This window comes from Equus asinus, chromosome 8 (assembly GCF_041296235.1).
Source record: "Equus asinus isolate D_3611 breed Donkey chromosome 8, EquAss-T2T_v2, whole genome shotgun sequence".
Lineage (NCBI taxonomy): Eukaryota > Metazoa > Chordata > Mammalia > Perissodactyla > Equidae > Equus > Equus asinus.
The window spans coordinates 24,341,213-24,627,156 of NC_091797.1; the positions used below are offsets into that span (position 1 = coordinate 24,341,213).

A 285,944-nucleotide genomic window follows, 5' to 3' on the forward strand; every position below is an offset into this window, starting at 1 on the left:
AAGGGTTCAATCTTGATGCTCCAAGATGATGGCTCACCAATACCCAATCTGCATTCCAGCTGGTGGAGAGGGCAGGAGGCAGCATGTCCCCTGACTGTGAGGCCATAACAAGAATGTTGTACATATCAGTTTTCTTCACTTCCCATTGGGCAGAGCTTAGTTACATGGCCACGCCTTCCTGCAAAAGAGGTTGGCAAGTGATGTAGTCATTGTCTGAATGGCCACGTGTCCAGCAAAAATGTGGGAGATCCATTTTAATAATGGATTACTAAAAGAAGGAGAGGAGAATGGCCACTGGGGACCTCCAGCAGTCTCACCCACAGATTCTAGAGGAATGAAGTGCTGTGACCACTAAGTGATGTCTGTCGTGGAAATAGGCTGTGGAAATGAACGTAGCACCTGTAACCCACAGCACTGGGGCTGTCTGGCTCCAGATTCCTAGCAAATCCTCTGACGCTCTACGAAAGCATTTCCTAAGGCAGCCAAGAGACAAGACAGGGTCACTTGTCAAAGCCTAGCAGGGGCAGGTTCTGATGACTGGGGTGACGGAGGAAGGACCAGGAAGAGTGTGCCTCCCTTCTTGGAGCTCTGTCCCTTCATTAAGTTCATCCGGGCTGATTATCAGACCTCAGGGAGAGGCTGGCGTAGGGGACAGGGACCACATGAGAGAAAGGTAACTTCTATTTTTAAGTTTTACATATACTTATTACTCTACATATTTTTATGTACTAATTTAATGCCCAAAGCAGCTCAAAGTTTTGTTTTTGTTTTCACTTTCCTCATCAAGTCAAGAAAACCAGAAGAAAAAATTAGAGTCAAGATTTAGACAATAATACCAACCATCTTGACCTAATTGATATTTGTAGACTACTACACCTGACAACTGTAGGATACACATTCTTCTCAAGGGCACTTGGTGTGTCCTGCCGCATAGTCCACGTGCTGGGCCACGAAACACGTCTCAATCAATTTAAAAGGGTAGGAAATATAGAATATGCTTTCTGACTACTATAAACCAAATTAGAAAACAATAACAATAAAATATCCACAAAAATAGAAATATTTGGCAATTAAATATTTTTTCTGAAGATCCGTGAATTAAAGAAGAAATCATAAGAGGAATTTGAAAATGCTTCTAAATGAATAATAATGAAACATACACCACATCAAAACCTGTGGGAGGTAGCTAAAGCAGCGCTTGGAGGAGAAATTATAGCTTTAAATGTTTATATTAGAAAAGAAGAAATGTCTAAAATCAATTATTTAAGATTCCACCTTAAGAAGTTAAAAAATAAAGATTAAAGAAAATTCAGAGTAAATAGAAGGAAGGAAAGAATAAAGATAAGTACAGACATCAATGAAGGCGAAAACACACAAAGAATAGAAAAAATTGCCCATCAAAAGCTACAGCAAAACCTCCAGTTAGGTCCATTAAGAAGAAAAGAGAAAAGTCATAAATTAGTAACATCAGCAATGAAGTGAGGACATCACTATAGATCCTAAGGACATTGAAATGGTATTAAGGAAGTATGAATAACTTTATTCCAAAAAGCTTGACAACTTAGGGAAAAATTCCTTGAAAGAATCAAATTACCACAACTGATTCAAGAAGAAATAGAAAAGTATTGATAGTGCTATATCTATTAAAGAAATAATTAAAGCATTTCCACATAGAAAATTCCAGGCTAAGGTGGTTTCACTGTGAATTCTATCAAACATTTACGAATAAAATAATACCAGTTCTACTCAAATTCTGCTACGGACTGAATCGTGTTCCCCTCAAATTCATACATTGAAGCCCGGACCTCCCATATGACGGTATGTGGAGATGGCTCCTTTGCGAGATAATCAGGTTTAGAGGAGGTCATGAGGGTGAGATCCTCATGATGGGATTAGCATCCTTAAGAAGAAGAGACACCATAGAGCTTGCTCTCTTTCTCTCTCCGGCCGTGTGAGGACACAGGGTGAAGGCAGCCATCTTCAAGCCAGGAAGAGAGACCTCATCAGTACCTGGCCATGCTGGCACCTTAATCTTGGACTTCCAGCCTCCAGAAGTATGAGAAAATAAATTTCTGTTATTTGAGCTACCCAGTCTAACGTATTTTGTTATGGCAGCCTGAGCTGATTAACATAAATTCTTCCATAAAGTAAAGGAGATGAAAAAATTTTCTAACTTATTTCATGAAGTCAACATTGCCCTAGTATGAACACCAGTACAAAGACAGTATAAGAAAATAGGAGCCATAGACCAATATCCCTCATAAACATGGATTCCTTAACAAAAGAAAGAATAAGATTCTTTAACAAAATATTAGGAAAATGAGTCCAGCAATACAGACATATTTAAATGACATCATGACTGAGTAAGGTTTGTTCCAGTAATGCCAGATTGGTTTAACATTCAAAAATCAATCAATGTAATTCACTATATTAATAGGATAAAGGAGAAAAAATGATTCCATCAGCTGATGCAGGGAAAGCATTTGATAAAATGCAGCACCCAATTATATTAAAAACTCCTAGCAAATTAAAAATAGAAGGAAACTTCCTCAATTTGATTAAAAGCACCTACAAAAATCTTATAGCAAACACCATACTTAATGGTTAAAGCTTTAATGCTTTCCCTCTTGTAAAAAACTGTGAAAACTCTGAATTTTACTGTACTTGCAAGATAACAAGTTGGCCCAGCACGGTTTTATGGATGCTGCGTTAGTCGGCTTGGGCTGCCATAACAAAATATCACAGACTGTGGGGCTTAAACAACAGAAATTTATTTTCTCACAGTTTTGGAGGCTGTAAAGTCCAAGATTAAGGTTCCAGCGGGGTTTTGTTCCTGGTGAGGGCTCTCTTCCTGGCTTATAGACAGCACTTTGTCCTCAGATGGCCTTTCCTTTGAGCATGGCAGAGAGAGAGAGAGGGAGTTCTCCGGTGTCTCTTCTTATAAGGACACTAATCCTATTGCATCAGGATCCCATCCTTATGATCTTATTTAATCTTAATTATTTCCTTATGTGCTCTTTCTCTAAATACAGTCACATTGGGGGTTAGCTCTTCAATATATGGCTTTTGGGGGACACAGTTCAGTCCATAACAGATGCTGACATGAGACCCAAAACTCCTGGGTCGGAGACAAAGGACTTAATTACTCACAGCACAGCAGGTAGCACGAGCTTCATGTTCTCATCAGTGCCCCCCAAGTCCTATTGGGCCTAAATGGGTGCCTCACCTGAAGTGGTTTTGTGTCACAGATGAGGAACCCCAAGCTTAGCGAACACCAATCTTTTACAAGGGGCTGCATGCAAACCCGCCTAGCCTTTGCCCTGGAGGGACTATCCCAGACAGCAAACAAATTGTTCCTCTTCTCCAGAGACACTATCTCTGTCTTCCTAGGCTGTTTGCTGTACAAACATTCTTGAACGCATAGTCGAGAACAAAAGATAGTCCAGAGGCTACGGCCCCAACCCATAAGCATCTCCCTTATAGAAGAGAAAGCTCTTGCACAAATGAAAGAGATCTGGGGAGAGTTATTTCCCAAGAATCTGAAGATGGAGAACAAGGCGAGGACGTCCACTCTTACCACTTTAATTCAACAGTTGACCAGACATGATGGCCAGTGCAATGGTGCAAGAAAGGCATAGAGATTGGAAAAGAAGAAGTCAAACCGTATTTGTAGATGACCTGGTTGTTTACATGGAAAATGTTCAGGAATTCAGGCTTGTGCTACAAAACAGCTACTAGAACTCGTAAGTGGATTTAGGAAGATCACAGAATATAAGGACAAATACTAAAAGCAATTGGATTTCTGCATAGCAGGAACAAACAGTTCTTAAAATTCTGCTTATAATAGCAACAAATCATAAAATACTGAAAAGTAAATTTAAGGAAATAAAGGCAAGACCGAAAAATATCAAACACGTTGAGAGAAAGTAAAGAAGATCTAAACAACTGGAGTGATATCGTATGTTCAGGAGTTGGAAGACTCAGAACCAGTATGATGTCAAGGCTTCCCAAATTAGATTCTCCCCTCAGATTCACTGCCATCCCAACCAAAAGCCCAACAGATTTTTTAAAAAGAAACTGACGTGCTAATTTTAAATTTGATATGGACATGCAAAGGATATAGAATATCCAAAGCAATCCTTAAAAAAGAACAAAGGTGGAGAGCTTATACTGCTTGTCTCCAAGACTTGCTAAAGAAGCTACACTAATCTGAACAGTATGGACTGACTTAAGGATCAGCAAAGAGATCTACGGGACAGGATAGAGAGTCTGGAAATAGACGCATTGATCTACAAACATTGGATTTTCACCAAAGACACCAAATCAATGTAATGGAGAAAAGGAAAGCCTTTTGACAAATGTGGATATATTAGCATGGAAAAACGAATCTCAGCCCTTGCCTTAAACATACACAAAAATTAATTCAATATGGATCGTAAGCTTTAAAGCTTCTAGAAGAAACTGTGGGAGAATGTCTTTGTGACTCGGAGGTAGCAAGAGTTTCCTAGACAGGATTAAAGGAAGACAATAACCATAAAAGAAAATATTGTTAAATCCCACTTCATAAAAATTCAAAACTTCTGCTCGTCAAAAGACACTATTGAGAAAACAAATTGGCAAACCACAGATTGAGGGAAATATTTGCAAAACGTGTATCTGACAAGGGACTAGTGTACAGAATATATCCGTCACTCCTGGAACTCAATAATAAAAAGACAAACAACCCAATAAAAATGGGCAAAAGATTTGAACAGACACGGCACAAAGGAAGATAAATGAATGGCCAATGATCGTATGAAAAAAGATGCTCAACATCATTAGTCATCAGGGAAGTGTAAATTAAAACTACAATGATATACGACAGCACACCCATTCGAAGGCTGAAATTAAAAAGACGGACAGCCCCAACCTTGGTGAGGATGTGGGACTGGAACCGGAATTCTCGTCTATTGCTAACAGAAGCATAAAATGGTGCAATCATTTGGGAAATTTCTGACAGTTTTTTATAAACTAAACACACATCTAACCTATGACCCAGTAATTTCATTCCTGAATATTTACCCAAATGAAATGAGAGCATATGTCCACAAGAAGTGTTGTATAAACTGTGCATATCAGTTTTATTCATAATTGCCAAAAAACTGAAAACGGCCTCGGTGGCCATCAGCAGGAGAATGAGTAATCAAATCGCAGTATATTCATTCAAGGAACTACTACTCAGCCATCAAAAGGAATGATTTACTGAGTCACACAGCAGGACGAAGCTCAGCAACATGCTAAGTGAACGAAGCCTTATGCGAGAGAGTTTGTTCTGAATGCTGTGCTTCCGGTCATATAAAATCCTAGAATTGTCAACCATTCCATGGTGAAAAAATCAGAACAGTGCTGACCTTGCGGGTGGTGGTGCAGAGATGACTGGACTTTCTGGAGTGATGGCAATGTCCTACAGGTTTGGGTTAGAAAGACAGGTGCATTTGTCAAAACTCATCAAATGGTCTATTTAAGATTGATGCATTCACTCTATGGAAATGTCACCTAAAAAAACTGAAGAGATGTTAAACTCTAGTTAATAATATGTATACTGAAGTATTTAAAGGTGAATTGCACTGACATCTGTAATATGCTTTGAAATGCATCAAAAATAAGATTTATTAATGGATGGATAGATGGGAGGATAGATGATAGATATATGATAAAGCACACAATCTAAAAATGTCGATTGTAGCATATGGGGGATATGTATGTGGGTGTTCATTGAAAAATTCTTTTGTTTTTTCAGTATGTTTGAAGTTTTTCATTTAAAAATGTTGGGGAAAATGTTGGAAAAAATATTTGTATACACTCCAAAATTTGTGAGAAATAAAATTTTTTCCTATAATGATATATATCAGTTGGCTTAGTTTTTAAGCAACAGATTTGCAGCAAAATGCTGCAAATGACGGCATGCATTAATTAAAGAACTTTCATATAAACTTACAACCTCAAGGCTAATCTTTCCAGCTTTTAGTATGATGTTCTCCCTTCATCAAAGTCATTAGTGACAATGAGGATGTGATTATGTCTCCACACGTCTGTTTGCATTTCACAGCTGCTTGTCAGACTCAGTCAACACTTTCACGTGCTAATAATTGTAATCAACCCATTTGTTCCTTTAAGACAAACAAATGATTACTCTTTGGGGAAGAAATACCTTGAGTCTTAATTTGCTAATTATTAGTTCTTATGAACATTAGCCAGTTATTCTGTTTCTCTCCCCAAACATATAGAACTTGAGAGCTACTTTTTTTCTTTCCTGGAAGATTGGTCTGAGAACTTTCTTCTATTCCTCACCTGGTTTGTAAATGCCCAAATAAATAAATATGCGGTGGGTACTTTACACACACACACACACGCACGCACGCACGTCATCATAGGAGGAGGGCAGGGATCTTATTCTATTACAAATACTATAGTTTAACTTACATTGCAAAGGCTTTAAAAGCACATGATAGTGAAAATCACAATATGCATGCGACAGCCATACCCAGGTGATAAAAGGGACCATCAACCACATTTGAAGATCTGACACATCCATCCAGCTGTGTCTGGGCCCCGTCTCAGAAGCCCTGTCCTCCATGAAAAGGTCCAGGTTAGAAGACACATATCCTTCCCAACTTTGGACCTGGAATGGGATCCCTTAATCCAAGATGTCCATGCGCCTCGCCTGAAACCGGAATGAAGACTAATGGAAACTCATTGACACTCCTCCTCTTGGCAGACTTCCTGGAAGAGGTGCGCTCTGAGATTAGCTGAGAATGACAAGAAAACATGAGAACCAACAGAGGGAGGGAGAGATCATTCCAGGAGGCTGTGAAGGAGAGAGAGTGGAGGGAAAGGATGCACATCTGCTGACTGCGATGCACACGGGGGAGACGGCTCACCTTCCCTCGCTCCAGCTCATTGAAAGCTCCCAATCCCGTGCCATCCCTCTTCACAGCCGGTCCTCTTTGAGCTGCTCTGGGAGGAGCAGTGGGCCACCTTGGTAAAACTGTCAGGTCAACACCACAGCTCTCAGGCCCCGCTTCCCTAGAAAGTAGGCAACTCCCTCTCCTTTCCCCACACGTCTCCCTTGTGGCTGCTCTTCAAGCCAGCATTGCTTGGTTTCAGCGTGTGCAGACTGTGGCCATGGGGATATTTCTATTCACCAATTTCTCTAATATGTTCCCTTTGCCCTTTATGCTGGGACAAATGCTAAACAGGAACTTTGAATCCAGAGAGATGTTTAAAGAACAAGAAGGAAGATGGGAGCCAGGCACCAGGAGCCAGGGGCCCGTAACAGGTGGGACAAGGAGCTCTCTAGGGCAAGCAGCTCTTCCTGGGTTGCCTAGCACATGGCCAGTTAGAGCATGAAGGTCCCGCAGCCCAGGAAGCTGCCTCCTCAGCCTCGGTCCCAGGCAAACCTGGATAGCTGGTCACCCTATAGCTCTCCTGGGCCCTCCGGGGGGCTAGAACATTCCTGATCCCCATCTCTGGGACAAGGAAGACATGCCCCCAGCCTGGGGGATCCCAGAAGAGGCAGGAGTGGTAGAGCTGAAGTTCTCTTACCCAGGGGGGTCAAGAGCCTGTCTTAAGGAGCCAGAAGTCTCTAGCGAGAGCGCCTTCTTCCCCTTCCCTCTCCTCCCCAAGACCGTTCTGGAGACTGCGGAAGGGATCCTGACGGGCACTGCCTTCCCTGCTGGCCCTGCAGTGCAGGAAGCTGAGAAGGCACAGTTCTGCCCCTGCCTGGGTCACTGCATTCTGGGCAGTTATTCAGAGAAGGGGGCCTTCCATTCCGGCCATCCTCAAAGATCAGGTCCTAACTGCTCGGCAGCCAGCCTCATAGCTCCTGAGGGTTCCTGCCAGGAATGCGACAATCAGTTCAGCTCCATGTCAGGCCCACCTCTCTGGCTTCTCTCTGACCACTGCAGCAGCCTGGGTCAGTGCTGCAAGGTTTGGCTGACCTGGCACTGGCGTGCAAGAGAGGGCCGTGCACACCTACCGAGACACACAGCTCACAGGACCAGCTTCACGTTGTAGACTGGCTGGCTGGGGCCCCCTGTCCTTTACACGATGGGTGACCTTGAGCCAGCATCCCAGGCTTTCTCTATGCCAGCAACACCATCTGGAAAATGGATTTGTAGTCTAATAATATAGGGCACAACAAATGAACTCACTAAAGGGGACTTTGGGCTGCAGGAGCTGGGATGTTAAGCTAAGATGCCCAGAGCGGCTGTGTTGGATGATTGTTCTGGGCGGGTTTACAGATTGCAACATTTGGTTATAGGTGTTCATTCAACTGACATCCCAGTCCAGAACGTGCAGTCAATCTGACATGAGCAGTAGAAGGGCAGGGAGGGGAATTTGTCTTTGGCAATCAACACAGGGATTCCCAGGAAGGAAAAGGGATCTGAAACCAGGAGGTGGAGATTGAGATTTCGTTAAGCAACTAGTACAGCGCCTGGCCTGACGCTGGCCCTCTATAAAGGAATGTCATCACTGTTATTCTAGAGAGCCTGAGAGGCAGAGATGGAGATGAGAGTCGCGGCAGAGGGCAGGGAGGAAAGAGTGACTGGCAGAAATGGCCACTGAAGCAGAGACCAAGAGTCATAGGCAAACATCCATAGTCTTGCCAACTGGCAGGTTAGAGGGAGTGACAGTTAAGGCTTTCCACGGTCCTTCTCTGGCCGTGAGTTGCTAGGAAAAGAAATCCCAGTTTACAGATGACATGTCAGCCAAGTTTAGAGCTGGGATTTATTTACAATCAGCAGGACCCCCTAGCTCCAAAGACCATGTGCTTTCTCTCTCTCTTTCTATTGCACCATGCTTGAGTATTGGGGTGAGTCAGCTGTTAACCTGGGAACTTCTGTAGGGTAGAGGTTGTATGGATCCCATGAGAGGGGAAGCTCTTTGAGAGTATGAGCTATACCCGCTCCATCAGACTGGCGAGGCCCTGAGGCCGGGCACTAGGTCCACCCTCAGAGGGGGAGTCCTGGGCTCCTGTCAGCTTGTTACAGGGTGCGGTGGAAGGCAGGGCTGGTTTGGCCTGGCCATGAGAGCTGCCCCTGAGCTAGGCTTGGGCCATCTGAAGCCTCTTTGTGCAGGGATTTGGGAGACCAACCCGAGGTCCTGGCCAAGTGATGGAACTCCCCCACATCCCAAAGGGAGGGGCAGGTGTGACAGGCAGAGGACATGGTGTCAGGTCACAGCCCTGTCACAGCCTGCTGCTCCCACCCCTCTCAGACTCTCTCCTGAGTCTTACACCCCACGCTGGCTGCTCTGGGAGCAGGCCTTGTCACGCAGGAGAAGCTGGTCCCTACAGAGTTCCACGAAGACTAGAAATAAGTGTGTCGTGCTCCCTGCTAATGCCTGAGTTATTGCTTTCCCTTCTCCTCAAGTGAAAAGAGCATTTTATTGGCTTGGGTCTAGAAACAAAGCACAGAAAGTGGCTTGTTTTATTTTCTGACATCATGAAGCTAGGGCTGGAGAGAGAAGTGCTGGGGAAGAAAGAGGAGGGAAGTGGGAGGGGAGGCAGGGGAGGGTGGGGAAGGGTCAGGCAGAAAAAGGAAGAAATGATGGGGCAGAGGAGCAAGGAAAGGCTGAGGAGGAGGGCAGAGGAAGATGGCGGCAGAGGAGGAGAGAGGAGGAAGGATTTGATGCTGCAAGACATTGAGTCCATCTCCCAAGTGCCACCTCCCAGCGGGAAGGAACGAAGAGCAAAAGGCAACAGTCAATTTCAGTTGGAAAAGCTTCACCTCCCTGGAGACACTGTCCCGCTCAGATGCCAGGGTTGCAGAGAGTGGCTTGGAGGCCAAGGGAGGGGGCGGGGTTTTCTCAGGTTATTGAGGCCCCAGGCCACCACCCAGATTCTTGCGTGTTTATTTAACCCTAAATCTGGGATTTGACGTCTCACAGGAATAAGACTTGATGATTCTTTCATTTTGTGAAGCAGGAAAGAGAGAAGTTCTTAATTTTGGGTCCCTTGAACTGGCTCTTCTCCCTTGGTGCACAAATGGTTGCGTGTGGAGACGGTGTGCTGTAGACGGGACTAGACCTGGCCCTGCACCTGCACCAATGGCTGCCCCCAAACCCAGCGAACTCGCTCCATGCTCCCTGACTTTGCTCACACTGCTTCTTCTGCTGATGGCCACCTCATGCCTAGATGGCCTGTCAAATGCCAGTCACCTTTGATGCTTTGACTCAAACTTTGCTCCCTTTCTGGAGTTTTCCATGCCACCCTCAGTCTATGTTCCCACATCCCGCTGTATTTATCATTGTTTGTGTCTCACTGTATTTTGGTTATCAGTTAATGTTATCAGTTAACATAGGGGGTCTTTGGGAGCAGGCACTGAGTCTTATTTACCGTTGCATATTTAACACAGGGTCTGAAACATGGTAAGCATACACTAGCAATCCAGGAAGGAGAGCAGGAAGGAACTGCAGAGAGGCTGTACAATGCAGTGTATGATACAAAAACCTTGGGTTGAGACAGCCATGGATGCACATTGCTCCTCGTTACTGACAAGCTATGTGGCCTTGAGAGATTATTTTTCAAGGTTGCTATGAGGACTGGAAGTAACATACATAAATTACTTAGCATGCAGCCTGGCACATAGTAGGTACTCAATAAATAGTAGTGATTTGAGCCAGTCCTTGGAGTGCTAGGGTTGATCCTTACATACATCCCTATGCCTCCCCTTACCCACCATCAGCATCTTCCACAGAATGTCTGGACTGTTTTCTCCATGAGGCAGACAGGGATTTTGTCATGGGAGGAAACAGCCTTCTTGCATCTCTGCCAGCGTCGTCAGCCTGTCTGCCACAGGACTGTTGATAGGAGGTGCAAACGTGTTTCCTAATTTGAGCTGACGGTGTTTGGAATGCCTGGCACTGGGCTATATTTAGCTCTGAATTCCCCAAATAGCAACAGGGAGGAAGAGCCTCCCGTCCAAATGTCTCCTCTCCAGCTGGAAAATACAACAATCACAACGATTATTTTTATTATTGCTAATATTATTTATTGACTAAATGAATTAATGTGACTTGGGTATCCATGGGCATCTAGAACGGTGGAGTTTCAAAATGCCAGGGCTCAGAGGCAGTTGAATGCCATAGAGTCAAATATAACCTAGTCTACAAACAAGGAAAGCGAGGCTGAAAGAAGAGATGTGACCTGTACCTCTAAAATCAGAGCCCAGACTAGAACCCAGATCTTTGGAATCTCAGGTTGATGCTCTTTGTTCTTAAGTTCCAAGGGGCTTCATGCAAGGGCATTGAGCTGGCTTTAAGCAAGAAGCAAGTCATTCTCTGGTCCATCCCTATGTCTCTGCCTTTCAAGGCTTTCTTTCAGGTCTGTGGAGGCCACATGGAGCACTGGGCTGGGAGCCAGAAGGCCTATATTTTAGTCTCAATTCTTCCCCAAACTAACTGTGTGAACTTGGGTAGGTTATTTCATTACTCTGGGCTTCAGTTTCCTCATTCACTGCCTATTGTTTATTCATCCATCCGTCCACCTGTCCATCCACTCATCCATCCATCCATCCATCCAACAAATATATATAGAAAATCTATATCTATATGCTCAACTCCGGATGTCAGGGAACTTAGGGAGGCACTAGCATCATTCTTGTCTTCCAAGGCTACACGCAGCCCACGGGTAGGTAGTGAAGAACTACCTGACATGCCCACAGAGGAGAGTTACGAAGAGCTGGCCACATTAAGGAAGGGCAGCAGAGGCTCGGAGAACTCAAAGCAGTAAATATCCTAGATCCTTTCTCTCTGGTATTAAGAGGCAATGAGATGTGGCCAGTGGGCTCCTGCTTTCTCAGCACACTTGTGCAAACACACACACAAACTCCCTGCTCCTTCATCTTCCTTCCATGGTTGTCTCTATCCCAATCCCCTAACCCCCTAAATTTGCTAACTCTAGTCCCTTTTTAGTCTCCTGGGATCTTTCAGTCAAACTAGAGCTCCTCAACTGTGGTTGGTGGAGTGCTGTGGCCCTCCCCTCCCAGCTATGTGCACTTAGACACCTAGGCCAGTCCGTGAAATGCAATGAGCTGAGGGTCCCAAGAGGGCTTCCAGCTCTTGTCCGAGTTAATAGGAGAGGGGATGAGAAGAGAGGGGCTGAATTTCAATCACAATGTGATTATTGGCTTTTTTGAAGTTTTGCTGAGTTTTTTTTTTTTTACCTGGTTGGCTCAATATCACTAACCAAATGCTTGTATCACAAATCGGCTTTGGCTGCGATTCAAATTTAATTACATTCTAGCTAAGTAAAAGCAAGAAAGAAAGCGAGCATGTGCATGCACGAGAGAGAGAGAGAGAGAGAGGAAAAATATAGCTTATGTTTATAAACCAGACAACTCTATCCTAAATCTTCAAATCTCCCCAAGTGCAAAAGTCAATACGAGCCAGACACGGATGGGTCAGCCCTGAGATGGATGGGAAGCAATAACAAGCTTCTTGTAATTTGAAGCTAGCGAACTCTGCATGTCAAGGGTGGGAGAAAATTGGAAAGTTGGCAGAGTTTGGCTCAAGTGTTCCAGCGTACTGGTTCTGCACCTGGGAGTGCCTCTTGGTTCTCCATTTGGCTACCATCTAGGCATCAGGCTTTCTCCCTGTGTTCCTTCTCATATTCCCTTATCAGGAAACTCATTCACACTAGAGTGTAAATGACTGATGATAACTTGCCCTCTCCCTACCTAGAATTGTATTTTACTAAGAATGAAGTAAGACAGAAAAATATACACACACCAGCATCTAAAAATCCAGTGAAAAAGCTTAACCAGCAAATAAACAAGGGTGTGTTGGATGTCCATGAGACTAGATAGTCAGTAACTACGGGTCTATAACCTACGGAATAGGAAGGCATGAGGAAGGTGGGGGATGGAGTCAAGGGTGACCCAAGTTCTTTGCTATAGAAAATAAGAGAAGAAAGCCACCTTTGGGGGAAAGGGTGACAATTTCTGTGGAGGATAGGAAGAGTTTGAGGTGCTAACAGGCATCTGATGGGGGTGTTCACAAGGCCTTTGGATATTCCTGTTTGGTTCAGAGGAAAGGGCTGCACTGGGCCATGCATCTGGGAGCAGCTGATCAGCAGCGAACCCCAGGAGCGTGGGTAGATTCACCCTGGGAGAACGCATAGAGCAAGAAGAGAAGAGAGTCAAGGGCAGAATACTGGGGAACACCAACATTTCTAAGAAGATTTTAAGAGACTGAGAAGGTGTGATCCAAAAGGTAGTAGAAAAACCACTGTTGTTGCAAATATCAAGAAAGAAGAATGATTTTTAAAGTATTAAAAAACTGTGCAGTGGTAAGGAGAAACTAAGCAAGAAAAGGATTGTGGGGGAGGGCTCCACTAGACATGGCAATTCTGAGGTTATTGGCGTCCTAAACAAAGGTGGTTTCAGTGATTAGGCTGGAATGCACAGTACAGTGGGTTGAGGGGTGAATGGGGTGAGAAAACATCTGAATAGAGAGTGTAGATTATTCTTTTAGAAAATGTAGCTTTTAAAGGAAGGTGAAGAAGAAGATGATTAGCTAGAAAGAGACTTTATAAAACGTCAGAAACTTGACCCTGCTTCTGTGCTAAGAGGTGAGAGTCAGTGGGAGGGAGCAGTTGATGAGGAGAGGGTATATTGTTGACGGGACAAGTTCCTCACAGAGATACAAGGAGAAAGGCCCTACATCATGGATAGAAGGGTTTTCCTTGGGCAGAAGAAGGAACACTTCCTCCTTTGTGAGAGAAGGAAAGAAGGAATGGATAATTGTGAGAGCAGACAGATTTTTTAATGGGGTTGAGGGAATCCCTGTCTCATCGCCTGATTCTTCATTGTTAACAGAGAAGCCCCATCATCTACTGAGAGGAAACTGGGGACGTTTAAAGGTCTTCAGAAAAGGTGAGGAAGGTTAGTAGAGCCTTCACAGAGAGGGAGAAAAGGGGATTACCCAAGCCCGAGTCCCAAGAGAGGGTAAGGGGCTAGATGGAGGTGGGAGATCCAAACTCTGGTCCTAGGTCATTATGCATCTTTTCTCCCCAGGGCTCAGCAGCAGGGGTATAGGGGAAGATGGTTGGATGGACCATAGATGAAGGATTTAAGAATGCACGTGGAAGATTGACAAGGAGATGAGGATGCTGGAAATTCTGGGAAGAGGTGTGGATATGATGCTTTTGGGAGCTAGATGCAGTGTGCGTGTGTGTGTGTGTGTGTCTGTAGGGAAATGTTGTGAAGACTGGTGAAGGAGATATGTTTGTACTAAGTGGAGTGGTTTGTAGTTTGCCCCCATAAAGAATGTCCACGAGGCATCCTTAATCCTAGGCTGGCTACCTCCTGACTTTCCCCCACCTTCTCCATCTTTTTCTCTCTTGCTTCATTCAGCAGGGCTCAATATGATCACAAAGGTACACCTGCAACCCCTTTCTTCCCCGCAAAATGGCTTTGAATTCGATCTACACTCAAAATGGAAATTATTTTGTATTACACGCTGTTTGGAATTCTATGAGCTTCCTCTTCCCTTCCATTGACACAGGTAATCAAAGCCAAGTTATATTTGATCTTCTTAAATAGTAGGTATAATCATGCCGATGGAGCACTCCCCTCCGAGCTCTGGGTCTCACATCCCCCACCTGAACCACAAGGGAGATGAAATGAGCAATTCCCAAACTCCTGTCTGGCTCCGATGATGTTCTGAGCCTCTAACCTCCAGCAGCCTAGTCTAGCTCAGCCCCATCCAGCCCACTAGCCTGGTCAGCCGAGGTTCCAAAACCAAGGCCAGAGCTCAGCATCCCCAGCAGCTGCTTGAAAAGGGCATACAGCAGCCTGCCAGGACATGAATGTAAAGCTTATTTTAACCTTTCCAGTCCCGAAGTCTCAAGAGAATCATGTAATTAACCTGGGTCAGGGCTGCAGATCCCTGCCACCCATGGCTGGCCAGATAGGCAAAGTAGTGTGAAATTTTTGACAGAAAAAGTACAGGGGTGAATCGTAATGAGATTTATGGACTGCAGGTTTTTCTGCACTCATTCACTCTTTCTCTACTCTCCTTACTCCACTCCTCAACCAGTTCCACCAATTCCTGGTGGCGCATTCCCAGTGATATGCGGCTGCCAGGGGTTGCAGGAGAGGATCCTAGGATGGAATGGGAGCTAGACTAAGAGTTGGAGACATATGTGGCTCCAGCCCAGCTCTACGAGGTTTGATACTGTGCAGGCCACCTCCTTCCCAGGGATTTAACTTCCTCACAAGACGGTTCAGCCAGATGACCTTTAAGATTCCAAACAGGTTGTCTTAGCTTGGCTTTCCCCAGAAGCATATACTGAGTCTAGGATTCAACTGCAAGTAGTTTATTTGGGAGGTGAGCCCAGGAGTCACCATTAGCAGAAGGAGGAAGTGATACAGGGAAAGAAGTAAACACAAGGTCTGTAAATGAGTGGTTTATCACTACGGACAACACAGGTTCGATTCCACTGGGAACATTTGGGAGATGGTGCAGGACACGTGTTCCAGAGTCATCCCTCAGGAGGAGTAACAAGGTAATTAATCACCAAAGTCCCATTTGTCATTGATGGGGAGCTTCCCTCAGGGTGTTGACTCCCTGGCATTTATAGCCTCCTCTGGGGTGGGGGGACAGCAGTTCTCACTGCCAGAGAAAGCCCTCAGGCGGGGAGATGCAGGTGCTTGCAATAAGAGATCCTCAGCAGGCACTGAACCCGAGTGTGAAGGGAATATGGGCAGGGCACTGACAGCATCTACCATAAATATTTAATATCCTTAAAATTTCATGACTTCCTTTGGCCAAACCAAGACTGGGAAGAACCATCCATTTTGGAAGGACTAGTAGGAAAAGAGTTTTTCTTTTTACTTTGAGTGTCTGACCTTCCCTTTCCTCTAAAGCTAAAAGCTCACATGTTCTGAGAATCTTTCCTGGATTAAGAAGGCTGATAGCCTGTGTTAAAGTCTCAGGCCCACTAGTTAACTAGTGGCAAATTATTCACCCTCTGTGAGCTTCAATTTCCACACCTGCAAAGAAGGAACACTAATACTTATTTCAGGATAATTAAATGTAGTAGGCAAGTAGGTTAAAAAGTGGGGCTAGGTTGGGCTGGGGCTGAGGGAACTGATAGAATATGTCAGGGATAAGGAATTCCCATGCATTCTAATCACACACATGGACTTGTATGGACCCTGAGAAACTGGTGGCTAGCACAGAAGGCCCAAAAGAAGAGAGAAGAGCAGTGATGGTACACAAGTGGTGGGTTGGCAAAGTAGAGAAAGCAAGACAAACAGTGGGAGTGGAAAATGGAAAGACTCAGTATTTGTCAAGGAGTGAAGGAGGGTTGTCTGTAGACCTCTGGGCAAGAGGGAGCTGTGACTAATGCTGAGCCAATTTGGTTGCAGTTACTGCTAGGGACTTTGATTATCACCCAATGTCTGCTTTGCCGATCCTACCACCTCAGCACCAAGTTAGCCCAAGTGTCGCTGAGCTGGAGTCAAACATCATTGCACCCTCACCATAATGTATTGTGATGAACAATCCAACTCCATCTCTTCAAGACCTCCCTCACTAGCAGCAACTACAAACTACCCTCAGCACAGATGGCATCAGGCAGCTGGGGACAAGGAATGGAATTACGGAAAAAAGAGACTCTTTGTTGGAGGGGAGGCCACCAAAGTGGAGACATATGGATAAGTAGGGAGAGAGGGAGAATCTTGGGAAAAGAGGAAAACAAAGACAAGAAGATAAAGATTGTGGTACAAAAGACTAGGTGGAGGAATTTCTTTCAGTAAGTCGAATGTCCCCTGAGATTCCATGATAAATGAACAATTATCGCCCTACTTGATGGCGTGCTACGTACCACACAGACTGAGAGCTGACCATGACACCAAGGAAACTGCCTGAAAAAGTCATGCAGCAGGCCCATGAGAGTGACACCCTACCCAAGGTGGGCAAGCCTACACATGTGTGCTTCCACTGCACTTAGCTACACACTTATTGAGGCTCTTATCTCTCTGTATCGCAATTAGCGCCCTCTCTCTCTCTGTCTTCTCTGTGAGACTAGGGCATCTTTGACAGCAACTGCCTAGTCTTATAGATTGCTTATCTTTGAGAAAACTAAGGTCTCCCTAGAACATAATGAGTGCTTAAAAAGCTTGGGGAGGGGCCGTCCCCATAGCCGAGTGGTTAAGTTCGCGCGCTCAGCTTGGGCGGCCCTGAGTTTCGTTGGTTCGGATCCCTGCCGCGGACATGGCACTGTCCATCAGGCCACATTGACGTGGCGTCCCGCATGCCATAACTAGAAGGACCCACAACTAAAATATACAACTATGTACTGGGGGGGATTTGGGGAGAAAAAGCAGGAAAAAAAGCTTGGGGAATAAATAAGTCATTTGTGCACAGGGATGCTGGGGTGTGTGTGTGTGTGTGTGTGTGTGCTGCACAGATGTGAGGATGGGGAATATGAGGGCAGAGAAGTCATAGTGGAGAGGTCAAAAAAATCAGAGAGGTGTTTCAACTCAATATTTCTCAAACTCCTCTCACTAGTGCTGAAGAGTCAACCAGGTTGCACGTTAAAAATACATAGTCTCCTAGTGCCATCCCAGGCCTACTGAATCAGAACTCCAAAGTTGGGCCTGTGAAGTTGAGAATACACATTTGATTTCCCTCCACAGGTGATACTGATGGCCAGCCAGGTCTGACAACCACTGTTCCAAGGGCATCTACTGCATTTGCAAGCAATTGATTCACAAGACCTGGGCATTGAGGGTCCCTTGACAGTATCTGGAACAAATCCTCACTTTACAAATGAAAAAAGTTGAGGCCCAGTGAGGAGATGGGCCTTACCCAAGTGCACGCTGTGACTCCTGCTGGGAGACGTCCCCCAGGCTTTCTCCGTTGCCGGCACAATCTCCGTGGTCCAGGTGATGATATTCCCCAGAGACGACACACGCTTTCCAGAGCGCGCAGTGCGCTGTCCAGCACCGCGTGCTCCAGAAGCACGCCAGCCTGCGGCGGGGCGACTCCCGCTCCGGCACTGCGGTGAATCCAGCGACAGTGGGCCGCCCCGCAGTGCGGACTGCCGCAGTGCCCGCCTGCGGTGCCCCCCGCCCCGCCCCGCCCCGCCCCCTGCACCCGGCAGCGCGCCCATCCCGCCGCAGCCGCAGCCGCAGCCGCAGCGCAGGGCTCTGTCCCGCGGCGCGTTATCCAACTTCAGGCTGGTTATAAATGGCTACAGCGCGGAGAGGGTGACCCGGTCCCCGGCATGTTAGTCCTCTGCTCTGCTCGCTGATCGATTCCCCTGTTAAGGGACCGCACAGGCAGAGGAAGTAGATTAAAATATAATGTACTGCATTGAAATTTAACACAATGCTATACATAATATTCAGCCAGATTTGCATATTCACGTTTCCCCCCTCAATTTCTCCTGGAACGTCCCTTCGGGCCTTTCTTGTTAAGCTTCTATCACTGCTGGACAAAGAAATTTAATGACTTGAGGGGCTAGAAGGGCCTTCAAAATGCTATCTAACCTAACTCCCTGTTTCTGCGCCGGGAATACTGAAAGCCTGAACTCTGCCCTTAAACTTAGGAGGGAAGAAGAAAGGCTGACATAGACTTGTTGAGTGGGTTCCATTTCACCTTTGACCCATTCCATTGTGTCTCCTTCTCTGGCCTTTCATCCTCCAACCTCCTTCTCTGAGCTAGGAAGAGAAAGGGCTGGACTTTCTCTACTGCCCCCCAAGCCCCAACTGATTTCCTGGCCTCAGCAACAAGCCCCACCCTTCTGTTTTCATTAGCATCCCTCTCACTTGATTGGGAGCCTAGCTTATAGGGGATAATGTTAGATAAATGCGGAGTCTCCAGAGGCTTCTAATGGTGGTAGGACAGGTACAGGAGAAAAGAACTCAGTGTGTTGAAAAGAATGACAGCCAAAGAATCGCATTTAATTTGATGGCACGATGAATATTTAAAGTTTTATAAAGAAGTATAGGAAAGCAATCAGGCTTATTCAGGCGTGTGCTCCGGGGAACCGAGTACCGCTCCCCATGTGTTGGCAATATGGGGATGGGAGATGAGGATGAGGGAGGGGGTGGGGGGACACACACATAAATAGTCCATATTCTTCCCATTCTTTGTATTGAGGTGAAAAAGAGCTTACTAGTACAGTTCGAGATGAAACGGGGGAAAAAATCCTCCCAGATAATTATCATTACGTGCTGACACCCTAAACAGTTCCTTTTTAAAATTGAATTTCTAGTATCATCGCTTTGGAGATTATAATATTGAGACATGAATCCCTTGGCAAATGATTCAGGAACCATACACAGTGTGATAAAGGCACCTGCCACAGAAACAGGAGGGGACATAAATCTCCTACAGTGTGTGCAGAATGCCTAATTGTGCCATCCCTCCGGCAGAGTGGGGTCATCAGAAACCTCCAAGCTGCCACTCCGGGGGCAGTTAATTCTTTATAAACATGTACCAGATATTTTCATTTTGTATCAGCCATTATGTCAAACCTTGGTATCAGAGAACTTGGGTGACAAACCACCCCTGCCTTCAGAAAGCTTCCAGTCCTCTTGGAGAGACAGATGTGAGTGCACATGAAACCGTAATGCTAGTCCAGCACAGAGCAAGGACAAGAGGACAAGCTAAGGGCTAATGGGGCAGGGAGTGGGAGATCTGTCAGTGCTGCTTGTGGGGATAGGAGAAGGCTTCATATTAGTCACTGTGCAGTTGCTGTCATTACCCTGCTGTTACCTCTTAAGTGTTCACCTTATACAACTCAGTTGCTACTGTGAACACATAAGACCTTATGCCTGAGCGTTTTTCCTGGCCAAGGGAGCCAGTTATGCTGGAGAGTTAACGTCCCTCGAAGCCCTCAGCCAAAGATAGCTGGCAAGCAGGTGGATGCATACTCCACCCCTGGAGGGGACAATTCAGACTTCCCACTGTATCCCAGAGATCTCAGTGGAGTGAACACCAGCTGAAAACACTTACTTCATAACACACTCTTTATTGGATTCTTTCCCTTCCTTTTTTCACTTCCCACTCCCCTACTGACATTTTCCAGGCCACCTCCCAAATAAAATACTTGCACTCAAACCCCCATCTACAGGTCTGTTTCTAGAGGAACCTGAAGAAGCTCAATGCCAATAGCTGCCATCTATTAAAAGTCAACCGTGCCAACCACTGTGCTGGCTTTTCTACCATTTCCTTACAATAACCCTAGGAGTTATTGTTTCCATTTGACAGATGAAGAAACTGAGGTCCAGAGGTGAAAGTGACTTTTTCGAGGTCACAGAAAAAGCTGGAGAGACTTAAGCGTGAGCAAATTAATTTCCTATGACTCATCAGTGATTGTTCTTTTCTTTTCCCTAGAACCACACCCAAGGTGAAGGGAACAAGTGTGATAAATATGATGGAATCTCTCTCATGAAAAAAACCCCACATATGCACATACATGTGAAGTTGTACGATTTCAGGTAGGTCATAAGCCCCCTTAGAATCACCCAGGGGCTCCAGATTAAGAAACTCTTTTAAGAAGGAATAAGACTTCCAAAAAGAGGGGAAAAATACATTCCTGGGGATTGGGGGAGGTGAGAAAACTAGGACGGGGACATAGTTCAGGAGGGAGTAACAGGAAGAGTGGATAACAAACATACCACATTTGATCCATTGGTGGAACCCCTGGGGGTACAGAGGGGGAGCTGGGGGAGGCGAGCGCTCTGGCTGAGTGAGAGCTGGGACAGACTGTTTGGGGGCATGGCCCAGGATCCCAATAGAATCCCGACCCTGGAGGAGGATGTGGAGTTCTTCTCTAGCCTCAACTATGGATGCTTATGCTGGACTTTCACCTCCCTGCTCTCTCAGTTATTTGCTCAGTACTCCCCATCTCCAGCCCTTCATCTCTTCCTCACTTCAGCCATTCACAAGCCCAGGCACTTCCTGGGCTTTCTATCAGGTAAAACTGTCACATCTGGAAAACAAGAGTCACCCTAGGTATTTCAGACAGAGGAAAATTTAATACAGGCCATGTGTATCAAAGGTGTTGGTTGGCTGTTAAGAAGCAAAAAAGAGAAGGTGCTATTACCCAGAGACTGGAAACTTTCAAGAAGCCATTTCTGCTCATGGAGCTGAAAGAGTAAAAAGAAGCAAGAGTCGGAATCCAGATCCCAGGATGCTGCACTCCCTGACACAGGTGGACCCACTGCTGAAACTGGGCAGAAACCCAGGAGCCCACGCCCCTGCCAGTGCTGCTCCCAGAAGCAGAAAATAGCTTCCGCCTTCTAATCTCACGTGAGTGCCTCTCATCAGGAGACCCTATGCAGAATCCAGCTGGCAAGGGAGTCATGGAAATGAGACTCTCAGGTGTCCAAACCCCCGTGGTATGGGGGAGAGGATGACAGAGCAGGTATGGGTCTCTTGCCAATGGGCAACATTCAGCACAATCCTCAAAAACCTGGGGCTCCCTATTCTCATTTTGCTCTGGCCACAAATTCTTATCCTTCCATTTCTGTCTACTGGACCCCAGTTCCCCTTCAGTGCGAGCCCACCCCACTCCTCATCCAATCATCCCTGCCTATCCTTGCCTGCTACCAGGACCCCATGATCCATCTTTCACAGAGAGTCAAAGTTTACTGCACGCTCAATAGGTCCCCATTCCCTACTGACTACCTCAAATCCTACAGCACGTATGTGCTGGTTTTCTCATGTTGCCAGGTTGACAAATTGCAGGACAAAGTCCTGTGACCTCCCTGAGTTTCTGCTCCAGCATAATGAGAACAATGGGCCTCACTTCTGCCTGAAATCTCCACAGTCATCCTCCAGCGGACTCCCAAGCTCATCCCCAAAGTGCTGTTCTGCTCCAAGCCCCTCTCCTCTCAAATCCCACTTGCTCTCTCTATACCACTCATTTACAAGATCCAGACCACATGTCACTTCCCTCCACCTAAAGTATCTGTCGTCTCCTTTTCCTTTGTTCGTTTCCTCTGGTCTCAGAGGAAGAAGAACGCCTTCCTCTTTCTAGGGTTCATGCCTGAATCCTTCCTGTCTCTCCCCTCCTCCTAGAAGATCCCTTCTTGCTTTCTCTGCGCTGGCTGCTCTGCTCTGGCTTACACCCAAGTATTTCCCACCCCCAAGAAAATCTTTCCTCTACTCTGATTTCTCCTGAGCTTCCATCCCACCTTCCACCCTCCTTTCACAGCTAAACTTCTCGAAAAAGTATTATACGCTCGCCGCCTCTACTTCCTCACCTCCCACTCAGTCCCAACCACTAGCAATCTGGTTTCCACACCCATAACACTGCAGAAATTGCTCTCTTAAAGGCCACCGATGACCCCCAAATCGCCGAACCTGAGAGCTCTGCCTTATCAGTCACCATCCTCCCAGACCTACTCCTCTGCCAGGTCAAATACACTATTTAACCAAATTCTAGCCAGTGGTCCCAGCTGGTGTGTCGTGGCACACAGGTGTGCTGGAGGATGGTCACAGGCAGTCCCAGGATGCACCATCCAGCCATATGGGTGATTAAAACATAGAAATATTTCTAAACTACTGCCAGAGCCCCCCATGTGTCCCCTTCCACCACCTGACTGCCCCAGCCCCTGGTTTCAGACCCCAAGATGGACCTCCGTATTATGTAACAGAGAGACAGAATGATGTTTAGTGTGCCAGGGGACTTCTGCTCCTATTGGTTGGTGCCTGGATGTACCAGTTGTTCGATATTTTCACTATCACCCCTGCGTACTGCTGTGCTGAGATAGTGATTGCTTCAGTACTGGGAGCAGCCGCGGGGAGTCGGGAGTCTGCAGGGCAAATCGCCCCTGGTGGAGAGCAGCCTCTTTATTTACCCTCCGTATGCCATACAAATATCATTTTCCATGTGAGCCTCGACATAGCAAAGCTCCAAGGTCCCTCCCCTTCCTTGAGTCACATGCTAGGAGCCTGTTCTTCTGCCCCTCCAAGGGCTGCTTCTCTGTCCCCTTGCCTTGCCAGCTTCTCTAACTAACAGGGTGATCTTGCACAGGCTCCTTAATCTTGTTGAGCCTCAGTCTCCTTATCCATAAAATGGGGCTAACTGATTTCTGCTTTGCAGGGAGATACGTGCAAAATGGCTAGAGCAGGACCACATGTGGAATAAAGCTGAATAAGTGTAGGTTCCTTACTCTCACCTTTCTCTCTCTCTTTTTTTCCACTTTCTCCCCTGGGGATTTCCTCCACTCTCATGATCTTCCACTTCCATTCTATCCCTGACTATTTCTTCCAGACCCATTTATTGAATTATGTCCCGGACCAGAGTGTCCCCAGGCATCCAGACATCTAACGTGGAACTCATTATTCCCCACCTCCCTTCCCACTTCTTCCATCTTCCTAGAGTCTCTCAAGGACACTACCCATTCTTCCAGTCGGGTAGCCTTCATAACATCAAGTGGACTGTGACCACACTCTTCCTCCTCCTCCAACCCCACATCTAGTCGCCTCTGGGGTCTGGTCCATTCTGCTTCTCTCACATCCACCCTTTTCTGTTGTCACTACTATAGCCTTCAATTTGACCCCTTTCCCCTTTACCTGGACTATTTCAGTAAATTTGTAGACGCTTCTCTTTTACTCAGGTTCTTCTCCCAGCAGTTTAACCACCAAAACGCTGCATAGGTCTGCTCACAACACTTCAGTGTTGCCCAGTTATCTGCATAAAAGGACCCAGACCCATCACCTTCAAGTTCAAGGTAGTGCCTGGTATTCTCTCTTATTTCCTGCCATGCTCTAGAATAATAACAACAGTATAACTGCAATCAACATTTCTTGAAAATTGTGTGCCATTCTGTCTACTATTCTAAAGCCACTTATGTCATTTAACCCTCTCATCCAGTCCACGACATTGTCACTATTATTAATTCCACTTTATTGATGAAGAAATGGAAGCACAGAGGGGCTCAACAACTCGCCCAAAGGAACTTCTCTTACAGGTGAGGGAGTTGAATTGAGACCGAGAGTCTGTATCCAGAGCCCACGTTTCTAACCACCGCGCCGCCTGCTGCCCTTGCTTTGGTCACATGCCCCACACTCACTTTACTGTCCTGCCTCCTCGCCTGCACCTGTACTGTTACCCCCGCTTGGACTGACCATTTCTCTCACCTCTTGCTGTACCAGATGCTACCCATCCTTCAAGTGTCATTCAAATGTCAACGCCTCCTTGAAATCTTGTCTGATTTCCTGGAAGTGATCTCTCTATTGGGGAAATACAGAATTTTCCCAAACTTTTTATTTTTTTACCTTATTCTCTTATATTACAGTCATTTGAATACATAGCTGGTCAGCTCTACCAGATTGTAGGATGGGGCCACAGCTGATCCTTCCCCTCATCCTTCTCTGTACTTTGCACATGGAACCTACACAGGCAGTTTTATTAGACGAAGTTGAATTATGGTCCTGCTCAGGACCAGGAATGACTTGGTTTCGGCTCTGTTCTCCAAGTCCCTTTGAAAGAAAAGCCAAGGGCTTGATTAAGGAATGGAAAGAATTTTGTAGTCAGTCAATTCCTGCGGTGATAAATCTCTTGGGGGAAGGATGCTAAGGCAGGGACATAAATGACGATAGCTGTGCTTCCACAGTTGACTGGATTATAAAACAAACCACACACTTATGACTATATGTTCCAAACAATACATAAAAGAAGGCAGGGAGAGGTGAAGGAAGGGAATAAGATCTGGTGTGAAAGGAGGGGATCTGTGGTGTCCCTTTCAGACATTGGGATGGTGATTTTCCTGATGTTGATTCTCTTTAGGTGAGTTTCCTTCATAACCGGTCTCGTCCAGCATGGCTCTGGAGTTAGAGGGGGAGAACTGTGGCTCTGCTCCCTGCCATCTCTTTGACCTCGCAAGCTGCTCGGGCTCTCTGAGCCTTGGTTTCCGTAACTGTAAAATGAGGGTGATGAGAGTACCTGCCTGATGGGGGTTTTGTGAGAATTAATTAAAATAACCGTTGTCCAGGGCAGAAAAGAGTGGCTGGCACACAGTGTGCCATCAGTGTTGCCTAGCGCTCTTACTTTTGTGTCTGATGGCAAGAGAGGAGATTGGGAGGGGCAGGCGGTCTGGCAAAGCACTGGGAGGGCTGTGGCGAGTGCCTGGGTGGCACTAAGAGCTGTGATCCTTCCCAGAGCCCCCCGGGCACCTGCCACAGCCCACAGTGTTTCCTGCTTCAATAACACCCTCAATATTGGAGGATTCCCTGGCAGGACACAGAAGGCCAGAGAAGTCAATGGCATGTGTGTCTCAAGTCCCCCTCTGGATGGCCATTTTCTTTGTTGCTCTTCATTGGATCCTAGAGACCATTTGGCCCTGACTCTCCCATTTTAGAGATGGAGAAGTTGAGGCCCAGAGAGAGTAAGAGTTGTTCCAGGTCACACTAGAGAACCAGAGTCCAGATCCTCTATGTTCCCCTCTGGTGCTCTTTCTACCACGCCCCACACCCCAACTCCAGGGTCTCCTAACTCTGAGCACTTGCCAGGGTGGTTCTCTTGGGCTGCAAGACTCCCACCCAGCTGGCCCTGGTTGCCTCGGCCTTCCCTTTGCCAGATGTCTATTGCACTGCAGGCTGCACCAGGTAATTTGCCACTTAGTGGCATCCAGGCTGGTATTAGAGAGGCTGCCTTGTGCACATGAAAGAGCCTGGGACGTGGAGTCAGAATATTTGGTGTGAAATCTAGTGCCATCCATCAGGAGCTCCAAACTCTCAGAGCCATCATGTTACCTGTATAGGACTTCGGGTCTTTGTCTGTAAAATGGGGACAGTGATCTATTCCATGCGATTGCGGTGATGAAGGAGTCAGGGCGCATTTGGGAATGCTCTTTATAGATGGCAAGGCGCTGTGCCAGCGGCGGTTTGTGTCCTTTCTCTGCAGGAAGAGCCTCTCCTCCCCCTTCCCTCTCTTCTCCCCTACAGTATTTAGCAGAGTGCTAGGTGGTGCGTAGAAGATACTCAGAAAGACACCTCCATTGACTGAATGTGATCTCCCAGGATCATCTGACCCTTTGATGCATCAGGAACCCGGCCCCAGACCTGGTGTTGGGGCGAGAGGGCTGTGAAGGCAGCCCATGGGCCTGGGGGAGGGGGAGAAGTAAACAGAGGGCCTCATGGTGGAAAGTAAACTGGATTTAGAAAACAAACTGGAGCTAATGGCTGTAGGTGGTGTTAGTCATTCCGTTAAGGAATTTGGGAATACATATGCATGCTAATAGGAATTTATTTTGACTGTTTCCTACTCCAGCATTTGGAAAGGGAGGAGGGGTAGAGGGCACTGCAGAAAGAAAAGACACTGGACCTGCGTCTCCAAAAAGTGCGCTCGGGGCTGGGCCTCAGCTCCCAAGGATGCATTTGTCCAAGTTCTACAAGGCCTGCAGGATAACTGGGGTCAGCCGGCTGCTGGTCCTGGGGGAGGCACAGGGGATGGGGCGCTAGGAATTTAGGAGTGGCATCCAGCCGGTGTGATAGACCCAGTGGAGGGAGATCCCAAGGCCATATGAGACTGTGACCCAGGCTTTCTCTTATTCTCCTGGCCCGCAAAGTCCCTCTTCAGGCCACAGTGTGCCAAGGGAGACTCTGAGAATCATCTAGTGCATTCCCAGGATTACAGATTGCACCTCTGTTACGGACCGGGATCAACAGTCCCCATCCTGTGATTCCATCGCCCCCGGCACCTGGCTCTGTCCTCGCATCCAACCTGAATCTCTCACTGCTTTTTACACCAGTTCCTTCTCTCCTCTGTCCTCAGTGGATACAGAGAAGACAGGCTTCCCATGGGCCTTTGCACGCGGTCCTTCTATCAGTTTTGAAGGCCCAGGCCAACTCAGCCTTCTCTTCCTCAGGCTGAAGATCTCCCCACCTCCAGCCCCTCCGGAGAACTCTTCTTATCAGGCACCATGATCCCACTGAGCAAGTGGGTATTGGGAGAAGGCCATGTGCCCAGAAGTGTGCTGAGGGGATTGGGGCCTACAGTCCAGCCAGAAAGCCAAGGGATGCAGACAACAGAGTGAAGCTGGTCACAGTGCCCAGGAGAGCAGGGGAAGATGGGTCCTGACTGGGGACAGGGGAGCTTGAACTTGCTTCACACCGGGGTATTGGAGTCTCATTCAAGGATGGAGCGCGGCCCTGATGGGCAGCATGAAGCTCAAGGCACAGTCACTGTCTGCCACGTAGAGACATGACCGAGTGTGTGCAGACAGCTTTAAGCACCTGCTGGGAGCTCTCTGGGAAATCATTTGTCTGCCCTGCACTTCAGTGCCTTGACTCTAAAACAGAAACAAAGAAGTGTGTCCAAAGAGCCTTAAAAATGTTCATACCCTTTGGCTCAACAACTCTACCTCGGGGAACCTCACCCAAGCAAAGAAACAAGAATGTGGGCAAAGACTTAGGGACAAAGCTGTTCATCACAGGGCTGTTCAGAAATGTGAAAACGTGAGCTGTAGAAGAATCCAAATGTCTGTCATTAGAATGACTCCTGTAGGAGCTTTCTCTCCTCCCTCGTGCTTCTTTCTCCCCTCCCTCTCTCTCTCCCTCTCTCATACAGAATGATGGGCTCACCCCTCTGGGAAGCCCTGGCTCACCTCTGTGGTCAGCAGCCAGTAAAAGCAGCCAGGTGGTGAGCACAACTGTGCCCCTGCCCAGCCCCTCTGGGCTTTCTCAAGCAGCCGAGAAATCCTTCACTCACCTTTCCATTCCGGAAGCATGGACTGTCTTCTGGGGATTCTCCACCAAGAAGAGTGACTGCAGAGTGGTTTTCTCTTTGCCTCCCAAGATGTGTCAGAGTCCCCACTCTGCTCCATCTGTCGAGGTTCTCAGGGGTCCCTAGAGCTGGACAGGCCCTTAGAAAGTACACCATCCAACCCCTTTGAGGGGAAAGGGACTTGTCACATTGCTCATTAGTACAAAGCCGTGGCCACCTGACTCCTAGCCCAGTGCTCAGTGCTCAGGTGAGGCAAATATAACTCAAAAAACAAACCAGTTGTCCTCGGAATTACCCAAAGTACAAGAAATGATCCAGGTCCTGGCTCTGCACGGGATATCCACTCCCTTCTCAGAGCTGGGAAAACTTCCTGATGGGATATTGGGTTCGCTCGGGAGCAGGCATTGGGCCCTCCCTCCAGCAGCCCTGGGTACCCGGCCCCTTCTCCACGCCCTCCTGATGCTTTATTGGTTTCTGAGAGCAGCTCCCTCTCTGCTCTGGTGCCAGCCTGGTCCTATCCCTGCCACTAGATTCTGGTCCTCTTAAGGGTGACTGTGGGGTAAGGAGATAACCTATCCTGCAGCCCCCGACCCTTGAGGGAATTCAGAGGCTTGAGCCTGGGCTAGAGTTCCTCCTTCCACTCCTACCCCACCCCACCTTCCTGGGAGCCCCCACCTGCTGTGTGCAAAGCCACAGGTAGGCAAGGAAGAAAACACGCTCCACGCTGATCTCCCCTCCTTCTTCCCCTCCCCCTGCTTGTCCCTTCACAGTCTCCTCTTCTACCCCTCACTTCCTTCTACTCACCCCCTCCTTCTTCCTTCCTCCCCTTCTCGTTTCTCCTCCCTCTATCCCCACTGGCTGTTTCTGCCTGTTTTCCTGTGCCAGCCCCCTCTCATATACCTTAAGTCTCATCCCGGCCATGCCCTTCTCCCCCCAGGCTTTCCTGAATCCCTCCAGGGAGGGGCCTGTCTTTCAGGGTCTGCAGTATGCTGATCTGGCAGTTTCCCTGGGTGCACATGGGAAGGGGGCCCTGCGCGTGGGGCCCAGGTGCTGGGGCTTCTGCAGATATGCATCTACCTCTATGCATAGACAGAGAGGAGGCAGGGTCTTGCATTACAGATCTATCCGGCTGAGCCAATCCTGGGCTGCAGAGACACATCCACATGCCACATGTGCCTCCCTGTGGGTATCTGGAACAGGTGCACGGGAGGCGTTAGCCACTAGGAGAGAAGAGATGGATTGAGACATTCTCTCTGCCCCTGGATTTACCAGCTGGAGTACCAGCAGGAATCTCAAAATTTCAGTTCCTTCAGTGGAAAAGGTACACACACCTCTTGGGAAGGCCAGTAAGGCAGAGCCCAGTGCAAACTTCCCAGGAACTGGTCGCTGATCCCAGTGGCCAGAGAGGACAACCAAAGAAAGAGGGGTCATCCTTGCTAAGCCCTCAGTCTGCTCGGAGTAGGGACTCAGCTACCTGCCACGTGCCTTGCGCAAGTCGCTTTACTCTTCTGGGCCTCAGTTTCCTTACATGTCAAATGAGGGCTGCGGGAGGATCAACCAAAGGAAGAGTTGTAAAGGAGCTGTGCAAACAGTTGGCGCCACTGCACACTCCATGGATTCCTGTGATACGAAAGTCTGAGGGGTGTGTGTTTGTGTGTGAGCATGTACCGGGCGCTCATTTTTCATAGGTCCCTCGCTAGGGAATCAGAGCTGGGTCCAAGGCTGGGTGGGCGCGATCCTCCCAGCCCCCACTCTCGCCCGGGGCGGCGCGGAGGGGTTTTCCTTTGGCAGGCGGCGGGCTGAGGGCTGCACGGCGCGCTCCGCACGTGAGGCGGCAGCACCGGCGCCGGCTGCTGCGGCGCAGCCCGGGCCGCCCGGCTCGCTTTGCGCAGGGGCTGCCCGCGCCGCCGGGTCGCCGAGCCCGTTCTCCCGGCTGCCGGGGCTCGCGGCCCGCCCGCCGCCCTCCCCCAGCCCACTCCCGCCCCTCCGGGCGGGCCCCGCTGGCCAGCCCGCTGCCCTCGCCATCTCCGCGCGACCCCTACGGGGACCGCGATCCCTCCGGTTTCGGCGGAGGTGTGGGTCCGCGCGGAACGGGGCGCGCCGGGCTGCGGGCCGGGCGGCGGGCGCGGAGGCTGGCTCCCGGCTCCTGCAGCTCCGCCGGCCGCCACTGGGGGCTGCCGCGCCGGAGGGCTCGCCGGGGACGGTGCGCACGGCCCCGGCCTCCCGGTCGCCTCCGGCCGCTGAGCTTTCCCCACCGCTGGCCGCGCGCTGCCTCCGCAGCCCGCCCGGCTCCCTCCCGGATCTGCGCGTGTGATCGCTGTGCGTGTGTGTGTGTGGCCGGGGGCGCGCGTGTGTGTGCGCGCGCGCGGGGGGCAGTGTGCATGCGGGGAGTGCGGGGGAGTGTGTTTGTGTGTGCGCGTGTGGGTGTGAGTGCCTGGCTCGCGCTGAGACACACACACACTCACACACACACACAACCCGTTTGGCTCATCTGAACTTGAAGACACCCGACATTCCAAGACGCCCGGGAATGCCCGGGGTTCTTCGATTTGGAAAATCCTACCGGCATCTTCCTAGGGAGGGATTATCTTTTTTTGCTTTTTGCCTTTTAAATCTAGAAGAGAAGAGAGCAAGTTGTGCTTTTTCCTCCCTCCTTCTTGCTAAATGCCATGGATATAACTGAATAAGCCGCTCAGGGCTCTCCCCGCGTGGACGTCCGAGGCCACCATCTGCCTGCGTTCGTCGGAGCCGGAGCTGGAGGGCTAAGCTCGAGCCTGTCTCGGGCGGGGAAGGATGCGCGGCCGAGCCGGGGAGCCCGGGCGCCCCGCGGAGCTGGCCTCGGTGCCTCCCAGCCAGGGGTAGATGCAGCCTCGCCCAGGTGAGTGGTCGCCGCCTCGTCTCCGCGATCCGGGGTGTCCGCGGGAGCTCAGCGCCTGGCTAACGCGCCTGAGAGAACCGGGAACTTTGCATCCTTTTCTTTTTCACTTGAGGACTCCCCTCACCCGGGCGCTCCTGCGGACATCCTCCTCTCTTTTCTCCCATCCTTATCGCGGGAGGTTTTCTTTTCTTTCTTTTCTTTCCCATAGTGGGGGTGAAACTCTGGCGAGGAGCAAGGAGAGCGGGTCCGTTGAGAGGCCGGAGAGCAGGAGGCTGAGGCGGTAGCCGTAGGTAGATGAAAACGTTGAAACAGCAGGAGAACTTTGCCGCCAGACCACTCTGTTGCATCTCCCCACTTGCGAGGCCTGGGCAGAGCTATTGCTGGGGGCTGGGTAGGACGCCAGGACTCCCTGCGCTCTGTGGGCTGGGTGGGGTGGGGTAGAGTCGGTGCGCAGGGGTTGACTGAGCGCTGATGGAGGGAAGGAAGGCTGCGTGGCAGTTTGGCAAGGCCGATAGGGCAGGCTCAGGGCCCCCATCCTGTCTCAGGCAGAAGGGAGGGAGATGGGGATTGTGTGTGTGCAGCTCGGGCACCAGAATGGCATGATGAAGCAAGATGGAAACTGGCACTAGCCATGCCTGCTTCGTAGGTCTGTCTCCCACCCAGCCCTGCCTGGGTTCTGAGGTTGGCCTGGGCTGGGAGGAGGGACGGCGGTGGACAGCTCAGAGGCCGGCAATGCCTTGCTCTGCACAGACTGTAGGCGATGATGACAGGGGAGGTGTCCTGCCCATCTACCCGTCACTCCAGTACAAAGGACACTGGCAGTGAGTTCAAGGGAGACAGAGCCCCTGAAAACTGGAGCCTAAGAGAGAAAGAAGAGGGAGCCTGAGCAGAGACCAGAGAGGAACTGAGCCAGGCCACACTAAATGCACACTGAGATGTCCACAGACAGATGGACAGACAGACACCTGCGGGGAGAGGGAGCGTCTCAGAGCTGGCTCTCTGAGCTGGAGTTACAGGCAGGGCTGTAGATGCTGACCCTCTGCCCCGCCTCAGTGGAGAGAGTGTGTGTGTGTGTGAGGAAGGGGGCCGCTGTGGCTGCAATCGGCTGATTGGCCTTGTGGGGTTGGGGGAGGGGGCGGCTTCAGGAAATTGGCACCCAAGGCTGGGGAGGAGCAGAGCTGGGGAGGAAACTGCCAGTCTCTGAGCTGTGAAGTTCCCAGGGACCAGGGCGGGAGGTTCTAGGTGGGCTGTTGTTTGTGAGTGAGGGCTGGTTTGGAACTCACGGTGGGGAGGCCAAGACGGGGGAGTGAAGCACCCAGGTCTTGGGGTTGTGCCCTGGGCTGGTCACTGCCCTCTGCAAGCAGCTTTATACTGCCACCGCGGTGGAGCCCAGCCGGCTGTGGGACTTGTTTGTGCAGTACCTTGGAGGCTGAAGGGGGCCAGGGGCGTAAGGGAGGACGCAGAAGCTTGTGAGGGCTTGCACTAGGAGCCGTCAGCCTCCGCAGACCTCGCCAGCTGCCCGGGCTCTTCTGCTGACGCTGGAATGTCGTCCTTCCCTTCTGACTCTGGCTGGGAGTGTGGAGTTCCATCTCTCTCCTAGGGCTCCTCACGTGCTTCTGCTCAGGCCCCCTACCCAGCCCTCAATTTAGAGTTTCTGGTCTAATTCCTGCCCAGGAATGTAATTACTTATCTTCCTGCCCTCCCCTGGGGGAACACAAAGAACAGACTTGGCATTTAGGTTTCAGCCTCTGGCGGTGCTTCTCTGGGAGTCGGCTCCCAGCTCCATCTCCTGTCGGGCTGGACCGGGGGCATGCCGGCCACTGGGGCTCAGGCTCCCTGCTTCTCTGAGCTGCCAGCTCCTTTCCCAGGCCTGGAAATCTGAGAAGCCGGGGAATGTGGCCTGAGAGAGGGTGAACCAGGAGCTTCCAGGAGGCAAGACTGAGGAGGAGAGAGAGGATGGATGGGGGAAATGCAGACAAGGTAGGTGGGGCCACTGGGAGAAGCAGGCAGCCGCCAAGCCCTGGTTTGGCTACAGTGGGAATCTTGTCTTGGCTGCAGGCTCTGGAGTAAAACAAAGGATCCAGGGGTTCTGGCCTCCAAGGTCCAGTTGTCAGGTCTCTCTGGTCTGTGGGGTGGAGCAGGGTCTTTTCTCCTTCAGAAAGTCCCATCGTGCGCAATTATTGGTGTCCCATTCTGACGAGGGAAGCCGCTAGACCGAAAGCAGAGATACAGAGCAAAAGCAACCAGAGATAGCCAAGTGGAGCTGGACACGGGACAGAACCACAATAATTTGGGTGTTTTGCGGGTTTTCTTTGGGCACAGTTGGAGTTTTAGGGTCCAACTTATTTGAATGGAAAGAGTTGTCGTAGAGTGGAATGGAAGCTAACTGGAGGGCCTGGGTTCAAATTCTGCCTCTGCCACATCTTTGTGGGTTAACCACTGGAGCCTGTGTGTTCTCATCTGGAGAAAGGAAGGACTAGCATGTGCCTCGCGGATGTGTGCTGACCCTATGTTTGTCCTGGCGCTCCCTTTTCAGATCTGCAGAAGTGTTTGGTTGGAGGGGGGAAGATGCTCTCAGAGACATGGAGGATGGTGCCCCAGCCTCCCCCGCCCACCAAGCCACCAGGAGGGTTTGACATCACACATAAGCTGATCATTAAAAGACTCCAGGAAGCCCTCCAGAAAACTTCGAGAAGCGCATTTCCCCTCTGGGGCTGTGGCCCCTGCCTCCCTCCCTCTCTCTGGTGTGCTTTGGATTTTTATGGCCATGCCCATTTGCTCAGGAAGGGCGGGCCCTGGGTTTTCCAGGTGTCATCTGTCACCCTTTCTTCTCTGAGGCTCAAGTATGAAACATCCCCCAGGTCTCCAGCCGCTGCCTTCTTGTCACTGACTCTGCCTCTCACTGCCCCAGGAGGGGCACAGGATGGTTCAGGCCCAGGCCAAGTGAATGGGCACAGCTCTTGCTGGGGTCTGTGCAGGCCCGTGATTGGCCTGGGTCCCTTCTGTGGAGTTGGGGGGCACACCAGTCAGGGAAGGGTGCTCAGACCCGGACTGTATTTAGTAGGATCTGACTAATAAACCAACTGGAAGAGGGTGGAGAGGGAGGTCTCACCATAATGGGCAAGCCTAAGAAAAGGTATTTTCAGGGAGCAGGAAGTCAGGTCTGGAGATAGGGACCAGGGAGAGGAGCCATATCCAGCCTGTTCAGGGTGAGAGCAATCAGGAGGGCTTCTTGGAGGAGGTGAGGATTTCAGGAAGAGCAAAAGCCCATAGAAGTCCATAGAAGGCAGATTCTGTTTTCTCTTAAATGCTCAGAGGTCACTGGGAATTTGGGGAGTTTCAGGAGTGGGGTACTGAACAAGTAGAATGGATGTTCTGAGAAATTTCTTAAGCTATCAGGACCAGCTCCTTCAAACGAATAATTTCTTTATTGCTTCTTAGTGCCAGGTACAGTGCTAAGAGCTTCATGTGATTATTACGCTGGATTCTCACAGTACTGTGAAGTTGCCACTGTTATCACCTCCAGTTCACAGATGAGTAAACTGACGTTCAGAGAACTTGGGTCCCTGCCAAGTAGCTAGTAAGGGGCAAAGTTGTCACTCAACTCTCATGTCCATCTGAATTCAAAGCCTACACTCTGAACTCCTCTGCACTCCTCTCCCCCGAGCTGAGGAACAGTAGGCACCATGGACTGGCACTGTGCTGGCCTCCTGGCCTGCCTGGGGAGGTGGCTTCAGAGCCTCCATCCCAGAGCCACGTGGATCCTGCCTTCTCCGTGCGCATCCCTGCCTGCACGGTCCGGTCATGCCCACCTGTTTAAAAGCTCCCATGAAACAGTCAGCTCTGTCCTTGTGGACAGGACGGAAGATGACAGTGGGCGAGCACTGGACTGAGAGTCAGGGACCCAAGTTGGCCATGTGTGACTTGGGTGGGGTGCACACCCCTTTACTCCTTGCAGCCCTGGTCTCCTTCCTGATGAATCAGGATGCTAATGACATCAGGGCAGCTGGCATGTGTGGACGCACTTCAGACGTTGAACCAGCCCTTAGCACTCGGGGTTATATTTGTGACCCTCCTGGTTTAGACCAAGTAACTAAAATGTCAAACGTCATAATGCCCAGGCATGAGGGCGTTACAGGTGGGCTTTTACGTGTTAGTTTCATGCGGGGCTGGGGTGAGCCAATAAGATGATGGGCCAGCCAGGTGGGCACTGTGCCTGCTGGGAGGAGGGAAGGCACAGAACCTGCAGAAGAGGGGCATGTGGTCCAGATAATCAGGTGAGATTGGTGATGGGCTGTAGGAGGGGACCTGTTGACATGCACATCATTTGCTTTTGTAATCAGGTGGCCATCGTAGAAGATTTGGCACCAGAGTGGGCAGAGGGTATTTTCCTTTGGCCTGTGTTTCTCGACACTTTTTTCATTATTTACCTCTCCAAGGAGCCGTAGATACCTTTTTCCTAATTGTACCCCCCATGAAATTTTAATAGCACAGATATATTGTATATCTGTTTATGTACTGCATGTATATCCATGCTTTATATACAAAAGGTAAGACTTTTTTCACCCCTCCCAAGAACAAATTTTTGTCCCCTTGGGGGCACTGTCGCCCCCCATTGAGAATGCATGCCCTAGGGCCAAGAGACTAGGGTTAGAAAAAAAGATGGTTTCACAGGCAGGGAGAATCCAGGCGAGCAGTCAGATCCACTCTGACACATTGCTGCCCCTAGTGTGGTCCATGGACCAGCAGCATAAGCGTTGCCTGAAAGCAGGCTGGCCGTGCAAAATCCCATCCCATCTCAGACCTCCTGAACAGGTATCTCCATTTTATGAAGATGGAAGGTGGGGGCAAGGTGGATGCACTACCTTAGAACCAGAGGCTCGTCTGTGAACAGAGGGCCAAAGGAAAAGAGGTGAGAAGTTGAAGACCAGACACAGCTAGGTGCTGGATCACGGGCTTGTTAAGCTATTGAGTCCAGATGCACCAAGCAAGTTTAAGCAATGATACTGTCTACACTGATCACGGTCTGTTGGTCTTTGTCTTTTCCTGGGCGATTTCCTTGCATTGTAGCTGCAGGATGTGTAGCAGGTGTGGGGGCCTGCAGGGGAGACACAAGGCTGTCTGTGGCCTTGCTTCCGAGCAGCAGAAGGCCAGGGCGTCTTTGATTGGGACAGATCTGGGCCTCCTTTCGTGAATATCCCCAAGGGCCAAGGTGAATGGAGACCAGACCAATCTGAGGGACGGTCTGGAACTGCAGAGACAAGACTTAGGTGTTAAACTGTGTCAAACTGGATTAAGTAACAAACCTGGGCTCTTGTCATTTATCAACCTGCTTGAGATCGTCTGCAGTAGAGCCTGGGGCTCCTTGCGGCGGTCCTGTCTTCCAGGGCAGCCCTGAAACATGAAAGCCTGCAAAATCCCCAAACTGGGCTCTTCCAAGTTCAGTGCCTTTATTATTGGCACGTCCTACATTAATTCACCCACTGGCAGGAGCCAAACCACAGTTAGTGTGCCCAGACACAGCACAAGAAGCAGAGCCCTTGGTCTCTCTCAACCCCTGTTCCCTCTGTATGTCCCTCCCGGGGGACACAGGACATCCCTTCCTCTATCCCACTTTGGTCAAGGCCAACACGGAGCGATCTTCCTTCTCGCCTTAACTCCGGCCTCTGATAAACTTCATGGGGATGCACAATCTCTTTGGTCCTCTCCTCTCCCCTTCCCTAAGACTCGCTTCCTATTCCTTTCCCCAAGCTAGCGCTCCCCTTCCCAGCCACCCCTCCTTGTCTATTCTGCTATTAAGGCAGCTTTAGTCCCATAAGCTGGGGGCAGAGTTTTTTTCTCAACTACTATTGGGAGCCTGTGGAGGCTCCTGCTTCAGAGTAGTTGTAAGCTGGGTCTTGCTGTTACACGACTCTCTCTGGTCCCCACAATGTGTGACATATGGTCACTCGGCTTGCAGGACTTGGAGAAGCTTGGAGAGTGAGCCAGGCTCAGGCTCCGGCTTGGGTCTCTGTGCCTGGTGAGAGAGAGAAGTGGGGGTCCCCAGGATGATGGCAATGAGGGTGAAGGCATGCTTGACTTTCTGAGCTCCTGGAAGCCCCTGAAAATGCCCAACAAGGGCCATAGATGAGGCCCTGTCGTTCGAGAAAGGTCTTAAAGATTCCTGGGTGGGCAAGGTTGATCCCTTGAGTCAATGTTTCCCCATAGTGAAGCCACTCTGATACCCAGGTCAGTCCTCCTGGAGCAGAAGGGCGGGAGCATGGACTGGGACCTGGGGTCATGGAGGTTAAAGGTTAGAGGTGCTCGTACAGCACAAAGCACTGTGGGCTGGGCATGGAGGACTCGCGGGGATGAGTCCTTTCAGCTCTGCTGGGAACTTGCTGAGTGACCTGGGCCAGCTCCCCTCCCTTGCTGTCCTCGCCTCTAGGACAGGGCCTCCGTGCCCCTCAGGTCCCTTCCAGGTCAGGTGTTCGGTCCTTTGATTTGTAAGTCCGTGAACCAGCCCCAAAGTAAAGATGCATGTGCTGAGCCATCCAGGCCCTGGCAGTGACTTGTCCGGGGCCCTGCAGCTTCCTTCTCACCCTGTTCTCCCTCCACACGGCGCTGACCTCATGCTTCCCTCTGCTCCACACCCTCCGCCTGCTGGGAATCTCCCCAAACCCCAGGATTGAGCTCAGTGTTGAATGACCAGGATCCCAGGGCTGCAGTGTGAATGGGGCTATCTCCTCCTTCCGCCGCTCCAATGCATGCATGTGCACACACGCTCACACACCTGCACACAATGCATATACGTATATACACTTGCACACACGCTCACCCATTCAGACATGCACACACACATACTCTCTCACACAGGCACACTCCCACGTACTCACACACATTCACAGTTAAACACACACACACACACACACTTCTCTTGTCCACTGCCTCAGCTTCTCCATCAAAGACATGGCTGCCTGCTGTCCGACCCTTGCTTTACCAAGTGCGTTTCTGGGCGTGCTGCCTGTGGTTCCCATCGCCCTCTGAGCTTGGCAGGGCACGGTCCTGCCCTCCTCGCTCGCTGTCTGCGTGAGGAACCAGGCTCAGATGGAGCAAGGGCTTGTGGGTAGCCGATCCAGGTGAGAGCCCAGACTCTTGGCCCCCAGAGGTCACCATCACAGCGGAGTTTTCGCAGCTGTTTTACATCCATTGTACCCTTGCTGCAGGAAGAGCCCTGGGGGAGAGGAAGGGTGTATTTTGTCCCCGTATGAAATATGGGGAACTGGGTCCCCAGAGGGTCCCCCACTGGGTGACGGAGCCGGCACTGGAGCCCTCCGTCCTTCTCTGCCTGGACACGTGTGCACCCCCCTGCTGTTGGGTGATCCTTTCTTCCTGGCTTTCGGCTGCTCTCAGGAGCTCTGATTCACATCAACCCCCAAGCTGGGACACCCCAATTCTGCCTCACTTCCACCGAGGTGCAGTACAGGAGAGGGTTGGACCGTCTGTCCTCGAGGGTCCAGGAAGCCTGTCATGGCCGTTTCTCAGAACGCGTGTTAGGGGTTAGGGTGTGCTCCTCGTGAACGTGCCCCAGCTCGCTCAGACCATTTTCATGGGCTCGGCCCACCCACCCCTTGAGGCTGTAAGTTCTGTGTTTTGCTGCCTGCCATGGGGGTGAGGCTTCCTTTTACTCATTCGACGGTGCCCCTCCAGCCTCTTCCACCTCAAAGTCAGGAGAGTCCGACAGTCTAGGATTTGGTGATCAAGTCCATGCCCCTTCATCCGTCCCCCTCATGACCAGCTGGTCAGCAGTCCTGGCCCATTCAGTTTAATTCAGCCGGCACTTACTGAACACCTACTGTGTGCCACCCAGCAGGCCGGATGCCGCGGAGACGGACCATCGCTCCAGTCTGTGTGCGCGGACCGCCCTCCATCGCATCCATCATTTGATTTACCCTTCCGAACTTCTTCCAGCCCTGCCTGTGGACGCCTGCACTTGGTGGGGGTGGGGGCTCCCAGGTCTGCTTGTTTCTAGTGCCCTCCCTCACCTGCATCCCCCTGCGTATGTGGGCGTGTGCGTGTTTGCTCAGGACTCAGCTGAGAGTCACACATGATTGACTGCTGATGTAAAGTGGACTGTGGCGGTGATGATGATGATGATGGTGGTGGTGGCGATGAAGCCATGTGAGAAGCACACTCTCAAGCTGCTTCCCCATGTGAGAAGCACACTCTCAAGCTGCTTCCCCAGGTCCCTGCCCACCTCCCTACTAAGCTGACATCTTACCGTCTCTCCCAAATACAAACTGACAGGATGAAGAGATTTGGGGGTCGTGGTCCCCATGTAGGGGCCGCTGGCCCTAAAGGAACCATTTAATCTTCTCCTGGCCTGGTTACTTGTGTCACAGGCTGAGCTGGAGAGAAGGGGAACTGAGGGGAGAACCTAGAATAGACATAAATCCCGGACCCTCCATCCGGTCATGGCTTCTAAGCACCTGACAAAAGAGAGCGGACTGGGGGAGGATGTTCCAGGCCTTTGATGGGCCAGAATCTGAGCACGGGTGCTGGCAGGGGCCGCACACAGAGAGGTGGCAGGTGGGCAGGGCAGGTTCCTTAAGCTCGAGAAGCCTTTGTCCAACCGGGGAAGGCCCGCTCTTTGTCCTTGGGAAGTGTGAGTCTAAGCGGAGGATGGAGCAGATAAACAAGGCACGTCATCCCCAGTGCTTAGGTACGTGGACTCAGCATCCTTTTTACGTAGGGAGCACATGTGCACCTCGACCCCCCATTCCCGGGGCTTATGCTGGGTTCTGTTTCCTTGGTTGTGTGAACTTGAGCAGGTTACTCTCTATGTGCCTCTGTTTCCTCCTCTGTCCCATGGGGATAGTAACAGTACCCACCCCATAGGGTTGTTAGGAGAATTAAATGATTCCTATCCGTAAGTGCTTGGAGCAGGGCCCTGCACGGGGGGAAGCTATGTAAGTGTGAGCTGCTATGACTCATAGTAGACACAGTCACAGCATCCTCCTGAGCATGGAGAGGAGCCACCATGGACCGGCTCAGCTCAGACTCCTTGCAAACAACCACCCCTTGATAGTACAGCGACTTGGGGATTTCAAATACTCTCCACATGACTCATTTGACCCTCCCGACAAGCCCACCAGGCAGGCAGGACACCTTGTGATTATATCCATTTGACATGAGGGGAAACTGAGGCATAGAGGTTTCCAGGTGGTTCCTGGTGCAGTTGGGTTTTTCATTATACGTTACGCCCACACTGTGTTCAGCGGAGGGGTTAGGGGCATTTTAGGGAGGAGGGTTTGGGTGAAAATGGCTGGAGGGCTCAGCCCTGGGCCTCCCACCGGGCCTTATTTGTGTTGGGCTCAGATAACTGGGGAAGTAAGCCACAGTGTGGGGGACGGTCGCCTCCCTTTCCAGGCCTGCGTGCCTAGGCTGGGTCTACACAGCATGGACAGGGAAAGCAGCCCGCATCTATACAACACAGTACCTCAGGGGATGGAGTTAGTGGCAGCGCCACAGGACATGCTCATTTGGATCCTTTGAAACTATCATGAATGTCCTGGGATGGGGGTGGGGTGGGGGTGGGACTGTGCTGGGGTCCTGAGGGAGACGCGGAACCTGGATTGGGGACCACTGTCAAGGAGGAGGCATCTGATTCAGTCTGGTCTGCATGTGGAGAGAAGGCCAGAGGGAGACTTCTCCCTGGACCCTGCCCCTGCCCCACCCCCCACCCCCATTCCCCAGGGCCGATCCTGCTGGGAGGGAGAGGGGCTTCCTGGGTCTTTTGGCTTGAATGAGCTGGGGAAGCATCCGGACAGGAAAATGGGCCTTGAGCCGGGACACAGAGAGGGAGTGAAGACCTCCAGACCAGAGGGAGTGCTCGTGGGGTGAGGGTCCAGGAACTCTGAGGGACTCGGGGTGTAGCAATGGATTATAGGGTCAGTGTCTAGGGTGGGACATGGAGTCATGAATCGGGGGAGAGTGGATGTGTGACCACAGGGAGGGGACAGGAGTCAGGGAGGTGCTGAAGGCCAGAATGGAGCAAAGCCACAGAAGGAGACCCATGATGGAAGAAGATTGGGGCCCCGGCCTCCCAGCCACTCTTGGCACAAAGCCAGGCTTCCTAGAACCCAAGCCCCAGCCGAATGCCCCTCACTTGGGGGAGAAATCCAGGCCCCAAGCTCGTTTCCAGGGCTATGTCATCAGCCCGATCCATAAATCTCGGGCCATATAAATATGTCACATAAATGGGAGACGCTGCAGGTATCAGCAGCTCCAGCATAAACCCTGGGCGTGGAGAGCGAGCCAGGATCCTGAGTTACAGGGGAGGTCCAGGGCACTGTGGCTGGCCCGCCTGGGGTGTGAGTTATCTGGGGCCAGGCCCCCTGGGGTGCCGCTGCTCTGCGGCGCCGGGCTGGTATTTACTGTATATTGGTTTTTAAATTACAGTACAGCATTGATTCCCTGCCCCTGAAGTTCAGCCCTCGCCCGCCGTGCCTGTCTCGCCCGGCCTTTCTCTGCCTCTCCTCCTCCTTTGCCATCTGTCTTGTCTCTCTCTCAAGTCAGTCTTTAATGTAGAGTATTATCGTAGATTGCGGCGTTACCCAGCAGTGTTACGTCTCTATTACCTTATACTTAGTAGCAGAGGCACGCTGTTCATCCCGCCCCGTGTACAGCGCTTGATAGTTTTAAAGCTCGACTCGCAGCCATGTTTGTCCGCTCTGGATGCGGTGACAGTGAGGAAGTAGGGCAAGCAGAGTTGTCGCCATTTAAAGGTGAGGAAACGGGCTCAGAGAGGCTAACGGGGTGAGCAGGTCGTGCTTGGGTTGAATTACACCGTCAGAATAATGGCTCCTGGGGATCGGATGCTCCCGGTGGGCCCAGCACAGTTTGAATGTAAGCTTTATGTACCCATTTTATCCCCACATTAATTCTGTGGCGAAGGCACTGTTAGTATATCATTTTACAGGTGAGGAAACAAAAGCCCAGAGAAGTTAAGTGGCTTGCCTAAGGTCAGCTGGTGAGAGGGCAGAGCTTAGATTCAAACCCAAGCAGCCCTGGCTCCTGAGCCCAGACTCTTGTCCATGACTCAAGCTGTCACGTGTTGGGATCTTGGAGTTGGAGCCGGGGTAAGAGGGTGGAGACAGGGTGAGATGGCTTCGCGGTGTTACCAGAGCCGTTCTTGTCCTTGCGCAGCTTCGATTTCTGTGATAGTTTCACTGCACCCAAGGAAAAGACTTGGGGGACCTCACAGCAGCTGGAAATGCCCCCAGAGTGGGGGGACACATTCCTGGGAGCTGACACCTGCAGTTTTGGCCCTGAGGCGAGGGCAGAAGGGCAGGCGCAGAGTAGGCGTGGTGGGAGCCCTGGCTGGGTGGCTCGCTGGCTGGCTGCCCTCCTTTCCTGTGTCCAGGGAAGGAGACTGGTGTCCTGACCCCTGTGGGGGTCTCACACGACTCTCACCCCTGTGGGGTTCAGTCACCCCTGCCCTTTGGGTTTAGGCTCCAATCGCCGGCAAAGCTGCCTGGGGGGTGAGGCCCATCTCCAAGCCAGACCTGGCTTCCCCTGGGCACAGCAGGCCAGCGGGCACCAGAGGAGGAGCTGGTGGTGCCTGGGGCCCTGCGTGTTCTGCTGGGTCCGGCCCCTCCCTCACTGGAGAGCACCTGCTGAGCCCCGTGGATCCGAGACTCCTGTCTGAGCAGAAGTTCGGAGGGGGAGCCAGGTTCGGTCTGGAGCGCAGTAATGGGTCCTTCCCCTCTAGGCTCCTCTTACTCCCGCCTCCTCCCCTCATCCTGAGGAGACAGTATCATGGCTTAAGTCCGGGTGACTTACACATCTTGCTGTGGCTCAGAAGCTCGTCTCACTGTCTCCCTGCTCTCGCTCACCGGGAGGAGGAGGCAGAGGTTCTGGGAGAAGCAGGGACTCCCCGCACCATCTGCATCTGGGCAGGGAGGAGGTGAGCAATGAGGCCTGAGCCTGAGGACGCTGCTGGAGGCCTGACTCCCTGGAAGTGAGCCGCAGGACCCCAAGAAGCCATCCCCAGGAGAGTGAAGCCTGTTTTTCTGGGCTCTGCCCTGAAGTGGGGCTTTGGGATCCCCCCGGCTCCCTAGCCGGGCTCTTGGGCCATCCGTCCTTGCTCAGGGGCCTCTAACAAGGGAAGTGTAAAGTGTAAGGGAAAGGGACCCTTACTCTCCCTCATGTGGGCTCTGAATCAACTCACACGTGTGCTGGACACACACTGGGAACACCACTGAGAGGGGTCAGGTATGCATTGTCTTTCTTGCTAATAGCTACAATTTCTTCTTCTTCTTCCTTCTTTTGTTGGTGAGGAAGATTGGCCCTGAGCTAACATCCATTGCCAATCTTCCTCTTTTTGCTTGAGGAAGACTGTCACTGGGCTAACATCTGTGCCAATCTTCCTCCATTTTATGTGGGATGCCACCACAGCATGGCTTGACAAATGGTGCTAGGTCCACTCCCAGGATCTGGGCCTGTGAGGCCCAGGCCGCTGAAGGGGGGCATGCAAACTTAATCACTATGCCACCGGGCTGGCCCCAATAGCTACTGTTTTTTGGGCACTTGCTATGGGAGAGGAAGTCTGGCACAGTGACTGAGGACCGGGACCAGACACCCGGGGTTCAAATCTCAGGGATTCCACTCAAGAGCTGTGCGACCCTGGGCTGGTCACATCTCTCTGAGCCTCAGTTTCCTCCCCTGTGACACGGGGCTAATGCCAGGACCTGACCCCGGGTTGTCGTATGAAATGAGGGAGTGTCTGCCAAGTACTGCAGTGTCTGGCATGGGGGTGCCTGTGTCAGGGGTTTGCTGGGGCTGCGATTCACATGCATTCCTGCATTTTGTTCCCCTCTTTCCTTTGCAAAGTACACAGTACCTCCCTTTGTGCCGATGTGGGAGCTGACGTTCAGAAGGGCGGTGGGGTTTGCCCCAGGTCTAAGGTGACTGACTGTGCCGATTGCCTGGGACTGGGGTATTCCTGGGAGGCAGGACTTCCAGTTTTAAAAACTATGAAAGTCCCAGGCCAACTGGGATGAGTTGGGCACCCTACCCAGGTCACCCAGAAACTGCATGATGGAGCCAGGATTTGAACCCAGTGGTGTCTGATTCCCACGGCCATGCCCTTAACCACCACTCCAGACGCCCTCGGGAACGGTGCCTCCCTGCTGTCCATGTTTGCTGAGCCCAGACAGGCCTTAGACACACGGTCCTAGTTCATCCTCACAAAACCTTGTGAATTACACATTCTTATCTAAATTTTACCGAAGAGCAAACTGAGACACAGAGAGGTAAAGCAACTTACTCAGGGTCACCCAGCCAGGCAGTGGAAGTGGCTGAGCTGGGATTTGAGCCCGGGCTATTTGGTGCCAGTGCCCCACACCCTTGGCCCCTCTGTTACAGCTCCCCGTGTATCTTCTCCCAGTTCTCTCCTCGTGTACATGGTCTGTTCTTTCATCCCAGGGGCGTGGAGTAGGCAGGGCACATACATTTCTCTCTGTTTACAGGTCCGAAAATGGAAGCTCAGAGAGGCCAGGTTCCTTAGCTGACATCACGTAGCTTGTAAGCAATAAAGTGGGAGGAGGTTTCCTCAGGGTTCTGAGCTGGAGCTTCTCATTGCAGTTTCCTTGTTCAATAACTGGGAGGAGGCCCCAGCCCCGCCCAGTCCTGTGCAAATTCCTAGAGGCTGCGGGGTCTCAGGCATCACGGGGTCCCAGGCATCACGGGGTCGCATATACAGAGGGCGGGTTTCCGTGCTTGGGCCCCAAGTTGTCGTTATCTGATCCCCCACCCCACCGGCCCCCCAGCAGGTGGAGGAGGCACCTGGCTGCAGAGTGGACACACCTGCCAACCGCACGGCTCCCCTCCTCTGGCTGGCTGTGGACTGAATGCAGACTGGGATGCATTTTCCTGGAAGGGCAGCAAAAGCTCTATTAATGCCAGGCCTGCTTCTAAGGCAACTAAATAAAAGAGTTGGGAAGGACAGTGACAAGAGTCCATAAATTCTGAATGATGTTCAGGAAAGTAGCCTGGGCCCCAGGGCCCATAAAACCCAGGCAGCTTGCTGGCTGGGGGGTGATTTACAGGGCCCTTCATCTGCCTCGGGGTCACCTGCTCATCAAGCCTCCCACTTGTAAGGCACTTTTCTAACTTCCAAACTCTTTTCATAGTTCCTCGTTGCTCTCAAGCTACTCATAGGGATGAATGACATTCCATTTACAGGTGGGGAAACTGAGGCATGGATTGGTTCAGTGAATAGCCCAGGCTCACACAGTGCCCCAGGCCCCTTGGCCCTGACCTAGGAAGCTCTCATGAACATTTGTGCTGATCACGCACTTACCTGCTGGGAATGGTTCTGAGCACTTTACACTTGTTAACACATTTAATCCCCACAACAGCCCAGGGACGTGGGACTGTCGTTGGCACTGTCATTTCTATTTCATAGTGAGGAAACTGAGGCAGAGAGAGTGTAAGTCACTCACCAGGGCCACCCAGCTGGTAAGTGGCAGGGTGAGGATTTGGACCCACACCCTTAACCATCATGCTGTTAGCAGAACGTGAAAGCCGCATGGCCTGTGACTGTCAGGACGAGCATCTGCCACCCCTGTGGGACCTGGCTGGCCGCCTCTTCCCAGGAGACAGCTGGGCTCCTCTGTTCTGTGAGCTCTGTGCTTTGGGCAACTTCAGGGCTGCCAGAGAGGGACATTCCTAAAGGAGCAGTGAGGGCTGGCAGGGGTGGGGAAGGTCGGTGGAGAAGTGCCGAGGAGAAATCCCTGGGCGGGCAGTCTGGAAGCCTGGATGTCTGGCCCAGCTTTGCCACCTGCTGGCCCTGGGACCTGGGTGACCCCTCTGGGCCTCTTGCCCCGTTGCCTCTGCCTTCCTCTGGTTTGGATAGAAGGGGGGCAATACGTGGCTTTGGGGGCCCACCTGGTGGTGGCGATGGGACAGTAGAAGGAGGACCACAGAAGCTCCAGTGCCAGACCTGGCCCCACTCTCACTGTCAGAAACCCGGAGCAGCAGCCGGCGCCCAAACGGCCAGCTACCGACCTGGGCTGCTTGAAGCATCTGGCACCGCCTGGAACCTCGGGTTCTGCTATTTCAGGTGGGCTTGGGCTGTGGCGCCTCCGTCCTCTTGCCCTGCCTAGTGGGGTTTCCTCGGGGGTGGGGGAAGGTGGGGGCTTGGCTGCCGCAGATCCTATAGCTCTGACACTGCTCTCCCATAGGAGGGGGGTGCTCAGCATGAGGGTGGGGTGAGGGGCTCTGCTAGGGGCAGGGAGGTGCAACACCCCCTGCTTCCGGTCAAGGTCTGTGAAATCCCCAGATCTGTGGAGGAGAGAGCAGGCAGAGGGCCCTCTCCTAGTTCCCTCCCTTCTTTGAACTTCTTCAGAATGCTGCCGGCCTGCCACGCCTCCCGATAGCAGGTGTTTACTGAGCACTAGTATCGGTCAGCTGCTGGGTTACAGAGGCCACTTAGACTTGGTCCCTGCCCTCAAGGTGCTCCCAGGCTGGCAGGGGAGGCCGAGAGGTAAACGCAATTATAATACATTGTGAAGGAGCTGCGAGTGGAGGTGAGGAACCTGGAGAGCTTCCAGGAGGAGGCGGGTCTCTGCAGCTCCAGGCCAGGTGCCACTTCATCGCGGCTGCAGCAGCCTCTGAGGGGCCGCCTCCCCGGGCTCCTCCAGCCCACCCTCAGACGGACACTGTGCATGCCTTGCAGAAGGCTCTACGTTGCTCTCAGGGTAAAACCCTAACTTGTTAGGTGGCCTGCAAGGTGCCGGCCCCGCTAGCCTCTTGACCTGGTCTGTGCCCCCCACCAGACTTCCACAGTTCCTAGAGCGCATCATGCTCTTTCCTACCTCCGGGCCTCCGTGGTCACTGGACCCTCTGCCTGGAAAGACCATGTCCCCGCACTCTGCTTGGCTGGGTCCTTCTCATGCTTCCAGTGTCAGCTTGAGTGTTGCTCCTGGGGGTGGCCCGACCACCCAGTCTGGAGTCGGCCCCCTTGCTGCTCTCACTCAGGGCAGCTTCTGTTTTCTTCCACATCCCTCCTCTTCTCTGTATTTGCTCATTTTCTTCTTGCTTCTCTTGCAGCCTGTGAGCCACGTGAGGGCAGGCACGGTGCAGGGGATACAAGCACAGACTAGACCTCAGACTGCCCGCAGGCAAGTCCCTCTGCAGGGCTCACCAGCTGTGTGACCCTGGGGAAGTCGCTTCCCCTCCCGGTGTCCCAGTTTCCCCACGAGAGTAAGATGGGGGAGATAATAGGACCTACCCCCTAGAGGTGTGGTTCTGGTTTCATGAGTTAATATATTCAAAGCACTTCAAACAGTGCCTGGCATACGGCAAGTGCTCAATAAATATTAGCTATCATTATTATTTTTATATCCAGTCCTTAGAATAGTGCCCGACTCAATAAATATTTGATGATTAGATGAGACACCTGGGCTGAATCTTCAGGGAGTAGGTCGGGGTTGGTTAGAGAGGATGGTGGCTCTCTGACTGCACATTGGAGTCACCTGGGGGGCATTCAAAACCAGCGATGCCTGGGTGCCGCTCCCAGGAGAGTGTCATGTAATTGTTCTGGGGGTGGCCTGGCAATGGGGTTTTAAAGCTTTCCTGGGAGTTTCATTCCAGGGCTGAGAACCATGAAGATGGGGGAGGGGAGGCATTCAGAGCACCAATGTCATCGTGCAGGCAGCTGGGCAGGCCTGGCTGGAGGAGGTCTTGAAGAGGGAGAGGCGGGGGGCAGGGGAGTCGAATGGTGGCCCTGGAAGGCAGGGCCAAGGCAGGAAGGGCCCAGCATGCTGGGCTAAGGAGCTTAGCCTTAGGGGGGAAGTCAGTGGGGAGCCTGGAAGGCTTCTAAGCCGGGGATGACATGGTCCGATTTGCCTTGAAGGAAATCGGCCTGCATGGATGTGTGGAGGATGGATTACTGCGAGGGACACTGAAGGCGTGGAGATCAGAGTGCAGAAGCCCTTCTGCCACTGCGAGAGCAGTTCAGGGCCAGCCTCGTACGGGGACAGCGGCCTGCTGGTCCCCTGTTTAATTACTTAATCCTCCTTGGCATGTCTGAACAGGGATATCTGGTCAGTGCAGGATCTCGGCTTGCCGCCCTGCCTCTAACTGCAGTTGCAACCTGTGTCACTCTAGGCCGATGTCAACCCCATCTCGTCCTGACCACGGAAGGGCTTTTCTGTCTGGGTTCTGAGCCAGACTCCCAAGTTGTAGCAAAAATTCTCTTTTGCAGCGCCCTCTGGTCCCCGGGTTTGTTTCAACCTGGAAACCCCTCCCAGGCCCCCTTCCTCATCTTTGTGCCTTCCTGGCCTGCGTGCAAGGTAGACGTACCGACTCTCCCCCAGGGACCCCCATCCTCAGGGCCTTGTCTCTCAGCAGCAGCTTGAGGACTTTCTCGATCTTCCCTGCTCCTGGTTTGTAGGTGGGGGTCACACTTCCTGACTCCCAGCTCCCTGGCCACCAAGCTATTTCCATGTAATTGTTCAATTGTCCCACATGTGGAGTGGGTACCAGAGCTGTCTTTGGATGGTAAGGTTCTGGATAAAATGACCCATGTCCTTCCCACTGGCCCACACTGTCTACTACCCCTTAGAGGCAGTGCTGCAGCCTTAGAGATGGGTACTGCAGCCTGGCTCTGCTACTTACTGGCTGTGTGATCTTGAACCAGTCATTTGACCTCTCTGTGCCTTAGTTTCCTTGTCTGTAAAATGGAGTGAAAACTCAGAGACATGTAGTTAGTACAGTGCCACGGCGATGGTCATGGCCGTCCAATTCAGAGGCCACAATGGGCTTTACTTAATGCCATGTTTCTTAGCAGTAGAGACGGATTGGAGGTGGGACAGGAAATAAAGCACACACAACCTCTTCATTTTCATCTCGTGGGGAGACCTGGCAGCTCCCCACATCAACAACTTTTTTTGCCCCTCACCCACATGGGGCATGTCAGCTGCTGCAGCTAAGAGCTGAGATGCATGCGAGTCTCCTCAGGACAGAGAAGCTGTAGCCTCCATTTCCCGCCATCTCACGCCGTGTTAGAGCCCCCAGGCCTGCCCGCCAGCTCACAGCTCACAGTTTCCCAGTACACAGGGCAGACACCACAGCCCACGTGTGCCCTAACCGCACTGTGGGAGGACAGCCTGGGTCGGTTCCCAGCGAGGCCCAGGCTGCTGTCTAGCCTTGACTCAGTTATCTGCACACAACAGCTCTCATCTGAGGGGACAGTCAATAGACTGCTGTCAACTAACAAAGGCAAAAACCGGATTTGTAAGAGAAAGAGAAGAGAGGGAAAAGCTGCAGACCGTCTGGGAACAGTGAATCCTGTTTTTCCATTTTTGGGGGTAAACTGATCAGCTGGCAGCTGGCAAAGCGGTTGGTCCGGGCATTTCTCTTCCTGAGTAGGCTGTCTCCGGGCATCAAAGAACACATTGGCAGTTGCTAGGGATTTTCCAGAAGAATCTCAGGAGTTCACCTGGGGGGTAAAGTCTCTGTGGGATGCCTGGCAGTGCCACCTCCCCAGCACCTCCACCTTAGCTAGGTCACGTCTGTACCTTTCCCCTGTTGGCATTCCTTGGTGTGGGGCTATTGTGGGGTCAAATGGATCCATGCACGCTAAGTCCTCAAAACAGGAAAGAGGAAGTGATCAGATGGAAGTATGTTCACAGTGAATGTTCAGTAAGTTCTAACTACCGTTATTCTTTCGCTCCCTGGGTTCCATCTCTATTGCCCTCTTTAGCTGGCATTGCCTGAGGTCTCATATCTCCTACGGAGCTGAGATTCAGAAGAGGGGAGCAGGAAAATGGGGTTCCAGAAAGGAAGCCAAAAACCAAGACAGCTTTGGAATAGTTGGTTTTAAGCAATAGAGTGCTCAGATTGCTCTCCTCAGATCCTTTAGAGCCTGCCATTGAGGGGGATTTCTTTTTTCTCCTTTGAGCGAAGGCAGCATCAATCAGAAGCTTCTCCCCAACCCCCTATAATTGCGTCCCATTGGCTGGGTGCAGGCTGTGTCCACCATTTTATTTCTTCTCTGAGCTGTGGAGGATAAATAGAAACCCAGAGAAAGAGTGTCCTGTCCTCTCCTCGTTGGGACCCTGATGCGAGGACTGTGGTCACAGGAGGCTATTCCCTTTTTGGGCGGCTCCCTTCTCTACTCCTCTTTCTCCAGGGAGCCAGGTGGGCTAAGGGATGGAGTCAGAGGCTGACCTTGGAGCCTGGCTGTCCTAGGGACTTGCTGTATGACCTTAATCAAGAGGGTCTCCTCTCTGACCCTCTTCTGTTTGCTCATTTTTAAAGTTGGGAGACGGAAGAGCTACAGACATAATATCCTAAGGACTCTAAGGAAAAGGGCCTCTCTCTACTTTAAGCACACTCTTCATGTTTCTCTTTAAGACCACTCTCAAAGGTCATCACCCCAAGGTTTGGCTAGAATATAAGTGTTAGGGGGTCCTACAGTGATTTGTCTTGGGGTCCACAACCTCTTCCAGATGGTCCTGGCTGTTATGCAGCCTGCCTTACGGCAGCAAGAGCAATGCTCCCTTCGACTGTGGGTTGAGAACTTTTCTTAGAGATGTGGGGAGACTAGAAACTCAAGATCAGTCTTCCGGCTTTTATTTGACAGGTACCATGGTTTTGTGTTTCTGAGTCCATGTCTGAAATGGTCGGAGCCTTGATGGCAGGGCTGCCTGCCTCCATCATGGCACCCAGCACCCAGCTCAGCCACTTGTGTGGAGGGGATGCTTTATGAAGACTCATGCTTCTGTGATGGTGAGGGCTGCAGAGGTGGTGGGGCTGGTGGTGGAGAAGGTTGGGGTGATTGTGGGGATGGAGGTTATGATCGCAATGCTGGTGGAGATGGGTATTGTGGTCATGGTGTAGGGGAAATCTTGGAGACAGGTAGGGCATCAGAGGCAGTTGAGTATTTTCACTAGGAGCAATGGAAAGGCATCGATGGATTATAATTTAAAGGAAGGGGAACCAGCCTTACATTTTGAAAAACTCACTTTAATTGCATGGTGGACAAGTGCTTGGAGGATGGCAAGAGTGGGTGGATGTAGACCAGTTAGGAGGCCATTGGAATAGTCCAGGGGAGAGACAATGGTGGGTTGGGTGATGGGGGGGGCGGGTGGAGAGAAGTGGGCAGATGCTGGAACTACTTAGGTGGTGACATCAGTAAGACTTGGTGGTGGTTAGATAATAACTTGATCAGATCGGAGGCTAGGAGTGGGAAGGAATGTCAGAGATGAACTGTAGGTTTCTGTCTTGGACAGCTGGATGGATCACTAGGTTACTAAGCTCCATGGGGACAGGAACTTTGTTTTGGTCATCTGTACCCCTAGACCCCCGAGCAGCCTCTGCCATGTGGTAGATCCTCAGTAAGTGCTGGTCCGATGACTATTCTTGTTGGCGCTGGGTCATGATCACGATGGAGAGTGTATGTTACAGTTTTTGGTTCCCGCGTCCTCCGCTGGACACCATACCCTACTGGAGCTGGCCCACAGACGGTTAATGGCTAAGCGGCTGGACCTCAGACTCAGATGAACCTGAGTTTGAATCCCAGGGCCTTCTTTTACTGACTGTGTGATTTTTGGAAAGTTATTCAACTTCCCTGAGTCTCAATGTATTCATGTGTCAAATGAGGATAAAAAGAATGGTTTCCTCACAGGGTTGTTAGATGGATTCAGTGAGGTCGTATCAGGAGATAATGTTGTGAGGCCCTTAGCCCAGTCCTGGACCAAGGTTCAGAAGTGTGGTCACTTAAGGAAATTCATCGTCTGTGTCTCCATCCAGCACACAGAGGGGTGTCTGTGGGGTGACAGGGTGAGGGAACGAGTGAAGGCAGGGAAGCTTGGGGGACAGGGCTGGCTGTATTGTGGGGAGAGTGACGCTCATCCGCATCCATCCTATCACTTCCGCCCTGATTTCTGTTCTTGTTTCTCAGCAGTCCAGGCGATGAGACTGTTTGTGACATGGCCCCCGGGGCCTGTGGCAGGCCCTTGGCACCGAGGGGGCAGGCAGAGCGGCGGAGGACTCAGGTGCTTCCGTATCTACCTTTGCCTTGGCTGAATCCCAGCTTAGTCACAAAGAAATATGTTTTAAAAATAGCAACAGGTGCTGTTCATCCAGATGGAGCCCCCAAACCCACTGCTCCCTAATGGTCTTTACGCCACGATAAATGACTGTGGATTGACAGGGAGCCGCCGGCAGCTGCTGCTCCTTGCACCTTTTCTCCCTTTGATGAGAAAGTGAGGACTCAGCAAGCGTGAGGACCCTGGAGGGCCGCCCAGAGGAGGAGGCAGAGGGAGCTCACAGGCCCAGCAGCTGTCCCTGCTGCTGTCCTTGTGTGTCTGGGCTGGGGAGAGAGGGAAACAGACGGCGCAGACGTAGCTCGACTGGCTGGATGCAGAGGGGCAGGTATTTTGAACGCGGGAGAGAGAGGCACCATCGACCCCTGGGTCATCTGTGACACCACTTCGGTGATCAGGGAGGGGTCTCTGCACATGGGGCCCCTTGAGCCATCTGCCAGCTTGGAGTCAATCCTCAGCAAGGCATGGGCGGGCTAGAAGCTGGCTGGTGGGCTGTCAGCACTTGGTCAAAACCTGGATTTAGGCCTTAGGGACACACCTATGACACACGCTCCTGCACACACAGACGCATACCTACTGACCCTCCCACCCACCATGGCCAGCCCCTCCAAAAGGCTCACCTACGGCCCCTTGAGGGGCGCAGCCGTGGACAAGCTCAAAATTGGGCCTCTTGGGGATAGTAAAAAAAATCTCCTCTTGGAGAGAGAGTGTGTGTATGCACGCGTGAGTTGTGTGCGTGCCCGTGCCTTTGCACACACAATAGCGGCTTCATAGTCAGTTTCTAGTAAAGTCTTCACCTCCAGGTGGTGATGGAAATAGACCGAGTTTCTTTTCAGAGCTTTCTCTAGCCAGTTAACACGTGTGTGTGAGTGTGTGTGTGTGTGTGTCGGCAGGACCAGGAGGCCCCATTCCCGCTGCTGCCTCTCTAGTGGCTAAAGTCCGTCAAGCCTCAGGGGCTGCAGAGGGAGACTCCAGCAAGCTCCGCCCCCGGCTGGAACCACAGGGTCCTGGCAGAAGGGCCCGCTCTCCAGGTGGACCCCATTTCCTCCTGGGGATGTGAAATTGGAAATCTTATCTCTTCTTTCCTCCTTCCTTTGTCCCCCCTTGCCTGCAGTCACCTGGCCAGTTCCAAGTTGGTCCTACTCATCCAACCCCAGGAGTCCTCCTGGCACCCCTCAGATCTGCATATTAGATAGATGTCTCTCCTCTGTGCCCCTCGGATGTCCTGTACTTCCTCAGTTCCAGCAGTATACTGTGTAGTTGTGGCTCCTCCTTCCTGCTCAAACCCTGCCTCCACCTCCAGGAAGCCTTCTCTGATTGCTCCAGCCCAGCCTTGCCCACAACTCCTACCTCATTTGTCATCTGTACCCTTCATCTGTTGCTCATCACACGTTCATTTTTAAATGTTCTTTCTCAATGTCACTGTCCTCATGCCCTAGCTGGCCTGTCCTCTTCCAGAGACCAGATTCTATGCTCTCAGTTCTCAACTCCATTCATTCATTCATTCATTCATTTACTCATTCCTTCTTTGGATACTTCTTGAACTGCTTCTCTGCCATAACCCAGATCCTGGGCTAGGTCCTGGGGCTCTGCAGGTGAACAAGATGACATTTCCTGCTTAGGGGCTCCTTGACTCCCAGTCGGCAGGTGGAGGGGGAGATGCCAGCATTCCCTGATGCCTGAGGTTGGAGGGCAGGGTGGGGATGCCAAACTGGGGAGAAGGGTTCACCAGGAGCCCGGGGAAAGTAAGCAGTCCAGGTGGGCCTCCCAGAGCCCCTCCGGAGCTTGTCCTCGTTGGAATTCCCTCCCCATCCTGATCTCCCACCAGGGCTGAGTGTGGGAAAGGCTGGAGCTCCTGTTTGTCTAGTGTCTGAAACGGCTGTACCTCCCGACCCTCATTTCAGCCCGTCCATTGGGAGCAGCTTCCTCTCAAACCCTCGATCTAAGGGGCCTTCCCGTGGGCATCCAAGAAGAGAATAACCAGTGAATCCAGGTGCTCCCTAGAAGCCCCAGGGCTGGGGGGGTCACAGCAGCCAGCCCCCAGCAGGGGAGACAACACCGTCCATAGGGCCTGCCGGCTGCCCAGGGTGCCAGCCCGTCTAGGAGTGTTTTATGAGACATGGGTTCTTGTCCCAGGTCGGTCCCAAGCCTGTCATGGGCCTTCAGCTGCGGGGGGCTTCAGTTTCCCCATCTACAAAATGAGGGTCACTGCAGATGCTCTCTGGAGTCCCTTCCAGTGCTGACCTTGCAGCTCTGTGAGGGAAGGCCTGGGTCCAGGCCAGCTCTCCTGCAGCCCATGCAAACACCATCCTTTACTTTCTGGGGAACTTACTGCCTTCAGGGGAGCAGCCCCCCTGGCCTACTGCAGAGCATCAACAGGGCTTGGGGCTCCTGTCCCAGCTCTTCCTTCCCTGGGGCCTGAGCTCCCGGCACCACCTCATGGCCTGGTGGCTGTGTTTCCCTGAGGTCCCATTGAATGTGCCTGCCTGCTGAATCTGCTCTGCTTGTGACACGGGTGGAAGACAGCTTTGCAGTGATGCGACAGTCTGCTCAAAACATCCCTTTGCACAGACGGACACTCCACACAGTTACTGAATCAAATTACAGAGGGGGAGGGGGGAGGCGCAAGTCAGAGTCTGGTGCATTTGGGGCCGTCTAGATCATCTGTGTTAGTGGCTTTCAAACTTTTTTAACTGGAACTCACAGGAGGAAATATATTTTACATCACAATCTGGTACGTACCTTTGACACATATAAATACACAACCATGTATAATGAAAACAAAATATTATGAAACAATGGCCTTACTAAGTACAATGCCCTCTCCTAGTCTAGTCTAGTCTGTTCCAGTCTATTCTATTCTGTTCTATCTGGTCCTACCTTGTCCTGTCCTGGTCTGTTCTATTCTGTTAAATGTACTGATCATGACTAACTGTATTGGTTGCATCACCCACCAATGGGGCATGAACTGCAACTTGATAAACCCTGATCTGGAGAGATCGTGCAGATCTGGGTGATGGGCGGAAGGAGTTTGTCTGTTCCAGTGTGTGTTGGGAGGAGCAGCCTGTCTCCCGGAGCATCTTCAGGCTGGCCCACCCAGACAGGCAACATTTCACTTAGCAGCATGCCAGCAACGGCAGACCTTTGCCTGCGGGAGTCAGGCATGCCCTGCCCTCCGCCTGCCACCCCTGCCCTTGTCCTTCCCTGGTGCTGCCCAGGTATTTCTGAATATGTGAGGGTCCCTGGCCTCCCAAGGGCTCCCCTGCCCAGGAATGGTGTCTCACGCCGCGCAGAGTCCTGGCCTGGTCGTGGGAAGATCCTGCAGAGCCTGGAGTACGGAGCTCTGAAAGGAGGTGGTGGTGGAGGCTGGTGCTGCTGGCTGGAGCCTTGACCCAGACTCGGTCCGAGAGGGCCTCCTGGACTGCATTTTATTCGGTCCACAAACACTTACTTAGCACTCTCTGTATTTCCCACACTGCCATACATTAAGGCCACAGAAATGAATAGTTTTCTCAACAAATGTTTCCTGTGCTTCTTCTGAGTGCTGGGCCCAGGGCTAACCAAGACACTGCAGAGATGGAGGAGAGGCAATCCTGCTCTCCAGGAGCTGGCGGTCTTGGGGGAGGTGGGTGTGGACAGATGATTAAAACTGCCCTTGGCCTGGGGTTGGCCAAGTCCCGACCAGGCCTGGGAAGCGGAAGAGGGAGGGAGGCCCCTGTGCATCAGCTGCTCCCACGTGAGTGGGATTTGGCAGAATGGCAGAGAAGGAGAAATGAGGATTTGTGACCAAGACTAGGGGAGCCGTGCAGGATGGGAGGTGGGGGTCTGCAGGGTGGGAGGGACAGAGTCAATGCAGTTCAGTTTGGGGAGGATCCTGGGCAGGGTGGAGTGGGTGTAAGGGCTGGACAAGCCCAGGGGGAGCCTGCCTAGCCCTTCTCAGCCCTCTTATCCCTCCCTCCCTCAGAGGCAGGACGACTTCTCAGGGTCAAAGGGCAGAGTATTACCGGGGAGGCCTGTAGCCCCCTCAGGCCTTCTTCCCTCTCCCCTCGTCCACCCCCATCCCAGCCCTGGGCCAGGCTGGAACAGGCTGTCCATGCTCAGGCCTGGGACGGTCCCAGCCAGACCCAGGATTCCCAGAGTGTGGGGGTGACGCATCCACTGCCCCTACTCTGCTCCACGCACAATTTACAGCAGCAGGAGTCATAAACTGAATTCGAGTGACGTGTCAAACAGTGGCATCCGGCAGTAGACTGCGTGCTCGAGGCTCCGTAATGGCTTTACTTAGCAGCCCTGATTGACAGCGTCATCAGGCACCCTCACACCTTGCTCTGTGCTGACCGCCCCCTGCCCAGTGCATCACCCATTCTGCACTTGACAAACGCAGGAGACAGTGCTCCCTCACCCCACCCACCATAATCAGCAGCTTCATCTCTCACCATCCTGTGCGCTTTCCTGCTTGGATCTGCACCCAACATACTCTTCTTTCCACGCCCCCCATTAATCCTGTTGTCTTTAAAAGTCACTCCTGCGGGGTTGCCTTCCCAGCCGGCTTCCTGCCATCCTTCACCCTGATGCTGGTGCACCTGAGGGCGTGTGCTGCTTGCATCTCTGTTTCCAGCACAGTGCAGGGTCATGGCTGAGGCCGGCCTTCAGCCCCTGAGCTGCCTCTGACTGCTGTGGACCTTGGGCTGGTTACATAACTTCTCGGAGCCTCCCTTTCCTCATCAGCAGAATGGAGGTGCTAACAACATTACCCACGTCGTCCTGGGTTTTGTGGGGATGAAATGACAGAATGCAAGTAAAGAGCTTGCAAGAGCAGAGTAGGAGATAATAATAATCATAAGTTAATGATTCTAACATCGCTATAGCCCTTGCCTTCCCCCACGAGACCCCCAACTCCACAGAGTCAGGAACCCTCCTCCCCATCAGACGGAAGGCATCTCCTCCCAGTCTGTCCCTCCCTGCCTTCCTGTGACCCACTTCCTCCCACGCGCAGCTCACTGACAGTCTAAACCTCATGTGAGCCAAGTGGCCACACCAGCTTCCCATCCCCCTGCAGATCTATCCTTGCAGACCCGGCCGTGGTGGGACTGGAGAGTGGAAGGGCAGATCCTTAGCAGAGTGCAGTGGCCCAGTCCTTCAACAGGCCACGGGGAGGAAGTCCTGGCAGTTTCTCCACTGGCCAGGAGAGAGTCAGTGCACTGTCCACTTGGGAGCGTCAAGGGCGCGGGCTGGGAAATTCCTCCTGTTCCAGCCTGGATCCAGGGAGGAGCTGGGCTGAAGGCGTCTGGTGTTGGAGGATCCCTCTGGGCCTTCAGGACAGCTTCCCTGGGGCCCTCAGCTTACTCAGGCCGGGGGCGCCTGAAATCACCCATCAGCCAGAATGTACCTCCTCTCCCCCCCTCTGCCCCTTCGCGCAGGGAGTCAGGAGGCACACGGCACCCCAGCGGGGCTCTCCACCGCTACCACTGGCATCTTGGGACTTCTTTCAGGCAAATGGGCAAGCGAATCCTTGCCCAAAATGTAGGCACCAGGTAACAGCAAAACCACTAGGGGTTCAGTGAGAAAAGGCTTCCATGCAGTGAAATATGTCATCATCAACACCAATAATAACCATCACTCATACAGCACTTCCTGTGCACCAAGCACTGTTCTGAACACTTTGTAAATATTAACTCACTTAAACCTCACAAGGATCTTATGAAGTAGGTGCTGCCCTCATTCCCATTTTACAGATGAAGCACAGAAAGGCCAAGTAACTTGCCCGAGGTCACACAGCAGAGCCAGTATCTGTCCACTCAATCATGGGTGTGCAGGAGCATCTCGGATGTGATGGTTTGGGTCCCAGCTGTGGCACCTCTGCTGCCCCAGTTTCTTTCCCTGGGCACACCTCTCTCTCATCTTTATTTGTAGATGTCCTACTGGGTCGTCAAGGCCAAGACCTGTCCCCGACCCCAAGGCCTCCACGGAGCCTCCCTGACCCTTGCCTGTGGACCTTGTCTCCTTGTGGCTCTCCGGGGTGAAAGCTAGTAGTGGCAGCCTTGGCCCCACTGCTGTCTGCACCATCCTTGCCCCTTCTCTGAACCCCACCCCTCTCCTTCCTGCCCTGTCTGTGTCATTTCTGGGAGAAAGCCAGGACATCATTTCTGCTGGCCAGATGGCAGTGCTTTGTGAGGGCAGGCTTGTGTCCTCTGCCTCCTTGGAGCCCTCAAAAGGTCAGACACGTGCTGGACCCATGGGGCCTCACCCCTGAGTGAAGGAGGGTCCGATGAATGATGCAGGACCCTCTGTCGTGAGCTCGCAGCCACCCCGTGCCGAATCCTGCAGGGGTGCTAGGCTGGGGGCCTGCACAGAAGAGATTGTAGTCTGATGGCAGAAGGGCTATGAGGCATTCTGATGGAGGAGGGGCCCCTGGGAGGCACCTGGCAGTTGAATGTTGATTACGATCCTTATTATTATTACATCTCTTGTCTTCAGGAGCTCTCAGTCTGAAGTGACATAAATTAGGCCCAACTGAAGAATGCCTTGAGCTGGATTTGTGTCTTAGAGCTCCAAGCATTGGTGGCCATGGCCTCAGGAATTCTGGGGGTGGGCCAAACTTGGGATCATTCAGACAGGGGACATGAGCCCAAGAAGTCACCCATTCAGAAGGGGGCCCAGGGCATGAGTGAGGGAGTGTGAGTGTGAGTGTGTGTGTGTGTGCATGCATGAGAGAGAGCAGCTGAGTTCCAGTTCCCTCTCCACCACTAACCAGCTGTGTGACCTTGTGCCCACCACCTGCACTTCATCTGGAATCACTTACCATCCCGAGGACCAGAAGCGTGCTCTCCTCTGAATGACCATAATGGGGTGTCCTGCAGAGTCATCGTGTGGGCGAGAGCATCCTGCGAGAACAGTCTCCCTCTGGTTGTCTCTCCACCTCCCCTCCCTCTCAGAAGAGCCCGGGGCTCCCATAGCCTTATCCTCATCCTCTGCACCTGCAGCACAGCTGCAGGTCTCGTTATCCTTTTGGGCAGGGGTTCTTGCCCTAGGATGACAGGGGCCTGCCGGATGTCAGGGCCCCAACAAGGCCCGAGTTCAGACAGGGCTGGGTCCCTGAGGGCTACGGGAGTTCTAGACAGGAAAGTGGGCTATGCAGCCAGGCCCAACAGGGGGAAGGGAGCCTGGGGGGCCCTCTGCTGCCTGAGGCTCCTCCCAGGTTCTCCAGACCCCAAGCCCCTCGGCCAATTCTAGACCCACCAGCTGGTGGGACCCTTTCCAGGTGGCTCAGGTGGGTGGAGGTGAGGAGAGCAGGTCTACTGACAGAGTGAGTCACGGTGCCCAGAACATGCTTGGCGCAGAGCCTGGAACAGAGAACATTCTCGGTGTATTATGATTGTTCAGGTTATCCTGACTTGTATTATGTCTCTTGCTCTTAGGGAGCTCCTTGGCTGAGGTGATGTAGATGCAGGCAAATAAGAAAGATGTAGCTCAGTCAAGCAATCAACACTAGATGAGAAACTACATGGACAAGACGCACGTCAGGGATGTCTGCAGGTGGGGTGGCGGCTCGGCAGTGGGGATTCCCGGGCAGCGTAGAGAGGGCTGGACCAGAATCATCACTGACTCTCATCTATTCAGTGCAAGAAGGCTTTCTGCAGGAGGGGAGGTCTCTGAAGCCCTTTGGAAGATGGGAGAGAAACAGATTGGGAAAATGGGTGAGGGCAAGGGTGTGGGGCTCAGAATAAAGGATTTCTCTTACAATGCTGGAGCTACAGACCCCTCCTCCTGCACCCTGGAGCAGTGACCTTTGAAGAGGGGACTCTGAGTGGCCACTGCATCTGGCACTTACCTCCCGGATGGGGACCCGACAGCCCATCAGTGGCTGCCACCATCCCGCTGTGATCAATACTCTGAGAAAGGTTTCCTGCATGCTGCCGGCTCAGTTTCACATGTGGAGGGGAGAGAGGGAGCTGGGTCTCCTCTCCTTACCAGTGGGTGAGCTCATCTCCTCCTCTCCAGTCAAGCCCCCACTCCTGCCCCCTCCCCCAATGTGGAGGCAGGAGGGGGCCCCCAGTGGAGGGCTTTCATTGTGCTGGCCTTTCCAAAGCTGGCAAAGACAATGCCTTACATTCCCAGGGAAAAGCGAATGGGGGAAATTGTTTAATCCCCTGTACAGAGAGGGATGGAGTTCTGTTAGATGTCGGGAGGAACTTTCCACCAGCATCAAGGAAAAGGCTTTTTTCAGAAGCTGTAATTAATTATACATCATTGAAAATGGCTTTGTTAGAAACAGAATGGCCACCTCACCACCTGCTTTTGCTGTGGAAACCACTGTGCTTGTAGGTCGATTTACCGTGGGTGACTTTTAACCAAGAAACTGGCTGGGGGCAGAGATAAAAGATAGATGGAAGATATGTAGGTGAAACTCAGGACAAGGGTGATTTTTCAGAGAGAAGAAGGAAGGGGGGCGTGAAGGGAGGGGGGCGTAAAGTACAAAAGCATAAGAAGCAAACAGTGTCTGAGGCTTTGCGCCAATCATCTCCCTTCTTCGGGCCTCCATTTGCTCAGCTGTAAAAGGGGGCCCTATTTTGGCTAAAACAGTCAGTAGTTCTATGAAACTGTGACTCTGATTTGACAATCAGATTACAAACCCGTGGTCTGGATGGCTGAGCAGCTGTCATTTCCACTTTACCTGGAATTAATGGTTGCTCATGAGAAACAGGCGAGAAGAAGAGTAAAAATAACTACCTATTTCCTGGAGACCTTTCTGCTTCCTGTCGGTTTGTCCATCCAAGCTGCCTCCTGTTACTTTGTCTCTCCACCTATCTACCTATGTATCTCTCCATCCATTCACACCCCCCACTGCCTCATCTATCCACCCACCCTCCCATCCCTCTATCTCATTCATCCGTCCATCTTGAATTCTAGCTTACTCCTGGGTGGAACCAAGGGAGGGAAGAGAGCGTTTTGGAAGGCCCAGGGAGAGAAGACCCTCAGGAGGGTGTGAGGTTAGTCCAGGGGACAGAGGCTTCCAGAACTGAGGTGATCTCATAAACTGAATCCTTGATCCACTTACATGCTCCTACCCAGATCTCCGGGCAGCCTTCAGGCAGCCTGTTCTTTGATAGTCTCTCCCTTTTGCTTTCGTTTGTCCTGTAGGCCATTCTTCTCCCTCTTAGGAGGGGACAAGGATAAGGGCAGGAGCTTGTCCCCAGGAAGGAAGCCCTGGTTTCCAAGTGGTGGGAATGAAGGGACTAGTTAGTGGAGGGACCTAGGTAAGTGGTGGGGGAGAGGGAGTGAAGGGTAATTTCTTCTCTGAAGACCTTGAAAGGTCAGCTGAGAGAGGAGAGGCCTCCTTGAAGCCACAGGAGAGACAAAGGCCTCTTGGGCTCCTGATCCATGGTATCCAGGGCAGATGGACCTCTGTGGCCCAGAATGTGATCTGCTGAGAAGAACCCAGAAGCGAGAAGCAAGAGGCCGGGGTCCTAGCCTGACCCTGGTCCCTGCTGAGTAACAGAAAGCATTGCCTCAGTTTCCCATCTACGTAGTTCAAATAAAACGCACATTATCCACCACAAGACTACTTGTGGAGATCGTGTGTGCTTAAGTGTGTCATCTGCATAATTTGATGACACACGGGGCTGATTCATTAAGAAGTGTAGTTTTCTCCTGACCACTTTCCGTTGCTCCCTCATTTATTCACTTTCGTGAACATTTACTGTGTGCTGGGCACTGAGCTTCCAATGTGAACCAGAATGACCTTGCCCTCTCAGGCCTTCCCGTCCAGGACACAGTTAGGAACGTACTCTCTTGGTTCCAAACGGGGTGTCCAGAAGTCCTGCACTTGGTGTTTCCTCAGCTCTCTGAGATGTATGTGATGCCTCCTTGACTCCTTTGATGTGACTCGGTTTCCATTGCTGCTTTAAGCCCCTCAACTACGTACTCATATATCGTTTTATTGTCCTCTGCGTAGATTTTGCTGATTAAAAAAAATAAGGTTGTGTTGAACTCCTAATTGCTTTGTTTAATAATTTAGTCTGCATTGGTTGATGTTTACCTTAGCCAGATCTCTTTACAGAGTCAGATGGCAGAGATGGGCTAAGCTGCCCAGGGGCCTCCCTCTCCTAGGGATGTGGGTGGATTAGGAACTAGAAATGGCGGAGACGAGCAACACACCTTCCTCCCCGTCCAGGGCAGAAGAGAGCGAATGAGAAGGGAAGCGCATGGTTGCTGGAAGGAAGGACAGAGCTGAGATGGCACACCTGCTCTGAGAACCAGGAGGGTATTCTCCACTGCAATCAGGACGGTGTTGCTCCAACTTGTTGAATAGCTGCTTATATTAATGGAGTGATTAAATATGGGGTTTTTACTGATTAAGACAAATGAGAATAGGATAAGAGTACTCCCCCCCCCCCCGCACCAAATTATTCTAGTCAGGAAGACCCCATAGTACATGATAGGAGCTGGATTTATTTATTTATTTTTTAAGCATACTTATGGACAGAGATGGGAAAGATTATGCAAATTAAAAAAATACTTGCTGAGCTGGGTGATTAGCATCGGAGTGTTTTTCTTCCTTTCCTTTTCTAAAAATCTTTTAATGATATTGCTTTTATAATGAAAAAAATTTTTTAAAGTGAGAAGGAAGAAAATAGGTTTGGGGGCTGTAGTGACCCATGCTTTATATTTGAATTATCTACTCTTTCCAGCCGTCTATGGATCTCCTTTTTCGTGGTGTGGTTCTTCTCTGGGGTTTTGCTTTTTCACGTCCCAGTGTGTCTGCTCAGCTGCCTCTCTATGAAGTTCTGGTTTCGACAGGTGGTGGGGAGCAGACGGAAGACACTGTTTTAATATAGAGAGCTTTGCTATTCTAAGTGTGATCCCTGGACCAGCAGCACGAGTATCACCTGGGAACTAGTTAGAAATGAAAATTCTTGGGTGTTACCCCAGAACTACTAAATTTGAATTGGCGTTTTGACAGGATCCCCAGGTAGTGTGGATATGCATTAAGATTTGAGAAGTACTGTTCTAGTCGACTGGTTCCCAGGCTCGAGCATACATTAGGATCACCTGAAGGGCTTAGTAACCCCAGGACTGCTGGGCCCGCTTCGGAGCTTCTGATTCAGTCAGTCTGGGGTGGGCCGCAAGAGAACTTGCATTTCTTATGGGCTCCCGGGTGGTGCTGAGCTGCAGGCTGGAAACCACACTTCGAGAATCGCTGCTCTTGAGGATGGAACAAAGAGACGTGGCCCCAGTGAGGGAACCTGTGGGCATTGGTGTGCCCTTCAGCTGTGTAAATGGATTGTCGTATCCGTGTGACTTGGCTGGGTCTTGTCTCTTCTTTGGGCCTCAGTTTCCTTATTAGTAAAATGAGTGAATGGGACTCGATAGACTCCTTCCTTCCCCTTCAGATTTTTCTCACTATTTGACCCTGTCATGTCTGCAAGTCAGAGCCAATCGGAGTAATTACTTTTATAAAACATTCTACTGCTCTTATTGAGAATGCTCTGTTAATTCTTCAGTCACCCTCCAGTGCCAGGCTCGCTGCTCGTGTGCAATCTTCGCATCATGGTTTCTAGAGCGCTATCCTGGAATCAGTCCCCAGTAGCCACTTTTATCCACATTTAATGGTGGTTTGTATTTTTTTATTCATTCAACACATGCTTATCAATCCCTATCTGTGCTCCTGCTGGGTCTTAGGTGCTGTGATGGAATCCAAAGAAGGGAATTGAGCTCAAGAGACATATGCACAGCCTATCTTTTAAATATAAGTAATGGAAAACCCAACTCACACGAGGTAAAACAATGAAGGGCCTTTATTCGTTCATGTATTTGAAAAGTCAGACAGTAACATGGACTTCAGGAACAGCTTGAGCACTGAGTGCTTTGTCTCTAAGAGTCGCTCCAAAGGGGCTGGCTTGGATCACAAGTTCCTCGAGAGCTAGTGCTTGTGGCTCTGGTCATGGACCATCACTGACTTGCCTTGTGTCACGCGGATGTTCCACTCTGGAGTTGGAGATTGAATCCGCTTCCCCAGACCCACAGGAGGTCCTAAATGGACACTGGAAGCTTTTATGATGGATTGTTGGAAGGCAGCTGCTAATGTCCACCACAGTCCACCTCTTTGGCTGCAACATACACTCCTGTGTTAAATGTACACTCAAAAAATACTCCACCTACGTACAATACACTCACCCTACACCCAGAGAGAGGCACTGCGAGGTTTCACCCACCCGCTGCTTATAGCTCCCAGGCCAGCATCTCTTGATACAGCAAGTCTTCTTCATCCTGTCCAGATACAATTCCTGATGTTTCAGACCCTGATTGGTTAAATGGTAAGCTATCTACGCACCCACTATGCGCTAGTAGAGAGAGAATATGAGAATTTCAAAAATAAATCAAGCAAACAAAACCATACCCCTCCCATTTAGAAAACAGTAAAATTGGAAAGCCACCCTGCAGTCATAGCGTCTTCTTCTGGCAGCGTGTGTCTTCTTTGGTTAGCATTCTGGGGCGGGATGCTTTCCATTGTCCATTGTCTTCTCTGGACCCCTCTGAGTTGGACATGACTGTGGTCCTCTCTGCTGTACCACCTGAGCAGTTGCATCATATGGAACGAGCCTGGGAACTTGGGCATTGCCTTAGGGTTTGAGCCATCACAGGTCATGGTCAGCCAGACTTGACAATATACCTCTTTCTAAAGACCTTAGATTTCCAGTCTGTTTACTTCCCAGTCAATACCATGTGCCAATAGCCACAACCAAGCGATATTGCTGAGTCAGTCTTAAGTCTGAGAATTGTCTCCTAGCAACAGACATCCTTGCTCTGCTCAATCCCTAGCCCTGAATTTCATAGCTTCTGCCTCCATATTGCACCTCCTGGGGGCCTCTACTTTGGGATGGGGAGGCACCCCCGACCTCCCTTTTTCTCACTGGCTGCATCTCAGCTGCATCCTTACGACAGAGGGACTGTCCTCATTGCCAGGAGAGAAGTTTATTTCCAGAGATGTCTGTGTGTGGTGCAGGGATTCAGACATCCCGCTGATGCCAATCTTATGTTCCACTATGGTCCCCATCACCTCCCTTTGCTCACACACAACTGCATCACTTTTCCATCTCTGGCGGGCTTCAGATTACCATAATGTCAGGAAATTTGGATTACAGTCCACAGGTGGCAGTGATAGCCCGTCATAGCAAAGCCATATTTTCTTTTTTCTCTGCTCTCGATGGGCTGTCTTGAACTAAACGTTGTCTTATACTGTGGGAACTTACTCTTTATTGAAGGCCACAAGAAGTAGTCAATGTATTCCAACATATTAAATTTTTCTTACCTGATGTCGCCTTATTGGGCACATGGTCTCCCCTTTCTCGAGTCACTTTACTGCCATTTGCCAGAAAGCTGTCTTGTCAAGATACAAATCTATAAAGGCTGTGATGGTTAGTGATGTCCCAGGGTTGTACAGGGCGCTGTCCAAGGTGGCCCTGGAGAGCAACATCTTTGTTGTTTGCCAGTCCCCCTCTTTGTCTTGGTGTATACGCCCTGGCTGAACTTGCAGAGTCAATTATTTCAACATCTCACTCTGGTACCAATGTCTCTATCCACTGGATGCGATTGATTACAAGTAGACAAAAATGCAGTTTGGTCTAACTTCTAAAAATGAATGTTATTGGCTCGTGTAGCAAGAAAGTGGTGTGGACGTCAGGCATGGATTTGCCAGAGTTTGGCTCCATTTCCCTCATCTCTGTGAGTTAGCTTTATCCTCAGGCTGGTCTTCCTCATGGTAGCAAGATGCCTGCAGCAGGTGTAGGCTGCGGGTCCGCAGATCAGGCCATCCACAAGGACAGAGAACACATTCTCCCAACAGTCCTGGGAGGAGTTCTGAGTCACACTCTGATTGGACCTGCTTAGGCCACATGCTCCTCTTGTAACCAATCACCAAATCCTCTGGAATTAAATGCGCCAACTACAGCCGGGGGTAATCAACTTCCCGAAAGCACATAGCTCCCCAAACCGAAATCAAAGTCATTTGGGAAGGTAGCCATCCATGCTCCTGATATAAATGTAATGCCAATAATGCTGATGGCTATCATTTATTGTCTTGCTATGGGCATTAGGTCAACATAACTTATAAGGCAGGCACTAGTTTTACCCTTAATTTTAGTCCCATGTAAAAATAGATGAGAAAACTGAAGTTCTTACCAGAGTCACGTGACCTGTAAGTATCAGAACAAGATTTGGCCCAAAGTCTCCCAGACTTCAGTGAAAATGATGCTTTCTGGCTTCATCCAGTTGAAGCCATATATTGGTCAGGGTCCCATCAGGGAACAGATGACACACTCAAATGGGTTATTGAAAAAGGAGCTATTTACATATGTGCGGGCGTGGCATTGGGAAGCATCAGGGATGATGCAACACCTGGGGCTAGTAGCAGGGGGTGCTGTTACCACCCTAAGCATGAAGGGGGAAAGGGAGAGGTCGTTCCTGAAACCCCGAGAGGGTGTGAACAGCATCAAGAAGGCTGCCTACAGGAGCTGTCACCTTTGCTTGAAAGTCACAGCCACCTCATAGGGAGGGAGCTGGGGGAGGGGATAAATAGCCCGAACGCACTCTCCCTTCTCCTTCCCTCTCATGCTGGTCTTCCCTATGGGCCCAGCCCACGCAGAAGGCAGAGAGCATCGTGGCCACTGGTGTGGGACACATGGATCAGCCCCCCGGGCCGTGATCAGGGTGGAGAAGGCTGGACAGTGGATCTGGAGGGGAAACAAAGGGTGCCGAGCACAGGGGCACAAGACATAATAAGCGACATAATGTGATGGAGGGGGCACTATGGGCAGGAGAGTCACCAAGGCCTGGGGCCATTTGCTGACATGAATCAAGATTTGCTTTATTGCCGTTTTTACAACAGAAATGTGCTCTTAAATCAGGAAAATAGCGGCAGTTTATTGAATACCTACTTTGCCAAGTACTTTATATATGCTGTTTCAAGTCCTCTCAGTAACTCTAGGAAGGAGATACTGTTGGGAGCCTCATTTGACAAATGAGGAAACCGAGGCTCCGAGCCGTTCAACAGGTCTTGTAGAAGTGAAGAGCTGGGGCTGTGGGGGCCGACTGCTTGAGTTCACATCCTGACCCTCCCACTTACTCACTCTTTGACTCTATGCCTATCACTTCATCTCTCTGTGCCTCAGTTTCCACATCTGAAAAATGGGATAATGGTAGTAACTGCCACACAGGGTAGCGAACTTGTATGAAGACAACTTGGAACAGTGCCTGGAATAGAGTAAACGCTCCATAAACATCAGCTCTGACTACTCACTGAGTGGCTTGAGTCGCACAGCTTGGAAGCTTCAGAGCTGGGTTTGAATCCAGACTCCAAAGCCAGTCAATGCCACCTTATCGTCTGGTCTGCATCCTGAAAGTTGGCCAAGCCGGCAGGGCCTCCCTGGGACTCTCCACCAGAGTTGGCCAGGAGATGGTTTACAGACTTGGGCCCGGCTCCTCACCTCTGTCCCTAATGAATCGGACTCTAGCAGGTGAGGGTTTATAGAGGCTGCGGGGAGCCCCAGGGTCAGTATCAGATGGTCATGGGGATAATCACTCCACCTGCTTCCCAAGGAAGGAGGAGTTAGGATGAGCAGGGTTTGGCACAAACCCTTTGGAACGCACCATCCCTTGAACACCAGTAGACACATCCCAGCCGCGTCCTCAGCTGCATTCGAGGCCCTGTCTCGGGTCTCTCCTGTGCTGCCTGCCGGCGAAACCAGCCAGCCCCACCCACCGTGGGCCTCCTGCTGACCTCTCTTTACCTCCCTGGTCGCTCTAGCCCTCTCTCCCCAGCCAAGCTGTGATCCTCAAAAGCAGCCCTCAGGACTCTCTGGAGCCCCTACCCCATCCTGAGCACGGGGGAGAACCCACAGAAGCCGCTCATCTACAACCCGTGAGTTGCTTGCCTGCCCTGAGATATGTTCATTCAACAAAGAGTTATTGAGTGCTCTCCTGGGAGGGCATGAGTCCAGGACCTGAAGATACAACTCTGAAAGACAGTAAAAAAAGAAAAAGAAACAGTAAAAAATAGTCCCTGCCTTCCTGGCACTTACATTTTAAAATCCTTTCCACCTGTAGGCCACAGGGTGCGTGCAGCCTTCGGAGCCGTGCCCTATTCCCAAGGCAGCTCAAGAAACCCAAGGGGCCTCCCTGCCACCCCTCCCTCTGCCCTTCCCCGTCCATCCTTTCCTTCTCCTGTCTCACCTCTCACCTTCTCTCTTCCCGCTCCTTCTTCCTCTCTTCCTCACTACCGTCCCCCTCCCTCCTCTCCCCACCACCTTGCTGACAATCGCCTCCCACCCCGGGCCACCCCCTGTGTCTCTTTCTCTCCTTCCCCTTCCTGTCCCCACCTCCACCCATATTGCAGACAGTAACCCACTTAGCATGCTCTGGGGTTGCCCCGGTGCTGGGACGTGGGGACAGGGGATGGGGAATACAAATCATTCAATCCGTGTGTTTTCAATGAAGGTAGCTGTGTTCCCCCTTATTTGCCAACCACACATTGTTGTTGCAGCCCAGTGAGCCCGCAGTTGCTGGCTCTGCATGAGGAATGAGTGAGCCCTCTGGCAGGGGCCACAGTACCCGGTGCCCTGCCCTGCCCAGGGACCCCACCTTCATCGGTGCTCCCAATCTCCCAGGGCCTCTACCACGGCACAGTTTTCTAGAATTAGAGGACAAGGCTCCTTGCTATCTGGTCAGTTTCCAAAAGGAGAATAATAATACCATTTATTAAGCACTTACTACATGCTAGGCTCTGTGCTAAGCACGCGGCGTGAATCAGCTCATTTAACCTCCCAACAATTCCACGAGATGGAGGCGTTAGTGCCCCTGATTTATGATGCAGGAACTCTCAGAGATGCGGAGACTCTCCCCGGGTCATCTGCTTGTTGGGGTCACTGGGCAGAACAGGACACTGGACTGCTGTGGCCCCCACAAGACCACTCACTCATTCTTAATGCGGAGCTCATAAATCTCCTAGTTGATGGGGGAGAAGGATTTGATTTTAGGATGCTTCTAACCCCTATCCCATACTGCCCCTCTTGGGAGTACTTGTTCAATTGACTTAGCCTAACTCGTCACAGATGCAAAGGTCCTGTGGCCCGTTTGCTCTATCTTCTCATTGTAAAGATGCAGATTTGGGGTCCAGAGAGGAAAGACAACTTGCTTGAGGTCACTCATGGGCCCAGCACTGAGCTGGGACCCGCTCTCTCTGGCCAGCACTGCTTATTCCACACCACAGAAATGCAGGTTCTCCGCAGTTCTGCTGGAAGTGGGGAGCTGAGCCATGCTTTAAACTGGCAGGGTTGGTTTGTGAAGAGGAAGCAAGACGGCAGGTGGTGGCTGCTGACCCTCCACTTTGCTTCCGCATCTGTCACAGGAGGGCCTTGGAGCAAAGACTTCACAGCTCTCTCCTGCTCAGATGCTCTGCATCTGGGGTGTGTGTGTGTGGGGGGGGGGGTGCGGTCTTGGCTCGCAGGCCTTTGGGGACAAGGGCGTGTGGCCCTGCAGGGAAACGCAGCATTGTACATGGCTGTTTACTCAGAGGCACGAGGAAACGCTCGGCTGCAGGAACACCGGGCCTGGGGTTTTATTACAGCTTCAAGTCGACGCTGAAGGTTTGTGCTCAATAAAATGAGCAGGTCTAAACAAGGCAGCCTCAGGTGGGCCTTTCAGGTCTGGCGGTAGTGGGGGCGGATGAGACACTCTGCAGACTTCCACGGCCAGGTGGGTCGCTGTGCTTGCAGGAAGGAGGGTCTGAGCTCCTAAGAGGGCAGGGGCGGGCTGGTGTACTTGCACAGGCTCAAGCTCTCTTTCTCTCCTCTGTCCCCCTTTCTCTTTTCTTTCTCCCAGCTGGCCACATTGGATAGGCACTTCTGAGCTTTGGTGGCTCTGGCTAATTGCACCCTCCTGTGAGAGTCCCTGGGTGGCCTAGCATCTCAGGGTGGGGATGGTAGTGGTGGTGGTGGTGGGTGGGGGTTGTCCATGCCAGTCCCCAGAAGGAAGCTGGGGGCCAGCAGGGTGCTTCTCCAGGATGTGATGAGGACAGGGCGAGGGTCTCTCTGCGGCTTACGAGCTGAGCGTTTAGAACCTGGCTGCAGGCCTTCCCTACACCAAGGACGAGGACAGCAGACACTCAATGGGAGCCCGGCATTTCCCGAGGGCCAGAAGCAGGGAAAGAACAAGAAGAGGCAAAACTAGCAGGCCTCTAGGATGCCCATCTTTGCTGATACAAAAGATGCCCGAGCAAGGGGAGCCCCTGCAGCTGCTTCCCGCTTGGGACGCGACCCGTAATTATCATACCTTCCCTTTGATTTTTCTCTGCGAAAATGGCAACATTCCGGCTAGGCCTCGAGCTGAAAAACAGCACCGTGTAGAGCTTAAGAGATTTATAAACACGGTGAAAAATTACAGGCTTGTTTTCCCACAGCTTGTTTCCCAAGGTGAGCGGAGGGAGGAAGGGGGAGAGGATAGCGGAGCTAGGACGGTGGGAGTTAGAAATGAGAGTGGGGAGGATACAGATGTGTGAGGCACCTGGGTGTGCATGGACCAGAGCTGAATGGAAGCCAAGAATATGACTCAGCTGCTAAAAACCCAGCTAATGGTCTCTGCGGGCAATGAGAGAGGAACACGCACGGAGGTGTACGTATATAACATGCAGCTGCCCAGCTTCGTCCAGAAAGCATTGACGGGGCTGGTATAAGCAGAGAAACCAGAATGAGAGGGACAACTGTCCCTCTGGACGCTGTGCTGACGGGCAGGGACCCATCAAATAAGCCGGGGAGATGTCCATGCATTGGAGAGGGAACAGATGTGTGGTCTTTTCAATGAGCCTGATCATGGCTCAAGATCTGCCGTTCAGGATTCATTCAGAATATCACGGCGCTGGGAGTTGACGGGCTCTACAAGTCCTCAGACCCAGTCACTTACTTTGGGAATGGTTTGCGGCCCATTTTGCAGAGGAGGCATCTAAGTGGCAGGATGCTAAACCCTGGTTGGTTGGGGAATGGGGAATTAGCATCCTGTTCCCTGGCACCCGTTCACTTTGCAGCCCTGCCTCTGTAGGGTGCTTTGGCGTTAGATCCCCTTGGGGAAAACGTGGATACGTGGCTTTGGGGAGTAACAGCTCTTGTTGCATCTTTAGAGACCCAGGGGACTCCTCCTAGGCAGAGGGGGCAAGTAGGGGTGCCATCTCGCTGGGGGTGGGCTCAAGGTAGGTGCCTGAGGGAGCCACATTCTGGCTGGAGCTAAGAGGGCGAGATTATCGGGGCCAGCTTCACCTGCTGGAAGAGGCAAGGTGTGGTCAGAGTTGGGGACAGGGCCGGGCAGCCCTCTGAAAGTCTCGCCATGGCTGCTGTGTTTCACTGCAGTGTCTCCCGCCCGCCCATCCACCCACAACCCCCAGCTCATTCCTCCTTGTAGCCAGCACTGCCTGGGCTGCATCCTTAATGACCCCCTGCTGCCACGGCGCCTCTCAGGGCTCAGGGTTCCTAACTGGAAAACTCACAGCCTGCAGCTCAAGGAAAGGCAATCACCCAGGGGCCCAGGAAGCTCACCGCGAAGTGTGGGGCTTCCTCCTGGCAGGTCCTCTCTCTCCTCATGTTGGAATCGAAGCGCATGCACCTGCAACAAGCATCCAGGCAGAAGTGGCAGCCAGGCTGGAAGTGAGCGTGTGTGTGTGTGCACACACGCATGTGCATGCATGTGTTTGAATGACCAGGTTTCCGGACTTGTGTCCATATGAGTGCAAGTCTTTGTGGGTGGAGTCCCTGCAGTGGTGTGGCGGGTTGTGGGGAGGGGGGAGGGATATCCTGGGGGCAGGGGGAGTGTGCAACTGCAGGTGGCACTGGCCTGTGCACGTGCACCCCCCAGCTGCATGTGCCGCTCTGTGTTCCATGTACGGGCTGGGGTGGGCCTCTGGGCGCCTGTCTGGCACTCTGCATGCTGCCGCAGTGGCTGATGGGTGCACATGTTTGAGTAACATGATGAGAGTCACTCTGTGGGCTGGAAGCCGACTGTTGGGCATGTTTCTCTGTGTGTGGGGGGTGCTGTAAGACGGGTGTGGGGGCTGTGGCTACCCTGGCCAAGGGCCGTGTTTCAGCAGAACCATGTTTCCCAGCATCCTCTACAAGTGAAGACATCCCCACTCATAGCAGCTGGGACCTGTCACGTACACTGTGGTCAGTGTGTTGGGGACCTTGGCACTGAGCTCTGTGTCTCCCCGGGCTCTGCCGCACACCCTGAGCCTTCTCTCTGTCGTTTTCACTCTCTGGGTGGGCAGAGGAGGCTCCAGGGGCTCCCCCATGGAATCAGCACCCCAGTGTCTGCCTCTATCATTGCCCCACCCCCACCACATGCCATCCTGGATCTCAGGAATACCCCCCAGGGGCCCTGTCTCTTCTTGACACCTCAGTGGAACTGCGGTGGGATGTATGGTGAACAAAGACCCCAGAGAGCATGCAGCTGCTCCCCAGGGGACACGTTCTGCCAGCTCAGCTTTGTGCTCCTCGGGCACAGGGCCCGGCCCAGATAGGTTTTCTTGCGGCACATGAGGTGAATGAATGAATGAATGAATGGACAGGTGTGCCAGACACACCTGCATGGATGTTCAGGGAGCTGTCACCCGGCACAGGTTGTTGGGGGAGCATATTTGGGGTGCCAGTCTGTGCAGCAGCATTACTTGGGTGGGTTCAGTCTGGGTGGAACCACCCCCGGGGCTGAAGGGAGCCTGGAGACTGTTACTGGTTGGCTAGTGAAAGGACCAGGATCTGATGGTTATACCAGTGATGCTGGTGGCAGAATTAGGGCTCCCCCTGTGTCTGTGCTGGCTCCAGGTGCACACAAGTCTGCTGCTGCAGAATGAGGGGAGGAAGTAGGTTTCCATGACACAGCACAGGCCTAGAGGTCATAGACACCTGTTCTTCTTTCCTGGGGAGGAATCTGATTCCCTCCTGATCCCAGTGGCCTCCTGCAGCCTCAGACAGACCCCTTCTGGTCCCCAGAGGGAGCTGGGGAAGGACTTTAATTTGCAAACTGTCCTCTTCCATCATGGAGAGATCTGCACCCCAGGCTCCGCAGGCCCCTGCTGTTCTCCTCGGGCCTCTGCGGGTGGAGGTGGATGTGCGTCCCCGGGACAGCATGCTCTCTCCTCCACTCGGCTGAGCTGCCCTCTGTCAGGAGGGAAAGCAGCGTAATGCTCTGCAGAAGGCACAGCCTCGCTCTGCATTTCCCTTTCATAATGAAAATACCATTATGTTTTCTGCTTTCAACAATACCGCCGCAGAGGCAGCTGGCAGCCCCTCGGGGCGACATCCTCCTTCCCCACGCTGCCAGTCACAGCAGATCCGCCAGGAAAACCACACAGTCCCGAACCTCTCTGGCTGTCTCCTCCTCCAGGCCAAGGCACCTGCAGGAGGAAGATGCTCCAGGCATCGGTGCTGATGGGGAGGAACTAAGCAGACCCTGAGGGTCTGGTGCTGGGAGCCCAAAGAAGAGCCCTCAATGCTTTACAAAAGCTTGGGATCCAGAAGGAGCTTAGGTCCAACCTACTCATTTTACAGATGGAACACCCAAAACCCAGAGGAGGGACGGACTCACCCGAGGTCACCCACCAAGCTCAAAATCGTCAACATTTTACATAGCACTCACTGAGCGCCGGGGACTCTTCTGAATGTTTCATTTGTAGTAACGCTATCAGGTGTGGGTAGTATTTTCCCCACACACCCGATGAGGAAACTGCGTATTTAAGAGGCTTTCTCAGACTCACACAGCTAGGCAGTGGTAGGGCTGATATTGAGACCCAAGTCAAACCCAGCATCTATTCTCTCACGTGCTGTACGTCGCGGTCTGTGGGCACACCAGGACTGTGACCCTGCCTCTGGGCTGAGTGATCTTTTTGCACTGAGGGTAGTCTGCCAGATTTCATGCATTACTCCATCTGTCCTCTCCTGGTGCCTCACAGCATCCTGGAGAGGTGATGGAGAAGGGAGAGGAGGAGTGAGGATTATCCTTTCCCAGTCAGGGAAACTGAGTCAGGAATTGCCGCATGAGTGACCTGCCCAGGATCCCACAGTGAGCAGAGCCAGGGTCACAATCATGTGAAGACTCCAGCCTCGCTCATCCACCGAAAATCTCCCTGCCCTGTATAGAGTTCTAGAGCTCCATTTGTTCTTTGCCCAAGACACAGTGACACTCCAACCAATTCTCCTGGGCTCCCCAGCGCCATGGGGCCCGTGAATTCTGTGCTAGTGAAGGTGAATGTGGGTGAGTGTGTCTGGGGTTCTGCCCACCCCAGTGAACCCAGAATGGAAGCCCCTCAGGTGAGGGGCTCTGTTTTGTTCTCTGTTGTATCCACAGCCCCCAGAACTGCACCTGGGGCGCTCGAGAGGTGTTTACAGAATAGATAGATGAATTGACACTGGCCACTTCCCCAGGCTGCTGAGAGTGGCCTGTTCTCCCGCACTGAGGATGCCCCGTCTTTATTCCCCTGTTCTCCGAACAGTTAGTACTGGCTTATGCTGAACCCTTGTCAGTAGCTGTCAGGGAAGAGACATCAAGATGATTAAAGTTGGAGAAATGTTGACAGGATAGGGGTCAGTGACCCCCAAAAGGGAAGGCAAGCTCAGAGCTCTGTTTAGGAAGGCTGGTGATATCTGTGGCTACCAGCTCTTTGTCAGCCTTTACCCTCTGAGGTCTGGCCCCAGGGACAGGTGTAGGGAGAGGGGACATGTCTCACCGACAGGAGGGGTGGTGGGTTTGGGGCTGGTGAGGGGTGGTGCATTTGGGGCTGGCGAGGGGTAGAGGGTGGAAGGGAGTTCAGGCTGTCACCTGCCCTGTGTCCTTAGAGATGGAGGAGCCTGGAGACAGCCTCAGACTTCTGACCACAGGTGTGTGCACAGGGCAGGAAGAGGGTGAGGTGCATGCCCCAGGTGCAGAATTTAAGGAGCTGCTACAGGTAATCAAGGTAAACAATAGTTTTTTGTGTGTGAGGAAGAGTGTCCCTCAGCTAACATCTGTGCCAATCTTCCTCTGTTTTATGTGGGAGGCTGCCACAGTGTGGCTTGACCAGCGGTGCTAGGTCCATGCCCAGGATCCAGGCCTGTGAACCCTGGGCTGCCAAAGCAGAGCCCATGAACTTAACCACTGCACCACCAGGCCAGCCCCCAGATAAGCAATCTTTTAATGCCATATTTCTAGAAAAAATGCAAAAATGTGCAATGAACAAAAAAAGACATGCTCTGATGCTATGCCTGCAGGACTCACCTCGCTCTCCTCCCACTGGCCCCGGTCCTGGGCCTGACACAGAATGGGTGTCACAGAATCGGGGGATGCAGTGAGGGTGGGGTTGTCAGAGGAGATGCCCTGGGTCAGAGATAGGTGTGGCTGGGGGAGGGACGGGATGTGTCTTGGGCGGTGCCCATAGAGAGCTGTAATTTGGGGGGAGGAGGGGCATTGGGGTTTGTGGTGACTGGGGTGTCATGACGGAGGTTGTGAGCAGTGGGGAGAATATAGTGGCCAATTTGCCTGTTGCTGGAAAGGAGGACAAGTGGGCTGTGGATGTGAGGTTTCTCTCCTTAAGCCAGCCAATCTCTCCATCTAATTGGACCCATTGTGTTTATGATAATTCGCATCCGTGTGCAGGAATCCTGAGCTGAGGTGGGGGCAGCTTTCTCTGGAATGAGCTGTCAGAGGAAAGGGTGTGGGTGGCTGGGGGCCAAGCAGAAGGGGAGAGCCGGGCAGAGGGCCTGGGGCCTCCCATCCCCCACCCAGCCCTCACCCCTTTTCCTCCCCTCCCCTGTTCCATGGCAGCCCCTCACCTCCTGCCCCTCCCGGCATCACTGACTGCCCAGGGCTCACGTAGCGGTTTCTCCTGTAACCCTTTCTCGTAATAGCAAAGAAAGAACTGGAAGAGGCAGCTTCTCCCCTTAGCACCCCAAGGCACAAAGTAGAGAGTGGTGGTGGTGGTGGTGGGAGTCCTGGGGGGTTTCCTCCCTCCATAATTCAAGCCTGAGCAAGGTGAAGCTGGAGCCACAGGGAAGATGATGGAGCACAAGAAGGGGCCTTCTTGGGCCTGCATCCCCATCCATCTCAGGGGGTCCTAGGGTCTCATATTTGCAGCTGGAGTGTTGAAGGAGTTGGGATGGGTTGCGTTCCCCAGCCCCTCTGCCATGACCTCTGATGTCCATCCGCCTTTAACACAGAGGGGGTACCCCTTTGCTCCTCATTCTATGCCAAGATTCTGGGGGCTGGGCGGCAGCATCAGGCCTGCTCTCTGCCCCCCAGTGGAGCTTGTGGTCAAGTGGGGAGGTGAGCCACCCCCACAGACAGGAACCAAACCCATCAGGTGTGGCTCAGGACCAGGGGAGAAGTGTAGATAGTGGGAGTCGAAGGGGGCTGGAGTGGTCAGGGATGCTTCCTGGAGGAGGGGGCACTTGAGTTGGACCTGCTTTCAGCTCTGATAGCAGCCCCCTCGGTTACCACAGCACTGGTTCCTTGGGAACTGGGAATTTCTTTGTTCAGGTTTCCATCCTAGGGACTCCTTCAAGCTGCATTTGGTTGTGACATGGTGGGGGCATGCCCAGACCTGTGGCCACGCCCTGTTGGTGGCCCCAGGAGTGATGGGATGTGTGCCTAGGGGATGTTTCTCCTGGAAGGACATTCATTCCACAAACATTCCCGAGGACTATGTGCCCGGCATTGGTGTTCAGGTTGTTGCCCCTGGGGGTGAGCCTCTGCTGTGTGCTTCCGATTATGCTAGAAGGTGCTCTGGCAATTGCAGTCTAGTGAGGTAGTGAGCTCCCAGTCCTTGGAGGCAAGTAAGCAGAGAATGGATAACCGCTCTGTCAGATCCCTGGGTACAAATCCCAGCTCTGCTATGTACTAGCATCATAATCTTTGGCAGTTACTTAAGCTCTCCGTGCCTCAGTTTCCTCATCTGGGAAACAGGAATAATAGTACCTACCTCCAAGTGTGAGGTTTAAGAAAGTTCCTACATGTAAAACTGTGAAAACAGTGCCTGGTAGATGGTAAGTACTCAAAAATGGGGCCTTGATACCGAGAGCAGTCATTACTTGGAGGATTATCCTCCAGGGGGTTCCCTTTGCCTGGGGACCATGAGACTCAGGCCTCACCTTCAGGCTCCACCCAAGCTGAGTCCCTAGCTGCACTCCCTCTGCCAGGGCTTCTCCTGGGATCCCGCCCTCGAGGGGCAGGGCTTCTGGCTCCTCGGAGGAAGCTGCAGCCTGGACAGAGCCCTCCAGGCCTGGCTCTGGGGGACAGGGCTTGAGTTTCCCCAGCGCTTACCTACTCCCAGTGGTCCCCAGGCAAGGACAGGCTCCTCTCCAACTTCCCTGGCCCTCCCTGTGTGTCCACCGCAGACCCGGGCCCTGCAGTCTCATCACTCTGGTTCTTTCGTCTGCAGAACTCAGTGGAGCTGAGGAAAAGCCCATCCACTCATTAGTCCTCATTCTGTTTAGTTCTGAACACGCAGTAGGTCACATGCTGACCTGCGGGAATAGTTAACATCTATGTAACACACGTCCTGGGGATCTCTCTGGGGAAGGCAGTGATTTTGACTCTGTCAGACTAGAAGCTCCACAAAAGTGGAGATTATTTCTCCCCCCCTCAGACCGGGGCTCCCTGAGGGCTGGGCTGGGAGCTCTCCCAGGACCCACTCCCTTCTAGACTCTTCTCCAGGCCCTTCCCTCCCCTCAGTGAGCCTTTCTAGGTCTCTGGCCTGCTTTGCCTCTGCTTGAAGAGCTGCCTCCCGTGACTGGTCACACGCAGCTGGCATCTGGCCTCACACTCCTTTATTTCCATCTCTTCACCTTATTCCGCCATCCTGGGCCTGCCCAGTATCTTCCTAACATCCCATCTGCTTCTACATCACTGAGCCAGCTGCAAAACCAGGTCACTCTCCCTCTCCTTGTCTTTCTTGTTCCCTTTCCTTAATCGAATTACTTTTCCTCTGCATTGTGAACATCAGACGAAGCTTCGACAGACGTGGGTTCTCGACACTCACTGGAAACGCCGACTACGGTGACGAGACGGGCATAATAAGACTTGCTGCATAATCAGCGATGTGCTGGCCTTCGCCCCTTCCTGTCCCCCTCCTGCCCCCTGCACAGCCACCAATGCGGGTGCAGGGCTAACACTTCTGGACAATTCTCAGAGTGGGTCTGTGGGAGAGCCGGGGGACGGCGCCTTGCTCACAGTCCTGCCACCTGCTAAGTGGATGACCAGCTGCAGGAGAACAGGTTTGGATGGTTAATGGAGTCACATCAAAACCCAGGGCTAATGGGCCGCAGTGGGGATGTCTCCTGACCCCAGGCGGTTCCTGTCTATCCCCAGGGACACCAGGGCCGTGGCAGGGATGATGCAGGTCTTGCTCCTCCCTCCTCTTGGGATCTTGGGGTCCAGGTCACAGCCTGGCTTTCAGGCTGCCCTAAGCTCTTCATAAGCATTCAGGACCCAGCTGCCCGCCCACTTACTCAGGGGAACAATCATAGCAGCCATGATCATGATAACGACACTAATCACGCCGCCTCCTCGTTGTAAAGGCTCCGAGTGCCTCCCAAAGGGCATTCGCTTTCATCATCTCATTTGATGGGCAGGGGGGTGGCAGAGACTCAGAGACATTCAGAGGTTGGTTTGTGAGCACACAGCAAGGCTGCAGCACCAAGGCCTCTCTTTCCTCATCCCATCTTGCTTTCTAGGGTGACTCTGAGACTCGAGGCCTGAACTGTGGCTGCCCAAGGGAGGTAAACCAGATTGGGGAACAGAAGCCTGGCCTTCGGAGTCAGACAGACCTCAGTCCAAATTCCAGCTCTGCCGTTCTCCATTATGGGCCTTGGGCAAGGCGCTTCATCACCCTGAGCCTCAGGCACCTCATCTGTGAAATGGGACAGTGGTACCTCTCGCCCAGGGAGTTCAGAAGACGACGTGCACAGGGCGCCTGGCACTTGGTAGGTGCTCAGTAAGTGGCATCTGCCTCGGTCTTGTCTGAGAGCTCCACTACCCCTTCCTCCTCCAGCTCCTCCTTAGACTGACCCAGCAAGGTGGCCCACAGCCTGTGCCCGGGGTCCCAAGCAGAGTGACCACACAGAAGAAGGGCGGACTGAGTCCAGACAACAGTATAGCAATTGCCAATGCATATTAGGCTCTTAGTCTGTGCCAGGCACTGTCTGAAGCTCTACATACATTTTCTCGGTGAATTCGTATATAACTTTTATGAAGTATCTATTATTATGAAGCCCAGTTTCCAGGAGGGGAAACGGAGGCATAAGGAAGTTACACAGTTGGCTTCAGAGCCAGCGCATCTCTCAGTGACTTACCCAGGGTTCACAGGGAGCAGGTGATAGAGCTAACACTGGGCCTCAGGGCTCCCAACCCCCTCGAAGGTTTTGAAAGTAGTTCAGAGCACAGGCTCTGCAGTTCAGATGCCTGGCCCATGCCTACCAGCTGTGTTACTGTGGCAAACTGCTTAGGCCCTCTGTGCCTCAGTTTTCTCATCTGGAAAATGGGATGATAGTTGTAAGAATATGTATGATATGAGAACTAAATGAGCTATTCCATGTAAAGACCTTAAAACAGTGTCTGACGAATTCTGAGTGCCTGGTGAGTTTGGCCATCATCATTTAGCATAGTAACATTAATTAGTACAGTTATGCTGTGGGTTCCTGCAGCTGCCTTGCCTCTCTCTCCTTCTCTCTCCTTCCTCAGTCCAGGCTGCGCTCAGGTCCACCTCAGCTTCCAATCCCCCCTTTCCTCTGCAACATTCTTCTTATGATTTAGCACCCCAGTTTTCCGCGGGTGCAGTCCGCATTTGCCAAGTCTCCTCAATCAGGATACCAGCTCCCCACATCTAGGGGCTGCGTCTGCCCTTTATATTTTGTCCAAAGAAAAGATGTTCTGCTCTCTGCTCTGGAGGCATTTGGTGCAGCTGGCTGACCTGAGCCCCTTGCTTTGGTGGCTGGAACTTTCTTTTGCTATCAATGGTCAGTGACTGACAGAAAAGATCAGTTGAGGGTCCTTTAAGGAAAAGGAAAGCTGATCTGTGTGTGTGTGTGTGTGTGTGTGTGTGTGTGTTTTGATCAAGAGAGCAGTAAAGTAGGAAACATCCCACTCATACACTTTTTAGAGCAGGGAACAGATTTAAAAAATTCAGTTTGTACAACAAGTGATAGAAAATGTATTTTGGTTTGGTATTTTGTCCACTTAAGGGAAAGAGAAAGAAAGGACAAGGAGATGGAGGAAAGGAGAGAGAAGGAGAAGCGGGTGCCAAGAAAGATTGGGAGAGAGAGAGAAAGACAGTGAGAGAACAAAACAAGACAGAGACCCAGTGGGCGAACCAAGTAAATGGCCGGTCACTAAGACATCCCGAGAAGCCCTGAGAAACACCCTCATCCTCATCAGGGAGTTTAAGACTCTGCCACTGAAGACCTTGAAACGTTCTGTTGCATTTTTACAACCATAGGCAGCCTGTCACCTCTTGGTACTTGACCTGCACGCCAGGTGAATTAAGCCAAGGATTTGATTAAGCCTCAAGGCTGGAGGCCTTCGCTATGGTCTTGCTGTCATTATTCTTGTGTTGTGCTCAGTAACCCCCTGCTGGGGGCTCCAGTACAAAATTGACAGGGTTCCGCCCTTAATGAGCTCCTGGCCCAGTGGGAGAGGCAGACATGTAAATAACGATTATAATAAAAGTCAGGCTGCTATAATTACTACAATAAAAGTTCAGATAAAGTGCACAGAGGAGAGATTAATTAATTCTGACTGGGAAATCCAGAACGGCTTATGGGGAATAACCGATGCGGCCCCTTGGAGGAGGTACAGGGTTCCCGTGGCCAGGGCAGGGACAGTGTGGGTGTGTGATGGATTTTGCATCAGACACCTTTGATTTACTCTCTAACTGTGCCACTTCCTAGCTGTGTGCCTTTGGGCAGGTGACTTAACCTCTCTGCGTCTGTTTCTTTATCTATGAGATGAGAATAATGGTACACATCTCATAGGGCTTGTTGGGGAAATGGGAGAATTCCCCCTGGCTTTTCCTTAAGGTTCTTCTGGCTGGTCAAATAATCAAAGAGGCAGGTTAGCAAGAGAAAATCAAACAAAATTTAATAGCTTGTATACATGGGAGAAACCCAGAAGAAACTGTGTAACTCAGCCATCTGGCTGAGACTGCCTGTTTTAAGTATCTTAAGCTACAGATAAGAAGGATGTTTGGGATAGTGATTTGGGGCTTCAAAGGGGAGAAAGACAATTTACGTAGAGATGGAATGCAAATGTTTGTTAAACAGGTTTTGCTAGGCTAAAAAAATGGGTTTGTTGGTGTCCTTTTATCACGCCTATTTTACATCCTACTGTAGCTATCATCTGGTATGAGCTCCTTCCTGGAACAGGCCTTCTATGTTAAATAAAGTCTTTTAGGCAGTTTGGGGTGGGGGATCCGATGCTCTTCCTCCGTATTCTGAGCCTTTATTGTCTTCAGCTCCAAATAGTCCGCATACCAGGGTGGTGCATCTTGGGGCAGCCTGCCCTGAACCCCATCAGGCTATTGCATTAAGAGATGAAGCCTGGGGGCTGGCCCAGTGGCGTAGTGGTTGAGTTCCCACACTCCACTTCGGTGGCCCAGGGTTTGCAGGTTTGGATCCTGGGCCAGGACCTAGCACTGCTCATCAAGCCATGCTTTGGCAGCACCCCAAATAAAATAAAGGAAGATTGGTACAGATGTTAGTTCAGTGACAGTCTTCCTCAAGCAAAAAGAGGAAGATCGGCAACAGAGTTAGCTCAGGGCCAATTAAAAAAAAAGAGAGAGAGAGAGAGATAAAGCCTGTGATGCTGTCTTGTAGACTATGAACTGTGAACAAATGTAAAAAAATAACATTGGGGGCCTGGATGTCATAAAGGTGACTGTGACCAGCAGGGACGTTACCTGCCTGTCATGTCAGGATCCGAGCATGAGATGTTGAGACGGCTGCAGAGGCTCAGCAGCATTTGCCCCGAGCAGGGCCAGCTTTTCCGGCCCTCAGGTTTACAAGAGGCTGTGTAACAGCCTGGGAGACCATCTGAGCAGAACGAGGATCCTCTCTGGCCCTTTGAAAAGCCAAAACTGGCCCTTTGGTGGCAGCTGGGATCTTTATGTACCTGTGGCCACTGGGATGTTTTGAGAGGGTGTGTCAGCTTCTGTCCTGCAGCAGCCAGGCACGAACCATGAATCAGTCATATCAGGATGAATGTGCCTTGCCTGGGTAGTGGCCCCATCCATCCCCCGCAGCCACTTGGGAGTGAATACAAGGTAGTCTTAGTCCATTCTTGAGTGAGCATGGGGGGCTGCCATGAGCTGGAGATGCATGCCAGCCATCTCTGAGATCTGATGACCCCAAGTAGGACTAGACCAGTGCCTGTCTAAAACTGTCCCCAGAGGGGGAAAGAGTTTCAGGTAGAGGAGAGGGCACCTGCCAGAAGCCTGGCACATAGTGAGCCCACAGTATTACTTGGTGTCTTGATGAGGCACCGTGTGCTGCTATCCCCTGCTGTGGATACACTCGGGGAGCCCCAGGGGGTGAGACCAGAAAGGTATGTGAGGCCAGAATGAGGACTGGATCATCACACATGGCTCAAGCAGGAATATGTGCCAGGAGCGTGCTCGTGCTGTGTGGACACAGGCATCTGCCCGCAAGGTGCTCACAGACTCTGCCATCGTGACTCTGCTTTAGGTGCCAGGGTCTGTGGCTGTTTGAGCAGAAAGCAGCTCTGATGGGTGTGTCTTAGGGCACCCTGCTGAGACGTAGAGGACAAAGCGGGGAGGGTGGCCAGGACAGGCTGTAAAGGCAGGACTGGACTAGGTGATAGCCCAGGCAGGAGGTGAGGAGGGCAGAGCTGGGGCAGTGGCAGTGGGGCTGGACAGGAGGGTGAGGATTAAAAAACCTATCGTGTAACTGGAACCAGCAGGACTCAGAGCCCATGGAAAGCAGCTTTGTAAACAAAAAAACTGGTGCACAGATAAGACAGCTGTAAATGCTCCTTGGATCGGAGGGAGGAGTCAAAAACAGCTCCAAGGGTAACTGGAATTGTGCACTGCTGGAGGATGTGTGCGGACAGACTCAGAACCCTGTTGGGCGGAATTGACGACAGCGGGCTCTCTGAGTACTCCGTGATCCGGGCAACTCTCCCCTGGATGTACACGCAGCAGAAATGCACACGTGTGCCCTGAAACACGTGTTCTCGGTGTTCACGGCAGCACCCAGTGTTCACAATTGCCCCAACTGGACAGCACCCAAACGCTCCCCAGCATCACCTCCTTGAGATGACTCGAGCAGCCCCACACAGTAAAGCGTGCAGAGTCTAAAATTACCTCGCACTCTGTGTGAGAGCTCACACACTTAATCCCCTGAACATGTGAAAAAGCCAGACTAAAAGAATATAGACCGCAGGATCGCATTTCTGTAAATTACAAAAACAGATGACGCATCCGTGTTATCAAAGTCCCAGTGGAGTTACCCACGTGGCCAAGGGGCTGGAAGGGGACGTGAGGGGCTTCTGGGGGCTGGTTTTGTTCTGTTTCTTTGTCTGAGTGTGGGTCCACGTGTGAGTTTATTTTGTGCGGATTCGTGGACCTTATAGTCTGTGAACTTTTCTGTATGCATCTTATATTTCAACAAATAATTTTTTTAAATGTTCCCCCTCCCTATGGCCCCCCAAAAAGGGATTGTGGTTTGGAGCAACCAGGCAGACCGTGATGGCAGTAACCGGGGCCAGAAACCCAGAGAGGGAGCAGGGCTGAAGCAGGAGACACCTGGGTTTGGGGTAAGTTGAACTCAGGACGGCAGTGGGCACTCAGGGAAGATGACCTGGTGCTCAGAAGTGTGCGCTGGGAGCTCAGGCCCCGCCAGGCTGGGAGCGGAGAGGGAGGGCTGTCAGTCTGGCCGGCTGCAGAAGCAGGGGCAGGTCGCCTGGGGGAGTACAGACAGCAGGGAGAGCAGCCTGCAGAGGTGGGGTCCTGGGCAACACCAGGGTTCAGGGGCAAACGGAGGGGGTGATCCTCAAAGGCAGCTTGGGTGGGGTGGTCAGAGGAAAGGGTAAAAGACAGGAGGGGGTCCACGGAGAAAGCGGTCAATAGGGTCACATGCTTCAGAGAGGCCACGCATCATCATGTGACTGTCACATCACCACCACCCTCCTTGTCCCGTCCACCCTACTCCCTGCCTCCACGTCTTCTCTCTCGTAATGAGCTACTGTTAGTTACGCTGCCCGGTCCCAAACCTCGCTGCCCCCACCCTAACCTGCGCCCTCCTTCATTTCCGGAACTGCTCCTGAGCCGTGGTCCCCGTGTCCTGTGCCTGTGCAATTGCTCCTTCCAACCCAAATGTGGAACTTCCCATCCATCCCTGCTAGACCTCAAGACTGTCTGTTTAAGCCACAGAGGAGGTGGGGGAGGCTTCCCCGGGCAGCCTTGGATGCTGATGTTGGGTGGCCCCGGGTCTGGGCGGAGCAGGAGCTGACATCCCAAGCAGAGGGCCTGCCCCTTCTTCAGTTCCTTCTGCATCCGTTGTTTCCCTGTGCGACAGCATGCTCACCCCCTCCCCCACAGGGGCCACACGTAGCTTCTCACCAGGGAAGGAGGGGAAGCTGTGCAAGCACGTGAAACTGCTTCTGTCTGGGTCTCTGCGGTCTGAAATTAGGAAGTTCAAAAAAACCAACCACGAGACTCTTTTAAATCAGAATAACAGTCATAGCTACCATTTGTTGGACCTTACTGTGAGCCCAGCACTGGGCCAAGAGGGAACTTATGTGATCTGATTAAATCATCACATCTACCCTGTGGGGTGCATGTAATGATTACTCCCACTTTACAGCTGGGGAAATTGAGGCACAGAGAGGTTTACTAGCTTGCCCAAAGTCACTCAGCTGATAAGTGACAGAGCTGGGATTTGAACCCAGACAGCTCAAACTCTCCGCCACCGTTCTTGAAATATTACCGTGATGTGAACATGGGGAGTGGTGGCAGAGAACTATGTGTAATCTAAATCCATAGGCAATCCTCAGGCCCTTATTCTGGGTTTAAAATACACTACTTGATGGCTTGGCAGCAGATTTATTTCCTTTCTATATTCCATGCGGTTTAAGCAAATATAAAGATGAGTTACATTTCCCTTAAGGCCACACTGACCGACTGCAGGAAACAATGTAGATAGCACAGCAGGCAGCTGGGTCTACAAATTTAGGTGGCTAATAAATATCAACTTTCTTTATTTTATTTACACCACCATAAACCTGGCCCTGAGCCTCCACCTCACACCTCCTACTGATGTGGTGGGAATTTCAGTTTCTTTCATGATTGGGACTTTCAATTCCCACTCAGCTCAGGGTTATGCAAAGGTCCTGGGGTCCTTTGAAGTGCTAGTTGACCTCCCACCCCTTCCCATTGCCTTCAGAGCTGCTCGTTCTTCCTGCTTCCCTTCAGAACACCTCAAATAATTTCCTCACCAAGTATAGGCTTTTTTAATAAAAAAGACAAAAAGGGCAGTGACCTCAAGGATCTTTTGTTTTCCTTTCTGAGGCCTGGAGAAAAGAAGAGGGGGATAGAGAGAATGAACACAAATCAGTTATGTGCATGTTGGTGGGGAGATCCCTGCCTGCGGGAGGAACAGGGACTGTCCATGCTGGGCCTTCCCCAGACTGGCAAATGAACTGAGCCCAGAATGTGTCCTGGGTGGCAGGAATGGGATAGGGGTGTGACCGGTTGGGGTGACCAATCTAGAAAGCTTCCTGGAGAATCCGTGGGGACCTGGGGTAAGGATCAGACAACCCAGCGGAGCCCCTCCCCGTGGAAGGCAGAAGGAGAAGTACTAGCCTGAGCCCAGAGTCCTCACGAGGTGTCTCTTTCCCCTACGGAGGGCTTCCCAGAGCAAGTGCGGCAGACGAAGCCCAGGCTCCCAGGATCTGGGCTTAGGGGCTTCAGGGCCAGCTCGGCGGCTTCCTGCTTGGGTTAGAGGACAGGCCTGTCTTTGTGACCTGGGAAAGGTCTGCCTTCCCGCTGGGTTACTTTGCCTGGCCCGTGTGCCCGTACGGGCGTCTGGAGGGCCAGTGCGGCCAGGCGTTCCTGCCGTCAGCTGGCCTCCCCAGCACAGCTCTGCAGCCCCACCTCAGTGCCTCTGGGTAGAGATGGGGCTGGAGCTGAGACCTCTGACCACATGAGGGTTCGAGGGTTGGCAATAGGAAATTCAAGGTTTCTTTTAAGATCCCTCTAAAAAAAAAAAAACAACTAGGATATGCTATAGGGATTATCTGAGCTCTGGCACCAGGAAACACTGGATTTGAATCCCAGCTCTGGCCCTAACCAGCTGTGTGACCTTGGGCAGTCTTCTTAACCTCTCAGAGACTCTGTTTTCTCCTCTTTAAATGAGAATGACATGGGTCACTTCATAAGAGCTATGAGTTTGTGTGTTTGAAGCACCTGAAGTTAGTAAGCACGTGTTGTAGCGATCATAGTTACGATTATTATGACATCAGTGGCAGGAGGTGCCTCCATCTCCCTTACATGACCCAACTGCAAACTGAACTTGGCCCCAAATCTAGAATATAACCATGTGGTCTCAAATGCCATAAGGTGTTTTAATCATTTGAACAACAGTGTCATTAAGCGATCACTAATGAATGGAATAATTTATGTCATGATTTTCAGACTCTCCTCAAGTACAATACGGTAGCTTTTTCCTTAATCACTTACATACTCGCTGTATCTTTAGCCGGGTATGTATCGGTTCTCTGTGAATGGTCTGGAGTCTAGCTTCCTCCCCTTATTTCCGATTGCCGTCTCATCTACAGTGGCTCCAGACCTTTTCCTTCCATGACTGGAGACTTGGGGAAAGAGTCTGGGCTTTGTGGTTAGACAGACCTGAGTTCAGATTCTGGCTCCACCACTTGCCAGCTGGGTGGCTTTAGGTAAATCTCTTAACCTCTCTGAGCCTCTTTATCTCCCTGGGTATAACAGTATGTTCCCTCATAGATGACGGGGCCAATTGAATAAAACACAGTCTGCAAGCCTCTCGTTTAGAATACACATCAGTGGATGTGAGTCCCTTTCTCGTCCCTTTTCCTGCTTCTTTCCTCTTCCTGCCTCTGGCTGCCCTGGAACGTTGTACTGTTGGAGAGACAGGGAGAGGAGCCTTGACCTGAGTGCAGCTCCGGGCCTGTCCTCCAGGCAGCTTCCAGGCAACTGCTCTCCAGGGCCAGGAGGTCAACGTCCATTTCACTCTTCGGGGCGAGTGAAATACTCATCTCCAAAGGAATTTCTGGAAGCGCTGCAGACTGTGCCTTCACGGGTCTTGCCTGAGCCACCATTGCTGTGACAGCCCTATCTCCCTGAGCCTCTGCTGACAAACCCAAGTTTATGCGCTCGGTGGAAACTTAGAATACAGAACATTGAATGAAGGTTTGGTTTCTTCACTTAGTGGAGATACAATGGGCTTCATCAGAACCCTGCTCGCTCCACCGGCCAGTGACCCCTCGTTGCCAGGAGCACATCACTCACAGTGGCCTTGAGAGAAAAGGGATCTGACAGAGCTGCCGGCCACTGGGGCTGGGGTCTTGCCTTTGGTTACCGCTGTAGGGGAGGAAGACATTTCCTCTGCCTGCTCTGGGTCCTTCTGGCAGGACAGCGAATTAAATTCACATGAGACAGAATAACAGGAGAAAATCAAACAAAGCTTTATATCATGTATACATGGGAGAGGCTCCGGCAACCTGAGCAACTCTGCCAACTGGCTGAGGCTGCCTGTTTAAATATCTTCACCTACAGACGAGGAGGACGTTTGGGGTAGTGGTTTGGGTCTTCAAAGGGGAGGAAGGCAGCCCACGTGGAAATGGCAAAGCAAATGTTTGGTAAATAGAACTTTGGTAAGAGTGGGCTTAGCAAGGATCCTCCCAGTCTACGGAACCCGAAGTTATGTATGGTGATGGCCTGTCCTGGGGACAGGCCTTTATTTTAAATTTCTTTTAGGCAGTTTGGGGGGAAAGGTCGAATGTTCTGCTGAGTCTGAGCCTTTATTGTCTTCAGCTCGAAATAGTCCACATACCAGAGTGGTGCATCTTGGGGCGGCCTGCCCTGAACCCCATCACTGCTTTGGGGCTATGTGGGCTCTCAAAGGTGATTCCTGTGGGAGAGGAACCCGAATCTTTAATGGTGGGAGATAAGGCGGTGAGGTTGCTGGAGAGGGAAGATATTTGGGGGTGCTCTTCTCGGCTCTTTTGGGTCAGCCAGCTTAGGTGTTGACGGATCCTGCTAAGCTCGGACCTGGTGCTGGGCAGAGCTGGATTCGAACTCGGCTGTACCATCTCCTGATGCTGTGAGCGCTGCTTCACTTCCCCGGGTCTCGATCGCCAAGCCCCTAGTGGAGAATAAACATCCGTAGATGTCAGCCTCCTTCTTGTCCCTATCTATCAAATTTTATAGATTTCCTCTACAAAGTGTGGGCTAGGAGTGGTTCTGGAAGTTTGGGGCTGAGGAGGCGGTGGGTGTGCACAGGGAGTTTGAGTGGGGGGATCTTCCAGCACATCTGATCGCTTGGCAAGTGTGTCTTCAGAGTCCTGGGTGCTCTGGGGTCCGCTGATGACATGGGAAGAGCTGGCCTCGCTCTCCCAGTGGCCAGGAGAGGTCAGACAGGGAGAAAAGTAAATGCTGTGATGGGGGAACTCTGGGGGTCTCAGGAGCAGGAGAGACCCTCAGCCAATGTGAAGAACTGACGTGGTTAAGAAGAGTGGGCATGACATCCCCCCGAGATGCCTTCCTGGAAGGAAGGCTGGAGAAGGCTGTCATTTTCTGTCTTTGCGAAGGTTCGTTTTGTAGCCCCTTGGAGGAATACAATAAAAGGGATTTAATTCAGCGCCTGTGGCTTGGAACGGCCTTTTCCGCTCACTGGCAAAAGGCCACATGGTGGTGTGGAGACTTGCTCTGGACCCCACTGCCTGGATTCGAACTCTGGTTCTGCTAGTTTGCACCTGTCTGAGAGGCCACCTCTCTGAAGAAGCCCCGCTTTCGTCCGCTGTGCTGTGGGACAGCAGCAGCACCCTCCATGCCGGTTGTTCCACAAGCAGTGCTCAGAACAGCACCCAGCACGCAGGGGATGGAAACATGGCTGTTATGAAACCAGGGGCATCTTGAGGACTGGGACCTTTGATCCCTCCCTCTTCCCAGCACGGGTTCCATGCCTGCATGCCTGGTGTCCATGTCGGTTAAAGATGGTGACATTTGGCTGGTCCTTGGAGGAGGTAAATTTCCACACAGAGATGGAGAGGGGAGAAATCCAGGGAGACTGTGTCAGGTGTGGTCTTGGGGGCAAAGTTCTAGGGCCGGAGAATGGCACGACTGGGCAGGAGACAACAGTGAGGGCCTCTGGGCGGGAATCTGGCAGTGTTGGAGGGCTGGAGGAGCAGGTGGGCTTCCTGGAGGAGGTGAGATGGGTCAATGGCATAAAGCAAGAGTGAGAGGAAGGTGTGGGAAAAGGAAGGAGGCCCCATAGGAGTCAGGGGCAAAGGGTGGGCGTGAAGGCTGTGTAAATCTCAGTTCCCTCTGCTCATAAAGTTCTGCCGAGGCGTATTTCTGTCAGTTTGATATTAACATTTACATAACAAGTAGATTGAGAGATTGCATTATTTACATATATATGGAGCCTGGCTGGAACTGGGGATCCTCGTGCCTGTACGTGACGTTTTATTGATTAATAAATTAGACACTTACAGATCAGGCACAAATCAAATCCATCCATTTCAGACACCCATCAGGTGCAAATGAATGTAAATTGGTGGCTTCATTTGCATACGGAAAGCAAACCGTTTAGTCGTCATTTGTCACAGGCACCCTGGAGAGGCTGTAATTTGCCTTGTGGAGCCAGCCGGCAGCAGGGCTGCCCCTGTGCTCTGGGTGATTCTGAAAGCAGAAAGGGGAGCGCAGCCCCAGGTGGGATGGGGATGGCGCAGCCTATGGAATGCTGCCATCTTCAGCTCCCCGGCCCCAGAGGAGGGTAGTGGAGTCTAGCTGGGGCCATTGCTTTGTCACAGAATCAATCCAGGCAGCCAAAACTGGAGGAAATCTTGGAGTCCATCTACACCAGCCCTGTGTTTTATAGATGATGAACTGAAGGCCAGAGAGGGGAAGTGACTTGCTGAAGGTCACACAGCCTGGTGGGCACAGTCCCAGGACTAGAACCCAGTTCTCCTTACCCCACGTGTGGTACTTTATCTGTGATGCTATTATGGTTCTTGCTGCAGGAAAGAAAGGAACGGGGGCTGGAGCTTCTGGGACTGTGGGCCCCTGAGTCCATTCCCTGGAGCAGGGCTTAGGACTGGGAGGTTCAGGACGAGGATGGGCTGCTGCTGTCAGGATGCAGTTGTTCACAAGCCTCTGCCAGCGCCCGGCTCTGGTAAGAGAGTCGTGCTATGCTGACTTCAGAGGGCTGTTGGTGATAAAGCACCTGAAGATGCTTCAGCATCTTAAAGTGTTAAAAAAAGGAGGGGGCAGGTTCAATGATCAGTGTGATCATCCAGCCCCACTTGGAGCTGCTGGGGTTAGGCATGGTCTGAACGCTTGTCAAACCCGCTCGTGGTGAGGTCAGTGGGTGAGGCCATCAAGTGGCCGTCTGCAGGGGCAGAACTGGAGGTCAGAGTTTGCAGTGGGCATTCAGAGAGAGGATGAGGAGGGGTTCATATTCCCCAGATACTGAGAATTTATTGAACACCTACTGTGTGCAGGCACTTTCACAGGCATTATCACGTTTGTTTACCCTGAGCTTCAAAAAGCTCCTTGAGTCTCTGAAGCAATAAGGGCCACCGTGACACAGGGGTGAAAGGTGTGTAAGGTCTATGTCCTCGAGGACTCTGACACGCTTGGTTTCTCTGAGGGCAGCTTTGTCAGCCCTCTCTCCCCTTGCACACACCCCCTTCCGGATCACTAGGCACCCATCTGGTAGGGCCCCCACACCTGTTTCTCAGCCCAGCTGTGGCCCATCACACAAGCAGCGAGGCAGACATGAGGCAGGCCTCGGGGACAGCCTCTCAGGCTCTCATCCCCGATTCTGTCCTCGTCCTTTAACGCTGCGGGGGCCCATGTGGATGCTGCGGCCCTTCTAAGCTGCGGTTCCCAGCCCGCGATATTCATAGGGTTCCTGGGCTGCACCCCCAGGAGCTCTGAAGTAGTGAAGGCAGAGCCCAGGAAGTCTGATGCCAGTTGAGAACAGTGACCTTCGCATAATCCCCCCCGCACCCGCTTGCTTTGGTGCCACCCCAAGAGCAATGAGCGGGTCACCTGTGCTTCGGCGGGGGAGGAGGGGAGGTGCGGGGGGTGGTTGTCTTCTTAGGGACCATGCAGCCAGGGACCTCCCTGTCACCTCCCCACTCCTCACACATCACTTCTGTTCTCGTGAGAATCTGGGCAAGCCCGGTGTCTCAGGCAGAGGCCTGGGGCCCTTGGCTTCTCTTCTGGCTGGACTCTCAGCCTTCCTTCTGGCTCCATCGGCTCCCTCCCTGAGCACCAGATCCCCCTGGCTGTCGCCCAATGCCCTCATGCTCCCCCTTCCTGGGTGCCCTCCATGCCCCGCCGGACTTGCATCTGGGAGTGTTCCTCCTCCCAGACTGGGCAGTTGGCACTCGGCAGCCATTCAGTTTTTCCATGTTTCTCTCCACACCAGTGGGCTTGCCCCAGCCCCCTGCCGCCCCCTCCACAGAAGGATCTCCCAGCATGCCTTGCAGCAGGCAGTGCCACCCACGTCTGGGTCTGCTTTGAGGACCCCTCTGTGGAAGCTGTGTGATTTTCCTGCACCTCCACTGGCTGAGCAGCACCATAGGACCCCAGAAAGACTCCGTCCCTTCCTTCCAGTCTTGGGGGTTTGGCCTTCCTCCCTGAGACACCTCCCAGCCAGCCCATTTCATAGATGAAAAGCCTCGGGAGAATGGAGGACACCCTTTGTCTCTAACCCCACAGCATTTCAGTCTCTCATGGGGCCGTGTTTGGGAAGGAGCTTTGCTAGCAGCACTCCTCAGCTTCCCCCACCACAGGAGGCCCCTCCTGTCTTCATCAGGACCTTTATTCTGCTCCATCCCGGGATGTGAGACTAATAGGAGGTGGCGGGTCAAGGTGAAGCTGCCCTCCTGGTTCGGCACAGCCCAAACCCACTGTCCAGACACCCCGCCCTGGGCCTCCCTGCCACGACAGCCCCCATCCTCAACGTCCCTCAAGGGCAGAGCCCCGGAGCATCTTGTTGCTGTTTTGTGAATCTCGAGTGATAATTATATGTATAGAATCCGACTGCTTAAACTGTTCAGGATTAATCGGCACCAACACGCAGAAATGCGCCTTGCCTGTAATTAGCGATTCCCTGGCAAATGCATTTTGCAAAATAGCACTTGATTTTAATAACAGGCTGTTAGTATTAGAATGCCGTGCCCATTTTATTTCAAATTCTCCAAGAAGCCCCCTCTCTCTGGCCTCCCAAGCCTCGGCTGGCTCACTTGCAGGTGTCTCGGGCTGGGAGATCCTGGTTGGGGGCCCTGTGCCCTCTGGGAAGGGCGTCTCAGTCGTGTCCTCCGTCCTGGCCCTTCTAAACCTCTCCCACCCTGTTCCCTCAGATGCCCGGGGATCTCAGCGCTGGCGATTGGAAGCGAGGCTCCCAGCCTTCTCATCAGGATTCTTTTCCCTCCTCCGCTCTGCTCCCCTGGACTCTGCACACGCACTCGCGATTTCGCTGCCTCCTCCCCTTCTCTCTCCTTTCCCTCTGGCTCCAAGGGCCTCTCTGACTCAAGTTCTGTCTCTCTCTGGGCGAAGGCGGCTCGGCATCTTTGAAGGCCTCAGTGTGTGTCTGTACCTGCCTCCCTCCACTCCTCACTGCCTCTCTAATTGCTTCTCCCTCCTGGTCTCCGTTTGGTTCTGTGCTTGTGGCAGGCTGGTTTTCTAACTTGGAACTTGCTTTGGCCAGAACTGGAGAGGATGTCCCCCACCCCCACCGACCCCAGCTCCTCTGGCGGCTGAGCGTTGCCCTCTGAGGATGTGCGGAGTGAGTGGGGGCACAAAACTGGCATCCTCTCCCCCACCACATGCACTGCCAGACACCTGCCACAGAGACCTGGCCAGGCAGGCCGAGATGGGTAGAGGGGGCGGGCTCAGGTATGGCAGCTGCCCGTGCCTCCCTCCCCTTGGTGCTACCACCCCCAGCTTCCAGAGGCCTGGCTCCTTGCTGGCACTGCTGTGTCAGCGCAAAGCCAGCTGCTTGTCATCCTCAGAGTGCATGGCCACCAGTGGCCGTTAGAGGGAACTTCCTGGTGGGGGTCGGGGGAGGGGAAAGGCCAAGGAGCCTCGGGGAGGGTCACACAGATGGCTGTGTAGTGGGGTGGGACCCCAGGCTGCAAGGAAGGGGACCCCTCCTGCAACGGGAGCGTAATCCTAGGTCGTCTCCCCGACCTTCACCCCAGGACTCACCCTCCTCCGATTTCCCAACAACCTCCCACCCAGTTGCCCAAGCTGGAGACCAGGGCATCACCCTCGACTCCTCCACCCCACCCCTCCTCTTTAGTCCATGTCCAGAAGCTGCCCATCCTTCCTCCGTGCTCCTCTCCACCCCGCATCCCCCCTCTCAGTCGGAATGCAGCAGCAGCTCCTCCCGGCTGGCCTTCCTGCCTCCTGCTGACCAGTCCTTCTCATGGCTGCCAGAGGGTTCTGCTTGAAGCCGAGGCCAAGTCTCACTGCCATCCTACTTAGAATACCTTAAGAGGGGCTGGCCCCGTGGCACAATGTTTGAGTTCATCATGCTCCGCTTCAGCAGCCCGGCTTCGTGGGTTTGGATCCCGGGTGCAGTCCTACGTCACTCATCAGTCGTGCTGTGGTGGCGTCCCACATACAAAGTGGAAGAAGATTGGCATGGATGTTAACGCAGGGTGAATCGTCTCAGCACAAAAAAAACACTAAACCCTTTAAGAGGTATCTGTCACCTGGGCATCAGGCCCAGACTCCTCCACCTGGCCCAGCTCCCTTTGCAGCCGCCTCTCCCCACTCTGTCCCACACATCTTTAATACTCCATATATGCCAGCCTCTTCCAAGGACCTCAATACCTTTGTGTATGCTGTTCTCTCTGCCTGGAATGCCCTTCCCTGCCCCTTCTCCTATGAAAAATTACACTGCATAGAATAGTGCTTGGCACATATACATGCCCAGTTAGTATTTGTTGAATGAATGATGGATCTTACTCATCCTCTGGCCCTAGTTCAAATGTCTCCTCCTCTGGGAAGCCTTTCTCACCTGCCTGAGACTCACTTGTTCCTCCTGCGTGTTATTAAGGCACCTTTTATGTTCCACTTCTCCTACCTTGCAATGAAAACAGAGCCGTCATATTTGTCAGCTATTGCTGAGTAACAAGCCACACTCTAACCCAGGGGCTGGAAGCAGCAGTGTTAAGCTGGGCTTCCCTGGAGAGGCTGGGCCAGTAGCTCTGCTCCCATGCCTCTCCTCCAATTCCCGGGACCAGTGGGCTAGTCCAGTCGAATCCAGTTGTAGGATCAGCAGAAGCATGAGAAGAAGGCCAGAGGAACCCTGTAAGGCCTTTCGAAGCCTCGGCTGGGAACTGGCACAGCGTCACTTCACCTCATGGCCGTTGGCTGAGGTGCCTCAAGCGGCCAGATGTGAAGTTGAGGGATGGGGCAATGTACCTGCGCCTTTATGGCGGGTGCTTCGAAGTCTATAGCAAAGAACACGCATGTGGGCTTGAGGGGCAGATTTGGACCTGTACCAGAGTTTGAATCCTGGTCCCCCTGCTTATCAGTATAGACAAGTCACTTCACCTCTCTGAACCTTAGTCCCCTTATTTTTCCAAGGTTCTTCCTAGAATTAGAATAATTCATTCATTCACTCGGTGCATGTTGATTGAGCATCTGCTCTGGGTCAGACACCGTTCTAAGGACTGAAAAGACAGCAGTGAACAAAACTGACAATACGTGTCGAACGCCGAGTTCAGTGTCTGGCCCGGAGGGAGCCCCCTTTCCTGCGCAGAAGTGGCCACAGTCCCCTGACTAGCCCCCATCCGGGTTCCCCGTGGTGTGGGGTCTCCATCTCTCCACTGCTCCCGTGGGACTGCCAGGGCAGCCATGCTGAAGGTGCTGAGCCCCCTGCAGCCCCCGCACCTTCTGGTTCATCCCCTCTGCCCGGAGCACCCTGCCCCCTTCACCCGCTGATTCCTGCTCGGCCCCTGGCCTCAGGCCGGGCAGCTCTTCTCTTGGGAGGCACTCAGCGCTCAGCGCACTGTGTTGTGAGATAATAGACCTTCCAGGGCAGAAATGGTGTCCTGTTCCTCTGCAGGTCGTCAGAGCCTGGCATACAGTAGGCGCTCAGCCTAAGTATCAGTTGAAGGAGGGTGTAAATGGATGGATGAGTGTATCCTGAATTGTCTTGTCTGTACAGGCTCAACAAGGGGTCGTGCGGGCTGTCAGTGGATGGACAATAGCAAATGATGTCAGCTGCCTTGAGCAGGGTGTTGGACCAAGCCCCTGCCCCTGGTGGCTGTCTACGCTTAGGGAGGGCAGCAGCGTAGGAGGTGAGCGTGCAGCTCTAAAATCAGACTGCCTCACCTGGATCTGAATCTGGGTGAGCTTGGCAATTTACTTAATTTGCTCTGCCTCAGTTCCCCCTCTGGAAAGAGGGATTATAATAGAGCTTGCTTCATAAGGGTATTGGAAGAATTCAGTGAACATTTATTGGTCACCATGTGCCAGGCACTGGAGAGAGAGCAGGGAACAAAATGAAATCAGTGTGGGATCAAATAAGATGCTACATGAAAGTGCTTAGCACAAGGCTGACTTCATAACGCACACTCAGTGTGTGCAAAATTGTTTCTTTTGTCACTTAGTCCAATCCTGTCATTTCACAGATGAAGAAACTGAGGCCCAGAGAGGGTGAGGCATTCACCCAAGGTCACACAGCAAATTAGGGACAGAACTGGGACTAGAAGCCAGATTGCGTGATGCCCAAGCAGGGCTCTTTGTACATCACCACCAACTTCTACTTGGATAGGGGTCAGCTAGGAGACGAGGACTCAGAGGAACAGGAGCAGGAAGCAGGAGGAAGGTGGTTCTGATCCCCTCTCAGCTCCTGTGGACCCAGACTGAGTGATTCAATTTCTGTTGTCATTGCCCAATTGTCCACACTAATGGAGCAGAGATAATCCCAAAGGGTGGCTAATCCCATAAACCCTTTTCCCCAGCTCTGCCACACGCACACCGTGCTGTCACATGTGTGCTGCTGGTGGGTGGGTGTGCGAGGGGAGGCTGCTAATTGACCCCCTAAGGCTTTGCATGGACTGATGCTGAAATGAGCCTGCCTCCTGCAGGTGCACACGCACGTGGTGGGGAGGCATCCCGGGTGCGGGATTCTGGTTGGGATAAAGGTGCCTGAGATGAGCAGGGACGTGGATAAGCCATGTGGAGCACTGGCTCTGCAGCTGGGAGCAGCTTCAAGACCTCCTCTGCTTGTGCAGGGTCTGTCTCAGAAAGCAGTGCCAGGCGCCCTGCCCAGAGCGACACTCGGACGGAGCAGCCTGAGGTTGTCTTAAGAATCCAAGACTGGGGCAGTGGGAAGGCGTGCCTTTTAGGAGGGGTCACCTCCCCATCCTGAGCGTCTGTGTCTTGTACCCCTGGGCCCTTCGACATCACAAAGTAGGGCTAATATGGCTCTCACTGCCTGATCACGCACCTGCTACTTGATCCCGAGGTCTTGGGGAGACCGTGTGTTGTTCAACTGAATGGCTTTAGGCTGGGATTGGGGCCTGTGGAGGGAGTGGGAATCATTCCAGCTGGGGATGAGCAGAGTGGGGCCAGGTCTCTCATCAGAACACCTGGGTGACCTGTCCTTGTGTCACGGGCAGGGCTGTGCTTTCCAACGAGAGCCAGTCTCTAGAGCTGGAATATAAGCACTGCACAGGCAGGAGCATTTTTTTGGCTTATTCGCCAGTTTGTCCCAGGCACGAGAGGAGGGCCTACCACAGCGCCGCACAGAAGCAGAGTCGTGGGAGGAGTGAAGAACTCATCACAGGCGGGAAGGAGCCGTTCCGAGTCCCAGGGCCCATTTCTCAGAGGAGGAGCTCCAGAGGGGTGGAGGGAGGACAGCAAGCGAGGCTCGGGCTGGGGACCCACTCCCCCCTGGCCACCCCACAACCTTCTGGGGACCTAGAGGCTTGAGTGGGAACCGCCCAGGACCAGCCTGGAGGGTGTGTGAGGGACGACTGGGTGCGTGAGGTCAGAAGGCCTGGCCTGGCAGGTGTCAAAGAGATGCTGGGCAGACGCTGGGAGGAGAAGCCCTTCGGTGGGTAATTTCCTAACTAGGAAAACAGGTGGCGTGGGCTGGCGATCCCTACAAAATCATTCAGGTGGCCCCTTCCCGCCCTCCCACAGTGGCCTGTGTGCTGAGCTTCCCGGTGGCTGGAATCTGCATCCTTTCTGTCACCCAGTGTCCTCGTCCCTGTTTCTTTGTGGATGTTTTGGTCCCTGTGAAGTCCGGGGTCCAGTGTAGACACAAGCCTCAGAGTTGCAGCACCTGAGGGGTGGGGGGCTGGGTATGATACCCTACACCGGCAGGCACCAGCGAGGACCTCTTGTGTTGGGACGGAGAGCGTTAATTCCCTGGCACTTGGGGCCTGCCAGGAGGACAGGCAAAGTGGCTTTGGTGCGAGAGAAGCTTCAGGTAGAAAGATACAGGTGCTGGCAGCCGGAAGTCGTGCATTGTCCTGGGCGGGGCGAGGTCACACAGCCGGGCAGCATCGACCTGCTGCATGCCGCTTCACACCTCAAAGAGTGTGACCCTCAAGCTCACGATTTTTGCACCAAATCTCCTTGACCTACACATCCAGCTCATTTTTTTCCAGAGCTGCTGTTCGCAGAGGCCAGATCAGCACACCGTTTCCCATCTGGAGGCCTTTCCAGCCTGCAGGTGAGGAAGGAGCCGCCAGCCACGGTGTGTACGAAATTTCCCAGCCGGCTTCCCCGAGCATCTCCCGGGGGCGCCCCACCCCACCCCACCCTTCGCTCCGGGTGTGTTCTGGAAAAGCAAGCCTGTTTCGGCATGAGTCTGAGTGAGCCAAATGAGGAAGGTAAAGTAAAGTAAAAATAAACTCGCACACGCCAAAAATAAATGGCTTCGGATTATCTACTGCGTTGCATTATGCAGTCCCCGTGGAGAGTGACGGTGACTGCTGTGGTCACCTGCGGCAGGCCCAGCAGCCGGGGGCTGCCCAGATGGCTGGCCAGAGACGGGCTGCTGCTGAGGAGTTCTAGAAATGGGACCTCTAGCCAGAGACAGGAGAGGGGCGGGGGCTGCAGAAGGAGGAAGAGACCCACTTTGGGAAATGGGAACTATCTGGCAGCATTTCCCCCAATCTGCCACTTCTCCAGGAAGCTCGTAGATATAACGAGGGTGTGAAGAGAGAGAAATGAAAAAGAGTTGCGTAGTCAAGTTAGTTTGAAAATGCTGGAATCGACAAGTTGCAAGTTTACTGCAGACCTTCTCAGATCCTTTACTATGCAAATCAGCATTGTGAGTTTTCAAAAAAGGAATATGATATATAACATAATATGTATGTTTGTGTATAAATGCCTGTGTGTGTGTGCGTGTGTGTGTATTTTTTTGCCAAAGCTGTTTGGATCATGGAACCCTTTCTTTCACATTGAGTCCTTAGGACTTGTGTGAGTGCCCCGTGGAACATTCTTTGGGAATGCCATTTGGCATTTTTCCAAAGCTTTTTCCTACCCAATTCTCATTGGATCCTATTAAAAGCAGAAAACAGGACTGTGTCACTTCTCGGGTTCAGATTCTTCAAGGTTCCCCAAGCTTGTTGGACGATGCTCAGACTTTTTCAGCCTGGCCTGATGGCCCCCCATGACCTGGCCACTGCCCACCTCTCCTATAGCCTCTCATATCCTCCTGTTAGCTCCTTGGTGGCCCTGAGCTTTCAGACCTCAGGACCTTTGCACATACTGCTCCCGCTTTTGGAGGGCCTTTCCTGTAACCCTCTCTGCTTGGTGACCTCTTGTTCATGTGTCAAGACTCAGCCCAGACGTCACTTTGGGGAGGTTTTCCTTGATCTTGTCACCATCCTCACAAGGCCTTCCTGACCACTCTTAAAATTGCAGCCCCTGCCCCAGAGCTCCCTCTTCCCCGCCCCCACTTTATTTCTCTCCCCAGCGCTTAGTGCCTCTGCACAGACTATAGCTTTACCTTATTTGTTTTGTTTATCATTTGTGGTCTGTCTCTGCCTCCAGCACATTGGCTGTACGAGGGCAGGGATCACTGTCCATACTGTTCTCCACCTAGCACATAGTAGGTGCTCACAAATATTTATTAAACACAGGCTGTGGTAAGTGCCTCCTCAGCTGTCCTGCCTGAACCCTCTAAGTGCACATTTCTCATCGAATGCTCGGTCTTGTACACAGGAGGCCCTGCAGACCTCCCCTGCGGCACGCCGGCTTCTCCAGGCTGCTGCTCTGGACCCGCCCCTGCACCCAGCACTTCACAAGTCCCTGCCACTGAGGGCATGCTGACAATGCCTGTGCAAGCATCAGTCTTGATTTTTACAAACAGAGAAGCCAGCTCTCCTCCTGGCTGAGCGGGCAGACAGGGGACGGCACCTTGTGGGCCCCGATCCCGTCCCACCCAGGGGCTTCTCCTTCTCTCTCTCGTCTCCCAGGCTGACTGCTGTCCCGCCACGTGGGGATGCCCGCTGGAGGTGGTTTCCTCCTACTCAGAAAGTGTTAGGATTTTCTCTTCCCAAGGGCTCTGCATAAAGGGCAGGGCCTTGGCGTTCCGTTCTCCCAGTGGATCTTTCTTGTCCCAGAGTAGCTCAGAGAGTGGGTCCAGGAAGCTGTGGGGCTATGGTGAGGTCTCAGGAGGGGTCTGGAGTCTGCTGTGTTCTCTTCAGTGCCGCTGACTCCACATCTGCCAGGGGGAAAGAATCCAACAGGGCTGAACTGGGCCCAGAACCAGGAGGGTGGGGCCTGGCCTAGGGACGCAGACATATGGTCTCTGCCACCAGGGTGTGTCCACGATTTGAAAGAGATACTGTAATATTTCACGGAATCTAAGACTCCTTTGGTTAGAAGATGCACTGTTGGTTTTTGTATCCCTAAGAAAGGAATGTTGCTGCTCATGCAACCTTGACGTGGTGTTGATTGTAAGATGGGTTCCAGTTTCAGAGACGTTGAGATAAACCTCTCGGGATTGATGGGCTGTGGCATTGATACCCACGGGGAATCCACTGGGCACATGGGGAGGGAGCCTGGAGGTCTGGGGTTTGGCAGACAGCTCAGGATCTGTTCTACTCTCCAGGTAAGGAAAGTGCGTGCACTGTCAGGGCTCCCGAGGGGGTTTGGAGATTCTGGTTAATGTGCCCAGGACACAGGGAGGGATCGGAGAGGGAGAGCGCTGCCTTCAGGATCTGGGTCCTAAGGGTCCAAAAGTCTGGCTACAGCCAGAATCCTCTTCCCTCAGGAGATCTGCTGACTTAGGAGTTCCAAAATGACTCTTAAATGCCGGTCACCCCTCCCACTTTGCCCAGCTCTGCATGTCCCCTCCTTCTCCCCCCGCACTCCTCCTCCTTTCTCTCTGTCTCCGCCTGTCCTTCCTTCTCGTCAGTGACAGTTATAATTACTTGAAACCTTTTCACCCCTGCCTTGTCTTCTTTAGAGAAAACCTGCCTCTGGCTGGAAAGGATTATCGTGTTAAAACCTCAGATCCTGGTACATCCTTTCTTCTCCCGCGTCCCCCTTCCCCTCTGCTGGGAACTGGCCGCCTCATCACCACCCCACACCCACTTTTCACAGTCACTCTTGCGGTGGCTTCTCCCTCTCCAATTTGTCCCATGTGCTTCCTGAAATACTCCTCATGCTTCGTCTCAAAAGCCTATGGCACCTCCCACGCCCTGGTATCTCACAGAAGGTAGGATAGGGGCCAGCACGGTGGCGCAGCGGTTAAGTACTCGTGTTCTGCTTCTTGGCGGCCCGGCGTTCACCGGTTCGGATTCTGCGTGCAGACGTGGCACTGCTTGGCAAAAGCCATGCTGTGGTAGGCATCCCACATATAAAAAAAGTAGAGGAAGATGGGCATGGATGTTAGCTCAGGGCCAGTCTTCCTCAGGAAAAAGAGGAAGATTGGCAGTAGTTAGCTCAGGGCTAATCTTCCTCAGAAAAAAAAAATAGAAGGTAGGATAACCTGGGACAGACCATGCACTCCGGAATCAGATGGCCCGGATTCAAATCCCCCTGCCATTACTAGCCATGTGTCTTGGGGCAAGTTGTTAATCCTCCTGCTGCCCCCATGTCCTGTGGATAACAATGCCACATTACATCAATTCTAAGATCTTTATTTCAATATCTCTGAAATGGGAACGCCTCCTACAATCCGTGACATGTCAAAGTCTAATTAGAGACATTTCTTTCTTGAGGATACAAACACTAATAGTCCATCTTTTAATCTAAAGAGTCTTAGATTTGACGAAATGTTGTAGTATCTACACCAGGGGTTATGTGGATTAAAATGAGTTAACACAAAAAATTCTTAGCACAGTCCCTGGCATGTAGGAGGTGCCCCATAAGTGTTGTTGTTATTGGCACAGGAAACTCCATCTGACCTTCACGTTTTCCTCAAGGTCTCCCCTCATTGTCCCCACTAGTGGGCATGATGACTCTGCTCTCTGTGCCCTCCCACACCAGGCCCCCTCTGGCCTTCTCCCCCTCCGTCTCCCTTCTTCCCTAGAATGCCACCTGGCTTCCTATTTACCTATATTAGCTCTGCCCTTCCTTCTTGAACAAAGAGAATCCTGGCCACTCTCCGGCTTGCCCTCTCTGGTCTGTAGTTGGCGCCACCCCGTCCACCACTGACCTAGGTGATTGTACAGTTTCCTCTGTTTCTGCCGTGTAAATCTCGTCTTCCTGATGCTCCTTGGAGCTGAGCGCCCTGTTGTCATCACATACTTACTCCCTACACTCTGCCTGCCACCAGGCTGGGCGTGAATAGACCGTCAAAGTGGCCACCCCATCTAAAAGAGCATCTCTGTCTGCCCTTGACCCTGCTTTCATTTCCTCCAGCACGTTGCCCAGCCTGGCATGCTGGGCGTGTGTCTGTTGGTTTGTTGTTGGCTTCTCGTGCTAGAATATAAACTCCCTGAAGCAGTGGCCTGACGCTGATCCATCACTGTGGCCCCAGCACCAAGCCCAAGGCTGGGCGTGATGTAGGTGCTCAATAAATGTTCATGGGATTTAATACGCATGTTCTTACTCGCCGACTGGTTTGTTGACCAACTCAGGGTAGAGGATTTGGGGGCGTGACTCAGCTTTCTGAAGACTGAGGGTCACCATCAGGAAAGAGGGGCTCCAGATGACCAGGGGAGGCGTCCATTGGGCATCTCCAGCCCTGCCTGACTTGACGCTATTCTCATTTTATCCTCCCAAAATCCCTTCATGGTAGATGAGGAGACCGGGGCCTGAGGAGTCAACTTACGTGCTCTGGGTATGTGGCTTTCAAACCCCTTTGACCATATCCCACAGCAGTGCATGCAATTCATGTCACAACCCAGTGTTCACGTGTGCACACGCATGTGAACACTCACCCCTTACTCTGTGCAATACACTTTATTTTCTATGCCATTTTATCCCACCTCTGCTCTTTCTTCGTGTTTGAATGCCAGACATGGCCCACGACACTGAGCTCATAACCCACAAATGGGTCACGATCTGCACTCTGGGAAACATGGCACAGTGTCCCAGAGCCACTGAGTGTGGAAGGTGACAGTCAACTCAGGCTTGCTTGACACACACCTGTGCGCTTTTCAATGAGCAGTCCCACCTGGGAGAACACCCAGAAACTCACGTGCACTGAGAGAGCCAGAGGATTCCTGGAAAGCAAGTGGGAGCTTCTGCCAGAGCTCGGGAAGGAAGCCTTGTGGGTGTGTCATCCTTGGCTGGGTCATTCAGGAGGACAGAGTCCACTCTGCCTGTGCTACGTGCTCCAAAATGTTTGTTGACTGAATGAGTGAGTGGGTGAGTGAATGAGTGAATAACCCCCTTCCCTACACACCTCTAGCTCAGACCCCGCGGGTGGAGGGAGACTACGCCCCACTGGTTGTCACGGTCCTTAGAAGGAAGGGATTTCTAAGTGCTGGGATGGAGGGAGCCCTGGAGATCATCTTGTCCTCCCCATCATTGAAAGGATGTGGGAACTGAGGCCCCGAGAGGGGATGTGGCATGGCCGTGCTGTGGTCTCTAGCAGGACTGGGGCTGGGAGCTACTGCACGGTCTATCAGCACTGAGACGGTGTCGTGAGTGGGGAGGGTCCAGGCTTCGGGGTCTGGAACACGGTGCTTCTGCCATCACTGTTACTCTTAGTTATAACAGCGTCTCTGAGGGTTGATGGAGCGCTCATCTCACGCTGAGCGCGGCTGTAAGAGCCTTGCGTGCATTAAGTCATTTCCTTCTCAAACCAACCGTGTGAGACGGGTGCCCTTATCAACCCCGTGTTCCAGGGAGGAAACCGAGGCACAGAGCAGTGGCGCAGCTTGCTCAAGGCGACCCATTAGTTCGTGGTGGAGTGGGGATTTGGAGTTAAGTGGGCTCTGAAGCCCACATGCTGGAAGCTTGGTTCGGGGGAGCAGGGAGGGGGCCCCCAAGTGAAGCAGGGCAGCGGGCCCAGGCAGGAGGCCAAAGCCTGGCTCTGCCCTTTCCCCGTGGCATGTTCTTGGGCAGGAAAAACATAAGCTGTTAAAATTTACAGAGTAGGGGGCCAGCCCCATGGCCAAGCGGTTGAGTTCCAGCGCTCGCTTCCGTGGCCTGGCGTTTCGCCGGTTCGGATCCTGGGCGTGGACATGGCACTGCTCATCAGGCCATGCTGAGGCGGCATCCCACAGAGGGACCCACAACTACAGTATACAACTATGTACTGGGGGGCTTTTGGGAGAAGAAGAAGAAGATTGGCAACAGATGTTAGCTCAGGTGCCAATCTTTAAAAAAAAGAAAATTTACGGAGTGGGACCAGGTGCCAGCACTGTGCATGGATTATCAGATCCAAGTCCAGGAGGAAGTGGGGGCTCAGAGGGCAGGTAACCAGCCCAAGGTGACACCTCGGGAGGGGACAGAGCCAGGTTTGGGCACCAATTCGACCTGACTCCCAAGCCTCTGCTCTCAACCCCGTGCTGTGCTGCGCTGCAGGCTGGTGGCCCGCTCTGTGACTCAGTGTCCTCCCCTTTCCAATGGGAGAGAGGCTCCCGCCTTGAGGACTGTTATGACAGCCGCCTGGTGCTTGGCTCCTAAAAGGCACCCAACGTTTGTTAGCCCTTATTCAACTTCCTGTCATCTGGCATCAGAGGTAGAACGCCTGGCTCAGAGGTGTGGCTTGAGGTTTAATCAGATTCAGACAGAATCTGAAATCTTTCAGCGCCTGAGCATTTTATGAGTCGATCATTCAGAATCCACTAGAGTATGACCGAAAAGACAAGTCAAAACAAAACAAGATGTCACTAGCTTTTCTTGGCACTTGCAATGTGCCGGGAGAGGGGCTTATGCTTCCTCCTTGTGTCCTCGTTTCCTCTTCAAGACAAGTAAGTGAGAAGCATCATTCTGCCCAATTTTCAGGTGAGAAAACTAAGGTTCAGGGGGTCTCAAGAAACTGCCCAGCCTGAAGAGAGGCCGTTTGGCATTGAGGCCAGGAGCAGGGGCTTCCAGGCCCACCCCACCTAGCCAGCTGTGTCGCTTGCCTTCTCTGAGCCTCATTTCCTGAAGATGGAGCCTGTCTCAGCCAGCCTTTGTGAAGATTAAATGAGAAGCTGTGTGTTCAGGGCTTAGCGTGTGTCTGACACAGAGCAAGCACTCAATAAACGGTAGTAATCAGAGTGCCATCTGTGTTTTGTTAGGATACAGAAGACGGGGGAGGGGGAGAGAAATCCCTCTTTAGATCATAAAGTAAACCAAGCCGATATCAGTCTGGCTCGGGGAAGAGCAGGCTGCGTCGGGGAGCGTTTATTAAGAGTGTACCATGTGTGAGGGGCGTCCAGGTTCTTTCTGTCTAGCAGAGTTGCTGAGTGGAGCCATGGAAGCATCGAACCCCAGCTCCTGACTCCAGATCCAGGGGTCACAGCATCCCCCCCACAGGGAGCCGACACGGTCATTACTGTTGAGACACCATCACCTGGCTCATCAAGGCCATGCTTTCTAATGAATAGTGGTACTTGATCTGTTTAGAGCTTTATGATTGGAAAACAACATCCCCCTTTGAAGTATAAAAATTCTGTGCTCCTTTCCTTTCAGATTGCATCCCCACTGGGTAAATTAGGCACTGTTAGTCCTGTTGGGCATCTGAGAAAGCTGAGGCCCGGAGCGTGGAAGTGAGTTGCCCAAACTCTCCAGGCTGATTGCTGGGAGCGTGGGGGCTGGATCCAGGAATTCTCATGGCCCCATCCTGGGCTCCTTCTCAAAGGGGGGCATGGCTGACCCCAGTGTTGGGGACAGTGACATCTTAGAAGAGGCACATCTTCCATAGGGCTGGGGCAGCACAGCTCAGCAGTTGGGGCAAACTGTCTGATTTGCAAGGCATAAAGGAACATGCTTAGGGCTGGGCCAGCATGCTGGAACCTTCCCAGAGACTGGACACATCTTACTCATGATCCCAAACACCAACAATGAAATACTAGTTAAGCTTGGAGAATAGTTCTGTCTCCACGCTAGTCCTAGCTTCACAATTTAGAATATATAGAATGCAGGTTTGGCCACTGTTCATACTGCTTCTGGGGGTATCTGTTTTTATAAACAGTTCCATTCATGCTTCAGAGAGTGAGCAGACTCGTTCCAGTCAGAACTCTGCCTTCAGTTCAAGGTCCTACGCACATCTCTGCATGAAAAGAGCACAAAAATCTACCTGAACACTTCTTATTCTAGTTGGCAATTGGCTGGATCAAACCGTGGTGGACTGCCAGGTCCCGTGGAAACATCTCTCCTCAGAGAGAGGATGCACACCATTCTGCTGCTGATTACTTGTGTGGCCTTGAATCACACATTTTGCCTTCATCCTATCTGCTCAGGGAGGGTGCTGGAATAAGATGCTCTCCAAGGTTCCCCCAGCCCTGGTGTTGTGGAAATGGCTACAGCTCCAAGCAGTGCTGGGGCCCCTAAGAAGGGCCTCTCACTGGGGCCTCCCAGAGCTCAGGCCTGCAGGATCCTGGATATTGAAACAGGAGACGATGTGGTGCTATTTGCTCCAGTGGCTGCTTGGCCACATGCTTTAATGTCTGGGTCAGCTGGGCCCAGACCCCCTCACATATCTGTGTGTCTTAGGGCTTCTTCAGCTGACCAGCTGACAGAGACAGCCAAGTCAAGGAGGGCTATCCTGAGAGTCATGGACAGGACCCCCAATCCCTGTTAGCAAGCGTGCAGTTAAGACATGAGGGGAAAATAGGTCATCTCTGTGTGAGGTGAAGTCCATAGCCAGCCCCAGGGAGCGCCACCCCAGCGGTCACCAGCCCAGACTGCCCAGTGATCCCCAAACCGGCCCCTGTCCGTCAGGGCCCCCAAGGGTGCTAGATTCTCTTCCCTCTTCCCACCCAGGCGAGGGGGCACTTTTGTGTGGCAACTTCCTGATTTCACGTTTTAATTTTCAAAAAGGAAATAAATTCTCTCCAGCCGTAGCGGTAATTGACTTTGGAGTTGTGACTTTATCATGCAAATGGTTATTTGTGGACTTTTAGAAACCTGCTTCATGGAGCGAAATTACATACTTGCAGACTTGCGAAGCCATGGATTACGGTCCCACCAGATCCTAATGATTCTCTGGGTGCCATTAGGGTATTACGTGAAAATGCATATTTAGAGGATGATTAAAGAGCAAACGAGCACGCCCAGTGAAATTCCTTGTGGAAAGTGGTGATTAGACTCGCTGGGAGGCGATTTTCTCATGGCAGGGATCTCACCGGCTGGCCCGCCCCAGCCCTGCTGAGCCCTGAGAGGCCCTGGCGACAGGTTATAAACAATCCTAGACTCAGCCTGAAGAAGGAGAGACGTGCAGGCCCGTCCCTCACACAGGGAGCCTGAGGGCCGCTTCGCTGCAGCCACCAGCGGGATCTGGGACTGGCCCCTCCAAAGATCCTGCATTTTCTGCACCCCTCCCCTGCCCCGGGCCACTGTCAAATCACGTACCCTGGAAACAGTTTGGGATGAGGTTGCTTTGCAGTGAGCCTCATGTACCCTGGAAACAGTTCAGGGTGAGATCGCTTTGCAGTGAGCAGAGGCTCTCCGCCAAGGTAGGAAAGGCAGTTAGCAGCATCAGCAGCTTTGGTCTTGGGTTGGGTTTGAGACCCCAGATTCAGACCCAATGCCGCCCCTGAAACATCGCCAGTGTTAACTCACGCACACGTGATACGAATACTAATATCGAATGTGATTCTGTATATAAAAGAGCTTTGAAAATTGTAGAGGGCAGAAGAGCGAGGCTTGTCATGACTCCCTCCTTCTTGGCAGGTGCTATCTGCTGGGCTCCAGGTTCAGCCCTTCAAGGCGGCCGTCCACAAACACTCTGGCCTCTTCCTTCCTGTCTTCGCTGTCCTTAGCTCAAGGGGATTTCTGTGGGAAGGAGACTCAGTTACCCATGGCTCCAGAATGTTCCTCTTACCTAATTCCTATTCCCACTCTTATAGTGGCCCGTCTCTGATTTCCTCACAAGCCCACTTCTGTAGTATGAAGGTACTTTATTGAGCCCTGAGAATTGGTTGGAGAGTCACTTTACTGAGTGCTTCGTATGTGGCAGACACCGTGCTATGCTCTTGCTGTGTCTTGTGTCTCATTTACCATTTATGATACATAGCCCTATGATATTCCAGTTTATAGATGAAGAAACTAAAGTCCAGAGAAGTTAAGTAACTTGCCCAAGGTCACACAGGCAAGTGACCAAATCCAGGACCTATCTCAAAATTCCAGCTTCTAACCTTTGAAGTTTTGCCTTTCATGTGGGTCGGATGCCACAGCTGCATTTGGAGTACAGTTCTTCACAGGTCTCTCCGGCCGTGTGCATCTGGTCTTTTCTGGGGAAGGCGCTTACCTGAGACATGAACACTTTCTCCCTTGTCCTGAACTGCTTCTTCCCTCCCTAATCCCACCTTCCCTCCAGTGACTATGCGATCTTTCTCCACCCCTGCACCAACTTCTTAGAGTTGGCTCCCTTTCCTGCCTCCATCCCTTCATTCCTCGGCCCATTCTGTATTGGCTTTCACTCTACTTTCCAACATAATAATGGCTCTTTCTAGGGTCCCTGGGGGCCTCCATGTCTCTAAATCCACTGGGCATTTTAAAGTCCTCTTCCCATCTGACTTCTCAGAGGCATTGACTCTACTGCCCACGCCATCCTTCTTAGGTCACCTTCCTCCCTTGCCTCCAGTGACATGCCCTGTGCAGGTTTTCCTCCTGAATCTTTGGCGGCACCTCTACAGACTCACTGGTCTTGGGGCTCCACAGGTCAGGTCCTCTGCCCCCTCCCTAGGCGATCTCATCCGTCCTTGGCCTTCATCTCCTATCCACATGTGGATTATTTACAAATGCGAATCTCCTCCCAAGACCTCTCTTTCGAGCTCCACACCGTATACTCAGCTGCCTGCTCAGCATCTCCTCTTGAATGTCTCAAAGGCACCTCAAACTGCCCCTGTCCACAGTAGAACTGTGGCCTTCTCCTACCACGGGGGTCTTCTTCCGGTGTTCCGTCCTGGCCAATGGCACCACTGCCCTTCCAGCTGCACAAGCAAGAGGTTAAGGGTCACTGTGGGTGGCTCGCTCCACTCCTGCTCTACAGTCAATCCGTCTCTGCAGCAGGTCAGTTTCCCCCCCCAGTTAGCTAGTGGACCCACGCCACTCTCTCCTGCTCCTCCACCCTGGCCTCCTGACAGGTCTCGCTCTCATCCTGCTCAATCCATCTGCCACGCCACAACTCTAATGACCTCACACATCCGCATCCTCACCTCACTGAAAACGCTCTGTTGGTTTTCTGTTGCTTTTGAGATCATTTCCCAAATCTGTGACATGGCCCTCGAGACGTGTGGCTGCCCACGTCCACCCTCCTGCCTCATCGCCCACCCTCATCCCCCTCCTTGTTCTCTGGGCTCCAGCCACACAGCCCCTGGGCCTCTCAGTTCCTGGAGCTCACTGTGCTCCGTCCCTCCACAGTCTTGAATCAAGCTGTTCTCTCTCTCTGGAACATTCTCTCACTGCTTGTGTGCCCCCTCCCCCACTGTTGGCTTCTTTGTCATTTTCTCTGATAGAACGTGGACCCGCCTTGAGAACACGTCCTCGGTTTGTAAACCTGCCCATTTACTGTGCCTGTGACTATTTCTGTCACTGGACTCTCAGCTCCTCGGGAGCAGGCACCACGTCTGGGGCTCCTCCCACCGTCCCGGTACCTAGCACAGCGAGTGCTGTTGTCCTTACCTCATTCCACAGATACTTCCTGAGGGCCTATCAGGTTCTAGTCACTGTTCAGCACCCTGGAGTCATGTAGTTGTGCTCAAAGAACACTCCTCAGGTGAGAGTGAATGTCCCCTTTTGTGCCTTACCTCCCAGTTCCCTCACCCCACATCCCTCCTGGAAGGACAGGAGTGGAGGAGCCAGTGCCAGGCCATGAGCCTCCAGTGTGGAAGGCTGGGCTGCCTGCCTCCTTCCCCAGAGATGGGCAAGGATTTCCTGAGGGCTTGTAGCTGTGGCCCTTTCTTTTCTGACTTGTCCTGACAGTTGTTCTTGCCCAGAGGACGTCCATTCTGTCTCTGAAATTTTCTCCCTCCTTCAAGTCCTCCCTGAGCCCTCGGGTCGCCCTCCCCGCACAGCTCCCTGTGCTGGCTGTGCCGGCACCATCTGAATGCTCTGTGGCTTCTCCTATTGTAGGCTGGTCCCATGTGACTTGCTGAAACTCTCTGGGTTTTGGTCCCACAGGAAAATGGGTATGATGATGCTCACAGATAGGATCACTGTGGGAATTAAATGAAGTCACATATATGGGGGTGCTCTGAGCCCTGGAAGGTGCTATGCAGATGAAGAGTTATTATTTTTACTATATCGTCACTTTGCACTGTAAGGCTGTTTCCCTTTGCCCGTGATATATTCTGTCTCTGGAGCAGGTCATGCCCTCTCCGGATGTCCACTGGGCTCAGCCCGGGGCCGGGTGTGTAACTCAGGATGTGCTGGGTCAGGGAACTGATGATAAAGCACGCTCAAACACGGCAGAAAGTTCAGACTACCCAGGTGGGTGTCTCTTTGCCCCCCTGTTTCTCTCACTCCACTCCCCTTGGACCCAGCTCCCTGAGTCCTTCGGGCCTCTGCCCTCACCATGGCACACCCACAAGGATGCCTGGCCTCATCTTTCCATGGTCCTGGCTGAGGGGACTCCAAGTCAGAGTACTGGGGGCAGAGAGGGACCCGTTGGTACAGGGCTGAGGCCACACCCTGCAACATTTTGTCTTAGATTATCCCAATATAAAATTTTAATCCCATTATTTCAAAACCAATGTTTATTGTAGAAAATTTAGAAAATGCAGGTAAACGCAAAAAATTACCCATAATTCCATCTCCCTAGATAATCTCTGTTAACATTTTGTCCCTCCTCCCAATCTTTTTAATGAAAATATTACATATAATAGTAAAAATATTTAGATTATGTTTTTATAATATTTATAATTATAATATAATCTCTATATTTAAAAAATAGAGATGGGGCTGGCCCCGTGGCTGAGTGGTTAAGTCGGCGCGCTCCGCTGCGGCGGCCCAGGGGTTCGCTGGTTAGGATCCTGGGCGCAGACATGGCATCACTCGTCAGGCCATGTTGAGGCGGCGTCCCCATGCCACAACTAGAAGGACCTGCAACGAGACATACAACTATGTACGGGGGGGGATTTGGGGAGATAAAGCAGAAAAAAAATGAAAAAGAAGATTGGCAACAGTTGTTAGCTCAGATGCCAATCTTAAAAAGATAAAAAAATAATAAAAAAAAATAAGAAAGAGAGAGACTGACTTTGCTTTTTTCACTTAGTTTATGGTGTTTATTTTCCTGTGAAATTAAATTTTCTTTAAAAATATAATTTTTAATAATTGCACCTGTGTTATCAATAACTTCTTTTCTAATCAATAGAGTAATTTTTGCTCCAAGCAGAAAATGCAAAAAAACATAGAAATATGCAAAGGAAAAAAAACCCAGCCACCACCCATAATTCACATACTCAAGGATAGCACAGTTGACATTTTGGTGTATGTCCTTCCCATACATTCTCTTTCTAAACCTTTAGTTATTATTTGCGATGGTAGCAGGCTGTCCATAGTCTGCTGTTTTCCTTAGAGGTGTGTAGTGAATATTCCCCAGTGTTGGTGAACACTCCTGTGCTCGTCCTTCTTTTTGATAGCTGTAGCCCAGTGCACAGTTCGCATCACTCGCCTGGTGGCTGAAGGGTGGATCTCCAGGTTCCTTCCACTTTTGTCATTATGTACAGCACTGTGATGAACATCCTTGTATGAACACCTTTGAGTACAGCCATGATTATTTCTTTGTACATTGCAGCCTTCACTCCCTTCCAGTGTATTTAAGGAAGGGGCTACCCACAAAGGCATGGGCAGAGTCGACAGAACCGACAAGGGTGTGGAGGCATCCAAAGACTAGCAGTGCTGGGAAGCCATGCGCTCCCTACCCCAGGCCTGAAGTGATGAGGAGAGGAAGCAGAAGTGAGGTGCAGAGGCCAGCGGGGACATGAACAGAAGTAGCCAGCCTCACTTTCCTCCTGCCCTCTGTCCTCCTGCTGGTGTGTGTCCCATTGGCCAAACGCAACGGGAAATGAGAGGGTGAGGGAGCCTGGGGGATGCAGTCCACGGAGACCAGCCTCCTGGAGGACAGAGCTGGGTGAGGAAGGCTGGAGGGAGAATCCGGAGCGGAGGGCCAAATAGCACAGTGGTGGCCCCTGGTCCTCCGTGGAGGGACCCGAGGGCCAGGAGGACTCCACCTCTGTCTATCCCACAGGCAAGGGGCTGCATGCCACACCTGGGACAAGGATCGGAGACTGACAAGAGCCAACATCTGCGGGCTTCCCAGGGCCTCCTCTGAGTGAACATGTACAGTGGCCTAATATGTAATATATAGCCTTGTTTAATCCTCACAACTGTCCTGTGAGGTAGGTGATATTGTTTTTCCCATTTTACAGATGTGGAAACTGAGGTGCAGAGAGATTTAAAATCTTGCTCCCACAGCTAGGAGAGGCAGCACTGGTATCTAAGCCTGGGTCCATGTCTCAACATCCACCACCCTGGACCACACTATGGGGTCAGTGGTTGCCCATCGCAGTGCGGACGGGCCGCAGACCCAGCAATCCGACTTCCTCTCCGCCCGTTCTTTCCTGTGGCCGCGCTCTCCAGCAGGGGAACCGAGAAACCACACACCCCGCAGCGAAGAGGAGCCCCGCGAAGCCCTCAATCCGCTCCAGTTGTATTTTCTCTCTATCCTTTGAAAATAAAAATTGCTGAGCGCCTGCTATTTTCCCTGAGACTGTGTAGCAGAAATCTTCTCCTGGGCTCTGACCCTGGGAGTCAGCTTTCCGCCCAAAGCACATTTTTACAGCCAAGTTATTTCTGATTCTTTAAAAGCAAAAGCAGAAATAAAAAAAAAAAATGTCTGGAAGGAACAGGCTCTGTTGTAATGTAATGTCTCAGCAAAAAACCCGCAGCCGCCCGTCTCGTGCGTGGCTCCCGTCCTGAAGGCGGGAGGCTGGGAGACGTCTCGAGCTGCAGCGTGGGGGGAGCTCAAGGCTGCAGGCTACCCCTGGAACTTTAATTATTCCAGGGACGTGACAGAAAGGAGTGGAGAAGATGTGGTGTTGAAAGGAGAGGAACGCACAGCCCGGGAGAGGAACGGACAATTTGCAGATCTGAGTTTGAACCTGAAAGGGCCCCACTCCTCATTCGGAGTGAGCTGCTTCCTGGGGCGTCATAAAAATGTCTTGCCTTTGGATTTGTATTTAAAGTCACCAAGAGCATGCGTATGAGCGTGCATCCATATGTGTGTGTGAAGTTGTGGGGCCTGTGTGCCTTTCTGGGGGGATCACGGGGGCGGGAGCCGTGTGGGTCTTGCTCCCTCAGATATCTCCAGCACTGAGCATCCTTCCTGGGATGAGGCAGGTACTCAATAAGTGTTTGTTCAGTCTCTTGAGCTCCTGCGTGTGTGTGAATAGTCTGTGTGCAGGGGTCAGAGGGGACATGTCTGTGCCTCTCTGTGGAGGCACTCCAGAGTGTCACCTCTCTGAGGGCAGAGGTCTTGGTCGGCCTCATCCACTGACGTACATTAGGCGTCTGATGCAGTGCTTGTGTGCGGCTGTGTGTCCATGTAGTGGCCGCAGAGCCGGCCTGAGTGTGAGCCTGTGCACAGTGTGTGAGAGCCTGTGTGAGAGCGAGTGACTTTGGGTATCTTGGTGCCCCAGAATACTGGGAAGTGGATGGAGCTGCATTTGGGAGCAAGTGTACAAGCTTGTTTGTTCAGTGTGGGAAAAGATGCACATGTAGAGAGCAAGAGGGTCAGCGAGTGGAAGCAGAAACCTCAGAGAAACATCTTCATAAATACAGCAGGACCCTCTCCTGCAGGCTTGGCCTCTGTGCCCATGGCCGTGGTGTGCCTGGATTCGGATCTTCATTGTGGACCGTTCAGCCACAAATGCAGCTTAGATTCAATTAGGAAGGACCTGAGGGCCAGAGACTGGACCTTCTGGCACAGACACTCATTACTTACTTCTCTAGCTGTGACAGACCCTGCCAACTGTCTTCTGTCTCCCATTTACACTTTCAATGCCATTTTTTCCCCTACTCCAGGCTTCCTTGACATGATGGTGCCTTTAGCATGGACATAGGTCTATAGGCACACTGTCATCTGGTCAGTGTCGCCTCCAGACAGCCTGGACTCTGTCCCCCTCGCCCTACTCCCCCAGGATCCCCCCACCCTCCCATGCCCCTGATCCCTCAGCACCCCAGCGGGCACCCCCATAAATGGTTCTCTCCTTCCTCAAGGTCAGCTCTGTCTTGGGACTGCTCCCCAACAGTAAGGATGATAAATGGCTATTGTAGCCTGAGACTGGGGAGGTGACATTTCTCTAGCCTTCCAAGAATCCCCTGTGTGCCCGCTGTTGTTGTCCCGACGTTGTTTTTTTGATCATCCTCGCTTCCTGGGGAGCTCCAGACCCTCTCTACAAAGGCCATGCATCAATCCTGGGAAGACAGCAAGGCGGGGTGGGAGGGTGGGGGGAGCGTTATGGAAAATCTAGGGCATCTGTGCTGCCCAGCATCCTCCATGCAGACATGGAAACTGAGGCATCGCCAGGCTCTCCACTCCCTCTTCTCTCCCCTCCTTGTCTTATTGTAAGTGCATCCTTTTCTGTCTCCCACAGACGTGATGTCACTGTGCGTTCTCTATAGCACAAGGGACTTATTAGATGCTAATGTGGTAATGGGTGACTCCCAGAGAAGAGAGAATAGAGTGCTTAGACAACTCCCACTGGTAAACAAAGCTGCTAGAAAGGTGTACAGGCAGCGGACTGGGTGGGGGCGGGGTGAGGGGAAGCTTGGAGAACAGAGCCTGAGGGTGGAGTAGAAGGGACCAGGAGAGTCTCTGGGAGCAGCAGGGATTGGCAAAGGCAACAGGTTGGGCCCAGCTGGCCTGGAGATCTGGAAGAGAGGGGTGCTGGGGTCCTCAGGGGTGAGAGCTGGAGGGTGGTCTGCTGGTGACGGTCAAGGTTAGGGACATCTCGAGGAACTGCTGAGGGGGCTCGAAGGCTGGGTCAGGGAGCAGAGGCAGAGGTGAAAAGGAAAGGAGAACAGACTTCTGAGCAAGACGGGCAGGTGGGAGTGGGGCCAGAAGGGTCTCACTCTGGGGTGCTATAGACTCCCCTTCTCTCGGTTGCAGGCTCCTTTCTGCAGAGCCATGTAGAGGGCTGACTTCTTTGCGCGGTGCTTTACAGATTGCAAAGCTCCCTCACATCCAATAACCCCACACTAGCCCCTGGAGGCACGTCAGGTATGACAACCCTTACAGCGTAGATGGAGAAGGCACAGAGTGATTAACCAGTTTTTCAAGGCCAACCAGCAAGGAAGTGGAGATCTGGGATGATTAGTCAGATCTACTTAATAAGTCCCTACTGTGTGCCAGGTGCTTTTTGGATTAGAGTCAGGACCCCCACAGATGGAACCCCTGCCCTCAAGCATCTTCTCTTCTAGAGGGAGGAAGCAGAGAATCACACACAAAGCTGTCAGTAGGATGCTTTTAAGTACCTATGAAGAAGATAAAATAGGTTAGTGTCAGGGTGGGTGGCGGGATGGTGGGCTTGGGGATGGGGCCCTTTGACCAGGGTGGTCAGAGGAGGCCACTCAGAGGAGGTGAGACATGAAATGAGATGGGAATGATGAGGGGTGGGCATGTGAAGACTGGGAAGAAGGGTCCGAGCAGAAGGAATGATAAGTGCGAAGATGCCGAGACTGGAGAGAGCTGCAGCCAGGGTGTCTGGAGCCTCCTGCCCGAGGGCAGGGCTGGGGGAGGGCGGAGGATGCGGCTGGAGGGTAGGCAGGGGCTGCAGGCAGGACCGTGGCTTTTATCCCTGGTGCTGCCAGAACCCCCCAAACGTTTTACAACAATGGACTGACCTGACCTGATTCCGGTTAGATAGGTCCCTGCAGCTGCGCTGTGGAGGGCAGGTTGGAGGTGGGCTGGGATTACAGGAAGGAGACAAATTAGGGGACAAATGCAGTGGTCTAGGTGAGAAATGATGGCGACACGGGCCAGGCAGTAGGAGTGGAGGGGTGAAAAGGGCTCGGATCTGGGGTACGTTTTAGAGGTAGAGCCGATGAGACTCAGTGATGGATGGGATATTTGGTGTGAGGGAAAGAGGGATTATGGGCAGCTGGATGGGTGTATGGTGGGGCATTTCAGAAATGGGAAAGCCTCCAAGGGGGGCAGATTTGGAGTGGGGAGAGGGAATTTGTTATTCTGTTTTGGTTCGAGATGCCAAATAGACATCCAAGTGGAGATGGCAAGTTGGTTGCAGGATGTGTAATTTTGGCGGAGTTCAGCAGAAGGGTCTGGGCTGGAGGTGAAATTTCAAGGTCTTCATCACATAGAAGGTGTTGGAAGTTGTACAACTGGGTACGATCATCCGGGAGGAGACTGTAGACACAGGAGAGAAGAGGGCTGAGGGACAGAGCCAGGGCCAGTATGACAACTCGAGGCTCGGGAGCAGGAGGAGGAGGCTGGGAAGGAGCAACGTGTGAGGTTTGGGGGCAACCAAGGGAGGGTGAGACCAGAAGAGCATTTCAGGAAGGGGACAGGGTCACCTGTGTCAAATGCCGTGGAGAGATTGGGTGAGGAGAAAACAGAATTGGCATTTGGCTTTGAGATGTTGGGAAGTCATTGGTGACCCTGACCAAGGCCTTTCATACCGCGAGGTGGGGAGGAGAAGCGGTGGGGGGTGGGGCAGCAGAGATAGTGCTAACTAGTGATTCTTTGGCTGGTGGGGGCGGGGGGTGCAGGACAAGGAAATAAAGAGGCTGGAAGGCAGTGAGGGATCAAGGGAAAGGTTTTTGCTTTGAAGAATAAACTAGGCAGACATGTTTGTCAGTGGGAATGATCCAAAGAGAGAGAGAGGGGCGATGCAGGAGACAGAGGGAATCATGGCGGGAGAATGTCGTGGAGAAGGTGAGCCCAGATAGGACCCTGTTCACAGGCGGACAGCCTGGCCCTAGAAATCGACAAGGCCCTTGTTTTCTCCATTTTAGCAGAAAGGAAGGCGGAGAACGTAAGCACAGATGCAGGTAGGCTGGTGAACTAGGGCTCAGAAGAGCAGACGGCTCTCATTTCATCGATCTCTCTACGAAGTGTGCAGCAAAGCCGCCATCTGGTGAGGGCGGCAAGCAGAGAAAATGGCAATTTTAGGCATGAGGGAAGTTTTTGAAATAATTTTCTTGGAGAGTTGGAAAGTGGATTTCCTAGGAAAGTACAGAGACCTTACCTGGTAGAGTTGAAAGGTGTGCCCAGTCACAAATACAAACCAGTCAACATGGTGATGTTCCTTAAAGGGTCCTAGACAGCAGTTAACCGATGGGTGCAGGTGCTGAGTAAGTGGATGGCTCGGTTCAGCCAGGGTTGGCGTTTTTTTCCAGATGAGTATGAAGGAGAAAGAGGGAGCCAAGAACATCAAGCGTGCTAGAAAGAGGATGGCTTGGGGTCTGGTCCATGAAATCTGGGCTGAGTAACGAAGGAAAATAAGCACAGTGTTCCATCAACAGTGAACAAGATGAATGGACTGGCGGCGTCTCACTAGGTGGGAGAATTGTTAACATAGGAGTGCTAGAGTGCTATAGGGGATGGAAGCCGGACGGGGGATCCCAGAAGCCAAGAATTCAGAAGTGAGGCAGTTAGGGTGATGATGAGTCCAGGGTGTGACCCTATGGGGGAAGGTTGAGAAGAAGGCCAGGCAAAGACCTTCGGTGCTACGGAGGGCCAGTGAACTGAGAGGCCAGACCGTGGAACAGGTCATCTACAGGGATACTGACGATGTCAAGGCGGATGGCAGGAATAGTGAGGGAGAGAGACAGTGAGCCAAGCGGTGAGGCCATCAATTGGTGACTAATCTCTAATTCTTGGAATTTCAAAGTCATCTAGTGAAGTGGTTTTAAAGCGATTTGTAAGACTCTCAGCTCTCGTTTACAGGAAGCATTTTGAGGCAGCTTGAACAAAGAGCGGAGGGGAAAGCATAACTCCCGCTGGCAACCCGGTCGGGGAAACTGAGCGCCTCACCCTCACCTCCCCGCTGAGGGCCTTTGAGAGAACTCTGAGGAATCTTCCATGGCACACAGTGAGAAAACCACCGACTCCATCCAATGCCCCTTACTGTACGCGTGAGGCACAGGAGTCCCACTTATCCAGGTCACGCTGGTTGTTAGGAACAGAGGCAGGAGTGGCACCCGGGTTTCCTGTCTCCTCTGGACCTGGGTCCCATTCTGTGTTGTTTTCCCTGAGGTTCCTGACAGTCAGGGTTGTAACACAGGACTGATCATGGCATTAGCACGAAGCTCCTCTCCAGCCCGTCCCCAGGGAGGTCCGTTTCATGCTGCCTGGCATTTTCCAGAACTACGGGACAGCACTGTCCTGTCATAGTAGGTGCCAGCCTTGCCGGGATGGCTGAGGGACTCACCCAGCTCGAGGGTCTGCCCTTGGGGGCCAGATCAGGGTCCAGAGATTAACTGCAACCTGGGACGTGGCCATGACTGGGCTCCTAGGACCTTGGCTGGACAAAGGGGAGGCGGGATTGACCCACAGGCTGGAAGTCAGCACCCAGGAGTGAGGCTGGTGCCCGGCTAAGTGGACTGTCCAAGTAAGACGTCAGTGTGGCCAAGAGACAGCAGCCAGCTGCAAGGCAGTGGGACAGAGGGCAACTCCCAGAGATGGAGGGTCAGGAGGCGGGCAGGAGACAGAGATGGAGGACTTCAGAGGCCCTGGAGAGCACTGGGGCTTTCGATAGGCCCCGCTGGGCTCACCCAGGGTAAGCAAGGTGCTGCCAGGACTGTGTGGGGGAGCATGTCCAGCCCAATAATGGGGGACGTGGAGGCAGAGGGCAGTACTCAAAGCCAGCTGGGCGTCCATTTGGGATTTTGAGCTGTCTGTCCATGCACAGTGGAACCCCACTCAGCCTGGGACATAGGAAATAGTGCCTGTGCCCCTGGGAAGGGGCTGGTAAGCGTTAAACAGTGTCACTGCCTCAGCCAAAGGAGTTAGGGTAGCAGTCAGGATGCCAAGGACAGCAGAGTACCTGCCAGGGAAACTGAGGCAGAAGGCTGGGATGGGCTGACGGGCAGGAGGCATCTATACCGGGACATACCTCCCATCCCTGACCCTTCTACTTAGTTTGGACCCCAGTGCAGAGGACTCCAGGATGGCTCCTCTGCCCTGAAGGCTTCTCCCGATATCTGCGCTGCTCAGCTCCCTCCCATGTCCCCTCCTTGGAGGGCCCATCCTTGTCTAGAGAGCTCCCGTGCCTCATTCCTCGTTCCCTTCAAGCTTTAGCTTTCCTTGAAGCACTTATTACTGTCTGGCATCTTCGAATATGTGTGTTTCCTTGTCCTGTCCACCTTCCACACTAGCCCGAGACTGGAAGCTGCCCCAAGGGAGGGAATTTGGGCTCCTGTCTGTGTCTGTCCAGATGCCGGGGCTGGGGTCAGCCAGGCACTGAGTTGGGAGGGGCGCCACTGTGGCCCCTCCTCTCTCCTGCTTCTCCATCCCCAAGGGTGTTCCTGGTCTGAAAGCTTCAGCGCTCTGTCTGGTTCTGGGTCTGCAGAGAGGCTGTCCCCCACTGTCCGGGCCCATCCAGTCCCTCCTTCCCAGGGGTCCTGTTCCCACTGCCCTCGGCCCCCAGCAGCAGCCGGGTCCTGGCTGCCACGCTGCCGTGCCATAATGCTGTGCTGCTACCACTCCCTGAGAACCTGGCTGTGCAGGCCCGAGGGTGGGTGAGCAGCGCCGGGAGCCTGGAAACCCCAGGCTGGTTGTATCAAGGCCAATAAGCCTCAGTAAGTGGCTCTAAAGATAATCAATTGTTTTCATTCTGAGTGAAACAACCCGCTCCAAGGAAGGTCTATTTAAAAACCGCGCACATACGCCAGATCCATCTTTTGTTAAATTGTTGCCTGCGCTAATCTGATTGGACCTGGCAGGTTTGCTGTGCTTCCTGCTCAGAGACGGGGCTGGGAGGTGAACTGGGCGGGGGGATGGATTAGGGGGGTGCTGCGGGCCGGGGAGGGGGGGGTGCGGCTGAGGAGGAAGGAGCAGGCAAGGGGGAGGGAACCTCATCTCCCAGCTTCACCCACCTTTGGGACTTGGGAGAGGGCTCCCTTCCCATGGGGAAATCCTGCCCTAATCTTCCTCCTCCGCTGGTCTGAAAGCATTAGAGGCCTGGCTCGAGGGGCCTTAGACCACAGGGTCCAAACCCTTGATATTCCAGAGAGGAAAACACAGACTCAGAAAGGGTAAGCTGCTTACCCAAAGTCACACAGCAAAAGAGTGGCAGAGCGGAGCCTGGGAGACCAGAAGCCTATCTGGTATTCCATCCAAGTGCTGCTGGGGAGGAAATTTTGTCTCTTCCATGAGGCAGTGGCCTTGACAAGGGCTGAGTCACATCTTTCTCCTTCTGTGCCCTACAGGCACGCTCTGAAATGGGTGCCAAGTGGATATTGTTAAATAAGTGAAGAGAGGGGTCCAGGGGCTCCCAGGGAAAGAGAGGCGATACTGTGGGGAGAGAACGGAGCTGCTTGAGCAGATGAGGCCCCAGAGAACAGGTGAGCAGCAATGTTAAAACACAGGGCAGCTCAGACCCCTCCTCTGCTCCAGACCCTGCAGTGGCTCCCCAGTTCACTCAGACAAGAGCCAAAGACCTTCAGTGGCCCACAAGGCCCTCCATGATCCCACCCTGACCCCATTGCTACCCCTCTCACGACCCTTCAGCCACAGGAGTCTCCTTGCTCTCCCTCCTGCAGGCCATGCACGCTCCCCCATTTTGCAGGTGAGAGCCATAGACTGAAGACCACAGAGTCAAGGACTTGAGGTGGTACTCAAGGCTGAGTCGGGGGACCAGGGAAGCTGGGAAGACAGGCAGGATGCCGGGACAGGCGGGCAATGGAGGGCTGGGCATGCCAGGAACCGCCCCACCCCAGGGAGGTGGCTGCAGAGGGAGCCCAATACCCCCTCTCTAAGCCCAGGATCAAGTCTCTGACAGCGAGGTCCTCGGGTGTCCCCGTCCTGGCAGGCCTAGGCCTGAGGGGTGGCTGCTGTGGCCAGCACCAGCCATGGTGAGCTCTAGAGGGAGGGCAGGGAATCGGCAGTGTGGAGAGAGGTTGGCAGGGCTGAGGAGGGCCCCAGTAGCAACAATTTTCCGTGTGACAGTCTTGAGAGTGACCTGAGATTCAGTCCCAGGGAGAGGCATGTCTGCAAAAGAGCTGCAGGTGACCCGTGGCAGGGGGCGTGGGAGCTCTGGGGGTGTCCGTGATTCAACCCTGAGACCAGGGTGGCGGTCGGTGAGCCCGTCCTCTCTCCATGGGGCAGCCGTGCCCCCTGCCCCTCCTTCATCTCTCCACACCGGTGGTGGCCTGAGGCATGGACACGGCCATAAATAACAGTAATAACGAGAGAGTCTGTTCCAAGAGAGGTGATTTTATGAAATTACATTTTTGAAAAGGTTAATTCTTCCATCTCCCCACTTGTCCTCCAATCTGGAGAAGCAAATGTGGATTAATTGGTCCCGTTTCCTCCCAGCCTTCGTGGACCCCCGACAAGATGTTTGCTTCCTGGGCCTGGCTTGGTCCAGGCTCAGGGCAGCTGTGGTCCCCACTGGGCTGCCCACGCGTCGCCGACCAAGGTGGCCGCACAAAGCCCAGTGGGCGGATTCACAGCTCACCCAGGAACTCCTGGCAGAAGGAGGAGCAGACGGGACACAGGGGCAGACGGGACATGGGCAGAGGGGACAGGAGAGACAGGAGGCAGACTTGGAGGACGCGTGCAGGAGCAGCGGGAGGGGTTGAGGTGGTCCAAGTGGGGAGACTGGAGCTGGGGCCCCCAGGCAGACTATGGAGCGGGCAGGAGGAGGAAGTCAGAGAGGGGAAGTGAGTGGAGACAGATGGACAGACAGACATGAGGGAGGAGGCAGGAGCGATGGGTAGGCTCTCTCTGGTCTCTGCATCCCACCTTTTCCTTGCTACTTTCCACTGGATCAGGCCTAGGCAGTGGCAGGAGACAGGCCCTGAGGGAAGGTGTTTACCTCAACAGGAGGCCAGGAGAAGGGGAAGGCACGTTTCCTAGGAGCTCCAAGTGTGACCTGCTTCCCTCCCCCTTGCCTCCTCATCCCTGCCAGGCAGCCCTCTCCTGTCTCCCCACCATCCTGCCTCCCCCGGCCCTCCTCACCTGCCCCCTGGGTGCCCAGCCTCCTTCTCTGGGCCCAGCCTCCCTCCACAGGCTAAGCTGGTGTGGCCTCAGCACGTCTGCTTTGTGTCCCCGACTGTCATTCCTTTGCTGTGCCGCCTCAGACAGGCACCACTCCACTCTGGGCCTCAGTTTCCTCGTCTGTGCAGTTAAGGATCAGACAGACTTATTCAGTCTTCCTCTGGCCCTGAAGTGTGGGGAGTATGTGGGTGGAGCTTGGCGGAAGGGTGCTCCATTGTTTTGACGTGCTATGGTCTTGTTTTGGTGGGAAATGCTCATGGTTTTCAAGTACAATAAGGTGGACAGGCAGGGACACAGGGAGGGCAGTGAGGGGCAGGCAGGCTGCGTGGGGGTGTCTGTCCGTCTGTCCCCGTGTGTGCTGTGAGTATATATGTGTGTGTACAGAGGGGGCATATACTTGGTACATGTCTGCAGGAAGAATGGAGCTCCCATCAGGCCGTGTGCTCCATCTGTGTGAAGTCTTTACTCCAACACCATGAGAACGAAATAAAATTGAACATAATCAATGCAACTCTCCACCAGCAGGGGCTTTCCGTGGCTGGGTCCGGTCCCCTCCTGGGCTTGGTCCTAACTTTTCACACTTCCTAGGGTGTCCCTAATCCTGGTTGTCCCTTAACCCATCACCCTGAAGCCTTGGGGGACACAGAAGTGGACCTCTGTCAAGGAGGCAGGGGAGGCGAGACTCCTTCATACCAGGAGTGGTTCACCTTCAGACCAGACCAGGGGGCTTGTGCCATCACTGAAATTACCCCGAATCTGCAATGGGTACAGGCAGGAAGCATTAATCCCACCCAAAGGTTGTAGGGATCAGGGAGGGCTTCCTGGAGGAGGAGACATTGACACATAGATAGATTACACTCTGTGGGCCACGGGAGGCTGGGCAAATGGCTCAGTGAAGGGATAGAGTGGCAGGCGGATGTCTGGGTTGTGTGGGGACAGAGGGATAGTTGGTCTGTTGTAAGGCTGTGACTCAGTCGGGTATGAGAAGAGAGAGATGCAGGAAGCCTTCTCATGGGAGGTAAGGCTTAGAAGACAGGTGGGTTTGTTTCAGTGGAGGGGAGGATGGCAGAGCGGTGCTGGTGTCAGGAAGGAGCAGGGCCGAGGGAATGGAAGACAGGTCATGGATGGGGAGGTGACAGGCAGAGGGCCGGCACAGTGGTCCCACTGCCTGGTGGTCCAGGAGAAGGCAGGTCTGGGCTGGAGAGAAGACTCGGGCTGCCTGGCCCCCTCTCCTTGCAGTCTCCTAACGGGCCAAGCCACCTCTTTCCTGGCGTAAGTGGTCCTCCCTGACAGGCGCTCTTCCTGTTTATTCCTGTTCAGAGACTGGGGAAGACCTATTTCCCTCCCAAGAGCCTATTTATTCTGCTTTCTCATTTTCCAATCCAGTGACTTTACGGCTTTTTTCCTTTGGCTTTATCCTCCCAACAACAGGAGGAGCCATTCCCTCTCCTTCTCGAGCCTGACTGTGGGGGAAACGGGAGCCCCTGCTGTGGCTAGGGGGCCTGGGGCCCTTGTGCAGTAACCAGATGGGTCTGGGGTCCCACTGCCCACCCCGGGCCATCCAAGGCTGGGACTGGGGCTCACACCAGCGCTGCTGCTATGGGGCCAGGGCGGCTGAGGGTGGGCAGCTCCGAGCATGGCAATGGATGGTGGGCCTGGGGGCTTCCTTTGGTTCACTGCTGTTGTGTATCTTTCCACACTTCTGAGGGTGATCCCTAATCCTAGTTCTTCCCTAGTCCCCCACCCTTGGATCCACTGATGAAACCCACTGACGTCTCCCCATCTATGTCATGGCTCCTTGGGCTTCCCCATCCCTTCTCACCTTCATCCTTCCTAAAGTAAGAGGTCCCACACCTCTCACAGCCATCTGCCTACCTCCTTGCCTTCTGTTGACTTTGTCGCAACCCATGCATTGTGCAGAGACGGAAGGACAGACTCCACGGGTTGCCGTGTCCTGAGATGAGGAAGGCTGCAGGAGTAGCAGGCTCCAGGGGGAGCAGCGTGGGCTTCTTTGTGGCCCTGTTAGGTCTGGGATGTCTGTTAGATGTCCCAGTGGAGATGTCCTGAGTGTTGAATTGCGAGTCTGGAGGTCAAGGTGAAGCCAGTGCTGGGGACATCGACTCGGGACTCATGGGTGTACGATGGTATTTCCTCAAGGGAAAGAGAATAAAGAAAAGAAAGGGCCCAGAAGGGCCTGGAGTGCTTCAACATTTTGCTGAGAGAACCAGCAAAAGAGACTGAGCAGGACAGGCCAGGGAGGAAGGGAAACCAGGAACATGTGGCACCTGTGTTTCCAGGGTCTTCCTAAGGTGGCTGGTCCCTGATGGTCCTCTGGCCACTTTGTGTATTGGGCTCATGTCCTCAGCGAGCAGACCAGGACAAGCACAACTGAATCAGAACCCCAGCTCCAGCCCTCCCCAGATATGTGACCTTGGGCAGCTTACTATCCCCCCTGGACCACATTGCTTCATTCCGCATGCAAGAGAGTCAATAAAGCCGATGAAACACCTGGCACCTAGTAGCCACCCCTAAATGTCAATTCCTCTTCCCCTCCTCACTCTTCCTAAAATAAGACCGCTGTGGCGTGCATCATCGCAGAAGGAAGGCCTGTAGAGTCGGAGATATTTGTCTTTAAATACATTATCTTACACTTGCCCACACCGAATCTCATCTGTCACTTTTCTGCCCACTCATACACACGCTCGTGGGATTCTGTAGTGTATCCTCATTGGCTTGACATTTCACTTCCCCCAAAAAACTTAGTGCCATTTGCAGATTTCCAGCTCTCCCTGTGTACTCCCTCTTCCAGAAGATTTATTAGAATTTCAAATGAGACGCCCATCCTAACCACAGGGCGCCTCTGTTGGCCATCCTCCACCCAGAGAAGTGCCCGGCAAGTCTTCCAAACCCCTGCCTATTTCTAACCCAGGAACGGTGCCGCTGATGCTCTGCGCCCCCCTGCCACCCAAGAGGCCCTCTGTACGCCTGAATGAGCCACCACAAGGCTTCACTACCTGCTGAATTCCCCAGGGGGTCCTTCTGCTGTGGGGCTCAGGGGTCCTACTCTCTTTAGAGATGCCTCCAGCTCTGGCAGGGTCAGAAAGCAAAGCTCCTTGGTCCATGGATCCCAAGTCTCTCCTAAGATTTTCCTTGTGGGGGTTGTAGTCCTGCTGGGCTGTGCTCAGCCTCCATGGAGCAGACACTATCTCCCCCGGACCCCGCCGTTTCAGTTCACACCAGCTCCCACCTCCTCCACCTGCATCTTTGGCTTGAGGGCCGTCTCTGGCCGCTGGAGCACCCTCTGCCCAGGCAAGGACATAGGCCGGAAGTGCTGGGGAATTTCACTGCTGGAGCAGCCCTCAGACTCTGGCTGATGGACTCTCCCATCCCAGCACCCTCGCCCCTCAGCAGGGAGAACTCTGAGGAGGGTCCTACACAGTCATGCAGAGGTCCCAGTGGCACTGAGCCCCAGTTGCCCACCACTGTAATTTCCTTGCTATCACACCAGTTATTGGCTGCCTTCTCTTCCCCATCTCGCTTCCCCTATGCCCCTCCCAGTGTTTTCAGGGACCACCTCCCAAATAAACTATATGCCCTCTAATCCTTGACTCAGGGTCTCCTTCTGGAGGAGCTTAAATCAACACACTCCAGTTCATCTGCCCTTGACACCCTAGTGTCCTTGGGCTGCAGCTGGCCTGATCCACCCTGCGTTCTTTCGGAGGCTTGACGTCGAGCCCCTGGGCGTCCTCCACATCAAGAGTTCTCCCCAGCTCTGGTCAGCAGCCTGGGCTGGTCCAAGACCTCGTGGGCTGCTGGGCCAGAGGCTTCTCCTCTGGGTCAGAGCATTTCTGAGAGTCGCTGTGGATGTCGGAGGAGTTTATCTTGTCACTTGCTGCATTGTCTGCTGATTTATCTCCGTCCAGGGGAGTAGGGCCCAGCTGCAGACAGCAAACATATTGAGTCAATTCCTAATGAACTGATTACTCAGCTTAGCATTTTAACTGCGGCATTAAGCATCCTCTCACCCTCATAAACATGTTGAACTACTGAAGGGATTATGGCTTCCAGGCTGGCCACTCTGTCACTGGGAAAAATTAATCTCGAGATTTAATCAAAGCCAAAACCACAAACTGCAATTGAGGAGGGGATTTTTCTCCCCCTGATGCCCAGGAGCTAGTAGGGAAGTCATAGATCCCTCCGACTTGGGAGTGACCTTGAGCTGCCATGTGGCCCATCCTCCTATGTCTGGGTGCACACCAACCCTCTGGCCTGCTGGTTGAAACCTTTCCTAGACATGACCTGGCTGAGAAATACCCCTTTTGTGGAAAGAAGGGTAAACCCAAGAGGAATTTGGTTGATGACCTTTCCCCTGCACAAGATTGGAAGGCGATGCAGAGAGCAAATGTGAGGTTTTACTTATTCTTAGCTTCTTCTGCTTGTGATTCACTGGGACCCTCAGATCCTTATCCAGGGGCTTTTACAGTAGCTAAGGCTATGTTTGGGCTCTCATGTGTCTTCCCTGAGCTCTCTCGTTTCTCCTGAACTCTGTCAGCTTCTGTGTGATCAGGCCGAGGAGTAAGTGTGGAACTCTCCCCTGGGCATACGTCGAGGTGTGAGGGCTAGAGGGGTCGACAAGGACTGCATTCCTCCAGGGGAGCAACCAGATGTGGCTTGAAGCTCCTGGTCTTAGTTGGAACGTGCTCACGAGCAGGCCTGTACGACTGGTAAGCAGCAGCTGAGAGCGATTGTCTGTGTCTGGTTGCTGAAGGAGAGATCCCAACAGAAGGCCTAGGGAGGGCCCTAGACCCTGGACTCTCAAGGTATGCTCTTAGGAGGCGGTCCTGGCTCATCTGGGCCCTCACGACTCCCAAGGAATGTCCAGACAGCTGGAAACGCCGCATCTCAGGCTGCATCCCAACCTTCTGAATGAGGGCCTGCTCTTTCCCAGAGTCCCCCAGGTGGCTCATGTGCACACTAAAGTGAGCAGCACTGGCCCAGCCATCGAGGGAGCCGCTGCGGAGACTGCTTCGGGACTTGGACGGTGGGGGCAGGATCCAGGGAGGGGGCCCCTCCCTCCTCACTTTGGGCCTGCAGTCGAACCAGTGAGAAGCCAGCAGCCAGGGAGCAAAGAAAAACTGACGAGCAGTGACTGCGCAGAGACCTCTGGAAATGAGAGCTCTCAGCCAGCCCCGTGCCCCGACCTGTCACCACACTCCGTCCCTGTCAGGGCCCACTGTCTGCCTGCTAGTAAATAAATCCTTGCGCCTAGATGACATGGTTTCCTTGGCAGCGCGGGGGGGCAGTTGGTACAGCCTTGCTGCTGAGAGGAGGCGGTGAGAGGGGGTTAGCCAGCCCAGAGCCCTCTGGATCCAGCACGGGTGGGCAGGAGGCCTCTCACTAACCCTTTGGTAAAGGTTTTGCCGAAGGAGATTGAGAATTCTGCCCACTGTGCGCACGGAGATGGCCCCACTCCTGGCCGAGAGAGTGGAGGGAGACGGCCGTCCTCTCTGAGCCAGTGCGCTGGCAGGCTCGGGAGGAGACTCCTTGGGTGACCTTGAACTTGGACCAAGGATGCTTTCAGGGATTCAGATGCTCCTCGGGGGAGTTTGGGATACAGCAGCAGAACTTGTCTCAAGGCTACTGAGACCTGAACAAAGGAAGGGAAGGAAGACCCCGCTGGTGCCTCTGAGCTGCCAGGTCTCCCCTTTCCTCTCCCCTCCTGTGTCCCACATCATGGAATTGCTGCTCCTCATTTCCTGCCACTTCTTGGTTTCTCTATATATAAAACGAGGATGGCAATAGTAAGTGCTACATGGGGCGATGTGGTGATTAAATGAGCTGATTCGCTGAAAACTCCTCAACTAGCGTCTAGCATACAGTAGGTGCTCAATAAATGGTGTCCATTGCCAATGAGATTGTTCTTGTGCTCTCACTGGTTTCCCACCAGAGGTCAAGGCTGCCCCTTCTGGAGACTGAGCATCTCCCACCTCCACCTTCCCCAAGAAGCCCTGTGACCCCGGGACGAATGGGTGAAGTCCAGGGTGGAGGCCATGAGGGTGCTGCGGGCTCTGCCAGGTGCCTCGGCAGGAAAGCCTGGGGAGAAAGGAGCGGAGAGGAGGCGGAGCAGGGAGGGCATTGGAGAGGAGAGAAGGCACAGGGGGTTCATGGAGAGAGAAGGTGGAGGAGAAGGGGATGAAAGGATGGGAAGCAGAGAGAAGGGAAGGGGCATCCAGCCAGCATCTACTGTGTGTCTGGTCCTGACACACATTTTCTCCTCTATGCCCCACAGCAACCCTGGAGGTGAGTCTTAGTTGCCCATTGTGCGGAGGAGGAACGCCAGGCTCTGAGAGGTGAAATGACTTGCCCTGGGTCAGGCTAATGAGTTTTCACAGATTCTTTCCTCTCAACCACCCTGGAGCCTTCTGGGCTTTGGTGGAAGAAGTGAGAGCTCCAAAGGACAGACGAAAGGCAGGGGAACAGAGGGGACAGAGGCTGTAGCAGCGACAGCGAGCCAGCGGTGGAGCGGGCACTGCCCCTTCAGCAGCTCAGCCATGTCCCGTGTCCCTGGCAGGCCGTGCTGCCCGGGGAGCTCATTACTGCATTTACCCGCCAGTGCATCCGGTTCCTCTGAAGTCGTCCTCCACCCGTGGCATCCGAGCCGGCCTGGCCAGGAGAAGGGGAGACTAGGCCTGGGGACCTAGAGAGCCGGGGCGAGGGGAGGGTGTGCTGAGATGGGCAGGGCAAGGCAGGGGTGGGCAGGAGGAGGATGCAGGGCCCCGGGGTAGTGGGGGCATGGAGGCTGCCAAGGCCGCTGGAGGGAGCTGAGAGCTGATTTCAGAGAAGCTGGCAGGTGTCGCCATGGCAACCGCAGACCTGCACCATCTTTGAAAAAGAAAAAAGACAACAAGTTTGGAGATTTTATTCGCTGTCTTTGCACCCTTTGCCAGGAGGAGAAGTGGGTTTCTTGGGGAGTGTGGGAGAAGGCTGGGCGTCAGAGGCAGGACCCCCCCCAAGGAAAGGATGTGGTTCAACCCCCGAGGAAGGTCTTGGAGGCTCCTCCATGTGGGCCTCAGGACCCCCAGGCCTTGGCATCCTCTCCTGATGCCAGTCCTACACTCTGCCTTCCAGAACCTGTTTTGAGAACCGGGGACCTCCCAGGGGCTCTTCACGGGTCTGCTTCTATGCAGGTCCCGCCAAATGACCAGCACAGAAACCAGAAACCCTCTTCAGACAGGCCCACCAGGAGGGGGGAATTTCAGAGGCCGAGAAGATTTTCCATGTCCCATCCTCCACTCCTGCCTAAACGTACTCCCTCCATCTACATGGCTGTTGACAAGCATCCAAGAGACACAGGGAATAAAAAAAGCTCACAGCCCAGAGTCACACTGCCTGGCTTCACAACTCCAACGTGCCCTCTAGCTACTTGGGCAAGCTGGTTAACTACTCTGTGCCTCAGTTTCCCCACTGTGAAACAGGGACAGCAATAAATCTCCCTCACTGGGATGCTGGAAGGAGGAAATGAGTTGGTGTAAGTAACACTCAGGGCAGTGTCATTGCTTGCTCTGGCCTATGCTGCCTGTTTCCGAAGTCGTCAACCTTGGGGCTGTGGGACTGGGTTCCCAGCCACCCCATCTCCTGCCCTGCACACAGGGACCTCTCAGACTCGGGCGCTGCCACCCTAACCTCGCCCAGGAAGCCCCCAGCACACTCACCGGGATCTGGAAGGGAGAGCAGGAGAGCCCCCCTCCTTGGGTCTGTCTTTCCAGGCTACCCCGGGCCTGGGTGCACACTCAGGTTCCCTGGGCCTCAGTTTCTCCAAGGAGCTTTCCATCCCTGTCATCTCTAAGATTCTGAGCGAGAAAAATAAGCAAATCTAAAGCAAACGGATTTCGACCCTCAGGGGAGGACCTGTCTGCATCGATGAGAGCCTGCACCAGAGATGGCTTCCCAATCAGTGGTTCCTGCCTCCCACCCCAGCCCTCGGAAGACCTCCCTTCCCAAACCTAGCCAACACTCCTCAGGGCCTGTCGGCAACCGGTGACTCACTTAGATTAGCACAGCGGTTGCAAACAACACGTCAGTGCTCTAGAAAGGCTCTCTGTGGATGTTTTGCCCAGAACCTTTTTTTAAATCTTCCCTCTAGATATATAGGTGATATTATTTTAGGCTCCATCTTCACTACTATGAATTTCAGAGTAATTAGGTTTTACGTAAGTGCCTAGTATGATAGTCTTTTAAATCACAAATAATAACTATACTTAGCGAGTGCCTGTGTCCTACCGGCCCCGTGTGACTGGGCGATCTACACTATTGATAATTCCCAGTCGCAACTCTGCAGGGGAGACCATCTTATCCTTATTTCCAGGGGAGGCGTGTGAGGCCCAGAGAAGTCGTGGACTCACTCAAGGCCACACAGTGAGCTGGTCAAGGATCAGGCTTCGAGTCTAAGACCACTCAACCCTAAGATATGGTCCCTGTCTTATGGGGCAGCCTTGATGGTGATAAAGAGCCTAAACTCCTCACCAGGCAGGTGGGACGGAATCCCCACCTTGCCAGTAGCTACCTGCGTGACATCGCCTTTCTGGCCTCCTGTCCTCAACTGAAAAACAGGGATAATACTACAAACGAAAGTTAAAAAAAAAAAAAATGTGTTAATATATGCAAAGCTCTTAGAACAAAGCCTGGTACACAGCAAGCGCTAAATCCGTGTTTATTTTGTCCCTTCTAGTAGCCATGAGGCTTTGCCTATATGGGCCTCAGAAAGGGGAGTAGAAAGGTGTCTCCACCCAAACTTCAATTCTCAAGAGTCCTTGAAATTTCCTAGAAGCAGGGCTTAAAAAATTCCACAGGTTTTAAGCCAAAACTATTTTCCCCAACTTATTTCACAGCAGCACAGATTCTTAGGGCTGGCAGGGCCTGGCAAGGTGGGGGAAGGGGGAGAGTGGAGCCAGATGGACTCGCGTTAGAATTCAGGCGCCACCCGTCATCAGAGTGTGCCCCTGGCACGTTCTTCGGCCTCCCTGGAGCCCCAGTTCTGGGTGGGCTCTGTGCTGAGGAGGGGAAGCTAGCTGCCCCACCCCTGCCCCCAGGCCGGTCCTGCCACCAGCCCAATGGGGTTCCTGCTCTGGGTCTTGGCTGCCATACCTATAAATTGAGGTCTTTGCTCCACATGGTTTTAGCAACACAGACTCAGGGAGCCCTGCCCAAAGCACCCCCAACCCCCAGTGCCCCTCGGAATCCTGGGTGGCAGCACCAGATGCTCATAGCAGGAAGGAGACAAGACAGAGACTCCTAGAAATTCTAGAAAGTGAGAGGTAGAGGAGATCTTAGAAAGTCACTTAGTCCACCGCTGGAGGAAAGCGGATCTTCCCAAGTGTGCTTCTTCAGCACAAGGATGAGAGACGCGCCTCCTGTTAACTGACGATGATGATGATGGGGATGAGAGCTGTAACTTCCTGAGCGCTCCGGGCCTTGTTCTAAGTGCTTTATACTCACGTAATCCTGGGAGGTGAGGACTATTCTCATCTCCCTTGACAATGAGAATAGTGAGGCTCAGAGAGGTTAAGCACGTTGTCCAGGGTTTCCCAGCTGGTACCTGCAGGAACTTGGTCTTGAGCCAGACAAAAATCAAGAGCCTGCCCCTCAACTCTTTGTCTATATTGACTCCTTGGAGGGTAATTTTTCTACACTTCCAGTCTGGAGAAACCCTGGGAAGGGAACAGTGCTGGATGGATTCAGCCGAACTCCATTAGTGTATTGGTTGAGACCTACTATGCGCTCAGCTGGATCGCCAAGTCACTGGCTGGTTCCCAATTAAATGTATCCACATGAAATAAATTGCAGAATCGGCCTCCAGCACGCTACACATGGGCACACATACACACATACACACACTTACCACATGTCCACACGTGGGGAAAGTATACTGAATTCAGAGAACCAGAGCTCCTGGTTCAAGGCCTGCCCTGCTGCTGTGCAGCTGAGGGATGCTCGGCAGATGGCTTTACCTGCTCTGTGAGGGAGGGGGCTGTGTCTACACGATTTGCCCCTGGATGTCCAGTTGTTCTCTCTCAGCAAAGGAACGGATTATCTCCTTCCTTCTGCTTTCTAGCTGTGTGATCATGGGCAAATCACTCAACCTCTCTGTTCCTCAGTTTCTCCCTTCTGTGAAATAAGGATAACAATTATACCTACTCATGGGGCTGTTGCAAGGATTAAATGAATTGATGTGTGTAAAGGACTTAGAGCTTGGCACAGAGTAATTATGCATAAATATTAACCATGACAGTGGTGATAATGATGAGTGCTTTTTGTTTATAAAATGGGCCAATAATAGCACTTACCTCCTAGAGTTATTCTGAGGACCAAATAAGGCAATAGCACAGAGTATAGGCAAAACCCCTAACTCACATCGCGGTCAGAGACAGGAGAAGGGAGGGTGTGCAGGGCGCTGTGCTGGGAACGGCCTGCTCATTCCATCCCGAGGAACAGGAGGCCGGCAGGGTGGGCCCTCGCCTGGAGCCTGGCACGGCAGCGGATGGGACATTTCATCCCTTAGCACCAGCTCATCTCCGTGGCTTCCCACCCTGACGCTGCCACTTAGCACGTGTGACCCAAACTGTCTCTTTAATTATCACACGGAGGAGGAGGAGCTGCCGATGGGTGTACGCTATTCACGGCTTGCTGCATCTGTGTTACGTGCCGCGTGCGTGTAAACAGCATCTTGTGGCATTGTCTGATAAATGAAACATCTCTCCTTCTCGGGCTTGGAGAGGAGTGCCAGGTCCCCAAAGCAGGGTGCGGGTGACTCATGGCCTCGGCCGGCCGCTAAAGAGCTTTGCGTGGAGCTCTTGGAGCAAAATGTTCTGGAAGGGACAGGGAGTGGAGCATGTGGGCTGATCCTTGGGGTCCGTTTACTGGGAGGAGATGACAGAAAGACGGGATGTGCGCAAAGCTGGCCACTCAGATGAGGCCCGCGAGTTGGTACCGAGGGATGGGCACAGAGCACGAACACCTGTGCAGCCCCGGGTGGGGAGGCCCATGTGGTCCTGGGAAAATGCGCGCTCCACACCACCCCCAAGGCTCGTTTGCCCCCTGGTTCCAGCCTTCTGCCCCAGCCCACCACCAAATCGTTTGTCGAAAGAACCTGACTTATAACTCAGCGGTGCCATCCACTCACTGTGTGCACTTGTGAAAGAGACCTAACCTCTCTGGGCTTTATTTTTCTCATGGGACCGCAGACACTGGGGATAACCTTGTGGAAGGCAGGCAGCTGGATCACGCTGTCCCGTGGCATCCTCGTCAGCTCCGAGAGCCGTGAGCATCTTCCCAGCCGGAAGAGCTCTTGCCTCAGGAAATGAGCCCAAACAAAGATAGCAGGAGAACCATAGGGAGACACCTTTGATGCGAAACCCACCACCTGGATGAAGGCTTTACCACCCCACCGAGAACTAGAGTCACCTGGAGAGTCTTTTTGAAAATGCCCAAAATCCCGATGCTGGGTCCCATTCCTGGCATTTGCGATGTGAGGGATCTGCAGACAGCCCGGGCACTGGAATTTCTAAGAGCTCCCCTCAGGTCTAACGTGCAGCCAGGGTTGAGAACCCCTGACCCAGGAAATCCACTCTCTGGGAATCAGGGTTTGAAGGTGATTTGAAGGTGATTTCCATAAATGAAGAAGACCGAAGATACTCTGGGGAACCAGCTATCTGGCGGTTTTGGCAGCCAGACCTGGGACGTTCCTCAGGGTCCAGCCCAGACAAGCTGGAAACGGGATGCGGCTCCTGAGTCCACTTCCCACTGTGTGTGGGCCGGGACCAGGGTGGAACACATCCACGGAGCCACCGGTGACTCCTGATGCCTGGGCTGGGCCCTGCTGTCAGGATACGCAGTGTGGTGAGAAAACAGCCAAGGAAAGCATGACCAGGGGGTGGGGTGATCTGTCCCCTAGTAGGGTGTGCACCAGGAATTGGGGGAAACAGGGAAAGGAAGAAATGGATTCTGTCTTGAAAGGTAAAGGAGGGTATCTTGAAGCAGGAGATTTGAGCTGAGGCTTTGAGAGATGTGTACGAGCTTGCCAGGCAGAGAGTCAGGGAGGTAGCAAGATTCCCAAGCAGTGAGAAACAGCAAGTACTTCAGTGTGTCTGGCCCTGGGGTGCCCCTCACTGACTCAGTGCTTACGGGGCTCCCTGTGTGCCCAGCTCTGCAAAGGGATTTGCAGGTGTGGGTGGGAGGTGGTACCCTCAGGAAAGCATAGGCCCCACCCTTAAAATTTACAGTGAGGCTGGGAGACTCAAGGTTCAAGGTCAAAATGCCTCCACACAAAGGGGATTCCTAGTGGGGGCTCCTAGTCGGCCTCCGTCATCAAGGAAAGCTGCTTGGAGGAGGTGAGTCTGGAGAAATGTACAGGCAGACGGAGGCGGGCCGCCTTGCAGGGTTCTGCAGTGACAGGAGGAGGACAAAGGCCTGCGTGTTTGGTGATCCAGCCCTGGGCACGGCCCGCAGTGTGTGCGGGGCAGGAGGGCCCTGTGACTGAGGGCCAGAGGGGCAGCCTGGGCGGAGCAGCAGCGGGCCGGGCTGGGGCCAGGCAGTAAGGGGCCCTCAAAGCCACATCAGGCCCAGTGGACCCATTCTGGATTTGGCAGTTGAAGAAAACATTTTAATTTTTAATTCAGTCTGGATTACAGTCATCTTTATACCAATGAAACCATAAAATATAATTTTTAATATCTTTTTATGGAGGCAGGAGCCCACGATGGCAAACATGTCTCGGGCTGAGGAACGTCACGACGTCGCCCTGGGGCAGCCTGCTTGGCTGGAATTCTAAATCCCTGGTGCTCTTCCAGCCCTACCTGTGATTAGCTGTGTGTTTTTGGGCAAATCATCAACCCTCTTGGAGCCTCGGTTTCCCCTTCTGTAACCTGGAAGCAATAGACCCATCTCGTAGGCGGCACACTCCCGGGGGCGCCGTCGATGTGGGATGCACGAGGACGGTGCTCTGGAATGTGCAACAGGGTGGAAAAGCCTGCAAGAATGAGGAGTCCACAGGGTCAGAGGCGTGAAGCCGCTTTTTAAAAAGCAGCAAGGAGGAGACTGAATCTTGAGGGATCAGCCTCACTGTCTATTCTCTGTACCTCCCAACAAATCTTCCCACCAGACCAAAGAGAACCGCTCGATTGCCAGTGCTGATAAAACCCTCTGTGTGCCCTGCCCGTGCACACGCCTCGCCAGCCTCTGAGGCCCGGGACCCCGCCTGGTCCATCCCCACCCCCAGCCCGTGTGCAGGGCTCAGCTTCCTGCTGGAGCCGGCTCCAGTGGGCGCCAGCTCGTGCTTGTCCGTGGTGCTGAGTGGAATCCCCAGATCCTTCCTTCTCCACTTCCCCCGCGGGGACCCTGCTGGGCTCGCATGCTGGTCTCTGTTCCCCGAGATGCTCTCTGGGTCCTGCTGCTGTCTCTGGTGTGCTTGAGTCAGTCAAACGTGGCCCAGCCCAGACGCCGGCCTCCCACACACCCTGGGGGCCATGCCAGCCCCTGAGGGCTCCTCCTCCACGTGTGGGGTGCGCATGACTGTTCACTCACGAAGCTCCAGTCTCCAGCAATCACGAGCGTGAGGGCAGCTGGCGCTGTCTCCACTACCGGCCGTCCTGCTTCCGGGTGGTTGACGTGGTGCCATACTCATCCCCCTTGAAGACCCCGAAGAGCACTGGGTCTTCTGGCATCATCCTCTCTTTTGAAGCAGCAGCAGCTGGGGCCAAAAGAGTGTGCAATGAATGGGTCCAATAGTGGCCCTCCACAGAGGGCCACCCGGACCTGCAGAATGTGACCTCATTTAGAATAAGGATCTTGAGATGAAATCATCCTGGATTTTAAGGTGGGCCTAATCCCAAGATGGGTGTCCTCCTAAGAGACAAAAAGGAGGAGACATGGAGAGGCACAGAGAGGGACAGCTGTGTGAAGACGGAGGCGGAGACTGGAGCGATGGAGTCGCATGCTCAGGAATGCCACGGATTAGGAGGAGCCGCTGGAAGCTGAAGAGCGTGGGAAGATTCTTCCCCGGAGCCTTCGGAGGGAGCCTGGCGCTGCCCACATGTTGATTTCAGACTCCAGCCTCCAGAACTGTGCGAGAATAAATGTCCTCTGTTTTAAGCCACCAGTTCGTGGCACTTTCTTAGGGCAGCCTAACAAAGGACACTGCCACAGAAGAGTCATGATTTACCCGAAAGTACCCAGCTCTCTCTTCTCTGGTTTAAGAGTTTCCCTCACCACGCCGATTCCATCCCGTCGTCCTGCCTGAAGACCCCACATCTAAATTGCCAACAACGCTAAGACCACCTTGCATTTATTGAGCGCCTGCTGTGTGCCAGGGCATATCTGGGCGTTTGCATCCCCACGGCATTCTAGAAGGGCGTGTGTGAGAGGCGATGAGGGCATGGTGGGTCTGGCTGGTCACTTTCTAGTTGTGTATCTCAGGGCAGGTGATCTAACCACTTGTTGCCTCAGTTTCCTCATCAGCAAAATGGGGGTAATAATAGTAATGCCCACTTTCTGGGTTGTAGTGAGGATTAGATGTATTAGCATCTACATGCCCTTGGGACCGCATCTGGCACTCTGCAGGTGTTGGCCATTGTCATCTCCCATGGCTCAGGGGAGGAGATGGAGGCCCAGGCAGGTTATAGCATTTTCCCGACACAGCTAACAGATGGCTAGGCTGGAGTTTCCCCCCAGGATTTTCTGACTTTGAAGCAGAGGTGCTTTCTGGTCTGACACACATGATCTCCTTTCCGGGAGCTTCCTGGAGACTTGACTTTGAGCTGAGAGGAGGCACGATGTTACCCGAGATGCTTAATAGGTCTTCTTGCCAAGGGGTAGCAGCTGGAGGCTGCTTGTCAGTTTATAACCATCGCTCCTGGCCACCCCTGGGCACGGAGTGGAGACCTGGAGCTGGGCTGGGGCCCAAGGCTCCTCTTTCTGGAGGAGAAAGAAGGTAGACGAGGGACCCGGAGGCCTGGAACGGGGCAGATGAGATGTGAGCTGACCTTGGGAGCAAGGGAGCCAGACTCAGAGGGGCCGGGATGGCCAGGGGCGTGTGTGGTCTTCTAGTGGCGCAAGGAGGACCTCTGTCCCAGTGTCTCACCCAATGAGACCTGTTTCCATCACAGCCTGAGAAACAGGTGCTTAGGGACCTGATGGGAGTGCAGACCAGAGTGAACGGAGGGTGCAAATGGCAGGGTGGGAAGAGATGAGAGATTCCAGCCCAAGGAGAATCACAGTCACGGAAAGTTGAGAGCCAGCGAAAATGAGGTTTGGGGAGTGACACTATTCTTGCCTGTTTGCCTGCCAAGGTACCTGAGGGTGGGGTAGCAGCCACAGGCAGGGAGAGGCCGAGGAGGAAAAAAACACATCATTGTGTCAAATGATGCTCAGAGTCATGACACATCCAGGGCTCCCATAGGATCTCCCTGGAACCACAGGATGCAGATTCTTAAGTGATTTGTACAGTGTCAGCATCATCGGGAGGAGGGACGTGCATGTGTGCTGCTGGGCCTTCAGAGGAAGGAGGCTGAGGATTCACAGCAGGTAAACCGGAAGCTGTATGGGGACAGAGGGGCACTGAGCAGACACTTCCAAGGGTCATTTGGCAGGACCCCTGGGAATCCTGGGCCCCTGTGCCCTCAAGTCCTCCCACTTGTGTTGAGTCACCGCTGTGGTGAGCAGGTTGGGGTCTCCAGGTGCCACCTCAGCTGGCAGACAAGTGGAGAGTTCTGGCAGCCCCGGGGTCATTCTCACGTTGGAGGAGTAAATCCCCAGATTCCTGGTTTTCACAAACACCTGCCTGCTGTGTCCCTGAATTGGGGGAATCAGCCAGTTGTTTTGACTGGGAGACACCCATCCAGCCCTGGGGGGAAAGGAAACAGAGAAAGGGAAGGGGCTGGAGGCGGGGAGGGGAAGATTGGGGGCAAACGGGGAGGGGACAGGAGAGAGGTAGGGAAGCCCAAGTTTCTATAACCACAACCTGATTTCCTGTATCCTCTGTGCGCCCAAACAGGGAGCTTATCTTCAAGACCCCACATATGGGATTATTGGGTCCCTGTGAGCGTGCCCACCACCCTGTGGGTACTTGGGGATGTAAGTTCACTATAGAAGCGTGAATAAGTGGGTCTCACTGCCTCTGGGCACTTGGGCACCCTCTCGTGGACAGGCCCTGCAGGAATGGGGTCCCCTGTTCATCTTCCTCCCGACAAGTATATTCTGGGCTGTGTGCCACCAGCAGAAGGCATCACTCAATGTGATGCAAAATGGAACAGCAGCCCCCTGAAGGGGGTACTGTTATTTTCATCCCCATTTCACAGCAGGGGGCATCAGCAAGTGGCCCTGGCCACACTGTCAATAAGGGAGCAGGGCTTTGAACCCAGGCCAGCTGCCTCCAGAGTCTCAGCTCTTGACTCCACACCACACCCCCTCTCATAGGGCAGCTCGCGTGTATCAGGGAGAGATTTGAGCAGTCAGAGTAACGCCTCCTTTACAGAGCTCCCCATGACAGCATCCCTGAGTCATGGCAGTCCAGCCTTCGCTTGAACACATCCAATGATAGGTTGCTCATTACTTTGCCAGGAGGCCACATCCATCTTTCAACAGTTTGGACTTTTGGCAAAGTCATTTGGATGTTGAGCACCAAACTTGCTTCCCTGTGCCCTCCTGCCCTGGCTCCAGTTCTAGAGCCACTGAGAAGAAGTCCATCCTTTTGTGTGGTTCCCCTGAGATCCTTGCAGCCCAGCCCCATACATGTGCCTGCAGACTCGGATTGAAAAGCGGGGCCCCAGCCCCTCAGCCCTCTGTCCTTCTTAGCCATCAGCTCCCACACCCCTCATCTGTCAGGCCCAGAGCTACTGGACACGCTCTGGTTGCCAACATCCTTCTCAGCCCTCTGTCCCCAGGCTTGGGGTCACTCCAGTGTGACTCTGCCACTCCTGGTCCTCGCCTCATCTGTGGGGTGAGGGGCTGGCTCAGGCGGCTCTCACATTTCTCCAGGAGATATTTGAGATGCATCCCCACCGAGTCCTGTCCCGTCTCTCACGTTCCACCCCTCCCCCGGTGCTCCATCCCTCCCCCGGTGCTCCACCCCATCCCCCGGTGCTCCACCCCTCCCCTGGTGCTCCACCCCTCCTTTGGTGCTCCACCCCTCCCCTGGTGCTCCACCCCTCCCCTGGTGCTCCACCCCTCCTCTGGTGCTCCACCCCTCCTCTGGTGCTCCACTCCATCCCCTGGTGCTCCACCCCCTCCCTGGGGTGGCCCACAGCCTTGGTGGTTGCCCATGTGGGAGCTGAACAGCGAGAGCAACAGCAGATGATGCAGGAGCTGAGGCAAGAGGAGGCCGCAGGCGCTGAGACTGCAGGAGTTGGGATGGGCTTGGGGGTGTGGTCACCACAGGCTGGGAGCTGCTCACTGCTCTGCCTTCTGAATTTCTCTCTCTCCCTCCAACAGGGAACTCCTCTGAGCGAAGGCGGGAAACAGCCTCTTAAATTGTTCATTAAATGGAAAACACTTGGCATCATTTTGCCGTTGGTTTCTATTGCTTGGGGAGGTGAGGAAGGAGGGGCACTGTGTTCTCTTAGATGCACCCCTGCCCCCATGATTGCCCCTTTCCCAGGCCTACATGCCTGGGGACCAAGCTGGGTGGGGCAGGGAAGTCCTAAGTGGGCTTCTGCAGGGAAGATGGGGGGAATGTGTGACAGATGAAGAAACTGAGGCCCCCACACGTGCTTCAGGTACCAAGGGGCCCATGACCACCCAATTTGATTGTCTAGAAAGAAAATTCTTCCAGCGAGAATTCACAAGGAAGGGGCTGGCTGTGGGGTTACAAGTCTGACCCTCTGCCTCAGGCGGGTGACACTGTGGCTGGCAGGGACCCAGCTGCAAGTAGGTGACCAACTCCCAGCCTTAACTAAAGAGATGAGTGGGCTATTTACAGAGGGTGGACAGGGGAGGGGATCCGACAGGGGCTGCGCACTCCCAGGCACTACAAGGCAGGAAACAGTTACCCTCCCTGGGCCAGCAGAGCAAGGGGCGGGAGCAGGGGTACCAGTGAGGGCTGCGGCCAGGCCAGTGAGAGGGGCTCCCCCACAAGGGCCCTGGCCACAGAAAGCGGGCACCATGGAGCAGGTGTGAGGGTAGGGCAGTGGAAGAAATACCCTGAGCTCACTCTCTGCTGTCTTCCTGTCTCCTTGGGGTGCCTCCTAGGGACCAAACCCAGGAACGCCGGAGGGCAGGGGCGTCTGAGAAATGCAGTCAGTGGGAGCCAGCCCCCAGGGGTCAGAGCAGAACAGGGCACGGCTTGGAGAGGGGCGGACATACGAAGAATACACAGCATGAGCACCAACGGTGATGGTTGTATTCATTTCCTGTGGCTGCGGCCACAAATTACCACAAGCAGGCGGTTTAAAACAGCAGAAATTTGTTCTCTCACAGTTCTGGAGGCCGGAAGGTGAAATCAAGGCTCTGGTGTGGCACTTCCCCCTACAGCTCTGGGGGAACCCTTCCTGCCTCTCTGGCTTCTGGTGGCTCCTTGGCTTGTGGCTGTGTAACTCCAGTCTCTGCCTCCGTCTTCACATGGCGTTGTCCACTGTGTCTTTGTATCTTCTCTTCTGTCTCCTTTGAGGACACTTGTCCCTGGATTCCAGGCCCACCTGGGTAATTCAAGATGCTCTCATCACCTTAACTGGATTACATCTTCCAAGACCCTTTTTGCAAATAAGGCCACATTTGTAGGTTCTGGGGGTTAGGAGGTGGACTTATCTTTGGGGGGCCCCCATTCCGCCCACTATAATGCTTCTCTCAGGTGAGCTCCTGTCCCTCCTCAATGTCCTCTATACATGTCACCTCAGTGCACTTCCAAACTGGCCAGGAAGGGAGACAGGGCTGACATCCTTTCCACTTTATAGATGATGCCAGAGGGGAGAAGAGATGCACCTGAGCGGGTGGGAGTAAGAAGACGAGGCACAATGGGAGCGTGGGAGTGCAGCTGTCCTGTGCCCTGCCCCCGCCTCAGCAGGCACAGCTGAGCCCTCGCTTTGCTCCTCCGCGCTTTGTCCACCCCTCCATTAGTAAGGTTTTCACTGTGTGCTTTTTTCCTCTTTGGACTTCAAGTGCCCAGACCTGGTCTAATCTCGTGCCTCACTGGTCTTGTGTGACCCACTTTTATTTGGATACTTGGTGAGTTTTCTTTAGTGATGGATCAGTATGCACAAACTCACCATCCCAAAACAGCTTGACCATCGCCTCCATCCAGTCCCAGCCCATCCCACGCCCCTCCCCCGAGCTGACCCCTCCTCACTCTGAATCCTGGCCCTGCAGCTTTGCTTTTCTTTCTGTGTGGTCTCACTGCATGCCTTTCTCATGGTGTTTCTTTTCTTAGATTATGAATATTTCAGGCACACAGAAAAGTGTAGAAAATAGGGGACTGATACCTGCCTCACTGAGCTGTAAATGCAGCAAATAATTTTGGAGCACCAGCTTTGGGGCTGAAGCCTGTGCTGGGCTCAGGCTGCAAAGATGGCCCAGGCAAGCCCCACAGCCGGCCAGGTGGGCATGGGAACAGGGCACTGTGGGACCTCCCAGCGCTTGGGGTGGGGGAAGGGCAGTGGGACAAGGACCTGTTCACTCATCTGTTTCTGACTCTGGGCTGAGAATTTCTGGATGGCAGAGGCCAGATTCAAAGAGTTTCATCTCTGAACCCCCACTGCCTGGCAGAGAGCGGGTGTTCACTAAACATTTACAGAATTAACGACAAGAGCATTTGGATAGACAGTAAACCTCCTGTTCTAGGTCAATAGGGCCTGCGGTCCACTAAGGAGAGTCATGAGCAGGGTTTGGGGGTAGACGGGTCGGAAGAGTTGGCAAGGCAGCCCCCACCCCAAGTCCAATTCAGGGGAATCATTCCCTGATGAGGCCACTGTATCCTTTTCCACATTGTGACGTGTTACGCTGGCTTGTGACAGATATATCCTATAAGCGCATTCTAATGCTGCCACTAGGAGTTCCCTGAGGCCAGGGTTTGGGAATCTGAGGTTGGAGGCTCGGTGTCCTGCATCAGAATTGGAGATTCCTGAAGCACAGCTGTCACCCTCATTAGATTGGCAGCTGCCTGTGACAGGGACTAGGTCTCTTCCATCATAGTGGGAGACACCACAAGTCAGGTCTGTCCACCCTATCAGACTGGGGTGTCCTAAGGTTCAGGTGTCCTTTGCCTGATAGATCTTCCTGGAATCAGTGGAATCAGAGGTCCTCTGAAGACAGAGTGGGTATCTCCCCCATCAGACTGGGAAATCCATGAGGCTGGGGTGATTTTTCTCCCATCGGAAGCTCCTGCAGTCAGAGCTCTCTCCTCACCATTGTGTAGAGAGCACACACTTTTCCCTATGTGCTTCCAGAGAGAGGAGCCAGCTCCTGCTTCCTGCCCCAGAGATGTCCTGGATCCATGCCAGACCTCTCTGGGCCGTCCTTGTTTTCTCTTCTTATCATCCAGCCTGGAGATAACTCAACTTCTAAATCCTTGTAGCATCACTCTGGAATTTGCCAGGAGTCACTTACCATGTCCCCCAGACACTGTGTCTCCAGGCTGGGGCAGCTGAGATGTGAGCGTGGCCAGGCTGCAGGGGAGTGCGGTCCCTGGCCTTGGTTCTAGCACAGAGCCTGCTGCAGGGTCTGCAGGCTGAGTCCAGCCTCTGGGGACACAGGAAGCTGGCCCTGCCCCTGGATGGGACCTGGAGGAAGTTTGTCCCCTTGGTTCACAAAGTGACATCAAAGAAAGAACATCAGGGACCTAGGTAGGGGGCAGATGGGAAGGGGAGAGGGCCTCATTTTTGGACCACACACACATACCTCCCCACCCCCATCATCATCATCTCATTCAAATTTCCAAATATTGAGATATGTGAAACACATGTTGTCTTCATTTTGCGCACGAGGAAATTAAAGTGGAAAGAACAGCGGCTTACTGGGGTGATATGAGTGGGAGCAGAGAAGCAGAAGTGAATCAGAATACCTATACCTGTAAATCTCATGCTTTGTCCAGCCCAAGACCTTGTGGCTTTGCCCTCCAGAAGGGGCAGTGCTGGTAGAATCTTGAGTGAGGTCCTCTCCTGTCAGTCCACATCACCTGATGGTGGAGACACCCGCTCATACAGGGTTTTGTTGGATATGAGGCCAATGGGTGTCTTTCAGGTGGGTGTCCTGCACCCCCGCCATTACATCAGGGGCTCCTTAAAGAAACCACTGAGACTCCTCCCTCAGACTGGGTGCTCCGGGGGCAGAGCTCTGTCTCCCCATCTGGGGCCTCCCCTCGAGAAGCCCTTCACTGCAGAAGGTGCCTGACTGCTGATGACACTGGGAAGACCTCTGCTGAACCCATTTATGGCTTCTCCAGCTTTTCCCTCTCATTGGCCCTGCTCCCTGGTGTGGTCTGGTCCTCTTGTCTTAAGATCGGAAAATCTCCAAACTTCATATCTAAATGGGCCTGTCAGGGTCATCCCATTTATTCTATCTCTTGGGTCCTCTGCAGAGAACATCCCATAACCTCACATCCAAAAAAGTGCATGGTGGCTAAAGAGGGGGACAGTCCATCGCTAAGACCCTGAAGGCTGACTTCTTCTCTTGCAGCTCCACCTTCTTGTTCCTTCCAGGTTCAGAGTAAGAGCCCCTGGTAGACCGTAGGGCCCTAAGAGCATTGTCCTTCACCACCGGCACCCCCACCCCCGCATCCTTCCCTAACCTTTCTCTCCGGGTTACAGCCTCCTGTTCCTTAGGTGCACCTTTCTGAGGCAAACAGGAGGCGGGTTGGAAGTCACAGCCATCCTTCTCTGGGTGGCCAGTCTGAGCCCACTGCTGCTCCACCTGCGCTCCCTCCCCTCTGTTCCATCCCATCCAGCCCTCCCCTCCCTTTGAGCAACCACTGGGCTTCCCTTCACCCCTGGGAACTGGGGTATATCCCTTGAGTCTCTAAATTCTCATAAATTTGATAATTTTTGGAAGTTAATCACCCCAAAAATCCTGAAGCTGTAGGTATCAGACCTGGGTCAAATCCTAGATGGGTCAGGAGAGCCCAGGTCTTTTTGCTCAAGCATCTCTCTAGCCCCTCTAACTGGTTAATGTTTATGTTGGATTCCCCCAGAAGCAACTGAGGCAAGAATCTGAGGGTAAGTAGTTTATTTGGGGGTGATCTCAGGAAGCATTGGTAGAGAAGTAGGGAAGTGAGAACAGGAAGGACAGGAAGCCAATATGGGGCATTAATGGGCAGTTACTGATTTGAACAACTGGGACTCGCTCCCAGTGGGGACCTCCAGGGGTGTATTAGTTCCCTATTGTGGCTGTAACAAATTGCCACCAACTTAGTGGCTTATAACAACAAATTTATTGTCTAACAGTTCTGAGGTCACAAGTCCAAAATAGGTCTCTCTGGCTAAAGTCAAGGTATCCTGGCTGCCTTCCTTGCTGGAATCTAAGGGGCAGAATCCATTCCTTTGTCCTTTCTAGCTTCTAGAGGCTGTCCTCATTCAGTGGCTTGTGGCCCTATCCTTCAAAGTCAGCCAGAGCAGGTCCAGTTCTGTTCACACTGCATCACTCTGACCTCCTCTTCTGCCTCCCTCTTCCACATCTAAGGACCTTATTGATTACATTGTGCCCACCAGGATAATCCAGGATAATCACTATTTTAAGGTCAGCTGATTAGTAACCTTAATTACATCTGCAATCTGAATCCCCCTTTGCCAAGTAGACTAACATATTCACAGGGGGTCAGCATGTGGACATCTTTGAGGGACCATTATTCCACCTACCAAAGGGAATTGTATAGATCACACCTCAGAGCTGTCCCACCCAAGGGGTGAAAAAGCCTGGGTATTTATCCACCAGCTCTCATCCAAGCTTGGTTGAAGGGGGAGGTAATTTCTCAGCATTTCTGGCCTGTCCAGCCTAGCTCAGTGAGCTCCTGTGGCCAGAGAGACCTTCAGGCAGAGTCACAGATGCCTGAGTAGGAAGCCATCAGTATGCATGGGATTGGTGAGCACTGAGGGGAGATGCTGCAATTCGTTAATCTAGTCATTCATAAAAAGTCTGAATGTCTGGTTAGGCTGGATCTTTACCAGATCCTGGTGAGAGAATGAGGAAATCAACACCAGTCCTTGCTCTGGAGGGTTTCACAGTCAAGTAGGGGGAACAGACACATAGGAGATAATTATAATGCCATGTGGTAAGCATAGTGATAGAGACCTGAGCTTGGAATTTAGATGGTCTGGAGTGGGGCTAAAATGTAGATCAGAGAAGGCACCCACAGGACTGAAGCCTGAGTTAACACTGAAGGCCATTGAGTTGGCCAGACCACTAGGACAGGTCATTGTTCCAGGCGAAGATGATGGCATGAGCAAATACACCTGAGCAAGAAATGGCGTGATGTGTGCAGGGAGCACAGAATGGAGTAAGTTGCCTGGCTTAAAACACTGGGTGGGGAAGGGTGGGGATGCCTCTGGAGAGTCAGGCAGGGGTGTGGGCATGGGGCACTAGCACCCACAGGAAGAGGTTTGAACACCATTCTTGCAGCAAATGGGAAGCCATTGAGGGTCGTGAGCCAGGAAGGAAGTAGCCAGATTAGCATGCTTGAGAGGGCCCTCTGTCCCCATTGTGGAGAACCGATATAAGGTAGCGAGGCTAGAGGCAGGGGAGATTAGTCTGGAGCTATTGCAGCGATAGAGGGGAGAGGAGAGCCTCCGAATTAGGATTCTGGCTGCAGAGGTAGAAAGGCATTTGTCTGTATTCTTAGGCCAGCTCTGTTTGTAGATAAAATACTATTACATTAGTTAGAACAAAGTATGACTTTGAGTGACAAGAAATCGAAATTGGACAATAGGAGTTTATTTTCATCTTACATAAAAGCCCAGCTGGACAGTCTGGGCTCCTTCTACCTGTTGCCCTGCCAGGTATAGCCTCCATTCTCAAACTCACCTCTTGGTCCAAGATGGCCAGTGCAATTGCAGCCATCAGATCTACATTCTAGCCAGTCAGAAGGAGAAGAGGGAAGGGCCCAACTCTTCCTTTAAGGACACTTCCTAGAAGTTGCCCACATCCCTGCCACTTATAGCCATTGGCCAGAACTTAGTCACAAGGCCACACCTAGTTGCAAGAGAGGGTGGGAAATGTTGTCTTTTTTCTGGAAGCCATATGCCCAGTCACAGTTCTCTTACTACAAAAGAAGGGCCCAGTGGACACTGGAGGTAACTGGTTGTGATGCAGTAATGATGGACATGTGCATTGTGGCCCCCCAGCCTCGCTTCCACTCTTTGTTACCTTGGGCGCCTCCTCTGAGGCTTGGTACCCTCCCTCACCCATAAACAGAGATGTAGGATTCTTGTGAGAATCCAATGAGATAATAGTCACCAAAAAGTTGGTAAACTGTAAAGTACTGTCATTTGTGAGGTATCTTTACTGTAGTAGTGATCATTGTGGCCCTGTTGACGAGTCTGTATTGCTTTACAAGCACTAAATGAGAGATACAGATCTAGAGATGCCTGACGTCAGTGAAAACGCTTGGAATGGAAGAGAGAAAAGAGGAGGTGGTGGCAGGGCTTCTAGCAGACAGAGAGAGCTTTGGGCAGGGAGGCTGTAAATCAGGTCCTGAGGGCACCTGCAATGTATCCTGGAATGGGGTCCATGTGTCTCTGGAGGAGACATCCCCAGCTAAAACCAGAGGTTGTACCTGGAATCCTGCAAGAGAGTGCAGAGGAACTTCCATGCCTTCCTCTGTAATCCACACTCTCCTGCCAGCCCCCCTCCCCGCTCTCCTCCATCCTCCGAGCCGCCTCCCTGCCTGTCCATGGACCCGAGCCAGGGTGAAGATCCATTGCCTAGGCCTTCTGTCTCTGTTCATTGGCAAATGAAGTCATTTCTGGGTTTTAGCCGAGGTGCCCTTGGTTCTTTACAGTAATTTTTGCTCTATCAGTAAAAGGAAAAGTATTCATTTCACGAGGGTGTGTGCAAATGGCACGTTTTGCCTTCGCTCAGCCTTAATCAATACTGGGACAGGATTAAGAGGTCTCAGCAAGTCTTGTGATCTTACCTAAGCTAAAAAAAACCGAGTCTACATAACGACAGACGAGACCTTAGCTAACGTACTTGTAGATAGCTGATAACTACGTTTTTCTGTCTTACAACACATTCTCTCTAGTCTCCTCAGGTATTGACTAAGAGTTTGGTTTTTCAGAGGTGAGGACAGTCCATCATTGATATTACAGTTTAAGATTTTATGTTGTCTTCTTTCACGTCACCCAAATTACATTGACCTTCAGCCCTAAACCTGGTCATCAGTAATCGCCATTCCCCTCCTGCTTTATTTTCTCCTCAGCACTTACCGCCTTCCATTATGCTGTTTATCTGTTTATCTCATTTATTCTCTGTTTCCCCAAACTGGAATGCAGGCTGTGCAAAGACAGGGATTTCTTTTTTTTTTTCTTTCGGTCTTGTTTATTCACTGCCGTTTCCCCAGGGCCTACAACAGTGCCTGGCCTTGATAGAATTAGTGGCAGAAGCTCCATAAATTATTTGCAGCAGGAAGGGTGGAAATCACCTGTACAATTGTTGGACATGCGGTACATGTAATTTCTAACATCACTCTTTGGCTCTAAAATTCTGTGTTTCCAGATGCTGGGTATATCGTGTTTGTTTCCTGAATGCCTGGCTGGTTGATTAAATACAAGGATGAATCAAATGTTACGTTACAATGATGGAAAATAATGTCATTGTTCCATCCAATAGCCTCGCCTCTCCCGCAGCTGTTCCACAGACCCAGCTGGCCAGAAGGAGGGAGGCACAGAGAACAAGCATACATTCTCTGCCCTTATCTCTCCAGCACACGGCCAATGTTTAAAATAGCATTTAATGACCATCACATAAAGATGTCACTGCGTCAGCGCTGTCCCCAAGCAGCTGGGAGACTGTGAAGCCCCCTCGTCTTTCTGTGGTGATCAGTCCCAGGGACACAGAGGGGGCTTCCAGGGTCTGCTTGCCTATTTCATCTGTAACCCAACTCCCTCCATGGGGTATTCTGCTAAATACACCCTCTCCCTTATCGGCCTTTCCTATGGTACTGCTCTTGCTGCACAAGCCAGACAATTAGAGGTAATTGGGATAATCGGCATTTATTATGGCAGTTTGCATTTCTACAGCAGGCAGCACAAAACTTACCACCCGGCTTGGGAATGTGCGTTTTGGAGCTGGGCGGAATTCAGCTCTCCCTCCATTCTAAAGCACTTTTAGAGCCCACAGGATTTGCCCCTCCTGTGCTCAGGGAGGTCCTTAGGGTTGTATTAGGTGTGAGTCTCACTAACCAATCAGAGGGGAGCATGCAAATTAGGGTCTGGGCACCAGGGATGCAGCTCTTCCATCATCTGGGGCCTGGGGAGGACTCCACCGTCTGGAAGGAGTCCTGGGTCTGTGGCCAGACCCCTGGTGACTGATTTTTCGCTACATTGGCCAGATGTTTGACTTAATTGACAGAATTGTTTCGCTGCCTCAGCTGAGTAACTCAAAGCTCAGGCCTGCTGTTGTTCCTAGGAACCTCAGCAAGGCAGCCCCCGAGATGAAACTCCACACATGCACCCACACAGGGGCTTCTGAACTGGCGCCTGCTCCTGTCCGCGGCCCCCTTCTCTGGTATGGACACTTCCCTTGTGCCCAGCTTCCTGGGCACCCGCTTGTCCCTCTCATGAATGAGAGCAGCGTTGTGCAGTGGTTGTAACTCAGCTCCCTAGTGCAGCTTCCTAGGTTAGAATCTCTTTCCACCAGCTGTTACCTGGGTGCCCGGGAGCAAGTTCATTAACCTCTTTGTGCTGCAGTTTCCTCATCGTTAAAGTGGAGATAATGATAGTCTCTGACTCGTAGGGTTGACATAAGGATCGAGGGAAATGATGTGTATGAGTCCCCTAGCAGAATACCGGAGACAAATGTCAGATGTTCTCATTAAAAGGCCCTCTCTCCAGCCACATCACGAGCCTTCGTTATTCATTTTCACCAACCACCTACAGGACACGAAGTGCCAAGTGTCCCCAAAGAAGCACAGATAAAAGTGCTCTAGGAGTTTGGAGAAGGGAGCAAATTGATCTGGTTGTAGGGGACATGCAGGTTTTTCGAGGGAAGAGGTGGCATTTGTTCTGGGCCCTGAAAGACTCATAAGATAGGACCTGCAGAGATGAGATGAGGCCATTAGGAAGCAGGAAGGGGTGAGATTTGCATGAAGAGAAGTCCACTGTACAGGCCACATGTTTGTGTCTGTACCTCAAATATCTCTATGACATAAAAAGACAGCGTTTACAATTTAACTGCCATTTACAAAGGAGTTATACATCATATATGACCTCCCTGAGCCTCTTACTCTATTTCGTCCCCCCTGGGCAGGGAGACCAGGGGAACCTGTCATCCCTTCAGTGGCAGCTCCTCTGGTCCAGGTCTTTCTCCTGTGACAACTCCATCATAGACTTTGTCCACTTTGTTGAAAACGTGTTAGCCAAGGTGGAGAGGCAATTTCATTGGATGATTGGGGAAAGTGAGGAGACTTAGACGGTGGGGCCCACAGATCACTAGATCCTTTAGGGCCCCCAATCTTCCTGCTAGGACCTGGCTTTCCTTCTTAAGGAAGGTAGAGATCTTTAGCCAGGCTCACAAACAAGAAAAATTATTTTCATTGCCATTGCTCCTGTGGGTTCTCGGAAAGTATGTGTGAAATAAACTAAAACATTTGCTGCAGCATCTTTTTATCCAGTGTATTATTTAGGATAAAGGTGAAGTTTCTGTAACAAAGGATCCCAAAAGAGAGTGGCTTAAATAAGATGGAAGTGTATTTCATTCTCACATAACAAGCAAGCTGGTTCACGTTGGTGGGGCAGCTGTGATTGACAAAGTCATTCAGACCCAGGTTCCTTCTATCTTGTGGCTCAACTCTCCCCTTGGGCATTGTGCTCATCTGCGTGGTTGGAGCTGTGTGGCTGACGCATTTGCTTTCCAACACATGGGAACTGGAAAGAGGATACTAAGGGCTTTCTTTAAAGCAAGGGAGGTAGAAGTTGCACTCATCAGTTCTGCACCCTTTCCTTTGGAGAACACAGGGTCACCTTGTCACACTGCACCCTATAAGGGGCTGGGAAATAGAGTCTCTGACTAGTGCCATGTGCCCAGTGGAGCCCTGGGGGAGGGATGGCATCTGTTAGCATAAAGAAGCAGGGTGCTTAGTGGTTCTGCTCCATCTGACTGCTGGGGGAATAGAGAAAGCTGAGAGTTCTTGGTGTTGCTCTGGACCATCACCTGCCAATGGAGCCAGGACTTAGAACCCAATATGCGGATTCCAGTGGACAGCTCTGGGCTGAGCACAAAAGGGAACATGTGTTACTGTTTTCTGAGCGCTTTGGGCTTTTCCTGCTCCTCGCTAGTATCTCTTTTCACAAGAATGTCCGCTGCCCAGCTCCCCCACCCGTCATGCACATGGGCTGTCCCAGCTTGCATGTAGGAGCAGCACCAAGTGGCAACCAAACCTCCATGCTGGCGAACTGCCCATTCTCTCATCCACCCTGACATGATTTATATATTCATGTTTATAAAGCAGTTGTCTGTGGTTTCATCTGTTCCTCATGGCCACCCTAGGATGAAGGCTGGGCAGATTTTCTCCACATGTTATAGAAGAGAAGACAGGCTTAGTAAAGACAAGTGACGTGTTCATTAGAATAAGCTAGTTATGCTTTCGTAACAAGCAGCCCTCAATCTCAGTGACACTACTCAACAAAGGTTTACTTCTCACCCACACAAAATCCTCTGGGGCCTGAGTGACTCTTCAGGACAATATCCTCCATGTGGTCCTCAAAGATCAGGCTGGTGATGGCTCCATCATCCCGTAGCTTCACCATCTAGAACATGCACCCTCTTTGGTCTTCATGGCCGGGCAAGAGAGATCATGTCTGACAATGACACATGTTGCTTCTGTCCACATTTCATTGGCCAGACATAGTCACAGAGCTCAAAAACCTGCAAGGGGCTCAGAAGTATTGTCTGGAGGGAGAGCTGGGTATCACTGAACACTAGTCATATCTACCACAGGTATTTTGCCCAAGACCCCATGGCAATCATGGCACCTTAAGCTTTTTTTAAGAGTTTTCTTATTTCTGATATAACCCTAGGCAGACAATAAGGCAAGCTCCACTTACTTCTCCCCAGGAATGACAAATATTTACTTATGTGACTGACAAGTTAGTCATTTTGGGGAGAAAAGCCCTATTCCATACCTAGAATCTTCTTGTAAGATGCTGGGCCTTCTTCCAGAGTAGGCAGCTTACCTACATTTCAAGGCCCCAGATCCGCATAGCTAGGATCCCTCCTTTGGATTAGAGCTGAGGGAACCCCTCTTGCAATGCACACTTTCTTTCCGCTTGGAGACAGGAATGGACAGCCATCCTCACCCGTCTGTACCTCCATGTGGCAACGATGCTCTTAGTGGGGAAGGCCTGGGAATGAGAACAGGTGTGTTTCTGTAGGGGAAGAGGAGGAGGAGGGAAGGAGGAGAGGGTGGTGGGAGGAGGGGTAGTGGGGAGAGTGTGGGGTGGCTGGAGTGGGGGATGATGGCCGCCTATCCTTCACTGAGTAAAAAGCTGAAGAGTATGATTGACCTGTTACTGCTTAGAGAAAAGCACGCATCGGGTGAGGATTCTGGAATGCCATTTTCCCCAGGTGCCAAAATTACTGCTTTTGAGGTTTGTTCTCGTGAGCTTGAGCCAAGGAGCACAGCTACTCCTTTTTCATCCTTCTCTCTTCTGTCCCTCCTTGGAGGGAGTCAAGAGCCTTAGGTCTGGGTCCTGGACAGCCATTTAATAACTGCATCCCTATGTAGAGGCTTCAATGATCTGTTTTCATTTTCTTCATTTATAAAATAGAGATAAAAATGTTTTCTCTTGGAGTTCTTGGAGAATCAAATATGCCAACAAATATACCACTTGTATTAACTATAAAGCGCTCTGCAAACTAGGGGTTACTGTTGTATCATGGTCATCATTACCATCATCATCATCATCATCATCATCATCATCATCATCATTGTTATTTTACTCCACATGGGAGAGCAGAAGATACAAAGATAGCAGCAGTTTTAAGGATCCAGAATGGCTAGAGTCTGGCTATTTCTGCCTTAGAAAACAAATTTCGTTGGCGTACCTGGATCTGGTTTCTCTCAGTCTCTCTTTCCTAGATCCACTTCCCCATAGTTCAGTGTCTTTCTCCTCTGGCTTTCTGAGCTGTTAGCTGTTAGCTGCCTCCCCCCCTAGTCTGAGTGAATTCATACTTCTGGATATCTGTATTAGGTTTCTATTGCTGCATAACACATGACCACAGACGTTGGGGCTTAACCAACACAGCTATATTGCCTCACTGTTTCTGTAGATCCTCTGCTCAGGGACTCACATGGCTGAAGTCAAGGCATTCCCATCTGGAGGCTCAGCTAGGGAAATATCCACTCCCAAGCTCTCAGATTGTTGGCAGAATTCAGTGCCTTATGGTTGTAGGAAAGAGGCTGCCACTCTCTTATTGATTGTCAACTGGGGGCCTCCCTTAGTTCCTGGAGGCTGCCCACTGTTCCCCACCCTGTGGCCCTCTCCACAACATGGCGGTTTGCTCCTTCAAGGCTGGCGCGAGAAATCTCTCTCCGATTTTAGGAAGGGTTGAGTCCCTTTCAAGGCTCACTTGATTAAGTCAGGCCCATGCAGAATAATCTCCCTTTTGATTAACGAAAAGTCAATTGATTAGGGACCTTCCTTAATAAAATCTGAGAAACCCTTCTGCCATATCATGTGACATAATCACAGGAGTGATATCCCCTTGTATTCCCAAATCCCCAGGGCTGGGACTCTCAGAGGTCGTTTTGGAATTCTTCCTACCGCAGTATCCCAGAAGTCTCTGCTTCTGGTCCTCAGTTCTTCTCTCAGATTAAGCTGAGCTCCAGTCCAACAAAGGCTGGTACCCTAAATTTGGATGACACAAAGAGGCCTAGAAACAAGTAATTGCCAGAGTAGTTGTCTCATCCTGGGGTTCCTAGAAATTGGAACTGGGGGCAGGGATTAAATGCTGATGCCTATTTGGGAGGTACAGTCCCAGGGCAGTGAGAGTGAGGGCAAAGGGGAGAAAGGCAGAGGACAGGGAGCACTGCATGGTGATGTGTCACTGGTCACTGTGACGGTGACTGCTTCACAACAGCCAGGAGGAGGCAGAGCTGACCATTTGTCTGATGCACCTGCTCAGCCACGCAAAGCCTCTCTGGACAGGTTGTATGGAGAATGCTTGCCTTGGGGGCAGGAGAGATGAAGTCCTCCTCCTGTCCCCTGTTTTCCATTGCCAAAGTTCGCTCCGTAGAAAGTTAACTCCCCTGCACTTCCAGGTTGTGTCACTCGTCCCTTTGGGGAGCTGCTCTAGAAGCTGGATCTCATGCCCTGGGGTCTTGTTCCAGTCCACGCTTGTCTGCATGGAGGTGTTCTGCCATGGTGGCAGCTGAGGTGGAGCAAGTGGGTGATGGTCTGGGAGGCAAGTGAGGCCAGGAGACCACGGCGTGTTTGGTAGAGTGATGAGAACTAATGTCATAGTGAGGCCAAGCCCAGCACACAGGGAGGAATAGGAAGGGGTCACAGAGAGCTCATGCTGGCGGCTGAGGGGGAAAGGTCTCAAAGGCAGGGACAGTGGGAACACAGAGGAGGGGGGAGAAGCAAGAGGTATTCAATTATTTCAAGTATTTCCTTAAAAAAAATTTCTAGCTTATACAAAGATAGAGAATGATGATAGATAGATAGATAGATAACGTATGCGTGTGTACTTTTCCAGAGTACAAATAGGATCCCATGATACATTTGGTTTTTGCAAGTCAGTATTTCACATAGGAGTGTGCTATAGGTGAACATTTAAGCTATGTACAGTCATTGGCTATTATAAACATCACTGTAATGAAATCCTTGTGCCAACTTCTTTGTGTAAATGTGCAAGTATCTGTGTAGAATAAATTCCTAGATGTGGAATAGTGGATGCCATTTAAATTTCTATGGATAAAGCCAGATTTTCTTCCAACAAGTCTGTCTTAATTTGCATCCCCCTGACCCCTACCCCAACAGCGTTTCGTTGTGCCTGTTTGCCCACAGCCCCACCAGCACTGGGTATTAAGTCTTTACCAACCTCTCAATGAAAAAGGATATTGAAATGTTTTCGTTTGCGTTTCCTTAATGATGAATATGGTGGAGTGTATTACACATTGAGGGAGTTTTAAAATAAGGAAGTTCTGGCTTTTTACCTGTCACTGGATCTGGCAGTCTGTCCTCTTGGTCTGGGGCATCCCAGCTGGGCAGGGGACCCACTTCAGGGAACCTGAGGTCACTCCTATCAGGATGAGATGGAGCAGAGACACAGCCCAGCACAAAAAGTGCCAGGGAGCTGGAGGCTAACCCCAGGAAGGAGAGGCTGGGAGTTTTCAACCTGATGGACTGTGGACAAGGCTGGACAGTCACAGGCCCATTTGCTGTGAGCTCTGGCATCTCTGGGAGAACCTCAGAATTAGTTTGCTGCAGAAAATGGTGTATGAGTGACTTTCTGTTCCCGGGTGTGAAATATGCCCCCAGCTGATCAGAGACCCTGTGAGGAATCTGTGAATAAAACTCCAAACACTCCTGCCAAACACCCAGTCCTGAGCTTGCTTCCCTTGGGGAAATGCCTTTGGGAAAAAAAAAGGTTTTGAACCCAGAGGGAAGAAACATCTGGACATGAAAGCCAACTGGAAGAGAGTTGTGTGTTTCTGCGTCCAGGCGGGGGAAGGGAGGAGCTTCCACTGTTTGGCGTGGTGTGGCGGGAATGCCATCGCCAAGGGTGGTGGCGTTGGTGTGGTGGCATCATGCTTCTATGGTGATGCTTCCCTCTCAGATCTTTAAAGTCAGAGAGAGCTGAGAGGTCATTCATCCATCCGCTTAGTCAGATATAGATTAGAATATCAATGCCAGCCAGTCAGTTCCCTTTTCCCCTTAATAGTGTCGCCACATCCTCACTCTCTAACTCTCCTTTTCCCCTCTGGACTTTTCCTTCCACCCTATTGACACAATGAATGATATTTCCAGGGTGACAGTTCCTTACAGGGCACCACACCCTCCACCTGCAGTGGGGAGCACAGTGATGCAGGGCCCTAGAACATTCCCCACGGGGGAAATATCACCTGCTGCTTCATCTCCTACACCTGGCAAGGGTCACTCCTATTTTACGTAAGCTCAAGGCTCCACCATGTCTCTTGCCCTGCGGGCTGGTGTGAAATGCTGGAACGTCTGCTTCTAAAGTTCCCCTTATTCCGTATTCATTCCTATTCTCCTTCCTTCCTTCTCCCTCCCTTCTTCCATTTCTCCTTCCTTCCCTTCTTCTCTCTTCCTCTCTCCCCCACTCTCTCTCTCTGCATTTTCCTCTTCTTGTGATAAGGAGATGTTGGGGGAGAAGGATAATTCTATAATGCTCACGCAGTTGGCTTCAGGGGACCTCTCTAATGTCGTCAGTCGGTAATTTCTCTCCTGTTCGTGGTCTGTGTGGCTCCTCTCCGAGCCCTGTCACCCATCTGTGAGGTTTCCTGGACCTTACATGGTCCAATCAGGAACAATCAGGTAGGTCCAGTCCTTCGGTTCTTCCAGCTTCCCACGTGGAGAACTTAGGGAGGGCCACACTCATACACCACAGATCAAAATGCACTTCTCTCTCCCCGACATTGGGATGCCCTGGGGTAAGAATCCACTTGAACTCAGAACTCACCAACGCAGACAGTGACATTATAATCTGACTGGTGACACCACTGGCTATTGTGGTTTTGACAGCAGATGGGGTTCATTCTGGATCATTGTTGGCTTGGGATGTCAACAGTATCGCGGGAGCAAACCAATGGCATGGTTGACCCAGGATGCGATTGGCCTTGGACGTATGATATTGACCAGCCATGACTCTGGCCTGAGGCCAGCTGATACCATGGATGTTAAGTGGGCTGGCACAGAGAAACTCTGACATGCATTGTCACATTACACAGCAGTTTTAGCCTGTGCCTCGCCCTTGGTTCCTGAAGACTTTCACTGGGGAGGTAAGATGGGACACTTGAGAAGTCCTCCCAGAGTCCTCTACTAATGCCCCTGGCCTCTTCCCTGTGCCTCTGTTTCTCCTTGTGTAGGAGGGAAGAATAGTGATGCCAGTAGCGACCTGGGGCGTCCATAGTATTGTTTTAGCTGGGAGAGGTACCCTTGGATGTGACAAGATGAAGGAGTGATGGTTCCTGGAAGATTTCCCCCCAGCCGCCAGTGGAGTTCTTGCTCATGCCTAATCTGGAAGGGGGCAGTGACATGTCTCCTTATCAGCTCTCTGCAGCCAGAGTGGCCCAGGCCCAAGAGAACGTCCCAACAGGGCCTTCCTCCTGTACTTTGGGATCTCCTACAGCAGGCCTCTTGCCTCCCTGGTCACTCAGAGCTCCATGTGCAACCAGGGAGTGGAAGAGGCCTTGTGCGTTTTGAATAATGTGAGGCTCATGCAAGGATGCTGCTTGGTGCTCTGTCTCCTTCTCATAATTGTCAGAAAACCAGGATCAACACAGCACCAGTGAATTCTGGTAATGAAATGTCTGCTCTCCCTGACACAGGCCTCGTGGCCAGTCCAGAGAGATGCTCATTAAGTGAAAGTGCTGATAATTCAATCACCGCAGAGCCAGACACAAGCAGAAGGTGCTGTCTCTCGGGGAAAGAGCTCGTCTTGCCCCTCCCTCAAGTTCTGTACCTCCTGCCGCCGACTCTCGAGCTGGGGCTGGTTTAGTCTCCCCAGATCAGGCACGTAATGCAGGTCTCGGAATTAGAGCTTGTGCATGAAGAACACATCTAGAAATCTCCAGCCTCATTTCACAGAGTGGATCCAGTCTAACAAGTAATGGTCCAAGATCCAGCAAGGCTTTGTTTCTCTCTGGCTTCTAGAATAGGGGTTCAACTTTGAGGAAAATCACCTCCACTCAGAGAATCTGATGAAAGTTGTAGACATTCTTCCCAGAAAAATGCATGATCACACAAAATTTGAAACACAATTTCAATAAGTTCATGGACCCCAGAATACCTTCCTGTGCTCAGTGATGTCACATATATCTAGCTCCCTTAGCTGCACTTCCCTCCAGTTTTGGGGGAGCAATGATAGTAAAGCCAATAGTAATGTGAGTGGAGATGCCTTGGGGCTATCTTTGAGATAAATGGCATGTACAACCCACATCTGTGCACATCTAAACGCTGCCCATCCTCCAGACCTCATAGCAAAGCCTCTGAAATTCGTCCCTGGTCCTGCTTCCCCCTCCTTCATCTGAGAACCCAAAGAACTCTTACCTCTAATGATGATGATCATTTTCTTCTTACATTATTTGTTTATATGCCTCTGTTCTCTCTAAAGGAGACTCATTCCTGGGCTTGGGGGGGATCAGCCATATTTGTTTCATCATTGGTTGTCCCTCAGCAGCTATTGCAGAGTCCGGTATGTGGGGAGTGCTCAGGGAATGTTCTCTGGATGAATGGATGGATGATGAATGAGTGTCTTCACGTGGGGACAGCCTGTGTACAACCAGTCTGCACAGTGGGATGAAGCGGGACATTGACAAACAGCACCCACTTGGCCTTCCTTGCAGGCTTCTGGCATAGTTGCATCTCCCGCACACACCCACTCAGGGACACAGAGAAAGCTGTCCCTGAGAGGAGTTGCTCCTTCCTCCCTCCCTTGCAATATGCTTGGGGGGCCTTTGACATTTAACTTTAGCGCAATTTGTTTGTTTTCACCCGAGTTGAAAATACCAACAAATGTCAACCGCCTTCGTTCCTCTCTCCCAACATGCGACTTTGATGGGTTAGGAGCCAGCGACAGTAATGAGCATCTCAGGTCTCCATGAGTTAGCAGGGGGGCGCAGAGCTCTGGATAGGTAAGAGGTGGATGTGGAGGTGGTTCCAGCAAGAGAAGGTGAGCACAGAGTTAGGGATGGGGGCAAGGATGCCTGCCGAGGTTGGTGATGGAGCAAGACAGTTGGAGAGGACAGTCTCTCGACCAGCACTACCATGGGAAAAGATGACTTGATGGTCCAAGGCCTCTCGCTGTTCTAACGACTTTTCCGCACTGCCCTGAAGGCTGTCTGAGTGTCCCCTGCGTCTGGGCCACCTCCTTCTTTCTGCCATATACATTTCTCAGGGGTGGAGCTGGGATGCCACCTTATACTTTTTTGGAAATTATACCAGTTAGAAATAGATTTCTTTGTGAGTAATAAAAAACAAAACAAATAAAAGTGGCCTAAGTGAGATAGAATTTTATTTCTCTCTCATGTAAAAAGTACAGGGAGTGAGGTCTGTGTTTGTGTGAACAGCATTGTATCATGTTGATTTCCTGTTTTGACAAGGTACTATGGGTGTGTAAGATGTTATCTGGGACAGGGGGGTGAACAGTAAAGGGAACTCTTACTATTTTGTCCACTTCTCATGAGTCTTAAACTATTTCAAAATAAAAAGTTATAATTGAAAAACAAAAAACTGCAGGGAGGCCAGGGCTATGTGGTGGTGCCGTGATCACCATGCACCCAGGTCCCTTCTGTTTTCCGTCCTCAACCCATGGGCAATAACTCATGGACCAGGATAGCTGCTAAGCTCTTTCCATCTATGTGTATTCCGGTCACCAGGAAAGAGGGAGGAGCAAAGAGGGATATGCCCTTTCTTTGAGGACACCTCTAGAGTATCACATGCTACAGATTTACTTACAGCTCATTGGCTAGAACTTAGTCATATGACCACGCCCAGGTACAAGGGAGGCTAGGAAATGTAGTCTTTGTTCTGCATGGCCTTGTGGCTTCGTAACACTTGGGCATTCTTCCTGGGGAAGAAGGGGAGAATGGAGTAAGGGGACAACGAGCAGGCTCTGCAGAGTTACCCCTGGAGGAAGAGCACACCACTGGGGCACAAGGAAGAGCTGGTTGATTTGATTGCCTCCCAGCTCTCCAGCCCAACTTCCCCATTACCCCTCCCAACTATGGCAGGAAGTTGCCCTTGTTTCCTTCCTTTAGCAAAATAGACTCAGTCCTCCTTCCCTCGTCTAGAAGCCTCCATCCAATCCCCTGGGCTCCATATGGGAACTTAAGCTAGCGGCTTTCATCTTCCCTGGATCTGCTTTACGTCAGAGAACAGGAGGCGCTTATGTGATGTGAATTAAGAGAAAAGATTAGACTCTCCCCAGCCTTGCGATCTCTCCAGATACCACCCCCACAAGCCAGGGCATAGTGCCTACAATGTCATTAGGGACTCGGTCCCTTGTTTAAGGCAATGCAGAATTCTCATTTAGCCTAATCAGCCATTAATATTTTAACCACTGATTTCTTTGATCTTCTTGAGTATTGTAGTCAGATAAGGACCCTGCAAGGATAGGGCTGGAAGAGGGTTCGGAGATCTCACTGCCCCCAAACACCCTCCCCTTGTACATTTGAGGCAACTGAAGGTAGTAGGAGTGACGTGGATGGCTGTGGTCATACTGTGGCAGGGAGGTTCTCTTTTGGCTTCAAGCTCCCTCCGATCTCCTGATTATCTGAAAATTATTTTTTCACCCTACCTGAGGCTGGTCGAGGTGGAGTCTGGAGAGAAGTACTTACTCGCTGGGCATTAAACCCTGAGGGTTGCAGAAGAAACACAAACCTCACTGCCTCAAACAAGCACCAATCCCGCTTCTCCCATTCACAGCGAGAAGCCGTGAGCCCCTTCTGCAACCAGCAAGACCCTGAGTCCTGAGGCCAAGTGAAGTGGACGTCAGCAGGCATTCTCACTCCCTCCCCATGGGGACGAGTGTAAAGGACACTGCCCAGGAGCACCCAGACTCCTGATCTCTCACCTGCCAGTGCTCTAACACTGGGAGCACTCTGACCTTTGACATGCCAGGGTGGGGATTCCCCACCCTGAAACTCTGAGGTGAGTTCCCTTTCTCTCTCCGTTAAGCACTTGATAATAAAGTGACTCTAACTACTGTTTGGCTAGAGCCTTCCATATGTTTTTTTGATTGGCTTTCCGGGAGAACATAGGTGAGCCCCAGGGTCCCAAGACTCTCACGGTATCTACAAAGCTCTCTGAGAGTGTGGATGGATGAGTGGTCACTTACTAGGATGGGGACTCTGGGCAAGTCACCTAAACACCTCTGAGCCTCATTTGCTTTACCTGTAAAATAGAGACAATTAACTCACATCCTGCGTAGGGTGGATGGGAGGATGAAAGGGTTAAAGCATAAAATGATTAGAGTGTAGTTAATGCTCAGCAAGTGTTAGAATTAGATGATGATGATGATGATGATGTCAATGTCATTGATACTGAATCTCTTAATCTCAAGGTCTTGTGTCCATGCACAATAAGCCAATCACGAGGCACCAGGGCTTGGAGATGGAGAAAGGTTTATTTGAATTGGCTAAAACAAGAAGGTGGGAGGGTAGGTTCTCTCAAACCTGCCTTACCAAAAGAAGAAAGCAGGGGGTCTTTATAGAGCTAAGGGGCGTGGGAGGTAGAGTTTTGGAGAAACAAAGGGGAAGACTGTGTTTTTTTCTCTCCAGATAAGCTCTTGGCAACCAGACTTCTGGGCGTCAGCAGCAGCTGGGGGCTGGTTATCTGGTGGTCATAACCTACGTAAAGGCATTCTCTTCCTTCTGCCTAAGAAGTTCTTAAATCCTCGTGACCCTTGAGTCAATTCTTGGGTTAAAGAAGAGAACAGCAAATTAATAAGATTAACTTCTTTTCATCTGTGTCTGTGTTGGGAACAAGGTTAAAGGGTAATCATGTTCTTATTGAATATTTACAGTAACCCTCAGGTGCCCGGCTTCAATGATATCCACATTTGAAATAATGAAGAGTGAGAATTATTTAAGCCAAATTCAAGTATTTTGCCTTCTGAGAAGTCCATAGAAAAATATAGGTTTGGGGACAAACTTTTTAAAGATTCTCTAGTCCCAGGTCTTGAGTTAGTTAGGGGGAAAAAGATATTACCAGATAGGGACAGCCGTGCCTACAGTGATGCTAAATGGTAACCAGATTTGAGGAAAGAAGAGAGTGAAGTGAGTGTTCACTCATGAGTCTGTGGTTAACATTGTAACAGCACAGCAACTTTAGAGCTAATTAATTCCCACATTTACATAGAGGAAACTGAGGCACACAGTGGGGTCGTGATTAGTCTGAGGTTAATGAGGTCAGTGAAGTATTTAACCATTGCACAAAGGAAGCATAAATATAGTGTTCATGAAGAACTACTATCATGATGAAGAAATATATGACTTTGCTACCAGGGAGCCTGACTTTGAGGGGGACGCGGCCCCGCCCTCGGGAAGCCCCGGTCTGAGGGGAGACGCGGCCCTGCTTCTCTGTGAGTCCCAGTTCTGGGGGGAGGCAGGGCAGATTTTGCTCTGTCATCTGTCCCCTGCCCTGCATGCCTCTCCCCCTTCCCTCTGTACTGCGCTCTCTGTCTTGCCTTCAGTAGATTGCAGTCTCCCAGAGGACAGAAAGGAGCCATTCATTCAGAGTCTGTATGGAGCCCAGCATAGCAGACGCTCAATAAATATTTATGGCTGCTAATGATTTAGCGCAATAAATACACACATAATCTATGCGACAGAAGCCTAAGGAACGGAGCACATAGCAGCTGCGCTGGCAGGGCCATTGCTGGTAAGGAACAGACTGGGGAGGGAGTTACTAAGCAGCCTGAAGTGATCAGAGAGGACGAGTGGGAGACCCTTTCTCCTCTGTGGTCCCCATAGTGTCTTTGCAGAAAGTACCCTGAGCTGGGCTTCATTATGACTCTCACAGACTCAAGGCACTTTTGCCTTCAAAGGCTCCTTCCTTCACTGAAAAAAAATTCTCTCACCGCCACTGGCCACCTCTCCCCTGGGCTGGAGGCAGCTTACCCCCAAACTACCCCAGGCCTAACCCTGGAATGGGGAGCAGCCAGGTTGGAGGAGGGTTTGCTGATTGCTCCACAATCCCAGCTTTTCTTGCATTAATTCCTACCCATGTCACCTGCAACAACAGAATTCCTAAATTAGTGGCCGAGGTCCCCAGAGGTGCTGAGTTCTAGGAATAAGTTTTGAATTTTAGGTTTTTATTTCAGTGACAATCTATAGTCCATTCTTTACAAAGCTTCTCTTTGAGAACAGCCAGTTGTGACTTAAAGACAATCACAGAATAAGAACTATTTTTTTTTAGGTTTTTTTTATTGTGGTCATAATAGCTTATAACATAGTGAGATTTCAGTTGTACATTGTTAGTTGTCATACACCATATAAGTATGCTCCTTCACCCCTTGTGCCCACCCTCCACCCGCCTTCCCCCAGTAACCACTAATTTGTTCTCTTTGTCCGCAAGTTTGTTTATATTCCACATATGAGTGAAATCATATGGTGTTTGTCTTTGTCTGGCTTATTTCACTTAACATGATGCCCTCAAGGTCCATCCATGTGGTTGCAAATGGACAATTTCATCTTTTTTATGGCTGAGTAGTATTCCATTGTATATATACACCACATCTTCTTTATCCAGTCACCAATCAGTGGGCACTTGGGTTCCTTCCACTCCTTGGCTATTGTGAATAATGCTGCAAAGAACATAGGGGTGCATAAGTCTCTTTGAATTGTTGATTTCAAGTTCTTTGGATAGATACCCAGTAGTGGGATAGCTGGGTTGTATGGTATTTCTATTTTTAATTTTTTGAGAAATCTCCAGACTGTTTTCCACAGTGGCTGCATCAGTTTGCATTCCCACCAGCAGTGGATGAGGGTTCCCTTTTCTCCACAACCTCTCCAACATTTGTTGTTTTTTGTCTTGGTGATTATAGCCATTCTAATGGGCATAATATGATATCTTAGTGTGGTTTTGATTTGCATCTCCCTGATGATTAGTGATGTTGAACATCTTTTCATGTGCCTATTGGCCATCTGTATATCTTCTTTGGAAAAATGTCTGTTCATTTCTTCTGATTGGGTTGTTTTTATCAGGTTGTTTTTTTTTTTTTTTTTTGTAGTTAATTTGTGCGAGTTCTTTATATATCATGGAGATCAACCCCTTATCGGATGTATGATTTAAAAATATTTTCTCCCAGTTGGTGGGTTGTTTTTTCATCTAGATCTTGGTTTCCTTTGCCTTCCAGAAGCTCTTTAGTCTGATAAAGTCCCACTTGTTTATTTTTTCTTTTGTTTCCCTTGTCTGAGTAGACGTGGTGTTGGAAAAGATCCTTTTAAGTCTGATGTCAGAGTGTACTGCCTATATTCTTTTCCAGAAGTTTTATGGTTTCAGACCTTACCTTCAAGTCTTTGGTTCATTTTGAGTCTACTTTTGTGCATGGGAAAAGATAATGGTCTATTTTCATTCATTTGCATGTGGCTGTCCAGTTCTCTCAGCACCATTTATTGAAGAGGCTTTCCTTTCTCCATCCGATGTTCTTGGCACCTTTGTCAAAGATTAGCTGTCTGTAGATGTGTGGTTTTATTTCTGGGCTTTCAGTTCTGTTCCATTGACCTATGTGTCTGTTCTTGTACGAGAACCATGTTGTTTTGATTACTGTAGCTTTGTAATATGTTTTGAAGTCAGGGATTGTGATGCCACCAACTTTGTTCTTGTTTCCCAGGATTGCTTTGGCTATTTGGGGTCTTTTGTTGCCCCATATGAATTTTAACATTCTTTATTCTATTTCTGTGAAGAATGTCATTGGGATTCTGCTGGGATTGCATTGAATCTGTAGCTTGCTTTGGGTAGTATGGACATTTTAACTATGTTTATTCTTTCAATCCATGTGCATGGAATCTCTTTCCATTTCTTAATGTCATTATCGATTTCTTTCAGTAATGTCTTACAGTTTTCCTTGTATAGGTCTTTTACATCCTTGGTTGAATTTATTGCTAGATATCTTATTCTTTTTGTTGGGATTGTAAATGGGATTGTGTTCTTGAGTTCTTGTTCTTAGTTCGTTATTAGAGTATAGAAATGCTACTGATTTTTGTAAGTTGACTTTATACCCTGCAACTTTGCCATAGTTGTTGATTATTTCTAATAGTTTTCTGATGGATTCTTTAGGGTTTTCTGTATATAAAATTATGTCATTTGCAAACAGCAAGAGTTTCACTTCTTCTCTCCCTATTTGGATTCCTTTTATTCTTTTTTCTTGCCTAATTTCTCTGGCCAAAACCTTTCAACTATGTTGAATAAGAGTGGTGAGCATGGGCACCCTTCTCTTGTTCCTGTTCTCAGAGGGATGGCTTTCAGTTTTTCCCTATTGAGTATGATGTCAGCTGTGGGCTTGTCATATATGGCCTTTATTATGTTGAGGTACTTTCCTTTTACACCCATTTTATTGAGAGTTTTTTTCATGAATGGATGTTGGATCTTGTCAAATGCTTTCTCTGTGTCTATTGAGATTATCATGTGGGTTTTTTTCCCTCATTTTGTTAATGTGGTATATCACGTTGATTGATTTGCACATGTTTAACCATCCTTGTGTCCCTGGTATAAATCCCACTTGATCATGGTGTATGATCTTTTTAATGTATTGCTATGTTCGGTTTGCCAATATTTTGTTCAGGATTTTTGCATCTATGTTCATCAGTGATATTGGCCTATAATTTTCGTTCTTTATGTTGTCCTTATCTGGCTTTGGTATCAGAGTGATGTTGGCCTCGTAGAATGTGTTAGGAAAATTTCCGTCTTCCTCAATTTTTTGGAATAGTTTGAGAAGAATAGGTAATAAATCTTCTTTGAATGGTTGGTAGAATTCTCCTGAGAAGCCATCTGGTCCTAGACTTTTCTTTGGGGGAAGGTTTTTGATAACTGTTTCAATCTCTTTACTTGTGATTGGTCTATTCAGATTCTCTATGTCTTCTGAGAATAAGAATTATAATGAGCAACCCTGTTTTGAGATTCACGATGTACCCAGCCCTGCTTAAGTGTTTTATGTGGAGTGACCCAGTTAATCTTCACAACAACCCTATGAGGTTATCCAGCCTTACAGATGAGGACGCCCAGGTACTGGGAGGTCAAGCAACTTGCCCAAGACCATGTAGCTAGTAAGTGGTAGCGCCAGGATTCAAGTGCAGGTGAACCCTTCGCCACAAGGTGGCTGGACACCAGAGTCCATGTCCTTACCACTAGCCACCGTGCCTCCAATCAAGCTTCTTAAGACGGTGCTTCTCAAACTGGAAGAGTCTTGGAAGAGTCTTCCTTTAAAAGGTTTCTGTAATTACTCAGCTTTGTTAGATCCTTCCCTGTATACCACAACACTTTGAATCTTTGTTCTTCTAGAATATTCTCCTTAAGACAATCAGCCCTGGCTGCTGAAATCCTACCACCTATCATTCAAGGCCACACTTAGCGCCACCTCCTTCAAGAAGTGTTCCATTGCCCTAGTTAGAAGGGATGTCTTCTGAAGAATTCCCATATCATTTTACCACTTTCTTTTCTCTCCAGCTTGAGAATAGTGCCATCCATGGTGGGGTAGGGCATCTCTGAGCTGGGATTCCAGCTCTGTCTTTTGTCTTAAGTCATTGAGCAAGTTACATAAGCTTCCTGAGCCTCAATTTCTCCACCTGTAAAATGGGCAAGTCATATTGCATTATCAGGTGATTTAAATGAGGTCCCATGTGTAAAGTGCTTGACACTCTGCAGACACTCCCCTCATCTCCTGGATTTCAGTTATCCGGGGAGGTGTTTGTAAGTTCCTCCTGAGAAGAGGGGAGTTGTCCCCTCTGGCTCTGTCCACTCTCACCCCCATGTCCTGCATGTCCGTGGGGAGCAGGTGCTCAGCAGAAGCCTGACTGAATGATTGAGTTCCTGCTGCTGAGTCAAGCACGTCCCTGTGCCAGGGGAATGGGGTGGAGGGTCCTAGGAGGAAGGGATTGTCTACAGTGTTCCAGATCTGGACTCCAGACAGTCTCCAGGGAGGATGCCAAAGGGGAAAAGAAGGAGAGGATGAAAAAGACAGGCTGAGGCAGGGGAAATGGGGAAGGATGGAAGGTTATGCAGAGAAAGGGGAACGGGGGAAAAAGAAGGAGATAAAGGGAAGGGAGAAATGAGTCTGCAAACTGGAAAAAAGAAAATAGAGAAGCCCTATGAGGTTTCCAAACTTGAGGACAGAAAGGGAGACAGCCAAGGTCTTCCATTTCCCGCACTTGAGTACTGGGGTGGGGTGGACTAGGGTGCTGAGTGGTCTGAGTCTTCATTTGTTCCCCACCCAAATCTCATCAAACTGAGGCTAGAAATGGACTTGAACAGATGAAACCATCCCCCCACCCCACCCTACCCACCCACATCCCTAATTGCCCAAGTGGGGAAACTGAGGCACAAAGAGGAGAAATGGTTTGCTGCGGTCCAGGGCAGGGCTAGGATGGGGACCCAGGTCACAGAACCCCTAGACCATCCTTTTCTTGCTGTATCAGGCTGTGGGTGGGAGTCAGGATGCGCACATTCCGACATGAAGAAAGACAATATTAGGAATGCAGAGAGCAAATCCCAGGGTAATGGAGCCTGGTGTTTGCAATAAAAATTTAAATGTGCCGTCCTGGTGGCAATAGCAGCTTTTATCTGATCAGCCTGTCAGTGCTTAAGAAGTCTGGGTTCTGTAAATGGCAAAACCCAATTGAATTCATATTTACTGCCCTTGAGTCTCCAGGGTTTATTGTTTCTAGTGGATTACTCTCTCTCTTTCTTCTCTTCTGCCTTTTTCCTTCTCCCCCTCCTCTTCTTCCTTCTTTTTCTTACACTTCCAAGTGGCTTTATTACCCAACAATTGATTTGGAAAGTTGACAAGAGAGAAGGGCGCTCTACTGGTGTGCAGATTATTTTCCACTCTCTCCTCCAAGTAAACTCTCCACTGCTTCTGCCCTGCCCCATGCCCGGGAGCCCGCTGCATGGACAGCTCCCTGCAGGCTCCCTTGCCCTCTGGCTTCCTGGGTTTGGGTACTGGGAGGCCCCAGCAGGAGGTGGGAGGGACGGGTGAGAGAGGGGTGCCTATCCCCCTGGCCGGCTCCCTCCCAGGCCATAGTTTGTCTGTGGGTCATATCCATCCATCCACCAAGGACCACAGCTCCATCAGGTAGCTCCTCTCTGTGGCTGTCACCTGCCTGTGTCCTGAAACTGCCCTCTGTCTTTGCCCCTCAGGCCCAGGGGTGAAAGAATCAAATCTCCCCTCTGTTGCCAGCCCCTGGGAGCTGCATCACCTGCCTAGGTTCCCCTGACCTGGTGGACGTCTCTGTCCCTTCATTAAACTACCTCCAGGTACCCCTTCGATTCTGTCATCTGTTTCGTCCCAGCACCCTGACTGATAATGTGTCTCTGCCCCTTCTCCCCAGAACTGGGGGGATACAGGAGAGCAACATAACGAAGAGCAGGCAGGGGGATTCTTTCCATTAGCTTTGTAGAAAGTCGGGGAAGCCGCAGGGCTGAAGCTCAGCCTGGTCTATGGGGCGGCGTCTTATGTGTGTGGGGACAGAGATGGCATACCGGCCCAGCACCTCCTGCCCCTAAATGGACGGGCCGTCCTGCCCCACTTCCCATCTCGCCCTTTAGCAGCTGCTGGGCAGGGACATGAGAGATGGGCCGGCCTCTCGTGAGACCCCACAGTAGGCACATCCCTAGTCTGGCCTTTTCCCATGTCCTCTGTGTGCTGAGAGAATCCGTGGGGGCTGTATGACAGCAAAAGTAGCCCCGATGGAGAAGTCCTTTTGCGTTCGTGTGTCGCCTTGTAAGACTAGGTTGTCTGACAGGTGAGGACTCTGTTCCAAGGCCAAGGAAAGACCAGACCTGGAGGGCAGTGAGGGCTTGTCTGTGGCTGTGCTCCCATTGCAGCAGCCCCTCCCCACCCATGAACCTGCAAGAGGAAACAAGCACAGAAACTCCCATCAAGAAGCCAATTTGATTGTCTAAATTCTTTTTGTTTTAGTAATCAGAGGGGTTATTAGGAGAACAAGATTAAATATGCCGTGTTTGCCGTCATTCCAAATGCATAACAACAGGGCAGGGTGATGACACACGTCTGTGCGATGAGCGCTCCTCTTGCTCAGAGCCACAGGAGGGGGGGTTGGGGGGGGGGCGAGCTGCCCCTGGGAGGCCCAGCTGGGGACTCACTCATGGGGAAGGGCTGCTTCCGGGAGGCCTGGTCCCCACCTGGGCCCCCAAGAGTGGGGTAAGGAAAAGGGGCTGTGAGGGGAGCAGGAGGCCACTGCTAATATCAGCCTGGGATCCCAGAGGCAGAACTGTGGGCAGATGCTGGGGATATAGAGACTAGACTCAGCCCTGTCCTCAGGGAGCCCCGGTCTGAGGGGAGACGAGGCCCTGTCCTCGGGGAGCCCCAGTCTGAGGGGAGACACGGCCCTGCCCTCAGGGAGCCTGGGTCTGAGGGGAGACATGGCCCTGTCTCAGGGAGCCCCAGTCTGCTGAGCGAGATCCAACCCCTACCTCTAGTGACCTTCAAGTCTGACATCCTAGTTAGATGGCGACCCATAATTATGTCCTGCAGCTGGAGTGACCTTTAATGCTATCCAGCCATTGCCTACCCTGTAGCCTGGGTGGCTTGAAGAAGAAAAGCCAATTTTAATTTTAGCTTGAGCCAAACATAATGAGGAGAGTAAATCATAGAGTGAACGTTCCCCGGCCAAATGGAAATGAGTTTTGGATTATCTGCCGCTTTGAATTATCCACCCCACTGCTCCCTTCATTAGCCCAGTCCTAGAGAGGACCACACACTGAGGTTGCTCCCCTGAGTGTGGGGACCAGGAAAAGGCCAGGGGCGCTTGGAGCGGGGGTGCTCGTAAGTCAGAGAACTGGGGCTGCTCTGAGACTCCCAACAGAGGAGGATGAAAGGGTTAAGGCAGCGAGGACTCGGTCTTTGGATTTGATTCTGCTGGGGGAGTCCTTGGGCAAGGGAAAAAGGACCAGAAAGGCTCTGGTGACTGGAAATACATCCCTCTGTACCCACATTCTCCCTCTCAGCTAAGAGAGTGGTCCACCCAGGTCCCCAGAGCTGGGTCCTTGCTTGAGGCTTCAGGTGATGGAATCTAAAAGATGCTTGAAATGGGGACAGGGGGATTTTTGAGAAAGAATCTTGAAAGTCATGACTGAATCAAAGCAAAAATCTCTGTGTGAAATCTCTGTGTGAAAAAATCACACACTCACACGTGAGGGCAGGAGTGAAGGCTGGCAGGCGGTAACAGGGAGGAAGGCCGAGGCCTGAACTGACGCTGAGAGCTGCCAGCCCCGTGGGCTGTCTGTGTCCCCTCAGCAGGGACAGATCACAGGCAACCATGGAGATTAATGCATTTGTAGTTGACAACACGGCAGCTAAACAGCATTTGTTGCCATCAAAGCTGAACAAACAAGCTTCTCCCTCTGCCTCACACAGCCTCGACTCACAGGCAGCCTCATTCACATACAGGCCCACATTCGGAAAACCAGGCCTCCTTCACCCACCCACACAGCCCTCCATTCACACACACGCACCCGTCCTCTCATCACCTCCATTCAGGCGACACCCCCTCACTCACACCGAGGCGCCTCCAGGCTGTTCTGGCAGACACACCCGCTTCCTCACACACACACCTCTTCATTCACTCCCAACCTCCACATTCACACTCCACACCCATCCCCACATGGGCCTCCCTCATTCACGCACGCTCATTCACACGCTGGCTCACACGCGTCTCCAGATAAAAGAGGGCTAGTGCTCCACAGCCCTGGGGGTGAACACACTGGGTAGAGGATATTTTCCCTTCAACTATTAACGCCAATCATTTGCGTGGGAACTGAGGTCCCCTTCCTTCATGGAGTTGCTAGTTTTAGTCATTGACGAGAATGTGCACGGTTGTTATATCATTTTTTATTTCCGTGTATCTGACATTTTCACAGTGGCCGGAGCTCATTTGGTACCTTATGTAATAAGGGTTATAATTAAGAAGTGTGCCTTGGGCTGCATTCTCCAGAAACGGACCTGAAAGGACCTGAAACAAGCATTTGCGTGTAAATGGTTTATTTGGCCGGTGATGGCAGGATGCATGGGAAGAGGAGTGGGAGGTGAGATGAGGAAGGGAAGGCAGCCAATACAGGGTATGTTAGGGGCAGGTGACAGCGAAGGGTCACCAGAGCTCAGTGCTGCTGGGGACCTCTAGGAGACCATGTGGAATGTGCCTCAGAGCTGTTCCGCCCCGGCAGTGAGGAAGAAGTTGAGGTATTTGTCTTCCATGCCCCTCACTAGCATTGGTTGGGAGCTGCTCTCTGGGGCATTACTTCTCCAGCGTGCCTGGTCTGCCCCAGACAGGGGCAAGCACGCTCCTATAGCAAGTCAGCACGTGCAGGCTGTCAAAGGTGCCAAGGGGTATGACTGCTCATGCTAGAGCACTCACTCATTCATTCACTCATTCATTCATTCACTCATTCTCCCAGCAAACATGTCCTGGGTGCCGACTCTGTGCCAGGTACCAGGCTTCCTCTGGGGATTCAGAGTTGAGCAAAATACAGTCTCTTCCAAGAAGGGGTTCCCAGGTGGTTGGGGTAGAAGACAAGGAAACACATAATTACGTTGCAGCACAATAAAAGCTATCATGGATGCATTCACGTGGGGACATAATGCTGTCATGGAGAACAGAGAGGAAGCGGTTCTGAGCTTAATAACTTACTGACGACAACCACAGCTTATCTTGCACAATAGAAGTTGAAACAGAGCCTAAATGGTCTCATTCTGCCCTTTGGATGTTTTAGACATTATCTTCCCTTTTCTGTTGCCTGTGCTGTCTAAGACTGCTCTTTTTGGCTAGTTTGTGAAGAAGTTTGGGGATTTGGGATGTGGCCCCTGTCTCCACGGCATTGTTTGGGGACAGCACGGGGAATGTTTTTGCCCTTCTGTGTGGGTGTCTTTCTGCAGACAAGAAGCTAGGACCTTCTCAGGGAAGGGGTCTCCCTTGGGGATTTGGCTGTCTCTGTCTCTCTCTCTCTCTTCAAAATAGAAGCTATGGCTTCAATAGCAAAACGGCAGCTCCCTGAGGTCAAACTGGAAGGGAGCTTGTTGAGATCAAGGGTGATTCTCTCCAATACATGCTCATTCCGCTTGCCCCCTCCCCCCTTTCTCAGGGGATCCCTATATAGTCATGCGCCGCATACTGACATTTCTGTCAACGACAGACCACATATGGACAGTTGTCCATGAGATTAGAACCATAGAGCCTAGGTGTGTAGTAGCCCATACCATCTAGGTTTGTGTAAGTGCACTCTGTGATGTTCACATAATGACAAAATTGTCTAAGGACACATTTCTCAGAACGTATCCCTGTCGTTAAGCGACGCATGACTGTACAGGGTAGCATCAGAGAGGGCGTTTGGAAAATCAGCTCTCTGATGCTAACTGGTTTTTCTTACACTTAGAAGCAGCCCCGGACTGTTGCTTCCAGAGGGTCTGGGAGGTGGAGGTGCTGGAGACGGGGCAGGGCAGAGCTGGAAGCCTCACATTGGAGCTGCACACGGGGCTTGGGGCAGGGCCAACACCTGACAACCCCCAGACCGGAGAAGCAGCCCATCAGCTGGGGTCTGGGAGTTAGTCTCCTCTCCCGTCCCTTTGCTCCAGAGCTGGCCCCTTCAGGGCTGGCCTTGAGTGGTGTGATTTATGGGAACAGCAAGTGCTCCAGGAGGGGAGGTCTAGAAAGAAGGCTCAGGAGGGTGCGTCTCCTGGTAGACCCGAACCCCTCCCACTCTTAATTCACCCTGTCCCACCCCGGAGCACCCTGGAGGGGCCGTTTCTTTCTACCTGAAGCCGAGACAGGCATCTCCCTTGGTTTACAGGCTCCAGGGGCGGGTGGCTCCTCGGCTGGTTGCTAAGGTATCTTTTAAATGGAAATCAGGGTGGAAAGATATCACATATATCGCGCCAGCCATCTGCTAAATGCTGCCTCTTCTGTCTGGAACAGCTCGAGGTGGGTTCTGACAGGCAGACAGGGCCCAGGGGCTGGGTGAGGGGGCGGGGGAGGAAAGTCTGTGGTCTCCTCGTCAAGGGAAGAAGAGGAACTTTGCTTTTCTGCCTCCACGTCCCTTAGTTTTCCACTCTCTGTCCTCATCTTTCTTTATTCCTTTTGTTTTAAATATAAATTCCATCTGGAGATTCTGATTACACACCGTGAGCATAGTTCCACAACTCTATATTTGTTGCCAGTATATTTAAGTGTGTGTGCATGTACGTGTGTGACTCACCACCATGGGGCCTGACAGGTGGGTCTTTCTGAGCCAATCAGAACACTACCGTTCCTTCCAGGCCCACCCCGAGCAGGAAACACGAGTGCCCAAATTTAGTACAACAGCTGGGCCATCCTAGGTTACTGGGCCATCCCGTAGTGGAGTCAGCTGGTTTCTCTGTGTACACCAGGCACGCGGAAGCCTCCGGAGGGGCCTTGTCTACTCCAAGGACCGTCGGGAGCCAGACAATCCTCCATTCAAATCGGGGTTCTTCTCAGGGGAGCTGGGCGAGTTAGGGCAGGCCCAAATGTCTTTGAACTTTCCAGTAGTTAAAATGAGGGTAGTAATACTCAGGGCCACGAGGGATGGTAGGGCAGGTTGCTCACTGCATAAGGTTGTTCAACTAAGGGGCCCTACAAATGCCCAGAGTGGGGGCACCTCTTCCAACTTGCACAAAACCACCATGTGGGCTAGCGGCAGCACTGACCTTGCAGAGTTGTTGTGGAGAAACCAAACTGAGGGTGGGAGGAGACACAGTTCCTACCCCGGGGGAAACTCCCAGAGATGTGCTGAGTCTCTGCAGGGCAGGTCCAGAGGAGAGCATTTCTCTTCCTCTCCTGGCTCCTCTGTTTCTGCATCTCCTGGCAAACCCCACCCCCTCCCCGAGGCCTGGCTCATAGACATTCTGAGCAGACAAGCTCTTGCTCCTCGGCAGATGGATTCCTCCTATGAAGGCTGATTCTGACATTTGATACCAGCATCCATTTCACAGCCTCGCTTCTGATCACCACGCTCCTCTCTCAGCTTTGCCCGCAAATAATCACGGGGCCCCTCCTGCCCGCTTTCATCTGTTTCTTTGTTCCTGATACCAGTCCTCCCCTCCTAATCTCTATCTCTCCTGGCTCGCCTCTACCACCTACACTGTTCCGGGGTGCTGAGAGGGACCTCGGTTGCCCCTTCCACCATTTGTTCAAATCCCTGCTCAAAAGAGAGAGCCCCCACCCCAGGTGTGCACTAATTAGGTGTGTGCATCCACCCAGTCTCCTCGCCTGCCGCCCAATTTGGGGCTTAAGCTGCTTTTTGTTTAGCTGGGAGAGTAATATATTAAGTGACTGTTCTTAGAATACAATTTTAATTAAGATTCAATAGTCACTTCTCTGTCAGTAATCTTCCATGCTGATTACTTAAAATATATTTACCCAGCTCTATTATGTCACAGATTTGAATTCATTAGACGTTTGTTAATCCTCAAGAAACTTTTTTTTAAATGTGGTTGTTTAGCATAATTTACAAGGACAAAACTGTTTGAGACAATGGGCTCTGTTCAGGGTGTGCATCTCACAGACTACTCCCTGCTTGCCGCCACCTCCAGGGGGCAGGTGACAGAGCCGAGGATGGACAGGCCCAGAGGACACCATCCATCCATCTTGCGCTGATGCAGCCCGTCCCAGGCAGCCCCCCAGGACACAGGGCACCAACAGCCTTGGCCCTGGACTCAGATGCGCCTGACAAATGTTATCATTTCCTATGTGTGCCGTGATGGGAAATGCTGGGAAGTGGTGCTTAGCCCTAGAGCACTGCAGCATTTACTGACGAGAGGTCATAAAGAAGACACCTTTCTCGTGGGGCCACAGGCTTTCAGAACACTACCCCTCTACACACACACACACACACATGCACGCACGCACGCAGCCACCTCCAGCTTAGCTAGCAAGGGACATCCTTGGGTGTGGCTGTCCCGGTGTCCTCAGTGGGTGTAGGGGGTACCACTCACCTCTACTTGAGCAGATGCAGGAGCCAGAGAAATACGGCCTCCCTGACTCTAGGACCATGAGGAGTCGCACCGGAAAGCACAGCTGATGATTGGCAGAAGATGCCTCTGAATCTTCTGCTGTGACCAGGCCACTCCATAAAGAAGATTTCTCAGCTAATTAACTAAATGAACCCCAGAAAGTAGTGATATAGAACTCAGAACCTCAGTGCCAATGCCAGAAACTCACTTTGCTCAGCACTGTATTTCATTCATTCATTCAGTTGATATTTTGGGGGCACGTACTTCCTATGAGTCAGATGTGGTGCTGGGTGCTGGGGATACAGTGATAGGTGGACAAGACAGGAAAGCTCCCTGCCTTTTGGAGTTCATCTTCTAGGAAGGCAGACAGGTAAGTAACTAAGGAATTATAATTAAAGTGTGATGAGCAATATGAGGGCAAGTGCAGGGTGCTAAGGGGCAAATAGCAGGAAGGCCTAGTTTGGTCTAGGTTTTGAAGAGGCTCCCTGGAGTAGGTGGTGTTTAAGCTAAGACCTGGAGGTAGAATAGGAGCTTGGCCAGGCAGGAGTGAAGGTAGCGGAGAAGCTGGGAAGAGACCAGAGCAGGTAGGAGGTCGTGGAAGAAGATCAAACAAGGCATTTATAATTGAGAGAGACTGAGTGTAGCTGGGACATGAGAAGCAAAGGAAGAGAGAGTGGTAAGAGAGAAAGTGGGGTAGTGGGCAGGATCAGCTCTTGCAGAGACTTTTCTCGTGCTAAAAAATAAGAAGTGGGGCTGGCCCAGTGGTGTAGTGGTTAAGTTAAGTGTGCTCCACTTTGGTGGCCCAGGGTTGGCCAGTTTGGATCCTGGGCACAGACCTACACACCGCTCATCAAGCCATAGTGCAGCGGCGTCCCACATACAAAAAATAGAGGAAGATTTGCACAGATGTTAGCTCAGGGCCAATCTCCCTCACCAAAAAACATGTAAATAAATGAAAAGAATTTTTTAAAGCTTTAAAAAATAAGAAGAAGGTCAATGCATATGGAGCAGATTCCTGTTTGTTTTATCGGGCCCCAGCTAAGCATGGACCTAGAAGGCCAGAACACATTAGATCATGGAGAAGTTCGCAGGTGGAAAGCTTCTACATGTGGACACCACAGGTGTGGACGTGCCTGGTTGGATCTGGGCCAAGGTGGGCTGGTACCCCTCAGGGAGGAGGTCGGGAGAGCAGGGACTAGCGGGTGGGTAGTTGCTCTTGGGGGCCCAGAACAGACTGTGTGGAATTAGGCACATTGACACACACTTTTAATGAGGGTGATCATAATGAAGAAGAAGAAAAGGAAAAAAATCCTCTAGAACAGAGGTCAGCAAACTTTTTGTGCAAAGGGCAGGACAGTAAATATTTTAGGCTTTGCTGGCCACATTATATCTGCTGCAACTTCTCGCCTCTGTCGTTGAGGCATGAAAAAAGCCATAGACACCATGTAAACAAATGAGCATGGCCATGTTCTAATAAAACTTTATTTACAAAAACAAGTAGCTGGCTGGATTTGTCCCTTGGGCTACAGTTAGGCGACACCTGCCCTGACAGTGCTGTCCAATACGGTAGCCAATAGCCACATTGGCTAGTGAGCACTTGAAATGTGCTCTAACTGTTCAGTATACACCGATTTTGAACACTCAGTACAAATAAAGGAGTGTTAAACATCTCAATAATTGCATTGATTACATGTTGAAATAATATTTTACATATAGTGGGTTAAATGAAATATATCACCAAAATTGATTTCACCTGTTTCTTTTACTTTTTAAAAATATGGTCGTTAAAAAATTTAAAATTCCATTCATGGCTAGTATCACATTTCAGTTGGACAGTGCTCCTCAAGAACAATACTCTCTCCAGATGAAATATAGAGGAAGTCTCTGGCCCGAAGGGTTTTGGGCAGGAGATTTACCCTTAAAGAGACTCAATAAGGAAATAGAAATCTTCACACTAAAGTAATATCTGATTGGAATAGATTTTTAAATTCACTTTATATCTTTTTTTTATCAGCTAGTTGTTTTGTCTGCATGTGTTCTCCTCAAACTGGGAATTATGGAGCTGTCCTTCCTCAAGATATTAATAGCTGTTGCTCAAAAGTTAAAAAAAGAAGGGAGCAAGACCAAATTAAACATTAATCCAGTTTCTTCACTGCAGCAGAATCTCTCAAGTTTCTGAACTTGCGAATGCGTATAGAGCTTTCGCAAGAGTAAGCAAGAGCAGGCAGCGCTTCCTCAACTCGTTGGCCTTAGAAGTCTTTCTTGCAGAACCCTAATTAGCACTCCTAAAAGGCAATTCGAGAACTGCTGGTCTGCGTGATGCTACACAACCAGGGTGCATGATTTTCCAAAGGTCCAGCTCAACTGATGTTTGCAGCCCTGCACAAAGAGAGCCACTGTTAGTACAACATGGAGTAGTGAGAAACAGCAGGACTGGAAAGCACAAAGCCCTGAGCCAACAACCTGTTCCTTTCTTCCCTAGATATTCATTCATGCAAATGCACCTACTGTGTGCCAGGTGGTGCTTTAGGCCTTGAGTATATAGTGGTGAGTAAAAACAAGTCCCAACCTCTTGGGGCTTCGTTGCCAGTACAGAAGATAAACAACAAACAAGACAAGTAGTAAAATATCTAGTAAGTTGGATAGTGATAAATTTCAAGGAGAAAATGCAAAGCAGGGAAGGGGGCTCTGCATAGACAGGTGGGACCCGGTGAAAAGGGCACTTTTGAGTAGAGATCTGAAGGAGGCTGTGAGTTGTGGACAACTCCCCTCTCTGCACACACAGGTGAGCCCTTCCTTGTGAAGGGTGTTCGTGAGGTGAGACGGTGTGTCTGAAGGTCCAGGGAGAGGACCCCGCACACTCTCAGAAGTTCCTGCCTTTGCTTCCTGCCCTTCTTTACTTCCCCTCCTTCACTCCTCTGAACTCCCAAAGATCCATCCCACTGTGTGGATTCTCCACGGTGAAGAATTCCCCACTCACCTTGGTGTCTCTCAGGGCCAGCTCTCTCCATGTCCACGTCCTTGTTCTTAAGGAATGTGGGTCCAATTTCATTTCCTGCAGCCTCAACCAATTAAGAAGGCAAAACTACTTCAAAATACTCACTTTGCAAATCCAATGATGATTGGATGAACCACCGGTATGGTGTTATCCATCCACCCATCTATCCATTCATCCACCCAACAAACACTTATCGGGCACCTACTATGTTCCAGCCACTGTGCTAGATGCGTGGGACGGAGCAATGAACAAAACAGTCAAAAGGACCTGTCCTTCTGGAGCTGACAGTCTAGTGGGGGAGACAGGAAATATTCCATAACACACTCAATAAGTAAATTAGTCTGTTAGAAGGTGATAAGAGCTAAAGAAAAAAGAAAAGTAAAACTGTGTTAGCGGGGTTGGTGGAATAGATTACGCACTGCACCAGCACATGCAACTCTGCTGCTCCCCAAAGCGGGGGGCAGTGTGAGGGAGGAAGCTCTGGGTGAGGGCATTAGGAAGTCACCTCCTGACCCTGACCTTGTGTCCCTCCCTTCCAGGCACCACGGCCTGAGTGACCAGACCATGGAGACCCTGCTTGGTGGCCTGCTGGCGTTTGGCATGGCGTTTGCTGTGGTCGACGCCTGCCCCAAGTACTGTGTCTGCCAGAACCTGTCTGAGTCACTGGGGACCCTGTGCCCCTCCAAGGGGCTGCTCTTCGTGCCCCCTGACATTGACCGGAGGACGGTGGAGCTGCGTCTGGGGGGCAACTTCATCATCCACATCGGCCGCCAGGACTTCGCCAACATGACGGGGCTGGTGGACCTGACGCTGTCCAGGAACACCATCAGCCACATCCAGCCCTTCTCCTTCCTGGACCTCGAGAGCCTCCGCTCCCTGCACCTCGACAGCAACAGGCTGCCCAGCCTTGGGGAGGACACCCTGCGGGGCCTGGTCAACCTGCAGCACCTCATCGTGAATAACAACCAGCTGGGCGGCATCGCTGACGAGGCCTTCGAGGACTTTCTACTGACACTGGAGGACCTGGACCTCTCCTACAACAACCTCCAGGGCCTGCCCTGGGGCTCCGTGCGGCGCATGGTCAACCTCCACCAGCTGAGCCTGGACCACAACCTGCTGGACCACATCGCCGAGGGCACCTTTGCCGACCTGCAGAAACTGGCCCGCCTGGACCTCACCTCCAACCGGCTGCAGAAGCTGCCCCCAGACCCCATCTTTGCCCGCTCCCAGGCCTCTGCTCTGACTGCCACACCCTTTGCCCCACCCTTGTCCTTTAGTTTTGGGGGGAACCCACTGCACTGCAACTGTGAGCTTCTCTGGCTGCGGAGGCTGGAGCGGGACGATGACCTGGAGACCTGTGGCTCCCCGGGGGGCCTCAAGGGCCGCTACTTCTGGCATGTACGTGAGGAGGAGTTTGTGTGTGAGCCGCCTCTCATCACCCAGCACACGCACAAGCTGCTGGTTCTGGAGGGCCAGGCGGCCACACTCAAGTGCAAGGCCATCGGGGACCCCAGCCCCCTCATCCACTGGGTGGCCCCCGATGACCGCCTGGTGGGGAACTCCTCCAGGACTGCCGTGTATGACAACGGCACCCTGGACATCCTCATCACCACATCTCAGGACAGCGGTTCCTTCACCTGCATCGCCGCCAACGCCGCTGGGGAGGCCACAGCTATGGTGGAGCTGTCCATTGTCCAGCTGCCGCACCTCAGCAACAGCACCAGCCGTACCGCACCCCCCAAGTCCCGCCTCTCGGACATCACTGGCTCCAGCAAGACCGGCAGGGGAGGTGGAGGCAGTGGGGGCGGGGAGCCTCCCAAAAGCCCCCCAGAACGGGCTGTGTTGGTGTCCGATGTGACCACCACCTCCGCCCTGGTCAAGTGGTCGGTCAGCAAGTCAGCGCCCCGGGTGAAGATGTACCAGCTGCAGTACAACTGCTCCGACGATGAGGTACTGATTTACAGGTGAGCCGGGGCTGCGGCAAAGGCAGGAGTTGGCTGGCAGGGGAAGGCGGAGGTGATGGGGAGGGCTTGGAGCTGTTCCCACCCCATGCCCCAGAGGTGCCTGGGGGGAGCCTGGGGCAAACTGAGCCATATGTGCAGGTAGGAGGAGACAGGAAGAACATCAATTACAAGTTTCAGAAGAGAGGAACCCACATGGGCAGCCGGAAGACGTGTGGGTCGGAGGACCATGCCCCCCAGGGGCACGGCTGTGGTAAGCGGGCATGTAGCTATGAGCCTGCGAACTTTCTGTTTTGAGCCCCAGCTGGAGGACATGCAAGAACTCTTGTTCTTGGCCCACCTCTGGGCTGCAAGATCTGATCCTCCAAGGAGGAGTGAATCTGGCCTTCACCTGGCCTCCTGTGCAGTTGTGGGTAAGGCTTTGAGGTCAGCAAGAGTAGAATTCAGACCATGGCTCTGCCACTTGTTAGTTGTTTAATTCTCCTGGCCTGCCTCATTCTCCTCATCTGTAAAATGGGGGTAATTCATTTCTGTCTTAGTCTGGACACTCGGTTGCAGCCAATTCAAACTGGCTTACAAAAGAAGAAAGAAAAAGGGACAGGTAATGTGTTGGCTCACGTACTTGAAAAGTCAGGAAACTGCTTCAGGCTCAGGTGGATCAAAGGCCCCACAAACATCCTGTATTCTCAGTTTCTTACCTTCCCTCACTTCTATTTTCTTCTGGTTTGGTTTTACAAGGCAGCCTCTTTCTTCTGAGCAGCCCTAGATCAGGGAGAGTGTCCCTTTGTCCCTTCCCCAATGGGCCCCACAGAAGTCCTGGATGAGCTGATGAGCCAGAGCAGGTCATGTGAGCCCCCTGGATATTAGAGGTGGGGTCATCCTGCCCACCTGTCCTGACCTCTCTGGGCCTCAGTCTCCTCATCTGGAAATGCTGCTGATGATGTTGACCTGGTAAATTTGCTCCTGGACCAAGGGGCCGTTTCCCAGGGCTGGTAGAAAGGGAGGTTAGGACTGAATGGCAGCAGTGGAATTGCATATGTCCCTCTGAGGGAGGGAGGCGCTCCAAGTGGTAGATAGAGGCCAGAGGGCTGGGACGTCTGACGGCAGATGCCTTCCCTTCTCAGCCAGCCTCGCTTTGTGGTAAACACGAAGGGACGCGGCCTAGAACCTTACCACTCAAGGAATGCGTGGTTTCTTTTGAAACCCTGTGCTTTATTTTATGCATTTAAAATGATTATTCTGAGAAGAGATTGCACAGGCTTCACCAGACAGCCGAAGGGCCTGTGGTGCAGGAGAGGTCAAGAACCGAGATTCATCGCTGAGGTTTCTTCCAGCTCCGGCCGGAGTAGATGAGTCTCTGGATGGGAAGGGGCGGGGAGAAGAACATGAGAGGAAGGCGTTCATTCACCTGCGGAGTCCATGAGCCTGAGGGTGATGCTCCCGCAGCCGGAGGAGCAAGGGAGCTTCCCTACCCATCATACACTTGGCTTATCTGGAGAGTGGCTTCATTTTTCAGGATGTAGAGAAAGCAGCATTTGGACTGAGCTTAAATATGTGCATATATACTTATATAGAGAGATATAGATATAGATATATAAACTTAAATTTAATACGTATACCCATTTTTCTAATTATAAAAGTAATAGAAAATTTGGAAAATAGAGAAATGATAAAGAGGGAAATAAAAATTACCAGTAATCCCAAAGTGAACCAGACACATGTGGCCTCTCGGTTTTATTTCAATTCAAAACAATATTCATGATCAATCTAGTGTATGCTTTTGTTTCTTATTTCTTTCCACTCAATGTTATAGCTTGCTTAGTTCCCGTGATAGTAAAACATTTTTCATTTTTGGCTATACCATAATTTATTTAACCAATTTTCTATTGTTGGACATTTACGTTGTTTCCCATCTTTCAATATTAATATAAGGCAGCTGTGGATATTTTTGGATGTAAATATATTTGTGCAACTTCAATGATTTCCTTAGCATATTGTCCTAGGGGTTGAATTACTGGTGTAAGGAGTAAATTATAATCTTCATACCTTGCATATAAATATTTATTTACCCTCTCGCCCATGGAGGGTGACAGTGCCCTTTTGACCACACTTTTGCCAATTATTGAATATCTAATCACTTTTACCTTTGCTGATTTTATAGGTGAAAAATGGAACCTGCTTTAATTTGCATTTCTTTGATGGCTTGTGAGGTTGACCTTTTGAAAATAAGTATATTTCTTCGCTTGTGAATTTATTATATGGTCTTGACTTTGATAAAAGTGTGAAGGCGAAAAGCTCCGGGCTGTGAGGCTGGCACAGGCACTGGGGGAAGGAAAAGGCAGCATACGAGGCGGGGGGAGACGTTGGCATCAAGGCGGCCGGCGGCGCACTGAGGTTGTCAAAATGACGCCCGCCCTGGGGTCTCAGAAACCCTGGGAGGGATGCAAGAGTGACTGGGGCTGCGCTCCTGAAGTCACTCAGGATGGGCACTGAAACTTCTTCAACTGGTGATTGACAACCTGGAGACACTCGGTTTATAAATACAAATCAAATGAAAGCATGAAACATTGGATAAAATGAAGGCAGGTAACAATGCTGATGTCCTCTTGAGGTGTCATGAGAACCGGAAGAGGCACAGCATGGAAAGCCCCCAACAGTGTGTTCACATAGTGACCAAGGAGTACAAGTTATTATTATTGTTAGTAAGAGCTGTAGTAACAGTAACGGTCAGAGTAGGAACATTGTCTTGTCCGCTGTCCTGGGGAGGAGACGGAAGACGAAGGTTGGGTACACAATTCAGTCTGTAGGAAGACAGGTTTCCAAAATCTTAGAGAAAAGGGTCGGAGGAGTCTGCAGGCAGCTAACAGTAACAGCAGTCGCTAGCCAACGTTGTTGCCAGCTTACTGTGAGTGTGACACGTAGCCTTACAGGCAGTACCTTTAATTCTCCTGGACACGCCGAAAAATAAAAAGGCCGAGAGAATTCACCAACTGCCACAGTCACGCAGGGCTGATTTGAATCCAGGCCTTCCGGCTTCAGCGCCCAGACTCAGCCACTGCAGCCGTGCTGCCCAGGGTCCTGAGAGCAAGGGGAGAGTCAGAGAAAGCAACTGCAGGCTTTTAGAAAATGAATTGTCCCCATTGGAGAGAAAAGACACCAGCGGCTGCTCAGTGGCTCTCTGACGTGCTCAGACTTTAACAAGGAGGTGCACCAAAAAAGGGAAGAAAGGCCTATATCCAAAGATGAATATTAAAGAGAGTACAGACAGAGTAAAGGCAGCCAAAAAGGGCTTTTTAATCCTTGTCCGTATCAAGAAGAAAAAAATGACAAAAGTCTCTGGTTGGGAAAGAGGTTGCAAAGAGACGGAACAAGAGCTGGCAGGCAAAGGCGCACAGTTTCCAATTTGCCTCCACCCTCCCCAGCAAGGGGGCCGAGAGCAGCAATAACAGTACCCACAAATCTGCCATAAGAGCTTGCTTGCGCCGGGCGCTGTTCTAAGGGCTCTATGCTCTTAGTGAGTGCCTAAGTGAGTACTAACTCACTTAGCTCCCCAAACCCCAAGAGCAGAGAACTGTGGCTATTTCACTTTCCCTGTGAGGAACTTACCCAGCGTGCTACACAGGGGGCCGTAGCAGAGACAGAATTTGAACCCAGGCGACCTGGGGAGGATGAGACCAACACTACGAGAGGGAACCGAAGGCCAGCAGAGACATGGCACACTGTGGTGCCTGAGTTCTGGTCCCCAGTCCCCGAGGGTCACGTCCAGGACTGAAGGAACACCAGATGAGGGTCCCAAGCCCGAGGAGTGGTCATGAGACAGGGTGGACAGACAGAGACGTGCCTAAGTGCGGAAAAGGGCTGATATTCTGCTTTTCGAAGAATAGACTCGGGAAAGCACAGGATGCTAGGCTGGGCTGGAGTCACTGCCAAATTCTAGAAAGGATTTCTCAACAGATGGCTGTAAGCCCTTGGAAAAGAATGCTGATCGCCAGGACCCGATATAGCTTCACAAGGTCCTGCCAAATTACTGAGCTTCTTCAGGAGACAGTGGGCCAGCAGTACTCAACCTTCGAAGCTGCCTGCTCATCCTTCAGGAGGGCGACAGTCCTCCACGACAGTCCTCCATGACAGCCATTCTCTACTAGGCCCGGGCCCCAAGCGTCTCCACGGGCAAGTGGACCAGGATCTCTGGGGGGATAGTACGCTTCGAAACAGCCTGGGAGTTCCCATCGGCTGTGACGCACCACCATCAACAGTCTGTCACAATGGTATAGGACATTTGACAAAATCTCACACTGTGTTTGGGACAAAATGGAGAAATGTGAACTGGTGAGGTGGGCTTGTCGCTGGTCAAATAACCAGACTGATTAATGAATGGACGTGAACGTGCAAGACAGCCTCTGCCTCGTGCCTCAGCTTCTGCCCCCATTTCTGTACTGCTCGATATGTTTTCTTATTGACCTGGGCAACGACACAGAAAATATACACTCCTTTCGGTTCAAGGATTCAATGGCATGAGTGCAAAGTGATGAAAATCTGACTCGCCTGGAATTTTGTGGGGCATAGGCAGAGAGTTTTAGTTGATCTCAAGGACATCATGGCCACAAAGTGATGGAGCTGCTGAAAGACTCCCTTAGTTTTTGGTTGTGTTAACAGAAGTAAAGTGCTCAGATCATGGGAGGTTATGAGTCTAATCATTGAGTGCTTCAAGCTGGTCAGAGCTGAGCTGTAATATGTTTAATACAAGATGGCACAGTCTTAAGAGTCATTTTTGCCAACTGCCATGCATCCAGAGATCAGCTGGTGAGAATGGGATTCTGGAAGCTCATGTGAAATGGACAAAGGGGACTTTGGAGCTGAGAACTTAGAAAAGAAGTCATAGCTCCCTTAACTTACTCAAAGAACTTATGAGTAGACGAGAGGAAAAAAAAAACACACACAGACTCACACATGAAAGTAGGCACCAGCCCTTTACAAGAAAAAGTTCCAACAGCACAGCTTGACACACTTCCCTCCTTGCTCTCCATCTGGCTGTGAGATGGTTCGGTTTTGTGTCTTTCTCCCTCGCTAGCATGTGCTGTTCACACGTACTCATCTCTGTGCTCCCATCTCCTCGTAAGTCCTAGCCCACGGGAGCTACTGAGTCAACATGCGATGAACTGAACGGAATGGAGATGAGCATCAGAGCTGCCCAGCAGCAGGAAGCAGCTGCCTGTCCCAGAAGGGCTCTTGCAGAACCTGGCTGATCCGTGCCGGGGACAGCGAATGGGCAGCCCAACCTCGGGCAGGTGTGGGAACATTTGACCGAAATGATCCCTGCCCTGATAGTTTCATACACTGTTTAAGACTTTTATACTCCCATGATCAAGACAAGGTTGCCATTGCTAAACCCACTTGCTATCACCAGTCGGGGCCGCTGTGGCATCTTACCTCCTCGGGGTAGGGTGCCCTGTCTTGTACGGGTTAAGCCCCAGGGCCTGAGGTCACACACAGGGACTTCAGCAGAGACTGAGATTGTCCAACCAGAGGTGGACACAGCCGTTGAAAGGTCACCACTGACCCCCGCCAAGGGCCCACAGGAGCTCTGGGGAGCTGTGATCAGTGTCTGAAAACATCAGGTTCTGTCCTGCATGCCGGGATGCGGGGCAGAGGCCTGAGTGATCCCAAATCATGGCTAACTCAGGAGTCGAATTGCCTGTGAAATCACGTCTTGCTCTTTTGTCAGATAACTAGCTCCCTAATTATCTGGTGGTCCTTGCTGGCCTCCCAAGGCATCTGCCTTCCCTGAGTACACAGGGCTGAGCCCCATGGGCCGACCCAGGACACAGACGGTCCACAGTGGGGCCTGGTCTGTTTCCCCTGAGACTGGGGAGGGCGACTCCCGTCTCTCTCTCAGCCCAGGGCCTGCGCTTTCAGGAAGTGGCTGGCATTAATGGGGACAGTGTCAGAGTGAGGGGGGTGGGGGTCAACCAGGGAAAGAGGAAGGGTGGCGAGAGGGGATTCAGAAGGAAGGGGGCCTCCCCTCCCCACCGGAGAAAGCGGTAGCCCACCCCGGCTTGGCCTCATTCTGGTGTGACATGGAAAGTTAAGTGCCCTGCATGTCATTATCAGCCCAAGTGACATTCACAAACACTTGTCTCCAAGAGTCATCCAGAACATCTGTCACCAGGCGTGATGTTGGAGCGATCCCCAGGAGGGGTAGGGAGCAGCAAGCACACTCCTAGAGCTCAGTGTGGAATCAGCCAGGGGCCGCCCTGCCTTCAGTTTGCTTATTCTGTGGCATCATCTCCATGCAGGGCAAGTGAGGGACGTGAGGAGAGGGCCTCCGAAGGTGGGGGAAGGCAGCAGCCATCCCTCTGCTCTGTCTCTAGGTCCCCTTTCCATGCCATATTCTTCTCTGATTGTCAGGCATACCCCCACCCTCAGGAGACTGGACCGCCTTACTGAGTTTTGCAGGGCTGTTGGGGAGGAGGCATCTTTTACTGTTGCTCTGTCTCCCATCTGGGGACAGGATAAGGGGGCAGATTCCACCAATTCCCACCCCATCAGGACCCTGTCAATCAGCCCTTAAGAGGAGCTCTGCTCCCTCCCCATGAAAATACAGCCATCCCCACCACGCGGTGGAGGGAAATCTAATGAACCCGGGATTTTGTGGAGATGGGGAGAAGCTGGTAGGGACAGGTGTTCCCTAAAGCGGGGGGCAGGCCACGCACAGGACCTGCCGCCTCTGCAGGCGGAAGGTCCTCTGACTCAGTCAGCTGCTTCCCCAGACAGCCCTGCTTCTACAGAAAGGGACGGAGCCCCCACAGACAGGGGAAGGAAGAGCTGTGAAGGAGGAAGTTGGGTGGATGCGGGGAAAGCTCCCCAGGCTTCTCCCCGATCAGAGCCAAATCAAAATCAGCCTGCCTTGGACTTTACATTTTCCTAAAGTTCTTTCACACTGTTTCACTGTCGAAACGTGGCACCCACAAGGGGGCATGGACAGGATGAATGTCACACCCATTTTAGAGCTGGTAGAACTCAGTCTCAAACTAATGGAATAGATTTCCCAAAGTTCCAAATGATAAAGGCCGGAGACGTGTTCTCCCGTGTCCGTGCCAGGTACTGTGCTGGGGGCACACCTTATCATGCCCAGGAGGGAGTGACGGCTGCAGACCTGGGCTGAGGGGCACCGACTGTGAGGCCTCTTTCTGGGAAGGACAGGGTACCCACTGCGAGCCTGCTGGGATTTTCTCTTCCAGCTTTAGTCTCCTACCCCCATTTCTGAGGTCTAGCAATGTTGAGGCAAAGGGGAACTGGAGTGCCAGTGAGAACCTTGGGTCCCGCTCAGGAATAGCCACCTGGGGCCAGCTAGCAGAGAAGGTGGGCAAGATGAGCATTTCTGGGTTCTAGGCCTCACCGGGTGAGCCATTGTGAAGTGACAAAGTCACCAGGGACATCACAGAGAAAGTGAGTCTGGAGTCAGAAGTCCAGAGTACCAATTAGGATGAACAGAAAGCTCTACCTAACGTGACTTAAACTCATAGGGGTTTCTATGTGTCTCTCGTAATGAAGTCCAGTGGAAGAGAGTTTAGGTCTGCTTTTCTGGGCAGCCTAGCTACCTTCTTCTAGCTTCTTCTAGCCTTCTGCTCTGCCATCATCAGCATACAGTTTCTGTTCTTAAGGTCACCTCATGGTGCAAAATGACTGCTGGAGCTCTAACTATCACATCTCCCTTCTTCACAGCAGGAAAGATGAAATACAGAAGGGCAAGAGGGCAAAGGGGAGGGGTTCTCAGAGGCCCCAGCCAATAATTTCCACTTACATCTCATTGGTCACATCTGTCTGCAAGGGAAGCTGGGAAATGTAGTCTTTTTAAAAGCTAGGCACACTGCACTGCCATTAATATAGAGAAGATAGGGAGGCGGCCAGCACTTCCAGAACCTCAGTTTGCACCCCAGCTCCACCGTTTACTAGTCCTGGGACCACAAGCAAATCACAGCACTGCTGTCAGTCTCCATTTTCTCATCCATAAAATGGAACAGAGATTTCTTTCTGCATATTTCATAGGATTGTGGCAGAGCCTAAATGAGATCAAGTATTTGAAAGTGCATCTTTCATAGTCAACCATGAAATATTGGATACATGTAAGGCCTTATTGTTATTATGAGCCTGCCTACTTTCCCTTCTTGGGCCCTTCTTGTCCCTGATCTCCAGGCAGCCTCTTGTGGCTCTAGTCTTCAAAATCTTACTCTAAGAGAGTTGCAAACTTGGAAAATGATCTGATAGGGTTTTAAGGGATCAAGGTAAAAGGTGTAACTCCTTTCAGAAATTTTTGAAATTCAATTGGGAATTCTGAAAGACCTAAAGGAATGAATCTCTAATGGTGGAATTTCAAAACCCACAGCAATCTTGTGCAGAGGGAGACATTTTTCAGGGACATCTTCCAAGGGTATCTGAAATCAGTACCTTCTCATCCTGTCCCTCTTGCTCTGCACAAGAAGATGACACCACTCAGATTCAAAAACCTTCAGGGCATCTGTTCAGAGGATTTCTCCACTTGTCATTCCCTCTTTAGTCTCAAAAAACTCTGGCTGGAGACATCTTCGAAGATAGAAATAATTGGCAAGGGGAAAGGGATTAGAGTGTGCATCTGGTCTGCCTCACTTCTGAAATGCAACTTTTCCCTCTAGTAAGGGAGAACCAGAGAACCAGTCCCCATTTAGTTTTATATATGTTTGGTTAGTTTGGGGATGGGAGTGGGGATATGGTTTATTTCACCCCAGGAATGGTGTGAAATCAAAGAAAGGGGTCAGGCAGGAGGAGTGTCTGAGACTATGGGGTCAGTGCTGGTGGCGGCCGCCATCAGAATGACCGGACTTTCCAAGCGTGTTCACAGCATCACAGCAGCCAGCTCTGCTCAGCCTCATAACAACCCAGAAGGGCCGGGGTGGGGGAGGTGTGAGGCCCAGGCCTTCTGACCCCAAGCAGGAGGTTTCCCACCAGCCAGTGTCCCCAGCCCTGGCTGCACACTGGAATCCCTTGGGGAGTTGCAGCCTCCCTCCAAGAGATCCCAAGTCAGCTTGGGGTGGCACCCGAGCTTCGGTGTTTGCACAGCCCCCCAGGGACTCTGACGTGCAGTCAGCATCATGCCGCCTGCCAGTGAGGTCACGGGAGCGGGCAGCACTGGTGGGCAGAGCCATTGTAAACCCCACAGTGAGGGCTTTGGCTTCTGAGCTTTTGGTGACAGGAGAACCCAGGAGACCTGGGTTCCAATCCTGCTGATCGTCTCACCTCTCGGAGACTTCGCTTTATCTGTGACATTGAAATAAAAATCCCTTCGAGCGGGGTTATCTCCAAAGAGAGACAGTATGAGAAACACTTGGGAAACAGATCACCTTGTGCATCACCATTGCTGGAGTCATTTTCTTGCTCCCTGGCTGAGCCTGAGGGATTGAGACAAGGAGGACAGAATGGGGGCCTCAGACACGGGCTCTCGTTACCTCCCCTCTCTCTTCTCGGAGCCTCAGGCTGCTCATCTGCAGAATGGGGTAATCATAGCCGTCTGCTCCCCTCAGCAGGTGGTTGTGAAACGAGCATCTTCATCAAGTGCGAAGTGCCTCTGGGAGCAGAGCTCGGACCACAGTGGCTTCACAAATTTGGGGGTTTGTTTCTGTCGTATCACAGAATTCCAGAGGGAGCTGGTGTGGCAGCTCCACGGGCTCCCGGGACTGTAGCTCCTTCTGCAGGTCAATTGCACGATCCTTAACATGTGGCTCAGCGCTCGCTGACACTTCCGCCTGGGGACTGTGCCTGGCAGGCGCAGCCCACAGGCAGGGCAGGCTAAAGTGCAGGGCGTTTGACCTCCCCAGGAGCAGCCGCAGCCTATGGCAGAGGGAGTTGGAGGATTAATACCCCAGCTTCCTCCCTCTTGGGGGCAGCAGGAAGGAGGCCACTGGGGCATGCTCTAGGCCGTCTCCCAGTGGTTCCCAGGCAGACCGAGCCCCAGTGGCCCACAGTGGTAACTTGCTTCGCGAAACACCCTATAGGGACTTTCTTCCTCACCTCCTTACCACAGCATCCTGGGCCCACCTCCCAGTTAAACTACCGGTGCTCGAATCCTTGTCTCAGGGTCTGTTTCCAGGGAACTCACACTAAAACAGGGGCCAACCTCCCAGACGCGTCAGCCCCTTTAAAGAGCCCCCCAGAGGTCCCACCCAATGACCTCTGCTTCTATCTCACGCATTTCCTCCAGCCTGCGTTGGAGGCTGAGAACTGTAGCCTGTTGTTCAGGCACGTTACCTCCCCGGATCAAACCAGGGCTCTGCTGGGAAGGTGGAGAGGAGGATGGGTGCTGGGGAGGTGCGCCACCGCCAAGAGCTGTGGCCAAAGCATCGGTGTCATTAACGTTTCTCGGCACCTGCCCACATAATCCCAAACACAGTTGCCAGCGTGTAGCTGAGGCCAGCCCGGGAAGGAAGATGATCTGGGCTGCTTTCTCATCTCTGGAGACACTAAGACACAGAGAGAAGTCAAGAGGGATGTCTTCGCTCCTGTCAATTAGGCCTATGGTCTGCAGTGTGTGTACGTGACGGGAGTGGGCACCCTGTGGGTGACAGGAGGGTTCAGGATGTGAAGTCAAATTAATGCCCATCATCTTCAGAGTCTCAGAGGTGGGGGGGTGGTGAGCGGCAGAATCACACGGAACCACAGACTGTGATGTATCAGCCCAGGGCGAGAGCAGGGCCACGGAGACACACAATATGGCCAAACGAGCTCATTAGCTATTTACAGAGGCGAGCTGTTTCCAGCTGGGATGGGCCCCGAGAATGGGCTGCAACCGGCTCTGTGGCCGTGGGGCTGACGCTGCGGCAAGGGTTCTGATCCCGATGTGGGAACTAACTTCCAGGTCATCGTAAAGAAGACAAGGGTTTGGAAATTAGACATCACGGGGAACTACTAAACACTTCACCTTCTAACTGGGTAGTTAGTTAGCGATGGTACTAAGTTAAAGGGCCTTTCAGTTTAGGAATTAGCCACCGAAAAGGTTAAAATGTAGATGGATTGCTGGGTGAGCTTTACCTGCCTGAGCTTTCTCATGAGCTAACCGAGGTGATTCCTCGTGCCTGTGTCAGGAGGGGTGTGTTCGGGGCGGTGGGGGAAGGTGGGGTGCTTCTGGGAGCAGGTGGAGTGTAAGCTGTGTCCTGAGTAGATGGGATTGGAAGGAAGAGGGGAGGGCGCTGTTTTAGGGGGTACCGAGGAGGAAGGAGGCAGAGGCAGGAAAGGTGAGGGCTGGTCGAGGAGGGACCTGGGAGGGTGCTGGTCTCTCAGTCAGCTGCCGCCACAGTAACGCTGCGTGACAAACAAGCCCAAAGTCTAGGTGGCCTACAGCCACTAATATGCCATTCTTTCACCTGTGGGTCTGCAGGTTGGTTGAGTTCAGCTGGGCCGGGCTGGGCTGAGCTGGACTCCAGGCTCCAGTTCTGATTTAGCCCTTCTGTACACATCCCGTTCTGGAGCCCTGGTTGGGGCAGTGGCTGTCCAGAGTGTGTTCTCCTCGTGGTGATGGCAGAAATGCAGGAGGGCTGGCCCAACTGAAGCAGCAGGTGTCAAGCCTCTGCTGGCTTCACATCTACTGCATCTATTGGCCAAAGCAAGTTACATGGCCAAGCCCAAGGTCCAGGGGCAGGGCCTGCACCCCCACCATCAGGCAAGGCTGTCGAGGGGTCACTGTGTTACAGGCAGTGAAGACATGGGACCAACAACCCAAGCTGCCACCCTGGCTCACCCGGTGGAAAGGCCAGCTCTAGGGTGGTGGTTCTGAAACTTGAGCACACCTCAGTCACCTGGTGGCCTTGTTAGCACACGAGGCAGGATCCCAGCCCCCGAGCTTCTGACTCAGTCTGTCTGGAGTGGGAATCTGCAATTCAAATGCATTCTCCCGGTGGTCTGGGGACCACCCTTTGAAAAACTCTGCTCTAGGGAAATAATAGGAGGTTTGTTCAGAGAGGATGGAAGAGGGCAGCCTGTGGGTGGCCTTGAATGCCACACAACATAGCTCTATTTATTGAGTCCTTACTACAATCTAGTTATTGTTCTAAAATGTTCTGTGTATTCTCCTGGTTGGCACATTCACCCTGTGAGGTGTGATTTTGCCATTTGACAGATGGAAACTCTGAGCCATCGAGGGTGACGTGACTCACAAGGCCCCCGAGCTTGGAGGTGGTGCAGCGGGAGCTTGTGGCCAGGGCTGTCCTGACTTCTGGCTTTCTCCTATTGGCACTGGGGGGCGAGGGTCAGGTTCTAAGGGGAAGAATGCCCTGTGGTGGAGAAAACTCTGCATTTAGAGCTGGATGGTCTAGGCACAAACCACACACTGACTTTTGGTAGCTAGATTTCATTTATTCAATCAACAAATGTTTATTGAGTGTTTGCTTTGGGGTAGATGCTGACCAAGACCCCAGGGTTAGAAAAAGATAGGCAAAGTCCTTGTTTTCAAGGAGCTTACATTCTTATGGGGGAGAGGGACAGCACATTTGAAATGTACACTGGAAGAAAAGTCATGCCTGTAAGGAGACAGAGACTGGGGGTAGGGGACTACTGTTTTATATATGGTCAGGGATGGCCCCTCTAAGGAGTGACATTGGAACAGAGACCTGAATGGAGTGAGGGAAAGAGCCAGGCAGGGGGAAACAGCATGTGCAAAGGCCCTGGGGTAGGAACAAGCTTGTCTTCTTGGAGAAACAGTGCATCTGGAGGAAGAGTGACAGTAAAGGAGGTTAGAGGACTGGACAGGGCTGGGTCATGTAGGTCCTTGTAGGCCATGGCCAGGCCTTGGATTTTATCTGGAATGAGATGGAGCCACTGGGAGGCTGAATACAGGAGAGTGGCATGATGTGATTAAGAAGGAAGATTCTGGCTGCTGGGTGGAGAATAGACTGCAGTGGGCAGGCATGTTACAGGCCGCTTGCAGGCAGCTCGGCTGTGTCTCGAGACCCTCCTGCTCCTAAACATCCACACTGAGAAAACGGGAAAGGATCGGTTCCATCTCTTCCCCTGGGGCTTGCTCTGGGGGCCGGAGGGGAGCAGGGTGTGGGCACCGAGTGAGCAGGAAGTGCTCAGGTCAGGAGCAAAGCAGCATTTGGTCAGGATGTTTCTGGCAGAATTCCCTCCTGGGCCTGCGTCCGCCTGGCCCGGCCCCTCGCTGAGCCGCGGCCTGTGCGGGAGAGGCATCTCAGATCTCCCTCTCCAGAGCAGAGCGTCCCCCTAGCAGCGTCCCAGCCCCTCAGCCAGCGCCCCCCGCCCTCCAAGCCCGTGTCCTTTTACTCTGATGGGGGGTAATTATTTCTCTTCTTGTTTAATTAGCTCATTAGGCATGTGCTGCAGTATTTCTGATAATAAATCGCTTTCTTAGTGGCTCTTAAGTGAGTTTTGCCGGTGCTTGGCCACGGCGATGGAGGTGGCGGTGGTGGCTGTGGGCGTGGCTGGTGGTCGGGGCCTTGGGGCCCTGTGTTCTGTCCCCCAGGCTCGTGTGGACAGGTGGGGAGCCGCTGGGCCCTGGGCGCGGAGACGGGATCTTGGAAGCTGCTCCGGCAGCGGCAGCCGGCCCCGAGCTCCGGGGAGATATTTTTACACCCGTCAAAATGCCACCGTGTGTGAGCCAGCGCCAGGGGCTGCTGCCCAAGGCTGCTTGCTCTCCTCCCCCACACTTTGATTGTCGCTCAGAGAAGCTCTGAGTGGAACAGGGAGGCTCGGAAAAGTGCTGGGTTGGCTAGGCGGGTGCTCAGCAGTCCTGTCCCTCTGGCAGGGAGCTGGAAGGAAGCTTGTGTCCTGCAGCAAACGTGGGGGGGGGGGGGGGGGTTGGGAGGGCAGCCTGCCCCAGGCCAAGAACCACGAGTGCCCAGGTTCAGACCCAAACCCCACTCTCCCTCCTCCTGCATACTGTGGGCCTAGGAACAAGACCCTGTCCAAAACTACTTCCTTCACAGAAGATAAGAGGGCCTGAAAGTCCACCATTAGAGATGCATTTCTTTGCATCTATCAGGGCAGAAACCTGGGAGATGCTGAAGTGGTTTCCTCTGGGACTGGTCAGCAGAGGATACAGACACGATGGAGGGCACGGGGGAGGTCTCAGCGGTAGGATGAGAGGGGGATCAGGAAGGGGTCGTGAGGGAACCCAAAGCCCAGTACCCCCGTGTGGATGTACTGCCGAGGGCTTGAGAGAGTTCAGGGAGCAGGAGGGAAAGCCGAGGTCTTGGGACCAGTCCAGCTATTTATTCATCACAACTCTCTTGGACTCTGTTCTTCTGTCTTTAAAATGGGCCTAGTTCTTGCTACTCGTAGCCATTGGAAAAGGTCCAGAGTGAGAAGGGGATAGTTCTAGGTCATCCAGGCCAGTCCTCCCCTTTCTTCGTGAAGCCTGATGATGCACACCACCCCTCCCACCCGTCTCCCCATCCTACCATGCAGGATGTTGACCGGCCCCAATGGGGACAACTTCCAGACACAGGAAACTCCCCCCTCCTTTTCTTTTCAAAAGCCCACACCACTGTTGTTTAGCTAAAAAGATTCTCCCTATTCCAGCCCCAAATGTGTCACCCTTTGCCATGTCCCCTTAGATTCTGCCTTCATCCTCATCAGGAAGAAAACAAATTCATCTTCCGTAATACGTCCATTTAATTTGGGCAGGTATTCTCATGGCTCACCTAATGCTATTTCATTCAGGTTCAACATCCCCCTCCTTGCCTTCCTCCATTCTTGCCTTTTACCTTTAGTCATTCAAGAGGTATTTATTTGATGTTTGTAATGGCAGGTCTGGGCCACTGGCGGGGAAGATGGCCATGAACAGGACACTCCTGCCTCCTGAAGTTCGTGTTTCCCAGGGAGACAGACACTAAAGGACTAAGTACTTGAGTAATTTCTGATTCAGTTACTGCAGCTGTGATAAGTACCGTCTGAGCATATGCAAGAGCAGGCCCCGGGGGCGGGGGGTGGGGAGCAGTCAGGGAAGGCTTCCTGGAGGAGGTGACCCAGAAGATCAAGTAGGAGCTCAAAGAGTGAAGCGACACGGGAGGCCCTGCAGGTAAAATCATGCCATGTTTGTCTCTGGAGCAGGAGGGAACCTGGGGTGTGTCCTCTGCGGTGTCTCTTGGTCCCTTGTCTCAGATGCCAGGTTGTGCTGTCCCTTGGCATGTGTGGGGGTCCAGTGGACAGTATGCTGGATGTGGCCTGGCCGGAGCCAAGTGAACTGAGGCAGCCCCTCCTGGACGGGGGTGCCCCTCGTCTGAAGGCAGCCTCAGCCCGCTCTGGCACCCTATGGTCCAAGTCCCCACAGACAGGGGCCCCTGAGGAAGCCGCTCCCCTCGCATTGTTCTGAGGCCATCGTGCCCCTCCTCCCTAAGCTATTCCCCAGATAAAGTGGCCCCGGGCAGTGTGGCAGCTTCGTGGGCGTTATAACTGGCTTTATGGTTGGAAGTCACAACAAACCATCGTGGGGTCCGGGGCCTCTACTTCAAACCTTCTTACTGATTTTTGATCTGCCATAAGCCATTTTTAAACATTTCCTTGTCTCATTTTACATGTGTTTTTCTGTTTCAAGTCACCTCCTATCTTTGGCTGGAAGTCTGTGGCTTATAAATCACAAAACCGATTGATGGAAATTAGGTCAAAACTGCCGAGTGGGTGCAGGTGGCTTCTTCTCCAGTAGTGATGACGTTAAGAGCCAATCTTTCCGAGAAATTATGACGTGCCAGGCACCGTTCTAAGTGGCTTTCATTATTAGCTCGTTTAGCTCTTTCAGCATCCCGAAGAAGAAGGCGCTGTGCTTATCTTGATTTTACAGATGGGAAAACTGAGGCACAAAGAGTTTAAGACCCTGCCCACCTATCCTGCCCGGGATTCGAACCCACGCCGGCAACCTCCAGGTCCACACTGGATGCTCTGATAATGCGCAGCTACAGCGCGAGTGCGCGGAGCATGCGCATAACCGCTCTGGGCGGCCGCTGGGACAATGAGGCCCACGGTGCCCGGCAGGACTCCGGGATCAGGGAGGGTAGGTGAGCTGCGCAAGGTCTCCCAGCTGGAAAGTGGCAGAGCCAGAATTCAAACCCAGGCCCACCATGGTCCAGAGAGCTGCTGAGGCTCCTCTTCCTCCCAGGTGAGATGAGTTAGGATGGAGGAGTGAGATGGGTGTCTTGGGGTCATAGGTGGTATGCTCAAAATCAAGGCCAGTGACCCCGTTTTCCTTCTAGACCGCCCCTTTCCCAGGACCCCAATCTGTTAACACACCCAGCACTGTCAGCCCATCAACGCTCAGAACCATCCTGAGAAAACCAACGCGTCCCGCCCACCACACAGAAGGAGGAAACAGCTGGGTGCTGCAGGGGAGGATCTCAGTTAGACAAGTGGGGGAACTTCCAGGCCGCGCTGGTGAGGTTTGACACGCAGCCACAGCAAGCAGAAGGAGGCCTCGGCTGCCAACAGGGCCTGGAGGGCTCCATCGGACGTGGGTGGGCTGTGTCTGCCCTTTGCCCCTTCTCCATGCTGAGAAAACTGATGGCCAGACCCTGGGGCGTTGTGATTTATAACTTGCCATTTGAACTGTGGCGGCTCTGCCTCCCTGTGGCTGCCTCCTGCCAGGACTGAAATGAAACCCGGGTCCCGGGTTCAAGCCTAGTGATGGGTTGTGCTCAGGAGAGAGGGAAGAGATGTGTGGCTTTGTCTCTGCCCTCAATGAGCCATCATCCCCCAGAGCCACTGTGTCCACTGCCTCCCATGCCAGGCAAAGCCCAGGCCCAGCGCTGAGGGGCAGGCGGGCGTGCAGGGCTGGAGGATGGCGCTGTGAATCTCTGACAGCCATGGCTCTCCGGCTCGTGGGTGTCCAGTGGAGGGAGCAGCCCATAGATCACAGCTGGGCTGTTGACCTTGAGTCTTAAGCAAAGTGAAGAATAAAAGGTCATATTTATTCCATCAGAGCCACGGGAGCTGTGAAATATCAGACTGTGAGTAAAGACAGTGGTAAATCACGCGCCGCTCCCGGGAACCTTGCTGATCTGTCTTCCGGCCCCGTCACCCCTGGGCAAGCTGGGGATCAGTCAGCTCAGACATGGAGAAAAAGAAGAGATGGGGGCCCAGGGGGACCCCACACAGTGCTCTCTCTGGAATACAGCAGTGCCAGAATCACTGAGATCCTTAGGTGCCCAGAATGTAAGCTGTCCTTCAGCTCAGAGGTCACCTTCTTAAGCTGAGCCTGCCCTCCCTGCCCCAAACTTTCACCTTCTTTTCACCTGCTCTGCTTTTCCTTTTTCCCATAGTGCGCTCCACTTTCTAACATACTAAATAATTTACCGATCATGTTTGTCATTTACTGTCTGCCCTCTCCCCGCCCAGAATGTCAACTCCTCGAGGCAGGGACTTGAGTCTTGTGGTCACTGCTGTGTCCCCAGTGCCTCGGGCAGCGCTGGCACGTAACAGGTGCTCCATGAAAATTCCTTGCATGAATGGAGGAGGCTGGAAAGACCTTAACGATGGTCTGATCCCAGCCCCTCCCCATGCCAGGGAGGAGCAGAGACCCAGACAAGGGGCGGGACTTGCTCCGGGCCATGTTAGGGGTGGCAGAGCTGGGAGAAGAATCTGGGTGCCTGACTCCCAGGCCAGAGCTGGGGTCCTGCGTGGTCCGAATTGCAGTCACACCCATCAGAGGATGGGTTTGCTGGTCACCTTCTGTTACCTACCTGGGGGACCCGGGAGCTGTGCAGCCCCGGGCAGGGCAGGCTGGGGGCTTGCTTGCTTCCTCCCTTGATTTACAAAAAAAAGGTAATAAAGATACTGATAACTAACTTCTTAACTAAAAGGGGGTCCAAAAATATGGGTTTCCAAGACTGGGGAAGGTCGGGGAATTTTCCTTCCTGGGAATTTTCCAGTGGTGGGCTGGGAGCACAGGGAGAAGCGCTGAGCGTCATCACCTGCCTGACCACCAGTTCCTTCAGGTGGATCGCTCGTCTGATCATCCCTCCTCGAGTGGAGCTAGAGCGTAATAATAATAGCTAACGTTTATTGAACTCTGTGCCGGACACCGGTCTCAGCGCTTGTCGGTGCTCATTCATTTAATCTGCCCAACAACTCCATGAAGGGGAGAGCTTCTATTATCGTCTCCATGTTACAAACGAGAAACCGGAGGCAAATATGCCGTGAAATAAATGCTCCCATTCTGGGTGCTTGGGATGCATCAGTGAACAAAACAAGCAGAGATCCTTGTCCTCGTGGGGGAGACTGGCAACAAGCTCGATAAATGGGTAAATTATATGGTGCAGGAGGCAGTCCTGCTCTGCACCAGAGATACAGCAGAGCAGGGGAAAGGGGCTGGGGGTGGTGGGCAGTAGCAAACAGGGGGCCTGGCAGGTCGCACTGAGAAGGCGAGACCTGGCAGAGACTTGAAGGAGGTGAGCCAAGCAGAGGTCTGCAGGAAGGGCATTCCAGGCAGAGGGAACAGCTGGGGCGAGGCTGCAAGGCCAGAGCACATCCAAGGAGCCACAAGGGGCCAGGGTGGCTGCAGGAGAGAGAGTGAGAGGCAGAGTCGCAGAGGTGGGCAGGAGGTGGTGGGGCTGGATCACGGGGAGCCTTGCATGCCCCTGCAGAGACAATTTCTCAACTGCTCCAACTGACTCAAATGCTCACCTCAATTCAACGCTCACATAGGCTCACAGCCTCAAGCCAACAGCCCCCTCTGCTCACACACCAAGGAGGCTTCTACACCGGCCAATAGACACACACACACACCCCTCCATCAGTCAATGAACACAGCTACCCTGCCCAGCTTCACCGTCCACCCGCTGCATGTATGGGAGGGGGGCAGGGGCAGCCACCCATCCACCTTGCTTCATCCGCAGCCCAGCGTCACCTCTCCTGGCCAGCCCAGGAGAGGGAGGGGAGCAGGCCAGTTCCCGGGCCCCACTAAAGTGCTAGAGAGACTCCCGGCAAAGTACACACACGAGTCAATCTGTGATTTCCTCACATGCTTACTGCCATGCTAAGATCACAGCTCCCAGGCCATCCTCCAGGGACACTGAAGTGCATTAGAGGCTCTATTCTGTGCTCATGGTCCCACAGGAGCTGATGTCCCCAGGCTTGGGGATGGGCTGGGGAGGGGAAGGTAATAATGCTGCTACTTTTAGTTACTCCCGTTGAAAACCAGGACGGTGCACCACCAGGCCGGCCTCACCTGAGAGCTCGTGGCTAATGAGTAAACCCCATAGTGAGGTTCGTCTTCTCACTTGGCACAGAGACCCCGAGCCCCAAGACAAGCGGCCGGTGCCCCAGATAGCTCACCTTGGGCGGCTGCGAGAGGTCCTGCTGGGAGATGGGCAGGTTGGATAGTGTCAGTGTTCTCTGTAAAAAAGGCGATGGGGAGATGATGGACAGATGACAAAGGAAGTGGGTGTTTACTGTATACATATATCCTCCACTGAGTATATATTGTACATCTGCGCTTTGCGTATGTTATTTCTAAACCTCGTATGACTCTGCAAATTAGGTTTGCAAACTGCTTCTATAAACAAGAAGACTGAAGGTCCAGGCAGTTAAGTAATGGGGCAGAGATTCTGCAGCCAGTAAGTTGTGAGTCTGGATGTGAGCCCAGAGCCCACCTCACTGTGTGTGCTCTCAGAGTGGGGGCCTGGGTGCCTGAACTCCCACAGCCCTTTGATGACTGTGTCCTGCCTGCCCTTCTCCTGCCTCCCCCTTGTTCCTGTCACCCCGCTTCTGATGGTATTCTTGTAGAATTCTAGAATGTCAGAATTGGACATTGAAGCACAGGGAAGGGAAGTGACTTGCCCAAGCCACACAGCAAGTCTGCGACAGAGCCAGGGTTAGCGCCTTTTCCATCCAGCCTGGACCTGAGGCTATTTGGTGGGTGTGGACAGCTCTGCTCCTTTCTCCTCCCTCCCACTTGGCTGGACAGGGTGGCCTCCCCACAGCCCACCACGTCTAACGCCAGAGGTGGTTTCTCTCCCCGCCCCTAACTAATCTCTTTGTGGCCAGCCTGCTTGTTAGAGGCGGAAGGCACTGGGGCAGGATCAGCAGAAACGCAGCCGGAGAAGTGCTGAGCCGGCATCTCCTGACTCCCCTACTGGAAAGGGCATCTCTCATCCCAGGGGGAGGCTCAGAATGATGCTGCAGCTCAGCCAGCCAGATGCCCGACGGGCCACATGGAGCCCAGCCCCCGTCGCGCAGCTTGGAGTGGCCCCCCAGGAAGTGCCCGTCGTTTTCTTGGTCACTCAGGTCCTGAGTGTCCCCTTTAGAAAACCCCCCCTCACCTCTGCGAATGCATCATCAACATGCTGTCTCGACTCAAATCTTTGTGTTTTTCTCAACGGTCCTCTGGGGCAGCCAGCAGTCTCATCATGCCCATTTGACAGAGGGGGAAGCTGAGGTCCAGAGGGGTAATAGCTCCTTGTTCAAGATGACTCAGCTAGCGGATGGTGGGCCGGGATTTGAACCCCATCTTCAGACACCAAATCACACCTCATCCTGGCAGCTTTCTATCGCACAAACACATTCTAATCACTGCACTGAACAAATAGCATCATATTTAAATTTCACAAAGATACCGCGTGATCAATGTTATTGACCCATTTTGCAGGCAGGAAAACTGAGTGAGGCTGAGAGATGGGACGTGACTTGCCTACGTTGCACAGTCAGTAGCCTTTCTTCTCCGTGGTACACACTCAGCCTGGGGGTTGGAACACTTCCCTCCTTCAGGGAGCTTCTGATCTGGCAGAGGGAGGGAATTATAGTTGGGGGAAATGGCAGGCTCCCCAACCCATCCACGAAATGCCTGGGGACTTCATTTCATCTTGATTTCTTCTGTCAAGGGTCCTTGTTGACTTCACCATTGTCATTGAAACAAAACCTAGCGCTAACTGTTCATTCATTACTGCCAGGCCTCACGCCAGGCATTTATAACACTTTATCTCAGTGAATCCTGACCCTATTCCTACAAATTAGGGTACTAGCATTCCTATTTAACTAAGCCAGAGAGGGTTAGACGGTCTGCTTTGAGTCGCACAGATAGTTGGTGGCAGAGCGGGGCGTGAACCCAGGCCCAGCTGACACCACGGCGGATGCTATGGGCCGCCGCCCTTCATCTTCAGCACCTTCGCTGCATGCATTTGACTTGTGCCACGTCCTGCTCTGGAACTGCCCCGTTCTGCAACCATCAGGATAGCTGTAGAAGAGCAAGCAGATAGCCAGGGACCACCCTGCCCCCCCCGGAGCCCTCCCCAAAAGCTGCCTACCACCCCGGTTCTGACAGGCTGACCAAGCCCGTGGACAGTAAGTAAGAGGCCCCTGCCAGTGGTGACTGCCACTGAGTGTGCACCAGCCATGCTGCAGTGACAGAAAAGTGACAGATAATTTCCAACCGCCTCTCCTCCTCCTGCCCACTTGGCAGAATTGGCTTTATGATAGCATTTTTTTTTATTGTGCTAAAATACACATAACATAAACTTTCCTATTTTAACCCTTTTTAAGGGTACAGTTCAGGGGCATTGAGTCACATCACTGTGCAACCATCACCACCATCCTTCTCCACAACATGGAACTCTGTACCCCTGAGACACTAGCTCTCCATCCCCCCCCCCGCCCCCCCAGCCCCTGGCGCCCACCCTTCTACTTTCTGTCTGAGTTTGACTCCTCCAGGAACCTCAGAGAAGCAGAAACATACAGTATCTGTCCTTTTGCGTCTGGCTTATTTCACTTAGCGTAATGTCCTCAAGGTTTCATCCATGTTGTAACGCGTATCAGACTTTCATAAAAATATGGTCATGCATCACAGATTTGTGTGTCATCCTTGTGCAGGGGGCAATGCTCATTTTCATTCCAATTTTAGCACATGTGCCACCAAAGAGAGCACTTTTTTTTTTTTTTAAAGATTTTTATTTTTTCCTTTTTCTCCCCAAAGCCCCCGGTACATAGTTGTGTATTCTTCGCTGTGGGTTCCTCTAGTTGTGGCATGTGGGACGCTGCCTCAGCGTGGTCTGACGAGCAGTGCCATGTCCGCGCCCAGGATTCGAACCGACGAAACACTGGGCCGCCTGCAGCGGAGCGCGCGAACTTAACCACTCGGCCACGAGGCCAGCCCCAAAGAGAGCACTTTTTTAAGGAGGTTGGTGCTGCAGGTGACTTTGCCCCTGGGTGCTGCCCCCATGAATCCGCCAACCGGGGAGCATTATCTGGTCAGGTTTCTCATTGGGTGGCGTCGACTTGACATCTCCAGTTGTTCTAGCGCGTTTTGGACGCGGCTGGCGGGGAATCTTCATTTTGCACGCCCCTGTGTTTACAATAAGGTATAATTGGTCTGACACCTTCTGCGTTTTTTCTGTAAGTGATGAATTGTTATTAAGCAAGCGTTTCTCAGCTCCTGAAGGAGATAAATGGCATCTCTCATCCTCGTCATCATCGTCCTCGGGGACCCAGATGGCCCTGGGGAGGAGGAGCGAAGGGGCGCCATGTTTATCCCATTCCACGAATTTCTCACACTCACCGCAGGACGTTGGTACTGCTGTCCCATCTCCCACGTGAGCAAACTGAGGATCAGAGAGAGGAGAACATGACCCAGAGTCCCATGGTTGGTCGGGGGCAGAACTGGCATTCAAAGACAGTTCTTTGATTCCGAAGCTCACGCTCTTTTCTCTGAGACGTGCCCACCTAGTCCTTGCAGGCTGAGAGCTAAGGACAGCCAAATACAGAGAAAAGTCCTGTGTCCATAGAGAGGGGGATGAAGAGCGGCAGAGGGAGAGATAAAGACAAACAGAGAGACGGAGACAGCGACAGAGACAGGGACAGAGAGAGGCCTGCTGTGGGCTGGGGGGCTCGCCTGGGTTGGCTCAGGCGGCAATGGCAGAAACGCCACTTTAGGGGAACAGAATGGGAGCAACGTGGTTTAGTAGCAACCCTGGGAACATCACAGGGCTTTTCCATTGGCACCTGCTCGGTGTGAGCCGCCGATGGGATGCAGCTTCCAGAAAAGTCCAGCCCACTCTTGGGTGGGGGGCCTTACGAGAAATGTGATGTCTGGTTGGGGGAATGTGGGATCTGGCCCTGCTCTCTGTGCTCAGAGCCCCAAAAAGAAGGGCCAAGATGAATTTGTATGTGATCGGGGGGGCAGCCAGGATAGAAGCTGGAAACTGTGTCCTGAGGAAATGGTCAGAAGCATGGAAATGCTAATTCTGGAGTGAAAACTCGAGGTGGGATGAGAGCTGCTTCACCCTTTGGGAAGCACCGACACGTGTAGAGAAAGAAACACGTTGTTCTGGGAGGCCCGGTGGGGTTGAGCTGGGCCGGTGGGAGGAAGCAGCTGGCTGTCGGACCACGGACCAACATGAGCAGATGCTGAGCCACATGGAATTGTGCAAAGCTGGGGCGGGCTGCCTGGCACATCCTGGGAGTGTGTGATGGGGTGCTGACAGCCAGAGGGGCCAGGTATAGAGCGACTGGTGAACTGAGTTACTTTCAGGGCCCCTCTAAGCAGGAGTTCCCGTGGGCTGGGAATGGAGATGGCAGAGGGAGAACCAGAAAGAGCCGGCCAGTGCCTTGCGGAGTCAGCACCTGGGCCGAGGGCAGGCTGAGCCCAGTGACCGAGACAGGCTGCCGGCCCCTGAGCTGGGCTGTGGACCCGTGGACCTGCCTCACTAGCCCATGTCTAACCTCACACCTGCTGGAGCCGTCTCTCTGTCCTCACTGGGGCCTCATCACTCCCTCAGTCACAATCACTAGCATGAACTAAGTGCTTACTGTGGAGCAGGCATGGTTCAAATTACAGGCCTTGACTCACTTAGTCCTCATAGCAATCCTGTGAGGGGGTCCCTATCATCTGCCTCCCTTTACAGAGAGGTTAAGTGGCTTGCCCAAGGTCACACAGCCAGTAAGTGAAGGCACTGGCCTTTGAACCCTGGTGGTCCTGTGCTCGCACTCTGCCCTCCTGGCTTTCTCCCCTCCATGCAGGAGCACCACGGAGCAGGGGGAAGGTCCCTCCCTTGGAGCCATTGTCCTCTCGGCCCAACACAGGGGCTGGCAACTTTCTCAGACCCTTGCCAGGCAGATCTGTCCCACTTCCCGAGTCAGGGAGCAAAGGCAGAGCCTCCCCAGGTGTGTCCTCACCTGTCACCAGGTAAGCCCTTACTCCGGAGGAGATGAGTGCAGAGGCAGCCTGCTGTGACTCAGCTCACTTTGGCCTAATTTCCAGTGATCTCTGCAATGGCTCAGCCAGGGCTTAACTAACACTCTCACCACGTGTCTTCTGAAAAAGACTTTCAGAGTCACGTGGGGCCAAACCACGTCCTGCTGTGAGTATTGAATTCGTGATGTTGCCCTGCCCAAGCCTGCCAGTGTCTCACTTGCGGGAGGTTTACCAGCCGCAAATCCCGAGGCCTGGATTCCCACCATCCGAGATGGCTTTCTTCTGGTTCAGCATCACCCGCTCCTTTATATAACAAACCCTCGAGTGGAGCTTACTACGTGCCAGACGCTGATCTAGGGCCTTATGAATCATGGCTCGTTAAACCTCGTAACAACCCTATCAGGCAGCGATTATGAATGCCCCAGTTTACAGAAATAGGCTATTTCTAAGAAGCTAAGGCCCAGGAAGTTTAAGGAATTGCCCAAGGTGAGTTATTACAGCTCGTCGGTGGCAGAACCAGCACAAGACCCCAGAGTCTGTGCCCATCGCCACCGCACCCTGCAGCCTCTGCAGCAACTCCTTCCCACGCGGGTATCCTGAGAGGGGCGTGTGGCATTGTGATTGGCTGGAGCAGAGGTTTATCTTAATAGAGACACACGCATCAGAAGCGTCATGGGTAACCAATAGATGAGAAACAGAAAAGCGGGAACGAGATTATGGAACAAGGACCAGAGAGGGCCAGAGCCTCAGTGTGGCCCAGGGCCGGCCCTGTCTGAGGACCGTGGGGAAAGTGAGACAGCTCCTGGGAAGGTACTGGACCGCAGCTGAACATGCGGCCGAGAGTCATAGCACGCCCAGGGGGAGGCGACCTTGAACCAGGCCCTGGGGAACCCCAGAGAGAGCCCACTGGACCCAGAGGCCCTAGGAGCCCAGGGAAGCTGGAGGAACCAAAAAGAAGGGATGACACCATCCAGTCACGGAGAGAATGCCTGGGGAGACCGAGAGCAGAGGCCCCCACGGAAACCTCCATCACCAAGTCGTCCCTGGGCGGGAGCTGTCCCTGAGCTGGACAGGGTTCCCTGGACCAGCCCACCTGTCTGGTGTGTCAGGGCTCACACAGGAAACGACTGTGTTCCCTCCCCTGCTGGAGTGCAGGACAAGGCTGCTGAGCACGCTCTGGAAGACACCGTCCCGTGGATCTCTGTGCGGTCCAGTGGGGTGGCGGCTGGCCACACGTGACTACCGAATGCTTGACCTGTGCCCAGTGAACTGACACTTTAATTTTATTTCATTTGAAGTTACATTTAAATACCCATGTGTAGCTACTGTATGGGGCAGTGTAAATATAGAACATTCATTTTATTTATCACCCAACAAATGTTTTGAGGGCCTACTTTGTGCCAAGTGCTATTTTAGAAGTTGGGAAAATATCACTGAAAAAGACAGATCAAACCCCTCATCTCAGGGAGCTGACATTCTAGTGGAAAGAGAGAAAGATAGATGATTGACAGTAAGCATAGCAAATAGGCAAATGACATCATCTGTCAGGCAAGTAAAGTGAAACAGGGGAAAATGAAGCCGAATAAGGGGCTTGGGGGGGCCAGAGTAGAGATGGGGGAGCCCACAATGTTAAATAGGGCAGGGTTGGGGATGGTCTCCCCAAGAAGGGAACATTGGAGCAGAGACTTGAAGGTAGTAAGGCAGTGAGCATGTGGACATCTGGAGGAGGAGCTTCCAGACCAGGGCAACAGCAGTGCAAAGGCCCTGAGGCAGGAGCACCTTTGGCGGCTTTGAGGAATAGCAGGAGGCCAGGTGGCTGTGCAGAGTGAGCTGGGGGAGTAGGAGGAGAGATTGGAGAGGTGAGGGGCAGACTATGGGGGGTCTCTGGGCCCCATGAAGACCTTGACTACATGAGACTGGTCGCACTGGGGGTGAGCAGAGGAAGGACTGGATCTGACCTGCACTTTAACACGTTCCTCTGGCTGCTTACAGAGAAGAGACTTGGGGGAGAAGCTGGAGAGGACACCCAGACACTGATTCAACAGGGGTTTTGGTCCCCAAGCCTGCCTGCTGTCTGGAGGGCTGTGGGCATGTGGGTGGGGTGCCCTGCCACAGCATCTCAACCACACTGAGAGGACTGTGGCTCCTTTACTTGCTGCCAGGGAGAAGTCACTGCCAAGAAGACAGAGAGCCTGAGGGCCCCGGGGGCCCCACATTCTCAGGAGGGGCAGAGGCAGGAGAGACAGCCTGCCCCCCGGCCCCGGCCCTCCTCAGAAGCTGATAAGGGGCTTCTGACCCACCACTCAGGGTGGTGGGATCAGGGAAGGCCAGCCTTCAGCACCAGGCCCCAGAAGAGGGCATTCTGCAACGTGTACTGGTAATCCTGGGGATTCTCTCCCACTGCTCCCTAATTCCTAGACCAGAAACAACAAACAAGAGATAGACATTCTCCAAGAGCCATAGCACTCTGTCCCACAGAGTTTGAACACAGCATCAGAATCCTTCTCAACACTGACACCCAGAAAATCCTCAGAGTTGGAACACAAGACCAAATGTATTTGCAAGCCCTCCAGAACCTGGCTCCTGGCTACTACCTTGGTGACCTCATTTTCTACCACTCTCCCTTTCTCTCTCTCTGTCCAGCCACCCCAGCCTCCTCACTGTTCCTGCCTCAGGGCCTTTGCACTAGCAGCTGCCTCTGCCAAGAAACTCCACGCGGACATGCAGGTGGCTCCCTCACTTCCTTCGGTGATCCCATGAGCATTGTGAAGTAGCAAGACACCCTCATCACTCATTCGAATCCCATTTCTGACTCTAATTAGCTATGTGACCTCAGGGCAATTCAGTTAATCACTATTTCTAAAATGGGGAGCACAATTATGAAAGGTAATTCCCAGGGTTATCATGAGCATTAATTAAGGTAATCTGAGAGTACCAGGTTCGAATCTTGGCTAGGCACAAACGTTCTCTGTGAGATCTTAGGCAAGTCACTTAACCTCTCTGAGCCTCAATTTCTTAACCTGTAAAATGGGGATAATAACATCTCCCTCCTAGAGTTGCTCTGAGGATTAAATTAGTTAATACCTGTAGAGTACTCCGAACAGTGTTGGACATATAGGAAGCGTTCAACAAACGTTAGCTGTCATTGTAGTAACATGTGTTGTTGTTGTTTTAATTGCTGTTAAACAGTTAGCTTGACTCTGAGCCTTGCTTCCTACCAAAATCTGATTCTGCTCAATTCAGGGCAAGGTGACACAGTACAGGGAAGGCCACACTCTGTGGCCTGGCAGACCTGGCTCACCACACTGGCTCAGCCACTTTCCAATTGTGTGAACTGGAGCCGATGAGCCTAAGCCTCAGTTTCTCCATCTGTGATGTGGGGGTGATCATTCCTACCTCCTGGAGTCAGTGTGCAGACTGGCGCCCGGCACGTGGCAAGTACACAACCGCATACGAGACAGGACCGGCTGCATGCCCCACTCCCTTGCAGTGTTGGCAAACAGGCCCCATGGTGCTGCCGGGGAGGGCGAAGCCAGGGTGGCCTGCCTGGGCTGATGTGGCCGTTTCCTGCCCCTGGAGATTGGGCGGCCAGAGAGCAGGGAGGTGGCACAGGGCAGGCCTGCCGGGCGTCCCCAAGTGGGTGTCGGGCTTGGCAGGCAGCTGTGGACCATCGTTGATGCGGGGCCCCAAATAGTGCTGGGCGCCGATGGGGCTGGAGGCCACAGATGAGTGAGGCTAAGTCTGCTGATGACTCCAGAAAAGCAAGAAGTATACTGCTTGTGTAGACGCCAGCGCCAATTTCTCCCTCTTACACAAATACGCACACACCCTTGGGTCACCCCTGCACACACTTGCTCCCGCTCCCTCTGCCACACACCTCACAGCACGAGCTCCTCGGGCTCCCTCGTCCCATCTGCAGGGCCCATCAGTCAGGAGCGTTGGCTGCCATTGCAAAGGTGCCAGACGCATCAGGGCTCCAACCATTCTAGAATTTGATTTCTCAGTCTCCTGAGAGCCCAGGGCTGCCTCTGGGTTACAGGGCGCCTTCTTCGTGGGGGGCTCAGGCTCCCGCTTCCCACCACCCCTTGGCCCCTGTTGTTGTCTGCAGGTCCAGGCGGGTCCCCACACCCAGGGCCGGTCAGCAGAAGGGACGGAGAGTGAGGGCAGGCTCTCCTGCTCTTTCAAGGCCTGGACCTGAGGTGGCACACATGGTGACGGCCACATTTCATTGCCAGAACTTACCACTTGGATACCCCTAACTGCAAGGGAGACAGGGGACTGTGGGCTGGAGCGAGCCTGGGAAAGGGGCAGAGTGGCCTTTGGTGGTCGGCTCACAGGTTTTGCCCAGGGCCCGGTGGAGACTCCTAGAAACCCTCCCCGGCCTTTCCCGGATTCCCCGGATGCCGTTAATGGCAGCAGGTGGGAAAGAGAGGCCAGGCCTGCAAGTCTCTGAGAGAGGTCATACAGGAGTCACCTCAGAAGTGTCAAGGGCCATGTGGGAGCCTCTGGGGGTTGGGAGCTGGGTGGCAGAACAGCGACTAATGTCGCCTGGGACCAGAACCTTTACGTACTATATGTATGTGAACCCCTATCCTCTCTCACACGCACATGCTCACAAATACCCACATTCAACTCTCAAATGACACTTAGACACACAGACATGCCCACACACATTGTTTCACACGCATACATTCGCCTGCACACCCGCATTCACACACCCCAAACACGTGTCTACGTGCACACCCATGAAAAGTGGTCAGGAGTCCATGCGGTGAGCCTCAAGGATGTAGTAAAACGCCTCTCCAGAAACACGTTCTCGGGACCAGCCGGAGTCTGAGAGTCACCATTAGGCAGTGTCGTATTTAAATAAGAATCGCTCACATTTGTATAGGCCTTAACATTTAACAAAGCACTCTTTCATTCACCCCTGAAAAGTGGGGTAAATATTTACTCAGCCCTGACTCTAGGCCAGACATCATGATCGGCAGTGGAGATGCAAAGATGAATAAGACACAGCCTGCGTCCTTGAGGGAGACACCCGCACAAACAGAGGAAAGCAGGGAGGGCTGAGGGAGAGAGAGCAGGAGCCGTTCCAGGTGGCGTCAGGACTGACATTGGAGTCAGGCCTTAAAGGACAAGGTTGCCAGGTGGTTCTAGGAAGAGGGGCTGCTATACACACAGGGGTCAAGGTGGCTTATTTGGGGAACGATGGGTGATTGAGAGAAGGTGGCCAAGAGCTCCCTAAAGCTGGAGTTCCAGTAGGTAAGGCCAAGATTGTTCTGCTGATGTGAAGTAATGATAGGCTCTTCCCAAAGTGCAAGGAAAAGATGATGTCAACAGGTAGAATATTCTCGTCCAGTAAAGGTTATCTCCTTGTGTCACTCAGGATTCAATTAGGAATAAACAAAAAGAATACTCTAGATCTAAGAGGGTGTCCACTACAGGGGTTGGGTTCTATGGGTGATGGAATTGCAGAGGGGTCAACCAGGGGCTGTGAAGCATCAGATTAGTTACAGCGGGAGGCTGCCCGCTTCCAAGGATGGAGGAACATGGAGGAGAAGCTATGACCAGAGCCGAAAATCCAAATCCATCCGGCAGGAGCTAGAACCCAGGGAGCTGGGATCACAGAGGAGGCTCAGGAGCTGACAAGAGACACCACTTGAAGCAGAAAATGAGGAAGAAATACCTGGCTTCTCCCCTCCTCCCAACCTCTAGCCTTCCTCCAGTGCCTCCATCGGCCAACTCTACCTGGAAGCCCAAGGGCAAAGGAGCCTGGGAACAGGCAAGGGAGTCTGGGAAATGTAGTTCCTCAGCGTGCAGAGCGGGGCAGGTGAAAGGGAAGACAGATCTGAGAGAAAATAGTAGAACAACCAGCATGCTCCTGTGATTTCTTCTTAAACTGCTGGTGTCAGCTGTAGATATGTTTGCTGGTGTGAAAGTGAATGAACAAATGCCAAATGAATATTAAAAGGGAAAAAAAAGAAAGACAAACAACTGAGAAGCAGCCGCTTACGCTTGTTTTATTTTTCCTGGGTAAGGTCTTGGGGTTGCAGTTTTAAATTGTGTTTCAGAGCGTTGGAGCTTAATTAAATTTAACACGTTGTAGAAACTTAAAATAGCAATTCGTGGTTTCTGCTAACAGAGATGTCGCTAGTTTATGTGATGGAAAGAAATCCATCAGGATTTTAGGATGTGTCTTTCCCGAAGAGGGCTGTGACCCCATGGTTGTGCCAGGTATGGTATTTTGTCTCTCCAGATCCATTCTCCCCTCCTCCACCCTGCTGTGGGCCCTGGCAGACTGCCCAGTGTGCAGCCATGAACTCTGGCTTTTGGTTGGGTTCAGCCACGGAGGTAGCAGGAGATTGGGCAGAGAGAAGAGAGTGAGGTCAGCGTACTTTCTCAGCTGGTTCCCAAGCTATAAGGTTGCCCCTGGCTGCCTCTGTCCCTCAATCAAATTTTCTAGACCAATGCATCTCAGCAGGGGGTGATTTTGCCCCCGGAGGACATCTCGCAATGTCTGGAGACATCTTTGGTTGTTACAACTGGAGATGCTACTGGCATCCCGTGGGTAGAGGCCAGGGATGCTGCTAAACATCCTCCAGTGCAAAGGACAGCGCCCCAACAAAGAATTATCCAGCCCGAGGTATCGCTAGTGCTGAGGCTGAGAACCCTGCCCTCGATCAGTGCTTCTCAAGCTTTTCATAGAGAAGGTCTAGCACTGTTTACTGCCAATCTGTTGCAGACCAATACTTTTGTAGGAAAATGCTAGAAATAAGTTAGAAAAAACAACCATGCACTTGGATGTCACAACCAATGCCAGATTGCTGTAAGACTTTCTTAATGCTTCCTCTCAATTTCTGTACTGTCTGATAACGGACCAGGAGCAGCTCAGGGACCAGCACCCAGCTGTGGGCCACACTCTGAGTAGCTCCGGCCTGCTTGATACCCTCTCCTTCCTGGGCGGGTGACCTCCCCTGTATACTCAGGCCTGGAGCAGAGTGGGTGACAGCTTGCCTGCTATAACCCCGGGCGATTGCACATTCCACGTTCCCCTCTGGTTCCCCATCCTCTATCCGCCCCTTTGTAACGAGTCCCTTTGTAAGTAAAGTCTTTAATTATCCCTCTGAGATGGGTGGAAGGACAAGAATGTGATGGGAAGCCTGGCTTGGGAGCCCAGCTCAGGAGCTTGACTGTCCCGTGTGGGTCCTGGCCCATCTCTGAGGAGCGTTTCAGTGGGCCAGGGGCCTGGCCAGGGTTGTGTTTTAGGTGGAACACTCTGGAGATGGTGGTGCTCAGCACAGACTTTAAGGGAGCACAGTCAGAGGCAGGGAGGCCTGTGTGGAGGCCAGAGATGGCGAGGCCTGAGCCACAGCGTGAGTGTGGAGATGGGAGGCAGGGAGAAGTCCAGAAGGTGGGAGCTACCAGCCAGAGTGCCAATGAGATGTGGGTAGGAAGGCAGTGGGGACCCAGGCTCCCAAGATCCAGCCTGGAGGATCAGTGGTTGGTTCCTGGGGACCATGAGGGGGTGGACAGGGCCACACGGGCTGGAGATGAGTGTAGTTCTGTCACTAGACTTTGAATAGTGCCCGTTTCACAGGATTTTCTCGTGTAGTTTGTCCTTTCAGCTGCCTGGAGCGGAGAGCAGTCTTGCTTATGGTTCAGAGCCTGGGCTCTGAATCCCAGCGCATCCAGATCTGGTCTCAGCTCCACCCACCCACCGCAAGGGGAAGTGAAAACGCTTAGCTTCCTCCTTCCCTAGATGGGAATGATAACTTCCTCCGGAAGTTGCCAGGAGGTTAAATGAGATGAGGCATGTAAACTTCCCTGCACAAGGTTAGTTCTGGGTAAACGCTGATTCTTATTGTTATTGGCAAAGGCAAAGGTGACTGCTGAGGCTGTCTGGAGCCAGCTGGCTCCAGCTCTCCTGTAAGTCCCTTCCACACACACACACACACACACACACACACAGCCCCACAACCGAGGAACCAGGCGCTGCTTTCCTGCTCTGAGAATCAGGCCCTTTCCTCCGGCCTTGTTTCTGATGGGCCAGTTACAGGATGAAGCTTTTCTGAGCCTGACCCTCCTCCCTGGTGCCCGAAGCCTGCCAAGGCTCAGCCTCGCCCCACTGCTCCTCCGCTAGCAGCACAGCCCAACTGGGGCTTCATCGCATCGTGATTTTCTCTGACCTGGGAAGCAAGGAGGAGGGAGAGAGGCCAGGCAGAGTTCCCCCAGAGTCACCCCGAGGGGTAGAAAAATAGGGCAGTGGCTGAGAGGCAGCGTGGCACAGCAGTTAGGCGTGGAGCCAGACTGCCTGGTTCAGATCCCAGCTCTGCCACTTACTAGCTGGGCACTCACGGGCAGGCAGCTTAACCTCTCTGTGCCTCAGGTTCTTATCTACAAAATGGAGATGACAGTAATAGTAACAACCTCCCCACAAGTGTTATGAGTATTAATCCCCTTAAAGATCTCAGAACAGTGCCTGGTACAGAGTAAGCCCTCCATCTTAGCGACTTTTCTTCTTCCTGAGTAGTGTCTGTATTAGTGGTGGTTCTAAGAGTAGGGTCTGCTTCCTAGGATAAGATGGCTCATCACTGAGATAATCTCTGGGCTCAAGGTCCATCTCCTGTGTCCTGGGCTTGTTGGGAAGGTCAAATGCAATCCTGAAGGTGGAACACTTGTCACATGACAGGTGTTCAGTGGACAGCCGGCTCATCTCCTCCTTACTGGAGATGCCCTCACACTGCTCACGGCCCCGCGGGGGGTGGGGGCAGTTCTGAGTGGACAGGAGCCAGCCTGCCTGGGTGGGAATCCCGGCTCCGCGTGCTGGGTCTGCTTACTTAGACCCTCTGCACTTCTGTCTCCCCGTCTGCAGAGGGAGGATCCTGACAGTGGCTACAGCGGAGAGTTGCTGCAGGACTAAGTGAGTTGACAGACATAGGGCACTTAGAGCACACAGTTGGCACCTGTTGTTTGCCCTAGTGTTGTCACTGTTCCGTGTGTGCACCACTCCTGCCCCTCCAACGCACATCATCAGCCCTGGGGGACAGCAAGTGGGCCCTGGGAGCATGGCCACGCGGAGCCCCCCAGGCTTCGCCACAGACCAGAGATCCTGCTGGTGGAGGAGTGTGAGCCTCAGTGGGCTCTGAGCTGGCTCCAGGGATTGGGGCCGGGGGGCTGACCTGCCACCGGCCAGGCGGCGTTCTCATTGAGATGAGGAAAAGCATCCCATGTTTGTAGTAAGAAGCAAACCCAGACTGTGGACCTAGGAACTGGTGTTAAGTCTTGGCTGCCCCATCCTAACAGTCCCAGCTGTGTGACTTCAGGCAGATCACTCAGCCTCTCTGAGTCTCAGCCATTCCTGCTGTGTGATATGAAAGCGCTACTCCCTCCCCTTACAGGACTGCCATGATGCCCAGGTGAGACCCAAGAGGCTGGCCTGCAGGGCCTTGCTGGATCCATGCCCCCACCTCCACCCACATCTTTGGCCCCAAGCACTGGGGCTGTGGGCTGGGCTTGGTCAGGGGTTGGAGTTTCCTCCGTTGTGGTTTCCCCATTGGCAGAGAAGGCAGAGGGGGTGCAGGGAGGCAGCAGCCTCCGGGGCTGCCCCCTGACGGGACATCAATACCTCCTGTCAGCGCCCATCCTCCGTGTGCAGCTCCTGGACGCCCGCTTTCAGGCTCCGGTATTTCATATTTGAGATCTCAATTACCTGCCTGGCTCTGGGCTTGAGGGGTTGACGGGCGCTGATGGAGCCCTTGTGTGGGAGGGGACAGGAGGATGGAGGGCTCTTTGGGAGTTGGGGTTGATGGGAAAGGCTGAAGAGCGGGTGCAGCCCCTTCGGGCCCAGGCAAATGTTCTGCAGGAGAGTTTATAGGGTGACTCAGGCACGGTCTCTGGAGACACCAGAAGGCATGATACCAGCCTAGGGCCTTAGTGATCAGGGTTTGCATTAGGCCTCCTGGAGGTCCAGGCAGGAGAGGCCCAGACCCCCTAAGGTGTAGGGACCGGCAGGCCTCCCCGACCAGAGGAACTCTTTCCGCAGGTCCCTGGGTACCCTGGCCTGCTGTGGCCGTGACGGAGGAATCGGCCCTTCCCTCTGGGAAGCAGAATTGCCCTCCAGTTTTCAACACTGTGCTGTCCCCCCACCTCTGAGCATCACCCCCTCCCCACCTCCAGTTCTCCTCTGCTTAGACCCCCGCCACTCCCAAGTGTGCCCCAGCAGACATTCTCCGCCCCCAGGCACGAGAAAGCCAGAGGATGGCAGTGGCTCCTGAGGACAGGAAGGACAGGCCCTTGTGTGTGGCAGTCCAGCACAGGCCCAGACAGGGGGCTGGGTCAATGTGGACGAATCTCTGAGGACACAACAAGGGGTGCGCCGAGCTTGGGGGGTGCTGGAGCGGGGCCAGGGCTGACCTGACTGTCACCCCCGCTTCCCAGGGACTGAGGGAATATTTGGGGCAGACATGGCAGAAGGAGGGTGCGGGAGTCCTCCTTTTTAATCCCTGCGTCTTCAGGCTTTAACCTGTCTGCTCTCCTGTCCCTCCCCTCTCTTCTCTGTGCCTCCATCTCCAAACCGCTTTCCCCTGTCTCTGCTTCCAACTGTCCCCTTTCTCATCCTCTTCATCCACGTCCTCATTCACTATTTATTTCCACATCTTCTGGGTGGCTTCCTGCGCCCAATCGCGGGCCGTCTCTTTCTCTCTGTGTCTCTCTCTGACAACGCGTCTACCCCTGACTCTGTCTCTCTCACCTCTCTTTCCACGCCACCTGTCTCTCTTCTCTTGCCTGGGTCCCTGGCCTCACATCTCTCTGACTCCTCTGCCCTGTACCTGTCACCTCCCTCTCCCCCCCTCCTCTCCATCTCTCCCTTTTCCTGTCTCTTCACCTGTCACTCTCTCTGCTCTGCCTCATTCTCTCTGTGTCCCTGTGTCTGTCTGTCTCTCTCCCCTTCCACCTCTCCATCTCTGCTGTCTGTCACTCTCTCTCTATTTCTGTCCCTGTCCCCCATCACCCTTCCCTCCCTCACCATCCCTCCTTCTCTACATCTACCCCCACCCACCCCAGGATGATCCCAGCTGCCAACAAGGCCTTCGTGGTCAACAACCTGGTGTCAGGGACTGGCTACGACCTGTGTGTGCTGGCCATGTGGGACGACACTGCCACGACGCTCACGGCCACCAACATCGTGGGCTGTGCCCAGTTCTTCACCAAGGCCGACTATCCACAGTGCCAGTCGATGCACAGCCAGCTCCTGGGCGGCACCATGATCCTGGTCATCGGCGGCATCATCGTGGCCACGCTGCTGGTCTTCATCGTCATCCTGATGGTGCGCTACAAGGTCTGCAACCAGGAGGCCCCCGGCAAGATGGTGGCCACCACTGCTGTCAGCAACATGCACTCGCAGACCAATGGGGCCCAGCTGCCCACTCTGAGCAGCGCACCCAGCGGGGCCCCAGTGCAGGCACCGCCCAAGGTGGTGGTGCGCAACGAGCTGGTCCAGTTCAGTGCCAGCCTGGCCCGAGGCAGCGACTCCTCTTCCTCCAGCTCCCTGGGCAGCGGGGAGGCCGCGGGGCTAGGACATGGCCCCTGGAGGCTCCCTCCCCCTGCCTCCCGCCCCAAGCCCAACCTTGACCGCCTGATGGGGGCCTTTGCCTCCCTGGACCTCAAGAGTCAGAGAAAGGAGGAGCTGCTGGACTCCAGGACTCCAGGGGGGAGAGGATCTGGGACATCTGCCAGGGGCCACCAGTCGGACCGAGAGCCACTGCTGGGGCCACCCACAGCCCGGGCCAGGAGCCTGCTCCCCTTGCCCCTGGAGGGCAAGGCCAAACGCAGCCACTCCTTTGACATGGGGGACTTCGCAGCTGCGGCTGCGGCAGCGGGAGCGGTCACCGCAGGTGGCTACAGCCCTCCTCGGAGGGTCTCGAACATCTGGACAAAACGCAGCCTCTCTGTCAACGGCATGCTTTTGCCCTTTGAGGAGAGTGACCTGGTGGGGGCACGGGGGACATTTGGCAGCTCCGAGTGGGTAATGGAGAGCACGGTGTAGGCCTGGGGGTGGGCATCCTCCCTCCCCACTGGCAGAGCAGAAGAAGGGGGAAGAATCTGTACTGGGAGTCCTTGTGGAGTTTCCATGGCGATGTTTACATCCAGGGCCGTTTCCTCTCCCTGTCAACAGCCTCCCCCACCCCCACCATCCATGCCACCTTCCCAGGCCTGTCCCCCACCACCCAGTGGGGTGTGCTCAGGGAAAGCAGACTCCATCGCTAAAACGTCGGGCTGAGCCCCGAGTGTTGGGAGAGGTGGCACTTGGCCTTTCTCATCACAAATGTCGCAGATAAGCAAGCGGCTGTGGATTGTTTATGGTTCCTGTGTTGTTTCTATTTCTTAATTTTTTTTTTCCACTTCCCAGACTCCCCCTCTTCCTTCACACAGATAATGGAGGGTTTACTCTACATATGGAAGCAGGTTCCCAGCCGCCCTAGAAGTGGGCGACTGTGGTCCATTGACAAGAGAAGGGAATTATTCTGCCTCCACACTTGTTTTGGGGGAGGCTGTGGAGTCCCCTGGCCAGACTCCTCACTGTTCCCAACCGTCCCCACGCTTGGGAGAGATGAGTGAGCCCCACGTCAGACCCTGCTCCCCTGCTTCTCAAACATGACGCCCCGTATACACCCATCACATCAGCTTCAACCAGAAGGGTAGCTTCCAGGGCTCCTTATGTGTGGGCGATGGAGAAGGGCTTTAGGAGGCGTAAGGGCATAAGGGATCTTAGCTTTTGGAATTGCTTTGGGACTTTTGCCTCTTTTTTGAGGAAGCTGGCACAGAAAGTCCCCGTGAGCATGTGGTGGGTCAAGAGAGCTTCTCTTAAGGAAAGCAGAGTAGGGTGGCCAAAGGAGCACTGGACTTGGAGTCCAAAGATCTGGGTTTGGATTCCAGAGCCAGCACCCAATAACCAGCTGAACACGCTGAGCGAGACCCTTCCTATCTTTGGACCTCAGTCACCTAATTTGCAAAATCCTGGGATTGTACCAGGTGTCTGATTTCCTCCCAGTCCTAAAGACTGATGAACTCTTCATGACTCTAAATGTTATGGTTTCAGCTCAGCTCAGGAGCACAAGCTGTAGAGCAGTCCCTGTCCTTCCTACTGGACATGGAGGGAGAATTCTAGAGGCTTTGGAGGGGAAAGCTGAATCTCATTAGCATCGTAGTTTTGAAGCTTGAAGAGCTGTCTGCCATCATCTCATCCTTAACCCTCTCTCCCCCTCCCCCCAGAGTATAGGGACTTACCCATGGTCACACGGTGAGTTAGTGACCAAGTCAGGGTAGGTGTGAAGGCCGCCTCCTCCTGAGCGTGGTAGTGGGGATCTGTTACCCTGTCTTCACCCTGGCTAGGGCATTTCTGGGTCCAAAGTCTGTCCCTTGTTTGTTCCTGAAGAAGGTGGCTCAGGGTGGGACATGGGGCATGCCTTCCATGGATGCCATTCATGAAGAGCATCCATCCATGGACATGACAAGATGGCTATGGGAGGGGCACATGGGCTCCTTTTGACGTAGGGATTAACGCCCACACTCCCAGACAGTGTCGAGATGGGGCAGAGGGGGTGCGGGAGGAAGAAACTGCTTTAGAAGTGTCTGAACGACTTCCCCCTGCATCTGTCTCTCCTGGTCTCTGTCTGTTGCGGGTCTCTCCTAACTGCCAACGCACTACCTCTCCCTCGGTCTCCCCAACTCATTCTTCCCTCTCCCGAGCCTCTGCCATAGATCTCTAACCTCTCTCTCTCCTTCTTCTCCCTCCTTCCACTTGCCAACCACACAGCATACAAAGCACACAGGTGAGTCCACTTCGGGCTGAAAAGTTCTGATGGGCTCAGACCTGGAGCTGTGCTGGTGGCCCCCACCCCCACCCAGAGCACACAAGGAGAGGGTGGGAACTGTCTATGCAGGATTGCCTTTTGGCTCCAGCCCCGGAGCCTCCCAATCCCATGCCTTCGTCCTTCCGCCCCTCCTCCCTTGCTTCTCCCTGTCCTCGCCTTCCCTCCACCCTCCTGTCTTTATTCTTCTTTTACTTCCTGTGACTCTCGACCTTGCCCAGTCCCTTTCTGGTCTTGGCAAGGTCATTAACTGACCAGGCCAGTCTCTTCCTGAGACCACAAGTTAATTTTCCAGGCTAATCCCAGTGCCAGAGCACATGCCTCCCCCAGCCATGGCGGCGCCCACAGAACTGGGTGACTTGGAAGTGTCTTTCCCACCCTCCTCTTTTCCGCCTGCGTTTCCCTCCTCTCTGTGTCTCTCTGCACCTTTCTCACTCAGCCTTTCTAAATGTAGCCATTGAGGAAGTGAGCCCCAATACCACCTTTCTTTTCGCCTTTGGGTTCAGACACCCAGAGGGAAAGTGGTGGACGTCGGAAGGGGAGGAACCAACTGTCTGTTTTTGTCAGAGGCCCTGAGCTCTGTCATGACATGGTATGTACTCGCGCTTGTGTTTGTCATGTTTCTGACTTGGAGTTTTGGAAAACAACATCCCTGTGGTCAGAATATAAATGCCAATCTTCTCCTTTGCAAAAAAAAAAAAAAGATGTACAGTAAAATGTACAGTTTTAAAAACAACAACCAACCACACTTCTTGGGAGAGAAAAAAAGAACATTCTCATGTCTGTGAATGTCTGCTGTTCATTTCTCTGGAAACGCCATGGTTTTCTGAAGGGGGCTCTGAAGTTGCATTTTCCAGTGTACGTGTGTCAGCTACTGCCTGGTAGGAGCCAGTTTCCTGCCAAGTTCATGTAAAGATGGCAGCCTTCTGAAACAGAGAATGGGGCCGTCCTCCTGGAGTAAAGATCAGTAGAGGATCTAGAATGAAGCTCCCAGCTAAGAAGGAATTGTTCCTTCCTAGTTACCCTGATGTCCCACCAGCCCGCCTCCTTTTATTGGACTGTGGCCACCACCACACTTAGCCACTAGGGGAGCACATGTACCTTCCACCCATTTTGGTTGAGCCTTGAATGGCACTTTTTCAAAAGGGTCTTTTACTGGGGAACCAGGACAACAAACCAAAGCACAAACCCAAAGTGTAGAAACAAATGAGCTTCTGGAACACGCTTCCCAACCCTATCTTCATCTGATGTTTAGATCAGCACTGTTCAATAGGAATAAAGTGTGAGCCCTGCTGTCATTTTAAATCTAACCTAATATATCCAAAATATTATTCCAACAGGCAATCATTATAAAGTTATTAATAGGACATTTAAATTGTTTTGTACAAAGTTTTGGAAATCTGGTGTGTGTTCTACACTCATGGCAATCATTTTTCACATCTTAGCACATCTTTAGAATGCTAAGAGCCATATGTGGCCAGTACTGGCCACTGTATTGGATGGTGCAGCTCCAGACGTACAATGATCATGCAAGCGTTGCTTTTGGCAGGGGAAGCACTGACAATTATTGAGCACCTACAGTTCCCAGGTACTGTATTGGTGCTTCTCGTGCATTCCCCACTGACTCCTCACTGCAGCCTCTCAAGGTGGATATTCTTATGCCGATTTTACAGATGAAGGGACTAGGCTCAGAGGGGTTAAGTAACTTGCCCATGGTCCCACAATAAGTCTGTCTGCAAAGCCTTAGCCCTTTCCATAACGTCACACTGCTTTTCCTATCCTTTCTTCCTCTCTTCAACCTGCTATAGATTACATTTTACACTGACTGAGGTACTCAAATTTATAGCCTGATCTGGAAGCCCTTGGTCTGCCCTCAAGGTCTGGTAAAATTCTCAATGTTGACTGCCGGCAAGGGTCCCTTGTTTAAGTGGGTTCTTCTGACCTCACGCTGGCCTTTCTGGCTCTTCTTGACTTGTAACACATTTCCTCCCCTGGCCAGGAAGATTCCCCCAGGCTTCAGACAGTCCGGCCCAGCCTGCCCTTGTGATCACCCCTTCTCAAGGCCTGGGGCCTTCTAGGAGGTCTCTTGTATAACAACCTCCACCTCCAGCCTCGTCCGGTCCCCTGTGCCCTGAAAGCCTGTGACTTCTTCCTTTTTAAGACATAAAGTCTCATACCAGCTCACTCCAATGAGTGAACTCATCTTCCCCCGCTTCCTGTTGGAAAACAGGAGGAGAGGCTCTGCCCACCCAGATCCTCTTTCCTCACAGGAGAGAAGGCTTCAGCTCTCTCATCTTGTGCAGAGTAGAGGTAGCTGATGCACTCTGAGCCCAGTTGAATTATTAACCAGCAAAGAGTTCAACCTCCTTCTCCCAAGTTCTTGATAACGACACATCCCTCAGGTTCCCTTCGAAGGAGATGTTTTTCATTTTGCCATCATTACAGTGTTGAAAGTCCAAAAGAACTTAGATACACTTTTTTTTAAGGGATGTAATTTCCAGCCAGGTAAGAGAAAAGTCACTGTCTCAGATGTCTGCCTTCCAAACTGAGCAGTAACTTTTCTCCCAGAGTCTGTGGGTATTGATTTTCCATAAGTACAGCCTGAGTGCCTCTGTCTGCTGTCCTCTGTTCTCAAAGTGTCTACGGGGAAGGTCTCAGAGCTTCAGCAAGCCACATGGGGCTTCCTTTGTACTTGCAGCCGTTGGAGTTTCTGCAAACTGCTGCTGGTAAAATAGATACGCTTATTTTAAAAAAAGACTGTTGTCAGGGAGCAGTCAAAACCTGAACACACCGTTTTAAACATCACACCCAGATTCCCAAACCCAGCAACGTTCTATGTGATGCAGTTGCCAGCAGGAAGAATTTGTTGCGACCATAAGGCTTCTCACAGGTAAATACCTGGGGTTCCTGCCTTTGCACGACAGAACCAGATCCATCCAGGTTGCTCTCCCAACATCTAAAAGGAACATTGCCCTGCTCACAGTTTAAAAACGTCTATTTGTGCTTTCAGCCTGTAAACTAAAGATCTTACTTTCTCAGCTTCCATGATCTCGTTTAAGTGTCCCCCCTGGCAGCCAGCCGATGTTCACAACAACGCTGTGAGTTTCCCCTCCCTGCAGCCTCTCACAGAGGGAAACTGAAATGCTTCCCAACCGACCAAAGAGGGGAGCCCGCCTCTCCCCCTCAAGCTACCCTGGGAGCCCATCACTGCCGTTCAGCCTCCTCTGACTGGTGTAGCAATGTTGGCCCATGTCCTCATTTGGGATGCTTGGCATATTTCTTCTGCTCACTGACTCTGGGGAAACAGGCCCAGACTGCAGGCTCTTGCCTGGTTATTTTTCTGTTCTTCTTGGGATAACTGATCTTCTTGTCCCTTTGGCCAAATAGCTGAATGTGCTCCTGGCCAATCAGAGCCAGGATTCTCCTCCACCATCTTGTGTTGGAGTCTCTCTGGAGCTGCGGCAAGGAAGATCTCATTATCTAGTCCCTTTCTGAGATGTCAATGCATCCTGCAGTTACCCGCTTGGGTCCCTATGGATGAGGGGGTGAATCTGGAATTTCACCCATCTCCATGGGATTCCCAAACCCATGTGGTCCATATCCAGTCAGCCCACTGACCAGCCTCCCACAACCCTGGGCCCCTCCATCCAGCTGCCCATCTGGTTGGTGATGATGAGCACGCCCCCTTTTCTTTTGCTACCTCCTCTGTAACATGTGCTCAGTGATACTCCCTGGCACACCTGGCAGCGACTCTAGCATTTATATACTTTGCAAGAGTGAGTTTTCTTTCCCTTGACTCCCCTATGCTATATCCAAGATGTCCTCCATTCCCCAAACTGTGAATACCTCTGTCAGCTTCCTGACACTGTTCCTACTCTCTCATGAAGAAACACCTCAGAGGCCCACACTGTCACCTCCATCACCAACGCAGGATGTCTTGGGAACAAGCAAGTATCTTGTTTACCATTTGAGAAGGACTATTGCTAAGAAGGGATTTAAGTCCTCAGTTACACCCAGTCATCTGGAATGGTCCCCTCCTGGGTTCCCTGTCACACTCTTTCTACCCATTCCTTGGGATCTCTCAAAGATACAATTCTGCCTGTCTACCAAAGATGGGCTGGTTGCCTTACCTACTCAGACTAAACATGGGAAAGTTCTTGTCCCTTCATTAGGTTGACACAAGGTTGGCATTCTCCAAGTGGATATTGAACTGCAGAATTAAATTGATAATAGTAGCTGACATTCATTGAGAGTTCCCTACGTGCTGTGCACTGTTCTAAAAGCTTTACACAGATTATCTCAATTTGTCATCAAAACGACACAGTGAAGTAGGTATTACTATTATCATCCCCAATGGGGAAGCTAAGGTAGAGAGAGGTTAAATAACTTGCCCAAGGTCACACAGCTAGTGAGTGGCAGAGTTGGGTAAACAATAAGTTAATTGTCCTGAAGTTACCTACGGAGCTGCAGAGACGATTAGAAACACAGAGTTTTTTGGGTTTCATGTCAAAGGCCTGAATCCTGGTATGGGAACTTTGAATTTTAGAAGACCAAGTCCAGCAGAAAAAGCAAAAGAGGTGGAAAAATCAGTGCTATGTGCATTCAGCATGCATTTGCTGACCTACTGTGTGCCCCACACTGTGCCCTGCACTGAGGGAAATCAAAATAAAAGTGAAGGACACTGTGCATGCCCTTGAGGGCCTTATACATCCCCCTGAGGGGCAAGGACATAAGCTGGTTCTAGATCTCTGGTTTTACAAAGATCAGTCTGTTTTCACTCATTTCAAGATAATGGATAGTCCAGGAGGAGATGAATGGATGGATTGGCCAGGGCTTCAAGGCCAAGGTGGCACCTCTGGCTGGAAGAATTCACTAGATTTTAGGTTCCAAAGGGACCTGGAGTGGCCAAGTGACTGGCTTTGGGTTAAACAGGGTCCACTCAGAACTGGAATCCTGCACCTGGACTAGCAGGGATGGAAGCAGGCAACTCTAGCTGTCCCAGGAGCTTTTGAGGTGGGGTGGCAGGTGGGATGGAGAGAACAAAGCAGGCCTGGGGGAGGGGCAGTGGTAGAGAACTGGGAGGTCCTGAGCAACCCAAGGCAGGCGATGTTGCTCCTGGGAGTGAGGTGCCGTCCAGGAGGAGGAGCTGGATTCAGAGCCTGTTTCCTGGCCTCAGTGCCCTTTCCAGTAAAGTGTTGATGGTAAGTATTGACTTTGGTAAGTACACCTGAGGAGGCCCATGTAGTTATATAGATGGCACATCAGATTGGAAAAGGCAGAGTGATAATAGTCATTATCATTAATGATATGCATCATTGAAAACATTATGATAAATTGTAGCATATTAAGTGATAATATTAGGTATCTCAGTCTCATAGAATCTCAGGGCCGGCAAAACCATCAGAGATCATCCACTCTAGGCTCCCTCGACGGGTGTTAGGATCCCCTGTTCAATAGCCATGAAAACTGTTATTAATCTTATTACAAGCAAGATCGTGCATGATGAAGTTCAGAATTCACCCCAAGTGGGGAGTGGCTCCCTGTACTCCAACCAGACCAAGGCCTGATGGTTATGGCCCTGTACCCTGGTGGGCCCTTGCAGAGTCATCATTCCTGCCTTCACAAGAAACCCAGAGCCCAGATAGCAAGCAGCTCTCCGAGACTGCTGTGGCCAAAATAGCAGTAGGAAACTAGGTGCAGAGCCAAGGCCCAGGCTGGGAACATCTCGGGGTGGGGGAGGGGCGGTGTTGCTCCCTTGCTGAATTAGCCCTGGTCTCCAGGACATTGAGAGAAGGAAGGAGGCAGGAAAGGGGGAGAAAGCACACGTTAGCCTCTGCAGCCCCTGATGCTCCTTTATGTTCTGAGATCCACAGTCCCAGTAGCAGCTAGAAGGACCTGGAAAATTCCAGACCTCATCTCTGGGTTTCCTTACTCATTGGTTCCCCAATCCCTGCTCACCCTTCACCCTTGTTCCAGGTCTGGCATAATGGCCAAAGTCTAACCACCAGGACTCTGAAATGACAGAAATGCTGCCACCAAAAACCTCTTACAGGTTTTCCTTTATTTCTTTGGGTTAACAGACTTTTTCCCTTCTAGGATGTAAATACTCACAGGAAGACTCTGCCAGGTGCCAGGTGAATCACCCAGCAAGAAGCTGGCTCTGTTCAGAGGGCTAACAGTGAGCCAGAGGGTCTCCACTTGAATTGGGAGGTGAGAACTTCCCAAGGGGTGGTGGGACGGCCCTGGGCAGCCCATTGAGCAGCCCTCTCTACCTCTCCTTAATATCCAGGTCCCCTCAAGTCCAAACACCATCCACCTGCTTGATTTGGGAAGATTAAAATTGGCTCCCAGTTTGGTCTTAACTTCTGAATTGCCACGTTAGTCCAAGCTCGAATGAAGAGAGAATATCACAGAAACATTTCACCCCATCTGGCGGTGAGAGGGGGTTGACTGCAGCGGGCATGGCTGGACAGGCTCCTGAGCAGAGCTGACATTTCACAGTGGCTTCACCCCCACAGCTGGGGTGTGACAGGACATGTTGCTGGGGATAGGGTGACCCATGCACATGAAGAGCTTGGCTTTCACATTAAAGGTAAATGGAGACGACTGTGGGTCACCCCAGAGGTCTGGGAGGAGGTGGGGAGGACCACAACAGCGATCAAGGAAAGTGGCCTAGTTCTTCCTTGACCTTCACACTTTGAAGAGTTCTGATGAGATTCCACCCTCTGAGGAATCCTACAAATAGCTTGAGGTTAATTCAGGCTTGACCTTAGGGGAGAAGAGGCTGGGACTTTTCTCTTGAGCACAAAGGCTTTTTATCCTCCTGACGTTATGGAAAATGGGGGTCTGTACCAGGCACGAGAAAACAAGATACTCTTGCCTGAGCTCCCTCCATCCTTGGTTTGGGGTAGGAAACAAGATGGAGGGGGCTCAGGCAAGAATATCTCATTCCAGCTTGGGTTCCTTTCCTACATCCAGCCTTGTCTACACAATGGTAGGGAAGAACCTTAGCTGCAGACATTTGAGATATACAAAGTCAGCAGCAGACTTAGGGAGATTGTACAGCATCTCGCTGTTCCAAATAAATTCTTTCACATAGATGATCATTCCTTCCATTCCTTACCTAAAAACTGCAATTTATGCATTACTGCTTTCCCCATTTTACAGATTTTCCAAGCTGAGAATGAAAGTTATTTGTTTTTTCTAAGTTCTTATAGAGCTTATGGAGCAGAAGTGTGTCTTAAACCTTAGATCTTCTGACCCCAGAACTGGAGTTCCCTTCCCACCACACCCCCAGGACTCAGCCATTACAGTGCTGGCTGGCTGCCACATCAGGAAAGAAGGCAAGAAGTGAGGCTGAGGAGGCAGCCAGAGGTAGGAAAGAAAATATCCACACAAAGAGGAGGAGAGTCCAGCCTGGGAGAGGTGAAAAAGGGTATAAGACCCTGGAGAGTTGAGAGATGCGGCTGAGAAGGGCAGTTGTGCCAGGAATTCTCTGGGTACATGAGGCTCTCTCAGCCCTCCAGTGCCAGGCCTGCTGGGACAGGGGTCAGAGACCATTGTGCACTGTGGGCTAAGCAAAAAACAAGGGCAGTGACAGGAGTCTAGGCAAGGACCAGCAGGGAAGGGGTGAAGGCAGAATCAGAAGAGCAGTTGGGAGGACACGGCTATGTGGGTTCAGCCCACCCACCATCCACATCTAGAAGAGGGGAAGGGAGCAGAGACCAGGGGTATGGCTCCACCTGGAGTGTCCTTGTGGGCCCTCTACCTCGTGAAGCCAGGAGTAAGCAGGGCCCACCCAGGAGCTGAGGTCATCTTCAGGATTCGAGTGTTTGTCCTATAAGCTTTGAGGCTTTAGTTCTTCCCTATGGGAAGGCGAAGACCCCTGACTCCATGTAGGAAGAGAGGCATGTTGGAAAATCATGGCTGTGTCTACCCTGCATTTCAAGGTCCAGTGAAGGAAGAGAGGGCTGGTTTCTCCATGAATATTGGAGGCTTCAGGGCACAGTCCCGCCATCAAACCCACTTGTCTCTTCCAAGTCTCCATGAAGGGATGGCTGCAGACTAAATGAGTGGGAACTAGTTGAAGGTGATGAGCTCTCCAGGCCTTGCACATTGTTCCAGGGTGCATTCACCTGCCATATACAGTCTCTTCGGGAGGAGGGCTCTTGCACAGCAGGGTGGAAGCCTTTCAGAGAGTTTTATGGAGTCTGAATTGGCCTCAAACCAGCTAGGGAAGGAGGGACTCAGGACTCCCCTTTTGGCTGTGAGGCACCATGCATAGGAAAGCTCTTCACAGAATACAAAGGACGGACCAACCAGGGAGGAGCGAACTGGTGTTATTTACCAAACAGTATGGTAAGCATCTCATATACTTCATATGTCATTCCTCATAATTCTCACTCATCCCTGTGACCTCAGAGTTAGACCATCCGTTTACCACTGAGAAAAGCGAGACACAGAGAGGTTAAATAACTTGCTGCAGGTCACGTAACTAGTTGGTAGGAGGGCTGGGTACTGGAGTTGCCCCAAAGTCACCTAAGAAACAGCAAAGGACATTAGAATTTCAGTGAATTTCCTGGGAGAAATCATAATATGTGAGCAATGAGGGTTCAATCAGTGAATGAAACATTAAAACGTGGAAGACATGGAGAAATACACTGAGCAAATAACGACCTCACTGTGCCTCTCGCAGTGCCTCATGGTGAGAAATAAGAGACTGCTCCTAAGGTCCTTGAACGTTGTGCTGACAAACTGAGCACTAAATCATTCCCAGGTCCCTGTTTGCTTTTCTGGTTTTGCTTTCTAAAGTGTGGCGATTAGAGGGAGGGGAGGAGTAAGACAGCAGGCCCAACGCCCTGCACACCCTTCCTTCAGGGGAGTTGAGTCTTTTCCCTGTTTAGGTATCTTCATCTGTAAAATGGCCATGGTATCATCTACCTCCAAGGATTATTGTTTGTAAATTACAGAGCTCTAGACAGCTACAAATAACCCATAGGAGTTAAGAAGTTACCAATTTATGATGATTAATGACATAGATCAATGACAATGCTGCTATGAATTACAGGACATTAATGATTATGCTTGTTAGGCCCAGAGTCTCAGGGCGGGAAAGATCAGAGGTCTCCAAATAAGCCCTCCTCTGCTCATCAATATCCCTGCCAAGTGGTATTATTCTCATTACAAATGATTCCATTCTTTTCATTCCTAAGTCCTCCATGGAAGAGGACACATGAAGAATTTATGCCCTGGCTCCAAGGAGCTTGGTGCTCCGGGCTTGTGGCTCCGGGTGAGTACAGACTCCACCATTCTTGCTCCTTAGAAGAGCCCAGAGCCGCTACAGAAGACAACTCCCAGGATATGCTGTGGCCACCACTGGGGTAGAAAACCAGAGCCAGGGCCCCAGCTGGGGAGTCTTAGGAGCTTGTTCTCTTTCCAAATCAGCTCTGCTCCATGGCACACATGGAAAACTAGAAGAGGACGGGGCAGAGGCACTGGCAACCTCAACCCCGGAGGCCCCAGTAAGCGGATGTTTTGTGTTCTGCCAGAACTTTCACTACTAATTGTGAAAACCAGAAAAGTTGCCCACCACCGCCCAGGTGCACACCGCAGGCCAATGACGGGAATTCGTACTTCTGATTCACACTCTAAGGAAGACAACGACGCCCTCCCACCAGCAATTTGTTCCTTAACAATTCTCCCTCTATCCTCATTCAAGAACTAGAAGAACAAAGTGATAAAAATAGTAACTAATAAAATTCCAGGATCTCAATATGAATCACCATTCCTGCCTCCCACATCCTTCCCTAATGACCTGCCATTCCTGTGGATAAATTTGTTCCTTTAGTTCTTGCTCTATTACAATGTAAATGCTGAGGGAAAATTCTGCCAGATGTCAATAAACCAACTGGTGTCAGGTCCCCACCTGAGACAGTGATGAGCAGTATTCAAAGGGGGAGGTGGGAGGGCCAGGGGCACCTCTTGTAACAGTCCCCCACCCTCCCCTCATTGCCCATTTCCCCGTGGCACAAACACTACCATCTGGTTTGGGTGGGCAGAGGAAAAAGAAGGTGCCATCCAAGTTTTTACTCCTGAATCAGTACACCAATCACAAGTGCCAGCAGTCAAGAAGGACACGCAGCCTTTATTAAGCTTTTCCACTTGACCTGAGGCCTGGAGGCTTTATTGGGGCCTGGGTGACTGACCAGGCCCCTGGAGCCCCGCAGGCCTCCTTCATGAAAGCACAGTTTTGAGGAACAAGATAATCCACAAAAGAGGGAAAATATACCCATGCAAAGAGCCAAGTTTCCATGTTGATGGTAAACGGAAAAGCCTTTGGGTCAGAACTGAGCGCTAGGACACAAAGGGAAGAGAAGAGAGATGAAGGGAAGGGACCCACGCTCTCTGCGATCCGGGAGCCTACAGTGGGAGCCCAGCTCACAGCCCAGCCCTCCCACCGAGGAGCCACGTGAACCTCAACCTTTGAGGGAACCTGACCTGTGAGGCCTGGGCTGTCCTGCGCCTGAAGCTCAACTCTCCTCCCTGCAGGGAGAGTACTGGACATCTTGAGGGGAGAGAAGGGGCGCGGACGGTGCAGAGAACAGAAGTCCCAGGTCCTGCCCGCAGATCCTTTCCAGAGGGCTAATGCCTCGCCAAAGGCTGGGAAGGAAGCAGTCTGGGGAGGCCCCGCTGGGGTGGGGACTCCTGAAGGACGGCTTCCTGGTTCCTAGAAGATGGCGGTGTGGACAAACGGGCTGCCCCCATGCTCTTCGTTACGGCTTGACTGATGGTCATGGGCAGGGACCACGCCTGTGGCAGTAAAAGGAAATCGGAAGAAACCTGACACTTAGAAAGGCAGGGGTGGGCGGAAGCAGCAGACCAAGTTAAAATCACAGTATTTGAGGCCCATCTGCCTTCAGAGGACATTCCCATCACCGCCCCGGCCTCACAAATATTCTGTATCAGGCATTACTATCGTGTCACCTTTCAGGTGACAGGACATGCTCACAAAGGGTCAGTGTATGTCCCACGACCACCCAGAGGTTGGGTGGCAGAGCCGCGCGCGACTCAGAAGAGAGAGTTCTGACTCAGGTCTGGGCTTCTGTCCGCCCCAGCCCTTCACCCATCACAGTGAGAGGCAGATGGAAACGGCACCGACAAGGAACCCGAGGGGGAAAACGCCGCTCACCGCAGGGAGGCCCACCGGGGAGGGGCGTCCGGGGGCGGCTCCGCCGGCAGCGCTGGGCCTGGGGTCCCCGCTCCCGCGCGGCACTCAGGTCACTCTCCTCCATGGGACTGGGGTGGAATCCTTTTTCCAGGAGAAGAGGGGAGACACGTGAGGGTGAGGCGCAGGAAGGGCGAGGGGGCTTCTGCCGCCGCCCACCCCCTGCCTGGGGGGCTCTAAGGGCAGTGGAACGGGGTCACCGGAGGAGGCCCCTGGCCAGCCCCCCGCCCTGGGGAGCCACTGGGCCAGTGTATGTCCCGCTGAGCCCCGCCCGGGAGGGCAGCGCGTGGGGTGGCCGGCGGGCGGCGCGGTTCCGCTGGAGGCGGCCCTGGAGAGGGTAGCCGAGGGGTGAGGCCCGGACGGGGGGGAGGGCTCAGCGGGGGCCTCGAGCGGCCCAGGACCGCCCCTGGCCGGCGGGACGCGCGCCCCCCGCGGGGAGGAGGCCTGGCGCGGCCCGCACCCCCGACCTGAGATAAGGGAGAGGGCCGCCCGCTCTCCGCAGCCTGGGCCCAGGGGTTTTCCTGCATCTTCATGGCAGGTCTGATCTTGGGGCGGGGGCTCTCCATAACCCCTCTGTCCACTAAGAGGCCACCTAAGAACCTTCGTCTCCGAGAACACGAGAAAATGAGCCAAGCACCAGCGAAAATTAACTGCCCGCCAACGGCTTCACCTCCTGCCGTTGGCCCCGCCCATCACCCCGCCCTCCAGACAGGCCTCCTCCAATCAGAGGCCAGTTCCTCCCTCTGCCCGCCCTGGCTTTGTGGGGAGGGGAGGGGCCCTGGGCTTTCCAGAAAGTTCCACAGCTTCTGATGGGTCCTGCGCCAGCCTGTCCCAGCAGGAGTGGGGGGAGGGGCTGCTTGGAGTCCGAGAGGTTGGGTGGCCTTTGATGGGTGGAACACTGCCTGTTGGGGAAGGTGGTGGATGGGATGTGAGCCTGGCCATGCGGAAGGCAGGTCAGCCACGGCCTGGCCTCTGAGAGTAGTGCCCCTAACTTGTATGTTTACCAGGCCATCGACTCACAGGATACCTGTGATCCTGGAGTCCTCGCTTACATTTTACCTCAGAGGAAAGCGCCATCCAGAAGGCACTTGGTCTGAGACCTCTTAAGAATTAGGGGCGGGGCTGCAATTCCGACCCTCTTAACGGCCAAATGCTGACATTTTCCCACCAGTCAAAGGTTTCTCACTAGAGAGAAATACTTGACCAGGCTCAGCCAGCTTGTGGGGACCCAGGCCCCGAAAGGAAGGTTTGCTATTATCCCCTGGTTCCTCTTGGCCCTGCTGCGGGGCCTAGGGAACCCTGGTTCCTACTCAGAGCCTCGGCATCGAGGATCTAGCCAACAGGAGAGGGTTGCAGAGCAAACGCGAATGCCTCTGACCAATGACAAGAGGAGAATGTCTTAGAGGCTGGTTGGAGGAGGCCCGTGCCTTAAGATTTTATTGGGCACTTGCTTTGAAAGACTTGGTCCTGAAAGTTCAAAATGCATCATTGTACTTAAGCATCCTATATTCCTTTTTTTAAAACTTGATATGGGATTCACATAACATAAAGTTCATTTTAACCGTTTTAAAGCATACTGTTCAGTGGCGTTTAGTATATTCACAGTGTTGTGCAACCATTACCAGTATCTAATTCCAGAACAGTTTATCACCCCCAAAAGAAGTCACTCCAAAATCTTCTCTCCCCTTTGTCTCTGGCAACCACTAATCAGCTTTCTGTTTTGATCGATTTGTCTATTCTGGACATTTCATGTAAATGGAGTCACACAATATATGACCTTTTGAGTCTGGCTGCTTTTACTTACTATGTTTTCCGGGTTAGTTCATGTGGTAGCATGTATCAGTGCTTCATTCTTTTTAAGGCTAAATAATATTCCACTGCACGTGTATACCGTTTTTTGTTTATCCATTTATGTTGATGAACATTTAGATTGTTTCCACCTTTTGGTTATTATGAATAATTCTGCCATAAATATTTTTGTTTGAACATACATTTTTCAGTTCTCTTGGATGCAGAGCTAGGAGTGGAATTGCTGGGTTCTATGGTCACTCTGTGTTTAACTTTTTGAGGAACTGCCAAATGCTTTCCACCGTTTCGTTTCATGTACCATTTTACATTCCTACCAGCAATGTATGAGGGTTCCAGTTTCTCCACATCCTCATCAACAGTTGTTATTTTCACTTTTTAAAAAATTTTATAGCCATGCTAGTAGGTATGTAGTGGTATCTCTTGTGGCTTTGATTTGCATTTCCCTTGTTTGTTTCATAACTTTTCTGAACTAGTTTTGTAAACTTTGCATCCTCTGTGAGGTCATTAAAGTGTGTTCTGTTAGATTAATGGTCAGTTAGTGATTAGAATGACAGAAATTCATTAAACACTTGGAACTAAAAGAATAAAAATCTCCTGGTCTTTGCAGATGGCCTTTGTGTGTGTATTGGGACATGAATTCAACACTCAGCCAGATGGTTTACAACTCTGCCTTAGCCTTCACTTCCTGCTTGTGCAGAGCCTGAAGATCTGCCAGAGGTAAGAGCTAAGGGCCTTCTCAGGTCTTTTCTAGGCATGTGCCAGCCCTGGGTGTGTGCATGGCCTTCTAGAGTCTCAGAAATAGATGGCAACTTTTCAAAATCCTTAGTCCTCCAAAAATCTTTCCCCAGCCTTTCCTCCCAGACTTTTAAGTTAGTCTTTTATTTCCCCCAACTATTATTCCTTGCCTCAGGAAGCAGCAGATAATACATTTGCCTTTAAATGTTTTCAAAAAATTCTCCCTGGGTAGCTGCCTCAACCTTGGGAATGTTCTAAGTTAGGTGTAATAAGGCAAGCTCTTTGAGACAGTTCTTCAACGAGCCACCAGATAGGTCAAAGAAAACCCCACAATTGTCTGAGAATAAGGTCTGTTCTGCTCCCTCTGGCACCAGGCGTATACTAGGAATGCCAGTTGTTATCCGGCCACTGCCACGCTGGGGAGTGGGAGATGGTACCAGGGTAAGTTCAAATGTCGTGATACTCTTTCATCGAGACTCATCTATTTTTTCTCGACTAATTGTTCTCCCACTTGCTGTAAGATTTTGATTAGATTTCAGAGTTCTCAAAAAGTTGATTCTCACAGTTTTTTCCAATTCATTCATTGCTTTTGTGGAGAAACAGACTTTGGGATTTCCTTACTCTGCCACTTTTCCTGATGTCACCCTCCCTCTCTCCCTTTGGAGTAAGTACTTAAGAGCTAAGTTCCAGGGAAGTTTGGAAACTTGCCCATGTTTTGTCTGGGAACACTAAGAGCGAGGATTTGGACACGGGTCGTCTGACTCTGGAACCTCTTTTTATCCAATTATAACATTTATTCAGTCATTAAGCTTATTTTACGTATCCTAACTGCCAGGTCCAGTTCTAGAATTTCAGGATTACTTCATTGTACAAAATAGAAAAGATTCCTGTCTCTGAGAGCTTATATTTTTATGGAGGGAAATTCATAGTAAAAATAATAAAAGTATTTGATATTAGAACTTAAGAAGTGCTATGGAATAAAGAAATTAGGATATATATTGGGTATAAGGACTGTTATGGGGGTGGTGCAAATACAACTTTTTAAACATGTGTTTTGTCTTAGTTGCCAACTTATAGAAAATTTGCAAGACTGGAATATAAATTCCTGCATATGCTTACTCACATCTACTCGTGGTTAACATTTTGCCACATTTGCTGTATCATTCTCTGTCTCTTTCTCATTTGATAGTAAGTTGCCTTACACTGTGTTTACTCCTTCATAATTAATTATTGCCTAGGAATAAGGAAATTCTTTTATATAAGCATGAGATAGTTATCATTCAGGAAGGTTAACATCTATATAATACTATTATCTAATCAACAGTTTATATTCCAATTTCTTCTATTGTTTTAAGAGTGTCCTCTGGACAATTATGTTTTCCAGCCCAGGATTCAATCCAGCATCACCCTTTGCATTTAGTTGTCCTGTCTTTTTAATCTTGAACCGGTTCCTCCCTCTTCTTTTGTGTTGCATAATACTGGCATTTTTAAAGACAACAGGACAGTTATTTTTTAGAATGCCCACAATTTGAGTTGGCCTAATGTCCCTGTGGATTAGATTCAGCTAATGCATTCTTGGCAGAAACGCTACTGAAATGATTTTTGTCCTTGTCGGTGAAATACATCAGGGGGCCATGATGTTGGTTTGTCCTGTTATCGTTATCAATGATGCTAACGTCAATCACTTCACTAAGATGTTGTAAGCCAGATTTCTCCATTATAAAGTTATTATGTCTCTTGTAATTAATGAGTAATTTGTTGGAAGATACTTAGTGATGTAAATATATTTTCCTTGTGTTGATTCAAATTTATTCTTTGAATATGTAAAATATTAACATGATTCTAAATTTCAAACCATATAAAATATACAATCAGTAAACTTTTACTCAATCCCATACTCCTTTCACCCAATTTATTTGCGTGTATGTATGGAAAGTAGGCATATTTTTTAAAACTTTCCTACATATCAATGGTTATTTCTTCTTTGTCAATTCTTATTATATATATTTATGTTTTCTTATTTTTTCTGAATTAGATTAGCTACTGTTTTGTCTATATTGTTAATTTCCCAAAAAAGCCCTAGGGTGATTTATTTCTTGATTTACTACTTTCCTGTTCTCTATCTCAATTATTTATATACTTAGATTTATTGTTTTCTTTCTTGTACTTTTTTATTGTTTTTTTGAGGTGAAAAATTTAATTATTTTGACTCTTCCTTTTTTAGAGATTTGGTGTTTATGGACATAAATTTTCCTCTGAGCATCACTTTAAATATTCTTATAGGTAAGATATTCAGTGCTTTGAGTATCTTTTTCTCCCCACAATTGTCTAATTCCTGCTCACATTTTTATTATCACCCAAGAATTGTTTAATAAAAGATTGTTTTAAAATTCCAATTGCTAAGCCATCTTTAAAAATATTTTTTCATGTGAAAGTCTTTCCTTAACAGCTTTATTGAGATATCACTGACATACAAGAAGCTGGACATGTTTAAAGTATACAATTTGATAAATTCTGACATGTATGAACACGAGGGAAACCATCACCATCACCACAATCAAGTTAGCGAATAAATCAGTTAAACCCAAGCTTCTTTGTGTCCCTTTGTAATCTCTCTCTCTCACTCTGTCTTCCCCTCAAGCAAGCAGTGACCTGCTTCCTCACTGAAGGTCAGTTTGCATTTCAGAGAATTTTATATACATGCAATCATCTATGTATTTTTTATTGTCTGGCTTCTTTCATTCAGCATAATTGTTTTGAGATTCCTGTATGTTTTGGTGTTAATTTTTTCTTTTTGTGGATTAGAATTCCATCGTATATATGTACAACAACGTGTTTTATCAATATCTGGCAGCTGATGCTGAACAGTTGTGTTGTTTCCAGTTTTCAGCTAAGACAATAAAGCTGCTATGCACATTAGTGTGGGCCTATACTTTCATTCTCTTGGATGAATACCTAGGAGTAGAATGACTGGATCATATGGGATGTATATGTTTTAAGAAACTGCCAAACTATTTCCCAAAGTGACTGTGGCTTCTCCATTCCCAAGAGCACGAGTCTCAGTTCATCCACATCCTCACCAACACTTGACATCATCGGTTTTTAAAAATGTTAGCCATTCTAAAAGGTGTATAGGAGTATCTCACTGTGATTTTAACTTGTATTTCCCTATGACTACGGATATTTAGTATCTTTTTATGTGCTTGTTTGCCATCCATGTGTCTTTGGTGAAGTATCTGTTCAAATCTTTTGCCCATTTGCTTATAGATTTGCATGGTTAATTCTTAGCAGGTTTTCAGAGTATTTTTGTATTATGGATGTAAGCCCTTTGTTAGAAATACAATTCACACATTTTATCCCAGGCTGTAGCTTATCTTTTTATTCCGTTAAGAGTAGGAAGAAAAGCAGAAGTTTTTAATTTTGATGAAGTCCAATTTATCAATCTGTTCTTTTATGGGTCATGATTTTGGTATCATATCTGAAAAATCTTTGCCTAACTCAAGGTTGCAAATGCTTCCTCCTCTGTTTTTAAAGAAGTTTTGTACTTTTAGATTTTACATTTAGGTGTCCAATCTATTTTAAGTTAATTTTTGTATATCGTGCAAGGGATGGATGGAAAATTATTATTGTTTTATATATGGATATCCAGTTGTTCCAGGACTGTTTGTTAAAAAGGGTATCCTTTCTCCACTGAATTGTCGTTGCAGCTTTGTCAAAAGTAGATTGTCCATCTATATGTGGGCCTGTTTCTGGACTCTGTTCTGTTGCATTGATTTTTTTACCCATGTTTATGCTAATACCACACTGTCTTGATTACCGTAACTTTATAATAAGTCTTGAAATCTGGTAGCATTAATCTTCCAACTTTGTTCTTTTTCACAGTGGTTTTGGCTATTCTAGGTAATTTGATTCCTATATAAATTTTAAGGTCTGATGTTGATTTTTACAAAAAACCTTGCTGACATTATGGTTTGTATTGTATTGAATCTAATGGTAAATTTGAGAATTCACATCTTAACAATATTTGAGTCTTCTAAATTATGAATATGGTATATCTCTTCACGTATTTTTGTCTGTTTTAATTTCTCTGAGCAATGATTTATAAGCTTCAGCGCACAGGTCTTGAACATCCTTTGTCAAATTTATTCCTAAATCTTTCACATGTTTTGATGATATTGTAAATGGTATTTATTTAATTTCTATTTCCTATTGTTCATTGCTAGTATATAGAAATAAAATTAATTTTTGTCTGCTGTCTTTTATCATGAAAACTTGTTAAATTCACGTATTTGTTCTAGTAAATTTTTTGTGGATTTCATAGAATTTTCTACATAGACAGTTATGTCTTCTGCCAATAAAGATAGTTTTATTTCTTCGTTTACAATCTGGATGCTTGTTATTTATTTTCCTTGCTTTATTGCTCTGACTAGAATCTTCAATAAATATGAATAGAAATGGTAAGAGAAAACCTCCTTATCTTGTTCCTCCTGTTCCAGAGAAAGCATTTAGTCTTTCACCATTAAGCATGATAATAGTTGTAGGTTTTCCAAAAATGCTCTTTATCAGTTTGAGGAAGTTTCCTTCCATTCCTACTTTGCTAAGAGTTTTTTTTAATGAGGAATGGATGTTGGATTTTTTCAAATAATTTTTCTGAATTCATAGAGATGATCACATGGTTTGTATTTTTTGGCTTCTTAATATGGCAAATTACATTGATTGATTATTTTAAATGTTAAACCAACCTTGAATTCTTGGGATAAATTCCACTTGGTCAGGACATATTCCTTTAATGTTCTGTTGTGTTTGATTTGCTAAAATTTTTATTAAGAATTTTTGCATCTATATTCATGATAGATATTGGCTTTTAGTTTTCTCTCCTTGTAATGTCCTTGCCTGGTTTTGTTATCAAAGTAATGCTGGTCTCTACTAAAAGAATAAAGTACCTAGGAATAAATTTAACCAAGTAGGTGAAGGACTTATACAATGCATACTGTAAGACTTTACTGAAAGAAATTGGTAATGACATAAAGAGATGGAAAGAGATTCCTTGCTCATGGATTGGAAGAATAAACATAGTTAAAATGTCCATATTAAAATGTCCATACTACCCAAAGCAATCTACAGATTCAATGCAATCCCAATCGAAATCCCAATGACATTCTTCACAGAAATAGAACAAAGGATCCTAAAATTCATATGGGGCAACCAAAGACCCAGAATTGCTAGGGCAATCCTGAGAAAAAAAGAAAAAAGCTGGAGGTATCACAATCCCTGACTTCAAAATGTACTACAAAGCCATAGTGATCAGTACAGCATGGTACTGGTACAAAAAGAGGCACACAAATCAATGGAACAGAACTGAAAGCCCAGAAATAAAACCACACATCTATGGACAGCAAGTCTTCGACAAAGGTGCCAAGAACATACAATGGAGAAAAGATAGTCTCTTCAATAAATGGTTTTGGGAAAACTGGACAGCCACATGCCAAAGAATGAAGGTGGACCATTATCTCATGCCATACACAAAAACAAACTCAAAATGGATCAAAGACTTGAAAATATGTCCTGAAACTATAAAACTCCTGGAACATAATATCGATAGTACACTCCTTGACATCAAATTAAAAAGCATCTTTTCAAATACCATGTCCTCTCAGACAAGGGAAACAAAAGGAAAAATAAACAAGTGGGAGTTCATCAGACTAAAGAGCTCCTGCAAGGCAAAGGAAACTAAAATCAAAACAAAGAGACGACCCACCAATTGGGAGGAAATATTTGCAAATCATATATGTGACAAGGGGTTAATCTCCATAATATATAAGTAACTCGCACAACTGAACAATAAAAAAACAAACAGCCCAATCAAAAAATGGGCAGAGGAGATGAACAGACATTTTTCCAAAGAAGATATACAGGTGGCCAATGAACACATAAAAAGATGTTCAACAGGGAAATGCAAATCAAAACTACACTAAGATACCACCTTACACTTGTTAAAATGGCTATAATCACTAAGATTAAAAATAACAAATGTTGGAGAGGGTGTGGAGAGAAGGGAAGCCTCATACACTGCTGGTGGGAATGCAAACTGGTGCAGCCACTATGGAAAACGGTATGGAAATTCCTCAAAAACTAAAAATAGAACTACCATATGACCCAGCTATCCCACTACTGGGTATCTACCCAAACAATTTGAAATCAACAATCCAAAGTAACATATGCACCCCTATGTTCATTGTAGCACTATTAACAATAGCCAAGACATGGAAACAATCCAAGTGCCTATTGACTGAAGATTGGATAAAGAAGATGTGGTATATATATATATATATATATATATATATATATATATACACAATGGAATACTACTCAGCCAGAAAAAAAGACAAATTCATCCCATTTGCAACAACATGGAAAGACCTGGAGGGAATTATGCTAAGGGAAATAAGCCAGACTGAGAAATACAAACACCAGACGATTTCACTCATATGTTTAATATAAAGAAGTACATAGACAAAGAAAACAGTTCAGTGGTTACCAGGGGAAGGGGGTAGGGGGGTGGGCACAGGGCATGAAGGGGAGCACTTATGTGGTGACAGTCAAGAAATAATGTACAAATGAAATCTCACATTGACGTAAACTATTATGAACTCAATAATAATAAAAAAAAAAGTCGTCCAGGGGGCTGGCCCAATGGCCAAGTGGTTGAGTTTGAGCACTCCGCTTGGGCAGCCCAGGGTTTCACCAGATCAGATCCTGGGCACTGACCTAGTGCCACTCATCAAGCCATGCTGAGGCAGTGACCCAATAGCAGAGCCAGAAGGACCCAAAACTAGAATATACAACTATGTGCTGGGAGGCTTTGGGGAGAAGAAAAAACAGGAAAAAGAAAATTGGCAACAGATGTTAGCTCAGGTGCCAATCTTTAAAAAAAAAAAAAAAAAAAAGAAGTCCAAGAGAGACTCCTCTCCACTTCCACCATGTGAGGACACAGTAAAAAGATAGCTGTCTGTGGACACTGAACCTTCCAAAGCGCTGATCTTGGACCTTCCGGCCTTCAGAACTGTGAGGAATAAACTTCTGTTTTTTATAAGCCAAAAAAAAAAAGAAAAAAAAAAGTAATGCTGGTCTCATAAAATGAGTTGGGGAATATTCCCTCTTTAATTTTCTGGAGAAGTTGGTGTTGAATTAGTATTATTTCCTCCCTAAATGTTTGATAGAATTCACCAGTGAAGCCACCTGAGTCTAAAGTTTTCTTTGTTTGAAGGCTTCTAATTATCAGTTAAAATTTTTAAATGGACATAGGACTATTCAGGTTATCTATTTCTATTTGCATAAGTTTTGAGAGTTTATGTCTTTCAGTGAATTTGCCCATTTTATCTAAGTTAAATTTAATGGCATAAAATTTTTCAAAATGTTCCCCTATTATCCTTTTAATGTCCACAGATTCTGTAATGATGTCCCCTGTGTTATTTTTGATATTGATAATTTGTTTTCTCTATTTTTTTCCTGATTAGCTAGGAGTTTATTGATTTGAAAATATTTTTAAATATTTTGAGTGTCTAGTGCTGTAAATCTTCCTTTAGATAATGCTTTTAGCAGCATCTCACAAATTTTGGTAATCTTTTGCTTTCATTTTTGTTCAGTTCACAATACTTTCCAATTTTCTTTTTGATTTCTTCTTTGATCAATGGCCTAGTTAGAAGTACGTTGTTTAGTTTCCAGACATGTGGACATTTTCAATGATTTTTCTGTTTCTAATTTCTACTTTAATTCCACTGTGTTTTGAAAACATACTTTGCATGATGTGAATCCTTTTAAATGTATTGAGACTTGCTTTATGGCCCAGAATATTTTGGTAAGTGTTTCATGTGCACTTGGTAAAAGTGCATATTCTGCTATTGTTAGATGGCAGATTCTATAAATGTCAATTAGTTCAAGCTGGTCGATGGCGTTCAAATCTCCTATATCTTTACTGATTTTCTGTCTATTTGTTGCATCAGTTATAGAGAGAGGAGTATTAAGACTTTCAACTCTAATCATGGATTTGTCTATCAGTTTTTACTTCATATATTTTGAAACTCTGTTATCAAGTAGATAGACATTGAGGTTGTTATAGCCTCTCGAGTGATTATCATTTATCATTATAAAATTTATCATTATGAAATTACATTTTTTTGTCCCTGGTAATAAATAGTCCTCGTTCTGAAGTCTTTGTTTCATGTTAATTTAGCTACTCCAGCTTTCTTTTGGTTAGTCTTAGCACAGTATATCTTTCCTGATTCCTTTACCTTAACCTATCTGTGTCCTTATATTTAAAGTGAGTTTTGTGTAGGCAGGAGTTGAGGGGCTTGCTTTTTTTAATCCATCTTAACAATCTCTGACTTTTTATTGGGGTGTTTAGACCATTTATATGTAATGTGACTATTGATACAGTTAGGTTTAAGTATATCATCTTGAAGTCTGTTTTCTATTTGTCCTATATGTTCATGATTTTTATTGTCCTCTTTATTTGCTTTTTAATTAATTGATTTTTTTAACTCCATTTACTCTCCTTTATTAGCTGATAATCTATAACTTTTTGTTTGGCTATTTTAGTGGTTGCTTTTGGATGTATAGTTAACTTGTCATTAACTTATCACAAGCTACCATTAAATGATTTTATACTACTTCTTAATATAGCATAAGAACCTTACAATAATGTATTTCCATTTATCTCCTCACAGTTTTTATGCTATTTCTGTCATATATTTCACTTTTACATGTATTATAAACTCCACACTACAATGTTTTTCTCAAAATGTAATTATCTTTTAAAGAGATTTAAATAGTAAGAAAAAAATCTTATATACTTATCCATATAGCTACCGATTTCAGTGTTCTAGATTGCTTGGTATAGTTCTGTATTTCCATCTGGCATCATTTTCTCCCATCTGAAGACTTTTGACAAATCTTGTAGTGTGATTCTGCATGGCATGAATTCTTTCAGCTTTTGCATGTCTAAAGAATTCTTTACTTCCATTAGTTTTTTTTATTGAGTTATTGATAGGTTACAATCTTGTGAAATTTCAGTTGTACATTAATGTTTGTCAGTCATGTTGTAGGTGCACCACTTCACCCTTTGTGCCCACCCCCCACCCCACCTTTCCCCTGGTATCCACTAAACTGTTCTTAGTCCATAATTTTAAATTCTTCATATGAGTGGAGTCATACACAGATTATCTTTCTCTCGCTGGCTTATTTCACTTAACATAATTCTCTCAAGGTCCATCTATGTTATTGCAAATGTAATGATTTTGTTCTGTTTTGCAGCTGAGTAGTATTCCATTGTATATATGTACCACATCTTCTTTATCCATTCGTCTGTTGCTGGACACTTAGGTTGCTTCCACGTCTTGGCTATTGTAAACAGTGCTGCAATAAACATTGAGGTGCATAGGACTTTTGGGATTGCTGACTTCAAGCTCTTTGGATAAATACCCAGTAGTGGGATGCCTGGATCGTATGGTAGTTCTATTGTTAATTTTTTGAGGAATCTCCATACTGTTTTCCATAGTGGCTGCACCAGTTTCCACTCCCACCAGCAGTGTATGAGGGTTCCTTTTTCTCCGCAACCTCTCCAACATTTGTTGCTATTAGTTTTAGATATTTTTGTCATTCTAACGGGTGTAAGGTGATATCTCAGTGTAGTTTTGATTTGCATTTCCCTGATGATCAGCGATGATGAGCATCTTTTCATGTGCCTATTGGCCATCAGTATATCTTCTTTGGAGAAATGTCTGTTCATGTCTCCTGCCCATTTTTTGATTGGGTTGTTTGATGTTTTGTGGTTGAGTTGCGAGAGTTCTTTATATATTAAGGATATTAAGCCTTTGTCAGATATATGACTTGCAAATATTTTTTCCCAGTTAGTGGGTTGTTGTTTTGTTTCAATCCTGTTTTCATTTGCCTTTAAGAAGCTCTTTAATCTGATGAAGTCCCATTTGTTTATTCTTTCTATTGTTTCCCTTCTCTGAGAAGGCATGGTGTCCAAAAAGATCCTTTTAATACTGATGTCAAAGAGTGTACTGCCTACGTTTTCTTCCAGAAGCCTTATGGTTTCAGGTCTCACCTTTAGGTCTTTAATCCATTTTGAGTTTATTTTGGTGAATGGTGAAAAAGAATGGTCAATTTTCATTCTTTTACATGTGGCTTTCCAGTTTTCCCAGCACCATTTGTTGAAAAGACTTTCTTTTCTCCATTGTATGCCCTCAGCTCCTTTGTCAAAGATAAGCTGTCCATAGATGTGTGGTTTTATTTCTGGGCTTTCAATTCTGTTCCATTCATCTGTGCACCTGTTTTGGTACCAGTACCATGCTGTTTTGATTACTGTAGCTTTGTAGTATGTTTTGAAGTCAGGGATTGTGATGCCTCCCGTTTTGTTCTTTTTTCTCAGGATTGCTTTAGAAATTTGGGGTCTTTTGTTGCCCCATATGAATTTTAGGATTCTTTGTTCTAATTTTGTAAAGAATGTCATTGGGATTCTGATTGGGATGGCGTTGAATCTGTAGATTGCTTTAGGTAGAACGGACATTTTAACTATGTTTATTCTTCCAATCCATGTACATGGAATGTCTTTCCATCTCCTTATGTCGTCATCCAATTCTCTCAGAAAGGCCTTGTAATTTTCATTATATAGGTCCTTCACTTCCTTAGTTAAATTTACCCCAAGGTATTTTATTCTTTTTGTTGCGATTGTGAATGGTATTGTATTCTTGAGTTCTTTTTCTGTTGGTTCATTACTTGAGTATAGAAATGCTACTGATTTATGCAAATTGATTTTATACCCTGCGACTTTGCTGTACTTGTTGATTACTTCTAACAGTTTTCCAATGGATTCTTTGGGGCTTTCTATATATAAGATCATGTCATCTGCAAACAGCGAGAGTTTCACTTCTTCCCTCCCTATTTGGATTCCTTTTATTCCTTTTTCTTGCCTGATTGCTCTGGCCAGGACCTCCAGTACTATCTTAAATAAGAGTGGTGATAGAGGGCATCCTTGTCTCGTGCCTGTTTTCAAGGGGATGGGGTTCAGTTTTTGCCCATTGAGTATGATGTTGGCTATGGGTTTGTCGTATATGGCCTTTATTATGTTGAGGTAGTTTCTATGCCCATTTTGTTCAGAGTTTTTATCATAAATGGCTGTTGGATCTTGTCAAATGCCTTCTCTGTACCTATTGAGATGACCATGTGGTTTTTATTCCTCAGTTTGTTGATGTGGTGTATCCCATTGATTGATTTGCGGATGTTGAACCATCCCTGTGTCCCTGGTATGAATCCCACCTGATCCTGATGTATGATTCTTTTAATGAATTGCTGAATTCTGGTTGCCAAAATTTTGTTTAGAATTTTTGCATCTATGTTCATCAGTGATATTGGCCTGTAGTTCTCTTTTTTCGTGGTGTCCTTGTCAGGTTTTGGTATCAGTGTGATGTTGGCCTCATAGAATGTGTTAGGAAGTGTTCCATCTTCCCTAATCTTTTGGAATAGCTTGAAAAGGATAGGTATTAAATCCTCTCTGAAAGTTTGGTAGAATTCCCCAGGAAAGCCATCTGGTCCTGGGGTTTTATTCTTTGGGATGTTTTTGATTGCTGTTTCAATCTCTTTCCTTGTGATTGGTCTGTTCAAATTGTCTGCCTCTTCTTGAGTGAGCTTTGGGAGATTGTAGGAGTCCAAGAATTTATGCATTTCCTCTAGGTTATCCATTCTGTTGGCATACAGTTTTTTGTAGTATTCTTTTATAATCTGTTGTGTTTCTGCAGAGTCTGTTGTTATTTCTCCTCACTCATTTCTGATTTTGTTTATTTGAGCTTTCTCCCTTTTTTTCTTTGTAAGTCTGGCTAGTGGTTTGTCAATTTTATTTATCTTCTCAAAAAACCAGCTCTTTGTCTCATTGATCCTTTCTGCTGCTTTTTTTGTTTCAATAGTATTTATTTCTGCTCTGATTTTTATTATGTCTCTCCTTCTGCTGACTTTGGGCTTCATTTGTTCTTTCTTCTCTAGCTCAGTTAGCTGTGCTTTAAGGTTGCTTATTTAGGATTTTTCTTGTTTGTTAAGATGTGCCTGTATTGAGATGAATTTTCCTCTTAATACAGCTTTTGCTGTATCCCATATGAGTTGGTATGGCATGCTATCATTTTCATTTGTTTCCAGGTATTTTTTTATTTCTTCTTTAATTTCCTCAATGATCCATTGCTTGTTCAGTAGTGTGTTGTTTAGTCTCCACATCTTTGTGCCTTTCTCAGCTTTTTTCTTGTAATTAATTTCTAGCCTTATAGCACTATGATCTGAGAAGATGCTTGTTATTATTTCAATTTTTTTAACTTTGTAGAGGCTTGCCTTGTTTCCCAACATATGGTCTATCCTAGAGAATGTTCCACGTGCACTTGAGAAGAATGTGTATTCATCTCTTTCAGGGTGGAGTGATCTATATATGTCTATTAAGTCCAATTGTTTTAGTTTTTCATTCAGCTCCACTATTTCCTTGTTGATTTTCTGTCTGGATGATCTGTCCATTGATGTGAGTGGGGTGTTGAGGTCCCCTACTATTATTGTGTTGTTTTTAACATCTTCCTTTAGGTCTGTTAATAGTTGCTTTATGAATCTTGGTGCTCCTGTGTTGGGTGCATAGATATTTATAAGCGTTATTTCTTCTTGATGAAGTGTCCCTTTGATCATTATATATTGTCCCTCTGTGTCTCTCTTTATCTGTCTTATTTTGAAATCCACTTGGTCTGATATAAGAATTGCAACACCTGCCTTTTTTTCCTTGCTATTTGCTTGAAGTATTGTCCTCCACCCCTTCACCCTGAGTCTGTGTTTGTCCTTGGGGCTGAGGTGTGTTTCCTGGAGGCAACAAATTGTTGGATCGTGTTCTTTAATCCCTTTTGCCACTCTGTGTCTTTTTATGGGAGAGTTCAATCCGTTCACATTGAGAGTGATTATTGATGCATGTGGACTTAATGCTGTCAATCTGTCGCTCATTATCTTGTTTTCCTGTGTTTCTTTTCCTGTGTGCTTTAGACTACCCATTTAATACTGCAATTTCTTATGCTGGGTTTCTTAGATTTTTCCTTATTTATGATTTGTGACTCTGTTCTGTACTTTATTTTAGTGTCTACCTTGAAGTTTGTATTTAGAAGCTCGTGTATAATATAGTCTATTCTCTGGTGGTCTCTTACCTACTTGACCAATGCTGATTTAGACCCTTTGCTCTTCCCCTCCTAAATAATTATTTTCATTTTTTATTCCAACTCGTCTTATTAATTTGTAGTTAGAGTGCTAAGATTGTCCTTGTTTTGGTAGTTTCCTTACCTTTACCCTAATGCTATAGTTGAATATTTGCTATCCTGTTCTGGTTCTATCCATCGGTCTCCCTAGTCTGTGGATTGTGTCCTCTTTCTCCCTTTTCTCTTTTTTCAAGTATGAGAGCCTTCTTGAGGATTTCTTGTAATGGAGGGCTTTTAGTTACAAATTCCCTTAACTTTTGTTTGTCTGGAAAAGTTTTAATTTCTCCCTCATATCTGAAGGAAATTCTTGCTGGATAGAGTATTCTTGGCTGAATATTTTTATCCTTTAAAGCTTTGACTATATCACTCCATTCTCTCCTAGCTTGTAGGGTTTCTGTAGAGAAATCCACTGACAGTCTGATAGGGGCTCCTTTATAGGTTATTCTCTTTGTTTTCTTACTTCCCTGAGTATTCTCTCCTTATCATTCCTATTTGCCAACTTTACTATTATGTGCCTTGCAGTAGGTCTTTTTACATTGACAAATCTAGGAGATCTAAAACCCTCCTCTACACACATTTCTCCGTTGATCCCTAGATTTGGGAAGTTCTCTTCAATAATTTCGTTAAGCATACTTTCTGCTCCATTTCCCTTTTCCATATTCTCGGGAATTCCTATGATCCTTATGTTCTTACTCATTGAATCCATTATCTCTCGGAGATTTTCCTCATTTGTTTAAATTCTTAGTTCTCTTTCTTCCTCCGTCTGGCACCATTCAGCCTGTCTATCTTCGATTATGCTAATTTTCTCCTCTATGTTGTCTACATGGGCATTCAGGGAATCCGTATTCTGTTTTATCTGGTCCATTGTGTTTTTCCTCTCAAGTAATTCTGTTTGATTCTTCTTTATGATTTCAATCTCTTTTGTGAAGTAACTCCAGAACTCGGCTTGTTTCTCTATCTTTCTCTCTACCTCATTGAGTTTTTTGATTATAGCTGCTCTGAATTCATTATCACTTAGTTTACCTAATTCCAAGTCCTCAGGACTTAATTCTGTGTTTTTATTGTTTTCCTTCTGGTCTGGGGCTTTTATAAATTGCTGGATGGTAGAGGAGCGGTTTTTTCTCATGGTGGTAGAATTCAGTTGCAGTTACAGCCTGTCGCCACTAGATGGGGGTCGAGAGCGGCATGTTAGCTCTCCGCCTTGGGGCAAGATGGCTGCGCCCACTGGCTTTGCTGTGGGGGAGGGGCTGGCTTTGCTGGGGGGGAGGGGCTGTTACTCACACGCGCCGGTCTGGGTTCAGATCAGTTCTGTTCTCTGGTCTCCCAAGGCCCTTGATTTATAGGGTCCCCGCGGACGGAAGCTTTGCCCCCTGTCAGCGGGTCTCCACTGAACCAGCGGCAGGAGTCCTGGATGATCCCCTGGTCGCGCGGCCCCTCCCCCGCTCCTTCCCGACCCGCGCCGCAGGGATCGCAGACTCTCGGGGAGGGAGCGATGTTCTCTCCTACCGTTCCAGGGCCTCCGAAGGGGTAAGTAGGGTTTATGATCTCCGCCTTCTTGGTATTGTAGGTCTCTAACGAGCTGGCATTATGTTTATTCTCTGAAATTCAGTTCTTCCAATCTTTTGTTGTATTTTGGAGGGGAGAGAATCCCGGGTCAACTCACCCCGCCATTTTGCTCCGCCTTACTTCCATTAGTTTTTGAAAGATACTTTCACTGCCTACTGAATTCTTGGTTGACAGTTTCTTTCAGTACTTTAAAGATGTTGCTTTAGTCTTCTCTCTTGCATTGTTTCTGACTAGAAATCTGCTAACATCCTTGTCTTTGTTCCTTTTCATGTAAGGTGACTTTTTCTCTGGTTGCTTGTAAGGTTTTCTCTTTATCACTAATTTTGAGTAATTTTTTTTTTAAAGATTTTATTTTTTCCTTTTTCTCCCCAAAGCCCCCGGTACATAGTTGTGTATTCTTCGTTGTGGGTTCTTCTAGTTGTGGCATGTGGGATGCTGCCTCAGTGTGGTCTGACGAGCAGTGCCATGTCTGTGCCCAGGATTCGAACTAAGGAAACACCGGGCCACCTGCAGCGGAGCACGCGAACTTAACCACTCGGCCACGGGGCCAGCCCCAAATTTTGAGTAATTTTATTCATGTCAACATTGTAGTTTTCCTCTCTAGGTGTTCACTTGGGGTCTTTTTTGCATCTTCTATGTCTCTATACTAACTTTTTGAACATATAGATTACAGTTATAATAACTATTTTACTGTCTTTGTCTGCAAATTCTAACCTTTGTGTCCAGTTCTGGTTGGTTTTAGTTAATTGATTTTTCTCCTCATTATGGGTTAAACTTTCCTGCTTCTTTGCATACCAGGTAACTTTTTATTGGATGCCAGATATTATGCATTTTAACTTACTGGGTGTTGGATATTATTGTATTCCTATAAATATCCCTGAGTTTTGTTCTGGGATGCAGTAAGTTACTTGGAAACAGTTAAATCCTTTTGGGTCTTGCTTTAAAGATTTGTCAGCTAGAGACATAGCAGCATTTAGTCTTGGACTATTTATTCCCCACTTCTGAGGCAAGATCCTTCTGAATACTCTACACAATTCTACATGAATTATGAAGTTTTTCCAGTTCAGCTAGTGGGAGCAGACACTATTCTTGGCCCTGTGAGGGTATCTGGCAGTGTTGCCTTTTATCCTTTCAAGAGGTTCTTTCTGCGGCTTTGGATAGTGCTCTGGTCTGAGTGTTTGTGCCCCTCCTCCTAACAAATTCATATGTTGAAATCATAACTTCTAAAGGTGGTGGTAGTAGTAGATGGGACCTTTGGGAGGTGCTTAAGTCATGAGGGTAGAACTCTCACGAATGGGATCAGTGCCTTGTAAAAGAGGCTCTGCAGAGCTCCTAGCCCCTTCCATCATGTGAGGGGACAATGAGAAGTCTATGACCCAGAAGAGGGCCCTCACCTGACCGTGCTGACACCTTTATCTCAGACTTCCAGCTTCAGGACTGTGAGAAACAAATTGTTAGTGTTTATAAGCTACCCAACCTGTGGCATTTTGTTAGAGCAGCCCAAATGGACTAAGACAGGGAGTTTCCTCACGAGTGTGCTGACTAGCATTCTGCTGAATACTGAGGGGACCCTCTGCAGCTCTCTTGTCTCCAGTGCTCTGTTCTAGGGACTCCAGCTGCCTTGATCCCCTCAGACTCTCAGTCCCCTGGGCTCTGCCTGGGTCCCCCTCCCTGCACTGGCCTCTGGAAACTCTGCAGGCACTAAACTGCTGAAACCGTAGAACTCCTCGCATTCGTTTCCCAACTCTTCACGATCACTGTCCTTCATGACTTGATGTCTGGTATCTTGAAAACCATATTTCCTATATTTCATTCAGATGTTTTTGTTCTTTTAGGTGAGAGAGTGAAGTTAGTCCTTCTTTCTCCATCTCTGGAAGGGCATTTTTAAATTTTGCTTTTAATTTCTACAAACATTGTGATCAGAGAATTCTATTTGTAATAGTCCTACTATGGAACTTACGTTTCCTTTGTGATATATGATAAACTTCAATGAATGTCTCATGTCAGCTTGATCAGAATGTATGTTCTTTATTAAAGGCTTCAGCATTTAATATATATTTATGAAAGTTATCATTGATGTTGGTTAGGTCTTCTCTATCCATACTTAGTTTTGTTTATTCTTGTTTTGAGAGTGGTGTGTAAAATTCTTTTATCACTATTGTTTCTATTTCTCCTGGCATTGCTGTAATTTCTATTTTATATAGAGGTGGTTTCTATTTATCTGGCTCATAGATATTAATAACTGTTGTATTTCATTGTAGATCATGGCTTTTGAATTACGTTTTTGTTTTGTTTGATGATTTTTGGCCTAAACTCTGCATTGTCTAATATTAGGCTTGCTACCCAGGCTTTAGAGGTCTTTCATTTTACTATATAACTTTTCCCATCCAGTTTTATTTTTTAGCTTTTGAATCACTTTGTTTTAAATGTTTCTCCTGTATTTGGAAGAGAACGGAGTTTTGCTTTATAAGATATTTTGAAAATCTGTTTCTTTTATAGGCAGGTTAATCTCATCCACATTTATTGATATGACTAATATATTGGGTGCCAACTCCTTATGTCATTTCATATTATAATTAGTCTATGTATTATATTATATTTACTGTTTCTTTCTCTATATGCCCCCTTCACTTTTTTTTTTTAAATTGCTTTGATATTTATAGAAATGTACAGTTTTGCTTTGGTATTTACCTTTGCACTGATATCTTTTAAGATTTCCTTATTTGCCTTTTTTCTTATTTAATCTTTTACTACCTGGATTGTCAATTCTAAATGATATCATTTGATTCCTTTCTGTTCCCTCTGCAACAATGACCTTTTTCTGCTTTCTTCTGACTTCCTTCTCAGCTCAAATTTTAATTTGCATTCTTTCTACTCTGTCAGCACATATGACATTTACAAGTTATTCCCACCCTTGTTCCTGATCCTTGTTTAAATTTTAGGTCTGCACTTAAATATACTACATGCTCACTATCGTTCATTGGCCAAAATTTCTCCAGTCACCTCTTGATTGGATAGAATTCATCCTCTGTTAGTTACCCACAAGGGCTCATGGGTACAGAATTCTCTCACTCTTTGCATATATGATTTGTTTTTCTATAGCCTTGATAATTAAACGATGACTTGGCTGCATATAAAGTCCTTGGTTCATAATTTATTTCTTCCCCTTTGGTTACTTGTAAATAATGCTCCATTTTTGCCTTGCTTTGCAGGTTGCTCTTGAATATCCTGATGCCAATATAATTTTCAAACTCTTGTAGATATTGTGCCCGGAGGCCTTGAGTATTGTTTCTTTGTCTTTAAAGTCTAATAATTATATAAGCTATGTCTCTGAGTTGATCATCTCAATTTTCCCAGGCACATCATTGTCCCTTACATAAATTTAGGTTTTCTTTTATTTCTATAAAGTGTTCTTGAATTCCATTTAAAAAATATTAGTTCTACTCTATTGTTCCCTCCAATTTTCAGGGACACCAGTGTTCTTGAACACGTGAGGAGTGGGATATAGCAGAAAAGTGGAGAACTGGCTTTAGATAGGAGCAGAGAGAGTTCACTTACTATAATGGGCAAGAAAGCAGAGTGTGGACCTGGATGCTGATGGGTGGGGATGTGGAGCTGGTGTCTAAGGAAGCTCTCTTCGCATTGCTTTGGTTTTCCTGGTGGTAAGGAAGCAAGATCTAAACTAACTCTCTAATTCCCCCCCCCCCCCCCGGGAAAAAGGATGAGGATGAGTACATTTGCCAAATTTAGATTGGTAGTCTGAATGTGAATCATTTACCAAAATCTGTGTACAGTGTTCTAGAAGGAGCTCAGAGGACAATCACTCGTTGGTCGTTCTACCCAGTAGAAGACCCATAGCTGCTTCCTCCTGGGATTTGTTCATGTCCAGAAGGACTGAAAACAGCATTGATGGGGGATATGAACTGAGGGAGAGGCCAGGCACATCTCTGCCAGGAATCTGGAGGATTGTCTGTGGGAGATGGTGGAGACCTGCCCTGTGTTGCGTTAGGAGCAGCGAGAGAAAGACACAGGGACATGGGTTTTGCATGAGTATAAGAAAGAACTTTAAAGGCCTGGATCAGGCTGTTGTGTGAGTAGGGGATCCTCCCTCCCAGGTAGTATTCATTAAGTGGGTGAATATCATGATGTCAGGGATGGTGGGTAGGAGATTCCTGGGTTAGCAGGGTGATTGACAGATGGTCTCCATAGCAACTCTAAGTTGACCATTACCTTCTCTCTCTGTCCAAACCGCCTCTGTCAACAACTCTTGTCCACTCTACCTTCAGCACATATTCAAGACTCAGCCATTTCTGACTTCCTCCATCTGAATTGCCCTCGACCAACACACAGTTTTCTCTCCCCTCAATTATTTCAATAGCCTTCTAGATGACTTCTCTGCTTTCTCCTTGGCCCTTATTCCCCTACCTCACCTTATTCTGGAAATAAAAGATTGATTCTGTTAAATTATTAGTCTGATAATGTCACTCCTCTGTGTCAAACTCCATGTGGATTCCCACGGATTCTACAAAGTCCTAACAACCGCCTACAAGGTCACACGCGATCTGCCCCTCCCCTGGCAAGCTCTGACTTCATATTGCACTGCACTCCTCTTTGCCCTGCGCTCCCTGATCACACGGGCCTCAGGGCTGTGCCCCAGACCTGCCAGTCCTGCTCCATCAGCCCTCAAAGGGCCTCAGCAATTTCTTCTTCCTGGAATGCTTCTGCCTCAGATATGTAGAGAGCCCACTTTCTTCTACTTTATTCTCAGATCTCATTACGTATTCAAAGAGGCTCTGCTTGCCCACTCTTCATAAAAAAGCACTCCCATTCTTTTACCTTCTTTTCTTTTTCACAATGGTACTTGTTGCCTACATATTATGTATTTAATTTTTGTTTATGTTCTGACTGCCTTGTCTGACAGTGGCTTTGTCTGATTTTTCGTTGCTGAATTCTCAGTGTCTAGAAGGGCCTAGCACAGAAGGAATGCTCAAGAAATATTTGTTACATAAATGAATACGTGAATATGTGTGATTGTGTCTTCACAGGGAAACAAGACAATGTGACAATCAGTCAGGGCTTGTCTCCTTCCTCCTGAAGGGAGCAGAAGGACCAAAGGTTTTGTATGTTGTTAGGGCTTTAAACTTATTGTGTTCCAGTTCCAGGTAAGATGCAGTAAACACACGGCAGCCTCCCTCCCCACTGACAATAAAACCTGGACACAGTGCGTGGGGCAGCTCTTGGAAGTCTCTGAACAGTAAGTAGCAGCAAGTGGATGGGGAGTGAGGGAACCAGGAGTCCAAGTGCCACCAAACTGGTGGTGAATTGAGCATATAGTTTCCTTGGGTCTCCCCTGAGTGGAACTCAGCACAGCCTGAAGCCTGGAAGTGAGCACCTGGTGTAGACAGAGGAAGATGCAGGAGAAATCCTCAGGGCCTGGTTGGAGCAGTGAAACAGGGGACTCCTCCAATTCAGAGCATGGGGAGTATCCCCTGATTTTTCCTCTTGCTTTTCTCCACTTGTGTCTCAGCCATCAGGGAGTTGCAGAAAATGTGGCTGTGCATGTGCAAAGGCGGGGGCTGGGCCTCTGAGAAGGGAAGCCTGTATTCTGGCCTGAGGTGTTCTTTCTTTCCGCTTCCGGGGCCATAACCCACCATTGGGCACCTCAGGGCTCCTGGTACCTGTCGTTTGTACCTATCACTTTTTAATCTGAATTGGTGTGGGGCTGCACAAGCTCATAAGGACAGAGCAGCTGTCACATCTGGGACAAGTCAAGAAGCCTGGCCCCAGAGCCCCCCTATAAATATCCTGTGGCTGGACCCTGCCCAACTTTGCACCAAGACCCTGGCCTCCTCAAATGAGGAGCTGAGCCCAGCCCCTTGACAAAGTGCAGAGGAGGGAGACAGAGAACCCTTGGCCTTGTAAAAGCTGTCATGGTCTGTGGGTCAGCCGTGACTCCCTGGGAAAGGGGAGTGGAATAAAGCCGGAGCTCAGGGGGAGGGGAGCAAAGGAGGAGCCCCAAGATCTGGCCTTCCAGAATGTTCCAAGGGCACTGGATGGGCTAAACCATGGCACCTGTGAGGAAAGACAGGAGTCCAGGAGGTGGGGCCCCTGCACTTGACTGTTCTGAGGCTCCATGAAGAGGAAGGTTCTTGGCACTGCAGAAAGGGCTTTATGATTGGGAAGGGAGAAGTGGTGTTTCCTGACACAGCTCCTGCTAAGTACTTCATATGTGCTATGCCAATTAATCCCCACTAAGCCCATGACGTGGGGTAGGACGCCCATTTTCCGGATGAGCAAGCCGAGGCACAGAGAAATTAAACAAACCCCTGTGTTGAAGGTCACAGTCCTTGTAAGTGACAGGGCTGAGTAAGCCTTCAATAAACACGTTTGCCTGCATTGGAACTGATATGAAACCCAGAAAATTCCTTAATTCCTGAAGTCCTGAATCCTAACACATGAGCCATGAACTGTGGCAGGCAGAGAAGCCAGCAGCAGTGTGAGGGAGATGTCACAATCAAAACAACTGACGTTTAGTGACTTGCTGAATGCAACATGCTCTGTCCCCTGTCATGGGAACTGGGAGGACATAGGCCCATGCCCCTGAGGTCTTCCCAGGGCTCCCTGAGGAACTGTCTCTGACCGACAAAGGCATGTGTGTTCTTCACACATCTCACCTGGTCCCTTTGTCTCTGAGGAGCATACTGCCAGGCAAGGGTGGATTGGCCAGAGGCCCGCCCTGTCCGAGGTGGCTCTCACAGCTGGGGGGATTCATGGCCCTTCGAGACTCCCCGACCTGCGTGTCTTCTCACTTATCAGAGAGAGCGACTCAGGCCTTCAGAGGGGAAGAGGTTTGCTTGAGTCTGAGGAGGAATTAGTTAAGACGGACTGCTGTTTCTGAGGAAGAGGCACTGAGGAACACACTGCAGCTTTGCAGTTGGGGGCTGGTGGGGGAGCCACAGAGTGGGCCAAGGGCGCTGGGCCGGGAGAGCAGGAGGCTCCTTCAGCACCCAAATTGGGGGGCTGCCCGTCACTTCGTGAGCGAGGGGTGTGGGGCTTTGTTTTGTGGCCTCAGTTGTTTAATTTGTAAAATGGCAATGGAGAAAAATGTAGCTCAGGGGGCTGTGTATTTATAAACTGAGAAGTACTGGGTAATTAAACACGTAGCACATAGAACTCGAGCAATGGAAGTGTGAACGGTCTCCATTATAGTAATTATAGGTACCATTGTGATCAGCACATGTATTATTCATGATAATATTGCATAGACTGGGTCCTAGGAGCATTGGGCTGGCGTAGTCAGTTTGGTGGAGGCCATCCAGTCTGGTCTCCCCTATCTGATATTAGAATTCTCTGGTCAATATTTCTGACAAGGAATACTGATGCTATCCTGAACTTGCCCATTCATCACTTGCCCTGGAGAAGTCATCCAGGGACTGGAAGAGGGGGTTCCTCTGCCCACCCACCTCCAGGCAGCCCCAGCCGACCAGATCCATCTTGTCCTGGATCCCTGAGCACAGGCAGATTTGGCATCCAGGATGGGCGGTGGTCACCATCTGAATAGGAAAATGGGCTCTGGGTGAAGCTTGGACTGGAGAACTTCCCGCAGTACCTGCTGTCCTCTCAGCACCGAGGGGAGGAAAGAAAGGCAGGTGGGCACAGGGCCATGGGGGCGGCGGCCCAAATCCCTGGGCCCAGAAGGAAACAAGCCCTATGGTCCCAGTATCTGTTAGATGGCCCCAAAGAGCTCCTAATATCACTCCAGAGATGCACGTCACAGCGTGGATCCTGATTCCCTGTGACTCACATTCCCTGCCCCTCCCCAAATGAGGGCAGCACTGTCCACATTCATCTGCTACCTGGGAGGCATCCTTTCACACAGTTGTTCTTAGCACACTCACCAAGCAGCCACACCAGGGAACAACACTGCCCCACCTGCCCCCGCCTTGCCCAAGTCCTGGACGGATGGAGAGCCCCTCCCTTCCTGCTAACAGAACCCCCTCCACAAAATGTAATGTCACCAGGAAGGTGATCCCACCCTTCATGTGGCTATCACTCTGCTCTAGGGCCAGTGAAGCCACAGGAGACGGTCAGTGCTCGAGGGGGAGGTGGGAAGCCCCCAGGCAGCACGGACCAGGCCTTCCTCCCTTACTTCTCATCTTTCTGCTCTCCCAAACCCAGTCCACCTGCTGGAGTGGAAAGTTAAACAGACTCTTGTCTTAACTTCCTCACCCCAAGCACAACTTCAAGCACTAAGGAAGAAGACAGAAAAACTCTCTTAAGGAATCTGTTCACCCAGCCTGATGCAGGCTCTGTTGGGGCCTGTGTGCTGGCCCAGCCCCTCAGCAGAGGGTGAAGCAGGTGTTCTGGGGTCAGCTTCAAGGCAGGCCTGGGGTGCACTGGGACACTTGGCTGGGGAGCAGGGACCTGCCCACGTGTGAAGATATGTGTGGAGGGGCGCAGCTGGCTGTGGGGTAGGGAAGGGAAGAAGTGGAGCGAGGGTGATGGGAGGAGGCCCATTTCTCCTCATGCCAGGATTCCAGCTCACATCCCAGCCCCGCGTCTGAGCAATCCTGAGAACGCCACCAGAGAGAGGAGGAGCTGGGGCTGCTCTCTGCCCTTCTCATGCTCCCTTGTCGCTCAAGTTGGGGACGGGACACTCTGGGGTGATGGAGGGCCCCAGGTCCTGTGAGCAGGTCCTTTCCCGGGAAACCAGAGCTCAGAGGGTGCAGGTGGAAGGAGCTGGGAAGGGTCGGTGGTGGCTCCCCAGGATCAGAAGAAGTGGCTTTCCCACATTTTTCTCTGTGTGGGTGGTGAGTCTTCTGCTGGGTTCCTGCTGGACTGTCAATCATGGGCTTTGATTCCTGTGAGAGAAAAAGACTATCAGGGGACACCTGGAGGGAAGGCGGCAGCAGGAAGAGACCACGGACGCAGTCTCAGTGACATGCACTTCCATCTCCCCGTCCCCAACTAGGCCATCACACAGACTGGCGCTGTTGCACAGAAACATGGGGGGAATAAGGCATTGCTATTTTGGTCATCGTTATGGAGAGGAAACTGCAGCCCAGAGAGGTTTGGGCATTTTGTCCAGGTCACCCAGAGCTGAGACGGAAGAACTTCTTACAAATGAGATCTTCTGACCCAGGTCTGGACTTCCGTCCACCGCAGCCCTTCACCAGTCACGGCCACAGGAAGGGAGGTAGGAAACGGCACCAAGAAAGCAGCCCGTGAGGAAAATGCCCACACACCCTGAGGAGAGTCAGGCCTGGGAGAAGCACATGGCCCGGTGGGCATCCCAGAGCGGGCTGGGGGTGGCTCCGCCGGCAGCACTGGGCCTCACGGTCCCCACTCTTGCATGGCACTCAGGCCATTGTCCTCCGTGGGATGGGGGGTGGACTCCTTCCAGGAGGAGAGGGGAGACACACGAGGGTGAGGCCCAGGAAGGGTGAGGGGGCTCGAGAGGGGCTTCAGGAGGCTTCTGCCACTGCCCACCCCCTGCCTGGGGGACACCTAACGGGGGCTCCCTAGGTCTCCTTAGGAGCCTAAGCGGAGAGGCTCCTGACCAGCTCCCCATCCTGGGGGAGCCACTGGGGATACGGGGAGGGTACCCCAGTTCCAATAGCCATTGGTCTGCTGAATCCTGGCCCATGAGGGCAGCTGGTGCCAGCGTGTGGGGGTGGCTGGGGGTGTGGCAGGGGTTCCACTGGAGGCTGCTGTGGAGAAGGCAGCCTTGAGTGATTCAAGCAGGTAGGAGGCAATAACAACAAATTTTGGCCATATTACTTGCCATAGGAAATGCCATCTGATGTTGTCTGAATAGAGTCAGGAGAGGAGAGAAAGGACAGATGGAATGTTCACGTACCTTCTTTGTTGTTTTGGTTGATCCACTGTGCTGAGCGCTTTACTGTCGTTTCTCATTTCATCCTCACAGCCACTCTGAGGAGGGCCCTGTTGTCCCATTTCACAGAAGAGATCCCTGGGCGGGTGGGGCGGGGACAGGATGATTAGGGATGACGCTCTGATAAGGAGAATCTCAGGCCACAAGAGTGGGCCCCTTCCAGACCGTCCCTTGGCCCAGCTTCCCACTTCCAGCCAAGGCCTCATGGCTTCCCGAGAGCCCAAGGGAATATCACCCAGGGGTAGGGGCACCAGGGGCTCCAGAGGCTAGACTGACCAGGAGGACGAGCGCGTGGAGCGTGGTGGCCTCTCAGCAGGGAGGAACTCAGAGGCACGCACCTGGGCTTGCTGTATGGCAGTCTGGGCTGCGCATGCCCTCTGCTGCGGAGCGTTCTGCCCAGCCCTACCCACCATTCGTAGCTCTGGGGGTCTTTCACGCAGAAGCACAGGCTTTGAGGATCTGCCAGGCCAGAGAGGCCTCATCCTGCCCCACTCCACTAGTGGCACTTCTAGAAGATGCTCCCGGCTATAGCTCAGGCCTCCCCTCTAGGAAGACATTGTATTTAATTTCTTGGTCTTTAACCTGGTCGGGGGTTAGGTATTCTGCTCCTCCTACTATGTGAATCCCCACTCCTCACTCACTCCACACACACACACATCCCCACACTGCCCCGCCCCCCCACACACACACGAGGGCTCAGAGCAGCATTGAATTGATAAGGCCCGTGTGCCACAGAACAAGGGTCACATCTGCTAGCGTTGGCTATACTCGGCTACCACAGGCCACGCATGGGGCGTGATCCTGCATTTCCCAAACACCTGTGCCCAGAACAGCATGCCCAGCTCGGTAAGCCATGGCTCAGAACATGCATAAGCGTAGGTCCCTGCTGCCCGTCTTCCTCCAGGTCCTTGTCAGGCCCAAGATGGCATCCCCTTGCCCCTGATCGGTGCTGAGCTGGGGGTGGAAGGCAGGGGCTAGGGAGCCCCTCTACCCTATCTGATCCCAGACCCGCCTCCTCAGTGCCCCATGCCTGGCCTGGCTATATTTAGCAAGCTCAATTCAGTAACTAGAGCCGCTGGGCCACCCCAGCCCCCTCCCCTTATGAGGACCCTGGAGGGGCCGGTTTCTCACATGTTTTAATCAAGTCTTCCACTTCTCCAGGCAACAGACACAAAAGGCCTGGACCAGGTGGTAGAGATGCTCTGGCTCCTACACAGAGATTCTATTTTCTGTTCTGCCTTCTTTCAGGCCGGGTAATTAAGGATCTGTCCTCAGAAGCGTTCTGTTTCTTAGCATCAGCTGTTAGAGAGTCCGTTTACGTTAAGCTGGTCTCACCACTTCTGTGTGTGTTGCACTGCAGAGTCCTGTATCACAGACACACGGCCTCTGTGCTGGGTGTGAATGTGTGAGCGTGCACACTGCAGTTACACCGACAGTGTGCATGCGTGTATTAGTTTGTGAACACGGTGCTCACTGGTCAATGAGTCTGCCTCGAGGGCCCACTCTGTGCCAGGCTGACATGGTCCAGGCGAGGGCACGCCATGACAAAGCAGAGGCGCAAGCTTGCCGTGCCCGTGGAGTTTACATTTTAGTAGCAGAAACAGTAAACCGTGCAGTACAATCATTTCAGGCAGTGAGATGCTGAAGGAAATACAGATCGATGCATGGAGAATGAAGGGCGAGCGACTTTCCAGAGGGTCACAGGCAAGGCCTCCCCGAGGAGGCAGGAAGGTCCGGAGGCCAAGCATTCCAGGCAGAGGGAACAGCAAAGACAGAAGGCCTCTGAGGGAGTGAGCATGGTGTGTTGGGAGCTGGAGATCAGGAGCAGGGCTGGGTGTGGACGGGGAGTGATAGGAGCTTAGGTCAGAGATATCAGCAGGGGCTGGTCCTGAGGATTCAAGGAGTCAGACCTTGGACTCTGCGGTTACATTTCCTGGGCCTAATTCCCAACTGTGCCACTTACTAGCTGTGTGACCTTGAGTAAGGTACTTAACCTCTCTGGGTCTCTTGGTGGATAATGACAGTACCTCCTTTAGAGAGCCTTGGGTTAACCAAACGAGTTAACATGTGCAAAGGACTCAGAGCACTGCCTGGTACATAGTAGGTGGTATATGTGTCAGCTGTTCTTTTCAATAGGTGTTTGCTATTATGATCAGCCTTATTGTCACTACAACAAAGGAGCTTAGATTTTAAGAGGTGTGCATTTCTCTGCTGGGACGAGTTCCGGACTGGCAATTAGGAGAGCCCTGAGTCTTACTCCTTGTTCTGTCTTCAAGTCCCTAGGTGTCCAGTCCCTCTGAGGAGGAGCAGGATAGTCCGGTGGGGCCCCAGCTAAGCAGCTGACCCAGGAGTTGGCTCTGGAGGGTAAGGTCTTAATACGAAGATAATGTGTCACCAAGGGAGTGAGTTCAAGTCTCATCCAAGAGAGTGTCATAGACCAGCTAAAGCTCAAAAGACATGTCTGTCCCCTGGAGCAGGGAAGGAGGCAGGGTGAAGAAGTGAGAGGGAGGCAGCCAGGGGCCGGAGGAGGCTGGACAGCAAGGCTGGCTTCCCAGAAGCCTCTTCACTGGTTTTGGCCTCCCTGTGCACTATGGGATGGCTGGATAACAGCAAAGGCTCGAGGTCAGCTGGGCACGGGCCTGGGGACCGGCCACTGCCTCGTTTTCATCTATCAAATGAGGGAGTTGGTTGAGGGGATGAATAAGCTCCTTTCTAGATATTCCCCTCAAAACATCTATGGGCCTGAACCACTGGGGGCTCGGGGTGTAAGGAGCGATGGGGGGCCTCTTTGAGAATAAGGAGCCCTGGGTCCGTGGCTGTCTGGGGATGGAGTGTTGCTTTCCTCTTAGCCAGCTGGAGGCAGAGAAGGAATGGTGTTTGCAGTCCTGGCTCGGGGCTGGCCCTGTGACCAGGCCTCATAGGTGTGTAGCCAGCCCGGAGGAGGACTTCCATCAGAAATGCCCACCCCTCTCCTCACCTAGACGAGGAGAGTCACTGACAAGGTCCACATATTTACAAACTCACATCCACACCCGTACAACGCATGGGCCTCTGAGAATTTATAGGTCAATCAAATTTTTGTAAATCAAATTCTGTTCCGTGCACTTGGTTGCTTACTGTTTAGAGAAGCTCTGGTGCAAAGCCTTCTGTGACGCACATCTCTCTCCCCCTGGAAACATCAAGGTTCGTGTCTAGGCTTTCAAAGTACACGAGCTCCTGTTGGTTCAAGTGTGTGTGTGTGTGTGTGTGTGTGTGAGTGTGTGCATTTGCATTCGCTCTAGCACATGAAAGGATCCATGAATAAAAATGTTTTCTTTCTCTCCCAGGCTTTGTTGTGGTATGTTGCTGGAAAAAAAGACACACTGTTCAAGCAAAGGGCAGACCCTGAGCAACTCAGATCTCTATCCGAGCGAGCTGCCCGTCCTTCCTGGCGTCTGACTGCTGCTCCCCACGGGGGCCACTTCAGGGCGAAGCATAGAGGAAGCTTAATAATCTGGGAAAAATGGAAGATCTGCCTGCTGCCTGGAAGGGAGTGGGGAAGGGAGGCAGCCGTGGGAGAGCAGAAGGGGGTGATGGTGATGGGCATTCTCCTGGAACTCATTCATGAGCTTGCATTCTAGAATCAATTATTCATCCGAGGACATCCAGGGGACCATGTTGTTTGCTTTCTGCTTGTCTGCAGGAAGGGGATGGTGGCCCTAAGCGCTGTGCATTCCCATGCTCGGAAGAGTGGCTTGACCCCCCCTGGTGAATGTGTGGCACCTCCCGGGCCTTGCCTCTGGGCTCACCGCCCCGCACCTCCGAACTCTGCGTGGGGAAGGGTCCCTTCCCTCCCCAGCCTCCTTCCACAAGCTGGCGCAGGGGCCAGCGAGGAGCCTCTGGAAAGCTCTCCTTCATCATTTATTAACAGTCCCTGCCCTCGTCCCTGAAATAATCAGGGTCCGGATAGTTTCACATCATGCAGTTAATTGCCATCTGCACTGCTTAACAAGTCAGGGCACTGGTGGTGATCTGGAGGCCCATGGAGGATGGTGGATGGGAAGTGAGTCAAGGTGTTGGCTGCCACAGCCTGGGGGCGGGGTGGGGGGAGGGAGCCCTCAGCGGGATGTGAGAGGTGGCAGGGCTCACGTTCACAGGAAAGGTGTTAGGAGCCTACTTCTCCTCCGGGAGAAGGAGAGGGAGATGAGATCCTGGCAGAAAGGCAGGCTCTCACCACGACAGACACGCCCAGGATGCCCCAGGAACTGCCGGGAGAGCATGCAGATTGGGGGTCAGAAGCCCGATCCTCCCCTTCTGGTTCCCTAGAAGAGAGTCTGAGCTAGGGACTCCTCTGTGTGAGTGGCTTGTTGGAGGAGTGCTCTCAGGAAAAGCTGTGAGGGAGTGAGGGGGCAGGAGAGGGCAGGAGAAGAAGAATCTAGGCCACGCTGCCACCGCAGGTGAGGTCCAGCCTCGGCCTGATCCCACGGGGAGCTCTGGAATGTGACTGGCTCTGCGGAGCTTGTCCCACCTTAAGACAAGGGGGTTGGCTTTGCATCCCTGCACCAGCATCACTAGCCAGGGGCCATTCCTAGGGGAGGGGGCGTGTGACAGAGGGCTTAACCTCCTGGGCATCTGCCAGGGAGGGGGCTCCTGTGGGCTAAGGACATTCTGCTGGAGAAGGTACAGGTGTGAGCCATTGACAGCCAACACTACAGCAGCTGGGGGTGGGTGCCCGGCTGGTGCAGGAGATCGGGGTGGGGCGCCAGGGGCTCCCGGTACCTTCTTCCAGGGGAGAGACAACAGACACCCGGCTGCTCCGAGGGGGCCGGTTCCTCCCACGTGGAAGGGATTCAGCAGCCTTCTGCTGCTGTGCTGTAGTGCAGAGGGTGCTATGGGTACCTTTAGCCGTCTGTGCTGCATACACACCCGCTACTGTCACTGCACTGACCCCCTGCTGTTCAGTGAGGAAGTGCTGGAGTTAACGCTTGTGGCTGGAGGGCACAGACCCACTCTCGGCTGGATTTATAAGGCTTCTCTCACCCCGTCCTGGGCCTGGGCTCCCTGCATTAGACAAAGCGTTATCCTCAGGGATAACTGACAAGGAAAATGGTACAGGGTTAATTTTCGGCTCTCAGTCGTGAATGTGGGTGTGAGGACCCATTCCTGGCCGTCTTAGACCAGAGCTGGAGACAAGGCTGAGGGCCAGCAGATGGGCTCGGGGTTCCACGGAGGGGACCCCAGGGGGCCTCTTTCTATCCTCATCCGTTTTGGGGTGAGTGGACTTGGAGGCTCGAAGGGCTGAGTTCTAGGCTGGTGACAACCCTCCGTCACCCAGAGAGGACAGTGAGTGCAAAGGGAGCCCCCCCTCCCTACCCACATGAACCGCCCCCCTTCCCCACCGCTTGCCCCAGATCACAGGCAAAAGGGGGACCCCGCCAAAGGTGGCTCCTGTGGGATGAATGATGTTTCCTGTGTCCAGGGTGTACCCCAGAAGAAGCGGTGATCCTGGGGGAGACAGTGGAGGGGGCTGGAGGACAGCCCTCCACTGTGACAGGTGCTGGGGAGACAGGCAGCTCCGGGAGCCCAGCCAGGCCTGAGGGGGGCGGAGGGCAGGGCATGGGAGGAGAAGGGAGAGGAGGGAATGGGAGGGGAGGGAAGGCGCTGTCAGCAGAGCCCTCTGAGGAGCCTGGGGCTGAGTGTGGCCTGGGGACAGTGTGTGTTAACAGCGCCAGGGTCAGAAAGGCTGACCCACTGTCTGTCAGGCTGTCAAGGGAGAGAAAAGAATGACACTCCGGTGCTCCGTTCTGCCTCCAGAGACAGCTGCGGTGGGTGCTTCAGCAAGACCATCGCCTCCCCTCCCCCATGATGCGCCCTTGTCCCTGGGGCATTGGGCCTTGGTGCCCCGACGGGATGTCATCCACCTTGCCCTTTCCTGGGAGAGAACCCCTAGGACACCTGCCCCCAGCCCCACCTGGCCTCCTTGGTGCGCCCCAACTCTCGGGCAGTGGGGAGGCACGCTGGCCTGGGCCTCCATTGGACAGAAAAATCCAGAAAATGACTGGGCTTGGGAAGAATGCATTTGGTTGTCCTTGGTGGGCACGTGGAATTATTTCTGGGGAAACAACTAGGTTCCGCCTTGCAGTGTATGTGTGTGTGTCTGTTGGGGGCCAGGTCACACTGTCCCCGACCCAGGAATGCAGACACCTCAGCAAGCACAGGTCTGACCAGGGGAAACTTTGGCCTGGCTGCTGTTCAGCCGGCACGAGGTTGGGCTCTGCACACCTGGGGGGTAGGAGAGGTGGCTAGGCATTGAGAGACTAGATTTCCTCAGAGGAATCGTGTTGGGGGTCAGGCCTGGGGGACTAGAGAAGGGAGGCAGTGACAAGTCCATCAAAGCGGTCAGGGAAGGCTGCCTGGGGGAGGTGGCACTTGAAAGCAGCACAGCATTTGATTTGTGAGGAAGAAGAGGCAAGAGAGTGCACAGGGAGAGCAACTGTGCCAGTTCAGAGTGGAGGCAGGAAGGAGAGAGGGAGGGCTGGCTGGAAGAAAATCTTACCAGAATAATAATCAGCAGCAGCAACAGAGCTAATACACATTGAATACCTACTGTGTGCTAGGGAGCCATCCTTAGAGCTTTACATATGAATTTATTTAATCCTCACAACAGCCCCATGAGCAAGTGCTATTATTACTTCCCATTTTAGGGAGGAAGAACGTGAGGCCCAGAGAGGTTAGGTAATGGACCCAAGGTCACTCAGCCAGTGAGTGGCAGAATCAGGATTTGAACCCAAGAAGCCTGGCTTTGGGACCTCTACTCCTAACCCGTAAACCTTTTGTATACCACCTGGCACACACTGAGTGCTTCTCATGTGCTGGGCACCATTCTGAGCCCTTTTTCATGGCGTCCTCATTGTTCACCCCATTGTACAGATGAGAAGACAGAGACACAGAAAGGTCATGCAAGGTCAACACAGAGCAGTGGAGCCCGCACCAGACCCCAGGCAGTGTGTGAGTCCTAGGTGACCAGACCACACCGCCACGTGCAGTGGGTGGAGAGAAGGTGTGGGTGAAGGCCTTGAACCCGGGCGTCAGGACGTGCCCCCCAGGCCCTGGGCACTCTGGTGCAGTTTGATGGCCGAGAGGGAGCAGAGACATGGCTAAGATGCACACAGCTGGGGCGTGTGCCCAGGGGCTGCTCCTCACCAGTGGGTGGAAGATGCAGCCCAGCGACAAGCTTGTTATGGGCCTGGGAAGCCCTTTCTGGAAACCCTGCTCACCCAGGGGCTGGGGTGAGTTTTCTGGCTGGGGCCGAGGGGCTCCCTCTCCCCTGTCCCCTAACTCGAGCCCCACTCCCCGGGAGGCTTCCAAGGCGGGGGCAGGGCCTGCCTCCTCCCTGGCTCCTGTGGCCTAGTTTCCAGAGCGCCTGACTGGGGCCTGGCAGGCAGGTTATAAATATCCCCGAGTGACAGCAGCGAGGCCTTCACTCTGACACCTATGCGGATTAAGCTGGATGTGCAGCCTCAAGGTCATTGGCATGGCTGCAGCATCCACTGCTCTGGGAGGGCCAAGTTGAGGGGACCACCAAGGAGGCAACAGCAGGAAAGCCAGGGCCTGAGCCCCCAGTCCTGCCCAGCTCGGACTTTCCTCTCATAGTCCAGGTCTTCGCTCCCACTCTTGCCTGCTAAATCTTCCCCCACTCTCAGCTTCGTCTGCCCTCCCCAAGCCTGCTCTCTTTTCTCAGCCCTGTGTGGGCCCAAAGGCCCTCAAGCCACAAGGCCTTGGTAGGGGAGGGGTTGTCAGGTGGGGGAATGGGTTGTCAGGTGGGGGATGGGTTGTCAGTGGGGGATGGGTTGTCAGGTGGGGGAATGGGTTGTCAGGTGGGGGATGGGTTGTCAGGTGGGGGGATGTGTTGTCAGGTGGGGGATGGGTTGTCAGGTGGGGGATGGGTTGTCAGGTGGGGGGATGTGTTGTCAGGTGGGGGATGGGTTGTCAGTGGGGGGATGGGTTGTCAGTGGGGGATGGGTTGTCAGGTGGGAGGATGGGTTGTCAGGTGGGGGATGCGTTGTCAGGTGGGGGATGGGTTGTCAGGTGGGGGGATGTGTTGTCAGGTGGGGGATGGGTTGTCAGTGGGGGGATGGGTTGTCAGTGGGGGGATGGGTTGTCAGGTGGGGGATGGGTTGTCAGGTGAGGGCAGTTCCTAGCCTGTCCAACTTCTGCCTCAGCCACGCCTCCTCCTCCAGCCCCTCTCTTCTCCCACCCTTCCTGAATGGAGTTGTCTAGTGACTGAGTTGACCCAGCAAAGCTGTGCCCAGCCCATGGGGACCTTGCATGTGTATGAGTGACCATGTCTACTCTGCGTATAAAAAAGATATTTGGAAATCTCAGAGACGCACAGCCAGGCAGGACCTAAGGGATGAATTTATGCTGTGAATGAGGCTCAGAGAGGGCACATGGTGTGTACATGGCCAGAGCTCAGTCTTTCTGGGCTTTCTGACCCCCAGCCCCGTGCTCTCCAGTGACAACCTGCCTTTGGATTTGGTGCCATGTCAAAGGAGCCCCCGTGAGGCCCAGGGACCTAGGTTGGAGTAAGAGGACTTCAGCTTAAGGAGCTGGGTGTAGGGTGGTGATGGATGGGCTGGGGCCAGTTCTTCACTCGGGTTGAGGGTGGATGGTCACAAGGGTCCACACAGCAGAGGCTGAGGTTGGGGGCAGGAGTCTGGGCACTGACCACAGTCTTGGGTGGGGCTAAAACCAGGCTGAAGTCCAAATGAGTTCCGGGGGGTGCTAGACCTTGTCGGCTCTTGGCCTCTGTATCTGCACCCTTCTATGTTCCCTCTGTATTATAGGGGCTAGAAGGATAAAATGACATTTCCCAGAATGCCGTGCTGCTGGGATTCTGGCTGCAATTTAAATTTTGCCACAAGATGCAGCCCTGTGCGATCTGGAAGGTGGCAGGAAGGCAGAGGCCGTTCCCTCAGCAGTGGTGATGGAGGGTGAGGCAGCTTTGGCCAATGTGAGGATTTGCAGGGACTGGCATCTCTGTGGTTTTGTCACCAGCCTCTTGGGTGTGGGGAAGCTGTGGCAGTATTGGTGGTCCTAGCAGTGGCAGCAGCTGTCTCCTGGTCTCAGGCTCACAGCTGAGCAGATGTGACTTAAGCCAAAAGCCTAGCAGTGGTCCCTGACTTCCATTTATCTCATCCCTCTGCTGACTTGGTAAGTCCCTATCTTCCTTACTAGGTCCCTTTCTGGTTAAGATACCCCAGGTGTTTCTGCTTTCCACGTGCAATGCTGATTGACACATGGGAGGTGGCTGGGACAGGTGGATGCTGGGCTGTACGGAGGAGAGCTGAGCTTGGGTCTGATTCAGAAGCCAAGGTGGATGCTGAGCCTGGTGACTGTGACTAGGATGTGATGTGACGAAGAACTGCGAAAGCTGCAGGTGTTTGGAGAGCCAGAGTCAGAGGCTCCCTGGGTGGCCAGGAGGGACCGCCAAGTGGTCCTCAGTGACCCAGTTGATGTGGATGCTGAAGGAGAGATGGCGGAAATCCCAGCAGACCCTTTCAAAGACAACCTAATGCCCCTGTTCAGAGACCAAGGGCTCCTCCATCCTTCAGAGAGTTGAGGGGAATGGGAAAGCAGCTCTAGGCACAGCTTACCCTGAGCGGGGCGCCGAGCTGCGTCAGGCTCCGGAGACAATTCTGGTACATCCAGCAGAGGATGGAAAGACTGATGGGCGGCCCCTTTCAAGAAAGCTGCCTGGAAAACCGCACAGACTGTCAAGAACATTTCCTGGGGAACCTGCCCAGGCTGCCTTGGCCCCCCAGGATCCATCTCCACAATCTCACTGCCTCCTGGAAGCTCAGACGCAGGTCAGCCTGGAGGGAGAAGGCGCTGCGGCAACTCCGGTGGCTCAGAGGTGAGGGCCCAGGCCCCAGTCCTGGCTCACCCGCCCTACTGAGGCCTGCACCCAAGGGGACGGGGAGGCTGAGGCTATCCCCAGAGGGACCAAGTTGCTGCACACCCACATCTGAGCACCACACACTCCGCCTACAGAAGAATCAAAACAAAAGAGACTGTGGGAGGCTGAAAGGACTCCGGGTTGTGGAGCTGGCATGAGTTGTGCTGCTCCTGGCTCTTGCCTCCTGACTCATCTGCCTGGTCTGGATGCCCTGGCACGCAGCCCTCCCTCCACACCGGACACACGAACTCCCCACACAGCCCACCTGGTCCCGGTCCCCCAAGCCCCACTTCTGAGTTTGCTTACCCTTCCCCTGGGCACATTCCCTGTCTGCAAAATGGGGCTACAGTAATACCCACGCCCTGGATTGTCATGGGAATGAAACCTCAGGGTTAAAGGTTAAGTGTCCATGGTGTCTAGTGACCCTGAGCTGCTCTTAGTGCTACTTTTTTTTTTTTTAGATTTTATCTTTCCTTTTGCTCCCCCAAAGCCCCCCAGTACAAAGTTGTGCATTCTTTTAGTTGTGGGTCCTTCTAGTTGTGGCATTTGTGACCCCACCTCAGCATGGCCTGATGAGTGGTGCCATGTCTGTGCCCAGGATTTGAACCGGCGAAACCCTGGGCCACTGAAGCAGAGCACGTGAACTTAACCACTCGGCCACAGGGCCGGCCCCCAGTGCTACTGTTATTAACTGAGCCGTCAGGCAGATGATTGCCCTAACTCGCCAGTATCCACAACCATCAAATTAGAGTATTTAAACATTTCCTGGCTTTCTTCCCCAGGACACCAGACCCCACACTTGAGACGGAAGGTGAAGGCCTCCTGTTCTCCTTGTGCACGGAGCCGCCATCACTGGGCACGTCCAGCTGGACCCAGGGGTTGGTGGAGGGCAGCCTTGCAGGGCATGGAAATCAGAGATGCTATGTGCTGAATGTTGCTGCCTGTTGAGTGACCCACAGACACAGCCCCATTCATCACCCCAATGTTACAGACGAGGAAACTGAGGCTCAGGGAGGTTGAAGAAGTTGCCAGAGGTCACAGTGCTAGTTAGTGGAGGAACTTGACCCTAGTCTGCCTAGTTTGGAACAACAGATGTAACTACTGGTGCACTGCCAAATGGAGCAGGGGACCCGCTGGGCCCCTCCTTGGGAGTCTTTGAGCCCTGTCGGCTCCCCTCCCCCTCCGCCCCCCCTTCTGCTCCTGCCCAGCCTCCTCCCCTGCAGCCTTCTGACCTGGGCCAGGCAGGCAGGAGGTCACTGGAAGCACAGCGCTCTCCTTCCCACTTTGGCCTGGCTGGACGGAAGGATGGGGCTGGGTATTTTTCTTCCTTTTTCCCTTTCTTTAGTGTGAGCTGCTAACTGTCATGCTGCACCCGAATCATCCACTGACATTTAAGCCCCGACTCTTTCTAAATATGGAAAGGACAGGATCAGCCTCAGCTTGTGCTGGGGAGGTGGCCATGGAGGCGGCAGGCCTTCCAGGCAGCGTGAGGGGGCACTGTCCCCTGTGGGCCCACTCTTGGGCTCCCTTTGAGAGGAGCTGCTTTCTTCACTGGTGTAGGAGACTGAGCGCCACCCTGGAATGATCTAGAGGCAGAAGGGGATGTGCTGTGCCCTCAGCCTGGAATTCCACTGCTCTAGCCAACCTTTGTCTCAGGTGGCACATTGGGGACCCAGAGCCAGGGGCTGAGTTTGCCCAACACAGTGTTTCCCAGTTTTCAATCTGACTGCTTGTGCTAATTCTCTCTGGTCCCCTCATTCCTATTGACCTACTTAAACTATAAACATTTACTTTACCTGCTCGCTGCCTTGTGAATAGTGCCATCTCCAAATTCCTTCTTATAAATGCAGGTGGCCCTGGGGCAGGTAGAACCTATGCATTCCCATGGATTACACCTGTGGGAACTCATTTTTTTGCAGCCACCCTCCAATGACTCCAGTTGACTGGGGCTCTGGGGACTTGGGGGTGGGCCGGGGTCATTGCGAAGCCTGGGACACTGCCTTGGACCAGTGCAGGCAGCAGAAAGGAGAGCTGGGGCCTGGGTGGGGGAAGGTGGGAGGCGCTTGGCGATCTTCACCATTGTTCTAGGGTGGCCTCCAGGGGACTGTCCCAGCCACCAGTTTTTTAGGTACTCACCCTGGCCCAGGATTGTGCTGCATGCTTCAGAGTCATCATCTAAGTCAGTTTTCTGAGGTAATCCCCACCCCACAGATGGGGAACTGAGGCTTGGAGAGGGGGAGTCACTTGCCAAAGTCCTCACAGTGGACAGAGGTACAGGGGTCCTGTGCCATCCAGGTCCCCTGTATCTGTGTGACATTGCTGTGGCACATTATCTGCGCATGGCAGTGTCTCTTTCACTGGTTCATCAAAGGTGGAGTCATGGAATGTCCCCTCCTTGCCAGGATCTAGGCTGGATACAGTCCGGGCCCCTGACAGTTCCCAGGCCGATAGGAGAGGCAAGATGAGTAAGCAGGAACCTTCTAGCTCACAGAGGTGGGTGCTGGAATACCCCAACCAGCACCACTGCCAAGACAACCAGCAACCTTCCCTGAGGGCTCACAGTGCACCAGGCTGTCCCAGGGCCTTGCAGGTATTAACCCTCGCACAGCCCCACCAGGTCGGTACTGTCACCAGCTCCATTTTAGACAGGAGCTAACTGGGTCTCAGAGAGGTTAAGTAATTGGCCCAGCACCACACAGCTAACAAGTGCAGGGCCAGGGGTTCTTAACCATGGCGTTCTCTCACAGAGGGAGGAAGGCAGTGCTACAGAAGCAGAGAAGAGGGACGACCTCACAGAGGCCCACTGGCTGCTCACAACAGGCGCACGTGCAAGACAACTTCACAGAGACGTGGAGCAGGTCAGCAGCCAAAGTCCTCAGCCAGGAGGTAGCTCGGCTGCATTTTCAACCCAGGTGTTCTGTGTCTGAGACTTTGTTCATCCCTTCACCTGCTCTGGCCAGGAAGGGCTCCTTATCGGACAGGGAGCAGGGGAGGGGAAAGGCTTCAAAAAGAGGCATCCTTAGACGTTCTCAGCTCAGAGGCAGAGGCCCCAAGAAGCTCAGTTATGAAGCGCCTCGCGCCGACCCAGGGCTGTGGAAAGGGCTCCTGCTGCCTCCCCAGGTCGTTGAGACGTGCAGCTGCTCTCACGGCTGCCGCCCAATCCCCCGAGTGATGCCGGCACAGGCAGATAGCCTCCGACATCTGTACCTGTCCAGTAACAGACCCAGAGGCACATGGCCTGTCCCGGTAGAGACACAGCACCAGTGGGGTCCGGGAATCCACCTGCTGCCCAGGCTCCCTTCAGCTGAAAGCTGCACAGAAAAATGGAAAGTGGGGGCACCTCGTGCTGGAGAAGTTGCCAGGTGATGTCTTGGGAAGGGTCTAGAGGAGAGACATGGGGAGTGGGCAGAGGGACACCACCCACCACCCATGGGACGCTGCAGTTGAATGATGACCGACTGCCCCGTGTGAAGCAAGGGGGCTCCGTTCCCCCAGCCCGAGTCCTCTCAGGTGCTTGAAATCCCAACATGATTATCTTCTGCCTCTGGAGAGTGCAGTGGGGAGTGTTCTTATATATATATTCTTTTCCAAGGAATTTTATTGGGATTATAATGGTTTATAACATTGTATAATTTCGGGTATACATTATTGTTTATCAGTTCCTGAATGCACTTCATCATGCTTACCTCCAGTAGTCCAATTTTTATCCATCACCATACATATGTGCCCCTTTGTCCCTTTTGCCCACCAGCCAACCTGCTTCCCCTCTGGTAACCACTAATCTGTTCTCTTTATCCATGTATTTGTTTATCTTCCACATATGAGTAAAATCATGCAGTATTTGTCTTTCTCTGTCTGGCTTATTTCACTTAACATCATACCCTCAAGGTCCATCCATGTTGTTGCAAGTGGGACGATTTTGTCTTTTTTATGGCTGAGTAGTATTCCATTGTGTGCATGCGTGTGTGTGTGTGTGTGTGTATGCCACATCTTCTTTATCCATTCATCTGTAGAAGGGCACTTGGCTTGCTTCCACATCTTGGCTATTGTGAATAGTGCTGCAATGAACATAGAGGAGCATAAATCTCTTTGGATCATTGATTTTAAGTTCTTTGAATAAATACCCAGTAGTGGAATAGCTGGATCATATGGTATTTCTATTTTTAATTTTTTGAGGAATCTCCATACTGTTTTCCATAGTGGCTGCACCAGTTTGCATTCCCACCAGCAGTGTATGAGGGTTCCCTTTCCTCCACGACCTCTCCAACATTTGCTGTTTTTTGTCTTGGTGATTGTAGCCATTCTGACTAGTGTAAGGTGATATCTCATCAGAGTTTTGATTTGCAGTTCCCTGATAAATTGATGTCGAACATCTTTTCATTTACCTATTGGCCATCTGTTTATCTTCCTTGGAAAAATGTCTGTTCATATCTTCTGCCCATTTTTTGATCTGGTTGTTTGTTTTGTTGTTGTTGAGTTGTATGAGTTCTTTATATATTTTGGAGATCAATCCCTTGTCTGATAAATGATTTGCAAATATTTTCTCTCAGTTGATAGGTTGTCTTTTTGTTTTGTTCATAGTTTCCTTTGCTTTGCAGAAGATTTTTAGTCTGATTTGTTAGCTTTTTCTTTTGTTTCCCTTGACAGAGTAGACTTGGTATTTGAAAAGATGTTGCTAAGACCAATGTCAAAGAGTGTCCTGCCTATATTTTCTTCTAGGAATTTTATGGTTTCAGGTCTTACATTCAAATCTTTAATCCATTTAGAGTTAATCCTTGTGAATGGTGTAAGATAATGGTCTACGTTCATTCACAGAATATAGCAATACGTTAAAAGGATTGTACACCATGATCAAGTGGGATTTATTCCAGAGAAGCAGGGATGGTTCAACATCCACATATCAATCAATGTGATATACCACATTAACAAAATGAGGAATAAAAACCACCTGATCATTTCAATAGATGCAGAGAAAGCATTTGACAAGATCCAACATCCATTTATGATAAAAAACTATCAATAAAATGGGTATAGAAGGAAAGTACCTCAACATAATAAAGGCCATATATGACAAGCCCCCAGCCAATATCATACTCAATGGGGAAAAACTGAAAGCCATCCCTCTGAGAACAGAAACAAGACAAGGGTGCCCTCTCTCACTCCTATTCAACATAGTAGTGGAGGTATTGGCCAGAGCAATTAGGCAAGAAAAAGAAATAAAAGGTATCCAAATTGGAAAGGAAGAAGTGAAACGCTCGCCATTTGCAGATGACATGATTCTATATATAGAAAACCCTAAAGAATCCACCAGAAAACTATCAGAAATAATCAACAACTACAGCAAAGTTGCAGGATACAAAATCAATTTAAAAAAATCAGTTGCTTTCCTATACACTAACGATGAACTAGCAGAAAGAGAAATCAAGAATACAATCTCATTGACGATTGCAACAAAAAGAATAAAATACCTAGGAATAAACTTAACCAAAGAGGTGAAAGCCCTGTACACTGAAAACTATAAGACATTATTGAAAGAAACTGAAGAAGACATAAAGAAATGGAAATATATTCCATGTTCATGGGTCAGAAGAATAAATGTCATTAAAATGTCCATATTACCTAAAGAAATCTACACATTCAGTGCAATCCCAATCAGAACCCCAATGACATTCTTCACAGAAATAGAACACAGAATCCAAAAATTTATACGGAACAATGAAAGACCCTGAATAGCTAAAGCAATCCTGAGAAAAAAGAACAAAGCTGGAGGCATCACAATCCCTGACTTCAAAATATACTACAAAGCTACGGTAATCAAAACAGCATGGTATTGGCACAAAAACAGACAAACAGGTCAATGGATCAGAAGTGTTTTTATCTTTTATGGCCCTGAGAAGCAGAAGTTTCCCTGTGTCCCAGAGAGCAATTTGGTGACATTTGCACAGCCACCTGGCCAGCTTCATGCCTCAGCTTGGGTTCCTTTTTAGCCAGTAGACCTGCCTGGGAAAGACCCGCCTGCTACTCCATCCTTTAGCCCTGCCCCAGCACCACTGGACGGCTCCCAGGCAGAAGGTGAGCTCCAGGTGCGAAGATGCCCAGTGTACATCTCCCCTGCTTCCCACAGGTGTTTGCTGTTCCTGGATTCAGCTGCCCTCATCCTCACTGGCTACCCCTGTCCTGTTTGATCACAGGGGCCCCAGCACCCCCCGTGATACCTTCCCATGCCTTCCAGGGCAGGGCAGCGGCCAGTGATGGGACCCCTCCTGTCTGTTCCTCAGGGCAGCATGTTCCAGCGTGCAGGAAGCCTGTCTGACAGGCCCCTCTCACCCTCCCTGCACTCAGCCTGGGAATAAATGTGGGGGGCGGTTCAGTGAGTGATTCCTTTGCTCAGCGCTGCCGCGTCCACTCCTGCGCTTGCCTCTGGAGGACATCAGCATGCCTTCTGGCCACCCACATCTCTTCAACACTCCTCCCCTGTTTGAGAGTTTCCTACTCCGTGAGTCCTACCTTTTGGAGTGAGAAACCAGACTTTCTTCCCAGCATTCCTGATCGCCGGGACACAGGTGTGGACGTGGTCTCTGCCAATGGGCCCCCCTTAGGGGGCTTTGGCTTGAGACAAGCCCACTGGAGTTGGTGCCATGTGGGTCTGTTTCCTGATCAGAGTGGGGCAGCAGTGTCTGGCTTTGGGCACAGCAGTGGTGGAGGTTCCAGGACCCGGAAGCTGGAGTCAGCATCGGGAGCCATGATACGTGTGCCCAACCACGTGGCTGTGGGGTCTTGGTGGGAGCAGAGCCAAGCAGGGGTTGGATGTTATTCCTAACTGTATGGCCTCCCCCAGAGTCCAAGTCTGGCTCCTCCAAAGATTTAATATATTCTTTCTCTGCTTAAACTAACCAGAGTCAATTTGCAAACACCCTGCCTGATATAGCACTCCCTGGAGTAGGTCTGGGGTGTGTGTCAATAGAGTGTGTGTGTGCGTGCACATGTGTGTATGTGGACACATGCACGTGCACAGAGATGAATGCGATACAACTCCTGCCCTCAAGCTCACGAGCTGCTAAAAGGTGACGGTGATGATGAGGGCAGCGAACCCGTGTGTTGACGAGAGGGAAGCGCCATCAGAGCAGGAGGAAGGGGATGACGTGACCTACCAGAACTCACCGGGACTCTGCTTGGCAAACTGGAGGGCTGCCCATCGGGCAGTGAACAGGAGGAGAAATGAGCATGACAGAGACGCAGCAACAGGATGGGCAGAAGACGGGGCATCAGGTTCAAGCCAGACACTGTCCCACCAGCAACTCCTCATCCAGCTCCTAGGTCTGGATGCCCTGACACCACAGCTGCGCTCTCTGGTGCTCAGCCAGGCCTTCTTCCTCAGCAGGGCACTGAGCAGGGAGCCAAGGGACTAGGCGGCTGCAGGGCCCAGGACCTTCAGGGAACCGGGCTGCACTCCCCTCCTGATGCTCAACTCAGTAAGGGCCGGTGCTGCTTCTGGACAGAATCCCCTCCTGATGCTCAACTCAGTAAGGGCCGGGGCTGCTTCTGGACAGAATCCCCTGGCTGGCCGCCTCTGAAGCAGCAAATCGCCCTCAGGGCTCTCCTGGCTCTGAGCAGGGGCATGGCAGCAGCTCCGCCTCTCTCCACCCTCTCCTCTCAGCTTGGCCCCACCCCGCTGTCTCTCTTGCTCTTCCTTCGCCTCCCTCTCTCCTGCCTAGCCTGCATTCATCCCACATCAGCCCTCCTGCCCCTTTCTTCCCCCTCTCCCTTCCCCCTCCTGCACCCCTCTTAGCCACCTCTCTGCCACCCACCTTCCTCTCCACCTTGGACCCAAACCCTCCCCTTCTTCTCTCCCTGGCCATTCTTTCCCAGCAGCTGTTGCTGGCCACACTTCTCACCCCCTTCTCCTGTGTCCGGCTCCAGGAACATGGAGCTGGACAGCACAGCAGGTTGCATTGGCATCCACTCCTCCTGGCAGGCACCATCCGCAGCCCTCAGGGGACATATCTAATGTCTCCCACGTGCTGGGGAACCGGACAATGCCGGATGGACAGGACAAGGGAAGGAAGGGAGGGAGTGATGGGGACTGGGAGAGTCAACACAAGGAGATGGGGCTCTGCTCCTCCAGGACAAGGAGCAGCGAATTCCAGCTCAAGGCTGGGGGACAAGAGCAAAGATGGCCCTTGGGGGGACGACTCTCGCTCTTGGCTCAGGGAGTATCTGCCACCCTACTTCTCTTTCCGTCTCTCTGTCCTCTGCCTGTCTTTCTGTCTCTGAGTTTCTCTAACTCTGCCTCTTGGTCTCTGTGTATTTCTAGCTCTGAGCAGCGTAAAGGGGGAGTTGGAATAACTTCTTAGCATTAACCACCGCTTCTGTGTGGGAGAATGTTATCTTAATTGAGTCTCAGCTTGTTCACAGCCACTCAGCTGCCATAAATAATGGATGCCCAAATGGACTGGAAACCAGAGGACTGAGCAATGCCACACGATGCAATTGCCACCGGCTTCTGCCTTCTGCAAGTAGCCCAGCCTCCCTCTTAATAATGCATGGTCCAAGCCCACCACGCCGGACACCAGGGATTCCCACTGAGGAGCCTTGTGCCGCGGACAAAGTGCAGCTGGGGGGCGGAAACTAGGGACTCGCCCCCATCAGGTCCTTTCAGGTGCAGGCAGTGAGGGCCTCACAGAGAGGTGCCGATGGCTCGGGCCTTCTGCGTAAACCAGCCTGCAGATGGCGGTGTCACTGAAGCACTGACCCTAACCCCGGTGCTCTCTCCAGCGTGTACCAGCAGGTGGCCTTTTGGTTTGTGGCTTTAATCCCAGGGTTTGAATCCTGTGGCCTTCTGCTCACCAGGTCCCTAACGACTGCACTGTTCTCTGGTTCTCTATGTAAAGAGCAAGCTGCTGTTTAGAGAGTCTAAAGCTATTTAACACCCTTGGGCTGTTTGCAGAGCCTCCCTCTGTTTATGGAGCCTGCCAATGATGCAGAATGAGGGTTGTTTGCAGAGCCTCCCTCTGTTTATGGAGCCTGCCAATGATGCAGAATGAGGGCTGTTTGCAGACTGATGCTGTTGGCTACTTCGGCTCCTTGGATGCACAGTCAACACCTTTGCTCCCGTGCAGAGCACCTCCCTTATCGCCAAATTCCACAGTGCCCCGCCTCCCCTGGCTGCCCTGCCTGCCCCACGGTCTTCAGCTCTGACCCATGGACCACCCACGTCAAAAGTATCCCCCACCCACTATCCCCCTGTTTCGCGGCTGTGCTCAGAAATGTTCTCTAATAGCCGGTCCTGAAAATGAGCCTCAGAACCCACGGTTTCTGGGGTGGGGCGTGAGGGTGCTCTGGGAGGGCCCTGTGCCGCTCAGCAGTGCCTGGGATGATGTTCTCAATGCCCAGGGCTTGCTTCTAAAACTCTGGGCCGACACAGGGCATGCACGGATCTCAGTGTCCGCCTTATGCTAACACGTACTCATTGGACTGGTTTCTGATGCCTGTGGGGTGGGTGATGCGAAGCAAGCTGTGGTTGTTTAGTGCTTTTTAACTTTAATAGCTCTGGTAATGTAGCTGATGCCTGTTCAACTCCCATTGTTCCTGGTTCCCAGATGCTTCAGACAAATCATTACTGGGTTTTCTGGTTATCTCCCTGCAGCCCAGCCTGGACAAGTGCGGGTCACCAGGATATTGGAGGTCGTCAGGGAGCCAGGGGACGGCGCCTCTGTGACCAGAGTCAGAAGTGATTGCTTTTGTTCAGAGATGGCCGATTGTGCCTGACAGGATGGCCTTTCCTTAGCCTCCCCTCCGTGCCCGTGGACTCATTTTGTCATAGACAGGTTTTGAAATTGCCGCTGTGGGGATTAATGGTGCTACTAATAACAATCAGCGTTCATCCAACACTGTGCAGGTAACAGGGCATTTTCACGAACATCACTGCACTAGATGTTCATGCAACAGGCGAGGAAAACGAATTCCGGACCCATGCGGGGATTCCCCAAAAGGCAGACCTCGGGTTAGCTGGCTCCATTCTCTCTCTGTACTGGGGGAGGGGTCTTAACCTAGTTCCTAAGGGGACTTCAGCTCCCGTGGGACTTTATGTGAGTGCCCTGAAGTTACCTGCAGAACGCTGCATGGAGGGTGTGCACAGCTCCTCCTGGGGCAAGGGTCCAGAGCTGTCACCAGCTGCTCACAAGGGTGTCTTGTCTCCCACAGCCAGGCCCACGAAACCAGGGCCTCTCTGGTGCTCATTCACTTACTCAGCAAATGTTTATCCACGAGGTGCAGGCTCTATTTTGGGCACTAGGGAAACAAATGAGCAGGAGACAAGGTCCCTGCTCTCATGTAGCTTTCATTTTGGTTGAGGAAGAGACAGGTGAGTGAATTGAAATAAAATCAATGAAAAGGGAGATGTTTGTTGTGAGAAGCAATCTGAGGAAAATATATGGGACAATGGGACACAGAGTAATGGGGTGGTGGGGATGGACCCCCTTGCAAGTGACATGAAGGAGAATCTCCCTCCTCCATCAGACTGGGATCTCCTTGAGGGCAGATGCTGTCTCTCCCATCAGACTTGGGGATCTGGAAGGGAAGGCACCCTAAGGCCTCCAGCCCGGTCTAGTATGCGACACAGAGGGTAGGGATGCTCAGCCATTCTGTCATCCTAAAATATTGACAAGCCTGAAATGACCTTTAATTTGGGGGTCATTCACTCAGTTACCTAACAAAGGCCTTCCCACTACTGGCATCTCCAGCCTCAAAACCCGATCTTCCTTTCCCTTTCAAAAAGGGGTGCATCCCTTCTTGGTCCTTACAATTTCTTTCCCAGAGTCATATTCTAAGATTAAGGACATAGGAGCTAAACCAGCCAGAACCCCCTCCCCTCTGCCCTCCCACGCCCTCTGCCCCCTTGGCCCAGCACCTCTTCCTCCCACCCACCGGCTCCATGTTCCTGAAAGCTCCAGCAGCCTGGCCCATGTCCCCTTCACAGCTGAGCTTGTAACCAAAATTGGCTGTTGTAATGGCAAACTAAACGATGGCCTAATACCCAGATCAATCTTCCTGTGAAATAACTCATTATTCAGGCTCCAATCGCAGGGCATGGAATTAAGACAAGAACTGTTAAAGGGGGGACTGCAGAGCAAGGTAGCATTTGAGAGGTGCAGAGGGAGGGGAGGAGGGTAGAAGGGGCTGGGCCTGCAAGGAGAGCCCAAGCCTGGGTTTTGGGGGAAGGGGTGTCAGGTCAACCCCCCCCACACTTCTCCTGGAGAGGAGAGGAGGTCGCCACCTTTGCAGTAAAAGATAGGCAGAGCAGCAACAGGCTATAGGGTTCCAATGGGAGTCACTTTGTTCCCATGGGCCAAGCAGAGGCCAGAACATGTGCCTCTGAGCAGACAGTGAGCCACAAAGACAAGGGCCCAGGCCATGAGTGCCAGGGAAGAGGCTTAATCTCAGAGGATGGCGTCAGACTTGTAAAGATCACTCCATGGAGAACGATGAAAATGTCCCTTACACACTCAGGAGCGAGTGCAGGAAGAGGATGCGAGTGGTGGAGAGCTCACGAGTAAGGCTGACCTTGCCGACAGCTGTGAGCAGTGAAGACAAGATGTCCTCTGGGGGCCCTGCGGCACTAAGGGTCTGCCCTTCTCCCACTGCCATCTGTTCTTATGTTGGCGGGACAGGGGCCAGCAGGTCACAAGGGGCTCCTGAAAACGAGAAATGGTGTTGTTGGAGCAACTCTTTCTTCTCGATACGATTCATTCATTCATTCATTCAACAAACATTCCCTGGTCTCCCACTGTGTTTCTACCCATCTGCCTCAGCGGGGGCTGCACCAAAAATAATGGCTGAGGGTTGGGAAGTGCAAGTTCTAATCCTAGCTCTGGGCAAGCTGGCCGTGTGGCCGTGAGACGATGCCCTCTGTCCTCTGGGCTTTGGTCTCCTCTTCTGAAAAGTGAGGAGGCTGGAATAGAGCGGGGGTGGCAAGAGTCCCATCCAGGCCCAATGTCTGAGGGCCACACAGGATGGAGCCTTTACAGGAGTTTGGAGCAGAACGCAGGTGAGCTCTGGCGGTGGGCCGCGGGGGAAAGGGTGGTGCGCGTGCCAGTTTGAAGGCTGGAGCAGGAAAGCAGTTGAAAGGAAGAAAGAGCAAGAGAGAGTGTGTGAAACAGAAAGAAAGAGAGAGATGGTGGAAGGAACAACAGAGAGAGAGACAGACAGGCAGACACAGAGACAGGAAGACAGCCAGGGAGGGAGGAGAGAGGATGGGAGAGAGGGGGTAGTGACTGGGATAGGATGCTCATCTGAGGAAAGAAGACAGAATTTAGCTCTACTCAGCTCCAGTCAACAAGTCCTCCTTGGCATATCTGCCACCTGCCAGGCGCTGGTCTAAGTTCCCGGGAACAAAGACCAAGAGGACAGTTACTCCTGCCATCAAGGAACTAATGATCATACGATAACGAGAAAGGAGCAAAATGACAACATGTCAATCACGTCAGTCTCCATTTCAAGGGGATCTTAATCTGGAAGCCATGGAAAATAGCAATAGCTAACGTTTACTCTGGGTTCTTACTATCTCATCTTCACAGCACCCTCAGGATGTATAAATTATCATCAGTTCTACAGGTGAGGAAATGAGAGGTGGAGGTCAAGCCATTTCCCCAAGGTCATGCAGTCAGCTGACCAAGGTCACGCAGTCCACAAGTGGTGGAGCCAGGATTCGAACCACAGAGGCCTGGTCTCGGAGCCTGTGCTTAGCCAGCACCCTCCCCTCCATGGACAGACTAGGACGCTGAGTATGGAAAAATCGAGACTGCTTTCCACCAGCCCCAGGTAGGGGAAGCTGCTTACCTCCTACCAAGAGGCTTCCCCCCAAAGAGGATTGATTCTTTTCCCTGCATCTGTTTTGTATGATAACAGAAATGTGATGCTTTATAAAGAAATGCGCCTCGCAAGAGAAGAAGAAAGGCCCCGAACTTTGCCAAGGCGAGCCCTGAGTCTGACAGTCAGGGCCAGCCACAGCAGGACTGGAAAGCACGGCTCTTCTCTGATGCCTTCCGGGCTCTAAGTGGTGGTGGAGGGCTGGGTTGAGTCTGTGTCTGTGCACTAGTGATTAATTCTCTCTGAAACTCAGTCTCCCCATCCGTAAAGTGTGAAGATTGAATTATATCCACACGCTCTTCATTCTGTGTCCCAGACTCCTTTCTCCCTTCACTGTAAATCTCCTGTCCTTCATTCTTATCGGGTGTCACATCATAAATGTTGTAGCAGAAACCGGCTCAGGCAGTGGGCTTGGTAGGCAAGCAGTTCCCAGCAGGCAGATCAAGAAACGGGTGAATGGCTGTGTCTTCATCAATTAGGAATCAATTCAAGACGTATACTTGAAAGATACAAAATAAGAGTATCTAAAACAAGATAGAAGCATAATGCTATTATAAAAGAAACTCAGAGATGAGCCAATCATGCAATCAGGGTGGATCTTCAGAGTCAGGGACCTGGCCTCCTTCTGTCTTGTGTTTCCCCTCTACTCAGCATGTGGCTTCTACCTCATGGTCCAAAATGCCTGCTAGAGCTCCAGCCTTTGCCCCCACATTCCAACAAGCAAGTAAGAGAAAAGAGATTAAGAAAGTTATGCCTTCTCCCTTTTAGGAAAGCTTCTCAGAAGTCCCACACAACACTTCCACTTAGATCTCATTGGCCAGAATCTAGTCATATGGACACACCTATCTACAAGAGAGGATGGGCAATATAGTTTTATATGTAAGCTGGGTTTCAAGCCTGGTGCTCAGCTAAGGGTTTTTGTTGCCTCAAAAGATGAGGAGAATGGGTATTTGTAGACATTTAGCAGTGTTTGCCATTTTCTCTTGACTTTAAATGTGCTGATATCCAGGACAATGGAAAGTCTCACCTGGGAGTTCTGTCACAGAAGGTGGGGCCCTGGCATAAGCATTCAGGACAGGAGTCCAAGGTTCTAGAATCGTCTAGACTGGGAGGGAGTTGAAGATGTGGTGAAAGGCATGAGGCAGAAGCTCCAAGGGTGCGACATGACAGCTGTGCCACCTGCCCAGGATGTCCAGCTTCCTGTGTCCCGGGCAGGAGCAGCCTCACCTGGGCTGTGGGGCCTGAGGCAGGCCAACCTGGCAGGAGGCTGAATTTCCCAGCTGTGGGCACAGGGAGCCAGGCGCTCATTACAGGAGGCATGCGGCCTGGGAGAAAGGGAGGCTGAGCAAATGGGAAATGTCAGGTGTCTGGACCAAGGACAGAAAAGTCTAGACTCCTCTTCAGGAGCTGAAGCTGACTCCCTGGGGTCCCCACAGAAGGCAGAGCAGGGCCACATTTGTGGGATGGGGTGGGTCCTGGAAGCTGGCTAATAGCAAGCCCCTCCTGCAATGGAAATGGTACTCTGAAGAGAAGAAAGCTTGGGAGGCAAAACAAAGCTATTCTACTGAATAAATGTTCTGCATTAAAGCAGCCAGAATCACGATGAATTAAACATCAGGTCTGAATGAAGGGAAAATGCCGTGATTTATAATTGCTTCAGGCAGGAGCCAGCCTGCGAGAGAGGCTCAGGCTCCATCAGGGACCCGGTCTCCCCACAGAGCTGCGCAAGTACTGAGAGGAGCTGTGGGCCACCTTCAGGGTGGGGAGACTGGGGTGGAGTCTTCTAGAAAAGAGGGCAGCCTGGGGAGATGAAAGGAAAGTGCTCAGGCAGCCAGGAGGCCCAGCTGCTAGTCTCTGTGTGACCTTGGCTAAGTCACTCAGCATCTCTGGCCTCCTTTTGCCATTCGTCTGGTAGGGACAATAACCCTGGCCTCATCTCGCATGGTTCTAGGGAGGAGAAATGGAGATGATGGATGATAAAGGGTTTTGAAGATATAACGTGCTGCTGCTGCTTCTTGGTCTCAGCAACACCGTGAAAGCAGCAACGGTGCTGGTGCTGAGCACTCGCGGCTTCTCTAAGGTGATCAGTCTTTGGGGAGGCAGAAGGCGGCGGGGGGTGAAACAAGATGCATTGGTAAGCGCTTGGAAATGCCTCTCTGGAGATGCCTGTCAGAAAGCTCTGCGTCAGATGGGCTCACCTTCCTGCAGGCAGCGTGGGGTAGTGGTTAAGACCCTGGGGCCTGGCTTGGTGTCCCAGCTCCCCTGTGTATTAGCATGTGACCTCAGGCAAGTTAGGTCACTTCTCTGCCCCTCCGTTTCTTCCTTTGTAAAAGGTATAGCACTGATACCTCATCTCAGAGGATTAAATGAGTTAATAAAAGTGAAACACTTGTGGAGTTGCCTGGCACGTAGACACTCCCTGTAATTGCCAGCTCTTATTAAGTTTTGAATACTGAGCACATCAACCAGGCATCCAGGAAGAAGCTGGGGGCTGGCTCTGTGGGCTCCGGAATACCGCCAGAGCCCGGCCACTCGCTCTTTGCACAGGAGTCCCCCCGGGATCTAGTGCAAGATGCAGATTCTGACACAGCAGGTCTGGGCTGGGGGCTGGGATTCTGCCCTCTCTAACCCGCTCCCAGGTGATGCTGGGACCACACGTTGAGTAGCGAGAGGTGACGGGATGCTCCTGGCTGAATCCCGACGGCGCCTGCCCCCTCCAGTCCTGATGTTTGGCTATTTCAGGAGGCCGTTGGGTCAGCAGGTCTGCGCTGCTGCGCTCCGCCCCCACCTCCCGCCTCAAAGGAGCTGCTACCCGGAGCTGCCTTCCTGGGAGAAGGAATCATCCACACACAAGAGGGATGCGCCTTGATTTCCAACTGACAGGACTTCATCAGCTCACAGAAAACCACCCAACGGCTCCGGCAATCTGTCTTGCCGGGATATTCCTGATCTATTACAAACGACACAGAAATCCATTCCTAAAAATTCCCAGCAGCTGACGATGGTGCCAAGGCTGCTGGGAGAAAAGTGGTGAGTGGGCGGTGTAGCTGTGGGCAGCTCCCGGCTGGACGCCCTGGGTCCTGTGCAGCTGACAAGCCTGTCCCTCACGGGCTGTGTGCCTGGGGCAACTTGCCTTCCCTGAGCCTGGCTTCCTCAGTGATAAATGGGGATCATAAGAGACCCTACTTTATAGAGCAGGATGTAAGGGTATGAAAAGTTGTCCAAGATTGTTAATTGAAGAAAGCAAATTGCAGAAAAACTTAATTTCCTTTTCTCTTTGGGAGACAAAGATTGGCCCTGAGCTAACATCTGTTGCCAATCTTCCTTTCTTTTTTCTCCCCAAAGCCCCAATGCATGGTTGTAAATCCTAGTTGTAAGTCCTTCTGGTTCTTCTATGTGAGCTGCTGCCACAGCATGGCTACTGACAGACAGATGGTGTGGTTCTGTGCCCACAAAACGAATCCAGGCCACCAAAGCCATGAGAGCGCCGAATTTTAGCCACTAGGCCATCAGGGCTGGCTCAGAAATTTCATTTTAAAAAATGTACAATAGATATATTTGCGAACTTATGGGAAAGTCTAGAATGATACATACCAAACTGTTAGTAATAGGCATCTAGCGGAGGGGGAGCTGGAATTATGAGGGACTTTTACTATCAGTCTTTTGAAGCTTAATATTTTCTTAATGTTTCTATATTGTTTGATTTTTAAAATAATGAGCATACATTACTTTTTTAATCAGAAAAACCTCCATTAAAAAAAAAAATCTGGGGCCGGCCTGGTGGCACAGCAGTTAAGTTCGCATGTTCTACTTCTCAGTGGCCCTGGGTTCGCCGGTTTGGATTCCGAGTGTGGACATGGCACCACTGGCAATAGCCACACTGTGGTAGGCGTCCCACGTATAAAGTAGAGGAAGATGGGCATGGATGTTAGCTCAGGGCCAGTCTTCCTCAGCAAAAAGAGGAGGATTGGCAGTAGTTAGCTCAGGGCTAATCTTCCTCAAAAAAAAAAAAAAAAAAAACCAAAAACCAAAACAAAACAAAAATCTGCTTCAAAATGGCCAGGGCTAGCCTTATAGATCATCATGGAAAGAGAGCATCTGGCATGGTCCCTTCTCCTAGCCAGCACAAACCATAGTCCCAAAACTGTCATGCCTCTGAGCCTCTGCTCATGCTGTTCCCACTCCCTGGGATGCTCTTCCCTCCTTCACATGGCTACTTCCTGCTCACCCTTCAAGACTTGGCTCCTCCAGGAATCTTCCCTGAGCCTCCTGTGTAGTCGGGGGTCAGGGGCCCCCATGGATGTTCCCTCACCAGGTCACATTTCTCTACCTCCCTGGGCCCACGCCACTGCATAGTAATGGCCTGGTTCCTTGTTGGTTTCCCATTCAAGACTGAAAGTGGGCAGGTACAGGTCTCGTTGACCTTTTAATCCCCTGGATCTGGCACAGTGCCGGGCACATATTTTTGTCCACCTTTTAGCTTTTGTACACCTGTGGATTTGAGCCCGTGGGTTATCCCGGGATTTCCTAGTTGGTTCCCTTCTGCCGAGGCGACTCTGGTGTCCAAGGAAGGGGGCAATAGGGCAGGGCAGGAGCCCGGGACGGTGGTGAGGGCCTGGTGCCCTCTAGTGGCCAGGTGCAGGAGCGGCCACAGCGTCCCGGCAGGAGAGAGCGGGTCGGGGCCAGGCGGGGACGGGGGCGCTCAGGGAGACCAATGAACGTCCCTCGGAGCAAGCGAATGAGTGGCGACGGCCGATGAGCGGTTTCCCTGGCGCGGCTGGGAGCGGTCCTCCCTCAGGAACCAGGAGGCGGCCCAGAGACTGCCCCCTGTGGAGAGAAGGGATTAGCCACGTGGAGGCGGTCAGGGCGACGCTCAGGGTGGGAGGCGGGACGCAGAGATGCTAGAGCTGCGTGCCCTGGGAGAGGGACCCGGCGTCTCCCGCTCAGACGTTGACTGGCCCTGAGAACAGAGTGGCCGTTCAGCTAGGGGGACGGACCAGGTTTCTCTTACAAGGAAATCATAACTGAAAGCCTCTTGCTCCTCCCAGCCTCCTTCCAGTCCTGACTTCCTGGGATCCCTGAGGCTCCCTTCCTCCTCCGGGACCCTTCTGTAAAGCACGTTCCAGGGCTCTCGATAGAACATGTCAACCGCTCTGACCGACATGAGGCGTCTCCTAGGGCCACAACTGAGGAGAAAGTGCAAAACATCACATTCCTGAAACTCCGCCCTCTCTGCAGGCCATGTCAGGAATTCTCAAACCGGCAGGAGTCATCGGGCCCAGACCCCGCTTCAGACCCCTAAACTGGCGTAGGCAGATGCTGGGCAGGCTCCTTTGCTTTCTTGTCACGCGACACCAGTGACATTATCAGACATCTCTAGGACCTCACACTTCCCAGTGGTCCTCTGTGCCTGGCCCTTTGTGGGATGAGGGAGGGGCCCACCAAGGCCTCCTGAGAAGAGGGACAGCCAAGGGAAGGGCTGACTTCACGCAAAGCCTGACTACCTCCCCAGTGATCGCTCCCTTTCAACCAAGGTTCACTGCCTGCAGTCTGACTTAAATCTTTCTTGCTGCTGTATGAACCCACGCACCCTAGCTCTGTCCCCCTTCCCCCGAACTAGAAAGGTGCTCATTGGCATCCACCTGCCTCCCTCAGCCCCATTTAACTCCTACCTCCCCTCAGCTTTTCCTACAGGTTCTATTTTTTTTTTCCCCAACTTTTCAGCATTTCTCCTATTGGCTCTGGCTGCTGTCCAGAACCTCCAAATCCTTCTTAAATGTGACAGCTAAAATAAGATGCTGGGAGAAGGCCAAGTGCAGGGGCTGACTGCACCGTCTTGCATGTGCTGCTTCCTCCTTCCTGGGCCCTGTCCCAGCGTGGCGAAGGCTGGTCCTTCACAGAGGAGGTTATCAGGCTCATGGCCCCCACGATCCTGGGTCCCCTTGGTTTCCTCCTCATCTCCTCCTGGATTGGTGGGGTTCTAACTTCTAAAAGCCTTGCCTTGTGTTTCACCCATCCTGAATGGATCACTTTTCTAACCCATCAAGCTTCTCCTGAACTACATTCCTGCTCCCTTGGACTGAGGGTTTTCCTTCTCAAGCTCCAGTATAAGCCAAGATCTAGTTCTCAGATGATTTAACTGGTGTCGGTTTATCCATCTGTTCATTCCCTCATCCATTTAGTTAACACCTCTTTGCTGAGCTTCTCCTTTGTGTCAGCCACTGGGCTCACTGGGGGATGCTGCCAGGCCTAAGGCAGCCCCTGGCCTCCGTGGCGATCACAGTCTCAGCAAGGAACACTGCGATGGGCAAGGGCTGCCCAGAGGCCTGTGGAAGAATATTGGAGGGGGGGTTAATGTAATGGGAGAACTCCTTATAGCCTATAGCAACTGCATTTCGGTAATGCCAGGTATGTTGTTGTAAAACCTACACACGCACACACACGCACACACAAACCCCTCCACATCTCACTATCTTAATGCGATAGCTTTTTTTCCTTGTACATGCAAATTGCAATGTAGGTTCTATGATTCTCCAGGGCAGCCACCCTCTCTACAGGAATCCTGGCTGCTTCTATCTTGTGGCATCATAGCAACACATGTCAACTTCCAGTTTCCTGTGGCAGGGAAGGAGAACTTGGGGAACTCACATACTTTTATGGGCCTTGGACTGGAAGGGACCCACATCACTCCTGCCCTCAGGCCATTGGCTGGGACTGGTCACACGGCCCCAGCTTAGCTGCAAGGGAGGCTGGGAGACACAACCTTGCCACGTACTCAGAGGAGGAGATGGGCTGGTGAACACATCAAATTGTCTCTCCTGCAGCGACTCGTGGCTGGAGCCCAGAAACAAAAGGTTGGTGAGTTCACCATCACCATGGTCAACCTTCTCTCTTCAGCCACCTGCCTCCAAAGTGGCTCTTGGTGCCCAATAAGTGGATCAAGGCCAGAAGGCCTGATCTATGCCACCCAGAGAAGGCCCATAATGGTGTTCCATCACTGGGGCAATCAGGATAGGCCTTGGTTCAATCCTTACCTAGCGGTGGGATCTTGGTGAAGTGGCCTCACAGGCTCAGTACCAGGTGATCTGGCAATCCCATTGCGTTGGCCTCAAATCCCTGCCTTGCCCTCCCCAGCTCTGCATCTCAGGGGCTGGTCCCTGCCGGCCGCCTTCCCAGACTCCACGTCAGCCAGGTTCCATCACCCTGGCAGGGAACGCAGGGTCAGGGGAGGAGCAGTGGGGTACGGGCCCCTCTCTCCTGCCTGGAGCAGCCACAGCCCAGCTCCTGCTCTTGAGGCCACTGTGCTCCCAGCCCTCACAGGGGCCCCAGCTCCCAGGCTCTGTCAACACTCCCTCCTCTCTCTCTCTCTCTCTGGCCCAGGAGCTGGCTTCTATGATTGCTAATTTCTAAGTTCCTTCACTGCCGCATTCGGCTTTTGGCTCCGCCGACATCTGTGTAACCAGGCCCCTGCATTACATTCCCTCCGTGTGTACTTGAACTGATTTCTGTTTTCATGTTTAGATCTGGACTGACACATCATCTACTTGGCAGACTCTGGTGAGGGAGGAGGAGGGAACTGGGGGGAAGGGAGTGGGTGCTAAGTGAGGTAGAGAATATGCGAAATAGAAATCAGGCACGAATGATGGTCTCCTTCCTACCCCTTCTCTGCGGTCTCCAACACAGACATTCACTTCCCCAGGACTCTGTCCTCTGCATTGGTCCTTGGCCATCGGATGTGGAGGGAGGGGGAGAAAGATGCATTAGAAAAAGCTCTGCTGATGCCCCCCAGGTTGGTCCTGAGGCAAAGGGGAAAAATAAGCA

At 51.3% G+C, this 285,944-nt stretch overlaps 1 protein-coding gene and 1 pseudogene across 2 annotated transcripts; one reads left to right on the forward strand and one right to left on the reverse strand.

The window, feature by feature from the left end:
• Positions 1-29,591: 29,591 nt before the first annotated feature.
• Positions 29,592-217,605, forward strand: LRFN2 (leucine rich repeat and fibronectin type III domain containing 2). Of its 2 annotated transcripts, XM_044776629.2 has the most exons (4): positions 29,592-30,614; positions 159,564-159,788; positions 177,376-178,800; positions 214,016-217,605. In XM_044776629.2, exons 3-4 carry the CDS (start codon positions 177,401-177,403, stop codon positions 214,995-214,997), a joined length of 2,382 nt encoding a protein of 793 aa, XP_044632564.2. In that variant the 5' UTR covers positions 29,592-30,614; positions 159,564-159,788; positions 177,376-177,400; the 3' UTR covers positions 214,998-217,605. The 2 variants fall into 2 exon arrangements, with proteins under 2 accessions (XP_044632564.2, XP_070371077.1); XM_070514976.1 differs by lacking the exon at positions 159,564-159,788.
• Positions 200,587-200,686, reverse strand: LOC123288493 (U6 spliceosomal RNA; annotated as a pseudogene).
• Positions 217,606-285,944: the final 68,339 nt, after the last annotated feature.

Excerpts from the sequence above, each read along its gene's own strand:
- LRFN2 (XM_044776629.2), top strand. The coding sequence starts at position 177,401 with ATGGAGACCCTGCTTGGTGGCCTGCTGGCGTTTGGCATGGCGTTTGCT. Across the intron at positions 178,801-214,015 it reads GATGAGGTACTGATTTACAG|GATGATCCCAGCTGCCAACA; the intron begins GTGAGCCGGGGC and ends CACCCACCCCAG.